The sequence below is a fragment of the Amblyraja radiata genome, chromosome 24 (assembly GCF_010909765.2).
Source record: "Amblyraja radiata isolate CabotCenter1 chromosome 24, sAmbRad1.1.pri, whole genome shotgun sequence".
Taxonomy (NCBI): Eukaryota; Metazoa; Chordata; class Chondrichthyes; order Rajiformes; family Rajidae; genus Amblyraja; species Amblyraja radiata.
Genome location: NC_045979.1, coordinates 18,085,377 through 18,356,769, shown reverse-complemented (window position 1 = coordinate 18,356,769; position 271,393 = coordinate 18,085,377). Strand labels below are relative to the sequence as shown.

General features: G+C 43.2%; 8 protein-coding genes across 10 annotated transcripts; 5 read left to right on the top strand and 3 right to left on the bottom strand.

The window, feature by feature from the left end:
* Positions 1-23,258: 23,258 nt before the first annotated feature.
* Positions 23,259-31,624, bottom strand: tmem167b (transmembrane protein 167B). The gene is made up of 3 exons (XM_033042532.1): positions 31,461-31,624; positions 25,914-26,045; positions 23,259-24,222 (listed from the first exon to the last, which is right to left on the bottom strand). The coding sequence occupies exons 1-3, from the start codon at positions 31,468-31,470 to the stop codon at positions 24,140-24,142; spliced, it is 225 nt and encodes a 74-aa protein (XP_032898423.1). The 5' UTR covers positions 31,471-31,624; the 3' UTR covers positions 23,259-24,139.
* A 5,521-nt stretch (positions 31,625-37,145) lies between these two features.
* LOC116986812 (protein FAM107B-like) lies at positions 37,146-65,197 on the top strand. Its single transcript, XM_033042531.1, has 5 exons — positions 37,146-37,421; positions 52,816-52,852; positions 61,515-61,683; positions 63,153-63,297; positions 64,750-65,197. Exons 1-5 carry the CDS (start codon positions 37,398-37,400, stop codon positions 64,864-64,866), a joined length of 492 nt encoding a protein of 163 aa, XP_032898422.1. The 5' UTR covers positions 37,146-37,397; the 3' UTR covers positions 64,867-65,197.
* Positions 65,198-83,713: 18,516 nt separating this feature from the next.
* Positions 83,714-84,805, top strand: LOC116986572 (probable G-protein coupled receptor 25). Its single transcript, XM_033042170.1, has one exon. It carries the CDS (start codon positions 83,714-83,716, stop codon positions 84,803-84,805), a length of 1,092 nt encoding a protein of 363 aa, XP_032898061.1.
* Positions 84,806-112,879: 28,074 nt separating this feature from the next.
* Positions 112,880-159,868, top strand: inava (innate immunity activator). Of its 3 annotated transcripts, none has more exons than XM_033042528.1 (10): positions 112,880-113,243; positions 128,296-128,384; positions 138,501-138,625; positions 140,511-140,633; positions 141,267-141,492; positions 146,082-146,117; positions 147,374-147,635; positions 150,150-150,302; positions 153,036-153,753; positions 159,199-159,868. In XM_033042528.1, exons 1-10 carry the CDS (start codon positions 113,158-113,160, stop codon positions 159,280-159,282), a joined length of 1,902 nt encoding a protein of 633 aa, XP_032898419.1. In that variant the 5' UTR covers positions 112,880-113,157; the 3' UTR covers positions 159,283-159,868. The 3 variants fall into 3 exon arrangements, with proteins under 3 accessions (XP_032898419.1, XP_032898421.1, XP_032898420.1); XM_033042530.1 differs by lacking the exon at positions 112,880-113,243 and adding an exon at positions 121,039-121,396; XM_033042529.1 differs by lacking the exons at positions 112,880-113,243; positions 128,296-128,384 and adding an exon at positions 137,054-137,274.
* A 7,931-nt stretch (positions 159,869-167,799) lies between these two features.
* Positions 167,800-179,205, top strand: LOC116986571 (aminopeptidase B-like). The gene is made up of 7 exons (XM_033042169.1): positions 167,800-168,075; positions 174,277-174,390; positions 174,544-174,656; positions 176,324-176,432; positions 177,004-177,037; positions 177,234-177,418; positions 179,045-179,205. Exons 1-7 carry the CDS (start codon positions 167,820-167,822, stop codon positions 179,203-179,205), a joined length of 972 nt encoding a protein of 323 aa, XP_032898060.1. The 5' UTR covers positions 167,800-167,819.
* A 6-nt stretch (positions 179,206-179,211) lies between these two features.
* On the top strand, positions 179,212-212,457 carry LOC116986809 (aminopeptidase B-like). The gene is made up of 11 exons (XM_033042525.1): positions 179,212-179,647; positions 184,724-184,864; positions 190,974-191,125; positions 192,897-193,013; positions 201,753-201,988; positions 204,457-204,570; positions 205,720-205,832; positions 206,589-206,697; positions 207,209-207,433; positions 211,132-211,274; positions 211,835-212,457. The coding sequence occupies exons 1-11, from the start codon at positions 179,282-179,284 to the stop codon at positions 211,994-211,996; spliced, it is 1,878 nt and encodes a 625-aa protein (XP_032898416.1). The 5' UTR covers positions 179,212-179,281; the 3' UTR covers positions 211,997-212,457.
* A 1,546-nt stretch (positions 212,458-214,003) lies between these two features.
* timm17a (translocase of inner mitochondrial membrane 17A) lies at positions 214,004-223,444 on the bottom strand. Its single transcript, XM_033042527.1, has 6 exons — positions 223,318-223,444; positions 219,498-219,597; positions 218,623-218,686; positions 216,366-216,494; positions 215,467-215,577; positions 214,004-214,918 (listed from the first exon to the last, which is right to left on the bottom strand). The coding sequence occupies exons 1-6, from the start codon at positions 223,341-223,343 to the stop codon at positions 214,848-214,850; spliced, it is 501 nt and encodes a 166-aa protein (XP_032898418.1). The 5' UTR covers positions 223,344-223,444; the 3' UTR covers positions 214,004-214,847.
* Positions 223,445-249,935: 26,491 nt separating this feature from the next.
* lmod1 (leiomodin 1) lies at positions 249,936-269,121 on the bottom strand. Its single transcript, XM_033042524.1, has 3 exons — positions 268,431-269,121; positions 258,898-260,325; positions 249,936-250,722 (listed from the first exon to the last, which is right to left on the bottom strand). The coding sequence occupies exons 1-3, from the start codon at positions 268,695-268,697 to the stop codon at positions 250,696-250,698; spliced, it is 1,722 nt and encodes a 573-aa protein (XP_032898415.1). The 5' UTR covers positions 268,698-269,121; the 3' UTR covers positions 249,936-250,695.
* Between the last annotated feature and the right edge of the window lie 2,272 nt (positions 269,122-271,393).

Genomic DNA, 271,393 nt, shown 5'->3' with positions numbered 1-271,393 from the left:
ATTGAATTGCACTTGTTGCATGTGATTTATTGCAGGGGGGTTGCATTGATTATGCAGGAAACCAAACCCACGGGACCTGTCGATAGTCAGTGTCTGTTCAGAATGAGTTGCAAAGTGTATATAATACATGTGTATGATACACCTTAATTTTAAACTCCAATCCTTTTACATTCAGCGCGTTGATTTGGTGAGAACAGTCCTCTCTCACACTGGAAAGTCACGGTGTTGCATTACGCGGGGTTGCGTAAGTCTACAGACGATGTGTTTGCTTCTTGTGTTATTTAAAGTATACAGATGTATACGTCTCATTTGTCGTGACTGTTATGTAATCATATTTCCGGCGTTGTATTTTACATAAATACAAATTTAAAAAATGATTTTGAGATTCGTTCTTTGTACCTGAACCATAGCTTCTTTTCTACCAGAGTCGATCCCCGAATCACATCTCAATTCGAAGTGTCCTGGCCTGAATCATCGTCTGCCCATTCCCTCCACAGATGTTGCCTGACCCACTGAGCTCCTCCAGCACTTTGAGTTTTGTTCAAGATTCCAGCATCAATCAATTTTGCCAGTAACTGGGGCAGCTTTGGCCTCACAATTAGCACAGAGAAAACAGAAATGTATGCACCAAACACCCCATTCACAGAAGCAAACCCTAGGCAAGGCAACCAGCCTAACCAAGGACCAGTTTCACCCGGTCACTCCCTTTTCTTCCATCTCCCTTCAAGCAAGAGGTACAGAAGTGTGAAAACGCATACCTCCAGATTCAGGGACAGTTTCTTCCCAGCTGCCATCAGGCAATTAAACCATCTAGACTTAATTGAACTTTACTGGACTACCTTGTATTATATGTTATTCCCTATATCATGTATCTGTACACTGCGAAAAGCTCGATTGTAATCATGTATAGTCGTTCCACTGACTGGATAGCATGCAACAAATGTTTTTCACTGTACCTCAGTACACAAAGTCAAAAACAGGAAAGCAAAAGGCAGCTCTGCTCTGGGAAACTTTGAAGTCAAGTGTGGGAATAAATAGCGATCAGTCGAAAGCCTCTGAAGGTGCATCGTGTTGTTACCAACTCGCTCTATGCTTGAGGAAATGTGTAGAAAGGGACTGCAGATGTTGGCTTATACCGAAGATACACACAAAATTCTGGAGTAACTCAGCAAGTATCTGGAGAAAAAAGGATGGGTGATGTTTTGGGTCAGGACCCTTCATCAGTCAGATTCAGTCTGACACGTTATGTCTATCTTGTATGCTTGTGAGATATGGGCAGTGTACAGCAGACATACCAGACAGTTCAATTATTTCCACAGGACCTGTCTGCGTAGATTCACATTGAGCGGCAAGACAAGATACAAGACACACCTATTCATAGTCACACAGCACATAAGTAGGCTGGAATACCTCACATCAAGTAGGAAATCAAGATTCCAGGTACAAAGACTGCCCCGGACAATCCTCCCCAGCATCCATCTACCCGTTGCTGGAAGAATTACAGTTCAGGCGGGCAGAGTATGTACGAAGAATGATACAAAGCGCTGGAGTAACTCAGCAGGTCAAGTAGCATCTCTGGAGTGTTTAAGAAGGAACTGCAAATGCTGGAAAATCGAAGGTAGACAAAAATGCTGGAGAAACTCAGCAGGTGCAGCAGCATCTATGGAGCGAAGGAAATAGGCAACGTTTCAGGCCGTAAACTCTTCTTCAGATCTCTGGAGAACATGACTAGGTGACTAGATCTCTGGAGAACATGACTAGGTGACATTTTGGGTCTGAAGAAGGGTCCCGACCTGAAATGTCACCTGCCCATATTCTCTACAGATGTGGCCTGACCTTGTGAGTTACCCCATAGTGTTGTGTAATATGACCATACACAGGAGTAACAACATAGTCTTTATTGTAACACACGCGGAGGAAACATTACATGCTATTGTCTCCGTAGTCAGCATCAAGTCTGACTGTGAGATGGTGAAGTGCTGTTATCAATAGTTCGGGGTAGGGATGAAGATCCGGACTGGACTTTCCCAAAGGCAGACTTTATATGGAATGTGCAGCATCCGTACTATGTGTGGTGATAGATATAGTAAAGGCAGTGGCGGACTGGGTCTAAAAATATTGGTTGCCAGGAGACAAAGGGGGCCCACCCACAACTACATTGCTATCATTTAACAGGGGCCCACTTGCTATCACTTCATCAGGGGCCCACATGCCATCGGGCAAGCTGACACCCTGGCCAGTCCGCCACTGCATAAAGGCAGACTAATATGGTTAATCGACACCCAGAACATTGCATTTTTCTTTAGTAAAGCAGCACCTGCAGTTCATTGTACAAAGAATGTTGGGTGACTGAGTACCAATGCAGCTATAGCTCCACCACCGATTTTTTTTTTTGGCAACTGGTAGTCAGGCACTTTAATCTGGACAAAATTAGGAGAGTACGCTTGAAATCCGACCCCCCACCCCAAAAAAAATGCCTACACGAAAATGTGGCGCCAAGGCTGGGTGAGGCGCCTGATCTCGGCCGGAGTAGGCAGACCCGTCCCCTTCCGAGGCCATCTTTGCGGGCCGGTATCGTGGGTCCTTGGCTGCCCAGGCGGACCATTCAGGCACCGTTGGACTCCTCCCGGAGGCTGTGACCTCTGCTGGTCCAGCAAAGTGGATAAACCAGAAAGGCTCTGGAACCAAGGGTGGTGTATTTCACGGAGAGTTGACCGAGGGCAAATTATAGAAAGTGGTAGACAAAGAGATTCAAAGTTTCTTAGACCTTCCCTGAAGAGTTTCAACATTGATAACCACCATTGGGAACAACAAAGTATGGGATCTTCATCCTGTAGCAATGTTACAAAATTTTGAGATTTTAAAAATCAAGTCTGTAATTTATCCCATCAGATAAAGCATAAAAATAAGTTTAATTTGACACCTAATTCACTTTCATATCTCAAGTATTTAAAAAGTTATGGCCATTTTCATACTCGGAAATGAGCATCTTGTTCCCTATTGATTTTCTATGGACATAACAAAAAAGTTGTGATCGTGAACAGTCAAAAGCCCATAACTTTCTTAAAAATTAAGAGAACTGAATGAAATTTTCAGTTATCATAGATTGAAGCATTCTGAAACAACCATAAAATAATCTTACTTGGATGACCTGAAATTAAAGCATATAATTAGTTAGTTACCTAATTGTAGCTAATTTCAGACTTCAATTACTAGATCTAAACATCTATCCATTTCTTAATAAATTATTAACATTTTTAAATAGCCTAAATGTCCAAATAATATTCACAAATAATTCACAATAAAACATGATTTTTAAATCTCATTTACATTAATTTATAGACCAAATGGAAGGAATTTAGTGTTCAATTGCTGTAAATAAATGTCCATTTAAATCAGCTTTCTAGTGGGTCCCTGTGGAACGCGCTGGTTTAGAACGTTCACATTGCGGTAGATTTGTGCCCCAAATGCCCAGAAAAATACTGCGCGATATAATGGGCCCAAATTGAGCTACTCGCAATATTAAATTTTGTATAAAGGGATCTTTAGAAGCCCTTTTTAATGTAAAAATATACAACCTAACTTCTGCTATTTGCTTTATGAGACTCTGCGGTTGCTGGCGATCGCGGGTTTAGAGATTGATTTTTAAACTACTATAACTATTATACGAGGCCTTTAAACCTAATAATAGCCTTTGCGACGGGGTCTTCCAGCGATTTTTCGTTAATAATTAACTAGGCTGAACATTTTCGATTTGAACAGCCTAGAGAAAATCGCGTTTTAAACCCGCCCCCTCTAAACGGCGCCAAAATCGCGCACACCCGCAACGGCAGATTTTCAAAGACGCTTCAGGTAGGCTTTGCAACATACCTACATCCTGCATAACAAAATAGTTGAAATCATATTTGGAATTGAAAAGAATGTGCTGTTATAGAACTGAATTGAATTATTATTGAATCGGGTGGCAAAGTAGCACAGCAGTAGAATTGCTGCCTTACAGCGCCAGAGACCCGGGTTTAATTCTGACCATGGGTGCTGTCTGTATGAAGTTTGCACGTTCTCCCTGTGACCATGTGTGTTTTCTCTGGGTGCTCTGGGTTTCTCCCACTTTCCAAAAACGTGCAGATTTGCAGGTTAATTGGGTTCTGTAAATTGTCCCCCGTGTGTAGGATATAACTAGTATACGGGTTGTTGGTCGGCGCAGATTCCATGGGCTGAAGGCCCTGTTTCCAAGCTGTATCAAAACTAAAATGAATTTAAATGGAATGGGATTAAATCGAATTGGATTGAATTGAATTGAAATATACAGCATTGAAATAGGCCCTACCACCCACTGAGTCCATGCTAACCATTGATCACCTGTTCCCACTAGTTCTAAGTTATCCTACTTAGGGGGCAATTAAGAGAGGGCCAATTAACCTGCAGACCTGCATGTCCTTGGGAAGGAAACCGGGGCACCTGGAGGAAACTCATGCAGTTAAAGTGAGAACTTGGAAACTCCAGGTACAGACAGCACCCAAGGTCAGGGTTGAACCCAGGTCCCTGGCATCGTGAGGCAGTTGCTCTACCCACAGTGCCACTGTCACAATATAGAAGATTGAATGGGCTTTACAATGTCTGCATTGCCAGTGTCATGATTGGACTCGCAAGATGTTGAAAGTTTTGCAATTTAAAGTCAAATGGCTCCCGAAATGGAAAATTGCATGAAATAACCTTTGTCACAACGGATGTTGTGCAAGTAATGTAAATCAAGTTCAAGTTCACATTTATTGTCACATGCACCAATTAAGGTACAGTGAAAGTTGAGTTACCATGCCATCAAAAAGAACACAATACACAATGGAATTTAACATAAACATCCACCACAATGAAATCAACATTCTTCACTATGATGGAAGGCAATAACGTTGAGTCAGTCCTCCTCCTTTGTTCACCGTGGTCGGGGCCAAGAACCCTCCGTAGTCGCCGCTATGGACGCCCGATGTACAAGCCCTCTTGTCAGGGAGATCGAAACTTCGACGTCAGGACGTATCGGAACACACACTCTGTGGCTTGGAATTCCCGAATCGGCCACTTTCTTATCAGAGACCACGGCTTCACGATGTTATAGGCCGCAGCCGCAGGCAGGCGGTCAGAGCACCTTTTCTAGCAATCCCCGGCTCCGCGATGGAAAGTTCACATCACGCACGCGTCTAGAAGCTCCGCAGACCATGGCTTCACGATGTTATAGTCCACAGGCCGGCGGTCGGAGTACATCTTCTGGCGATCCCCGACATGGGATCGCCCCACTCTGCGATGTTAAAGTCCCGCCGCGCCTGCTGCTGAAGCTCTGGGCCGGTCTCCGAGAAAGGCCGCAACAATCCAGTTGTTAGTCCGCGATGGGGGCGAAGATGCGACAAAGAGAAAAGTTGCATCTCCGTCGAGGTAAGTGACTGAAAACGGTTTCCCCCTATTCCCCCCACACTAAAACAAACTAAACACAAAATAAGTTGAAAGGACGAACACGCTCGCGACGCCACCCGATGACGTTCAGCCAATCGAAGTCGGTCAGATACAAGCACAGGCAATGTCTGTAGTTTTGTGGTAGGCAGAATCAATGTCATGTGTGTAGTGCTCAGTTTCTTGCCAGTTGGAGAGCTACCAACGACCTACCACCTACCTCATTGGAGACCGTCGGACTATCTGTAATCAGACTTGACTGGATTTTATCTTGCATTAAACATTATATCCTTTATCCTGTATCTGTACACTGTGGATAGCTTGATTATAAACATGCAGTCTTTCTGCTGTCTCGATAGCACACAACAAAAGTTTCTCACTGTACCCCGGTACACTTGACAATAAACTAAACTACAACTAAACCTAACTAAACCAAACTAACTTGCTAACTGCAATGCTTTAATATTTTACTGTTTATACATCAAAGGAATCGATTGGCCACAATCATTGGACAGGAACTGTAACTAATGCAGAAATGTTTAAAATTCAACATGTTTAGTAATTTTGTAAATGTGAATAATTTAACAACACAATCTCACGCCTTGCATCATTACTTACAGTAATCAATAGTGTGTTAGACTTTTACAGGCTTATGTAATAAGATGGAGATTATTCAATTTATCCTACTCCTTCAAGGATACTGTTGGGCTGCTTTCTGTGGAAAAGTGAACTAAATTCGAGCATTCTTGTGTAAAGCAGAGATTAATGTTTTTCTGCTTAGGGCAATTTCTTAGAAGCTGTTGGACTTCATTCCTTTGCAAGAATGCATGTTATCTCAATATTGGAGGATTGGGGTAGGCCATTTAGGACTGAGATGAAGAAAAACGTTTTCACCCAGAGAGTTGTGAATCTGTGGAATTCTCTACCACAGAAGGCAGTGGAGGCCAATTCACTGGATCTTTTCAAGACAGAGTTAAATTTAGCTCTTGGGGCTAAAGGAATCAAAGGATATGGGGAAAAAGCAGGAACGGGGTACTAATTTTAGATGATCAGCCATGATCATATTGAATGGTGGTGCTGGCTCGAAGGGCCAAATGACTTACTCCTGCACCTATTTTTCTATGTTTCTAATATTAGCAAAGGACAGTTGAAATATGTAGGATTCTTACAACAGCTGTGCACTTGTACAGAATCTGAATTTTTTTGTTGTTGCTGTAATTAATTGGTGTTTGATTCAATGCACCATCTGGCTTGAGTATGTTGCAAGATTTGGACAAGTATACTGATTTCTTTTTTTATACTGTCACCGTCCGCGTTGACAAATATACTGTTTCCTTGCTTTGATCACCCATTACACTGCTGATGTGGAGTGAGAAGAGTCAGGTGGGGGAGATGATAAGAGAAGGGGCTTATGTGGAAAGATTATCGGGCCAACTCGTGCCTTCTTCCAATCCTAGACAAGGTTAAGCGCAGGTTGAACATATCATATGTGGATGGGCCCCATGCCCCTCCGCTGTACATTTGCTTGTACATGAGATAGGATAGTTTAGAGATGCAATGTGGAAACAGGCCCTTCAGCCCAACGAGTCCATACCAACCAATGAGCTTTCACAGGGGGACACCGTGGTGTTAACATGGGTCAAGATTAGGCAGCACAGTGGCAGAGTTGGTGGAGCCATTGCCTCACGGCATCAGTGACCCAGGTTCAATCCCGCTCCCACCGAGTCCACAGCGACTATCGATAACCCATTCACACTAGTTCTATGTCATCCCACTTTCTCATCTATTCATTACTCACTAGGGGCAATTTACAGAGGACAATTAACCTACAAAGCCGCATGTCTTTGGGATGTGGGAGGAAACCGGACCTCCCGGGGGAAACCCATGCGGTCACAGGGAAAATGTGCAAACTCCACACAGACAGCACCCGAGGTCAGGATCGAACACGGATTTCTGGTGCTGAGAAACAGCAGGTCTACCTGCTGCTCCACCATGCTGCCTCTCTGTGGAAGGGAAACCGAAACTGAAACATCGCCTCTCCATTCCTTCCACAGAAGCTGCCTGACCCACTGAGTTCCACCAGCACTTTGTGTTTTGCTCAAGACTTCAGCATCGCCTTGTGTGTCCCCCTTTCGTGGTACAATAGCAGTCATAGTGGCACCATTAACTGATATTATCTTGTTCCCATTTACTGGCTTTTGTTTTCCTTCAAAATAGCCAAATGGAAAATCCAATGCTACTCAATAATATATTCCAGTCAGGGGGAAAGCTTCCTTTAACACAGTTCAGTAACGACTCAAAGTAATAATGCTTTAAAAATTCCAATGGCTGTTTTACTTAAGAAATGGGCAAAGGTTTTCCAGGCAATAAGTTTTCTCAGGTACATCTCTTTCATGATTTTGGACGTGGATCAGATTATTCATCACTTAGATTGTGGGTAAATGAAAAGGTGGTGGGCGTATGAAATGAGCTGCCAGGTGCCAGTTCAGGCAGATATTATAAAAACAATTTAAACTTTAGACTTTACTTTAGACATACAGCATGGAAACAGGCCGCTCGGCCCTTCGTCCGCGCTGACCAGCGATCACCAGTACACTCGCACTATCCGTACAAACGAGGGACACATTTTACAATTACAGAAGCCAAATAATCTACAAACCTGTATGTCTTTCGAATGTGGTAGAAAACACACACAGTCACAGGCAGGACGTGCAACTCCGTGTGGTCAGGATCGAACCCGGGTCTCTGGTATCGTAAGGCAGTAACTCTACTGCTGCACCACTGGGCCACCCAGTTAAAGGACACTTGGACAGGTACATGGATAGGAAAGGTTTAGAGAGATAAAGGCCAACGTGGACAAATGGGGCAAGCTTGGATGGTCAGGGATGCCATGAGCGAGTTGGGCCAAAGGGCATGTCACTGTGCTGTTCAAATCCGTGACTCTGTATTAAAAACAGTAATGGGTGTAACTAAGCATCAACACCATCTATCTTCTCCGTGTATGTACAGCAATGCAGGGTAGGAAGTATAGACACAAAATGGTGGAGTAACTCAGCGGGTCAGGCAGCATCTCTGGAGAAAAAGGATGGATGATGTTTTGGGTCAGGACCGGAGACGCCACCCATCATTTTTCTTCAGAGATGCTGCCTGACCCGCTGAGTTCCTCCAGCACTTTGTGTCTATCTTTGGTATAAACTAGCATCTGCATTTCTACAGGGTAGGAAGGAACTTGATAAAAGCAGCACACTCTCTTCCCATGTAGACTTGGTCAGAGTGTTGCACAATTTTTCTGTGGTATGCTTTTCAATGCCATTTCAAGTCTTTACGGTTACGCAACATGGTATGGATCAATGTTGCATAGCCTTGCCCACAAAAATAACAAACAAAATGTAATATCCTTGGACTGACCAGCCCAAATATGGTCTGAAGTGTTCACAGAAAGAGTAATTAAAACAATGAAAAGAATTTAGAAACCGTCAAACATTTTTGAACCATATAAACACATCAGCCTTTAAAATAGTCAAAATTGTAATGAATCTTTGTAAAGAATCATTGTAAAGAATCATTAAAAACCGCAATTATTTGAAAATGTATTTTTAAATTTGTTTTCTATTGGAAGGATATAAAAATGTGTTTTTTAATTAACATGCTATTTTGCATTATAATCTTCCATTATAATCTTCCGCATGAGGCAACCTGGAGAAAACCCAGGTCACGTGGAGAACGTACAAATTCCGTACAGAAAGTAGTCAGGGTCGAACCTGGGAGATAAGATCATAAGTGATAGGAGCAGAATTAGGCCATTCGGCCCATCAAGTCTACTCCACCATTCAATCTATCCGTAGCTGATCTATCTCTCCCTCCTAACCCCATTCTCCTGCCTTCTCCCCATAACCCCTGGCACCCAGCACTGGTTTCTGGCACTGTAAGGCAGCAACTCTACCGCTGCACCATTACCACTCAAAGAATCGAGAAATACTAAATTACATGAGAAACAAATCACTCCCTGTGGAGAACCGTGTCCATATTTTCCTTGGAAAATCACTATGTTCAGTGATTCCAATTAGCAGTGAGATTTAAGCTTCATCTGGGAGTGCATGACCCAAGAGTTTAATGAGTACAAGGTGCATAACAGACTCTTGCCCCTTAATGCCAATATAATTTTAGAACCTAAAACCCAAGTTTGCTGTTGATTTTTAAATTCCTCCCTTGTGGTATTTTCCATGTGTGTATTGTGAATAAGGAAGAGAAGTTAAGCAGGGCCTGTGTTATAGGGAGAGGTTGGGCAGGCTTTCTTGGAGAGATTTAATAGGAACCTGAGGGTCAACTTTTTCACTCAAAAGTTGGTGGGTATATGGAACAAGCTGCCAGAGGAGGTAGTTGAGGCAGGTACCATCGACACTTGGATGGGTACATGGGTACGAAAGGTTTACAGAAATATGGGCAAAACGAGCCGAGCGTAGAGATGGGGCATCTTGGTCAGCATGAGTGAGTTGGGCTGAAGGGGGAAAACGTAAGAGATTTTAGAGGAATGTCTGAGTGCGGTGCTGATATGGAATGAGCTGTCAGAGGAGATGGTAGAGTTAGATATAGTTTATCAATGTGTAAAAGGCAATTGAATTTGCAATGGGAAATAAATAGAGAGACATTGGCTTAATACAGGCAATGTGGTTAGCATAGAGTGGCATCATGTTCTGCATTGTTGACTTTGGCCGATGGGCCCATTTCTGTGATGCATAGCTCTATGACTATGACTCAAACATTTCAAAATTCAGTTTATTGGGAATCACAGTTTTGACCTACATTTTTGAAATGTGCATTTTGAAACTGCATTTTCACTATCCAAGGGTCCCGGTCCGAAATGTCGCCAGTCCAAAGAAAGGTCCTGACCTGAAACATTGTCTATCCATTCTCTCCATGGATACTGCCTGACTCCCCAGCACTTTGGATTTTGTTCAAGATTCCAGCATTTGCTGTCGCTGGTGTCTTTTTGCCATCCTTATATGTTCATACGTCATAGGAGCAGAATTAGGCCATTTGGCCCATCGAACCAGATCTGGCATTCTATCATTGCTTTCCTTCTCAACACCATTCTCCTGCCTTCTCCCCGTAACATTTGACACCCTTACTAATCATGGAACCTAGCAATTTCCACTTTAAAAATACCCAAGGACTTGACTTCCATAGCCGTATGTGGCAATGAATTCCAAAGATTCACCAGATATCATTGCAGTCACCCTTTTTCAGTTACTCTATTCCATTCTGGAGATTGGATGTCCTGATTCCCTCCGAGCTCATTCACCGGCTCTCCCACCCGCCATGCTCCCCTGTTCCATAATGCACTCGAACGGGTTAGCTGCCAGTGAGCTATGGTTGAGGCCTCTTCTCCAGCGAGTTGACTGGGGATGAAAAGCAGAATGCTACAACTCGCCAGTGCCAATGCGATGAAATCTGAGACCCTGGTGTCAAATGCATATGGGTTTGTCCATTCAGTTACAGCAACATGCCTTGGACTTAGTTCAAGGCCAAGGACAACATAGTGAATCTGTGGCACATTTTTTTATTTGGAAATATATCATGTTTTATTGAAAGGAGAACTTAAATTAGTTAAACATGCACATTAATATCTAACCTGTTATTGCCACATTTTAAATTTGGGCACAGTGATTTTATTTTCCTTTCTGTTAATAGAAACTTCTTTATTTTACATCACATTGGTTTCTTAGGTGTGTTTAATGTAGCTCTTGTAAAATGTAAGTAATTAAGCTGTCCAAAAAGGGCATTTGTTACCTTTCTGGGGTAATATTTAGATGAACAAAAGGCACAGTGGAAAACTACACGTTTTATTCCAATAAGAATGGTGCCCGAGATTGCGCAGTAACTCAAAGGAATGGAACACTATAAATATAACATTACTATTCAAGAAATGAGGAAGATGGAAAGTAGGGAGCTGTAGTACAATTAGCCTCGGCAATTAGTCTTTGGACTAATTAGAGATACAGCCTACCAAGTCCACACCAAAAAGGAAATTATTAGTTCAACAGTGAGACCAGAAAACAATGTGGTGTAAAAGGATCTGGTATTCCTCGTCCATGAAACACAAAATGTTAGCATGCAGGTACAGAAAATATTTAGGAAAATGTTGGCCAATATTTGAAGAGAAGGGAAAATATTGATCATTCCTTTCCCTCCACAGATGCTGCTTGACCCGCTGAGATCCTCCAGTAGATAGTTTGTATTAGTTTTCAGTCTTAAAGATACAGCGTGGAAACAGGCTCTTCAGCCCACTCAGTCCACACTGACCATCAATCACCATACATTAGTTGTGTGTTATCCCACTTTCGCATCCTGCACACTAGGAGTAATTTACGGAAGCCAATTAATGTACAAACCCGCATGTGTTTACGATGTGGGAGGAAACTGGAGCACCCAGACGAAACCCAGGGGAAAACATGCAAACCCTGCACAGACAGCACCCGAGGTCAGGATCGAACCCTGATTTCTGGCATTGTGAGGCAGCAGCTTTACTGCTGCACCACAGCGCTGCCCCAATTCTTCGTTGCCCCAGATTCTAGCAACTGCAATCTCTTGTGCCTCTATCATAAATGTTTGATTTGTCTTCTTTGGAGAACAACATTTTTTGCCTACAGAGATTGATTGGAGGGGGTAGGGAAGGAGGAACTAGTTTAAAAAGCCATCATGTGATAAATCAGTTCTTTATGCTCATAAAATAAAATGTTTTCAACTCCGAACCATCGTTAATCTTTTTTCCAGTCAATTACAGTTAATCTGAAATGTCTCTGCAGATTTTTCTGGTCTGAAGAAGATGCAGTTTCCAAAGAGGTTTAACTTAATTACTTCTGAAATGAGCATTTCAAGATAAATTTTGGAGGCTAATTGTTTTGCAGTGAAAAACGGGCAAATATTACCTTTAAAAAACGTATCAACCTTTCCATCGGTTATCAAGCTCATGAACAGTCTTTCCATAAGCAAGGATACTGTCCAATTCACCTCAACCTTATTGCGGACATTGGCTTTGTCTATGGCCACCGGTCGACGGTAACACCGGGAGCCCGCGGGTCCCTGGTGGGAGACCGCTTTCCGGGGCTTCCGCAACGGCGAATTCTCCCGCCCGAGTTGCGGGGTTGAGGATGACCTGGAGCGGGGCCTTACATCGCCCGGAGCGGCTTTAAATGGCCGCGGGACTTGCTAGCGCCCGCCGGGGGGCACCAACATCTAGACCTGGAGCGTGGCCTTACATCGCCCGGCGCGGCTTTAAATGGCTGCGGGACTTATTTACCATCGTCCGCCAGGGGCTTTGACTATGACATCGGGAGGAGAATGAGGAGTGCAGGGGAGAGATAAGACTTTGCCTTCCATCACAGTGAGGAGGAGATTCGCTGTGATGGATGTTTGTGTAAATTGTGTTGGGTCTTGGCTCTTCTATTTGTGTGTATGACTGCAGAAACCAAATTTCGTTTGAACCTCAATGAGGTTCAAATGACAACAAATAAATTGTATTGTATTGGAACTGTCACGCTACAATGCTGAGAACTATATTCTGTACTCTGTTCTCCTTTGCTCTATGTAATGTAGTTGAGTTAGACGATTGTATTTATGTATGGTACACCTGATCTGTTTGGACAGCATGCAAAGCTTTTCACTGTACCTTGGTACACATGACAATAATAAACCTAAACCTGAATCTCACTGTCCATCTCTAATTAGCCTTGAACCTGAAGTCCATGTCCAACATGCATCTGGAGACACACATGTGCCGGAGCAGTTAAGTATGACAGGATTTCTCCACTGCAGGGTGGGGTACTTAGATCAGGTGCTGCTCTGTAGGTGATGTGCTGCTCAAGCACACGGATCAGACGTGGCCTGCAGGGGCATGGTGTAGTGGAGCAGCGGTGGAGGACACCAACTCTTCACTTGGCCAGGCTGATCGTGCAACACCGGGCCTTTATGGCGATATTCAGACTCGACATTTATAACAACTTTAAACTTGAATCATGAAACATGGCAACTCTTGTATACTGTCTCAGTGTAATCTACTATTCCTAAAACACTTGTACTTAATTATTATTGAGCTTATGTATAGTAATATTTTTACTGAACTGCATACAAAAAAAGAAACAAAAAAGGTACCTCGGTACATGCGACTTTAAACAACCTTTGACCATTGAACCATTCGGGAATTAAATGAGTTTTTATAATAATTCAATCAGCCATGATGTTAGAAGTGTCTGGGTTTCCCCGTTGCTCATGGTTTCTCCCACATCCAAGGTGGCACAGTGGTGCAGCAAGTAGAGCTGATGCACACAGCGATAGATCTCAACTTTGACCTTGGGTGCTGTCTGTGTGGAGTTTGCGCAATCTCTCTGTAGGTTTCCTCCGGGTGCTCCGGTTTCCTAACACATCCCAAAGACGTGCGGGTTTGCATGTAAGGAGTGGATGCAAAAATGAGATCACATAGACTAATGTGTATTTCATTTCCACTCCATTCCAATCTAAATTCTGTTATTTGTTTTTAAATCTCTGAATGGGCTCGCCCCGCCTTACCTCTCTGAGCTGCTCCACCCATACACTCCTGCCCGGTCCCTCAGGTCAGCTGATCAGCTGCTCCTGGAGGTACCGAGGTCTAAGCGGAAGCTCAGAGGGGATAGAGCCTTCTCTGTTGCTGCTCCGGCACTCTGGAACGCTCTGCCGTTGCACGTCAGACAGGCCCCCTCACTGTCCATCTTCAAAGCCAGTGTTAAAACACATTTACACTCCCTGGCTTTTGACCATGCATGAGACTTTGCTCCTGTTTTTAGTGTTTTTAATATTTCTTTATTTTGAATATCTTTACTTACTCCATCTTTTAATTGTTATTATTGGTGTGTATTAACTTTTTTGTCAATGATTAGTGTTGTACAGCACTTTGTTGCAACTATGATTGTTTTTAAAGTGCTCTATAAATAAAATTATTATTATTATTATTATTAAAGTCACGCTGGATGGTTGGTTAGGTAGATGATAGATAGGACTAATTGAATACCTCTGATCAGGAGAGATCACAATTGCCATGGTGACATTTATGAAGTCATCTTGTTAAGAGATTAATGGTGGCAGTTGCAGAGAGAGAATAAATAAACAAAGGACCAAGTAAAAGCTGTGAAATGTGAGTGAGAACTATTGCTGGAAATTGATCAAAAGATCATGCTGTATCTCTAAACCAAACTAAAAGATATTTCTCCAGTTAAAGGCAATGAGTAAAGAATAATTAGATGCAAATTACATTAAAGTCAATCCCAATCATTTCGAGCAGTGCTTGACAGGTGAATTATCCATCATCTCTATTCTAGCTGAGAACAGTAATGTCCCCATTTGCAACCTTATCGCCACTTATTTTTTAAATAAAATATTCTCTTGCTTGTACAATTAAATTGCTGCAGTTTTTCAGCATTTGTATCCTTTATTCCAAAATAGAATACATCTTGATATTTTAGTTTAGTTACGTTTAGAAATACAGCATGGAAACAGGCCCTTTGACCCACCAAGTCCATGTCGACCAACAATCACCCCATACACTATGTTCTACCCAACGCAGTTTACAATCCACAGAAGCCAATGAACCTACAAACTTGCATGTCATTGGAATGTGGGAGGAAACCAGAGCACCCGGAGAAAACCCACGCAGTGACAAGGGGAACATGCAAACTTCGTACGGGCAGCACCCAAAGTCAGGATTGAACCTGGGTTACTGTAGGGCAGTAACTCCACCGCTAAGCCTCTGTGCCACCCATCTTGATGGTTCCCGGGTAGAGATGTCACACAGAAAATGTAACAAAAACATTCGTACAATGGCACAGCTGGTAGAGCTGCAGTTTCACAATACCAGGGACCTCAAGGCTACTGCCCCCTGCAACTTCTCCAGCCTCTGACTCCTCTTATCTGAATTCAACCAACTCGCAGTGATAGCGCATTTACAAAAATGCACATTTGCAATTCCAGAGCATTGTTGTTTAAAAGAACAAGTGCTGGAGTAACTCAGCAGGTCAGGCTGCATCTGTGGAGGAATGGATCGGTGACGTTTTGGGCCAGGGCCCTTCTTCGGACTGACTCACTTTGTGTCTTGCTCAAGATTCCAGAATCTGCAGTTCTTTGTGTCTCCTGATTTTTTTCATGTGCATAAACAGAACAGAGGCAGATTCACGCCTATAATTATTACCTGTTGATCATTTGTCCTATCCAATAGGAATGAAAGTTCCATCACAAGTCTGGATTTGCCAATTTACATACTCTTTTATGCTTAGTTCTGTGAATGTGGCATATTTCATGCATTACAGCTAACAAAAAAAAATCATAACAGCCACTTTATAAATGTAGGACAAGTGTCAGCAACTCTGATGTAGCACAGTGGTGCAGCTGGGTGCTGTCTGTGTGGAGTTTGCACATTCTCCCTGTGGGGTTTCTCCGGTTTCCTCCCACACCACAAAGACGTGTGGTTTTGTAGATTAATTGACCTCTGACTAGTGGGTAGTGAGTGGATGAGTTGTAATAACATAAAACTAGTGTGAACAGTGATCAATGGTCAGCACGGACGGGGTGGGCCAAAGGGCCTGATTCCATGCTGTATCTTTCAATCAATCAAAACTCCTGTAACTTATTTTCCCAGCGAAGCACAAAAGAGGATGTGATTCAACCCTGTTGTATGACCGAGGTTCACACTTGTCACAGCCTTCATTACATGCCAACAGCTAGATGCAATCTTCTCACGTGATTCCTAGTGAATTATACAACTAAACTTTGGGCGTTAGTCTGAAAACTCCCTTCCAAGTATGTCAGCTTTAACTCTACTGTTACTCTTTCACATCAGAGACAGGAAGCTGTGAGATTAAGACTCACTGCAGGACTCTTGCGGAGATGGTGCAAGTTCAGTCTTAAAAAAATTTGAAACAAGGATGCAATTTATAGTTTTCCAACCTATTTATATTTAAGAAACATTTAGGCAGTTACATGGATACAATAGGTTTAGAGGGATATGGACCAAACGGTGTAGAAGAGCCATGTTGATCGGCATGGGCAAGTTGGGCCAAATGGCCTGTTTCCATGCTGTATGATTCTGTGGCTTTATAATCTTTATGATGTGCCGTGGAATACCGAAACAGTACTGCACTGTTCTAAACTTCGTGTTTAGATCAGCTGACAAACAGAGATGGCAGAAACACAAGAGACTGCAAATGCAGGAATCTTGAGCAAAACACAAAGTGCCGGATTAACTCTGTGGGTCAGGCAGCATCTGCAGAGATTGTGGCTGCTATCTTCACTAAGACATCACTGGCACTATTTTGTGAAGTGTAGGGGGTATTTCCTGGTGTTCTCAAGCAATATACATAAATTAAATAATTCAATTACCCAATTGCCATGCTGCTCTGGGGAGCCTTTGATGTGGGGAAAGGGGACTGCACATTTTCCAACATAGAACATAGAACACCAGAGGGCAGGCCTACAATGTCCATGCCAAACATTAAAACTAGTCTCCTCTGTCTGCACATGATCTATACCCCTCCATTCCCTGCACATCCATGTGCCTATCTATGCCTTTTAAATGGCACTATCGTATCTGCCTCCACCACTACCCCCGAGTCCCGACAGCTCATTCCAACCAATTATTTAAAGAAATAATTTGGAAATAGGCACCCGGATTTGACACGTGCTTGATTTATGTGTTTTTAGAATAATGTGCTTGTCTAATTGTTACTTAACTTTAATTTGCGCGCTCCAAATTTGGGAATAATGCACTCGAATTGATGCCCGACACTGTGTGGCAGCGTAGTCATGTGCGGTGCCTGGCATATCTTTGATTCATGCGCTGCTTTTCAAGTGTGCAACCATGTAAAACGTGAGGTGCCTGTACAGGATCATTGACTTGAAACATTGACTCTGTTTCTCTCTTCACAGATGCTGCCCGACTTGTTGCGCGGTTCTCGCATTGTCTCGCTTTAACATAGAGAACACAGAACCATAGAACAATATAGCACAGGAACAGGCCCTTTAGCCCTGCATGTCTCAGCCTAGTGTGATCCCATTCTAAACTAATCTCATCTGCCCACTCTCATGGTCTGTATCCCTCTATTCCCTGCCTGTTTATGTGTTTAAATGTCTCTTAAATGTGTTCTCGTACCTGTTTCTACCACCTTCCTCGGTAGAAAACAAACTGCTGGAGGAACTCAACGGGTCAGGTAGCATCTGTGGAGTGAAATGGACAGATGTGCTATGGGTTGGGACCCTTCTTCAAGACTGGACTAGAGTGGAGATAGAGTCAACAGCACAGCCCAACTTGCCCTTCTAAGCTCATCCCATTTTCCCATGTTTGGCCCATATCCCTGTAAACTTCTATTCATAGATGCCTGGTAGAAAGAGGTGACCTGCAGATAACTGATGGAGAGAAGTGTGGGGAAGGGTTGGGGCAAGAGCTGGCAAGTAATGGGTGGATCCAGGTAGGGAGGGGTTGATAGGGGAAGGCTTATGACTCGATGTCTCAGGGAAGTGGAGGAGGGGGAAGATGGAAAGAAGAGTGGAGATAGTCACAAAGGCTGGAGGTCAAGTGTAGATAAAAGTGAAGAGCTGCAGATGGAATCTGATAAGGAAGAAAAGTTCTGTCGACATTATCTTCTCGCAATGTTATATATGTCTATCATGTCTCCCGTCAATCTCTGATGCCCCAGAGAAAATGATTGGACTTTGTCCAATCTCTCCCTGCAGCTAATACCCCCTAAATCTACGCAACATTCTGGTAAACTTCTTCTGCACCTTCCCCAAAGCCTCCACATCCTTAATGTAATGGGGCAATCAGACCTGCATGCAATACTCCAAACGCAGATGAGGTTTATTTATTTATAACTTATTTATATGGAACATGAGTAATAGGTTGCTGAGAATGAATTAAAAAGTAGAAAATGTGTTGGAAGAAAATGATGTAATTAGTCTAGCAGGAACACACTCCCCAACCCAAAGACATTAACAAAACCTGATTAACTGGTTTTAAAATGATTTGTCAATGCATAAGGGCTGAATAAATTCAACCTCAGCATAGAGCTTGTTGGGGAAGATGATTGTTTGCCCAAATCTCACTCAAAGATTAATATTTTCACTGTTGTTTGGAAATTCCTATGCAAAGTGTAACAAATAGTGCAACTTAGATGAATGCATAAATAAATAACTGCAGATACTGGTTTGTAAAAGAAGATACAACGTGCTGGAACATCAATAGAAAATTGGATAAGTTTTAGTTTTAGAGATAAAAGCTTGGAAACAGGCCCTTCGGCCAACCGAGTCCGTGCCAACCAGTGATCACCTGTACGCTAGTTCTAACCTGCACACTCGGGATAATTTACAGAAGACAATTTACCTACAAACCCGGATGTCTTTGGAATGTGTGAGGAAACAGGAGCACCCGGAGGAAACCCACGCGGTCATAGGGAGAACATATAAAATCTTTACAGACAGCACCGGTGGTCAGAATTGAACCCAGGCCTCTGGTGCTGTAAGGCAGCAACTCTCCCACTGCGCCACTGTGGAGTCCCTGGCCTAAAGCATGATACAATCCAATGGCTATAAAACAGCCATTCACGTGAGGGTGGAGAACAGTGTTGTCCTGAGAGGAATGGGTCTCAGCTACAAAGCTGATCTGGTCAGCCACTAGATGGCAGAGTGGCATTTGGCTACAGATATAAAAACAGATATAAAAACACTGCAAGACGAAGAGGAGAATTGGTCAGTCATCAGAGAACAAATATCACCAGATATTGCTGACTACTGAATGGTTGAGTTTAGTCATTCCAATGACTAAACTCATAACCCTGATAGAAAGTATCGGATTTTGAAATGTTAGTTAAAGTTTTAGAAACAAAGAGCTACAGATGCTGGTTTATAAAAGCACAAAATGCTGGAGTAACTCAGTGGGTCAGGCAGCATATCTGGAGAACATGGAAAGGTGACATTTCGGGTTGGGACCCTTCATCAAACTGATTTCAAAGAAGGGTCCTGACCCAAAATGTCACCTATCCATGTTCTCCAAGGATGCTGCCTGGCCGTTGAATTACTTCAGACTTTGGGTCTTTTTATAACGTTGAGTTATTATTGGTTTATTGTTGCCACATGCAGAGATAGTGAAAAATATTTTGTCTGCATTCTATCCAATTCCTAAATTCATAAGTCATAGGAGCGGATGTACACCATTTGCCCCCTCGAGTCTACTGCGTCATTCAATCATGACTGATCAATCTTTCCCTCTCAACCCCATTTTCCGGCAAATTAACTCAGATAAAACTATGCATGAGTACAATCAAGCAAAACACTACGACAGATGATTTCCAAATGCAAGACTTAAAAGAGTGACACGATTGTATTATATGATAGTGTATCCTGTGATCAGCTTGTAAAGAGTTGCCACGCTTTGGCACAATCTTGTCTGATTGTACGATTGCCTCATAGTAAGGCTTATCACAAAAAAGATAAATTATCACAGAATGAGAAATGAGAGATCAGTACAGAATGATGGAATAACTTTTGTTACAGTGTTTCAAATAGAAGATTTTGATCATAATTTATTTGTGCTCTGTTCTAATAACATGTTGTTATTGTTTGTTTAATATTGTTAAACTGGAAAGGGTGTAGCGAAGAGGAAGGTGGGATTAGTGCAGATGAGGCAAGTTGCTCGAACATGGCTCGACTTCAAAATAACTCCCACAGAGCATATGCTTTAAATTCCCATTAGCTTTTCTGTGTTTGGTATCAATGGTAAGGTATATTGTATCCCTGCATATCCTGTTGCTATGGAATGGCAGCCAAGTTGTTGCAGTGGTGTTTAAATGGAAGTGTAATTTTGAAGGAATTTAAAATGGTGTGTCTTTAGTTTGAGTTGTAAAATGACTCAATACTGCTTGGGGAATAAAATGAGTTGGAAAGGCTGCAATTATTTCTCGTTCCTGGATGCTTCGAGAGAAAGTGACCATGAATCACACCATATAGTAAAAGAACAATTGATGATTGCACAATATTTTAATCTGTGCACCTTGTGCATAAAATCAGTATCATAGGTCATCAAAGTTTATGTTTGTGGAAAGTCTTGTGAACAGAATGTTGGGGGAAAAAGCCTAAATTAAAGCACGTTTTGGGGTAGAAACAAGGAACTGCAGACGCTGGTTTACCAAAATAACGTCAAAGTGCTGGAGTAACTCAGCAGGTCATGCAGCATCACTGGAGAACTCAGATAGGTGACCTTTTCAAGTTGTGACCCTTCTTCAGACTGATTGCTGGGTTTTGGGTTTTGGGTTGGGGCTCAGTCTTTATTTGGAATTGCTACATATTTACTGAATCAATGGTTTCATCCTTTCCTTTTGTTTCCCATCTTATGACAGAAAAGGCAAGCTGCGTCAAGCGTGCAGGTGCTGTGTCATAAGGTCATAAGTAATAGCAGAATTAGGCTATTCGACCCATCAAGTCTACGCCACTTTCAATCATAACTGATCAATCTCTCCTTCCTAACCTCATTCTCCTGCCTTTTCCACATAACCCTGACGCCTGTACTAATCAAGAATCTACCTATCTCTGTCTTAAACATATCCATTGATGCCCTCCACAGCCTTCCATGGCAAAGAATTCCACAGGTTCACCACCCTCTGACAAGAAATTCCTCATCTTCCTAAAGGAATGTCCTTTAATTCTGAGGCTTTGACCTCTAGTCCTAGTCTCTCCCACTACTGGAAACATCCTCTCCACATCCACTTTATCCAAGCCTTTCAGTATTCGCACTGGGAAGATCGTGGGAGCTTAAAGATCTCCCTCCTATCTGTTGTAGATCAGTTGTATAAAAGGCTAGTATGAAGGTAAAGGAAATGGCAAGGTAAGAGAGGGCTGAGAACATGATCAGCAAGCATCTACCCGATGCTGTTTGTCCTGGAGTCTCAGCTGTTCTGAGGGCAACTACTTAAAATAGTAGTTGTAACTATAAGATCATAAGCCATAGGAGTAGAATCTGCTCCACCATTCGATCATGGCTGATCTATATTTCCCTCTCAACCCCATTCTTCTGTCTTCCTCCCATAACCTTTGATGCCCTTACTAATGAAGAACTAATCAACCTCCTTTAAAAATGTCAATGACTTGATCTCCACCGCCGTCTGTGGCAACAAATTCCACAGATTCACCACCGTCTGGCTAAAGAAATCCTTCATCTTGTCTAAAGATAAGCCCTTACATTCTGAGGTTGTCCTCTGGTCCCAAACTCATCCACGAGTAGAAATATGCTCCCCACATCCAATCTATGGACGTGTGATACTACCACTGACAGTTTCCAAATTTCTTGAACATGGCAAGAGGACACTGGCAGACATTCTGTTCAATATATTGATGCTAGCACTGTGAACCTTGAGTTCCCCACTGTGTTGGTGATCTCAGGAATTTATATTCCCTATGTTTGTAATTGTTAAATCAAAATAATCTATTCTCTCGATGAGGGAGTTCCAATTTTGGATAATAAGGTTGAAAGGCACAGTTCCAAACTTCTTGTATCATTGCATGTATGTCTAATGCTGTATGATGGATCAGATATAGTATGATGGATCCTGACCAGAGTCCGGACCAATTTTACAAAGATTGCAGCAACACTCATCTCCAGGTGAAATTATAATCATCTCTGGTGAAATGTTTTGTATCCTGCACTGCTAAATAATCAACACTACACACCCCAACGTTTAGGCAATAAATCGCCCATTATCACATTGCTGTCGATGAAGTCTTCTTGCATACAAACACCTCCATGTTATGAGGCAGTGATACTTTTCAAAAGATTTCCATTATTAGCAAAGAAATTTGCGAGATGTAAAATGTAGATTCAGATGCCATTCTTTAAATGCCAAACAAAATACATCAGTATTAAAATTTGAAATATAATTTTCCAAAGTTCTGAGAGGCACTATATAATAAATTCAAGTGATGTTTTTCACCTTATTCTGCGGGTATCCTATAATTATTCAAAGCGTTCGATGTATAGCTGCCCTTCTGTTGTTCATGGAAAGTTATTGAAAATTTGGGAGGCGCAAAAGGAAAAATCAAGTTCAGAAAGGGATTTATATATTTGAAAATAATCAATTGTGGAAACAGTCCTTTTCACTTATTAGCAGGACAGAGAAACGCCGTTTCAGATCACAGACTTGAAACAACAAATCCAATGCTGTACCAGAGAATAAATAAACAATTAATTTATTTTGGAAAAAAAAATTACATCTTTATAAGAATTTGGGTGGCCACACTTGGAATATTGCATGTAGTTCTGGTCTCCCCAAAGCCTCCACAGAAAGGATGTGGAGGCTTTGGAAAGGGTACAAAGGTGGTTTTCCAGAATGATACCTGGATTAAGTGGCATTACCAACAAAGAGAGGTTGGATAGACTTGGATTGTTTTCTCTGGAACATCGGAGGTTGTGGGGAGACCTGATAGAAGTATATAAAATTGTAAGTGGTATAGATAGGATAGTTAGAAGGCATAGTTTTAAGGTGCAAAGTTTAAAAGAGATGTGCAGTTCAACCTGAAACGTGCTGCATGTGTGGTGGGTGGAGGCAGATACAATAGTGGCATTTAAGTGTCTTTGGATATGCTGGAAATGGAGGGATATGGATTATGTACAGATAGATAAGAGACGAACTTGGCATCATGCTCAGCACATACATTGGGGCCAAAGGGTCCTGTTCTTGTGCTGTACTGTTCTATGTTCTATTAGTATAAGATACTATTCTTGAAATGCCAAAGAAAAAGACCATCTGTATTAATATTTGAAATCAAATTTTCCACGCAATGGTTGTTTTATTTTTTTTCCCTGTCCAAAATCTTAATGTCTCAAAGTGCAGTTAACATTTTCCTTGAATATATACTACACATCTATTTAAAAGGAAAGAACAGGCAACTTGAATGAGACAACATTCAGAAAATCACCACTTTAACTTTCAATCACCGATGCAGTCACCATGCACCTGGCATAACTAATTATTCAAGGCGGGTGAACAGAATTCTTCTCCCCGCAATGTCATTTACAGATTCACTGGAACTAAAACAAAAATTATATTCTCTCTTCAAGTTTGCCAAATTTAAAAACTTTTCAGCACTAAATTCTGAATAGAGCATTAACTTTATTATTAACCTTTAATGCACATCATTTTAGGAAGCAGCCAACTGGAACAAGATACAACAATCTCATTATCTGAGACAAAAAAAGTAAAAACAAATATTTAATTAAACATGGAAACTTGGTATACCAATAAACTTAGAAACGAAACTAAAATTACTTTGGTTACTTCAATTATAAAGATAAATTTAGCACGGTTACCAAATGACATAAATACTTCCTTTAAAACTAAAATAATCAAATATCTTGTTTTATGATCTGACTCATCCTTCACAACGTTTTAAAGTGAGATAGAAGATTTGATGGTTGTTGCATCTTTAATACAGACCATGCACATATATCGGCTCCTAACTACTTTTCCATCGGCTTGCATTCCATCCAAGCACCTCCAGGATTGCACAAGAGTAAATGGTATAGTGTTTGATTCTTTTACAGAAATAAACCATTCTCTGATCTTACTCCTTGTTGAATGGTTCTGCAAAATGTATTGTTCCTCTCAGAGTCAGGGTCAACTTTGGACTACCGGTGTCATTTAATAAACAAAACGTAAACACCCGTGACAAGGCAAGAGAGTGCAACAGGTACATGAAGCCTTGTTCCTATTACTGCAGCTGCAAGGAAACAAAAGTTTTATTTAGTAATTTATGTAATGATGGTAGCTTTTTTTATTATTGTCTACAAACACTGCAAATTTGAACAAACTGCAATTATGTTCAGAATTATCTCAAAATGTGTGTTCAGAGCTTGATGGGGAACAAAGAACTGCAGATGCTGGTTTATACCAACGATAGACACAAAGTGCTGGAGTAACTCAGAGGGTCAGGCAGCATTTCTGGAGAAAAAGGATGGGCGACATTGTAGGCCCGTTGTTGGCTCGGAAAGGTATGATCTCCTCGGAAAGGTATGATCTCAAGAGGGAAATAAGTGGAGAGCTGTGGAACTGGTTAAACAACTAGAGGAAGGAGCAAGGGAGGAGGTGAGTAAGTAGAAGTTACATTAAACTGTTTTAGACATTAGGTGCAGCAGTAGGCCATTCGGCCCTTCGAGCCAGCACCGTCATGGCTGATCATGCACAATCAGTACCCCGTTCCTGCCTTCTCCCCAAATCTCTTTACTCCGCTATCTTTAAGAGCTCTATCTAACTCTTTCTTGAAAACATCCAGTGAATTGGGCTCCACTGCCTTCGGAGGCAGAGAATCCCACAGATTCACACCTCTCTGGGTGAAAAGTTTTTCCTCATCTCCGTTCTAAATGGCCTACCCCTTATTCTTAACCTGTGGCCCCTGGATCTGGACTCCCCCAACATATTGAGACGGAAATGGCAAGTCTCACAGGAAGCTGCAAACCAAGTGTGCAGGTAGTGTGTCATTGCCGCACTGGGAAGACTATGGCATCTCCCTTCTATCTGTTGGAGATCAGCTGTTTAAAAGGCTAGCATGAAGGTAAAGGAAACTGCAAGGGAAGAGAGGGCTGAGAACATGATCAGCAAGCATCTAATCCAATGCACTGTCTGTCCCGAAGTCCCAGCTGTACTGAGGGTAGTGTTTGAAATAATGTGGTTGTAAGCCTGACCCGCCGAGCTACTCCAGCAGGTTGTGTAGTTTTTTAATGAGAATTTTGCCAGGGCTCGAGGGTCTGAGCTATAGGGAGAAGTTGAGCATGCTAGGACTCTATTCATTGGAGCAGAGGAGGATGAGGGGTGATCTTATGTGCAAAATCATGAGAGGAATAGATCAGGTGAACGCAGTCTTTTGCCCAGAGTAGAGGAATTGAGAACCAGATTATATAGATTTAAGCTGAGGGGGGAAAAGATCTAATAGGAACCTGATGGTTATCTGTTTTTTTACACAATGAGTGGTGGTGTATGGAATGAGCTGCCGGAGGAGGTAGTTGAAGCTGGTACAATCGCAACATTTCAGAAACATTTCAACAAGTACATGGATACGACAGGTTTAGACGGATAGGAGCCAAACGCAGGCTGGTGGGTCTAGTACAGATGGGACATGTTGGTCAGCGTGGGCAAGTTGAGCTGAAGGGCCTGTTTCCACGCTGTATGACTATAATTCTAACGATGTCTTATTTACCCCTCATTTCTTAGCTTGGGAGAGCTGCAATAGGAATTTTGTAGCCCGGAGAAAATCCAGTAGTCAGGATCGAACCCGGGTCGCTGGTGCTGTAAGGCTGCAACTCTACTGCTGCGCCACCCTATTTTCCTCCAAGGAAAATATTTTATCATGTTTATTACTAATATAATACAAGTATATGATTTAGTTCATCAAATCTAGTACACAAATAGGTTTACCTTTGTAAAATACACCCCATACCCCTTTCTTTTCAGAAAGTAACCATTTATTCAGCCGTGGAACTTTTTTTAAGTATGCACAAGTGCATATAAAAAGCAAGCCAAAGACCAGGAGCCCATCGAAAGAATATACTGTAAAACACCACAAGAAGTCTGGTTAAAACCGAATAATCAAATAAAGTATTTATGATACATTAGTTCGAAAATTTATACAACAGACATGAGAACAAAAGATAACCTACAGTCATCAAATACATAATATCGCTAAACAAAAGGATAATCAAATCACAGCAGTCTATTATTGGTTAAAGATATATATTTTAAATTATGTTCTTTCTTGATTTGTACAAAATAAATTGATTAACACTACACAGTTTTAATACAGAACTTATCAAAAAATGGCACTTAAATGTTTAGTGTTTCATTTTTAACCAAAATATTAATCCGAGCTTCCCTTGTGCTGTTGTTTGTAGGTGTGTGCGACAAATTCTCAAGCAAAAGCAGATTGTTTACACAATAATTCACTCAATGGTGCCAAGAAAAAAAAACTGCTAAAGCACTAAACCTACAAAATTAATTAAACTTGATTAATTTTATTGGCTTAACATTTCTAGACAACAGCACAAGGAAAGCCCGAGGAAGAATATTTTAGTTAAACTGGGCAGCCAACATTGCTCCAAACTTCAGCGGAACTGAAATTGCAGGTACATGTGCTAATTCATCAAGTGAACAAACAGGAATATTGAAGAAAGCCACAAAGTGCTGATGTAACTCTGCAGGTCAGGCAGCATCCTCTGAGAACATGGATAGGTGACATTTCGGGTCAGGAAACTTCTTCAGACTGTTTCATGGGTTTTGGCCCAATCTTTATTCTGAAGAAGGGTGTTGACCCGAAACATCACTTATTCCTTCTTGCAGAGATGCTGCCTGATCCATTTCCTATAATACACTTGATTTCAACGTGTATATTACACTTGATTTCTAATATGAAGTTGGCATAAAGATTCAAAGTTATTTAAAGTACATGGTTACAAGAAGAAGAACCTTGCTTGGATTTATAACAATTTAGACTTTGTGAAGTTTAAATAGAAACTGTCAATAGAAGAACTATGCTCTAAGTGCTATATTCAGAAATTAATGATGAACAAATTAATGGTTTAAAATTTACACGGATGTCAAGAGTTCTTGTTCAGTGTATCAAGAATGTTTTGGATTTAGCTGCCAATGAAGGTCCATTATTAATGTAGGATATGATAGAAAAACTTAAAATACTAATAATGAATTGAAGTTATCATCTGTTAAATGTGTTGAAATGATCAGATGTGTACCTTACAAAAATATACAGAATGAAGGATAAGAATGCAATTTGGTGAATTTGTCAATATGATGGTTAGCTTACTCTAACGTACACAGGTGGCCCCTGCATTACAGTGCCGGGGAAACATGGATGAACAGTTGTGTTCCTAGTAAACCATCTGTATCACAATTTTCTGTTCAGCAAAACTGCATAATTCGCGTATGTGTCAAAATACAAGGGTTGAAAATAATGCACTTTGTATTCATTTACTTTTTTTCACAAATTCCGTCAGAGCAAACTTTAATCCACATCATAAAATATTTGTGTCGTCATTTGCGAATTCTGTACAGGTTAATTTTCGTTACTCGATCAGCAATAACAGGAAATACCTGAATATGCTCTTCGTCCACTTAGGCCTGCTGGATCTCCCAGTTGCTAACATTTTTAACTCCTCTTCTCCTTCCCATACTGACCTTTCTGTCCTGGGCCTCCTCCATTGCCAGAGTGAGGCCACACGCAAAATGGAGGAACAGTACCTCACATTCCACTTGCGTAGAATATAGCCCAATGGTTTAAACATTGAATTCTCCAAATTTTTAGGTTGCTACAAACTACACCCCCCCCCCCCCCCCCCCACTGCCTGTGCCCCACCTGAACTTGCATCTATTTGTACCCTCCCCCTCACCTTCCACCTATATTCCTCTAGCTTCACAATTCTCAACTATTAATTCCTTTGTCTCACACCTTCTGCTTTCTCATCTCTGGCCTTTATTCAAACATCTGCCCATCGAAAATCCCTCAACTGTATCCACCTATTACATGTCAGACTTTGTCCTGCCCTATCTCTCTTTCTTTCACTTCCTCCTCTATAATCAGTCTAAAGAAGGGTCCCAACCTGAAATGGCACCTATCCACATTTCCCAGAGATGCTGCCCGACCTGCTGTGTTACTCCAGCATTTTGTGTCTTTTTTATACAGCAGTACATAACAGTGTCGTATACAAAGTAGTACCACTGTATTCAGAATTAAATATTGTTGCAAAAATGCACAGGCAAAAGTTTGTTTTTGTTGTAATTAAGTACAGATTGATAGCTTTGACCTTTAGTTGTTTTACTTGCCAGCTATTATTAGAAGGGATGCTAAATGTATGATGAGCGTTTGATGGCTGGGCCTGTGTCCGCTGGAGTTTAGAAGGATGAGGGGGATACCTCATTGATACTTAACAAATAATGAAAGGCCTGGATGGAGTGGATGTGGGGAGGAAGTTTCCACTAGTGGGAGTATCGAGGACAAGAGGACACAGCCTCACAATAAAAGGACGTACCTTTAGAAAGGAGATGGGAGGAATTTCTTTAGTCAGAGTCTGATGAATCTGTGGAATTCATTGCCACAGACTGCTGTGGAGGCCAAGTCATTGGGTATTTTTAAAGCGGAGATTAACAGGCTTTTGATTAGTAAGGGTGTCAAAGATTATGGGGAGAAGGCTGGAGAAGGGGTTGAGAGGGAAAGTTAGATCAGCCATAATTGAATGGGCCGAGTGGCCTAATTCTGCTCCTATGACCTCAGAACTAAATCTGTCAAGACATTAGTTTATAAAAACAGTACATTATTACATAGGCTCCAATCTTATCTAACTAAGCAGAGGCCCAGAATGCAGGCTGAATTCTGCCCTCCCTCGAGGCTAAACCCCAACCACAAGATATTCCAGATTTCCTGGGGAAATGGTTCCCTGAGACTGTGCTAGGAAAAGACCTACTGCAGGGTCTGTGGCTCCAATGAAAGCAATGGGGGGGGGGGGGGGGGGGGGGGGAAACTAGTTTCTTATTTTATTTGATTCACATTGTTTAAACATATGAAACATAGAAAAGTACAGCACAGGAACAGACCCTCTGGATATCAGTATGAAACTAAACTAATCTCATCTGCCTGCACATGATCCATATCCCTCCATTTCTAGCATAATCATTTGCAAGTACGTTTTAATAGTGCTATTTTCTGTAAAAGTGATTTTGGCATTCATAAACATTCAATTTCACTGGTATCTCTGCAAACCAATCAGCCCGGGGCTTGGGAGATGGCAAAGTCATTGCTCAGAATTGTTTAATATTGTGCCAGGCCATCCGAACAACGAGGAATTGGCACGCAGGCCAAGAACAATCAATTATTTTTTAAAGTCTTATCCAATGAATCTTTTCAGCCTAAGATAAACAAATCGCCATTGAGGAATGTTACACCTCCCTAAACCTCTCAATACAATGTGGAAAAACAACATTGAATTAGTAGTGTGATTAAATCGTTCAATGCACAACTGTAATAATAGGTGCATACAATGTACCTGTACTGACAGCAAATATGTAAAACTCAGATTTGTATTATTCCTCCATTCCCTGCATATCCGTGTGCCAATCCAAAAGCCTCTTAAACATCACTATCATATCTGCCCCCACTACCACACCTGGCAATGCGATCCAGGCACTCACCATTCTCGTGTAAAAAAAAAACTTGCCTTGCACATTTCATTTAAATATTGCCTTTCTCTCCTTCAAGCTATGCCCTCTAGTTTTTTATATTTCCACCCTGGTGCAACATAGTGGAGTGTACGCCCCAATCAACATCAATGGTGCAGAAGTCGAAATGGTTGACAGCTTCAAGTTCCTTGGCGTTAATATTACCAATGATTTGACATGGACGAACCACATTGATGTGACTGCCAAGAAGGCACACCAACGCCTCTGTTTCCCGAGGAGACTGAGAAAATTTGGCACATCTCCAAAGATTCTTACAAACTTCTACAGGTGCGCCATGGAAAGCACACTGTCGGGTATCACCACAGTTTGGTTTGGGAACAGCTCTGCCCAAGACCACAAGAAATTGAAGAGAGATGTAGATGTAGCCCAGCCCATCGCACAAACAAGTCCTCCCACCACTGACACCATCAACACTTTATGCTGCCTCAGAATAGCACCCAACATAATCAATGGCTTGTTCCATTTCCTTCGCTCCACAGATGCTGCCTCGCCCGCTGAGTTTCTCCAGCATTTTTGTCTACCAATGGCCTGTTCCACCCCGGTTATTCCTTCACCCCACTCCCATCGAACAGAAGATACAGATGCTTGAAAGTGCGCACCACCAGACTCAGGGACAGTTTCTTTGCCTCTGTTATCAGGCTTCTGAATGGTCCTACCATAAGTTACGGTACTGTCCAATTCACCTCTACCCCACTGCAACCATTGCCCTGATGCGATACAGTGCTGAGAACTATACTCTGAACTCTGTATCTTCTAGTTCTCTCTATCTATTGCTCTTGAGTTTGACCTGGTGTATTTATGTATAGTATTATCTTTTTTCACCTTGTTTATTATATTGTATACAGGGTACTATGTTCACATATTCTGTTGTGCTGCTGCAAGTAAGAATTCCATTGTTCTATCTGGGACATTATGACAATAAAACACTTGTCTCTTGATCCGATCTGTACGGTTAGCATGCAAAACAAGGTTTTTCACTGCACCTTGGTGCACATGACAATAATAAACCTAAGCCTTGGGAAAAGGTTCTGACTGTTTACGGTATCTATCTATGTCTCTGATAATGCGATGAACTTCCATTTGCTCTCCTGTCAAACTCCGGCATAAGAGAAAAACACTTCCGCAAGAGTCCGCCTATTGGACAACGACGTTGCCATTCAGGCTGGGGAACCGCCTTATCCCGCAATCCAGTTTGCCTATTGGACGAGGCTGCTGCCATTCAGTCCCGCGTCCCGCCCCCCCTCTCGCAGCTACGTTTGCCCATTGGTCGAGAAAGCTGCCCTCGACTCGCCTTCCTCCGCAAATCCGTTTGCCTATTGGTTGAGAATGCTGCCACTTATCCCATGACCCGCCTTCCGCGGCAATCCCATTTCCCTATTGGACGATGCAGCCGCCAGTCAGCCCCACGTCCCGCCCTCTCGCGCTATCAAGTTTGGTTTGACAAGGAGCTGGCCGATCAAGTTTAGTTTACCGGGCAGCGCTCCGTAACTCGGGTCAAAGCCGAGGCGAGCGGCGCCTGGTCTGGTCGGGGATGGACAGCGGGGCGGTTACGGCCCGGAGCCCGTTACCTTCTGTCTGCCTGCCCGCCTGTTCGGTGCCGGGCCGCCGCCGAGGCCTAACGCTAGTGTGGGAGCGGCCACGTCCTCAGTTCCCCTCAGGGGCGGGTTAAGGGGAAGGGGACGAAGGCCGCAGCCAGACGGTGGGGAAGGAGGGGAGGATTACCGTTGGTCATGGCGACGGTTGGATGCGTCCGCCTCGCGCTCCTTCACCGCGCGCTCATCGCCCGCTCGCGCCCCGCAGTCCGCCCGCCCGCCCGCCCGCCCGCGGTAAACAGACAGGCGCAAGCAGTCAATTCCGCTCACACCCACACGTCGCTCCGCATCGATCTCCTCGCTCTGCGCTCGCTTGCTCCACCCTTCTGCGCCAGGCGTTTCAGACCAAAGATTCAGACGCTCTATTCAGGACAAGGACCAAACGCTGAGAATTTGCTCATCTCTCTGGGATATAATCGTCGGAAATGCAGAGATCAGTTGGAACAGTTTTGGCAGAGTCAAGGGTGTTTTACTGTTATATGTCCCAAACGGAATAATGAAATTCTTACTTGCAGCAGCACAACAGAACACCAAAGTCAAAGTATCCTTTTCAGTCTGAACGAAATTTCGTGCCTTGCAGTCATAACATAGAATAAAATTTCAAAACACACAATGAACACAGATTTAACATCCACCACAGTGAGTCTACCAGGCACCTCCTCACTGTGGTGGAAGGCAAAAGTCTTAAAGTCCTTGTCTCTTACCTCTTTGTTCTCCCTCTGAGTTGAGGCGATCCAGGCTTCCGACGTTGTGACCCCGCCGGGTGATGGTAAGTCCCGCGGCCAAATCCGAGCTCCGCGAACGGGCCAGTTCAAACTCCGATGCCCGGGGCGGTCGAAGCTGCCACCCTCCATTCCAGCGGACGAACCTGTTGTTGCGGGAGCTCCGGAGAATCGGTCACCAACCTGGGACCTGTGAGCTACCGATGTTGTCGTCCACTGGGCCCGCGTCCGAAGCCTCCGAGGTTCCGAAGTCGGGCCGCCGCAATGCCACCACAGCCCCGAAGTTGGTAAGTCCTGGCTCTGCCGCCGGAGCCTCGAGGTCGGTCCCAGTTGGAGGTCGACAGCTCCGCGATTAGGCCTCAGCGCAGATGGAGACACGACAAGAAAAGGTCGCATCCCCCCCTGAAGGAAGAGACTAAAAACAAGTTTCTCCCCCCCACACATACACAACTAAAATAAACTGAATAAACTAAAGCAACAGGACAAAAGTAAACAAAAAAGAAAAGACAAACGGACTGCAGGCAAGGAACTCGTTGCCACGGAGGGCTGTGGAGGCCAAGTCTGGATATTTTTAAGGCAGAGACAGACAAATTCTTGATTAGAACCAGTGTCAAGGGTTATGGGAAGAAGGCAGGAAAATGGGATTAGGAGGCAGAGATTGAATGGCGGAGTAGACTCGATGGGCCGCATGGCCTGATTCTACACCTATAACATCGTGAGAGTGGAAGTGGGGGGGGGGGGCAGCGGCCGGAGTCAACGGACAGGGTGGTTATGGTGGTCTCGACTCATGGTATTGGTGGAGGCGGCCACAGGAGGCCCTACAACAGCCGGGCTGAGCGAGCGGACCGAGTGTGGCATGTGGCAACTGCACGGAGCGGCAGTGGAAGGAGCTGACGGCATCGTGCTGGGCCAGGCCCACCCCTACTTCACCCATTCAGTGCCACCAGGACACCGGGCCTTAATGTGAGGAAATAAGAAACTGCACATCTCCTTGGGCCAAGATCAGACTTTTCAGGCACTTGGGAGTTGCAAGAAGGCACTGGAACATGGCAACTCCCTACCTGCTGCTTCAGATGAGGATCTATTGTACTCATGTATGGTATGAAGGATATAACTGGATGGCATGCAGAACAAGCATTTCACTGTATCTCTGTACACGTGACAATAAATAAACCAAACCAAGGCATGACAACAGCAGTTGGAAAGGTTGGCTCATCCTTCCAAGGGTAATTAGGATAAGCAATATAGTGGTCTTGAAAACAATGCCCACGGTTCGAGGGTTATGTGGCAGCTTCCTCATCCGATAGGCAAATGTAATTGTGGGAGAAGGCATGTTGTGGGATTGTGCGGCAGCTGTGTTGTCCAATTAGTAAACTTGCTTGAAGGATAAGGTGGTTCCTGGGGTCGAGTGACAGCACCGTTGTCCAATAGGCATACTGGCGGAAGTGTGCGGGGTATAGCTACAAGGAGTGGTTGGACAGACTTGGATTGTTTTCTCTCTAATGCCAGAGGTTGTCAGAAGACCTGATAGAAGTTTATATAATGATGAGAGGCATAGATAGGCTGGACAATCAGAGCCTTGTATTCCAGGTGCAGGTTTATTATTGTAACATATACCGAGGTACAGTGAAAAGCTTGGTTTTGCATGCTATATAAACAGATCAGATATACTATACATAAATACAGTCAATTCAAACTCGTACATACTGCACAGTCTAATTCTTTGAAGCATAACTAGGTAGGTTTAAATCAGTGAAACATTCTGCACATGTTTAATATTGATAGTTCTGCACAGTTTAAGTTCCTGCTTTTCAGCCTTGAATTAATTATTACTAACCACATACCTAATTTGTAAAAATAGAAACCAAAGCGATAGATATTTTGTGTAAGATTGTATTGCATTCTGGGCTCCATTCCTCTCTTCACTCCCTGCCAAAAAAAATTGGCCTTTGCAGATCACAATGAGTTGTTCATTCTAGTTCATTCCATTCCCATTCTTTGGGTTTTGCCCTGCAATTGAACCACCTGATTGTATTCATAGCGTACAAAAAGTCTGACCATCTTGCCAACATTTTCCATAATAAACCTGGCAAAAACTGCCTATGTAAACCTGCAGTGTAAACACAGCTGCCTACCAAGCTGAGGGTCTGTTAAGGTGTGTGGTACAAGTGTGTCGTTGTAATGCGACTAATTTTAACAGTTGGATCTCATTGTGAATGTGAATGAATAAAACTCTAATAAACTTTAGGAATGATTGAGAATGGAGCTCGCCTTTTGTCCATATCTCTTGGCAAATTACTTTCCTCACTGTTAAATTGAGATTCACCTAAATACTGTGATTATGATTTATGCCTGCAACATTTTTCATGAAAGGTTTCATTAATAAAATTAATTTAACTTCAGTCATGATGGTGGGCTATAAATTCATTTTTAAGAAGTCCGAAGAAGGGTCCAGACTCAAAATGTCACCTATCCATTTTCTCTAGAGATGCTGCCTGACCCGCTGAGTTACTCCAGCATTTTGTGTCTATCTTTAGTAGAAACCAGCATCTGCAGTTTCATCTCATTACATCATAAATTCACTTATTTGAGTTCCTTCGTTCAAATCTCGTGATTACAGTACAGGGGAGTGTGGTAGAGCAGTGGGATCTAGTAGTGCAGGTGCATGGTTCCTTGAAGGTAGAGTCAGAGGTAGATAGGTGGTCAAAAAGGCATTTGGCACATTGGCCTTCATCAGTCAGAGTATTGAGTATAGAAGTGGGGGGGTCATGTTGCAGTTGTATAAGACTTTGGTGAGGCTGCATTTAGAGTATTGTGTTCAGTTGTGGGCACTGTGTTATAGGAAAGATGTTGTCAAGAGAAGATTTATGAGTATTTTACCAGGACTAGAGGGTCTGAGCAATAGGGAGAGGTTGAGTAGACAGGGACTCTATTCCTTGGAGCGCAGGAGGATGAGTGATCTTATAGAGGTGTATAAAATCATGAGAGGAATAGATTGGGTAGACGCACAGTCTCTTGCCCAGAGTAGGCGAATCAAGGATGAGGGCATAGGTTTAAGGTGAAGGGGAAAAGATTGAATAGGAATCTGAGGGGTACCTTTATCACACAAAGGGTGGTGGGGGTATGGAACAAGCTGCCAGAGGAGCAGCAGCTGAGGCTGGGACTATCCCAATGTTTATGAAACAGTTGGACAGGTAAATGAATAGGACAGGTTTGGAGGGATATGGGCCAAACGCAGGCAGGTGGGACAAGTGTAGCTGGGACATGTTGGCCGGTATGGGCAAGTTGGGCCAAAGGGCCTGTTTACACCCTGTATCACTCTATGACTACAGTAGGTACAAGGAATTGCACATGCTGGTGTACAAAAAAAAGACAAAATGTACTGGAGTAACTCAGCGGGTGAGTTATCATCTCTGGAGGATATGGATAGGTGATGGTTTGGGTTGGGACCCTCCTTCAGACTGATCATAGTAGGGTGGAGAAAGCTAGAAGCGAGTCGGGGGCAGGTCAAAATAGGCAAGCGATAGATGGGTATTTGATTGGCAGATGGGTGGACAAAGACCAGAGATGGGAAGAAGACAAAAGGCTGAGCTAAGGAGAGAAGAGGCATGGAATGTGAATCCAGAGGAAGGGATAGAGATGGGAAGGAATGGAGGAAGAGGAAAGAGCTGTGGGATAGTGGGAGAAATGGGTACGTATCGAGGTGGGGGTGTTGTTGGTTTTGTTGATTTATTACTTAAAATTGTAGAATTCAATGGAGATGCAAGGAACTGCAGATGCTGGTTTACCAAATAAGACACAAAGTGCTGGAGTAACCCAGTGGGTCAAGCATCTCTGGAGATGTTACTTGACCTGCAGAGTTACTCTAGCTAGCACCTTGTGCCTTTCTCTGGATTACTCATCTAGGAACAAACCCATTCAGCTGCCACATATCTGGCTTTAATCCCTTGAATCAATTTTCCTTCATTGTAATCTTGAATGAAACAGTTTCTACTTTGACCACAAATTCTCAATGTGAAATCTATAGCCTGAAGCTTTGCTGTATAAATAAGCTATACGTTCTAAATTACTTCCATTTCATCAATTGTACTTCACACATATCTTAACTCCTGGCAATATGCTTCTTCTGACAACCTTATCATTTACTTCATAATTTAAAATTCATAGATTTAATGATGAACACCAATCTGGTGCTAATATTTCTCAAACAAAAAGATTCATTTATTTTCAAGGGTTTATTCACGTTTATAACGTCGAGTGGCTTGCAACATTGATTAATAGATAAACAAGGAACTACAGATGCCGGTTTAAAAAAGAAGACATAAAGTGCTGGAGTAACTCAGTGGTTCAGGCAGCATCTCTGGAGTACGTGGATAGGTGACGTTTCAGTTTGGGGCATTTCTTCAGACTGAAGAAGGGGCCCGACGTGAAACATTGATTGTTGAAAGATACAGCATGGTACCAGGCTTTTCGGCCTACCATTGATCACCCATTCACACTAGTTCTATGTTATCCCACTTTCTCATCCACTCCCTGCACACTCGGGCAATTTTACAGAGGCCAATTAACCTACAAACCCGCACGTCTTTAGGATGTGGGAAGAAACATTTTGAAAAAAACTTAATTAATCCGACTTTCAATCCATTATTTAAAGTAAATTTATTTGTGATCAATTAAAAACGAATCTCAAACCTGTGCTACAAGCAAGATTATGAGAGTTTTATAATCTGACATCAATTTACATTTTTGCTTATTTATGGAATGAATTAGCTTCTGGTCGAAAAGTTCTCATGAGTGAAAATGAGAAGAATGTTAAAAAAAAATTGTTTTGTGAGGTTTATTTGTGACTGACTATTTCATCCAGAAACACTGAACTGGGGGCTGGCCTGTGAAGTCTTGCAGTTGATTTCAATGCACCATGGTGATGTCTTGTACTGTCATGGACAATTAACATAATTCCAGTGTATTTGTGCATCCACTGCCTGGAACAGATGTACTGGAATGAAGTGGCTGAGCTAATGCGATTACAGTCATTACACAACTATCTAACAATACATGTTGATCACAGGAAGGGACTTACTGTTGGGAAACCTGACCCATATCACTGTTAGTCTGCAGTGTAAGCACGTTATAAAAGCTCACTCTGCACTTGATGAAGAAACAGTTTTAATATAATTTATTGCTTACAGATAAAACCTACTCCTCAAATTTATGTCTTCTCGAGTCATGGTTGGTTACCAGATCAGGGACAGCTCAGGATAAACATATCAGAAACCGTGAAATAAATCTTTTCAGAGGGGATTTTGTACCAACATAGAAGCAAAAATACAGATTCACTCCAAGGTATGGGAGGATCCCAAGGCAAAAGGGTAAGTTTACATGCATAGAGTATGCCAGAAACCTGTGATGAACATTGATTAATTTTACTGTTGGATAATGTATTAACTATTTTTTGTATAATGGATTAACTGATTTCATTTCTTTATTTATTTATGCTAGCACATATTTATGTTAAGGATTACATTTTTAATTCATTTTTATTTGCTATTATTTTATCGGGATATTATTTAAAAAAAACATTTCATTGTAGTCGGTTAAAGCTTGAGAGAATAAATAATTTCTTAATTATTTGTAATTATTTTTTTGTCCTTTGCAAAACATTTTTTAGGTTAATTGGCCTCTGTAAAATGCCTTCAAGGTGAAGAGAGTGGATGAGAACATGGGTTAACATAGAACTAGTGTGAAACGGGCAATCGATGATTGGCGTGGACTCAGGGGCCGAAGGGCCTGTTTTCACGCTGTATCTCTAACCTAAACTAATCTAAATGTTACTCTACAATAAGTAAACATAAGGATACAATTTTGTATCTACTGCTTTTGTATTTTTATTCAATAATGCTTCTCATAGTTATAGAGTAATAGAGTCTGAAAACAGACCCTTCGGCCTAACTTGCCCGTGCCAACCAACATGCCCCAGCCACACAAGTCCATCTGCCTGTGTTTGGCCCATATCTCTTGAAACCTATCCAATCCCTCTAAACCTATGCTATCCATGTACCTGTGCAAAATTTTTTTAAAATGTTGTGATAGTATCTGTCTCAACCACCTCCTCCAGCAGCTTCTTCCATTCATCCACCACCCTTTGTGCAACAAAGTTGCCACTCAGGTTCCTATTATATCTTTCTGACCTCACCTTAAACCAATGTCCTCTGATTCTACATTTCCCTACTCATGGTAAAAGACTCTGTGTATTTACCCTATCTTTTCCTCTTATGATCTTATACACCTCTACAAGATCACCCCTTATTCTCTTGTGCTCCAAGGAATAAAGTGCCAGCCTGCTCAGCCTCTCCCTATAGGTCTGTTCTATCGTACACGCTAGGGACAATTTACAATGGCCAATTAACCTACAAACCTGCATGTCTTTGGGATGTGGGAGGAAACCGGAGCACCCGGAGAAAACCCATGTGTTCACAGGGCAAATGTACAAACTCCGTACAGACAACACCCGATATCAAGATGGAACCCGGGTCTCTGATGCTGTGAAGCAACAGCTCTACTGCTGTGCCACTGTGGCAACATGCAAACATGGTACATCTATATCTAAGCTGTTCCAGTATGTTATGCAGTTTGATTTCTACTAGAACTACTCAGTTATAGACCTCATTACAACCATGGACCAAAGAATTGAAATAACAGAGTAATATGTTTAGTGATCTGTTGTGCTGCTGCAAGTAAGAATTATTCCATTTCGGAACAAATGACAATAAACCACCTTGACTCATGATTCAGTGAGGAGACTATGATTGGCCTTGATATCAAGGCAGAATTTCACCTAGACTGTCTTTGAAAAGTCCTGGTAAAAAGTCAAAGACAAGGGGCATCAAGACTACAACAGCAGACATTATATGTAACACAAAGAACAATGGTTGTTGTTGTTCAGGCCCATAATCCCAATTCCAACATATTGCTGCAGAAATTCCTCAGCCAAACACTTTCCAGGTATTTCCACCAAAGACTTTTCCTCCGTTACAGACGAATATACAATATTCAATTCCATGCACAACTCCTCAGTGTTGTACTTCGTCCATTTTTCTAGGGCTTTCTTTTTTCTGTTTCTTTCTAGGGCTAAATCACACAAACCGCTGCCACCATGTTATACTTTGTGGTCCGGTATCTGTTATACCATTCCTATGACTCTAGAATAACCACAAGTACATGTATTTAGATGTTTGAAGCATAAATCAAGGCTCTGTTTATTTCACGGCCATTGGAACCAGAGTGCCCTGCCCATATTACGTCATTCCCACGTATACATGTTGCTACGCGGGCAAACAAAGTAGTCCTTGTGATTTAACAAAGTAGTCTTTGCAATATCACAACACTCAGCAAATCATATAAAGTCCATGTCCACATATTATAAGGCCCTGGACAACATTTAGGCTGATAGGTGGCAGATGGCACATGCTCCAGTAGAACCCTGGGGAATGTCGATCTCCTTCAGACAATCTAAACACTGCCCTTGCCGTTCAATGGGTTTACCATTGCTGAGACCATCACCATCAAGATCCTGGGTACTGACCAGAAATGAACCAACGAGATTAATATTGAAGATACAAGACTCACTTCCTGACATCCCAAAGCATTTGTACAAGGTGTAAGCCCAGAGCACGATGGAACCTTCTCCACTTGCTTGGATTAGTAATAGAAGTCATGGAGCTAAGGGCGCCAGTGAAGAAATTCTGCACCAGACTAATCCTTCATCTCACTAATCTGCAAATTACTAGATGCAGTACTTTTCTATGAAGTGAACAAAAAACTTTTGTGGACAGATACAAAGTGCTGAAATTACTCAGTGGGTCAGACAGCATCTCTGGAGAACATGGATACGTGACATTTCAGGTTAGTATCCTTCTTCAGGCTGATTGCAGGATTGGAGGGAGAAAGCTAGCCATTCCCCACCCCTGCAAATAGTCTAAAGAAGGGGCCCAACATGAAACGTGACATATCCATGGGCTTCAGGGATGCTGCCTGGCCCACTGTGTTCCTCCAACAATTTGTGCCTTTCCTTGTTAAATCAGCATCTGCAGTTCTTTGCTTCTGCACAAAAGAAATTGTGGTCAGGCGAGATCGTAGTGGAACAAAAACTCTTACCTCCACCCATTTTGTACGGTTGTACCCACCAGTCAATACTTTGGTCATCCACATCACGTGTAGAACATAGAACAGTACAGCACAAGATCCTTTGGCCCACAATGTCTGTGCCGAACCTGATACTAAGACTAATTTAATCTGCCTGCACAAAATCCATATCCCTCCATTACCTGCATATCCACTTGCCTATCCAAAAGTCTCTTAAAAGCCACTGTCGTATCCGACTCTACCACCACCTGCGACAAAGCAGTCCAGGCACCTACCACCCTCTGTGTAAACAACGTCTCCCGTGCATCTCCTTTAAACATTGCCTCTCTCATCCATGCTCTCTACCATACTATTCTCTGATATACTCTGGATCTACCTTTTATTTCTTTGCATTTTAGCTTCATGGGGTTTTATGGAATAACATAACACAGAAGGTCCACTTCATATGGCCTGCCTCAACATACTTTCCCTATGTCTATTTTACTTGTAAGTCAAAATCTTGATCTTACTTGTCAGTATGCATACATTTTATTAAAACACAATGTTCTATTCTGTTCTGTAGTTTTTTGCACAATCCGCAGGCATTGCCACTTTCATTTCACTGCACATCTTGTATGTGTATGTGACAAATAAACTTGACTTCACTTGACTTCACTTGATGTGTAGCTGTTGACTTATTCTGGAATGCTGATAGGCGTTGTGCTGTAAGTGATTCAACCTTAGCACCTGATGCTATCTTAATGGCAAAATCACATTAGTACTGTATGCAAAGCCTTTTATAATATCCACAATTATGATTATTTCAGCAATATACAGGTTCCCACTTTGTGATATTTTAGCCACATTTATTAATCCATTAGAACATTGTTTTGTATCCATTAATGGCTTATTCAATTCAGGAGTCAGAAAAAGTAAACTTAAATTGGTAGGTTTGGCACGTGGTTGCAGTAAAAACCTATTATTAGAATCTGCTGAAGTCTAGACTGATAAATACTGTAACTTGTCTATGTCAGTATATTTCCAATTGTATATTGCTGATATAATTACAACCATAGGTATTTTTTCAACTATTGTTTATTAAAATAAATTTGCCATTACGATAGTGTTTACCATTCCAGTCCGTTGAGCATTTTAGTTCCAGCATTTAAAGTTTTTAATTTTTTTATTTTACCTGAATACCATGGATTTGCAGGGAATAGGGATAATGCAGGCAGAAGTGATTAGCTTAACCTAACATCATGTTTGGCATGGACGCTGTGGGCCAAAGGGCCCGTTCCTGTGCTGTACTATTCTATTTATATATGTTCTATGAATCGTAATGTTACAATTATTTAAGCACAGGACCAGAGATGAGAATACAGGCATGACGTGGTCCATTTTGGCCCATCCTGCCTATGCCAGTTTTATGAGAATCAGTCTGGCCCTTTCCATTTTAGAAAATGTTCCCATGTAGCGGCGCCTGCTAGCGCACGCAGATATCGAACCCGGCGTTCGGAAGCCGCGGTCACGTGACTCGGGAGGGGCTGTTGTTTTCGCGCGGTTTTTCCCCTGCGCGCGTTAGTTCAGTGCTGACCACCGCTGTGGCCAGACGTGTCTGTTAAACCTGTATGCTGCAACTTCGAATAAAGTATTGTTGAAAACTCCAGGAGTCATTTATCAGATCACTAAACCCCAACCATTTAAACAACTTTTATCCTAACCCTTTTGATTTATTAATCAACACAAATCTGTTTCCCGAGAGTCCCAAAACTTCTATCAATGGCAACAACTTGTTCATATTTACTTTGTGAAAACCTTTCCGGTATGAAACACTTTCTCAGGAACTGGAGTCTGAGAGTAAAGCTGTCTATTTTTTTCCATTCTTTAGGCCCTCACCCCCTCATCTACACCTCCATCCCCCACCAGGATGGCCTCAAAGCCCTCCGGTTCTTCCTCGACCAGAGGAGCAACCTATACCCGGCCACTGACACTCTCCTCCGCCTAGCGGAGCTGGTCCTTACCCTCAATAACTTCACGTTTGATTCCTCCCATTTCCTCCAAACACAAGGCGTAGCTATGGGCACACACATGGGCCCCAGCTATTCCTGCCTCTTTGTCGGGTACGTCGAACATTCCTTGCTCAATACGTACCAGGGCCCCATCCCCGACCTCTACCTCCGTTACATCGACGACTGCTTTGGGGCCACCTCCTGCACCCACACACAACTGACTGACTTCATCCACTTCACCACCAACTTCCATCCGGCACTCAAATACACCTGGACTATTTCCGACACTTTCCTACCATTCCTTGACCTCACTATCTCCATCACAGGTGATAGACTTCTGACCGACATCCACTACAAACCCACTGACTCCCATGGCTATCTGGACTACACTTCTTCCCACCCTGCCTCCTATAAGGACTCCATCCCCCACTCCCAATTCCTCCGCCTACGCCGCATCTGCTCCCAGGGTGACGTGTTCCACACCAGGGCATCTGAAATGTCCTCATTCTTCAGGGAACGGGGATTCCCCTCCTCCACCATAGATGAGGCTCGCACCAGGGTCTCTTCCATACCCCGCAACACTGCTCTCTCTCCCCATCTCCGCACTCGCAACAAGGGCAGAGTCCCCCTAGTCCTCACCTTTCACCCCACCAGCCGTCACATACAACAAATAATCCTACGTCATTTTTGCCACCTCCAACGTGACCCCACCACTCGCCACATCTTCCCATCTCCCCCAATGTCTGCCTTCCGCAAAGACCGCTCCCTCCGCAACTCCCTTGTCAATTCTTCCCTTCCCTCCCGTACCACCCCCTCCCCGGGCACTTTCCGTTGCAACCGCAAGAAATGCAACACCTGTCCCTTTACCTCCCTCCTCGACTCCATTCAAGGACCCAAGCAGTCGTTCCAGGTGCGACAGAGGTTTACCTGCATCTCCTCCAACCTCATCTATTGCATCCGCTGCTCTAGATGTCAGCTGATCTACATCGGTGAGACTAAGCGGAGGTTGGGCGATCATTTCGCCGAACACCTCCGCTCGGTCCGCAAGAACCTACCTGACCTCCCGGTGGCTCAGCACTTCAACTCCCCCTCCCATTCCCGATCCGACCTCTCTGTCCTGGGTCTCCTCCATTGCCAGAGTGAGCAACACCGGAAATTGGAGGAACAGCACCTCATATTCCGCTTGGGGAGCCTGCATCCGGAGGGCATGAACATTGAATTCTCCCAATTTTGTTAGCCCTTGCTGTCTCCTCCCCTTCCTTAGCCCTCGAGCTGTCACCTCCCATCCCCCAGCCTTCGGGCTCCTCCTCCCTTTTTTTCCCTTCCTTCTCCCTGCCACCCCCTATCATACTGAAGAAGGGTTTCGGCCCGAAACGTTACCTATTTCCTTTGCTCCATAGATGCTGCTGCACCCGCTGAGTTTCTCCAGCATTTTTGTGTACCTTCTTATTTTTTTCATGTCCTGCCTGATTTGCTGAATTTTACAAGTTTTTTATATTAAAAAAACAAAGCGCTGGAGTAACTCAGAGAGTCAGGCAGCATCTCAGGAAACATAGATAAGTGACGTTTTGGGGTGGGACCCTTCTTCAGACTTCCTTGTTCTCCAGAGATTTTGCCTGATCCGCTGAGTTACTCCAGCCTTATTTCATTCTGCAGCATTGTTTTTGTAAACCAGCATCTGCTGTTCCTTGTGTTTTGAGCTTTCTATACTTTTGTTTTCGGGCTTCTGCCGTGTTTTGCTTCTTGTAACTCTGCAATTGTGTCATTTTGAATGGGCATTAATTTAACTAATCCTGGATTTTACCTGATCAACTTTGATCATCATTAAGTGAAATTAAAAGTGAGTGAAATGTTGACTAGTGTATAAACTATTGTCTTATTTAGTACAAAGATAAATTATTTCTCAGATCAATGCCTACTAATGTTTATCTCTGCTTAAATCATCGATTGGATCATGCAGCATTCCTCTCTACAGAGCACTAGATACCCTACATATATTATACAAATGAAAAAATTGTTGCATAAGATGTCGCATGAAATCTCATTCTGGAAGTAAATTTAATGTACATTCCAATTACATTGAATAGGTAAGGTATTTGCTTGAAGGCAATCATCAAAATCTCGAGAAACATCTGCTGTATTTTTCTTTTAAACTCATTCAATCTAAAATAATCCATCCAATTAATTAATTTAATTTTTAAAAGCTGACAAGTACAAATTGTAATCAATTTGGAAATGTCTTGATGTATCATCATGTTTGACATGATTATAGGCATGGAATAAAGTAGTTACCACCACAGTTTGCACTTACATTCTTGAGAGTGGAATAACTCAGCGGGACAGGCAGCATCTCTGGAGAGAAAGGACAAAGCTTAGGGGTTGGTTTATGTTCAAATTGAGTTTATTGTCATTGTGCACAAGTATGGAGAAGTACAGATACAATGTTGGTACAAGCACTTATGGTGCTACAGGTACAATAATGCACGTCTGGCGAGGTACAGATACCATGAAAAATGAAGTTCAAATGGGTGATGAAGTTTGACTTGGGAGGAGTTGAAGGTTTGATTGTGGTAAAGAAGGAGGACATTTAATCATGGAGAAGGTTGATTTCAAAGACCATACCTGTTTGGATTCAGTAATTGTAGAGTCCCTTCTGACAGCAGGATTCTGGAACCACGACACCCCTTGACTGTTCAGTCTATTTGGCAGCTATCTGAAAAAGACACAAAGTGCTGGGGTAACCCAGTGGGTCAGGCAGCTTCCCTGGGTTGGTGACATTTTGGGTCTGGACCCTTCTTCAGACCAGCATCTGCAGTTCCTTGTTTTTACATTTTGGCAGCTATTTAAGTTACCGTTTGAGAGAACATTGAGTACCCAATGGGGGAGAATTTGAAATTGGGTGCTCAATGTTCAAAAAATATTATGTTCAAAGTTGCACGTTGGGATTCTCACTTTAAAGAATTTAACGCTGATCCCAATTTGTCCAATCAATCCGTATAATTAAAATTCCTTTCAGATTCTCCTGCAAATTAGTTTATCCCTTTAAGCATGGCAGTGCCTGGGTTCAGCTATGCTGAACAGGGTGAATGAAGTAGCTTTTATGGTCTGCACAATCTCATCTCTTTAGAATTTCAAGCACAATAATTTCTTTTCAAGTACGAACATGTCCAATTAGCAAATTCTGCACTCTATTTGATCCCAGCTGAGTTTATGACCCCCTTAATTTGCTATGTTGCAGAAATGTTCTCCTGTCTAGTTTAGATTTGTATTTAGGTTTATTATTGTCATGTGTACTGAGGTGCAGTGAAAAGCTTTGTTTTGCCCGCTATCCAAACAGATCAGATATACCATTCATAAATCAAGTCAAGTTTATTTGTCACATACACATACAAGATGTGCAGAGAAATGAAAGTGGCAATGCCTGCGGATTGTGCAAAAACAACAGAACAACAGATCAGAACAGAATCAGAATTTACATTTTAGAAAAAAACTAGTCTAAGTGGGACCTGTTGGGTCCCTGTCACACAGGAGGCTTGGTCCCCCAACACAATATTCCACTACTCACCCATAGCCCTCAACTGCACAGGCACAGCTCATTTCCTCTCATTCCTAGCATTCTTTCCCCCTCCTCTTCACCCTCCCTCTTCTTTCCCCTCTCCTCCTCCCCTCCACAATCCCTCCCTCGTCTCTCTCTCCCTCTCGTTTCCCCTACCCTCAATCACTCCCTCCCTCCCTCCATTACTCCTCTCCCCTCCCTACCCCCTCCTATCCCTCTATCTCCCACCTCCCCCACTCCTCACCTCCCCCTATCCCCCCACTATCCCTCCTCACCTCCCCCACTGCCCTCCTCTCCCTCTATTTCCCACTCTCTACCTCCCCCACTCCTCCCTCCTATACTCCCCCCTTCTCTCCCTCTATTCCTCCTCCTCCCCCACTCTCCCTCCTCACCTCCTCCCTCTTTTTTTCCCTCTCCTCCTACCCTCCTCAAATCCCTCCGTCACTCCTTCCCCCTACCCTCAGTCACTCCCTCCCTCCCTCCCTGCATAACTCCTCTCCCCTCCCTACTCCCCTCCTCTCCCTCTATCCATTCTCCCCACCCCCCCCCCCCCCCACTCTCCCTCCCCAGGATCCTGAGATTGCCGCTCCTCTCCCATCTTGCGCATCCCGGAGGAGCACCAGCCGTCGGCGCGGATCCTCGACTCAGCCCGGAAGCACCAGCAGCTACAGCCACGCCGGTGTGTGGGCAGGGGAGGGGGGGGGGGGAGAGCTCAGAGAAAAGACAGGGGAACAGCCATTGGGGAGAGGGGGGGGCATCACGGGGGAAGGGGCAGGAGCCAGCAAGGAGGACCAGAGGGGAAGGGGCTGGAGCTGCGGGGCGTCGTGATGGCGGTACGTTTGGAATTCACAGCGGGCGCTGGACGCTCTCCTTCGCCGGGACCAGATTCTACGCTTTCTGTTTGGCGACATCACCTGCGCCGGGCCGGGCTGCTTCCGGTCCCTCCGAAAATTGTGTCCGGTTGGAGATCTCCGCCGGCCAACCTCAGCTCCAGTAAAGACGCGATGGCGCAGGAAGGGGCGGACCGTTCTGCGGAGTGACAGGAGAAGAGACCAATCCGCATGGTGCTGACTGGCAGGAGAGGAGATCGATCTGTGCACACGTAGTTTTTGGTGAAATAAGAGTCCTAAAGGCATGTGGGAAGAAACTCCGTCTCACCCTCTCTGTTCTTGCAATGTGATAGCGGAGGCGCTTGCCCGACCATAGCAGTTGGAACAGTCCATTGCTGGGGTGGTAGGGGTCCTTCATTATCTTGCTGGCTCTGGATCTGCACCTCCTGGTGCATAGGTCCCGCAGGGGGGTGAGTGGAGTTCCCATAGTGCGTTTGGCCGAACGCACTACTCTCTGCAGAGCCTTCCTGTCCTGGGCAGAGCTGTTTCCCAACCCAGATCGTGATGTTACCGGACAGGATGCTTTCTACAGCCCCAGAGTAGAAGGACTGAAGGATCCTCAGAGAGACTCTGAATTTCCTCAGCTGCCTGAGGTAGTAAAGGCGCTGTCTTGCCTTTCTCACCAGTGCAGCAGTGTGTGTTGTCCATGTCAGATCCTCTGTGATGTGGACTCCCAGATATTTAAAGCTGCTCACCCTATCCACAGTAGTCCCATTTATCTCCAGTGGCATGTACGTCCTCGGTTGTTGAGCCCTTCTAAAGTTCACAATCAGCTCCTTAGTTTAGGTGACATTCAAGAGGAGGCTGTTGTCCTGACACCAGAGTGCCAGGTCAGCTACCTCCTCCAGGTAGGCCTTCTCATCATTATCGGAGATCAGGCCCACCACCACAGTGATCCAATCAATTCAAACTCAAGTTCAATAGGTAGAGCAAAGGGGAAGATACAGAGTGCAGAATATAGTTTTCAGCATTGTAGTGCACCAGTTCTATAAATAACGTCCAATGTCGTCAATGAGGTAGAGGTGAATTGGACAGTACCCTAGCTTATGGAAGTAATGTACAGAAGCCTGATAACCTCCGTCTCAGTGGCTATATCTATCACTCACTCAATCTGAAACAGACCTAAAGAGATTCTTAGCCATTTCCAAAAGCTTCTAATTGCTTACCCAGATCAAAGCAAGTTTTATTTAATTTACAACCTGGCCCAAATAACAAATTTGTTTTGGCACTGGCATTATAACTAGAAACAAGCCAACAAAGCAATAGAAATTCACTTTTGAAATGTTAATCAGAAAATCTGAAATGAACAAATTTAAATTAAGTGAACCAACTCAAATTTGATTTTCTGTTTGCGTGAAATAAATCTATAAAATATAGGGCAAAATACAAAACGTTGTAGGAACTCAGTGGGTCAGGCAGCATCTGTGGAGGGAATGGACAGACAATGAAGAGGCTGGTAAGCTTCTTCAGACTGATTGGAGTAGGGGGGAGAAAGTTGGAAAAGAGAGAAGGGAGCAGGAAAAAGCCTAGCAATTGATGGGTGGTTACAGGTGTGTGGCTTTGCAAATGGGTGGAGTAAGTGACAAAAGCTGGAGGAGAAACGGAGACAAAAATGGGGTCAGATGAGGAGAGCAAAGCAGTGAAATGTAAAGCCACATGGAGGGACATAGTGGAAGGGGACAAGGGGACGGGAGTAGGGGGGGGGGGATAAAAGTGAATGAGGAACTCACGGATGGGAGATGATGAAACAAGCAAGGTGACTGAAATATAGGATTCCATGAACATATAGGTTTCTACCATCAACATTAAACCGCTGACTGATAGTTGTCAGGATTAGACGTAGTTCCCTTTTCCAACATCCATAAATCCCATTAATATTTTACTATTCCAACATCATTTTATTAAATTGTTAACAATTGATTTTCAGGTAATCATCCACACCAGCATGTCCCCCACTGACCATTTGTGTATAAACTGAATCTGTGCGCTACTTAACATAGAAGAGTACAGCACAGGAACAGGCCATTTGGCCCACTGTGCGCATGCCGAACATGATGCTAAGTTAAACTAATCTCCTCTGCCTGCATGTGATCCATTCCTCTCCAATCCGTACACGTTACTCAATGCTGATCCCTCCCCCATCCTTTCTGCCAAGTGGTCCTGTCAACATCTAGAGACCATTCTTCACAGAATTCTTGCCCTAACCTCTCCACCGCTAAAGCCGCAAGGATAATCAAGGACCATTTCCATGCCAATCATTCCCTCTTCTCCACTGTGGACCCCGACCACCCCAGCAACGGACTGTTCCAGCTGCTGCGGTCAGCCAAACGCCTCCGCTGTCATTCTGTGAAAACAGAGAGGATGAGACAGAGTTTCTTCCCACAGGCCATTAGGACTGTAAACTCTTATCTCACCAGGGACTAATTTACTGTACCAATTTACTGTTGTGTTGTGTTTTTTTTTAAATTGCTGGGGGTTTTTTCTAATATGTAAAAACTGATCCTGTTCTTTTCTGTTCTGTAGTGTTTTGCACAATCCGCAGGCATTGCCACTTTCATTTCACTGCATATCTTGTATGTGTATGTGACAAATAAACTTGACTTGACTTGATTTGACTTTGTGTGTCGGCCAGAAGATACCAGCATGTGTAGTTCATGAGTCCTATGTGGTGCCATAACTTTCAGGTTACATTCAGTTTTCTGTAATAATGTAATTATCCATTCTCCTCAGTAGGTGGTGATATAAAACTATTTTAAGCTTTCTGTACAAATTCTTCACCAAGTTGCTTAACTTCCGTTTATAACAGTAATGTTCATGTACTGACTGTGGGCAATTTACTGGTTAAAAAGCACTGAAAAAAGTTATGGAGACACAAGTGACGGCAGATGCAAGTTTACAAATAGAAACATAGAAACATAGAAATTAGGTGCAGGAGTAGGCCATTCGGCCCTTCGAGCCTGCACCGCCATTCAATATGATCATGGCTGATCATCCAACTCAGTATCCCGTACCTGCCTTCTCTCCATACCCTCTGATCCCCTTAGCCACAAGGGCCACATCTAACTCCCTCTTAAATATAGCCAATGAACTGGCCTCGACTACCCTCTGTGGCAGAGAGTTCCAGAGATTCACCACTCTCTGTGTGAAAAAAGTTCTTCTCATCTCGGTTTTAAAGGATTTCCCCCTTATCCTTAAGCTGTGACCCCTTGTCCTGGACTTCCCCAACATCGGGAGCAATCTTCCTGCATCTAGCCTGTCCAACCCCTTAAGAATTTTATATGTTTCTATAAGATCCCCTCTCAATCTCCTAAATTCTAGAGAGTATAAACCAAGTCTATCCAGTCTTTCTTCATAAGACAGTCCTGACATCCCAGGAATCAGTCTGGTGAACCTTCTCTGCACTCCCTCTATGGCAATAATGTCCTTCCTCAGATTTGGAGACCAAAACTGTATGCAATACTCCAGGTGTGGTCTCACCAAGACCCTGTACAACTGCAGTAGAACCTCCCTGCTCCTATACTCAAATCCTTTTGCTATGAAAGCTAACATACCATTCGCTTTCTTCACTGCCTGCTGCACCTGCATGCCCACTTTCAATGACTGGTGTACCAAGACACCCAGGTCTCGCTGCATCTCCCCTTTTCCTAGTCGGCCACCATTTAGATAATAGTCTGCTTTCCTGTTTTTGCCACCAAAATGGATAACCTCACATTTATCCACATTATACTGCATCTGCCAAACATTTGCCCACTCACCCAGCCTATCCAGGTCACCTTGCAGTCTCTTAGCATCCTCCAAACAGCTAACACTGCCCCCCAGCTTAGTGTCATCCGCAAACTTGGAGATATTGCCTTCAATTCCCTCATCCAGATCATTAATATATACTGTAAATAGCAGGGGTACCAGCACTGAGCCTTGCGGTACCCCACTAGTCACTGCCTGCCATTGTGAAAAGGACCCATTTACTCCTACTCTTTGCTTCCTGTTTGCCAGCCAGTTCTCTATCCACATCAATACTGAACCCCCAATGCCGTGTGCTTTAAGTTTGTATACTAATCTCTTAAATAAAAGACACAAAGTGCTGGAGTAACAGCGGGTCAGACAGAATCTCTGGAGAACGTGGATAGGTGATGTTTCGCGTTGGGACATTTTCTCAGATTAAAATAATATGCATTGTTAAAACTGTTAACATAGTGGGTCCGAAGAAGGGTCTTGACTTGAAACGTCAGCATCAAAGGTCAGTTACTCCAGCACTTTGTGTCTATCTTTGGTATAAACCAGCACCTGTTGTTCTTTTTTATTTCATCACAGATTGTGTTTTGCTGAAGTCAGCAATATTAATGGTCCTACAGAAATTAGCCTGATGGTCAAAACACTTTTATAATGGCCTAGAAATGTAATTATTCTTTTATTCTTAATGGTGTCCTCCATGAAGACCCTTGAAATATTTGTTCCATACTTTTAGACATTATTATTAAATCAACAACGGATGATATAATCAGAATATTGTGTTGAACTTATTTTTGAATCTATGTTGTATTTTTATTAGTGTGCTGCAAGGACATCAGAATTTCCCCTGAATAAGGGGATTAATAAAGTTTAATCTAATCTAATATACCATTTGAAAACAATGGGTCGCTATAGACCAGTTTGTGACCTAACACTTTGACTTAAATCTATGGCTTATCGTGTTTACGTTAGGGTTATGGATCATGTATTGTTGCAAGACATCAAATATTTTCTACTCAGAGTATATTGTACTAGTGACTGATACAATTCATTAAGTGCGATTTGTTTACCTTATAACAGCATAGACCTCTTGCAATAACACAGCAATGTAAATCCCTTATGATAGGCATCATTCCTGCAATAATTTAAAAGCAACTTTGTATAAGGAACTGGGGTTTCTAAATGTAGAAACAAGGACCCATCCCGATCCAAAACGTTACCTGTCCATTTTCTCCAGAGATGCTGCCTGACCTGATGAGTTACTCCATCACCTTGTGTCTGATGGAGTGTCTCACTTGGATGCAATCAGCAAGCTGTAAAAATCTCTTCTGAAATTTCTATTGCCTTTCTGAATTACATTTCTGGTTTAATTTCCAGCCCAGCTGAGTTGCTTAATCACAGCCAGCTCAACAGATTAAAATAATAGACTTTAGTTTAGTTTGTAGATACAGCATGGAAACAGGCCCTTTGGCCCACCGAGTCCTCGCCAATCATTGATCACCCATTCACACTAGTTGTATGTAATCCCACGTTCCCACATTCTCCCTACTCACTAGGAACAATTTACAATGGCCAATTAACCTACAAACCCGTATGTCTTTGGCATGTGGGAAGAAAGTGGAGCACCTGGAGGAAACCCACGTGGTCACAAAGAGAACATGTAAACTCCTCATAGGCAGCACCCAAGGTCAGGATTGTACCCGGGTCTCTGGCACTGTGAGGCACCCACGCGGCCACCCAAATTGCATGATTAAGCTTAATTTTTTTTGTTTCTTGCATTCACCAATATGCTTTCATACATTTGCAAGTGGTAGCTTGTTTTTATTAAAACAGCCAAACACCCAGTCACTGTAAAAAACCCTAATTTTAAATAGTTCAGTTTAGTTTATTTTATTATTGAAGTATTATTATTACAGAAAATGACAAAAAATCTGAAACTGTTTTGTAAATTTTGTTAGTGGACATAAGCCAGTTTATTAATAAATTAAATATATTTTTATATTTTCAAAATGTTTCCATTAGTGGGTGTCGACCTAAAATAAATAATTTAAAGAACTTTCTCAATCAATTGCAAACAGAAGCAAACTGGATTTTAACAGTAGAAACTGGCCACGTTCATGATACAGATTTATAGCCATTTTTTTGGATGAGCCTTACCAATGAGCACAATGTTTTTAAACTAGATTTTTTGTTTATTACATATTATCTATGTGTATCGTATTTGCAGACCTGCTGCAGGTAAGAATCTCATTATTTTGTTGTCAATACATATAGCAATTAAACACTCTTGATTCTTGAGAATTAAAAATGTACCCAAGAGGTATCTCGAATGCAAAATTCAACAATACTTTGATGACATGAAAGCTTCCCAGAAGATATAAGCAGCAGCTCTGAGATATAGTTAACTATTTTAATCAGTCTAATTACTTGTCCTCCTCTTGTTTGTCCACCTCTACAGACTGGGTTCCGAGGCATGAGAGACAGGGCAAGATCTGGTAAGCAACAATTCATGTTTACAAAAAGTTTGTTTTAGTTTAGTTTAGTTTAGAGATACAGCGCGTGAACAGGCCCTTCAGCCCACGAATCTGCACCGACCAGCGATCCCCGCACACTAACACCATCCTCACGCACGCACTAGGGCCTTACTGAAGTCCATGTACACAACATCTACAGCTCTGCCCTCATCAATCTTTTTGGTCACATCTTCAAAACTGACAATTGCAAATTCTCAATGTTGTCCAACCCAGCTTTCCAATGAATGCTCAGGCATTTTATGCAACAAAAAAAAATGCTTTGGAGCAGGTACAATCCCTGTTTAAATTTTGCACCAAAGCAAAAATACAGCTCAAGACATTAAATCTCTTGCTCCTGCCAACATCACTTGTCACACATTCACCATTTTTGAATCCGTTGCCTGTTCAGTAACATCATTCTCTGTAATGATTGTTGCCCAGAGAAAATAGGTGACAATATTTTGGTAATGAGGCATGTGTGCATGGCAGGGTAATGTGCAGTTATGTAGGTATGTTGACATAGTTACCCCCTAATATTGAGATCATTTATTTCCTAATGCTTGCAAATATAAAGGCTTGCAGTCCCAGTTTAGTAACACCCATTCTCTGATAATCTATAGTTTCTGCATATGATAGCAGTCTCACTTTGACTGACAGAATATAGCAGAGTACTTAGAACGACATGTCATGCAAATCCCTGAATGAATGGTGATGACTGGATGTGTCAGGTCTCGCATTTGATCTAGTTTCTGTTTCTTATTGGTTTTTAGTATTAGAGTTTGCATTCTTGTTTTATTTTGGTGTCTCACATCTCCTCTTGTTTCAGGTCCCATTTCCTGTCAGGTCGTTTACCCTCATGTGATTGTTGGCCATGCCCTGATGTGTTTCACCTGTGTCTCGTTATCCCCTGCTAGTCTGTTGGCCAAGCCCTGATGTGTTTCACCTGTGTCTCGTTATCCCCTGCTAGTCTGTATTTAAGCCTTTTGTGTTTTAGTTCCCATTGCCTGAAGGCTATATACAATGGGTTAATTAGATCTGTGTTAGATTATGGTTGTGTGGTGTATGGGTCTGCATCAAGTACTTCTCTTAAGAAAATAGACAACATTCAATATCAGGCATTGAGAATATGTACAGGTGCAATAAAAACAACTCCAACAGCAGCATTACAGGTTGAAATGGGGGAGATGCCTCTAGAGATGAGAAGGATACAGCTTTCATTAAATTACTGGATTAACCTACAGGGCCACAGTCAAGAACACCCAGCACAAGTTACTGTCAAACCATGCTGGGAAAAGGAGAGAAGGGAAACAAAAAGTTTTGGATGGACAGTGACCCAGAGAGCAGTACAAATCGGCATAGCACAATTAAATGTGGTTCCAACAGTTCCATTACCTTCAATTCCACCTTGGATACTTCCAGATGCAACAGTAGACTTTACAACATTAGAACAGGAAAACAAGGATAAACAACGTAGGTATAATTCAGTCATCATACAGGAATACATTGACAGATACTACAGTTTTGTCCAAATTTATACAGATGCATCAAAAGATTCAGTAGATAAAGTAGGAGTAGCATTTATTGTACCAGAATTTCACATCAAAGTAGGGAAGAGGATCAATAATGAGGTCTCAGTATACACAGGTGAAATGATTGCAATATTGTTAGCGGTACAGTGGGTCGACGATACTAGGCCTTTAAGGACAGTTATTTGCTCAGATTCAGGTTTAGCAATAAAGAGTTTACAGCACAGCCATTCAGACAGTAGACCAGACATTTTGATTGAAATACAACAAACACTATTCAGAATTCAAATGATGGGGCTTACAGTCATATTTTTATGGGTACCAGCACACATTGGCATTAGAGGAAACGAAATGGCAGATAAGGTAGCAAAAGAGGTAGCAAAAAGAAGTAAAATTGATTTAAGTATTAACATAGGTAAAACTGAAATCAAAGACATTATTAAGCAAAGACTGAAGGAAAGATGGCAAAAGCAATGGGATGAAGAGCGGAAAGGACGGTGGTTCTACAGAGTCCAGAGGAAAGTGGGAGAAATGAGATGTGCAGGAAAAAACAGAAAAGAGGAGACAGTAATCTCAAGAATTAGATTTGGACACACTGGTCTGAACAGTACACTTTTTATAATAGGCAAGCATAATACAGGTAGATGTGAATACTGTGGGCAAGAAGAGACAATAGAGCATGTCATTGTACATTGTGAGAGGTATGAGGAGGAGAGAGAACGGATGAGTGAGCAGTTCAGAAAAGAAAGAATACAATTTGATTTGGTAGATATTTTGCAAGGAAGTTCATATAAGTGCTATCAAATCCTGTTGCATTTTCTTAGGGTAACCAATTTGTTCGGAAGGATATAGGTTATTAGTATATGTAATGGTGTTGTTTGATCCACACTCCATACCAGTTGGTGGCGGTAATGCACCAAAAAAGTTGTTTGCCAACCGCCAAAAAACACCACATAGAAGAAGAAGAAGGAGTTCCCATTGCCAGTTCGTGGTGTATGCTACTTGGTATCACCTCGTTCCAGCTCTCGAAATCTTGTGATCTCGACCTTTGCCTGTATTTTCGACCACTGGTTCTTGCCTGCTCCTATATGGTACTGTTGCCTCTGTTTTGCCTACCTGTGTACTGACTTGGACCGATTAAACGCCGAAGACTGATCTGCCCTGTGTCTGAGCCTGCATTTGTGTCCTCCTCCTCGTTCAGTTCTGACATTACGAACTGGCCAACAATGGACTTCAGGGGTTCCTTGGGTTTGCTAATTTTTATAGGAAGTTTATCCGGAACTTTAGTGTCACTGCTGCACCACTCCATGCTCTTACCTCACCCCACGTGCCTTTCTCTTGGTCCTCTCAAGCAGAAACTGCATTTATGAGACTCAAGAGGAGCTTCTCCTCAGCCCCCATCCTGGTTCACCCTGACCCGTCACTCCAGTTCGTGGTTGAGGTGGACGCCTCGGGTGTGGGCATCGGGGCCGTACTCTCACAGAAATCCCCCACAGATGGTCGATTACATCCCTGCGCTTTCCTCTCAAAGAAGCTTTCTCCTGCTGAGAGAAATTACGATGTGGGTAACCGTGAACTGTTAGCGGTTAAAACAGCCTTGGAGGAATGGAGACATTGGTTGGAGGGTACCAAGCAGCCGTTTCTAGTTTGGACAGACCACAAAAACCTGGAATACATCAAGTCAGCCAAACGCCTCAACTCGCGCCAAGCAAGGTGGGCTCTCTTCTTTAATCGATTTGATTTTGTACTGTCTTACCGCCCTGGTGCCAAGAATGGCAAACCTGATGCTCTCTCCAGACAGTTTGATCCTGACCCATCCCCTAAGGTTTCAACTCCCATTCTGCCTGCTTCCTGTTTTGTTGGGGCGGTTACTTGGGAGATTGAGAAGAGAGTTTCCGAGGCAACTGCTGGTGTTCAGTCTCCGCTAGGGTGTCCTTCTAATCGTCTGTTTGTTCCCGAGTCTCTTCGTTCACAGGTGATTCACTGGGCTCATAAGTCTCGGATCTCCTGTCATCCCGGTGTCCGCCGAACCCTGTTTGTGGCCAAACAGCGGTTTTGGTGGCCTTCCATGGAGAGGGGGATTAAGGAGTACGTCGCCGCCTGCAGTATTTGTGCTCAGAACAAGACCTCCCGTCGGGCCGCCTTTGGCCTCCTGAATCCGCTGCCTGTCCCCTCACGCCTCTGGTCAGACATCTCCATGGACTTTGTCACGGGCTTGCCCTCTTCTGAAGGTAACACCTCAGTCATGACTGTAGTGGACAGATTTTCTAAGATGGTCCATTTCATTGCGTTACACAAGCTTCCCTCCGCCAAGAAGACGGCAGAGGTCATGCTGTCTCATGTTTTTCGCATTCATGGATTTCCCAGAGACATTGTGTCTGACCGGGGGCCTCAGTTCGTGTCCAGGTTTTGGAAGGAGTTTTGTTCTCTGTTGGACGCCACGGTCAGCCTTACATCTGGTTATCACCCGGAATCCAATGGACAGACTGAACGCCTTAACCAGGAATTGGAGACAGGACTGCGGTGCTTGGTGGCACAGAACCCTTCAACTTGGAGCAAACACCTTATTTGGGTGGAGTATGCACACAACACACTTCCTTGCTCATCCTCTGGTCTCTCTCCATTCCAGTGTGCCTATGGTTATCAACCGCCATTGTTCCCTGCTGTGGAGAAGGAGTCCAGTGTGCCCTCCGCTCAGGCTCTCGTCCGTCGCTGTCGCAAGGTTTGGAATGGGGCTCGTCAGATGCTGTTGCGCAGTTCTGCGCGTTACAAGAGGATGGCTGACCGTGGAAGAACGCCGGCTCCAGTATACTCGCCTGGTCAAAGGGTGTGGCTCTCCACTCGAGACTTACCGCTGAGGGTGGAATCCCGGAAGCTGGCTCCTCGTTTTGTTGGTCCTTTCCCCATATCGAAGGTCATCAATCCTGTGGCGGTTCGTCTCAAACTCCCCCGTGCCATGAGGGTCCACCCTACTTTCCATGTCTCCCGTCTGAAGCCATTTAAGGAGAGTCCTCTGGTCCCAGCCTCCACACCCCCTCCGCCCCCCCGGTTCCTTGATGGGGGTCCAGTGTTTACGGTCAGCCGGTTGCTGGGGATGCGCCGGCGTGGTCGTGGTTGTCAGTATCTTGTGGATTGGGAGGGGTATGGACCTGAGGAGCGGTCTTGGGTGCCAGCTCGCAACATATGCGACCCGGAACTTATCAGGGACTATCGGCGCCAACATCCTGAAGATCCTGGGCCGTCAGGAGCCGGCCGTGGAGGGGGGGGTACTGTCAGGTCTCGCGTTTGATCTAGTTTCTGTTTCTTATTGGTTTTTAGTATTAGAGTTTGCATTCTTGTTTTATTTTGGTGTCTCACATCTCCTCTTGTTTCAGGTCCCATTTCCTGTCAGGTCGTTTACCCTCATGTGATTGTTGGCCATGCCCTGATGTGTTTCACCTGTGTCTCGTTATCCCCTGCTAGTCTGTTGGCCACGCCCTGATGTGTTTCACCTGTGTCTCGTTATCCCCTGCTAGTCTGTATTTAAGCCTTTTGTGTTTTAGTTCCCATTGCCAGTTCGTGGTGTATGTTACTTGGTATCACCTCGTTCCAGCTCTCGAAATCTTGTGACCTTGTGATCTCGACCTTTGCCTGTATTTTCGACCACTGGTTCTTGCCTGCTCCTATATGGTACTGTTGCCTCTGTTTTGCCTACCTGTGTACTGACTTGGACCGATTAAACGCCGAAGACTGATCTGCCCTGTGTCTGAGCCTGCATTTGTGTCCTCCTCCTCGTTCAGTTCTGACAGGATGTGAATTTCTGTGAATTGAAACTTTGAATGCGTGCACCACTGGACTTAGAACCATCTTCGTCCCCTCAGTTATCAGGCTTCTGAACAGTCCTTCGATAAGCCCAATTCTGCCCAATACTGCCCAATTCACTTCTGCCCCATTGCAGACATCTGACTCTGTCTATGGAACTGGTGCACTACAATACTGAGAATATTCTGCACTGTACAATATTCTGCATTCTACAATATTCTGTATCTTTATCTTTGCTCTATCCACTGTACTTGAGTTTGACTTAATTGCATTTATGTATAATATTATTTAATATGATTGAATAAAATGCAAAACATAGCTTTTCACTGTACCTTGGTAAATGTGACAATAAAAAGATCTAAACCTAAACCTAAAAAAGAAATGTCATAACAGCAAAAAACCCAGATTACTCTAATACATTTCGTACGAATTGAAACCTGTATCTTTATTTTTCATGGTGTTATTGTGGGCAGATTTAATAATTTGATAGTGTAAAGTTCTTTGGGTAATGGCAAACTCCACCAACACCTCAGAAAATAACACATCTCCACCAATTAATTTCAAAATAATATTCAGAAGCAAGTAGAGAGTGCTGTACAATAAACAAAGTTGATGTGTAACATTTTAAAACAAGTAAAAGGTAAATTGAATAATTTCAATCCTTTTCAATAAGTGTTGAAAGACTCCATTGAGGTATTTTTGCAGTTTTAATTTATATTTCACATGAATGGACATGGCTAGGCACAGAAGTCCACAGGATACCTTTGAGTTTTATGCTTATCCAATTTCCTGAACAAAGCGTTCTCCTATAAGGTCCAAGATATTTCATTTCAATTTTCCACTTTCAAAATTCATCTCAAATAAAGAGAGAAATCATTGTTTTCTGATATCATGTCTGGGACTTCAGCCAGTTTGTGAGCAGTTCATTGTAGCAATTTAACTAGGATTCTTTTTCAATGCACAGAAATAATCTCAGATGAATTTGTGTTATGTTTTCTGTTAACATAAATATTTATTTTTAATTTATGGAAATACTACCTCTTTAAAACATTTCATATTTTCTGTGCACAATTTTAAGGGCAAATTAACTATTGCAATCTAGAGCACAGGCACATTATTTCCTGAGTAAACTGATATCTCTCATGAACCAAATGTCAACCTCCATTCCCTCCATGTGCCTATCCAAAAGCCTCTTCAATGGCACTATCAGATCTGCCTCCACCACCACCGCCCCTGGCAGCATGTCCCGGGCACCCTCCACTCTCTGTGTAAAATACCTGCCCTGCACATTTCCTCTTTACTTTGACCCTCTCCCCTTAAAGCTTTGCCCTCTAGTCCTAGACATTTCCACCCTGGGAAATAGGTTCTGACTTCTACCCTATCAATGTCTCTCATAATTTTATACACTTCTGTCAGGTCTCTCCTCAACCTCCGATGTCCCAGAGAAAACAATCCAAGTCTGAACAATATCTCCTCACAGCAAATGCCCACTAATCCAGGTAGTGTTCTGGTAAGCAGAAACAGAGAACTGCAGATGCTGGTTTGTACCAAAGATAGACACAAAGTGCTGGAGTAACTCAACGGGTCAGGCAGCATCTCTGGAGAAAAAAGATTGGTCATGTCACGGGTCGAAACCTTTCTTCAGACCTCTTCTGCCCTCTATCCTAAGCCGCCCAATTCTTCTTGCAATGGGGGATCAGAACAACACACAATACTCCAAGCGCGGTCCAACCAAAGTCCTACAAAGTGCATATTGGCTACCTGACTCTTGTACTCAATGCTCTAACCATTGAAGGCAAGCATACCATATGCCTTATTTACTACTCTATCTGTTTGTGCAGCTACTTTCAGGGATCTATGGATGGCAAGGAGAGTGATAGAGTTATACAGCACAGAAACAGGCCCTTCGGCCCAATTTGGTAACACCGACCAACATGTCCTGTCTACACTAGTCACACCTGCCTGCGTTTGGCCTATATCCCTCTAAACCTATACTATCTATGTAACTGTCTAATTGTTTCTTAACGTTGCAATAATCCCTGCTTCACCTACCTCCCCTGGCAGCTTGGTCTATCCACACACCACCCTTTGAGTGAAAAGTTACTCCTCAGATTCCTCTTAAATATTTCCCCCTTTACCTATGTCCTCTGGTTCTCAATTCCCCTACTCTGGGCAAGAGACTCTGTGCGTCTACCCGATCTATTCCTCTCGTGATTTTATACATGTCACTAAAATGTTACTAATAATGTCACATCTATAATTAAAACATTCCCTGATTATAACTAAAGCAATTTATAAAACTTATCCCTTTCTTCAGCTCTGCGTGTCTGCATGTGTTTATATGTGCGTGCGTGTACATGTCTTCATAGGCTCACGCCTGCACTCGCATGTTTTTCCTCTTTTCTGAAGCGTTCCCAGCAATTTTGTTTCAGATTTATAGGGACCTCAGTTTAGTTTTCTTATTTTAATTCTTCTCTGTTTGAGTCAAAAGTTATGTTGTCAAACGGACAACATCAGCATAATATATTTTGAGGATAGACACTAGGCTGAGACCTTTGGCAATCAGAATAGCCAAAAGCAGTGCTTTCTTTGTACACTCAATGTACTGGTATGCACAATTAATGATCTTAAGGAGAATCATCGAGTTATTTGCATGGAAACAGGCCCTTTGGCCCAACTTGCCCATGCCATCCAAGATGCCTCATCTACATTAGTCCCACATGCGTGCATTTGGCCCATATCCTTCTAAACCTTTCCTATCCATATACCTGTGTATATGTCATTTAAGTGTTGTTACAGTACCTGCCTCAACTACCTCCTCTGACAGCTCATTCCACATACTCAACATCTTCTATGTGAAAAAGGTTCCTCAGGTTCATATTAAATCTTTCTCCTCTTACCTTAAAACTTTCTGCTCTGGTTCTTGATTCCCTTACTCTGGGTAAAAGACTCTGTCTATTCCCCTCATGATCTTATACACCCCTATAAGATCACCCCTCATCCTTGTGTGCCCCAAGGAATAAAGTCCTTGCCTGCTCAATCTCTCCCTGTAGCTCTGGCCCTCGAGTCCTGGCAACGGCAGAGGCTGGACTGGATTGTTTTCTCTGATACATCGGATGTTGAGTTTCTTTATCTTGTATTTTAATTTAGCAAATAATTAAATTGCTTAAATTAATTATTGATACACAGAATTGATACGCAGTCTTCCACCTGTATAATGATTTTACCTCAAACAAACTATCGCAACCAATGTTCAATAGTAACATGTACGCGACACTGGTTCTCAACACCTGCATAATACTAGTTGTTCACTATAGGATATGCCTGGAGTGGTAATAAAGAAACAGAACTGGGACTAAAGAAAGCTGATGTAACTCATCCAGATGGCAATACTGAGCTCATTAGACCCAGGAAGCTATATAATCCTGTGAAAGACTCCAAGAGTTATCGGGCTCTTCATTGTGAATTAGTGTTAAACCACAAGAGGTGAGTCTTACTTAATGGTTGATCTTGTATACTGTACCTGTGATGTTTATTTTTGTTCTGTGAATGTTTCTCAGTTAAACATTGCAAAGACAAAACCATTGCCTTTAGTTCCATTGCCATTGTTTACACAAATGCCAGAGATTTCAGGAATCAGTGGATAACATTAAATTAGGTAATACTGATAACATTTGAACATAGAATTCTCCAATTTTAGCTAACTAACCTATAATGAGCACCTCCCCCCACCATTCTGACCCCCCCCCCCCCCTTTCTTCCTCTCTTCCCTGAGCCCAACGTGGATGCACGCTCATATCTCACTCCTCCTCTCCCCTCCACCCCCCTTACCCTATCCCCCATACCCTCCATCTATATTCTTTCCTCTGGTTCAGATTTCATATTTCTATCCTTATATCCTGATCCCACACTTTTTGTTGTTTCATCTCTGGCCTTTGTCCAACCATCTGCCTATCAAGAACCCCTCTCACCTGTATCCACCTATCATTTGTCAAGATTTGTCCTGCCCCCATTTCTATTTGAAGGGAGAGACCTCAGAGGCAACCTTTCCACTCAAAGTGTAGACTGTACCTTGAACCAGCTGCCAGAGGAGGCTATAGAAATTGAGACAATTACAACCTTCAAAAGACATTTGGACAGATACATGGATGGGAAGAGTTTAAAGGAATATGGGCCAAATGCAGACAAATGGGACTATCCCAGAACGGGCAAGTTGGGTAGAAAGGCATGTTTCCACACTGGGTAATTCTATCATTCTATAACTCTACAACTAATGGGATTAAATGGAAAAAAAAGTTTCTACTTAAAATGTAGTAATTTCTTCTCATTCATTTCGATGGAGGTGTACACACAGACTCAGTGTGCAGAATTTCCCAGTCTGAAAGTGTGGAAATGTTTGGATATTTCTACTGTCTGGTTGGATTCAATGGGAAGTCCACACAAGGAACGCAAGGGAAGCCCTTATTCTAAAGTTATGCCAGTGCTGGGACTTTGGGACTTTGATGAAGAAATGCATCTGCGACTTAGTGTGAACATTGATGCCTGGGTAGAAAATATTCCCTACTTATCAAATTCTAGGAAAATGTTGCTTATAACTCATCACAGTTGCTTATAACAGTAAAAAATAATTAACACTGGAGGCATTTGCTTTGGAGGTATTTTGACATGTGTGGAAGGTAGTGATTGATTGCAGGGCAACAGTACCTATCTCGTATCATCTAATACAGCAGGATGTGGCTTTGTTTTCAATGCTTGAAAAATAAACTGTCAATTATATTTTATTTCTCAGCAATTATAGTAAATGTCCCTTTTAAAAAACTAACGAGAACTTTGCAGCATCAGTGTGTAACTTAAAGTTGACTTCACAAACATTGAATTTAAACTTTAAGGGTCAATTAAAGTATTTTAGAAACTGCTATATAAAGTAGTACAACTTTTTTAATTCTCTCTCCCAGAGGCTTTGCACTCCCGAACAAACCCGAACTCCAGCGAGTGATGGAACAGAGAAAATATGATTTATTAAGGGAACAGGAAAAAGCTCAGAGACCCCAAACCGATTTTGAGCAAGAACTTAACAAAAGACACCAGAAGCTGGAGCAGGTACATTTTGACTCTGCATCATTTCACCAAATCGAAAATCAATAATGCAGTTTCAATTATTCAAAGTTTCTATGACAGTTCATACAACAAAAGTTACTGCTAAGACACAGGTGTGGATACATATGTGTATCCATTTATACATTTTCAACTGGGGTAAACCATGCTTCACTTTCAATCCCACAGTGCTTCCTAATTGTAAACCTAGCAATCTATTATCTTTCACTAAGAAATGAATGAAGTACCAACGACAATTTACACTTGTGTATACGCTGCTATTTTTGGCTATTAAACTATGTGCACAAAATAAGTTCACCGAATTGTTTTCCACTTGTTTCCATGATTATATCAATACTATTGAGTGAAAGTGTCCAAATTGATGCAAAGATTGCAACATTTTCAGTAAGCTGTGCCCAACATTTCTTAACGCTCATGTTTCCTGTGACCATCTAATGCTGGTGCTTTATTGAATTTTCCTGCATTGGATTTCATGACCTCAGGACTGTCAATGGCCCCATATCAGAATGGACAATCTGCATTTAGATGGTAAATGATCTGCCCTGCACAATCAGTACAATCTGTCCTCAGCTTAACAAACATCCTTCAATTTGTTTTGTCCACAAGTTGGAAAATGAGACCAAAATAAAATCACTCAATATACTAGTAATAAATGGCTTCAAAATCCCATAAAACTGATAAGAAAGAACAATGACTAAAAGTGGAGAGGGAGTGAACTACAGGCTAGATGCAGGAAGATTATTCCCGATGTTGGGGAAGTCCAGAACTAGGGGGTCACAGTTTAAGGATAAGAGGGAAGTCTTTTAGGACCGAGATGAGACAATCATTTTTTACACAGAGTGGTGAATCTGTGGAATTCCCTGCCACAGAAGGTAGTTGAGGCCAGTTCATTGGCTATATTTAAGAGGGAGTTAGATGTGGCCCTTGTGGCTAAAGGGATCACGGGGTATGGAGAGAAGGCAGGGATGGGATACTGAGTTGGATGATCAGCCATGATCATATTGAATGGCGGTGCAGGCTCGAAGGGCCGAATGGCCTACTCCTCCACCTATTTTCTATGTTTCTATGAACTAGAGTCATTGAGTCATACAGCTTGGAAATGGGCCCTTTGGCCCAACTTGCCCACGCTGACCAACACGTCCCATCTACACTAGTCCACTACATTATCTGTGCACTGTGGATGGCTCGGTTGTAATCATGTATAGTCTTTCCGCTGACTAGATAGCACGCAGCAAAGCAACACTATTTCTCCCCATCAGTAAAAGGTCCAACTCCACTTTGAGTTACTTGTACACGGCTTCCCTTCAGTCTCTGTTGTTCATTAGACCATATTCACCCTTACATAGAGGGTAGAAGGGTTGCAGTTATGCATATTATTTTTTCAAACTGTTTAAAATTCACATTGTTGATGAAAATCGCTTCACTTTTCATCGACAGTATGAGGAGAAACAGCAAAAGTTGGAAGAACAAGAGAACGTGCCAGAGTTTGTCAAAATCAAAGAAACATTGAGGACAACAAAGAAAGGAAGTGCAGAGAATGGCCAGATGATCTAGTCAAATATGTAATGACGATCAACATGTGGTGTGCCTCAGTGCTATATATCCAAGTCCATGGAGTGATGGGAGACAAGGAGCTTATCGCTTCCAACGTTGAACGGTCTGATCTCTGTCAACATTTGGCCCATTTTTCACTTCAAACACAACTGTGCCCAAAATTGAACATCAATCATTTTTATCATCTGGCAATTGATCTATCGATTTGGTTGTTCTCAACTTTTTACATCTATGTTTCTCCACAGCAGTAGACTATTTAAAAGTAGACAAAAATGCTGGATAAACTCAGCGGGTGAGGCAGCATCAATGGAGCGAAGGAAATAGGTAACGTTTCGGGTCGAAACCTTTCTTCAGACTTTTAAACCCCGAAACTTTGCCTATTTCCTTTGTTCCATAGATGCTGCCTCACCCGCTGAGTTTATCCAGCATTTTTGTCTACCTTCGATTTTCCCGCATCTGCAGTTCCTTCTTAAACAGTAGACTATTTAAAATTTTGTTTCAGTCATTTTTGACAGACATAAACCATTTTGTCGTGGGATATAATCTACTACAGGTCAGGATACCTGTTACTAAACAACTGTATATCGCTTTCCCGATATCCCAATGATTTTATAACTGTTTGCAGAGATACTGTAGTTAACTGAATGTGACCAGATCCTGAATGGGTTTATTGGAGCAAAGAAGTAAAGCTGTTTGTACAATGCTTTTAACTAATTAAAATAACTTTGTTTTATTAGCTTGTTTCTGTGTATTGTATTCCAATCACATGAAAATCACATATTTGACAACCTGTGGTTAAATGTTGACAGAGCAATAGTGTACTACAAATGTAAAACTGACATGAAAAATGCCTCTGGTTTTCAGGCATCGACATAAGCATGAGTAGTTTTAATCCATCATCTACTAGTGGGACAGCACTGGATTCAATTGGAGGCACAAGGAATTGCAGATGTTGGAATCTTTGGTAGAACACAGTGCTGGAGTAACAGCAGGTCAGGCAGCACCTCTGCAGGACATGGAGAGGTGACGTTTTGGGTCAGAACCCTTCCTCAGACTCATTTGGATGCTAATCATTGCTAACTTTCAAATTTTTAGAATAATGGCAAGGAATGCAACTATGTTACACAAGTTCAGAAACTGCTAGGAGTCTAATACATTATTGTAGCAAATGGGAACCTTACTCAGTATCTCACTCCTCTGTGCACTAACCACTTGTTTACCTGATACCTTCTATGTGCCTAAAGTGAAAAACATTCACTGTTTTGCTTGAAGCAAAGAGTTGTAGATTATTTGTTACCTCCAATGTGGTCTTCAATGATTATTCATGTCATTATTTATTTCCTTTGTATCAGTAAACACAATCTCATCCGGGCATGGGTGTAACAATAACATATGCCTTAATTTTCACTTATGATCCACCAAAGGTTAATTGTGAAAACGGTCAGGATATGCATCAGAACCGCCATAACTCAGAGGTGCAATAGCATAGTGATTAATTTGCTAGATGAGATACTGGAGTTATGCACCATCCCTTGAAGGACATGAGTCCTTTTTATCATCAGAGCTGTGAAATTTAATTAAACAGAAATCTTGATATATTTTTTAAGGTAAAGCTCATATCAGTGCTGGTCACCCTGTTATAGCAAAGATGTCGTTAAGGTGGAAAGGGTTCAGAAAAGATTTACGAGGCTGTTGCCTGGACCCGAGGGCCTGAGCTATAGGGAGAGGTTGAGCTGGCTAGGACTTTACCCCTTGGAGCACAGGAGGCTGAGGGATGATCTTTTAGAGGTGTACGAGATCATGAGAGGAATAGATAGGGTAAATGCAGAGTCTTTTACCCAGCTCAAAGGTATCGCAAACCAGATTATATAGGTTTAAGGTGAGGGCGGGAAAGATTTCAGAGGAATCTGAGCACCAACATTTTTACACAAAGGATGGTTGATATATGGAACAAGCTGCTGGAGGGAATAGTTGAGGCAGGTAATATCACAATATTTAAGAAACATTTAGACAAGTACGTGGATAGGATAGGTTTAGAGGGATGTGGGCCAAATGCAGGCAGGTGGGACTAGTGAAGATGGGACATGTTAGTTGGCGTGGGTATGTTGGGTGGATGGGCCTGTTTCCACGGAGTATGTCTATGATTCGGTAACTGTAGCTATGAAATTACCAGAATTATCTGTACTACCTACAAGGAGTGGTTGGACAAACCTGGATTATTTTCTCTAGAATGCCAAAGATTGAGGGGAGACCTGATAGAAATGTATAAAACGAGCGCCAGAATATTAACCAATCAAATACTTTCATCTAAATTTTACTTATTCAGGGGCAATAGACAAGGATGCGCTCTCTCCCCGATACTATTTGCATTAGCCATAGAACCACTTGCTTAGAGTATCAGGTCCCACCCAGGCATATATGGATACAATACTAGACATACTATGAACAAAATTTCCCTTTATGCAGACGATGTACTATTATACATTACTAACCCCCAAACTAGTATCCCAAATTTACTATCCATTATAGACCAATTCGGCACCTTCTCTGGTTACAGAATTAATTGGAGTAAAAGCAAAATTATGCCAATAAACAAAAAAGACGTCGCCCGGCTCTAACAGTTCCCTTTTAGAATTGTTACTGACAAATTCAGATATCTCGGAGTTTACGTTACCAGGAAATATTCCCTCCTGTTCAAAGCGAATTTTGGTCCATTAATTACAAAACTTCATACTTTTCTTCAATTTTGGAAAACACTGCCTATTTCCCTCCTCAGCAGATTGAATGCCTGAAAGATGATCTTTCTCCCGCAGCTTTTATATTTATTTCAGACAGTACCAATATATATTCCCAAATCTTTCTTTAAAAAAATTGATTCCATTGTTACTATCTTCATTTGGGACTACCAAAGGCACCAAAAACATAAACAACACCTGTGCAAATTCAAAGAGAATGGAGGACTAGCCTTACCCAATTTCCTCTCTTACTACTAGGCAACAAATATTAAAACCATAATCTTCTGGTTGGATGATTCACACCAACAGGCCAACTGGCTAAAAATGGAAAGAGAAGATTGCTTGCCTTTCTCCATAGGCTCGATTGTCCTGTCTCCAATACCTCTGAATAAGTCAATGTATGATCATTACCATATAATACATGGTACTATTCGTATCTGGAAACAGTTGAAGTTCAGTCTCAAATTGAGAGACAAGTCTCTCCTTCTTCCTATTGCAAACAATCCCTCTTTTAAACCCTCTACTTTAGATGGTGTTTTCACGGTTCACCCAATGGAAGAACAAAGGCGTCAACACTGTGGGAGACCTATATTGGAATGGGACTTTTTCCTCCTTCCAAGAGTTGCGGGTGAAACACGATTTGAATACGAATAATTTTTTCAGATATCTTCAGGTTAGGGGCTATGTGAAAACATTCATGCAAGACTACAACACTGCAAGTCCAGATAAACTCGATGAGTGTTTGAATAGACATGCAGATACAGAGAAGTTGATATCCTACATTTACAATGTTCTTCAAAACATCAACACCCCATCATCTGAGGTTTACAGGTGTGCATGGGAAGATGAGATGGGTCAACAAATCTCAAATGATATATGGGACAAAAGCTTACAATATATCCATACTTGCTCCTTAAATGCCAGACATTGCCTGATACAGTTCAAAGTGCTGCACAGGTTATACTACTCAAAAACCAAACTGAACAACATTTTCCCCAGTGTTTCCCCTCTTGGCGATAAGTGTCAGTTCCAAGAAGCCAGTTTTGTACTCTGTACAAAAATAGTAAGATTAAACGAGAACTTACCAGTTTGAAGTTTGATCTGTATTTTATGAGGAGTTACGATGAGGGATTACGTGAAGAAGCCCGCCAGGACGCATGCGTGCCATTCTTCAAAGCAGCGGTGTGAAATCACAGATAACTGTAATGACTAAACATAGTAAGATTAGAGAAGAGATACCAGTTGAGTGTATGATCAAGGGTGGGAGCGGAGGGCACGTAATCCCTCATCGTAACTCCTCATAAAATACAGATCAAACTTCAAACTGGTAAGTTCTCGTTTAATCTTACTATTTTACTTCGGAGTCACGTGAGTGACTACGTGAAGATTTTAAAGCTCTGTGATTTCATGCCGTGGAAACGAGTCCATGCACTCTTTTGTGTGGTTGTTTGTGGCTGACCAAAAAGTGCCTTCTCATTGCCTCTTATGATTTTCGTTTTCTCCATGTATAACGACAGATGTCTTATTATACACAGACGGTCATCTGTTGGGTATGACCTAAATTGTATATTGAGGCCTGCTGATCCCTGTCTGTTCTGCTTTACTAATTCATAGATATGAAACGTAATATTTTCAGTTGAGGAAGTCATGTTGTCCAGTCTTAGTTTATGCAGTGACTGTACCCTCTGTGCCGTGATCAATGCCATTAGCATGACTGTTTTTAATGTCAGTCTGTGTAGGGAAAGAGCTGTTGCTGGAGACCAATTCCTGAGTATCTTCAGGACAATACTTACATCCCATATTTGGGAGTACCTGGTTCTTGGGGGATTAGTATTAAAAACTCCCCTCATAAGTTTTGTTACCAGTGGGTGAGTCCCAACAGAGTAACGCTCTGTCCCCTGCCATAGATAAGTCGATAGGGCACTTCTGGCGCAGTTGATGGCACTGTAACTGCGCCCCTCATCATAGTGGAGGCCTGCCAGATATTCCAGAACAGACGGGATGTTCATGTCTCTGTGGGTGATGTTGTTTTTGTGACAATGCATCTCTCACTTCCTGATATAGACCAGATATTGTTTTTTGGTTGACTGTTTTTGGGCCGCCGAGATCATGTTAACTGTTCGGTCCATCAGTCCCAGTTGTAGTAGAGGTGTTTTTAAAACTCTACAAATTAATAAGTTCAAATGGTTATGGCATGGGTGGCTATCCCTTGTTATGGGATGTAGGAATAAATCTGGTCTATGTGGGATGGTGATACATGGTTCTAATACCATGTTTAGTACCACTGGGAACCATGGTTGAGTAGGCCAATCGGGTACTACCAAAATACCAGACGCAGAGTCTTGTTGTATTTTCCTTAATACCCGACTGATGAGGCAGAAAGGAGGGAATGCGTAAATAAACAATTTCCCCCCAATGCAGCGAAAATGCATCTGTCGCCGCTGCCCCAGGGTCTGGTTCCCATGAAACATAATTTGCTAACTGGTGGTTAAGTCTGGATGCGAATAGATCGATATCTGGTGTTCCATATCTTGCTGTAATATTAGCAAATACTTTTTTATTCAACATCCATTCGGTGTTTTCATTAAATTTGCGTGACCTAGTGTCTGCCACTAAATTTAGTCTTCCTGGTAGGTAAGTGGCTGATATCCAAATATCTCTCTGGATACACCATTGCCAAATTGTATTAGCCAGATTGTCACATGATGTCGATTTGTTTCCATCCATGTGGTTAATGTATGCTACCACGGTGGTATTGTCTATCTGTAGTCTAACATGCTGGTGATATGACCCAGTACAATATGACTTTAGGCCCAACATTTCCAGGTAGTTTATGCCCAGTGTGAGTAATAATGATGCCTCCTGAGCAGTCCATCTACCTCCACAGCTGGTGATGGTATTGGTGGCTCCCCACCCAAGTGCACTGGCATCAGTTTGTAGTACCATGGAAGGGTTACTGACAATGATTAGATTGGAACAAAGCCAGATGTTATCTATCCACCATTTTAGTTCCATTTTAGCTTTGATTGGTAGTTTCATAGGTCTGCCAAAGTGACCTGCATTGATTTTGAGTGCTTGTATTTTTGCTCTCTGTAAGTTTTGGTAATGTAGAGGTCCAAATTGTGTGGCTGGAAAGGCAGCCACCATTTTGCCAATTACATTTGCTACCAATCTGATGGATGGTTTGCTGATGTCAATGAGGTTATTGCAAGCCTCTATTAAATCTCTAGCCTTTCCCTTAGGCAGAGTCACCGACATGTGAACTGAGTCAATGGTGAACCCCAAATAGTCCATAGTAGTGGAAGGCGTTAGTTTAGATTTAACTGGATGGATAATAAATCCCAGTTTTTCAAATAACTGTTTTGTGGCTGTTACGGTTTGTTTGGCCAATTCCAAAGTTTTGCCCACAATGAGTATGTTATCTAAATATGCCATGACCATGTGTTTTCGTTTCCGTAGAAACGCTAGGGCTGGTTTCAAAATTTTTGTGAACAGCCTGGGGGCTGATGATAACCCATTTGGCAGTGCTTTATACTGCCAAAGTTGTCCCATCCAGTTGAATTTTAAGTAACACCTGTAATCAGCATGGGAAAACACAAAAAGACCGCAGCTCTTACCTGCAGGTCCTGGTTTAAATTGTCGGTACGGGGGAACGTCGTTCCACCCCGCCTCCTACCGTTTTCGACTTGTCAAAAGTCGACGGCCCCATTCTGAATAGTCTCCCGCCCGGCCATGGTGTTCTGGCCGGCGCGGGACCAAAAGTCGGCACAGCTGATCCCTTACGGGGCTTGTGCCTTCAGCTGCTGCTGGCTCCCGCAACTTCGCGGTCCTCCCCAGCCAGCTTCACTCGCAGCACTTGTGGACACTATTTTGTCCAGCTTCCCCCCCTGTGTAAAAACAGCGCGGTGACAAAAAACTACCGCAGAGTAAATCACTTACCTGCAGGTCGCGGTTTCAAACTTACCGCTGTGGGGGAACGCTCCACCCCGCCTGTCGTTTCGCAAGCGTGAAAGCGATATGACACGCATGCGTCCTGGCGGGCTTCTTCACGTAGTCACTCACGTGACTCCGAAGTAAAATAGGAACATTTTGGACAGAAGTATTCAGCGTCATCTCCAACATACTGAAAATCCCATTAGAGCTAGACTTAAAACTGATAATACAGGTGCACAACCTTTTATCCGAAAGCCTTGGGACCAGACACTTTTCGTAATTCAGAATTTGTCGGCCTTCGGAATGGAAATTTTTTAGCGTAGATTTTAATGGCTGGCTCAGTGGTAGAGTGCTCGGCTCATATCCGCAAGGTCGCGAGTTTGCGCCTTGATCCCGGCAGTTCCTCGGTCGCGAGTTTGAGTCTTCAATGTAGTTTTTTCTTGCAGAATAAATGTCTGTATGAAATGCAGTGTGTTGAATGAATTCCTGAATTTGTAAATGTGACCGCAGCATTGAATCACCTCTCGTACTCATGTCACCCTAGCGGGACTACATGCCCTTAGGCGGCCTAAGGCGACATTTTCACACTCTTATATCCATGTGCAGCAGAAGCGACGTGCGTTTGGCGCCAAACGTGAGCTTTGGCGTGCCATGTTTAGCGCCAAACGTGAGCTTTGGTGAGCTTTGGTGTGCAGACGACATCCTGGAAAAAATGTCCGGTTTCTTCCAGGTAGGCGATATACCCTCCCAGGCAATATACCCTCCACTTCTCTTTTATGAAGGGGATTTAGTTCCCCTTTCTTCCAGGACCGACCAGAGGTTCCGCTGTCACCTCTGCGGGCCACCTTCGGTGAACGCTCACTCAACTTTGTCTTGGGATTCCTACTCTCCCGCGCAATGTACCCTCACCTTCTCTTTTATGAATGGGGATTTAGTTCCCCTTTCTTCGAGGACCGACCGGAGGTTCCGCTGTCACCTCTGCGGGCCGCCCTCGGTGAACGTCCTGTCTCCCTGTCCCTGGGATAGTAGGGGGCGATCAAACAGCACAATACCCCCCTCCAACTCTAGAGGAATCCGCTCCCCGATGGGCCGCTACGGCGACAAGTGGCAGTTCGCCCACAGCCCGAGCTGCGCGACCCCAAGAACAAGACGTCCCTTGCACACCATCAGCTTCTGCCCATACAGGAAGCGTGTTCCTCTGGAGTTGGAACGGGGCTGGGCTGGAGTTGCTGATCTGGGATCTCCGTGCTTGCAGTGGGCCTGGGGGTCGGTGTCCCGATGAGGGGGCGCAGCTCGGGCTGTGGGCGAACTGCCACTTGTCGCCATAGCGGCCCATCGGGGAACGGCTTCTGGTGGTCCTGACGTCTCCGGCCAGTTTGCAGTTTTCCTCTGAAGTTGGAGCGGGGCTGGGCTGCTGCTGGCTGTGGGTCTCTGGGATCTCCGTGCTTGCAGTGGGCCTGGGGGTCGGTGTCCCGTTGGTCCTGACGTCTCCGGTGACTGGCACTGACCTGCTGGCATCGCCGACGTGAAGACAGTGCAAAGCCCCCGCGCCGGTGCAATGGGCGGGGAGCTGGAGAGGGGAGGGAAGGGGTCACACACATGGCCGGGAAGCAGAGGGGTGTAGGTGGGGTGAAACTGAAGGGAGCGACAATCTGCTGCTGCCTGCCCGCTGAGTTAAAAAGTTCCCACGCAAGACTCACGATACACTGTGTATCGTGAGTCTACCGTGGGAACTTTTTAACTCAGCGGGCAGGCAGCAGCATATTGTCAATTATTAACCCTCCCGCGCAATATACCCTCACCTTCTCTTTTATGAATGGGGATTTAGTTCCCCTTTCTTCGAGGACCGACCGGAGGTTCCGCTGTCACCTCTGCGGGCCACCCTCGGTGAACGTTTTCAAGGACCTTTCTTCAAGGACCGAAAAAATGTCCGCTATTCGGAGGTTTTCGTTATTTGGATCTTCGGATAAAAGGTTGTGCACCTGTACTGGGAATATCAGAGGGTTGTAGTAAACTGGCTGTTTTTCAGCAACGCTTTGCCGGATATGGAATAATATCAGCAAAAAAACTCATACTTAAATACTGAAAAATTGCTGGTTCCTCCAGTGAAGATGTGGATTACAGAAATGACGGACAGATTACATCTAGAGAGAATCAGGTTTATCTTGAATGATAAACCGGAGCAATTTTTAAAAATATGGTCACCTTTTATTGATTTTCTCGAGCAACACAATATTTGAACACAAATTTGAAATTACTCGTAGGGCTGGGTGAGCGGGCATATGGGTGGGTCGACGGGTATTTCTCCCCTCTTTTCTTTTTTCTTTATTCTCTCTCTTCTCCTTCTTTCTCTCTCATTTTAATTTAATGTCCTTTTTGGAAAGTGTTAAAATTGAAGTTGTTCACAAAGCTGTAAAATTGTACGAATGCTTCCAATAAAAACATTGAAACCAGAAATGTATAAAACGAAGAGAGGCATAGACAAGATAGACAGTCAGAACCTTTTTCCCAGGATGGTTCCCAGGAAGAGGGGCAAAGTTCAAAGGAGATGTGCGGGGTAACTTTTCCTGAACACAGATGATGGTGAGTGCTTGTAACGCATTGCCAGGGGGTGGTGGTGGAGGCAGACATGATAGTGGCATTTAAGGAGCTTTTAGATAAGCATATGAATATGCAGGGTGGAGAAATATGGATCATGTGCAGGCGGATGAGATTAGTTTAACTTGGCATCATGTTTGGCACTGACATTGTGGGCCGAAGGGTCTGTTGCTGTGCTGAACTGTTCCATGTTCTATATTCGAAGACATAGATCTCTTCAAAGTTGTCTCGATACAGGGTGCTGAGGAAGCACGGGTGCAGTTTATACATAACTGCTTTCTTTGTTAACTTCTTTGCATCAAGCAAGGCATAAAGTTTGAAGGATGTGCAGAACAAGATACTTATCTCCAAAACTGTGGTTTGCAAGCATAAAACTGTTTAGGTTAGCAACCAATAGAACATGGGGAACTGAAGATAAATCAAGACAACAAGCGAGGCAGGACAAGACCAGATGCAGGTGTAAGACTGAAGTGCAAACACCAAAATTTATCATAGCAAAGATAAGCTTCCAAGACGAGGCACCTCTTAAAAAAAAAACAACATTGAAATTGCTGAATCCGAACATTGTCATGCAGAACAGAAACAGGCCCTTTGACCGAAACTCGTTCATGCAACCAGAATGCCCCATCAAAGCTATTCCCATTTGCCCACATTTGGCCAATATCCCACTAAGCCTTTCCTGTCCAAATGTCCCTTAAATGCTGTTATAGTACCTGTTCCATGTACCCACCACCCCCTGAGTGAAAAAGTTGCAACTTGGGTTCCTATTAAATCTTTCCCCTCGCAACTTAAACCTAGGTCCTCTGGTTCTGAGTCTGAAGAAGGGTCTCTACCCGAAACGTCACCTATCCATGTTCTCCAAAGATGCTGCCTGACCTGCTGAGTTACTCCAGCACTTTGTGTCCTTTGGTGTAAATCTGCATCTTTGTTCCATTGGTTCTTGATTCCCCTGCCCTTGGTCCATTTTGATTCTAATCTCTTCTATTTATCCTCTTACAATAAGGATTTTCACTGATTTCTCATCCTTAGTAGTTGGGTTTAAAATGTAATAATAATACATTTTATTAATGGGTGCCTTTCAAGAGTCTCAAGGACACCTTACAAAAATTTAGCAAGTAGAGGAAAAACATGTAAGCGGAATGAAATAAATAGTAGAGACATGACTAGTACACAAATTAAAGACAGAATTCAATTCAAAACACAATATGAGGCAATTCAAGCACAGATGAAAAGGGAGGGGGGCGTGGGGCTAAGGATAGGTAGAGGTGAAGAGATGGGTCTTGAGGCGGGACTGGAAGATGGTGAGGGACATGGAATTGCGGATCAGTTGCGGGAGGGAGTTCCAGAGCCTGGGAGCTGCCTTGGAGAAGGCTCTGTCCCCAAAAGTGCGGAGGTTGGACTTGTGGATGGAGAGGAGACCGGCTGATGTGGATCTGAGGGACTGTGAGGGTTGGTAGGGGGAGAGGAGGTCAGTGAGATATGGGGGGGCCAGATGGTGGAGGGCTTTGTAAGTGAGGACCAGGATTTTGTAGGTGACCCGGTGGGAAATGGGAAGCCAGTGAAGTTGTTTGAGGACTGGAGTGATGTGATGCCAGGATTTGGTGTGGGTGATGAGTCGGGCGGCTGCGTTCTGGACCAGTTGGAATCGGTTGATGTAGGTGGAGCTGATGCCAAGGAGAAGTGAGTTGCAGTAGTCCAGTCGGGAGGAGATGAAGGCATGGATGAGTCTTTCAGCAGCGGGAGGTGTGAGAGAGGGTCTGATTTTGGCGATGTTGCGGAGGTGAAAGGAGGAGGTTTTAATGACATGGCGGATGTGAGGCTCGAGGGAGAGGGTGGAATCAAAGATCACGGGCCTGGGGAGATGTACCCACTAATAAAAGGCCAACATGTCACAATAACTGGGAAAGCTTTGAGCGTTCCACATTCAACTAACATTGACCTTCCATGGCAAGAATAAAAGACCAGCTCACCCCGTCTCCTTTGAATGCCTACAAAACCCACAGGGGAAAGTCAATTATAGTACTGTGAATTTTAGATTGCCCCAATGCATGGAGTTCAAAATGAGATTGTCACTGTATCTCACTGGCATGGAGGGACAGAGGACTGCAGATATTGCAATCTTGAGCAAAACACAAAGTGCTGGAGGAACTCAGAGGGTCAGGCAGCATCCTGCAATGGACAGACGGCATTGGAGATCGGAACCTTTGCAGTCAGTTCTTCACAGTCCAATCAGTCTGTAGAAGGAACCCAAACTGAAATGTCATCTGTCTAATCCCTCCACAAATGCTGCCTGACCCACTGAGTTCATTCCAGCACTTTGTGCTTTGCATAAGATTAAGGGCCTGTCCCACTTTCACGACCTAATTCACGACCTCTGCCGAGTTTGCCCTTGACCCATACTCGCAGCATGGTCGTCACCAGGTCGTAGGAGGTCGTAGGTAGGTCGTAGCAGGCCGTGATGCTAGTCGTAGGTACTTGTGGCGTCAAGTAGGTCGGGGCGTTTTTTCTAACATGATGAAAAATGTCCACGAGTAAAAAAGGTCGTGAATTAGGTCGTGAAAGTGGGACAGGCCCTTTAGCACAATCAACACAACCACTCTCCACAATCAATTCAAAATGACCTGCCTCTCTACAGAGGTTAACGCTCTCCTCCATCACCATTGAGATTTAAACAACTTTCTCTTCATATTGAACATTGTGGAAATGGGGCAATGTATGGCATCAACCCTATATTAAAAACAACCTTGCAGATAGTGGAAATTTGAAACCAATCAGCAGGTCAGGCAGCAACAGCGGAGGGAAAAACAGAACTAACAAAGAATTAGTGAAGAAAGATTCTGACCCAAAACCTCGTCTGTCAATTCCCTCCACAAAAAAACCTGCCTGACCTGCTGAGTTCCTCCAGCACTTTGTATTTTGCTAAAAATTCCAGCATCTGCCATTCCTTGGTTCAGGTCAAAGACTACTCAGAGTCCATTGTGTCAGATATTCACTTTAATGGCTAATCTTTGAATTTTTTGCAAGACAAATTGTTGATGGTGTGTCACGAAAACTAGGCATCTGCATTAGCATAAAGCTTGGTTTAGTTTAGTTTAATTGAGTTTAATTTGTTATTGTCATGTGTACGGCGGTACTGTGAAAAGCTTTTCTCTGTGTGCTATCCAGTAAAAAGAAGAGTGTTCTTAAATACAATCAAGCTACTACAGCGCTAAGATAAAGGATAAAGAGTACAACATTTAGTTCAAATATATAACTTGAAGTTTGACAAAGTCTGATTAAAGAAAATTCAAAGATCTCCAAAGAGGTAGGCAGGAGGTCAGGACTGCTCTCTAGCTAATTATGAAGATCAGCAAAGAAAATGAGGAATTCTGAAATTAGTAGCGTTTATCAAGAAGACAGTGTGAGCTTCAATGATTGGCTACAAAGTAGAATTGTCTACTGGAAGGGAAAATAAGGAGGGGCAGAAAGATGGAATTAAGAGGCACAAGAAAGCAACAGTAATATGATCTTGTGATCCACACCAAGACTTCATCAGCACCCTATTTGGTTTAACTCTTCCTAAACCAGTCACTCTAAAAGCCCTGTCCCACAATACGAGTTCTTTCCAAGAGCTCTCCCGAGTTTGCCCTGATTCGAACTCGGAGATTTACGGTATTGGCCACTCGTCGGTACTCGGGGCTCTCATGAACATTTTTCAACATGTTGAAATATCTTCATGATTCTTCCCGTGCTTACCTTCCATTAGCGAGTCTTCCTGAGTACCTGCCGTTAGCTTTACGAGCCGCTAAGAGATGTCCCGGAGCTCCGACGTACCCGCTACGATCATTCTCCGTGCTTACCACGAGTTTGATTTTTTTTAAATTTGGGAGAGCTCTTGGAATGAACTCGTACCGTGGGACAGGGCTATAAGACTATTTGTAATTGCTTTACCAAAACTGCTGCGATCAGGTAACTCATTTTTGCTGGAAAATTCGTTATTTCGATGATTGTACAACCATCAAAACTGGATGAAATTAAACAAAGACTGTGACAAGACTATTTGTCAAAGGTGAGAGGTGTTGTGATTAAAAAAATTGAAAATTGTACGTGGTTAATTAAGCAAATAAATTTAAAAAATAAGATTCTAACAATATTTTAATCAAATGACGAAAAAAGTTGCAGAAACCACACAATGCTCAATTTTTTATGACGTGCATATGATTTTATGATTTTTCTTTATTTAATAACAATCTTTATAATTTTATTTTGTAATTTATTATTTGATTTACACATCAGTCAAGGACATTTCACTATTTCTTGTAGTTGGGGTAAATCATGTCAATACATCCTACGTTCTATCATACATTTTCTGTCTGATTTTCAATACTTGATCATTTCTAAGGAGTGTTTTGGTATCATGCTTGAAGATTTGAATATGATGACATTTTATTTGGGCTGCGAGATTTTAAAGCCACATTTTAAAGTCTTCCATTGCTTTATAATTAGAACTTTTAAGACTCTTAAAAAAGGAGCCAACATATTCAATGTCCTTCCCCACCCCGGTCATTCCATTTTCTCCCTGCTCCTGTTGGGAGGAAGATACAGAAACTTGAAAGCGCACACCACCAGACTCAGGAACAGCTTCTTCCCCTCTGTTATCAGGCTTATGAATGGTGCGTCCATAAGCCTGGGTACAGTCCTGTTCTTCCAACCTGCCCCTTTGTGGACATTGAACTTTTTCTCTGGAACTGATGTGCTCCAATGTTGAGAACTATATTCTGCACTGTATCGTTTGTTCTACCTCTTTATATATGAGTTTGGCTTCATTCTATTTGTGTAAAGCATTATCTGACCTGTTTAGATAGCACACAAAAAAAGAGCTTTTCACTAAACTCGGTACACATGATAATAATAAACCTAAACCTACGCAAAGAGATTGAAGCTGATGCATAAAAATGAGTGTAAATCATGACTAACGAGACTGAACATGGGAGACATGAAGTAACAATAAAGAACATAAGCAGTGAACCTAAATGAAAATGACGCAGTTGAGCTGACAAAGTCAAAGACTGATTAAAAGCATAAATGTGCAATGAGATTGGAAATTCAACACAGGGGTAGTATGGATTGAAATGGAAGACCAAGATTGGCAGCATAGTATTAAGATTAAAAGAACAATTCTGAGTTCCAGGAAAACAAAAAAAAATTAAGTTGGGCATGGATCAAAAACAAAGAAAGTAGAAAACTTTTCACTGTGCCTCGGTACACATGGCAATAAACTAAACTAAAAACTAGATACTTGTACCTAAGTTAACAAAATGCACTAATATGGGTAAAGTTTGGTACTAACAATTTGAAATCTTTGGTACCTCAGAATTTTATATATATACTAGACCAAGTGGGACCCGTTGGGACCCGTCATTGTGGGATGGAGCACTGTTGATGGGCAGTTTATGTAAATGAGAACTCATTGTGATATCATAGCTAACTGCCACTGCAAGTTCAAGTGATTTTTTCTCAAACAGGATTTTGTAAAGTTAAAAATGTGAATAACTTGGAAAATATATCATCAATCTGAACAAAACGTGATACACCACACCACAGGACAATGGTGAGTAAAGTGGTCCAAAAATTGTAGCGCTATCCTGTACCGTTTTGGTGTAATTTCAAGATCACACACACACACACACACACACACACACACACACAAACACACACACACACACACACACACACACACACACACACAGACACACACACACACACACACACACACACACACACACACACACACACACACACACACACACACACACACACACACACACACACACACACACAAACTACACACACACAGACACAACACACACAGCCAAACAGAATCACACGCATAGAACAAACAAGATGAGAGTTTTAGTAATATATAGATATCTATTACAAATCTCACTTGGTACTGGCATTTAAATTTGAAAGTTTTATTATGCTTAGTCTTTTTGTATGCAATTCTTTTTCATAATTTGGATCCTTGTTGCTTTGTTTTAGTACTTTACTAAATGGATGCAGTTTAATTCATAGACTAAATATGCTTCTAATTTAATGACCCACGGTTTTAATTAGTGGGAAAGATATAGATTACCTACGAAAATTAGAATAGTGATATCAGGGAACCAATTATCCTAATAGCAGAGAAGAAAAGGATTTGGAAGTGTGCTTTCTTGATGAGTATGTTCCTGTTCTGATGGGAAAGAAAGGCATAGTCAGATCCGGAACAAAAAAAAGACACAAAATAACTCAGCGGGTCAGGGCCTGCTTCCATGCTGTATCTCAAAACTAAACATGGCTTTCCACTGTACCTCAGTACATTTGACAATAAACTAAAACTGAACTAAACTGAACTGAACTGAACTAGGCTTCTAGTTTCATCATCATTGAGAAAGTATTCAGAGTTAGGCACAAAGTGCTGCAGTAACTCAGTGGGTCAGGCAGCATCTCTGGAGAAAAGGAATAAGTGACATTTCAGATCCAAAAGATCACCAATTCCGTGTCTCCAGAGATGCTGCCTGACCCTCTGAGTTAGTTCAGCACTTTGTGTCGGTCTTCGGTGAAATTAGCATCTGCAGTTCCTTCCTACACAAGTATTCAGAGTTGTTCTTCCTAAGCAAGTAAATGCATTTTAAATTTGCAAATTAAAATTAATAATGGTCTTTTGTTCGTTTGTTTTTTTAGTAATATGTACTCAGATAAGACACTGATTTTATGTGATAGAAGGCAACAATAAACAGAATTAACCAATGTGCTTATAAGGACAGAAGATAGACACAAAATAGTGAACTCAGCGGGACAGGCAGCTTCTCTGGAGAGAAGGTCGAGACCCTTCTTCTGAGTTATAAGTCTGAAGACATATAAATGCTTATAAGGACATTTTTACCGAATGAGCAAAACTATTTGAAGGGTTGAAATAATGCATTGTGCAAATATTTAAATGTTAGTAACAAACTGAGGTTGCAATCTCTGACCACAGATAACTGCATCTTAGCTCCTGATCTGTGAGCTGCATGAACAGTGGTTATGAGGTTTTATTCTGTTACTTTCCGGTGTTGTAAATAACTATAGTACCGCTGCAGAATTCTTTATATCACTTCTTTACAATCTTGAGATTTGCAGCCATATTACAATCATATCAGTGTACAGATGTCGTTAAACTAGAAAGGGTACAGAGAAGATGTACAAGGATTTTGCTGGAACTTGAGGGCCTGAGCTGTAGGCAGGAGGATGAGGGGTGATCTTATACAGGTTTGTGAGATCAAGAGAGGAATACATAGGGTGAATGCACAGAGTCTTTTACCCAGAGAAAGGGAATCAAGAACCAAGGGCATAGGTTTAAGGTGAGGAGGGAAAGATTTAATAGGAACCAGAGGTGCATCTTTTTTTTACACAAAGGGTGGTAGGTGTATGGAACGAGCTGCTGGAGGAGGTAGTTGAGCCAGGTACTATCACAATGTTTAAAAAACATTTGGACAGATACATGGATAGGAATAAGATAGGTTTAGAGGGATACGGGCCAAACACAAGTAGTGGGACTAATACAGGAGGGGCAGGCAGGTGGGACTCACCCCATCAGGTGGGGCTGGACAATGGCTGTCTCGCCAACAGGCTGCTTCATCCCTCATAAACAACTCTCTCTTTATTGTTTTTTAGTCTGTAGTCAAATGTTGTTTTAGTTTATCTTTAGTTATGTATTATGTGGGGGGTGGGGGAAACTTTTTTTTCATCTCTTTCCTTGACGGTGATGCGACTTTTTCCTTATCGTATCTCCATATGCACTGCGGCCTAACTTCGTGGAGCTGGTGGCCTCTTGCTGGGAATCGACCTTGGGAACCCAAGGAGAGGTCATTCACCTGCCCTGTGTGCAGGAAGGGATTCACTCAGTCGTCCAACCTCTTGACATACCTGAGAGTCCACACGTGACTGCAGAACCCTAAGTGTTGCTGGATCCAAGATTGAACCATGTTTCTTCTAGTTCAGTTTATTGTTGTTACGTGTATCGATTGTTGGGTAAAGTTTGGTACTAACAATTTGAAATGCCTGTGAACTTTAACATCGTGGAGCTCGCGGTCCCTGGTTAGGGGCTTCGGGAGCTTCGGGAGCTTCGATCGCCCCGACGCGGGAACTTCAATCGCTGGCTGCGGGAGCTTCAAACGCCCCGACTGCAGATGGTTTGACTCCCCCGACTGCGGGAGAAAAGAAGGAAAGAAGATGAGACTTTATTGCCTTCCATCACAGTGAGGAAGGTAGAGGAGCTGCTGTGATGGATGTTTATGATAAATTTTTATGTGGTTGCATGTTTTGTTGCTTATCTAGTATGACCGTACGGCAAATCAAATTCCTCATGTGATTTGCATACTTGTTTTGTTTTCATACTAGGCTAATAAAATCAATTACAATTACCATCTAACTTAGTTTCATTCGCCACATTTGCCCCATAAACATCTAACCCTTTCCTATCCATGTACCTGTCACAATGTTTTTTTTTAAATGCTGTTATAGTACCTGCCTCAACTACATCCTTCAGCAGCTCATTCCATGTACCCAATAACTCAGGTGAATTATTTGCCTCTAAGGTTCCTATTAAATCTTTCCACTCTCACCGTAAACATACGTCCTCTGATTCTTAATTCCGCTAGCCTGGGTAAAAGACTCTGCGCGTTTACCTGATCTATCCCCCTCATGATTTTAAATACCTCCAAAAGATCACCCCTCAACCTCTCCCTATAGCTCAGTCCCTCGTGTCCTGGCAACATCCTCGTAAATCTTCCCTGCACTCTTTCCAGTTTAAGTTGGAGGCATAATAAATTGATGAATTAAAGGAGCAGAATTCGGCCATTTGGCCCATCAAGTCTCTCTACCATTAGATCATGGCTGAACTATCCTTCCCTCTTGACTCCATTCTCTTACCTCCTTCACAAAGCTCATGACACCCGCACTAATCAAAAATCTATCAATCTCCACCTTAAAAATATATCCATTGACTTGGCCTCCACAGCCATCTGTGGTAATGAATTCCACAGGTTCACCACCCTCTGGCTAAATAAATTCCTCCTCATCCTTCAAAGGTAATATTCCTTTTAGTTCATTTTTTAAATTTTTGTCCCATATAAAATGTGTTCCATATTAAATTCAGTCCCATATAAAATGTGTCCCATATAAACAATTGCTAAACAAAAGTTAGCTTTGAGTTGAATATCTATAAAGAAGTGAGAGAAATTAATGTAATGTAGTGCGTGTCCTAATTGCTGAATTGCTCCTCCCCTTTAGTTTACTGACACCTCCTGCATAGCCAAGCCTTCCCTGGTACATTCGTAGTGTAAACAGCATCAGTGTGGTTAGATTGAAACGACTTTAAAAAGACAGCTCGATCCTTTAGATTTTACTTCACTTCTCAAGATCAGCCTGACTTAGTAGCTCTGAAAGGATCGTTGCACTTCAAAACAACTGTTCTGTTCCACCTCTGTGGAGCGAATTCAAGGGAGTCGCTGACGTTCGTTGCTTATTGAAATCTTACACTCAAAGTGAAGCGCAAACTTGCAACAAATTGAACGAAGATGTCCACTGAAGAAGACTATTTCAACCAGACCGATGCCTATCCATCTTTTGAAACTACTGATCCTAATTATGATTATGTCGATGACATAAATGGACATTTCTGTCCGTACGGGGAGTTAAATATCTTGATCTCAGTCCTCTACTATGTGATCTTCATTGTTGGATCGTTGGGAAATGTAATTGTCATTTTGATCATGTCCTTCAAAGAGAAGAGGCGGTGGAGATTGGTGGACACTTACGTGATCAACTTGGCCATTGCAGACCTGATATTCATCTTCAGTTTGCCCCTATGGGGGGCCTCAGCTGCCCACTGTCACCAGTGGAGCTTTGGAAATGAGCTCTGCAAACTTAGCAGCTACATCATTGCCGTCAACAAGTACTCCAACATATTTTTCCTCACCTGCATGAGTATAGACCGGTACCTGACCATCGTTAAACAGTTGGACTTCAAACACGTCAGGACTCAGAACTACTCCATGAAAATCAGTGTTGTGGTCTGGGTCATGTCCATGCTGCTCGCCATTCCTTCCGCCTACTTCAGACAACTTCATCAACTCAACGCAACCTACTGCAAAGAGGACTCGACTTCTCATTTCTACCGAGGGTTCAGCCTGATCGTTATCTGCCTGACCTTCGTACTGCCTATTGTTGTCATCCTGTTTTGTTACTGCTCCATACTCGTCAGACTAAGGGACCATTATGTTCACAGCAAGAAGCTTCTCCAGAGAAGAGAGAACTCCTGGAAAATCATCCTTGCCATCGTGTCTGGGTTTGTCCTGTCCTGGTTGCCCTTTAATATTTTCAAGGCTATCGATCTGTGTTTGCAGTTCAAGGAGGTAGACCCGCCTTGGCGGGTTGTTGTCACACGTGGCTTGGCCGTCGCTTGTTGCTTGGCCTTCATTAACAGCTGCATGAACCCAATCATTTACGCTTTTCTTGACCGGAATTTCAGGTTGAGAACCAGCCGCCTGTCTACTTGTGTCTTTGGCAGCTTCAGGAAGAGAAGTAACAGTTTTGGCTCCCTGTCAATACCCACAGAAAGCAGCACCTTTCCAGAAAGTCCAAAGCCTAACCCTTACTGCATCAACTGAGGAGATGCACAAATAAAGCCTTTCGGTAAAAAGCATGCAGACTTACCAAAGCCGAAGATTAGCTTAGTTTAGTTTAGTTTAGTTTATCATCGTCATGTGTAATGAAGTATAGTGAAAAGCCTATTTGTTGCACGCTATCCAGTTGGCAGAAAGACGATACATGATTACAATCAAACCATCTACAGTGCACAGATACAGGATAAAGGGCTGTTGAAATAAAGATTTAAAAGAGTGGACCTTTGAAACGAATGATTGCAGATCCACTTCTGGGACTTGCACACAAGGATTGGTGCCATCTTAAGAATATATCCATAAATCTCCGTACTTTGTGAGTTTTGCAGAGACATTTGAAAAATCTTCATGCCAATGTATCTATAATTGTGAATATAACTGTGAAGATATCTAAAGCTTTCGTTAGCCTGAATGATGTTTTGAGTCATATTTGAGCTGGATTGTACGCTAATCTATAAATGCAACCAATTCTACTACTTTGTGGAATTTAAAATTGGAGTTTCTTTCTTGCCATGTATCATTTATCTTTTAAACTGAATTAAATAAAAGTACCTGTTTTCATCAGACAACTGTTTTTTTATCCTTGTTTTTTTTTCCTCGACTTCTCGGGCACTCTTGAAACCAAATCAGATGACCCAGTGATAAGAGGGGTCACAGGGGAGGGCGGACAAGCTGGGTGGGATATGGAGTGTGGAGTGGAGGTAGACGAGATTTAAGCAGGTTTCAAGGATTCAGATCAATGATGGATGAAGAACACTCAAGTAATATCAAAGGAACAGGAATGACACATTTATTAAAACAATTGGGGTGGCACAGTGGCCCAGCAGTGGAGTTGTGGCCTTACAGCGCTAGAGACTCGGGTTCGATCCTGACTATGGATGTTGTCTGTACGGAGTTTGTACATTCTCCCCATGACTGAGTGGTTTTATGCCCAGGTGCTCCGGTTTCTTCCCACATCCCAAGATGTACAGTTTTGTAGGTTCATCGGCTTTGGTAAAGATTGTAAGTTGTCCCTAGTGTGTAGGATAGTGCTAGTGTACGGGGTGATCGCTGGTCGGGGCGGACTCAGTGGGCCGAAGGGCCTGTTCTGCATTTTATCTCTAAAATAAACTAACTAAACAGTAAAACACAGTAAAACTACTCTTAAATCTATAAACAAACATTAGCAAACAACATATAAGCACTGAGTCTCACACATACTTCAACTTCAAAAGGTCACAACAGCTTGTCAGGAACTACTTTTTATAGCAGCATTCTCTTAACGGCTGTAGGTTCTGGCACCTTGGCGAAGTCCCGTGATATGTTTCATTGAATGAACTTGCATAATTACTAAGCCCACAATTCTACCCAGGTCTACAAACTACAGTTGACTATGCTTTTGGAACCACCTGTTCTTCCCCTGCTGAGAACAAGGGTTTTTGTTACGTCAGTGACAGAGCACATCCCGATAGTCTCTGAGAAAGAAAACTTCATCTTAGGGTGGCACAGTAGCGCTGCGGTGGAGCTGCTGCCTTACAGTGCCGGAGACCCGGGTTCGATCCTGACTACGCGTGATGCCTGTACGGAGTTTGTACGTTCTCCCCGTGCTCTGGTTTCCTCCCGAAATCCAAAGATGCTCAGGTTTGTAGATTAAGTGGCTTCGGTAAATTACCCCTAGTGTTTAGGATAGAACTAGTGTACGGGAGATCGCTGGTCAGTGCAGAATCGGTGGGTTGAAGCGCCTGTTTCCACGCTGCATCTCTAAATTCCAAAATAAAACTCTAAAGTAAATGTTTTAATGCTAGGTGACCTTGCAGCCATGGATAAGAAGTCGTATTTGCTCTTCTAGGTGAGGCCAAGTATTTTCCCCAAGCATCTAGTTTATTTATCCAAGCAAGCTTGCTTAGCTAACATGCAGTGCTGTTGGATTGCGTTGATGGAGATGATGCGCTACAATGCTGAGAACTATATCCTGCACACTGAATCTTCCCCTTTGCTCCACCAATTCTACTTGAGTTTGACGATTGTATCTATGTATAGCGTTATCTGATCTGATAGAAGAGCATGCAAAACAAAGCTTTACACACGACAACAATAATCTTGAGATTTGAAAAAAGGAACTGCAGATGCAGGTTAATGCACAAAAGGACACAAAGTGCTGGAGTAACTCAGCGAGTCAGGCAGCATCTCTGGGGAACATGAATAGGAGACGATTTGGGTCGATTTCCTTCTTCAGAGGGGTGGTCCATATCCCTCTAAACCTTTCCTATCCATTCACCTGTCCAAGTGTCTTTTAAATGCTGTAATAATACCTGCCTCAACTACCTCGAGGGTGGAAGACGTCGCACATAACCGAACAGAATGGCGAAAGTTTGCTGCCCAATGCATTCAACAGTGTGGGAGGAACTACGTCTAAACAAGTCAACTACCTCCACATACCCACCACCCTCTGAGTGAAAAAGTTGCCTCTCGGGTTTATATTAAATTTTGTCCCACCAACCTCAAACCTATGTCCACTGTTTATTAATTCCCCTACTCTGGGTAAAAGACTGTGCATTTACCCTGTCTATTCCCTTCATTCACCTGGTCACCACATTCATTGTTGGAAAAGTAGAACTAGATAAAATAAGTCTAACTAGAAAGATAAGTATCAGCCCAAAGAAGGGTCTCAACCCGAAACATTGCGTATCCATATTCCCTCTAGCTGTCATTCCAGGACTGTGTTGCCTTTGATCGATAGATAAATACAACTTCAGCTATCTTACCTGCTTTAGTAGTTTCTATAATTAAAAAAAATCAATGAATCTTTCTGTGACCGTGTAAATGGAGAGAGATTCTTTAGAAAGAGAAACTTTGCTGTCAGAAGAAATTAACTAATATTAATACGCAGAGTGCTAGTCACATCTACAAAGCATTGACAATGTAACCACCTTTGATGTCATTATAAATGTAACCATGAATATAACCTCCTGAATATAACCACTATCAAGAACAAGCACTGAAATCATTTTCCATCTGATACCCAGAAGCACTAGTGAGAATACGTGGCATTCCTCAAGTAAACAGGTCAATAAAATTGAAGAGATACAAGTGGCGCAGCGATAGAGTTGTTGCTTTATGCCCCTGTCCCACTTAGGAAACCTGAACGGAAACCTCTGGAGACTTTGCGTCCCACCCAAGGTTTCCGTGCGGTTCCCGGAGGTTTTTGTCAGTCTCCCTACCTGCTTCCACTACCTGCAACCTCCGGCAACCACCTGCAACCTCCGGGAACCGCACGGAAACCTTGGGTGGGGCGCAAAGTCCCCAGAGGTTTCCGTTCAGGTTTCCGTTCAGGTTTCCTAAGTGGGACAGGGGCATTACAGCGCCAAAGACCCTGGTTCAATCCTGACTGTGGGTGCTATCTGTATGGAGTTTTCATGTTCCCCCTGTGACTGCATGGGTTTCCTCAGGGTTTTCCGCTTTCCTCCCACATCCAAAAGACGTGCATGTTTGTAGGTTAATTTGCTTCTGCAAATTGTCCCCAGTGTGTAGGATAGAACGAGTGTACGGGCTGGTCAGCACGGACTTGATGGGTCGAAGGGCCTGTTTCAATGCTGCTGCCTGTTTCAATTTTAGTTCCTGAACTAAAGCTAAACTAAATTGAAAAGAGAAGGAAATTTACGCTGGAACTTTAAGTTCTCCGTCAAAAAAAACCAGTAACGAATAACATTTAAAACTTGAGGTTAAACAGATTTATCAGTGCATTTGATCAAATGCAAGTCTGAACGGTTGAAACGATAAGAGGAAACTAGAGAACATTGGGCCAAAAGAGGTGACTCATTCTGCAAGTTCAGAAGTTCGTATAAAGGTGTGGAGGTAAGTGTTTGAAAGCCACCAGGAGATATGAAATGACTAATCCTCAGTGAGAATCAAGCTCTGTGATTTGGAGAAAACAGTGACAGATATTTACAACTTAGAAACTTAGAAGGGTCTGAAGAAGGGTTCTGACCCAAAACGTCACCTATCCATGTTCTCTAGAGATGCTGCCTGGCCCACTGAGTTGTTCCAGCACTCTGAGTCTAATTTTGTAAACCAGCATCTGCATTCCTTGTTTCTACATCATCAAAGACTTGTCCCGCCCCTGTCATTCCTTCTTCTTCCCACTCCTCACAGCACCAGAAACCCGGATTTGATCCCAACCTTGGGCGCTGTCTGTGTGGAGTTTGCACGTTCTCCCTGTGACCGCGTGGATTTTCTCTGCATGCTCCAGTCTCCTCCCTCATCAACAAGATGTGCAGGTTTGCAGGTTAATTGGCCTCTGTAAATTTCCCCCAAGTGTGCAGGGAATGGATGAGAAAATGGGATCACATAGAACTAGGGTGAAAGGCTGATCATTGGTCAGCATGGTCTTGGTGGGCCGAAGGGCCTGTTTCCACGCTGTATCTCTAAACTAAGCTAAATCAGCACAGTCAGAATACAATGGCCTGAATTCTGGTGGAATTTACTGGGAATTACACATTGAATTAATGCCTTTACCCTGTTATGCCTGTTCAATGCTGATTTACTTCACAAAAGCCATGGTTTACATAGTTTATTTATTTCTAAAACTTAAAGCGTTACTGTTGCAAATTTAGTAGTGACTGTCAAGTGCAAATTATGGAGGGCTTGGTTTTGATGGATTTTTAAAGTCCTTACAAGTAAAATATCGAAAAATTGCAGTCACTGTTAGTTTCAAGTTTGGTCACACACAGAAAGATCTTTATGTTATTAGAAGCTAATTGATTTAATGCATATGTAGAACACAAAGTGCTGGAGTAACTCAGGTGGTCAGGCTTAGATTAGATTTTAGATTAGATTCGTTTATTGTCATTCAGACCTTTCGGTCTGAACGAAATTTTGTTTCCCTGCAGTCATACATATAATTTAAAAAAATGACAAAAACACACAATCAACACAAATTTAACATCCACCACAGTGAGTTCACCAAACACCTCCTCACTGTGGTGGAAGGCAAAATCTTAAAGTCTCTGTCTCTTCCCTCTTTGTTCTCCCTCTGCGCCGAGGCGACGGTTCAAACTCCGCGGGTGGTCGCTGCCTCCGCCACAGCTCCGAGGCCGAGTCGGGTCTCGCTGCCGCTGCCGCCGCCACAGCTCCAGGACCGAGTCGGGTCTCCGCTACGCTGCTGCCGCTGCTACAGTTCCGATGCCGCCAGCTCCGCCATTAGGCCTCGGCGCAGACGGAGACGGGGACGGGGAATACGACCGAAGAAAAAGTCGCAACCCCCGAAGGAAGAGACCAAAGCATGTTTCTCCCACCCCACCCACACACATACACAACTTAATAAAACAAAATTAACTAAAACATGACAAGGAACAAAACGAAAGAAAAAAAACAGACGGACTGCAGGTGGGCCGCAGCTGTTAAGCCAGCGCCGCCATCTTGTGTAACTCAGCGGGTCAGGCAGCATCTGTGGAGAACATGGATAGGTGACGTTTCACAGAGTGCTGGAGTAACTCCAGGCTGCATCTCTGGAGAACACAGGCAGGCGTTGCTTCCGATAGGGACCCTTCTTCTGTCTGAATAAGGGTCCCAGCCCGAAACATTGTAGTCTGAAAAAGTTTCCCGACCCGAAACGTCACCTATCCTTGTTCTCCAGAGGTGTTGCCTGACCCACTGAGTTACTGTGTTCTACGCAAGATTCCAGGATCAGCGATTCCTTGCGTCTACCCTCTGATTGATTTAATGTTGATCATCACATCAATTTTGAATCCATAATCTTCCGAAACACATTTTGAATTTGAACCTCTTCAGCAAACCGTCTTGTTAGGTAAAGGCAACATAGCCCATGGCCTTTGTTCAAAAAGGAATTTAGGATTTTACAAATATTCGTATCTATGTTGCAAATAACATCACATCAACAGATGGTACACAAAAATGCTGGAGAAACTCAGTGGGTGCAGCAGCATCTATGGAGCGAAGGAAATAGGCAACGTTTCGGGCTGAAACACATCAACAGCTGTGTTACTCGTGCATGCTGCTGTGTGCAGATTCTTATCTTAAAATTATTCAGAATTAATTATTGCAGATAAGAAATGTGCAACTGGAAAACAAGGTTCAAAAGAGTTTTAAAATGTGAATTATATCCAAAATATTCTGTTTCCAATGCTACAGGAGCAACCACTTTTCACAATGTTTTGCAAAATACCAGTGCTGGAGGAACTCAGAGGGTCAGGCAGCATCTGTGGGGGGAATGGATAGGTGGCGTTTCAGGTCGAAACCCTTCTATAGACTAGGCAACTGCAAATGCTGATATCTTGAGGGGGAGGGGGTAGGAGAGAGGGAAAGAGTGGGGAGGGGGGGGGGAGAGAGAGAGAGTTGGGAGAGGGTAGTGAAAGGGGGGAGAGAGGAAGCGAGTGGGAACATGGAGATATATATGGAGAGAGGGAAGAGAGGGGAGAAAGGGGAGAGAGGGGGAAAGAGGCAGAAGAGAGAGGGGGAGAGAGGTGGTGGGGGGGGGGGGGGACCTACTGGTAGAGACAGAAACCAACAGGAGAATGCTAGAAAAACCCAACAGATCAGGCAGCAACCCCTCTGTTACTGGAACAAAGCACAAAGTGCTGGGGTCACTCAGCAGGTCAGGCAGCCTCTGTGAAGGGAATGGATAGGCAATGTTGCAGGGAAGGAAAGGGGATGCAGGATAGTTGGAGAAATTAGTGCATATCCAGCTAAGGGACCGAGAAGAGGAAGGGGTGGGGCGAAAAAAGTTGGGGAAGGTTGTTGGTTAGATATCTTCTAGTTAGTTAGACAGTAGTTAGCTAACCTCTTACCATCTGGACACAAAGCTGGAGTTATTCAGCAGGCCGGGCAACATCTCTGGAGGAAAATAATTTTCTTCTCTCCAGAGATTCTGCCTGACTCACTGAGTTACTCCAGCTTTTTGTGTCTATCTTCGGCTTAAACCAGCATCTGCAATTCCTTCCTGCACATTCTTCCTGTCTGGGCGCTCTATAGCAGTGACACAGGCAGCAAATGTTTCATACAACCACAGGGTCAGTGCAGACAATCACTGTGATGCATGGGCAGCGATCTGAGCCGTTCGGCCCATTGCTTTTGTGTCGTCACATCAAAGGTGTGACGACACAAAAGGTAAGAACCTTTGATCTGGATTGCCTGACATGTTGACCAGTTGCTCTCCACTGCCATCTGGTGGGTATGTACATTAAATACAACGTTAATATGTTTTAAATACATACCATGAATCACACTAGGATCAGGCATTTTATACCAGTCCGACATTGCACACTATTAACACATTGTACCAGCCTTTTTCTCTCACATGATGCCAATAGAATTTATTAAATTCTACAAATTTACTAAAACATTAGATACTGACAAGAACCGTCAGACTTTCTGAAGATAGACACAAAATGCCGGAATAACTCAGCGGGACAGGCAGCATCTCTGGAGAGAAGGAATGGGTGACTTTTCGGGTCAAGACCCTTCTTCAGACGTCGGTTAAATCTGGTAGAGCTGCTGCCTCACAGCGCCAGACACCCGGGTTCGATCCTGACCTTAGTTGCTGTCTGTGTGTGGCGTTTGCACCTTGTCCTTGTGAACGTGTGGGTTTCCTTCGGGTGCTCCGGCTTCCTCCCACACCCCAAAGTTGTGCGGGTTTGTAGGTTAATTGAGCCTCTGTAAAATTGCCCATAGAGTGTAGGGAGTGGATGTGGAAGTGGGATAACATAGAACTAGTGTTCTGTGATCAATGGTCGGCCTGGACTCAGTGGGACAAAGGGCCTGTTGCAATGCTGGATTTTTCAATCAATCAATCAAATTCACAAATCTAAAGAATATACTTTCATCGGAAATGCAGTAAGGTGTATTCAATTAAAAATGCAAATGAACAGGACATGCGTCTAGATTAGAGATTTCTTTTCTTTTTTTATCACTTAAATTATTATTGATTTATAAGAGATATTTTCAAAACTGTGCAACACCATCACCATAAATAAAACAAAGTAAGAAAAACAGCAATCAAAATAAAAAAATAAGTAGACGGGAGGGAAAAAAAAAAGAAGTAAATAAAAAAAAAAATTGGAATAAGACCGTGTGGTTCACTTACCAAATTAAAAAAAGAAAAACCATTACATTGATTAGTTATCTGGAGATAATTCAACATTCATACAAACATACCATCTAGTTCTATATAACGCAATCTTCCCATATCTAGCTCGGCATTTATCTAATTGGTGTCATGGCTCAAATAAACAGTCCATTTTTCCTAGATCTTCTCAAATGAATTCTCCTTGACTCTCAAGGAATATGTCAATTTCTCCATATTAAAGATGTCTCGCACAATTTCTAACCACTGTTCCTGTTTTGGACTTTTTTCATAAAGCCACTGCCTGGTAATGGCCTTCTTACTTGCTGCAAGCAAAACTTTAATCAAATATGTAACTTCTATTTTTACACTATCTTTAATACGCCCCAGATACATCACAGGGCAGGTATTTGGGATTTTATAACCCAAGATATTATTTACAGCTGCATTAACATTTTCCCAGTATGGCCTTATCTTTACACAGTTCCAGAAAATATGCGAGTGGTCTGCCTCCGTACTCCCACACAGCCTCCAACAGTGTTGTTGGACAGCAAGTTGTCTGCTTTTTATTTTGGGTGTTATAAAAAAGCGAGATAGATTCTTCCAGCAAAATTCTCTCCATACTAGTGAGCTTGTGGATGAACATTGTGTTTCACACATTTGATACCATTCTTCTTCTGTTATTTGAAACTTTAATTCTGCTTCCCATTTTGTTTTTATGTAGAGCGTTGATTCTCCCCCGCTTTCCACCAGAGCTTGGTAGAAAGCAGAGATGACCCGAGACCCCTTCTGTTTGTATGCATCCACAATTACCTTGATCACATTATTTGAAGTTTCATCTAGTTCTGGCCTTATCTGTCTATCTATATTACTAAAACTCTGTTCTTGACCGGTTTTGGCGATCTGTGCTGCGATTTCCGAGAGAACGCCGCCATCTAGGGCCGTCATTTTTGGCCACCTCGCTCAGAGCCCCCCTCCGCCGTATGTGTGCCGAGGATTTTTCCCGTCGATGAAATATGACAGAGATATTAATGTTTTTACAAAGTTCCCCATTCTCTCTGCTGCCCCCGCTGGAGGCAGGGGAAGGGACTATAAAACCAGGAAGTGGCGTGCCTCAATTAGTCTCTGCAAGCTGGAGCTCTGTCAATTAGGCTCTGTCACTCTGAGCTCTGAATGACACTGAACAAATGTCTACAGCACTGTGAGTGAGTACCCTTAATTTGGTTTGAAAATGAAAATATAGTTAGTTTGAAGTAAAAAAAGCACTGCCTGCAAATGGTTGTTTGGGTTGAATTAAAAAGGCACTCTCCCTCTCTCTCTCTCTCTCTCTCTCCCTCCCTATCCCTCTCTCTTTCTCTCTCTCTCCCCCTCTCCTCTCCCCCACCCTCTCCTCCCCCCCTCCTGTCGCCCCCCCCCCCTCTCTCCCCCCCCTCCTCTCTCCCCCCCCCTCCTCTCCCTCCCCTCTCACCCCCCTCTCTCCCCCCCTCTCCTCTCCTCCCCCCCTCTCCTCCCCCCCTCTCCTCCCCCCCTCCTCTCCTCTCCCCCCCCTCTCCTCTCTCCCCCCTCTTCCCCCTCTCCCCCCCTCTCCTCCCCCCCCTCTCCTCTCCCCCCTCCTCTCTCCTCTCTCCCGTTCTCCTCTCCCCCCCTCTCCTCTCCCCCTCTCCTCTCCCCCCCTCTCCTCTCCTCCCTCCCCCCCTCTCCTCTCTCCCCCCCCCTCTCCTCTCTCCCCCTCTCTCTCCTCTCCCCCTCTCCTCTCCCCCTCTCCTCTCCCCCTCTCCTCTCCCCCTCTCTTCTCCCCCCTCTCCTCTCCCCCCCTCTCCCCTCCCCCCTCCGTCCTCTCCCCCCCTCCCTCTCCCCCCCTCTCGCTCTCCCCCTCTCCCTCTCCCCCCCCCTCTCTTCCTCTGCCCCCCCTCTTCCCTCCTCCCCCCCGCTCTGCCTCATCCCCCCCCCTCCTCTCCCCCCCTCCCCCGCCTCTCTCATCCTGCCGCCTCTTTTTTTCTTCCTCCATCCTGCCCGTGCTCGCCCCTCGCCACCCCCCGACCATTCCCTCCCCGACTCCCGCCGCCCCTCGGGCCCCTCTCCCCCCACCCCGCGGCTTCCCCTCCACCTCCCCTTCCCCATCCCCCCCCGCATCTCGGCCTCACCCTCTCCTGAGCACACTTCTAGACCCCCCTCTCTCCCTCCCCTCCCCGCTCCGCGCCGCGATCCGGGCCCCACCTCTGGTCCTGGCCGCCGTTCCCGACTCTCTCAGTCCCCTTCGTCCACTACGCGCGCCTCGTCTCGTCTCCCTCTCTCTCGCTCCCACCGACCTCCCCTCCATCCCCTCTCCTACCCTTCCTCCCTCCCCTAAACCCCCTCCCCTCCACACCCCCTACGCTCTTCCCTCCACCCTCCCCCCTCCCTGCTCCCCACCTCTCCCCCTCACCCCCCTCAGCACCCCCTCTCTCTCCCCCTCACTCTCACCCTCTCTCTCCTCCCCTCCTCCCCCACCTTTCCCCCCTCACCCACCCTCCCTCTTACCCTCCTCTCCACCCCCTATCCCTCTTGCCCCTCTCTCTGAGTCTCTGTCTCTCTCTCTGTCTCTGCCCCTTCTCTCTCTGCCCTCACTCTCTACCCCCGCCCCCCCCCCCCCCCCCCTAGATGTGACTGCAAGTTGGGGGCTATGCGTCAGTAGATAGGGTGGTTATGTGGTAAAAGGAGCAAATTAATAATATTAATATAATATCAAGGGGGGTAATTAGCGTGAGTGCGGGGGGGGGGGGGGCGGGGGATAGTTAGTGTGTGACGCTGCATGCCACCTCCCCCCCCCCACAACCGCACGTTGGGGGAACAGACCCAACGGGTCTGCACTTGGTCTAGTCTCTTTTATAAAGTAGTCTCTTAATTGCAAGTATCTAAAAAAATCTTTGTTTTCGAGATCATACTTTGACTTTAAATCTTGGAAGCTCATAAACTCGCCATTTTCTGAAACTGTATACATTGCCGTTATGCCTTTTTGTGCCCATTCTTTGAATTTTGAATCATACACCCCTGGCTTAAACTTTGAGTCATATGCGAACCACTTCAATGCGTGAACCCCTCTTTTTAATTTGTATTTTTCCACTATAACATTCCATATTTCTAACGTAAATGCTACTATTGGATCCATAGCATGTCTCAAAGCCCCTCTCAGATATTTGTCTCCCACCAAAATCTGGGTCTGGTAACCCTGTATCTCCCTTTCCATTTCTTTCCATCGAGATTCATAATCAGGTCTACACCAACAAGCCAGGGGTCTGAGCTGAGCTGCATAAAAGTATTTCTTCAGATTTGGTAAAGCCATTCCACCCTTGCTTTTCGGCAGTTGAAGTGTTGTTAATTTTATTCTTGGTTTTTTGCTATTCCAAATGAATCTAGAGATCATTTTATCCCAGGCTATGAATTTATCTCGGGGAACATTAATTGGGAGAGATTGGAATAAATATAGTAGTTTAGGTAGGATATTCATTTTTACCGTTTGTATTCTGGCACTGAAGTCTAGAGGAAGGGTAGACCACCTCTCAACATCCTTTTTGATGTTTTCTTCAATTTTGTTATAATATAGATTAGAGATTTCTAATTTCTTGATTAGTATGGGTGTGAGGGATTCTGGGGAGAAGGCAGGAGAATGGGGTTGAGCGGGAAAGAGAGATCAGCCACGATTGAATGGCGGAGTAGACTTAATGGGCCGAATGGTCAAATTCTGCTCCTATAACCTATGAACTTATGAAACTATGAACTTATGAAAGTTGTGAATATTGTACAGTTGTCAAAGAACTCTGTCATAGACTTAATGCTGAGCGTGTCCAACTAATTTGATACAGTCTGAAGAAGGGTCCCAACCCGAAACGTCGTCTATCCATTCCTTCCACAGATGCTGTGTGTTCACCTATCACTTTGTATTTTACTTTACGATTCCAGTAAGTGCAGTTTCTTATGTCCTCAATTCAAAACACTTATTAATTGTTTAAAAAAACTGGGCCATTTTGTTACTGTAAGAAGGTCATGATCAGATTGGATAATATGCTGGACCAGATCAGCTCTTGAGCATGGGGTCTGGTAGAGTTATCGAGTCATACAGCACAGAAACAGGTCTTTCGGTCCAACTCATTCATTTCGACCAAAATACCCAATCTATGCTAGTCCCACCTGCCCGCATTAGGTCCATATCCCTCAAAACCTCTCCTATCCATCTACTTGTCCACGTGTCTTTTGAAGTGCTGTTCTATATTTTTAAATTTATTCTGAAGACCAGAAACAAACAATGGTTGATGTCTGAAACAAGGAACTGCAGATGGTGGTTTACCAAGGCAAGAGACAAAGTGCTGGAGGAACTCAGCAGGTCAGGCAGCATCACTGGAGAACATGGATAGGTGACGTTTCGGGTTGGGGTCCTCCTTGTCTGGTGTCTGGTGAATTGTCCTTGTCGGAGTATTGGGTATTGAAATGCACTTTGGTTTACCAAACTTCCAGAAGTGAGAGAAAATAATAATTGTTCTCAACTATCTGCCACCAACACACACAACATGCTGGAGGAACTCAGTGGGACTATAGGCTGAGGGACGCACTGAAGCTCGGTGCAGCCCACGCCAAGGATCTGTGGCGGAGGACCACAGGCTAGGATCTTTCTGATGCTGGACATTGAGGGGCTGAGGGACATTGGGGACACCCCTCAATCAAGGGAGGGGATATCAACCCAGGGGGGCACAAGAGTGGCAAGGGTGTTTTGCTTTGTTGAAATTAGGTGCGAACACTACTGAGTATAACTGTTAAATATACAGACACTGAAAATATTTGAAAAGTTTTTGCAGTTTTTGCTTTGTGTACATTATTTTAAATTTTGAATAATGTTTTATTTTTGAAATTTGAAAAAAAAAGATCTGCGGAGGGGATTGGGCAGACGATGTTTCGGGTCGGGACCCTTCTTCAGACAGATTATAAATATTGGTCATGGTGTCTGCATGTTAGTCTGGAACTGGTCATGAATTAATCACCACGGGTGTCAAGGCCTGGAGAGATATGGGCCAATGCAGGCAGGTGGGAATAGTGTAGATGGGACATGCTGGCCGGCGTTGGCAAGTTGGGTCAAAGGGCCTGTTTCCACACTGAAATGCTATGATTCTAAAACTGCTTTAGTGAATCGATTATACATTCATACCTCAAAAGATCACAATCTTTGCAGTTTGCAGGTTTGTTAAGAATTCTGGAACTGCGCTAAGAATATGGATTGACTGTCACATTCCAATTTGCATCTAACTTAGAAACAATAATGAGGGTATATTTTCAAAATGTAAATCAATGTTTTAATTAGCTGTATGTGATATGGTCAAATGAACAGCTGGATTTCCTTTCTGTTTAGAGGCATCGAACGGGTGATGAATGGTCGGCCGATCGAGTACATGCCGACCATTGATCACTCATTCACACTGGTTCTATGTTATCCCACTTTCTCATCCCCTTCTTCCGTAGGACTGCAGGAGTACGTGCTGAGGGACGCACTGAAACTCGACGCAGCCAACGCCAAGGCTCTGTGGGGGTGGACCTCAGTCTAGGGTCCTTCCACTGCTGGACATTGAGGGGCAGAGTCTGGAGGGGCCACCCCTCAAACAAGAGGAATATCACCCCAGCGAGCCACATGAGTGGCAAGGGTGTTTTGTTTAAAGTTAGGTGTGAGTGTTACTCTGTGGAATGTACAGACACTGAAAATGTCTAACGTTTTACGCACAGTTTCTGATTTGTATGAATGTTTTATTCTGAATAAAATATTATTCATTAACTGAGGGTCTCCAATGAGGTAGAAAGTAGCACAGGTCTGCTCCTATCAACAACTAGAGAGCAGTCTTGAGCCACTATCTACCTCAATGGAGACCCTCAGACTTTCTTTGATTGGACTTTACTGGACTTTATCTCGCACTAAACATTATTCCCTTTATCCTGTATCTGTACACTATGAATGGCTCGATTGTAATTATGTATTGTCTTTCTGTTGACTAGTTAGCATGCAACAAAAGCTTATAACTGTACCTCGGTACACGTGACAATAAACCAAACTAACTAACTATTTTTGAAGCTGATTGATTTCATGTATATATAGAACACAAAGTACTGGTGTAACTCAGGGGGGTCAGGCAGCATCTCTGGAGAAAATGAATAGGTTGTTTTGGCTCGAGATGACTAATTGCCAAGGAAGTTCAGTGGTTTAACGGGGGGAGAAGAAAGCTGGAAAAGGGGAGGGACAGGAATAAAGCACAGGTAACAGGTCGACACAGGTGAGGGGGATTTTGTGACAGGCAGGTGTTTGGAACAAAGACCAGAGATTAAAAAACACCTCGATCTGGCTGCATTGCCCTGATTTCTAATCGCTCTCCATTGAGAAAGATCCGCCTGTTAAAACCTTCTCCCAAAGTAAATAAACTCACCCTAAACTCCACTTGCCAACAGCCTGCCCATTCAATCAAGGTTTCCTGAAATATAAAGTCCCGGTCACTGCGATCAACAAGTGTGTAGGAAGGAACTGCAGTTGCTGGTTTACACCGAAAATAGTCACAAAATGTTGGAGTAGCTCATCGGGACGGGCAGCATCTCTGGAGAGAAGGAATGGGTGACATTTTCTGGTCGAGACCCTTCTTCAGACCCGAAACATCACCCATTCCATCCCTCCAGAGATGCTGCCTACCCCGCTGAGTTACTACAGCATTTTGTGTCTATCTTAAATCAGAATAAATAACAGTTTGGAAAAATAAATTTTCTAAATCTTTCATAGAAATAAAAATTCAACAGTCTTACCTTTTGACAGTGGTAATGTTCACCTATTAGTGAACAAATTGCACATGTATACTATTCAATGTTAATCTCTATTTTCAAGTAAATAGTATTACAAGTGCTGGATTATGGACAGGAGGCTCTAGTGATAACTGAGGCTGATGTATATTTGAAGGCTTCTTTAAAGTGCAGTCGTTTTACTTCCTTGGTCTTATTTTAAGATGTGAAACTCTGTTTCTATGGCAACTGGAGTATTCTCCATCCAATCAACATCTCTGTGGAGCATTTTCTCCTTTTCTGTACAGCTTTAACTCGAGGTGGTCCACAGACTGATGAACTCTTGAACTCCTGAATATCTGTCTCCCTCAGTGAAACAAAGTGATTGGAAATTAGTCATCTCGGCTCTAAGCTGTGCTGCTCACAATAAGGTTCCCACACATTCACACCATCATCCGAGGGCCGTTCTTCATCAGCGCAGGAAGTGGTGGAAATCTTTGCAAAGGCCACAAACTATTCCCCTCCACAAGTGAGCATGTTCCCACACTCTAAACCAAAGCTAGAAACATGCGTGAGACAAACCACTATCTACAATCAGTACGAAACACCAGTTTAGCAGTTACTGAACTTGCAGACAAGTATAGTTGTCTAGTGGGTCGAGACAAAATCAGGACATTTCCTTGGGCAATTTTTCATTAATTAAAAAATGTAATTGATTGAAAAATACAGCATGGAAACAGGCCCATCGGCCCACCGAGTCAACGCCAACCATCAAACACCCATTCACACTAACTTAGCTTAGTTTAGCTTATGCCCCTGTCCCACTTCCCTGAACGGAAACCTCTGGAGACTTTGCGCCCCACCCAAGGTTTCCGTGCGGTTCCCGGAGGTTTTTGTCAGTCTCCCTACCTGCTTCCACTACCTGCAACCTCCGGCAACCACCTGCAACCTCCGGGAACCGCACGGAAACCTTGGGTGGGGCGCAAAGTCTCCAGAGGTTTCCGTTCAGGTTTCCTAAGTGGGACAGGGGCTTTAGAGATACAGCATGGAAACAGGCCCACCAAGTCCACGATGACCATCAATCACCCATTCACACTAGGTTACCTTGGCTTGGCTAAGAAGTACAGCATGTAACCAAGCCCTTCGGCCCCCCGAATCCACGCCGACCATCGATCGTCCGTTCACTAGCTCTATGTCTTACACATCTATAGACACACTGAACTTTTATCTTCCATTTTGTATTATGTTTACATATTCTGTTGTGCTGCAGCAAGTAAGAACTTCATTGTCCTATCTGGGACCCATGACATTAAAACTCTCTTGACTCTCGATTTAGAGAAGCTAATTAACTTAGAAACCGCAGGAAATCCACGCTGTCACGGGGAGAACATGCAAACTCCATACAGACAGCACCCGTGGTCAGGATCGAACCCGGGTCTCTGTTGTTGTGAGGCAGCAACACTGTGCCGCCCACTAGATCTTTGTTATCCCACTATTCTCATCCACTCCCTGCACACTAGGGACAATAGGGTATCTACAGAGACCTACAAACCTGCATGTCTTATATGTATTTATTACATTTGTTTCAACCATTGAAGTTTTTGCAAAAAGAAAAACCTTACAATACAGGGGAAACATAGAAACATAGAAATTAGGTGCAGGAGTAGGCCATTGGGCCCTTCGAGCCTGCACCGCCATTCAATATGATCATGGCTGATCATCCAACTCAGTATCCCGTACCTGCCTTCTCTCCATACCCTCTGATCCCCTTAGCCACAAGGGCCACATCTAACTCCCTCTTAAATATAGCCAATGAACTGGCCTCGACTACCCTCTGTGGCAGGGAGTTCCAGAGATTCACCACTCTCTGTGTGAAAAAAGTTCTTCTCATCTCGGTTTTAAAGGATTTCCCCCTTATCCTTAAGCTGTGACCCCTTGTCCTGGACTTCCCCAACATCGGGAGCAATCTTCCTGCATCTAGCCTGTCCAACCCCTTAAGAATTTTGTAAGTTTCTATAAGATCCCCTCTCAATCTCCTAAATTCTAGAGAGTATAAACCAAGTCTATCCAGTCTTTCTTCATAAGACAGTCCTGACATCCCAGGAATCAGTCTGGTGAACCTTCTCTGCACTCCCTCTATGGCAATAATGTCCTTCCTCAGATTTGGAGACCAAAACTGTACGCAATACTCCAGGTGTGGCCTCACCAAGACCCTGTACAACTGCAGTAGAACCTCCCTGCTCCTATACTCAAATCCTTTTGCTATGAAAGCTAACATACCATTCGCTTTCTTCACTGCCTGCTGCACCTGCATGCCCACTTTCAATGACTGGTGTACCATGACACCCAGGTCTCGCTGCATCTCCCCTTTTCCTAGTCGGCCACCATTTAGATAATAGTCTGCTTTCCTGTTTTTGCCACCAAAATGGATAACCTCACATTTATCCACATTATACTGCATCTGCCAAACATTTGCCCACTCACCCAGCCTATCCAAGTCACCTTGCAGTCTCCTAGCATCCTCCTCACAGCTAACACTGCCCCCCAGCTTAGTGTCATCCGCAAACTTGGAGATATTGCCTTCAATTCCCTCATCCAGATCATTAATATATATTGTAAATAGCTGGGGTCCCAGCACTGAGCCTTGCGGTACCCCACTAGTCACTGCCTGCCATCGTGAAAAGGACCCGTTTACTCCTACTCTTTGCTTCCTGTTTGCCAGCCAGTTCTCTATCCACATCAATACTGAACCCCCAATGCCGTGTGCTTTAAGTTTGTAAACTAATCTGTTATGTGGGACCTTGTCGAAAGCCTTCTGGAAGTCCAGATACACCACATCCACTGGTTCTCCCCTATCCACGCTACTAGTTACATCCTCAAAAAATTCTATAAGATTCGTCAGACATGATTTACCTTTTGTAAATCCATGCTGACTTTGTCCAATGATTTCACCACTTTCCAAATGTGCTGCTATCCCATCTTTAATAACTGACTCTAGCAGTTTCCCCACTACCGATGTTAGACTAACTGGTCTGTAATTCCCCGTTTTCTCTCTCCCTCCCTTCAGGGGCTGGTGGAACCACTGCCTTGCAGCACCAGAGACTGGTTCAATCCTGACTTTGGGTGCTGTCTGTGTGGAGTTTCCCCTGGGTGCTCCGGCTTCCTCACACATCCCCAAGACGTGCGGGTTTGTAGGTTGATTGTTCTCTGTAAATTACCCCAATTATGTAGGGAGTGGATGAGAAAGTGGGATAATATAGAACTAGTGTGAACAGGTGATCGATGGTCGGCGTGGACTCAGTGGGCCGAAGTTTCCATGTTGTATCTCTAAACTAAATGCAAGATTAGCCATTTTGATGGGATGGATTGAAAAATGCAGGATATTCTTCAGATCAGGTTTGTTTATTTAAACAGGGAGATCAGGGCTGCTGCAATAGATAGGTTATCCCTTATACATAACACACAGAAGGTCAGAATGCCAATGCAACAATAATGAGGAAAGGAAATAGTGACTGTGGCTTTATTGATAAGGAGAAGAGGTATGAAGGTGGACTAGTCCTGGTGTAATTTGACAGGATGTCGGTAAGACTGCGTCTGGAGTGGTTTTGGTCACCATTGAGTCATAGTCATGCAGCACTGAAACAGAACATAGAACAGTGCAGTGTGTAGAAAGGAACTGCAGATGCTGGTTTAAACTGAAGATAAGACACAAAAAGCTGGAGTAACTCAGAGGGACGGGCAGCATCTCTGGATAGATGTGGCGATCGGGTGACGTTTCGGGTCGAGACCCTTCTTCAGACTCATGATCAGCCGAGAAGGTTGTTAGCTGCAAACCTTCCCCCCATCGACGAACCGTACGCTGCAAGGGCCAGGAAGCGAGTGGGAAAGATCATCTCTGACCCCTCTCACCCTGGCCACAAACTCTTTGAAGCACTTCCCTCTGGAAGGCAACTCCAGGCTGTCAAAGCCGCCACAGCCAGACATAAAAACAGCTTTTTTTCCCATGAGTTGTAGCTCTACTCAATAACCAAACGTTTGTAGCCTCCTTTTGCTCTGATATTTTATGTAATTCTTCACATTATATTTTATTCTTAATTGTTGACTCATCATGTTCTTACTTGCGAGCAAAGCACCAAGGCAAATTCCTTGTATGTATATATACTTGGTTAATAAAATGTATTCAATTTAATTCAATTCAAGAAGGGTCGACCCAAAACATCACCCATTCCTTCTCTCCAGAGATGCTGCCTGTCCCACTGAATTACTCCAGCTTTTTGTGTCTATCTATAGAACAGTACAGTACAGGAACCGCCCCTTCGGCCCACAATGCCTGTTTTGAAAATGGGTCCCACGTTACACTAATCTCCTCTACCTGCACGTGAAGTCTTTTAGGACCGAGATGAGAAAAACATTTTTTACACAGAGAGTGGTGAATCTGTGGAATTATCTGCCACAGAAGGTAGTTGAGGCCAGTTCATTGGCTATATTTAAGAGGGAGTTAGATGTGGCCCTTGTGGCTAAAGGGATCAGGGGGTATGGAGAGAAGGCAGGTACAGGATACTGAGTTGGATGATCAGCCATGATCATATTGAATGGTGGTGCAGGCTCGAAGGGCCGAATGGCCTACTCCTGCACCTATTGTCTATGTTTCTATGTTTCTATGTGATCCATATCCTTCCATTCCAGCATTTTGTTTCTTTCCTGGAAAACTAGCATTCGCTGTTCCTTGTTTCAGACATCAACCGTTGTTCGTTACTGGTCATAGAGGGACACAGTGTGGAAACAGGTCCTTCGGCCCAACTTGCCCACACTGGCCAACATGTTCCAGCTACACGAGTCCCACCTGCCTGCATTTGGTCCATATCCCTCTAAATCTGCCCCATCCATATACCTGGCTAACAGTTTCTTAAAAGTTGGGATAGTCCCAGCCTCAACTACCTCCTTTGGCAGCTTGTTCCATACACCCACCACCCTTTATGTGGAAAGGTTACCCCCTCAGATTCCTATTAAATCTTTTCCCCTTCAACTTAAACCCATGTCCTTTGGTCCTCGATTTACCTACTCTGGGCAAGAGGAAGGTTTCGGCCCGAAACGTCGCCTATTTCCTTCGCTCCATAGATGCTGCTGCACCCGCTGAGTTTCCCCAGCAATTTTGTGTACCTAAGAGAATACATTATTCTGGTTTACAGAATACATTAAAAAAAAAACAACAGCACTTAAAAAGACACCTGGACAGGTACATGGATGGGAAAGGTTTACAGGGATGTGTGCCAAACAGGAGCATATGGGACTAGAAGGAGTATCATGGACAAGTCGGGCCGATGTGTCTGTTTCCGAGCCATATGACTCTACGACTATATGACTTAGTTCAGACCTGTCTGATTACATCACTTCGTGGAAATCTAACATGGACTTTACATCGAGTAAATTGGGAGGTTGTGATTCAAAATTCCTTCCTCATTCACTCATGCCTGGGCAGATTACTTCAACACTCTGTTGCACCTTATCCAAGCAGTTAATCTTCATACACAAATAAACAGAATATTTTAGCTTGCTATTCAGCCAAGCTACCAGAATAGTATTATTTTCAATGCGAATTTCAACTCGACAGGCTCCGACTTTGTATTTTGATGTATTGTTTTCTTTTACCAATGAAGTGGGCCCTGCACACCAACTGAAGTTGTTTTATTGTTGGTGTTCACTTTACCCACTTTACCCTGCGGTAGAGTTGCTGCCTTACAGCGACAGAGACCCGGGTTCGATCCTGACTATGGGTGCCGTCTGTACGCAGTTTGGACATTCTCCTTGTGACCATGTTTGTTTTTTCCGGGCGCTCCGGTTTTATCCCACACTCCCTAGACGTGCGGGTTTGTAGGTTAATTGGCTTGGGTAAAATCGTAAGTTATCTCTAATGTGTATAGGATAGTGCTAGTGTGCGGGGATTGCTGATTGGCATGGACTCTGTGGGCTGAAGGGCCTGTCACCTCTCTGTATCTCTAAACTAAACCAAAAGAAGCATCTGACGTGTTCACCCTGCAGTAATCCAAATGGTAGATCCAGTTATTTAAGGTGTGACTCGTTGAATGTTTGTTTTTGCAACATCAGCTGCCTCAGTTAGACAGGCACAGCCACATAATCTATGACATAAATGACTAACAATAATTCAATTCAATTCAATGATTCAATGAGACTTTGTCACGTTCCCAGGTACAGCAACATTCTTTGTTTTTGCACACAATCCAGTAAACTTCACCTAGGCAGTACACAAAGAGTCAGAAGCTCTTATAATAATAATAATAATAATAATAATAATATATCTTTTATTGTCATTGCACGTCAGTGCAACGAGATTTAGTATGCAGCTCCACTGATGTACAAGAAAGGTAAATAAATACAATACATAAATAAACAAGCTGAATTGATTGACGTGACCATCTGAGGGAGACTGTCCAAAGGGGGTGGGTGGGGGGACTCATTAGGGCCGGTTCAGAGCCGCTATAGCTCTTGGGATAAAACTGTTCCTGAGTCTGGAGGTTCGTGCGTAGAAGGCCTTGTAACGTCTGCCGGAGGGAAGTAGTTGAAACAGACCGTGGCAGGGGTGTGATGAATCCTTAGTACAGTCTTTAATAGTCAAGAGTGTGATGAACGTTTGACGGCACTGGGCCTGTACTCACTGAAGTTTAGAAGGATGAAGGGGACCATGTTGAATCTTACTGAATGGTGGAAGGCCTGGATAGAGTGGATGTGGAGAAGATGTCTCCACTTGCGTGAGAGTCTAGGACTAGTGGGAACAGACTCAGAATGAAAGGAAGTACCTTTAGAAAGGAGTTGAGGAAGAACTTCTTTAGTCAGAGGGTCCTTAGCGCAATAAGACAGTTCATAGTTCATATGGAGACATAAAGAACTGCAGATGCCGGTTTGTGAAAGAAAAAGACACAAAGTGTTGGAGTAACTCAGCGGGTCAGGCAGCATTTCTGGAGGACATGGATTGGTGACGTTTCAGGCTGAGACCCTTCTTCAGACTCTCGGTCTGGAACTGGGCCTAGAATCCAGGTGAGTTGATGGCCCGGGCCTGCTGGCGGCCAATGGAGAGGCGAGGATAGGCGGAGTCACTGGTCGCGGCCCGCTGGCGGCCAGAGTGCAGGTGAGGAGTGGTGGTGGCGGAGGTGGCAGTGGCGGCAGGCGTGGCCTGGAAGTGGCTGAGGATGCTGTGTAGGGTGGAGGTGGTGGGGATAGTGGCAGCAGTGGGTCCGGCCTCGAGCTGGTCGGCGAGGTGGTGTGGGCCGGGGGTGGTGTTGGCAGCCCAGCCTGGCGGTGAACATCAGTAGGTCCGTCGGCCATAACCGAATGTTAGAAAGAGGTCCATAATAACGAGGGTTTACTGTATTTCAACATGACGCATATGTGTATTAATGGTACATATTGGCATCTCACTGACAAAATAAATTTGCTCCTAAAAACACAAATCTCGTGAAATGTACCATTCTCACCCTATTTCATTCAGAAACTCAGAGCAGAGCACATGTTGGAAGTCTCTCCCAATAACCTCCATTGAAATGCTAATGCTCACAGACTGCTGACTTGCAAACTGAGCAAGATTTGGGGGGGGGGAGGGGGGGCGGGAACTTTCTTCAAGTCTTTACAAAGCCAGACAAAGGAATGGAAACAGAACCATCTGTTCTCCAAGTTTAAACGTGGACAACTACCGAGTGACAAACTGACCAGAATAACAAGATGTTACAAAGACCGCAAGAGAGAATTAAATCATTAAACAACAACAAATTGTACTTAGATGGCACCTTTAACCTAACAAAGTGTCCCGGGGTGTTAACAAGAGGGTCAACAAACTATTTTTGGCATCAAGGCACATGAGATGTTCACAATGACCAAAGGTCTGAGTAAAGAATGTCGTGAAAGTGAAAAGGAAATTGGGGAGTTGAACAGATTTGTGTGACACAAGGATCTGCAGATAGACACAGATTGCTGGAGTAACTCAGTGGGTCAGGCAGCCTCTCTGGAGAAGACGCATAGGTGACATTTCGGGTTGGGACTCTTCTTCAGACTGATTGTGGTGGTGAAGGGGAGAGATCGCTGGAGATACTGTAGCAGGGATTGGCCGAAGCCTGGCGAGTGATAGGTGGATGCAGGTGAGGGTTTTTTTTTGAAAGGCAGATGTTTGGAAAGGCCAGAGATGAAAAAAGCAAAAGGTGTGAGATAAGGCGAAAAGAGGAGTGAATTGTGAAGTCAGAGGATGGAATATAGGTGGAAGGTGTTAGGGTGAGGGGGAAGAGGAGAAATGGGTACAAATCCAGGTGGGGGGGTGAAGGATGGAAAAAAAATGACACAAAGAGTTGGAGTAACTCAGTGGGTCAGGCAGCATCTCTGGAAAACATGGATCGGTGACATTTTGGGTCGTTGCCCTTCTTCAAACTGATTGTAGTAGGCGGGAGGAAAGCTGGTGGAGAGGCAGGCCAAAGCCTGGCAAGTGATAGGTGGATACAGGTGAGGGTTTTTTTGAAAGGCAGATGGTTGGACGAAGGCCAGAGATGAAAAGACTAAAGGTGTGAGATAAAGATAGAAGCAATGTTTACTGAGTACTACAGGCTATACGGTCAAAACATGTTGTGTACAACCAAGCCAAACGCAAGTACAACAATAGTGTGAGTAGAAAAATACAAATATATAGTGTTACATCTTTATTGTGTTACAATTGCAGAGAAAGTGCAGGTAAAAAAAGTGAAAGGGCCACAATGAGGTTGATAGGGGGATTGGGACGACACCCGGTGTTTATAATTAGTCTTAGTCATAGTTATACAATGTAGAAACAGGCCCAACTTACCCACATCAACCAACATGCTCCATCTACGTTAATCCCACCTCCTTGCTTTTGGCCCATATCCCTCTAAACCTACCCTATCCATGTACCTGTCTAAGGTATACAAAAATGCTGGAGAAACTCAGCGGGTGCAGCAGCATCTATGGAGCGAAGGAAATAGGTGACGTTTCGGGCTGAAACCCTTCTTCACCTGTCTAAATGTTTCTTAAACGCTGCGATAGTAAAACTCTCAAAGTTTTGAATATATTCAACGAGTCGGCCGTCACAACTCTCTGCGGCCAGGAATTCCAGAGATTCCTAGGTCTTTAAGAGAAGATTAAATTTAAATAAGTGACCCTCTTAATCCTCAAAGAGTGCCGTAAAGGTCTAGACTCCTGCTTGAGAGGAAATTGTCCTCTCGGCATCTAAGACGGCAGGGGTTGAGATAGAAAATAATCTCCCATTCCTCTGCTGGGTTAGATACTGCAAATTAAAATAATATATATTAAGTTGATCTTGCCACATTGAGACCCGTAATTTTAATTTTGCAATGCAAACACAAGTTTCAACCTGAGGAGGAGATAACAAGGCTGAAGATTTATCCCATTGTTGAGAGTAGGTGCAGCCAAATTAAGCAGGAATAGTGGTGCTGTCTTCAGCTTTCAATTTTTACAGGTTCTTCGTTTGACACAGATATCTACATGTTCAATAGTTCAATAGTTTATTTAATGGAGAACTATCATGGAGAACAGAAACAGGCCTTTTGGCCCAATGTGCATACTGTCCAAGATGCCCCATTAAAGCTAGTCCCATTAGCCCGAACCTGGCCCATATCCCTTAAACCCAATAAATGTTACTATGTATATTGATACGATGCCTTTATCACGTCTAGGCTGGATTACTGTAACGCACTCTATTTTGGAGTTACTCGATCTTCCCTGGCTCGTCTCCAGTTGGTTCAGAATGCTGCCGCTCGCCTTTTAACTGGAACTCGAAAGAGGGAGCACATAACACCTATTCTGGCCTCCCTCCACTGGCTCCCGGTGTACTTTCGAGTTCATTTTAAGATTCTTTTATTTGTTTTTATATCTTTAAATGGCCTCGCCCCGCCTTACCTCTCTGAGCTGCTTCATCCCTACGCTCCTGCTCGGTGCCTCAGGTCAGCTGATCAGCTGCTCCTGGAGGTACCGAGGTCTAAGCGGAAGCTCAGAGGGGATAGAGCCTTCTCTGTTGCTGCTCCGACATTATGGAACACTCTGCCGTTGCACATCAGACAGGCCCCCTCACTGTCCATCTTCAAAACTAGTCTTAAAACCCTTTTCTATTCCTTGGCTTTTGACCCTGCATGAGACTTTGCTCCTATTTTAGTGTTTTTAATGTTTTTTATTGTTTTTACTCTCTTTTTTAATGTGTTTATTGTCTTGTAATAATTTTTTGTCCATGATTAGTCATGTACAGCACTTTGTTGCAACAGTGGTTGTTTTTAAAGTGCTCTATAAATAAAGTTATTATTATTATTATATGGACTTGGATACAATGAGATGTGTTGTTTTGCAGACAATGCAGTAAAATCGTACTCTTTGCAACAGCACAATCATAAATCAGTGCAAAAGTGCAACACTTGGCGTTTAGTTTAAAGCAAGATAGTTTTCTGGAAGCAAAGAGTTTGTCACAACTGCCTGAACTGGAGGGCAGTTCTGTTTATTGATTTTAGGAAGAAGGTAAAATCGGGCAGTGCGGGGCTGGGGAATAATAAGGTCGCAGGCTGTGGAGTGAAGACAGCCAGAAGTGTCAAAATCAGAGATGGTCTGAGCGATGGTCTGGTGCTCATCTGTGGGGTCATGGTCCAGGGATACTGTAAGTAGGGGGAGGTGTCGGTCGGAGACCTGATGATTCCGGGGAGAAGGTGAAACCAGGCCATGTGGGGCTGGGGAACTGGAGTCTGCTCTGAAAAACAAGTTTGTATACATCGCAAAGCCCGCATGCATCGGTGCATGCTGAAGATGCCTTGCTATGTTCCATACTGTGAATGTCTGCATTGTGCTAAAACATGTAATCAGTCTCCAGTTTGCTGTTAATGAAAGATTGAATATCAGCAAGTGTGGAGAGTTCTGGCAGTGCTCTTAGAAACTTGTTCAATATTTTGCTGATTTTTTAATTTAACTTGTTGATTACAACATTCAGTTGTAACTTCAACTATATGGATATTTTATGCTGCATGAGGCAGTTGATAGGTTTAATATTAAATGTAATGAATGCCTTGGAAATATGTATTGTGATGTTTGTTTTTTACTTAGGTTGTCTTTTCAGTTGAATGTTTAGTTAAGTTTAGAGTCATAGAGTCATACAGCGTGGAAACAGGCCCTTCAGCCCAATTTGCCCGCACCGACCAAGATGCCCTATCTACACTAGTCACAACTGCCTGCTTTTGGCCCATATCCCTCTAAACCTACCCTATCCATGTACCTGTCTAAATGTTTTTTAAATATTTCGATGATAATACGTTCAGTTTAGTTTATTTTATTTTAGTTCACTTCACTTTTACTTTACTTTCCTTTGAGGTACAGTGTGGAAACAGGCCCTTCCACCCACCGAGTCCACACTGACCAACCACTAGTTCTATCCTACACACTAGGGGCAATTTACAGAAGCCAATTAACCTACAATCGCGCACAACTTTGGAATGTGGGAAGAATCCAGAGCACGGTGGCGCAGCGGTAGAGTTGCTGTCTTACAGCCTTGCAGCACCAGAGACCCAGGTTTGATCCCAACTACGGGTGCTATCTGTACAGAGTTTGTACGTTCTCCCCGTGGTCACGTGGGTTTTCTCCGAGATCTTCAGTTTCCTCCCACACTCCAAAGACGCACAGGTTTGTTGGTTAATTGGCTTGGTATAAGTGTAAATTGTCCCTGGTGTGTGTAGGATGGTGTTAATGTGCGGGGATCGCTGGTCGGTGTGGACTCGGTGGGCTGAATGCCCTGATTCCGCGCTGTATCTCTAAATTAAACTAAAAAAAAAAAACACCCGGAGGAAACCCACGGGCTCACAGGGAGAACGTGCAAACTCTGTACAGTCAGCATGCATAGTCAGGATCGAATGTGGGTTTCTGGCGCTGTAAGGCAGCACTTTGTGTCTGATTTAGCTTATATGTATTGAGAAAATTCTGCATCCACTTGAAGTTGATTTTCCATTCCCCTTCCCTTTTGATGCCAATGCTTTGAATAGATAATTGTACTGGTGCAGGGAGAATTGTTCACAATGTTTCCAGCTGGACAATGAACCAAATACTAATTAAGACACAAAATGTAGCCAAATTTCTTAATCAGCTAGAATTCCCTATCTCCAATTTTAAAACAAAACACACTGTAAAGTTATAATTGGATGAATAAGTAGATTTTCACTATAAAGTTATTTCCACCCAGGTTTGCTCCCTGGAAAGATAAATTAATTAATTTGATGGAAAATGATTAAGACTTTAGACTAGCCTTTAGAGATACAGCGCAGAAACAGGCCCTTCGGCCCACGAATCAGTGCTGACCAGCGATCACCCTAAACACTACCACTATCCTACACACTAAGGACAATTTACAATTTTAACAAAGCCAATTAACCTACAAACCTGCACATCTTTGGAATGTGGGAAGAAACCGGAGCACCCGGAGAAAACCCACACGGTCACAGGGAAAACGTACTAACACCATACAGTCAGCACCCGTGGTCAGGATTGAACCCAGGTCTCTGGCGCTGTAAGGGAGCAACTCTACCGCTGCGCCACTGTGCTGCCAAAATTATTCTTGATTTAATTTTTATTTATTTACAGCTGTTTAGTTTAGTTTATTGTCACGTGTACCGAGGTATAGTGAAAAACTTTTGTTGCGTGCTAACTGGTCAGCAGAAAAACAGTATATGATTACAATTGAGCCGTCCACAGGGTACAGATACCTCTTGCCTGAAGGGAGCGAGGAGTAGAGGGAGTTAGACTGGTCCTTGAATAAGCTGGTGGCCTTGCCGGGGTTTTGATGTCACCCACTGGCCACAGCCCTGACCCGCTGGTGCATTTCTAACTGCAAAAATGCAGCGAGACCACACTCCACTAAAAGTGCAACTTTAGATTTCTGAAGGGCAGCTGTGATGGTCAGTGTATCTATGTGATCCCTGGATTACGACGGCATGCATTATTTTGTGAATCATCCACAAAGATATATCGCACAAGGGTGCAGAAATGTATACAGCTCTCGATGTTAGTCGAGTCTTTCTTGAACCCAACCGCACCTCACAACACACACACACACACACACAGAAGGGGGAGCTTTCAGTGATCCTGTGAGATGTCATTCTTCTTGCGTTGAACAACTCAGCCCAGGAGACCCAAGTGCTGCTTGGAGGATTGATCATTCAGTCAGCGAGTTGTGTTCTTGTGGAGCGGGGGATTTTTAGGAGCACGCAGAGGGGCAGGTTTCCTGGCAATTCTTCAAGCGGGGATGCATTTCCGACAAGTTGAGGAATGTTAATGAAGCGGTGACCTTGGGGCTGTTGTCCTTTCGACCGTGAGTGTGCACAAGTTTGCACGCATAGCCACACTCACACAGGATCCCATCCCCCTCCCTCTGGGACAAGGTGCATTCCAGAGACAGATGTCCTCAGTCGTATAGCAGTTTGGGACGAAGCGAAGGAACACTGCGCTTCCAATGTCCCGGCTCAGTGATGTGAAAGCTTCTTCTCCCCTCAACAAAACTTCGATGACAACCTTCAACGAATATCGTAAGTGTGTCAGGTAAGTGTGTCAAAGTCGAGACTTTTTTCCACTGTAACAGTTTCTTGCCTGTGGAGAAAGTGCTGTTAGCTGGTAATCAGTGAATGGAAACTGAATCCCTGACTATGATAGGGAAGATCGGATTGTTTCAGAAAATTAACTGTAAATATTACACACATTTTTCAAGTCCAGGTCTATCTTTAAGCGATAAAGATGTTTGTAAGAAGTTTCAGTCGGAGTAGATATATCAGCATTTCTTAAACTAAAAGTTCTTTTTATTGTCCAGCCGCTCTAAGTATTGTGCGAGTACAATGCCCTTTTGTCTCTCTCACTTGTGGCTTATTGGGGGAGGTGGGCTGGCAGAACTTTGGCTTGACTGTGCTCCATTAAACCTAGAAGGAATATCAGTAAAGCTGACCTTTGAAAAGCCCCGAAGGCACATCACTTTGTGCATGATATCGGTTGATCAGTAGGTGTACACAGAGCTGGGGGAGGGGGAGGGGGGGGGGGTGGGGTGGAGGGGGGGGGGGGGGGAGTGTTGTAAACAAAGACAGCTTTTCCTTCACCCACAGTGAAGTACTTAAAGATCCGTACTCTCACAGACTTGAACACATTCACAGGGATTCTCTAATACCCAAAAAAGACACACACAGTGCTGGAATAACTCAACAGGTCAGGCAGCATCTCTGGAAGACATGGATATTCTTTAATGCTGCTAAATGTGAGTCTAAACAGCTTGGTTGTTGAAAGGGCAACTTATTAGTTTGTTTATTAGCCCATCGTGTTTCTCCACTGTTAATCTACGGGGCCCAACTCTGTTTTCGTTTTCTGAAGAAGGGTTTCGGCCCAAAACTTTGCCTATTTCCTTCGCTCCATAGATGCTGCTGCACCCGCTGAGTTTCTCCAGCACTTTTGTCTACCTTGTTTTCTGAAATATGGGTGGCACAGTGGCATAGCGGTAGACTTGCTGCCTCACAGCTCCAGAGACCTGGGTACGATCCTGACTACGTGTGCAATCTGTACGGAGTTTGTATGTTCCCCTTGTGACCGCGTGGGTTTTCTCAGGGTGCTCTGGTTTCCTCCCTCATCCCAACGACGTACAGGTTTGTAGGTTAATTGGCCCCTGTAGTAAGTCATCCCTAGTGTGTAGGATAGAACTAGTGTACGGGTGATCGCTGGTCACCTCAGACTCGGTGGGCCGTAGGGCCTGTATCCACACTGCATCCCTAAAACTAAAATCTAAAATGTTCTAACGCATTTATCTTTCCTGTATTTCTTCTAATTTACCAATTTCATCGACCAGCGATCACCCATTCACGAGTTCTCTCCTACACACGAGGGATAAATTTACAGAAAGCCAATTAAACTAAGAACCTGTACGTCTTTGCAATGTGGGAAAAACCACACGGTCACAGGGAGATCGTGCAAACTCCGTGCAGTCAGCACCGGTAGTCAGGATCGAACCCAGGTGCCTGGCGCTGTAAGGCAGCAGCTTTACCACTGCACCACAGTGCTGCCCTGAACAGAGTTGGTCACACTATCTATTTGATTATCGATTATTGACAGATAACTTTATCATTTGTTATTCAAGGAACGTAAAGTAAATTCTGGAGAAACTCAGCGGGTGCAGCAGCATCTATGGAGCGAAGGAAATAAGCAAAGTTTCGTCCCGAAACGTTGCCTATTTCCTTCGCTCCATAGATGCTGCTGCACCCGCTGAGTTTCTCCAGCATTTTTGTGTACCTTCGATTTTCCAGCATCTGCAGTTCCTTCTTAAACACCTAAAGTAAATTACTAGCCATTAGATTGCCATCAATCAATAAGCATCTGCCAACTTAAAAGAAGAAATTACAAAACAAAGCCTTTTACAATTACAATTACAATTACAAACCAAAAACCTGAACCTATTTCCCTAGGATAAGTAATATTTACAGTATTATGTAAAAGTTCTCCATGTAACGTAGTGCACGTCTTTGAGTTGCTGCAGAAAAGTTACTTGTATCTCTCTGTTTCAATACTGAACAAAGGGGTCTTGTCCTCTCGACTCACTGAAATACAGATTGTGTTGGTTATCTTGGGTCACTTATAGCCCATGACCTTCGAGAAAGATAAGTGGTGCATTTGGAACAAAGTTGTTCTTGAAGGGCAGCACGGTGGCACAGCGGTAGAGTTGCTGCCTTACAGCGCTTGCAGCGCCAGAGACCCGGGTTCAATCCCGACTACAGGTGCCGCCTGTACGGAATTTGTACTTTCTACCCGTGACCACGTGGGTTTTCTCCGAGATCTTCGGTTTCCTCCTACGCTCCAAAGACGTACAGGTTTGTGGGTTAATTGGCTTGGTATAAGTGTAAATTGTCCCGAGTGTGTGTAGGATAGTGTTACTGTGCGGGGATCACTGGTCATTGCGGACTCAGTGGGCCAAAGGTCCTGTTTCCTCTAACCTAAACTAAACTAAACTAAAGTTGTTACCTGTTGTATCAGAATATTCAAAGTTAAACTATCAACAGGAGACAAAAGAAGAGAGACGACTTTCTTAATATTGCTAATGTTCAGTACTTTTTATTCTGTTTAAGTATATAATTTCTTACATAATAAATATTACTTATACTAGGGAAATAGGTTCAGGTTTAGTGTTTATCAAAGCCCGATCCCACTTAGGCAATTATTTTCGGCGACTGCCGTGACTGTCACAGTCGTAGCAGGTCGCTGAAAAACCTGCGACAATGTCTGCGACAAGCTACCGACAACCTACCACCTAGTCTACGACAAGCTACCGACAACCGGCGACCCATTTGGACGTCCACCTACGACCACACCTACCACAACCTACGACCACACAGGCGACAACCTACGACAGCCAAAGTCAACCTACGTCCACCCGTGACAAGCTACGACAAGCAACGACCCTGTCGGCGACAACTGAAGACAATTCAGTCGCTGGTACCTGTCGCCGGTTGACGTAGGTTGACGTAGGTAGTTGCCAATGGAATTTACCAAAGTCAGCAGCCGGCGACAACCAACGTAACCTGGCGACAACCTGCGTCAACCTGGTGACAACTGGCGACAGCACCTATGACAGGAGAAGACAAGCTACGTCAAGCCCACAGTTGCCAAAAAGTTTTGAACATTTCAAAATCCAGCGGCGACCAGAAAAACATTACGACTCTTTAGGCGATTTGAGGAGACTACTCACGACCATATAGGTGTCACCTGCGTCCATGTGGCGACAGCCTAGTCTCCCGTAGTCGCCGGGAAAAAAATCGCCTAAGTGGGACAGGGGCTTCATTGTCACGTGTACCGAGAGACAGTGAGAGACTTTGGTTTGTAATTTCTTCTATTAACTTGGCAGATGCTTATTGATTGATGGCGATCTAATGGGGTAATAATTGACTTTAGGTTCTTCAAATAACAAATTATAAAGTTATCTGTTCAAAATATATACAGTGTTTTACATCTTAATTGTGAGCCATCTTATAATATACCATTCCAGTTTGGATTCTTATAAATAAATCACTTACTTCACAATTTTGCGTTAATAAATAAAGTTAAACCTGAAGCACACTGTTATAACTAGTGCAGATTATCAGGCTGCAGTGCAGACTTTATAGGTTCAGAGAAACAGCAAAGAAACAGGCACTCCGTTCTCCACCCATCCCTCCACACCCAGCCCACCTATCCATGTTCTCCAGAGATGTTATCTGACCTGCTGAGATACTCCAACATTTGTAGAAACAAGGAACTGCAGATGCTGGTTTATACCAAAGATGGACACAAAGTGCTGGAGTAACTGAGCGGGTCAGGCTTTTTCTCCACAGATGCTGCCTGCCCTGCTGAGTTACTCCAGCATTTTGTGTATTTTTCCCTCAGGATATCAGTATGTGGCACGGTGGCGCAGTGATAGAGTCGCTGCCTCACAGCGCCAGAGACCCGGGTTCGATCCTGACTGCGGGTGCTGTCTGTACAGAGTTTGTGCGTTCTCCCCGTTACCAGCGGGGGATTTTCTCTGGTCGCTCCGGTTTCCTCCCACACTCCAAAGATGTACAGGTTTGTAGGTTAACTGGCTTTGTAAAGTTGTAAAATGATTGTCCCAAGTGTGTATAGGATTGTGTTAGTGTAAGGGGATCTTTTGTCGGCACGGACTCAGTGGGCCGAAGTGCCTGTTTCCACGCTATATCTCTAAATTAAACTAAACTAAATCTGAAGATTCAGGTCTGAATAAGGGTCTCGACCCGATACATCACCCATTCCTTTTATCCAGAGATGCTTCCTATCCTGCTGAGTTACTCCAGTATTTTGTGTATTTTCAGTGTGAACCAGCAGCAGCATTTCCTTCCCATACAAATCTGCAGTTGCTTGTGTGCAGGCACTCCTTGTAGTTTCTGACACACCCTTCCCCAGTGCTCATTTAGCCTGGTCTGATCGGCTGGTGATTGCATACAATCTTGCTCCAATACGCATTTTCTTTCACATCACATTTCGCTTGTCTAGAAGCACTTCACAGCTAAAGAGAAAAGGCATTTGCAGAAACATGGCATCTCAGCATGTTACAAATGGCAACCTGATAATGCCAATTTAATCTCTTTCGATGTTGAGAAAACAATATCTTCTCTATTTGTGTTTCGAGACACAAAATGCCGGAGTAACTCGGTGGATCAGGCAGCATCTGTGGAGAAAGGGAATAGGTGATGTTTCGGGTCGAGACCCATCTTCCTTCCCCAGCCCCGCACGGCCCAGTTCTACCTTCTCCCCAAAATCCAGAAACAGATCTGCCCTGGCAGACTCGTGTTTAAGAAGGAACGGCCGATGCGGTTTTAAACCGAAGATAGACACAAAAAGCTGGAGTAACTCACCGGGTCAGGTCGCACCTCTGGAGAAAAGGAAACAGGTGGCGTTTCGAGTCGAGAGCCGCTGAGTTACTGCAGCTTTTTGTTCTATGGCAGACTCATTCCTTCTGCTCCTGCCCCCCTGAAATTATTGCCACATACTATCTGTCCCGCTGAGTTACTCCAGCATTTTCTCTCTACCTTCGGTGTAAACCAGTATCTGCAATTCCTTCCTTTACATTTTACCTATTTAGTTTAGTTTACTATTGTCACATGTACTGAGGTACAGTGAAAGTTTTTTTGTGGCGTGCTATCCAGGCAGCGAAAAGACCATACGTGATTACAATCAAGCCACCCACAATGTACAGATACAGGATAAAGGGAATAACGTTTAGGGTAAAATAAAGTCCTGTAAAGTCAGATTAAAGATAAACCGAGGGTCTCCAATGAGGTAGATGGTTGGGAGAGGGGAGAAGAGGGAGTGTCCAGGGTGAGACTGGTCGTTGATTATGCTGGTGGCTTTGCCGAGGCAGCGTGAAGTGTAGATAGAGTCATCTGCAATGTGGTAGCAAAGAGATAATGAAAAGATAATCTGTTTCAATAATGTTGAGTTAAGGATGTCTATTTCGTAAGACAATGGGGATAGGACCCCATCATCTCTGCACTGCAATACTGCCTGGGATATTTTACATTAACCTGAACAAACAGGTTTCAGATCTGGAAGCTCATTTCAACAGTGAAATACAATGAAGTTAGCTGGGAATTTTGTTCTCAAATTTCCCAGTCTTTAAACTCACAGACAAGAATGCTACCAATTTGGAGAGTCTGTAAGACTCTGTGAGACTCTGTAAGACTCTAAGAGACTCTAAGAGTCTGTAAGTCTGTTGCTTTTTTTGCAAATAAAGAGATAGAGTTGTAAACAAAACAATTTTTACTGATGACGGTAGGTCTTAACTACGCACTAGTCTAGTGTCTAGTGCAAGCATTTATCAATATTATACAACATTCAATTTATAACCCGAGCAACTGTACCACTGCGAATACTTTAAACACATGTAGAGAGCGACAGAATTGACGGTAAAATGAGAGAAAAATAAGGAACTGCAGATGTTGGTTTACAAAGAAAGACACAAAGTGCTGGAGTAACTCAGCGGGTCAGGCAGCATCTCTAGAGTACATGGATAGGCAGCTTTTTCGGTCGAGACCCTTCTTCAGACTCTTCTTCAATCCGATCTGGTAAAATAGGCAAGAATACAACGAACATTCATTGCTTTAGAATAAGGCAGAAGTTGCAGAAGATTTTAAATGAGATTATATTACAGGTCATGTAAGCATTGTCTAAAAGGGTGTATTAAAAAGCTGTATTAATATTAATTTTATTCAATTTACTTAACATAAACATACTACAGTATAGCGCAGGAACAGGCTCTTTGGCCAACAATGTCCTCACTAAACATAATGCCAAGTTAAACTAATCTCCTCTGCCTGTAAGTGATCTATACCTCTCCATTTCCTGCATATCCTAAAAGCCTCTTAATCGCCACTATCATGTCAGCCTCCACCACCACCCCTGGCAGCACGTTTTAGGAACTCAAGGGCCTGTCCCACTTGGCCGTCATTTGTGCGTAATTTACACAGCATCATTTACCATCGTGACACGCACGTGATGCGCGCATGGTGACATAGGCAGTGACGCGTGGTCGCATGCGGTGTCCCAGGATTTTGTGATGTACAAAATCTTTGCGCGGCATCTGCGTGACGTGCAAATGACGGCCAAGTGGGACAGGCCCTTCACCACACTCTGTACAATCTTGTTGCACACATCCCCTTTAACTTTGCTCCTCTCACCTTATGACAATTCCCTCTAGTCTTTGACATTTCCACTGTAGGAGAAAGGTTCTGACTGTCTACCCTATTGATGCGCCGCATAATTTTTATAAACATCTGTTAGTTCCCTTGCCGTCTCCGATAAAACAATGCAAGTTTGTCCAATCTCTCCTTCTGACTAGAGACAGATATAAAATGCTGGGGTAATTGCGGGTCAGGCAGCATCAGACCTCAAGGATTGCCCTTATCGTGGTCTTCTCCCCCAGACGGCCATCAATCTTCTCTGGAGCTTTTTATCACTTAACTACTGGCAAGACATCAACCTTCTTGACCTTTCTACTCCCAGGATTTACTCTAATCTCACCTCCTCTAAATGCCAAGCCCTCTGCTCACTACGCAACAATCCCGACATTATTATCAAACCCGCCGACAAGAGAGGTGCCATTGTAGTGTTGCGGGCTGACCTCTACTGCGCTGAGGCCAGACGCCAACTCTCAGACACCTCCTCTTACCTACCCCTTGACCATGACCCCACAGATGAGCACCAGGCTATTATCTCCAGGCCTATCTCTGATCTCAGAACCTCTGGAGATAAATGAGTCTGAAGAATGCTCTCTATCAGAAACGTTACCCATCCATGTTCTCCAGAGATGCTGCCTGACCCCGCTGAGCTACTCCAGCACTTTGTGTCTATCTTTGCCCTTATCGTCGTAGGTTAAAAATATTACCGTATATAATATTTAACTCTCCTGTCATTTAATACTATTTGCTTTTGCAATAACGTCACAGCGTTGCTCATTGTCATTCAGTGAATCACACACCAGGTCTTTCTCTCAATGTCTGATGCTTCTTAGCCGTCTGGTTGAGGGAGTGTAGCTTTGCCACCGCCTGCCATGTGTGTAGATGCTCACCTGAAGCTGAAAATAAATCCACACTCATTAAATAAACTCTAAAGTAGCTATTAGCCTGTTGTGGAGAGAGAAACATGAAAGAAAGTATAGTCTTCTAGTTGGCAGTGTTCAATGACTACATGGAGTTGCACAAGTTTGCTGGTTTGTGTGGGAGAGAGACTTAAATGTGTTCGGAATGTATGACACAGTACCTGAGTTCAGGACTGATTGGTTGGATTACCTTATACCTTTAAAGGTGTGTTTGTGAAATGCAGCAGACACTGCAATAAAGAGCTTGTCGGAGTTGTGCTGTTCCACTAAGAAAAGGAACGACAAAGTCCTCGGATATTACTGGCTGATCTCACTGCCTAATCCTGCAGTTTTAGTTGGATGATTTAGTGCTGATAACATTTTACGTTTTGCTCCTCCCCCCCCTACTCAAGTTGAAACAGGTTACTGACTTTCAAAAGCGTACATACGAGGGGCAGGGAATTAGAACTCCTCAATTGTTTATTTGCCACGGATTAATACAGAACTACTCTTCAAAGAGAAAAAAGAAATTGTCTAGTTTTCTTTTCCTTTTCTTTCCATTATTTGAAGATTTTTTTGTTAAGGGCACGGTTTCCAACAGCAGGTAAGTCTATTTATCTTATTACTCTTCACTTTGGCTTCTACAGACTGTTTGCCTTCACAAATCGGGCACACCTTCAGGGTGTACTTATGTCTCTGCCAGTTCAACTCAGTGCTTCAGCCTGAAGCTGATAACATAACTCTGGACATTTTACAGCTTGAAAGATCAGCAGTCAGTAAGTATTCTCATGTTTTAAGGGCTGTGTTAAAACAATAGCAAAAGGTCAGAATAAAACTGAGAATTAAATAAATCTGATTTGTGGCAAAGAAGTGACAAGATTTAAGATTAAGGGTGTGTAATGAGGAACTGCAGATGCTGGTTTAAACCGAAGATAGATACAAAAAGCTGGAGTAACTCAGCGGGACAGACAGCATCTCTGGAGAGAAGGAATGGGTAACGTTTCGGGTCGAGGCCCTCCTTCAGACAATAAGGGTGTGGATTTCGTGTGAACTTTGGAAAAATTAGAATTATTTACATGTGTGCTTTGAAAGTAGGACAACGTAACAACAATTGTTTAAGGAATGTTTAAGGCGGAACTGCAGATGCTGGAAAAATCAAAGGTAGACAAAAATGCTGGAGAAACGTCACCTATTCCTTTGCTCCACAGATTCAGATTCAGATTCAACTTTAATTGTCATTGTCAGTGTACAGTACAGAGACAACGAAATGCAGATGCTGCCTGACCCGCTGAGTTTCTCCAGCATTTTTGTCTCCCTTCATTGTTTAAGGAATGGTCTGTTATGTTAGAACGACCATTACATTTTAGAGAATAAACGCAGGGATCTGCAGATGCTGAGTTTAAAAAAAAATAGACACAAAGTGCCGGAGTAACACAGTGGGTCAGGCAGCATCTGTGGGGGACATGGAGAGGTGACTTTTCGGGGTTGGGGAGCCTTCTTCTGAATTTCAGGTTGGCCTGTTTCAGGTCTTTAAGCTTGGTCCACTTGATTTTAATCTAGCCGTTTCCTTTCTTGGGAATTTGGTATGAGGTCTTGAATTTTCACAGGTGTGGTTCATGTTTGTATAAGTATTGTTTCTTAATCCTAAACATACATGGTTCATAAAGTGGCAGTGTAAACTAACCCAAAAGCTTACAAGGATCCTTATTCATCAAGAGTACCAGTTTGTGTAGGAAGGAACTGCAGATGCTGGTTTAAACTAAAGATGGACACAAAAAACTGGAGTAATGCCCCTGTCCCACTTAGGAAACCTGAACGGAAACCTCTGGAGACTTTGCACCCCACCCAAGGTTTCCGTGCGGTTCCCGGAGGTTTTTGTCAGTCTCCCTACCTGCTTCCACTACCTGCAACCTCCGGCAACCACCTGCAACCTCTGGGAACCGCACGGAAACCTTGGGTGGGGCGCAAAGTCTACAGAGGTTTCTGTTCAGGTTTCCTAAATGGGACAGGGGCATAACTCATCGGGTCAGACAGCATCTCTGTCTGAAGTCTTAAGAAGGGTCTTGACCCAAAACGTCACCTATACCTTCTCTCCAGAGATGCTGCCTAATTCTTGTTGAGTTACTCCAGCATTTTGCGTCTATCTAAGAGTAACAGTTCTCTTGACTGAGCACCTCAATGGATCTCCCTGTCTGTTGAACGGTGAGTTCATCAGTTCATGTCATAGGTGCAGAATTAGGCCATTCGGCCCATTGAGTATTCCACCATTCAATCTTGGCTGACCTATCATTCCCTCTCGACCCCATTCTTCTGCCTTCCCCCCACAACCCTTGACACCCTTACTAATTGTGAATCTATCAATCTCCGTTTCAAAATACCCAATGACTTGGCCTCCACTGCTGTCTGGCAGTGAATTCCACTGATTCACCACCCTCTGACTAAAGAAATTCCTCCTCATCTCCTTTCTAAATGTAAGTTACCCCTATCCATCATCTTCAGAGAAATACATAGAACACAGAACAGGACAGCACAGGAACAGGCCCTTCAGTCCATAATGTCAGCGCTAAACATGATGGCAACTTAGACTAATCTACACAGCCTGAATGTGATCTACAGCCCTCCAATATCTGCTGTTCCATGTGCCTATGTAAATAATATAACTTCTTAATTTGTTCATGACCTAGATTATAACTTTAGTTTAGAGGCACAGTGTTGAAACAGGCCCTTTGGCCCACTGAGTCTGTGCCGACCAACAATCATCGCGTACACTAGTTCTACGCTACACTAGGAACAATTTACAGAAACTAATTAATCTACAAACTGGCAAGGGAGGGGAAGAATGAGTGGGGACAGGGGGGGGGGGTGTTGGTTGGTTACTTTCTGCATTACTGTGGAGTTAAAGTCACTGACTAGACAATTAAATGAGACAATGACTCAAAAGAATGAGTACATTCTCTTAGAATTGTACTTCAGGACATTTTGGAGTGTTCATGTGGACATGACAGATGTGTCTGTAGTTACGAAACAGCTGGCACTGAACTACCTGAAAGGTCATGGTTCATAAGTTCACGTCATGGGTGGAGAATTAGGCCATTCGGCCCAACGAGCCTACACTCCCATTCAATCATGACTGATCTATCTTTCCCTCTCAACCCCATTCTCCTGCCTTCTTCCCATAACCCTTGGCACCCTTACTAACCAAGAATCTATAAATCTCAACTTTAAAAATACCCATTGATGGCCACCATGGCCTTCTGTGGCAATGAATCTGGTTAAAGAAATTCCTCCTCATTTCCATTCTAAAGGTATGGCCTTTTATTCTGAGGCTGTGCCCTCTGGTCCTAGACTTTCCCATTACTGGAAACATCCTCTCCACATCCACCCTATCCAAGCACTGTCACTATTAGATAAGTTTCCCCTCATCCTTCTATCCAGTGATGGTCTACTATTCTACCCTTTTTACAAAAATAATTGTATTTTTAAAGTGCAACTAAAATTATACTATAACAGAGGGCGGTAGGTATATGGAACGAGCTGCAAGAGGAGAGTGACACTGTGAAGCACCTGCTAGTGCTGCTGCCTCACAGTGCCAGAGACCCGGGTTCGATCCTGACCTCGGGTAATGTCTGCGTGTGGAGTTTGCACGTTCTCCCTGTGACCGCGCAGGTTTCCTCCAAGTGCTCCAGGAACGTCCCACAACCCAAAGACGTGCGGGTTTGTAGGTTGATTGGCCTCTGCAAAATTGCCACTGGTGTGTAGGGAGTGGGTGAGAAAGTGGGATAACGTGGAACTAGTGTGAAAGAGGGATTGATGGTCGGTGTGGACTCAGTGGGTAGAAGGGCCTGTTTTTCATGATTTGTATTTCTATCAAGAGGCAGATAGGCAGGTTCTATAACCACATTTAAATGATATTTGGACAGGTACATGGATAGGAATGGTTTCGAGGGATATGGGCCAAACGCAGGCAAATGGGACTAGGTTAGATTGGGTGTGTTGGTCGGCATGGGCAAGATGGGCTGAAGGGCCTGTTTCTGTGCTGCATGACTCTCATGAAGTGCTGCAGACAGGACTATTGTTGCCTGGTCTTGTCTCACACTAATACTGATAACAAATCTTGTTAATGTTTGTGAATTAATAATTTTAGCAAAGGCTTCTTAACCAAATAAACATCGGGCCTCAAAGATAGACACAAAATGCTGGAGTATCTCAGCGGATCAGGCAACATCTCTGGAGAAAATGGATAGGTGACGTTTCGGGTTGGGACCCTTCTTCAGACTGATTGTAGGGGAAGGGGTAGGGGTGAATTGGAAGCAATAAGTGACCAGGACAAATCGGGGTCGGCAACAGATGACCTCGGGTAGAGTGGTTCCCTGATAAGCCGATTGTTGGCTCGGGACGGTGTGATCCCAAGAGAGATACATCATTGCGAACTGTGGAACTGGTTAATGGGCTTATAATGAAGGAAGGGGAGCAAGGATGGGAGGGGGCAGGGGATTGTTTGAATGTTCAAAATATCAGGTTTACACTGTTTACACTTTATATGGTAAATTATTCATGTCCTTATCACTGGCAGTAAGTGTTGCTTACGTGTCTGACACTTAATGTTAATTGTTTCACAGAAGTCCAAATACCAACAGGCATTTCTGCCACAGACACATCAAAGGGCAGTGTGTAAACAGAGCAGACATTTTACTGCGTTTTAGTTGTTGAGGTCGTTTCTGCGGCAGGGAAGGTGCAAGCAGGTGGACAGGGCGGCACAGTGGCGCAGCGGGTAGAGCTGTTGCCTCACAGCGCCAGAGACCCAGATTCAAACCTGACCTCGGGTGCTGTCTGTGTGATGTTTGCACGTTCTCCGTGTGACCGCGAGGGTTTCCTCTGGGTGCTCCTTTTTTCTCTCACATCCAACAGATGCATGGGTTTATATGTTAATTGTCCTCTAAACTGCCCCGAGTGTGTAGGGAGTGAATGATTATTATTAAATCATTGAAAACATTAGCAAGGCAGTGGTGCTGGTTTCCGCCAGGCGTTGTTATGTACGACAGTAAGTGTGGATGGCCGTTGGCTCGCTAGAAGCTCATCCGCCCTTTGGCAGGTCTTCTTTTTGGTCCTGCTGGGGTTCCACAGCCCTCCCCCCCCCCCGGCAAAACAGGTGGGGGAAACGGTTTAGTCAACGACTATCTGACCATGGAGCAGGTAGCATGGGATTACATGGCACCCGTGGCGGGGGGAACTCCCCCCGACCTGACCTGTGTGATGAGAGAGTGGGATAATATAGAACAAGTGTGAACGATGTTTGGTGTGGACTCAGTGGGCCGAAGGGCCTGTTTCCATTCTGTATCTCTAAACTAAAAATTATGTGCAGGTAGTTGTTAATAATTACAAAACATTAAAGAGATGGTTCTTTGGATAAGCAAGCTGATTGTATTGATTTAAAAAAATACTCTACTAATAAGAACTGTACAACTAATTTTAAGGCCTGGATTCATAATAAGCCTAAACCTAAATCATCCCATCACTTCTTGTTTGCAGACTCCACTGTCAATGCCGAAAGGGCACGTTTTTTAAATGTTAAAGTGCATTCAGAATAAAGGCGTTTCAGTTTATACAATTTTGCACTCCAATAGTAGTCATTTCCAACCAATAACAAACATTGGCAGCCAGATTTTGCTTATAATTATATATGTCGAACGATCTCACACCATAACATGCTTCTAGGAATTCAATCCTTCCTGCAATTTGACAGAAGACAGATCGGTAGCACAGAGAATAAATACCTGTGGTGGAGACAGACAAGGCGGCATGGTGGCACAGCGGTAGAGTTGCTGCCTTACAATGTCAGGGACTCGGGTTCGATCCTGACTACGCGTGTGGCCTGTACGGAGTTTGTACCTTCTCCCTGGGACCGCATGGTTTTTCTCAGGGTGCCCCGGCTTCCTCCCACACTCCAAATACATGCAGGTTTGTAGGTTAATTGGCTTCAGTAAAAAATTGTAAATTGTCCCTAGGGTGTAGGATGGTGTTAGTGTACGGGGTGATCGCTGGTCGGCATGGACTCGGTGGACCGAAGGGGCTGTTTCCGCGCTGTACCTCTAAATTAAACTAAACTAAACTATCATTACTGATTCGAATAAACAAATTCTTACTCCCGCTATCTTACATTTCTTGATTAATTGAGTTTAGTTTTTTAGTTTAGGTCAGGTCAGCGCGTGTTCCCCCTGCCACGGCTACCATGTAATCCCGTGCTACCTGCGCCATGGTTGGATAGTCGGCGACTAAACCATCTCCCCCACCTGGTTTGCCAGGTGAGGAGGGGACTGTGGGCCCCCAACAGGACCAAAAACAAAAACTGTCAAAGGGCGGATGAGCTTCTAGCGAGCCAACGGCCATCCACACTGCATTAGAAGTTGCGATCACTGTCGTACATAACATTGTAAGGAATGATGATAAAGCACACACATCAAAATCCTGTACTTCCAGCGGCGGAAGTGCGCAGGGACTGGAGGACAGAGGTGTGTGGTGCTTCCATCACCGTTCCCGTTGGAAACCAATAACACTGCGTCGCTAATGTTTTCAAGGATGATGAATTTTTAGTTTAGTCTAGAGAGCGGGTGGGTGCCTTAAACACCTTCACCCTGTGGTGGTGGAGACAGATACAATAATAGCATTTAAGAGGCTCTTAGATAGGCAGACGATAGGCCCAAAATGCTGGAGTAAGTCAGCAAGACGGAATGGATGACATTTCGGGTTGAGACCCTTCTTCAGACTGATAGTCAGGGGCGAGGAAGTGCAAGGTGTGAAAATGCAGATCAAATGTGGACGATGCTCATTCAGTTCATTGTTAGCTGAGCGAAAGGTGACAACGAGGTATACGATTAGTAAAATTTAATCAGGAGGACAGTGAAACTAGTCGGAGACCTAGGATGGGGGAGGGACGGAGAGAGAGGGAGAGCATGGGTTAGTTGATGTTGGATAAATCAATATTCATATTTTAAATAGGCAGATGGGTATGCAGGGAATGGAGGGATGTGGATCACATGCAGGCAGAGGAGATTAACTTATCTTGACATCATGTTTGGCATAGACATTGTGGACTGAAGGGCCTGGTCCTGTGCTATACTAGGCCTATCTATTTTTACATTCACTTTTGAAGGATTGTGATTTCCCTTGCTTGGATGCATGGTGAAAACCCTCCAGCACAAATAAAAGACTGATTTCTAATATTACGTCTGTCTGGTTGTTAGTTTGTAGTACATTTGTTGCTGAGGTTGGTAATCAGATCAACACGAGGCTGATTAAAATGTCCAAAAATAAGAAAAATATTTTTTGAAAGTTGCTTTTTAAAGCTCTATGTTATCCCATTTCCACCCCCACTCCCTACACATACAGAGGGCAATCATATGTTTTATACAGAATGTTTGGAACATAAAAGTGTGTTTTCAATTTGGGTTTGTCTACAACTGACACGTAATTAAATTGCTTATTTAATTAAATTAATTATTACAGGACTGAAGGAAGACCAGGAAATAATCCACTGGAGATGGAGAGCAAAGATGCAGTCAGTGATTCTGATAGTGGAGTCATTCTTCAATCAGGTAAACTTCATTTAGTTTTCCTTTGCAATATTATTTGATCAGAGCAACCTATCACTTTATTGTTCCTTTATTAACTCTTGTTCGTATTTCCTTGCCATTTAATTCTCTCTTCACGTATGGTCGTAGATCTATCAATTAATTAATCATTCAATCAATCAATCTTCCGAATTTAGTAAGATTCAGTTGTAAGCTATTATAAATTTACTATCTTGTATTACTATGAATAGATTAGGATCGTGCAAATACACCCAGACATCACGAGAGGAATAGATCGGGTAGATGCACAGAATCTCTTGCCCAGAGCAGGTGAATCGAGGACCAGGGGACATAGGTTTAAGGTGAGGGGGAAAAGATTTAATAGGAATCTGTGCGGTAATTTTTTCACACAAAGGGTGGTGGGTGTATGGAACAAACTGCCAGAGGAGGTAGTTGAGCCAGGGACTATCCCAACATTTAAGAAACAGTTAGACAGGTACATGGATAGGACAGATTTGGAGGGATATGGACCAAATGCGGGCAGGTGGGACTAGTGTCGCTGCGACATGTTGGTCGATGTGGGCAAGTTGGGACGAAGGGCCTGTTTCCACGCTGTGTCACTCTATGACTGTATGACTCTGTAAATCAGTAATTATCAGAAATAAAAATCAGAAGTGAGCCTGAAGAAGGGTCCCGACCCGAAACGTCATCTATTCCTTTTCTACCGAGATACTGCCGGTTACTCCAGCTTTTTGTGTCTATCTTCGGTTTAAACCAGCATCTGCAGTTCCTTCCTACACGTAATTATATTAGGAATGGGTGCAAATGATTAACATTGCATTTACAATGCTAACTATTTGCTTTGCAATAACTGTTATCAATAGCAAATAAGTAGTTTCTATTAAACAACCTTTACTTTCAGTGCAGAGTTCTGTATAGGTTTCGGTTAGATGTTTTGTGTTTTGTCTACAAATATTAACATGGGGTGGAAACCAGATTATTGGATGCGATGATCGTTTGCAAATGGAAATGCGAAGTCAGTCAAAAAAAAGGTTGAAAAATCAAAGTTAGTAGAGGTCCACCACCGATTTTCTGCCAACCGGTGGTCCAGCACCCCCTTTAATCCAGACAAAATTATGAGAGTGTGCACTTGAAATCCCTCCTCAAAGTCCCCCCGAAAATGTGGCGCCTAGCCTTGGCCGGGTGAAGCAGGCGATCTTGACCTCAACAGGACTTCTGTGGCCGATCAGCGGGTTGAATTTGACCCCTGTGGCCAGGGCTCTGGAACTCCGGCCCGGCTGGAGCCGGCAGATCCGCTCCCATGGCCAACTTGTGCAGCTGACTTTGCGGGCCGGTGTCTCAGCGCCCCCCGAGGCCGTGACCTCTGTTGGCAAAACGGATAATCCAGAAAGGCTCTGGAAGCAGGGGGGCCGGAAAATCAGTGGTGGACCTGCACATCAAATTATGACCTCCTGGTCTGTAAAGACAAAATGGTGTCCACTCTGAAGATAGACTTCTGAAGAATCACTTCTGAAGAAGGGTCTCCACCCAAAATGTCACCCATTCCTTCTCTCCAGAGAAGCTGCCTGTCCAGCTGAGTTACTCCAGCATTTTGTGTCTATCTTCATTTTTAACCAGTATCTACAGTTCCTTCCTACACAAACTGTTACTCTTGGTGCAGTTCCTTCCTACACATGTTATTCCTTCTGTTGATTAAGAATGTAAACATAATAGAAAGCTTCTCTTGCAACCTGTGTCGAGTCTACAGGACTTGGGATTCATAAGGTCATAAGTGATAGGAGCATATTTAGGCCATCCGGCCCATCAAGTCTATTTTGTCATTCAATCATGGCTAATCTATCTCTCCCCCCTAACCTCATTCTCCTGCCTTCTCCCCATAACCCCTGACACCCATACTAATCAAGAATCTATCTTAAAATATTTATTGACGGCCTCCACTGCCTTCTGTGGCGAAGAATTCCACAAATTCACCACCATCTGACTAAAGAAATTCCTCCTCATCTCTTCCTAAAGGAACATCCTGTAATTCTGAGGCTATGAACTCTAGTCCTAGACTACCCCACTAGTCAAAACATCCTCTCCACATCAAGGTTATTGTATTGCATTAGCACAGAGGGCTTGTTTTCTCTTAATGTAAGGGATATACTAGTACCTACTTAAACTCATACAGCACATTTTGTTTAGCAAGAATTGTATTAATAATTTTGTGGTTGCCTCATTTCCATTATTATTTTCAAAGCTTAGCTTTAAGAAACTGAAATTTCATGTTCCGACAAAAGCTTTGATTTCATCAAAAGATACTTCAGGCAAAGGTCTTAACATTCAGATAGTAAGAACCCATATTATAATTTTAAAGACTTTATCAATTAGGGGTATATCATTCTAGATGAGAGATTGTAACAAGCTAGAATAGTTGTTTCCATAAACTATTTTCATCACAAAAAATGCTTGATATCTGTTCAAGACATTTTTGCTGTAAAACGAAGTTGAAACACATGGTGTTATTGGGAGTGCTAGGGGAGTGAAGGCTGGTTTATCTCCAGCGTGGGGGAGTGACAACAATGACTTTACTGTGTCCGCATTTTACCGCACGGTGCTGTGATAAAGGGCAGGCCACAGAACACCAGGTACGGTGGCTGCAACCTTTGTGATCAATGGTGCCTGGAACGCGCTGCCGGGGGTGGTGGTGGAGGCAGATACCATAGTGGCGTTTTAAAGAGACTTTTAGATCGGCACATGCATATGCAGGAAATGGAAAGATATCGATTTTGTGCAGGCAGATAAGAGTTGATCTTGGCATCATGTTCGGCCCAGACATTGTGGTGTTGCTGTGCTGCACTGTTCTATGTAGAAACAATGAACTGCTGATGCTGGTTAATACACAATAGGACACAAAGTGCTGGAGTAACTCAGCAGGTCAGTGAAAGGAATAGATCGAATAAACACAGAGTCTTTTGCCCAGAGTAGGGGAATCAAGAACTAGAGGACATAGGTTTAAGGTGAGGGGGTATATTTTTAGGGGGATATATTTAATAGGAACCCGAGGGGTAACTTTTTTACACAAAGAGTGGTGGATGTATGGAACGAGCTGCCGGAGGAGGTAGTTGAGGCAGGTACTGTTGCAACATTTAAGAAGCATTTAGACAAGTACAGTATTTGGATGGGATAAGATTGGAGGGATATGGGCCAAATGCAGGCAGGTGTGACTAATGTAGATTGGGCATGTTGGGCCGAAGGGCCTGTTTCCACACTGTATATCTCTATATGACTCTCTGGCTCTGGGTCATGCAGCATCTCTTGAGAACATGAATAGGTGACGTTTAGATGACTCCAGTTTGAAGAAGGGTCTTCCGGAAACATCACCTACCCATGTTTTCCAGATATAGTGCCTGACCCGCTGAGTTACTCCAGCATTTTGTGTCTATCTTCGGTTTAAACCAGCTTCTGCAGTTCCTTTCCACAATACTTTTTTAGTAACTTTAGCGGGTCGGGTAGCAACTCTGGAGACTATGGACGCTTTTGGTCGGGACCCTTCTTCAGACTTATTGTAGGTACATGGGAGCAAGGTCCCCCCCAACCCCACACCCATGTACCCCACTTGGACTTGCGCCTAATTGTCCCCTCTCACTCCACCTCCACCCTCATTCCTTCCTATAGCTTCATAATTTGCAACTCTTCAATCATGACAGATGTTGTCATAGGTGATGTTTCAGGATGGGACCCTTATTCAGACCGAAGGATAGGTGTGAGTTGGGGGTGGGGGGATGGAGGACATGTGAGTGTTTTTCGACGAGCAGCTGAAACATGAAGTCATGTTACTGCTGCAGGCAGCCAAGCCCAGGCCACACCTGGAGTGTAATTGTGTAATGGCCACCACGCCTTGTTCAACAAGTACATTGGTTTTGGAAGGAGTGCCATGCAGAATTACAACACTAACAGTCGGTAAAGTCATAAGGAGGGATTTCACAAGTCGTATCGCCCAGAGTTTGGAAGATTGAAAGCTGATTTGCACAGATTTCTCATCATTCTCAGGGAAAACTGATGGGGTTGATGGAAGAAAATAATTTTTTGCTAGTTAGAAAATGTTGTTGAAACATTTTGTAGGATACAGCAGGGAAATAGGCCCTTCGGCCCACCGAGTCCATGCTGACCATCAATCACCCGTTCACACTAGTCCTATCTGTTCTATCAGTCCAAAGAATGGTCCCGACCCAAAACCCAAAGAGATGCTGCCTGACCCGCTGAGTTACTCCAGAAATTTATGTCTATCCTTGGTATAAACCTGCACCAGTAGATCATTTTTAATTACACGCAAGTTCCATGTTATCGCACTCTCTCATCCACTCCCTTGCACACTAGGGGCAATTTACAGAGGGCCAATTAACCCACAAGCCCGCAAGTCTTTTGGATGTGGGAGGAGACCGGAGCACCTGGTGCAAACCTCACACACAGGCAGCACCCGAGGCCAGGAACGAACCTGGGTCTCTGGCACTATAACGCAGCGGCTCCTCCTGCTACTCCACTGTGCCGTCCATGTGGGAGCCTGGAACATGGCATGAAAATACAAGCAAGGAGTGAAATTTGGAAACCAGTCTGCACACAAACTGTGTGAGAAACTTGGATGTGTTGAAATAACCTGCAGATGCTGCTTTATACTGAAGATAGACACAATATTCTGGAGTAACTCAATGGGTCAGGCAGCATCTCTGGGGAATAAGGAGGGGTGACATTTTGGGTTGGGACCCTTTCTCAGACTGAAAGGAGAGGGGAGGGAACTGGAGGTAAGAAAAGGCCAGAACAAAGCAGAGACAACCACAGCTGACCAAAGGGTGGAACTTGAAATTCCCTTTTGGAAACAACCATCGATAATTGACTTTGGGTATGGCTAAAACTCTTTAAAATGGGGAAATAGATCAAAGGCGGATTTGAGATGATTTCATTGTCTGGTAGACTATATTTGAGGGACTACATGCCACACTCATTGCTTTCTGCTTCAGAGGGACTGAGAATGGCTGGATGTTCTTTCTTGTTAATTAACCTGACAACTCCATCTGGTCACATCTTAAGAAATCTCACTTGTAAGAGCAGATGGAGAGGATGTCCTTGTTTCCTCTAAAAAAACTTGCTCTGCACATCTCCTTGAAACATTACCCCACTCACCTTAAAGCTATGCCTGTTGTCTTTGACATTTCTACCCTGGGACAAAATGCTCCGACTATCCCCCTATCAATATCTCTCATAAGTTTATATGCTGTAGACTTTACTTTGGAGATACAGTGCGGAAACAGGCCCTTCAGCCCACTGAGTCCATGCCAAGTAGCGATCACCCCGTATTCTAGCACTATCCTACACACTAGGTATAATTTACAATGTTTACTGGAGCCAATTAGCGAATGAACCTGTACGTCTTTGTAGTGTGGGAGGAAACTGGAGCACCCGGAGAAAACCCGCGCGGTCACAGGGAGAACATACAAAGTCCCTGCAGACAGCACTCAAACCCGTGTCTCTGGCGCTTTAAGGCAGCAACTTTACCGAGATGCCACTGTGCCACATTCTAGCAGATCACCCCTCAACCTTCGGCGTTCCTGAGAAAACAATCCAAGTTTGTCCAACCTCTCCTTAAGCTTAATAAAGGCAGCATCCTGTTAAACCTATTCTGCACCCTCTCCAAAGCCTCCACGTCCTCCCAGTATTGGGGTGACCAGAACTGCACGCAATACTTCAAATGTGGCCTAACCAAAGTTCTATAAAGCTGCAACATGACCTCTTGGCTCTTATCGTCAATGCCCCGACCGATGAAGGCAAGCGTACCATATGCCTTCTTTACCACTCTATCTACTTGTGTTGCCACTTTCAGAGAGCTGTGGACTAGGACCCCAAGATCCCTCTGCACATGAATCAGGGAAAAGAACGGAAGCAGATGGAGATGGGTGAGGGGGTGGCAGTTTATTGAAGGTGTAGACAGATGATGTAAAATATCAAGCAGGAACACAAAAGCTGCCAATGCTGGGCTCTGACAAGTAAAGATGGTGATAATAGGAACCATTATGGGGGCGTGAGTAGCAGATGGCCGAGGAGTGAGGGGAAGCCGGTGATTGAGAATGAGTGGAATCCAGGAGATACAGCTTGGAAACAGGCCTTTCGGCCCACCATGTCCATGCCGACCATCGATCACCCTGTCGGTCACAGTAGTTCTATGTTATCCACTTTCTCATCCACTCCCTACACAGGGGCATTTTTACAGAGGCCAGTTAACCTACAAACCCGCACGGCTTTGGTATGTGGGATGAAACCGGAGCACCCAGGGGAAACCCATGCGGTAACTTACAAAATTCTTAAGGGGTTGGACAGGCTAGATGCAGGAAGATTGTTCCCGATATTGGGGAAGTCCAGAACAAGGGGTCACAGTTTAAGGATAAGGGGGAAGTCTTTTAGGACCGAGATGAGAAAAACATTTTTCACACAGAGAGTAGTGAATCTGTGGAATTCTCTGCCACAGAAGGTAGTTGAGGCCAGTTCATTGGCTATATTTAAAAGGGAGTTAGATGTGGCCCTTGTGGCTAAAGGGATCAGGGGGTATGGAGAGAAGGTAGGTACAGGATACTGAGTTGGATGATCAGCCATGCTCATATTGAATGGCGGTGCAGGCTCAAAGGGCCGAATGGCCTACTCCTGCACTTATTTTCTATGTTTCTATGTTACAGCAAGAACATGCAAACTCCAATATGGATAATGCACGGTGTTGGGCGTGCAAAAATGGGTTCGTAGTCAAGTGATAATTACCATGCCCAAATCAATCCCCAATTTTTAATTAACTATGCAATTGTTCATTCATTTCGCAACTGAGAAACTTCTGGTTACCTTAACATATTTGCAATACATACAAGTTAGAGCACGTCCTTGTTTTTACAATCATATGTAACATGAAAGACAGTTTGATCTGTCAACAGCTTAGCCAGTAGAGTCCTGTTTGTTTCAGTTCTGTGTTGTAACCTGCAAGCCAGCCACAGAAATATGTTAGAATTGGCATGTTCTGGATTTCTGACTGCACAAGAATTAAATTAAATGGGGAGCACAGTGGCGCAGCGGTAGAGTTGCTGCCTCGCAACTCCAGAGACCCATGTTTGATCCTGACTATGCGTGCTGTTTGTACGGAGTTTGTACATTCTCCCTGTGACCGTGCGGGCTTTCTCTGGGCGCTCCCATTTCCTCCCACACTCCAAACACATGCAGGCTTGTAGGCTAATTGACTTCAGTGAAAAAAAATTGTCTCCAGCATGTGTGGGATAGAACTAGTGTCCAGGTGATTGCTGGTCGGCATCGACTTGGTGGGCTGAAGGGCCTGTTTCCATGCTGTATCTCTAAACTAAACTAAAAAACTAATCTAAATACCTGTCATCAGTTAAATGTTGATCCTGAAATTACAATGTGAACTTAACTTGTTCTAAATTAATAGAGGTAAATATTAGCAGAAGAATATGAAATGTCTGCTGTTTTAAGAGATTTTATCCGATTGCAACTACCGTTGGTTGCTAAATTGGGGCACAATGATTTTCATGAATGCACTGATTATTTGTGAATTCATCATCGTCTGCGTTGAGTATAAGTATAATTGTCCATCCTCAATTCAATGATACTTCATTGTACCATGTACCTAGGTACAGCGGAATGCTTTGTTGTGAGTACAACCCAGTAAAATCATGTAGCGGACCACACCTAGTCAGTACACAAGTGTCACCATGTTTTGCCACCGACAAAGTTACAAAAGTTCACCGAAGAGTTCTATCCACCGCCCACCGCCGCCATGTGCCTTCATTAGTCCCTCAAAGTTCTCACCAGCACCCCGCCAGGTCCCCTCTTTGTTCACGGAGTCCCCCCCCCCACCCCGCCAGGGCCCATCCTCATTCAAGGTAGCCCTCCTCGCTCTCCAACAGGTGGGTCCTTTCTGTGGTGTCTCCCTCCAGGTGGACGCCTATGTGTGACATCGTCTAACGTGGGGAGACTGGTACACAGGTAGCCACCACACTGTCCTTGACAGAGAGAGACCCAGGCCCAACGGCATGGACTCCACCATGGTTTGGAGTCTCTCCTTGCTGTAGACTTCTTCCCACCCTCAACCATCCTCCGCCTGTTCCACCATCGAGATCTCCTTCATGGGGCTCTCTTGGTCAGGAACCATCCCTTCAACCTACCTGCCATGAGACAACATATGATGAGTGTTTGAAGGCTCTGGGCCTGTACTTACTGGAGTTTAGAAGGATGAGGGTGGATCTTATTGAAACTCACTGAAAACCTATTGGGGGAAAAAAAGGTGTCAAGAAGATGAAAGGGTGTTGATTGGGAGGGAAGATGTGAAATGTGAAGCCTGAGGAGGAATATACCTGGCAGGGGGGCAGGGAGGGGGGGAACGCAAGGTGGTGGTGCTTGTGATATAAAAAGCTTATGTTTTCTGACTGTGTTCCTACTGCCCAATGACTCTAAGCAGAGCTGCTATTGTCTTGCTCAGACATGACAACATCCAGAAATGTACAGACAGCTGGGAAGGGCATGAAGACAATGAGTCATTTCAGAACACATTATGTTCTCACCGGATGTAAATGCTGCCTTTGTCAGTCACCTTGCTGAACATTGTTTTCAAGCTCCTAATTTGCCAAAGCCTTCTCCCCTCCTCACCTGGAGGCAGTGGTGAAACGTGAAGCACTGCAGCTTAACCCGCGTGCAGTTGCTGCGGCAGTAACATTTATACAGCAACTCGAGCGGGAGGTCGAGTCGTTCACTTTGCTGGAACTGGGGACTGCCCAGGAAGGCATGATGAAGGATTTAGAGTTCAAAGCCATTTCTGGAGCTCCGAGAGATGTAGCTAGTCGGAATGTGTTAAAGTTACAAAGTGCACGTAAGTTGTGGCTACAAGGGGAGATAATGGGAAGGGTAGTGGGAACATGCTGTGACTTGTAATAAAGATTGTGTAGAGCATGGAGCTTGGAATGGCAGGGAGTGGAGGATGATTCTGCAATCAGTAGAGTAGTGAACTAGAATGTCAGTAAGTGACAGCGCAGGAGTAGAACTCGAAGCGGCACAGTGGTGCAGCAGGTAGAGCTGCTGTTGTCTCACAGCGCCACAGACCCCAGTTCGATCCTGACTGCGGGTGCTGCTGTGTGTGGAGTTTGCACGTTCTCTCCGTGACCAAGTGGGTTTCCTCCAGGTGCTCCAGTTTCAATATCAATGGGCAGAGGAAACCAGTTTAACCTGGCATCATGTTTGGCACAGGCATTGTAGGCTGAAGGGCCTGTCCTGTGCTGTAATGTTCTATGTCCTAATATGTTTTCAATAGAATTCAATATCTTGCGGGTTAATTGGCCTCTGCAAATTGCCCCTGGTGTGTAAGAATGGATGTGAAAGTAGGATAAATAGAACTAGTGTGAATGGATGAACGTGTGAAGAAAGGCCTTGACCCAAAACGTCATTAAATTGTTTAAGAAGGAACTGCAGATGCTGGAAAATCGAAGGTAGACAAAAGTGCAGGAGAAACTCAGCGGGTGCAGCAACATCTATGGAGCGAAGGAAATAGGCAACGTTTCGGGCCGAAACCCTTCTTCAGACTGAAGGAAGGTCAATCAAATTGATTGAGTTCAATTAACATAATAAGGATTCATTTTTTTATTGTGAGATACAGCATAGAAACATGCCCTTCAGCCCACTGCGTCCATGCCGGCCATCGAGCACCCTCGGGGGGAATACTGAACTTATTTCAAGAAGGTTGCAAGTTCAGAGTTGCAATTGCTGTTGATGAGACTTCATAACGTAATAATGCAGAAGAATATTCCATTTTTGAGAGACCGTCAAGCCAGCATTTGCCCACTTTCAATATCTTGTTTTTAAATTAATATTAGCTAATAATTAACAACTTGTGCCTAGCCTTATTATTTTGTAATGGGTGATCAACCAACTAACCAATCAATCATCCAATCAATCAATCAATCAAGCTACTATCTATCTAGCTATCTATTCAGCTTGTATTTGTTTCTGTAGTATATTCATCATTCATATTGGATTTTTTTAGGTTGAAATGATGTAGTGTATTAATTTAGCTCTTCTCATTGCTTTATATTGTATTTACAGGGTCAGATAGTCCTCAATCTATGATGAAAGATCGTTATTGTTCATTCATTTTACGTAAACAAATGCTGGAGGAAACCCTTGAGGCTTGTTTGACTGAACTGAAAAAACTGTGTTTACGCGAATCAGTGAGTATTGGTATTGCAATGGTATTAATTTCTAGATTTAGCAATGATAACAGTATCTAACTGATATTAATGGATTATTCTGTTCAACCTGTATTATAAAAGTAACAGGCGCAGCATATTATGTGACAAAACTTTCATCTTGCTTATGTTATTGTTCAAAGAAAAATTATGCATTTTATTGGACATTTCAATTGAGGACTATATTTTCTCAATTTATGAATGATATAAATATTAACAGTAGGTTAGTATTTATGAGTGATATGACATTGATATATTCATTGTATATCGCTGATGTACAGTGATATTGTCACCGTATTGAGATACATTGTATTTCTCAGTATATCACTGATATATCATACTATATATATAGTACTAGATCAAGTGCAGACCCGATGGGTCTGTTCCCCCAACGTGCGGTTGTGGGGGGGGAGGCGGCATGCAGCGTCACACACACTAACTACCCCCCCCCCCCGCACTCATGCTAATTACCCCCCTTGATATTATATTAATATTATTAATTTTCTCCTTTTACCCCATAACCACCCTATCTACTGACGCATAGCCCCCAACTTGCAGTCACATCTAGAGAGGGGGGGGGGGTAGAGAGTGAGGGCAAAGAGAGAAGGGGGGGGGGGGGAGAAGAGGAGGGGGGGGGGGGGGGGGAAGAGGAGGGGGGGGGGAGAAGAGGAGGGGGGGGGGAACAGGAGGGGGTGGAGAGAGAGAGTGCCTTTTTATTTCAACCCAAACCCCCCAAACAACCATTTGCAGGCAGTGCTTTTTTACTTTAACCATATTTTCATTTTCAAACCACATTAAGGGTACTTACTCACAGTTGTGTGGACATGTGTTCAGTGTTATTCACAGCTCAGAGAAACGTGACCCTCTGCCTTCCTCCAGCTTGCAGACTAATTGAGGCACACCACTTCCTGGTTTTATAGTCCATCCCCCTGCCGCCAGCGGGGGCAGCAGAGAGAATGGGGAATTTTGTAAAATCATTAATATCTCTGTCATTTTTCATCGACTGGAAAAATCTTCGGCACACATGCGGCGGAGGGGGGCTCTGAGCGAGGTGGCCAAAAATAACGGCCGTAGGTGGCGGCATTCTCTCGAAAATCGCAGCACAGATCGTCGATTGCCAAAACCGGTCAAGAACAGACTTTTAATAATGTAGATATGTGTAAGAAGGATCTTGACCCGAAACGTCGCCCATTCCTTCTCTGCATAGATGCTGCCTCACCCGCTGAGTTACTCCAGCAATTTGTGTCTGCATACTATATATATATACTCATACTATACACACTCATATTATATATATATATATATATACACACACAGACACACACACACACACATATTATATATATATACTATATATATATACATATATATATATATATATATACTACATTGATAGGTCACTATGCAGTGATATAGTAATTGATATATACATTGTATTCCTTCATTTTTCATTGATATCTATAAATCTATAAATATGAAAGATATAAATACTAGCATTGGGTTAGTATATATAAAACCTCAGTGAGTTTTGATTTCTAGATTGAACAATGATAAGTGTCCAAATGACATTAATAAATGATGCTGTGTTAAAAAAATGATGCTGTGTAAAAACAACCTAAAATAACAAATAATAAAACAAGCATCTCACTGTAGCTTGGTACGTGACAATAAACTAAACTAATCTATATAACCTCTAGGGCATATCACTCAGCAAAACATTCATCTTGCTTACATTATTATTTAAGACAAGAATGCATTTGTTTGAGGCCATTATATTTCCTTGCTTTATGAATGATACTGTATTACTACCTACAGTAATTATTGACATGGCTTCATCTGTTTATGTTTCACTGTGTTCAATCTTCAGGAGTTGACCGGATATTTGCCGAAGGAGTATCCGTTAGCTGAAGACGAGGAGCCGCCCAGTGTCCGCCGCCGTGTGGGGACAACCTTCCAGTTGGATGAACTGGCAATCACTCCCACAGGAGAGGTAGTCAAGTCAAGAGTGTTTTACTATCATATGTCTTGAAACAGAACAATGAAATTCTTACTTGCAGCAGCACAACAGACATAGTACTCTGTAAATACCATAATAACCAACAAAGTTCAATATATATATATTGAACTTTGTTGGTTATTATGATAATTACAGAGTATATATACTGTATATAGTGGTAGAGTTGCTGCCTCATAGCGCCAGGGACCCAGATTCCATCCATATTACGGATGCTGTCTGTATGGAGTTTGTACATTCTCCCTGTGACCACGTGGGTTTGCTTTGGTTAATTGGCTTCTGTAAAATTGTAAATTGTTCCATTGTTCCTAGTGTATAGGATAGTGCTAGTGTATTGGGGATCGCTGGTCAGCACGGACTTGATGGGCCGAAAGATCTGTTTCCTTGCTGTATCTCTTTTGTCTAAGGTGTATAGTAAAGTCTAAAGTCTCTGGGTTTATTGATCTTATAACCCGAGGACAGTTTGTTATTTAAAAAAAAGAGTAGAATATAATCACAAAGTATTGTTCACCGACAAGGAGGGTTTCTGGACTCTTGATGGAGCAAGTTGGATTTTCATGTAGAAATATTGGTCGGGTTGAAACTTGTTTTAATTCTGCTATTTGCTAGGACACTGAAATGGACCGTCTGGAGCGAGACTTTACTTTACAGCTACAGTTTGTGGAGGCAGCCAAACGCCTTTCTCAGGAAGGAAATCTGAGCAGGCCCATCAGAAATCAAAGAAAACGCGAGTATAAAAAAGAACAAAAGAAACTAAAAGTGATCAAAAAAGCCATAAATGAACTTAATGTTATATCTGATGAGAGAAGAGAACAGACAAGTAATGTGACTGAAGGTAAATTACGATTTTGACTCTTAATATAAATATGTAATATGTTACTTGTCACCACAAACATCAGTATGCATTTTCTGTCATACTGGTGGAACAGTTTCACCTCCGGTATTGCTAATATGGGTTGGTTTGTGATATCAGATAGTGGATGTCTAAATCTTTCTTTGGATAGATTTTCTGCAGGAAACATTAAATCAGCTCATATTTGAAAACATCTGTGTTCATACACATTATATTATCCACAGCGTGCATTCAAGGGCCAGGGATGAGAATACATGGAGTCATAGGACATCGAACTTAGAACAGTGCAGCACAAGAATAAGCCCTTCCGCCCACAATGTCTATGTCAAACAAAATGCCAAGACCATCTCTTGTCTGCACATGATCCATATCCCTCCATTCCCTGCACATCCATGTGCCTGTCCAAAAGTCTCTTAAATGCCACTATGTTATTTGCCTCCACCACCACCCCTGGCAGCATATTCCAGGCAATCACTTTTAGGAGGGGCTCGGTGGTGCAGCAGTAGAACCACTGCCTTATGACGCCAGAGACCCGAGTTCGATCCTGACTACAGGTGCTGTCTGTACGGAGTTTGTACATTCTCCCTGTGACTGCGTGGGTTTCCTTGGAGTGCTCAGGTTTCCTCCCACATTCTAAAGATATGCAGGGTTGTAGATTAATTGGCTTCTGTAAATATCTCTAGTGTGTAGGTGCGGACCCGATGGGCCAAAGGCCCTGTTTCCACGCAGTTTCTTTAAACTAAACTAAACCCAATCGTACCATAATTGTGTACCAACAGGAATAAACATACCAGTGTTGATATGATGATTAATGTAACAACCAACTAATTAGTCCAATTCATGCCACTTATTATTCTTGGTGGTAGAACTTTCTTGAATCATGTTGCAAGATATTTATTAACACTTTAGTGTTAAGTGTAGAGTCACAGAGTCTTACAGCGTAGAAACAGGGCCCAAATTGTTCACACCAGCCAACATGTCCCATCTACAGTAGTCCCACCGGCTTGCGTTTGGCCCATATCCCCCTAAACCAGGGGTTCCCAACCTTTTCCATCCCGTTTACCCCAGGCAACTTTAATAGCACATAACAATGTTATTTCACTTATTTATGAACAACTAATAATAAACAGATACCAATATACCAGAACCAAACACAGGCAGTCAATAAGAAAAAATATGTACAAATTCAGAATCAACAAATTTAGTAGATAGAGTAGAGTGGAAGATACAGAGTGCAGAATATTGCTCAGCATAGTAATGCATCAGTTCCATAGATAGTTCCAGACAGGAGCAGGGTGAAGATGGACAGTGTTGGAAAGAACTGCAGATGCTGGTTTAAGACGAAGGTAGACACAAAATGCTGGAGTAACTCAGTCTGAGGAAGGGTCTCGACCCGAAACGTCACCCATTCCTTCTCTCCAGAGATGCTGCCCGTCCCGCTGAGTTACTCCAGCAGAGGGAATGACTGGGTGGGACTACATTTTGATTATGTTGGCCGCTTTTCCCAGGCATGGTGAAGTGTAGATGGAGACAATGGTGGGGAGTCTGGTATGTGTGATGGACTGGGCTGCATTTAAAAATTCTCTGCAATTTCTTGCGGTTATGGGCAGAGCTGTTCCCAAACCAAGCAGTGATGCATCCCGACAGTATGCTTTCTGTGGTGCATCCTGAAGGATAAATCTGTCATGGCCTATTTTCCAAGGTTGTCTTTGTGTCCAATGTTTTATTGTTGTTGGCTAGCTTTTGAAAAATTGCCACATTACAAACTTTATTACATGCTTAACTAATATTCTTCATACTGTTCAGTATGACCACTTTACAAATGAAGAGATTTAACTTTTCTGTAAACATATTCTGCAAGACATTAAAGAGTTCGTACTTGGAGTGTTGCCCAGTTTAGATCAGCCTGCTATAGGAAGGATTTCATTAAGCTGGAAAGAGTGCAGAGAAGATTTACGAGGATGTTGCCAGGACTTGAGGACTTGAGCTGTAGAGAGAGGTGGGCAGGATACGATTTTATTCCTTGTACAGGCAGATCAGGGGTGATCTTATAGACGTGTACACGATCATGAGGTGAATAGATATGGTGAATGCACAGAGTCTCTGTGTAAGAGTAGGGGCATCCTTGAATAGGTTTAAGTTGAGAGGGGAATGATTTAATAGGGAGCTATGGGGCAACTTTTCCACACAGAGGGCATTTGGTATATGGAAATCTACCAGATGAAGTATTTGAAGCAGGTACAATAACAGCATTTAAAAGATATTTGGACAGGCACATGGATAGGAAACATTTAGAGGGATATGGACCAAACGTGGGGAAGTGGGATTAGCTTAGATGCGGCATTTTGGTCGCCATGGACACATAGGGGTGAAGGGCCTGTTTCCATGTTGTATAGTGTCATGACTCTATGAGATATGTGGACAGTCAGGTCATAACTGTTTCATTTTGTAATGTTAGGCAACCTGTATTTAAATGTAGGACCACTTTTGTAGACAAAGAAGTATTAGTAAGACAACTGATTAATGTAACCACTCTCAGGGCTTTCTATAATTCACATGGTTGACAATAATCATAAATATTTCTTTAGTGATGGATATAGTGATTCATAACTCTCAAAGTCTGACCTTGTACCGTAATGCTGAGGTGTTCCCTGTTAATGGGAAGTTCACTCTTGTACGGGGAATTGTTGGGTGTAGATGTTTTGAGAAATTATTCCTGGAATTAGGGAAGATAGCCAAAGGAACTCTTGGTTCCAGCAACCCAAGTTCCTTCTGTGGGCCCAAGAAACATTACTGACTCTTCTCAAGGGTGAAGAGGATAGAGTGTTTTATTGTCATATGTCCCAAAACGGAGCAATGAAATTCCTACTTGCAGCAGCACAACAGATGTGTAAATATAATACACGGTAAACAATTCTGGCCCAATCCTTACTAGAGTTGGTCTTTGCTAGTAGAGATGTTATTTTCATTGGGCTGCAATGAATTGACCTTTTTTACACTTTTCTAATCTTAGAACCGTAGAGTTATACAGCACAGAGACAGCCCCTTCAACCCACCAAGTCCACAGTGGCCATCAAGTAATCAGCACTCATTTACACTAATCATTTGTTAATTCCAATTCAGTCTCCAATGAATGCCTTCAACACCTTGACTTCTAACACTCACCTGCACACCTCAGGCCATTTACAGCAGTCAATTAACATACTAATCATCCGTGAGATGTGGGAGGATGTCAGAACACCCAGGTGCTGTCCGTGAGGGGTTTGCACGTTCCCCCTTAGATTTCCTCTGGGTGCTCTGGTTTCTTCCCACATCCCAAAGGTCTGTGGGTTTGGAGGTTAATTGGCCTCTGTAAATTGCCCTGTAACATATAGGGAGTGCATGAAAAGTAGGATACTATAGAACTGTGATGAAGCTGAATTTTAGTTAAAATATAAGATGATATTAGATTGGCTTCTGGGCTAGCTTACAGCTTATATTTAGTCTCAAATTAGGCTTGCCTCAGGTTGCGGGTGTGTGGGATAATAAATCCTATAACATTGTCTCCCAAGTGACAAGCAGAGAAACAGCTAGTCACATCTTTGAGTGTAAGATGCCATAAACCAAATGGCCAATGTTTATGAAGGACCAAATGACAGAGCTAGGGTGATCTCTGTGAAGATAAAATGGCCTTATCCAAATAGCCAATGTTTATGAAGGACGAGAGAGGAACAGGGAAGTGGAAAGATAAAATGTCGTAAACCAAATGGCCAATGTTATCTTGTAACATGTAAACAAAAGGCCTTTGATGTGATGCATTCTGTGGAAACCTTTTCCTGTACCTCTGACCATGACTAATGTCTGTGAAATGTGCTAAGGGGACAAAAAAACCCTATTTAAGGCAATGTAATTCTGTTGTTCAGAGAGGTGAATGGAGGACGGTCAAGTGTCTGTAATGGTCACTTGACTGGAGTTCTCCCTCCCTTCCATCGGCCGATAATAAGTAAAGTTGTGAACTGGTCTACCAAACAGTTTGTGTGGTGTCTGTTTATTAAGAAGCGAACCTGGTTTAGTAGTTATAAAAAGTAGCTTTTTCAACTGGTGTGAATGGGTCTTTGACAGTCGGCATGGACTCAATGGACCAAAGGGCCTCTTTCCATTCTGTATTGTTCTATCAATCGGTTAGTGGAAGGATAAATAATTAATATTCTAGGCCTGTGATCCATACCAAAAATATTAGCTGGTTCTCCTTTCACAAGTAGTGACAATAATTACAGTTTATTGGGTACTGTGATACTCTGTAGGGTTTTGAGACTTGGGCTAGTGGGTCAGCATGGACTTGATGGGCTGAAGGGCCATTATTTAGTTTGTGTGAGAAGGAACTGCAGATGCTGGTTTAAACTGAAGATAGACACAAAAAGCTGGAGTAACAGTGGGACAGAAAGCATCTCTGGAGAGAAGGAACGGGTGATGTTTCGGATCAAGACCTTTCTATCTTTGGATTACTAAGTTTGTTTCATTAAGTTATAATGCAAACATAAAAGATTTTATTCGTTTGCAAAAAGATTTCATTTCTTATGTTTTAATTTTAGGACCGGGTGCCTCTGATGACAGTTCTCTGGAAGATGGTAAGTTCTCAACATTAAGGGGGTAAAATTGGTTCTGCTTGGTGGAATAAAACAGGGAAATCGAACAAGATGTACTCATCCCATCCCAAGTCTCTCATTTACCTATTATTCCCCCCCCCCCCTCCCTTTCCCTTCCTCTCTCTCTCCACTTGCACACAAACCCCTCCCACCAGCTATACATTTCGCATCTTCTCTTCCCTCTTGTATGAAAATAATTTCACTGTGTTTGCATATTTAAGAATAAACGCACCATTACACCATTATCTGACACCCTTTCCCCTCTATTTACAATCAAATCTACAATTTTACCAAAGCCAATTAACCTACAAATCTATACATCTTTGGAGTGTGGGAGGAAATCCACGTGGTCACAGGGAGAACGTACAAGCTCCGTACAGACAGCATCCCTAGTGCAGAATCAAACTTGGGTCTCTTGCGCTGCAAGGCAGCAACTACTGCTGCGCCACTGTGCCGCCCAGTTTTGTGTTTTGCTTTTGTAAGCAGCACATTTGATCTGGACAGATAAGTTTGAATTCAAGTGCAACCAAGGAGTTTAAGAGCCAAGCGTCAAAAATGTTTTATTGTCATATGTCCCGAAATGGAACAATGAAATTCTTACCTGCAGCAGCAAGTAATTTAAGTAATTAAATAACTTTGGAATAAATAAGCAGTATCAGTAATGAAAACCTATTGTAGTTATTGTAAAATCTGCCTGGTCCAACCCACACCTCTCGTGCCCCATCATTCAAGTTGTCTCTTAACTGCCCTCTGCAATAGCTATTCAGCTCAGGAGAAATTAGGGATGGCATTGAATGCTGGGCCCATTGTTAATGTTGATATCTCATGAACAAATAGATAATTTATTGTTTTATCGAATTCTTTGAAATATTGGGTGGCACGGTGGCGCAATAATAGAGTTGCTGCCTTTCAGCGCCTACAGTGCCTGAGGCCCGGGTTCGATCCCGACTACGGGTGTTGTCTGTCCTGAAGTTTGTGCGTTCTCTTCGTGACCGCGTGGGTTTTCTCCGAGATCTTTGGTTTCCTTCCACACTCTAGAGAAGTGTGGGTTTGTAGGCTAATTGGCATGGTGTAAATGTAAATTGTCCCAAGGATAGTGGTAATGTGCGGGGTTCGCTGGTCGGCACAGACTCGGTGGGCTGAAAGGCCTCTTTCCGCGCTGTATCTCTCAACAAAACTAAACTAAATCTATATTTTTTCCTCTTTCATTGACCCATGCTATTGTTTGATTTCCACAGACACAAAACAGCGTCACAGTCAATGCTCGTCCACAGAATTCTTGGCAGCGACCCATCCGTTACAGAGAAGTAACTCACCGCTGCTTCTTCTGCAGCCCCATAGACGCACCCCACCCCAAACTCTGGAAGGACTTGTCCTGGGCCGTTATCAGTGCAATGACTATGACAAATCACCCATCATGGACACTGCATGGATGGAATCTAATCTGGACAAACCCTACGAGAGAGTGAAAAGGCGTTGCTCTTTAAATAGCAAGTCAAGGTATAGCTTGCGTTTATTATCTCATGAGGATCGGTGCTCAATTGGAGTGTTGCTAAAGTCATTGGCAGGGTTCCCGCATCCTATCAAAATGCATTTGATATTCCCATTTTGCAAAGTTAGAACATAGATCAGAAATATATTGATTGATTGAAAAACACAACATGGAAGTAGGTTTATCAGCCTATCGAGCTGGTTGATACAGACTCAGTGGGCCAAGGGGCCAGCTTCCGCACTGTATCTCTAAAGTCTAAATAACATGTGGGGCAATGCATGCTATCCCATCAGATCAGACAATAATGCACATAAATACGTCAAACTCAAGTACATTATGTGGAACAAAAGGGAGGATACTGAGTGCAGAATATAGTTCCCAGTATTATAATGCAACAGTTCTGTTGACTCAGTCCACTGTTCTCAATTAAGTAGAAGTGAATCGGACAGAACCCTAGCTTATGGAAGAGCCATTCAGAAGCCTGATAACAGAGGGGAAGACACTTTTCCTGACTCTGGTGGTGCCTGCTCTTGCACCTTCTGCCAGATGGGAGCAGGGTGAAGAAGGAATGTATGGGGAGGAACAAGTCTTTGATTATGCTGCCTGCTTTTCCGAGGCATCGAGAAGTGTAGATCTAAAAACTCTCTGCTGCTTCTTGCGGTCTTGGGCAGAGCTGTTCCCAACCTGACAGGATGCTTTCTGTGGTGCATCTGTAGGGGTTTATGAGTCATGGAGACATGCCAAATGTCCTCAGTCTCCAGAGGATGCATGAATTAAATTTCATTCATGGGTGGCACGGTGGCGCAGCAGTAGAGTTGCTGCCTCACAGCGAATGCAGCGCCGGAGACCTGGGTTCGATCCCGACTACGGGTGCTGTCCATACGGAGTTTGTACGTTCTTCCCGTGACCTGCGTGGGTTTTCGCAGAGACCTTCGGTTTCCTCCCACATTATTGCATTAGTAAAAACAGGGTGGGCCACGTGAAGGTTGCAATCTCCCACCCCAACCAGCATAAACAAGGACGAGTCACATCCTAGCCACTCCCTCTTCTTCCCTCTCCCTCAGGCAAAAGGTATAAAAGTGGGAAAACACACACCTCATAGTTTCTTCCCAGCTGTTATCAAGTCAAGTCAAGTCACTTTTATTTATATAGCACATTTAAAAAAACAACTCTTGTTGGCCAAAATGCTTTACATTGGTATAAGAATAGTATAACAAACAAAACAGGCAACTGAACCATCCTATCACCAACTAGAGAGCAGTCCTGAGCTACTATTTACCTCAGTGGAGACCCTCAGACTATCTTTGATTGGACTTTACTGGACTTTATCTTGCACTAAATGTTATTAGCATTATTCCCTTTATCATGTATCTGTACACTGTGGACGGCTCCATTGTAATCATGTATTGTCTTTTACTGTCTAGTTAGCAGGCAACTAAAGCGGTACATGTGACAATAAACTAAACTAAACTCAAATGCTGGAAATCGGAAATCATTGCACAGGTGCAGGGAATCACATCAAATTTGTTTAACAATGTGCATAGCCAAATAGAAACGAACACAGATTATTGGTTTCTGTCTGAACTGACAATGTTTGCTTGTCTGGGATGTGAACCAGTTTTGCATGCTTGACAGCCTATTTGTAATCGTATATTCTGGTGGAATCTGTGAGTAACATTCTTGAGCATTATGAACCAGGAAAACCAAATGATCTTGGAGTTCATTGCTGAATCAGTTGAAGTGATATATAATCTTACCAAGATGGAATGTCCGAGATAACAAATTTACCTTGGTATGGTGGCGCAGCGATAGAGTTGTTGCCTTACAGTGCCGGGGACCCGGGTTCGATCTCAACTACGGGTGCTGTCTGTACGGAGTTCGTACGTTCTCCCTGTGCCCTGCGCGGGTTTTCTCTGGGTGCTCGGGTTTCCTCCCACACTCCCAAGATGTACAGATTTGTATGTTAATTGGCTTGGTAAAATTGTAAAATTAGTGCTAGTGTACGGGGATCGCTGGACGGCGTGGACTCGGTGGCCAAAGGGTCTGTTTCCACGCTGTATCTCTAAACTAAACTAAATTAAACTTTCAGAGATGAAGTGAATAGTTTTCTTAATATTAGTTCTATTTCTGCTAGTGTTGCCATACAAACCATGCATTTCATGATTCCTGTCATGATATCATTAAATAAGATAATGCAGACAAAGTAAATTTACTGGTATATACAGTATAAGCATCTAAGAAGCTTTGTAGAAACAAGGAACTGCAGATGCTGGTTTACAAAGAAAAGGCACACAGTGCTGGTGTAACTCAATGGGTCAGGCAGCATCGCCAGAGAACATGAACACATGATGTTTTAGAGTCGGGGCCCTTTCTTGGACTCAAAAGGTGACATTTCTGGTCAGGACCTGATACGTCGCCTATCCATGTTTTCCAGAGATACCGCCTGACCCACTGAGTTACTCCAGCACTTTGCTTTTTTTTTTTCTAATGTCGCTGATTTGTTTCTTTTGTTAATTTTTCAGTAGCCCAGCAGTGACCCCAGTGGAGTCTGTACTGAATGATTTTTCACCCTTTCAGCACTTTGAAATGAGGAGCAGTCACTGCCAGAATCAAAACTCACCAAGTGCGCCCTCAACACCAGAAATGAGGGGGCGTGTTCAACATCAAACAGGCAGGTAAGAGGATGACGAAATGTTATGGCGTATTTTTCTCTGGTAACTGGAATCATTTCTAATCTGAACAAAAACTACACTCAAAAGGTATTGGGAGGCACAAGGGGGCAGGGTAGAGTTGATGCCTTACAGCGCCAGAGACCTGGGGTCACTCCTGACTACAGGTGCCATCTGTACAGAGTTTATACGTTCTCCCTGTGACCTCATGGGTTTTCTCCAGGTGCTCCTGTTTCCTCCCACACTCCAAAGCCATTCAGGTTTGTAGATTAATTGGCTTTGGTAAATTGTGCCCAGTATGTAGGATAGAACTAGTGTACGGTGATTGCTGTTCAGCGTGGACTGGGTGGGCCAAAGGGCCTGTTTCCATGCTGTAACTCTAAACTAAACTAAACTAAACTAAATATTCTAAAACTCTTTAAGAGCTACACAACTCATTTATGGAATAAAGTCAAGACTCATGGAGTCATACAGCATGAAAACTGGCCCTTCGAGCTAACTCACCCATGCCGACTAAGATGCCCCATCTAAGCTAGCTTCATATCTCTCTAAACCTTTCCTATCCATGCACCTGTTCAAGTATCTTTTAAATGCTGTAATTGTACCTGCCTCAACTATCTCCTCTGCCGATTCGTCCCATATATCCACCACCCACTGAGTGAAAAAATTGCCCCTTAGGTACTTATTTTTCCTCCTCACCTTAAACCTATATCCTCTGGTTTTGATACCCCGACTCTGGGTAAAAGACTCCAGGGCTTTCACCCTATCTATTCCCGTCATGATTTTATACACCTCTATAAGATCACCCCCCAGCCTCCTGCGTTCCAAAGGAATACGGTCCTAGCCTGACCAAACTCTCCTTATAACTCAGACCCTCTAAATTGTCAACATCCTCGTAAACCTTCTCTGTACACTTTCCAGCTTAACAACATCCTTCCATCATCAAAAGACTGGAGACATACAACTCAGGAACAGGCCCTTTGGCCCAACTCGTTCATGCCAATCAAGAGGCCCCATCTACAATAGTCTCACCTGCCTACATTTGGCCCACATCCCTCTCTCAACCTTTCCTATATTATATGTACCTGTCCAAATGTCTTCTCAACCGTTGCAGATCGTTCCATATATCTATGGAGCGAAGGAAATAGGCAATGTTTCGGCCTGAAACGTTGCCTATTTCCTTCACTCCATAGATGCTGCTGCACCCGCTGAGTTTCTCCAGCATTTTTGTGTACCCTTCTGCAGGTTATAACCTGTTTAAGGATTAAGGTTTGCAAATTCTTCCACACATTAAACCAGTGATGTGCTGGAACCCCTACTGTGGATGGGGCTTAACCATCAGTGATGCCTGACCTTACACAAGGCACAAGAGATGGGAGTCAAGTGTGTTTAATTATACTATGTTCCTGCAGCAGAACGATGAGATTCTTACTTGCTGTAACTGTAGAGGCCCATTAGCACAATAACACACAGATAAATGTACAATAATCGATAAGGCAATAAATGAATAATTGATAATACTAGGTAACCAGACCTTAGTAGTGTAAAACTGAAGTACAGCGTGCAACCGAAACAAAGTCCATGGTAGGTAACAGTTGCTGAGGTAGGGTTTCAGGTTAATGTTGTCAAGAGCTTGATGGTTGTTGGGAAGAAGCTGATCTAGAAGATTGAGGGGGGATCTTATAGAAACGTACAAAATTCTTAAGGGGTTGGACAGGCTAGATGCAGGAAGATTGTTCCCGATGTTGGGGAAGTCCAGAACAAGGGGTCACAGTTTAAGGATAAGGGGGAAGTCTTTTAGGACCAAGATGAGAAAAACATTTTTCGCACAGAGAGTGGTGAATCTGTGGAATTCTCTGCCACAGAAGGCAGTTGAGGCCAGTTCATTGGCTATATTTAAGAGGGAGTTAGATGTGGCCCTTGTGGCTAAAGGGATCAGGGGGTATGGAGAGAAGGCAGGTACAGGATACTGAGTTGGATGATCAGCCATGATCATTTTGAATGGCGGTGCAGGCTCGAAGGGCCGAATGGCCTACTCCTGCACCTATTTTCTATGTTTCTATGATCCTGTACTGGTATGTCATGGTTTTCAGGCTCCTGTACCTTCTTCCCAATGGCAGAACCGAGATGAGAGTGTAGCCAGGGTGCTGTGAGTCATAAGGGGGGGCACAGTGGTAGAGCTGCTGCTTTACTGCGCCAGAGACCCGGGTTTGATCCTGACTATGGGCGCTCTCTGTACGGCATCTATGCGTTCTCACTGTGACCGCGTGGCTTTTCTCCAGGTGCTCTGATTTGCTCCGATATCCCAAAGACGCACAGGTTTGTAGATTAATTGTCTTCGGTAAAAATAATAAATTGTCCCAAATGTGTAGAATAGGGCTAGTGTTCGAGGTCTACTGGTCGGCGCAGGCTCGGTGGGCCGAAGGGCCTGTTTCCACGCTGTATCTCTAAATTCTAATATGCGGGTTTGTAAGTTAATCGGCCTCTGTAACTTGCCCCTAGTGTGCAGGGAGTGAATGAGAAAGTCGGATAACGTAAAACTAGTGTGAACGGGGTGACTGTTGGACTCGGTGGATGTATTTCCATGCTGAACCTCTAAACTAAACTAAAGCTAAGCTTGAAATCAATTCTTTAATATTTTGTATTCATGATTAGCTGACAGCTGAAAGGCTGGAGAGTTTGACGGGTGAATATAGAGCTAATAACTGAACCTATTTTACCTTGTTTGATGCCAAACAGATATTTGGATGTGAGCCCTTTTGCAGCAACCGATCAAAGAAGTCGCACCTTGAATCCTCAGAGAAGAACGACAAATGATACTGTTATTGTGTCAAATAATCGTGGAAATAAGGCCAATGAGAATTTACACATGAGGCCATATTATGTGAGTGGATATGCCGGCTCTGAGTTTAGTAGCTCTGGTGCCTCAACTTTACCATATATTCAGTCACCTCTTACATATAGAGCTGCAGAACCCAGACACTGGCAAATGTGCAACTTGCCTGCAAACATGGATGCATCTGTCCTACCAGGTAATGGATTTTACCAGTGTAATCCAAGCCAGCCTTTCCCACGTTATAGAACCATTGAGCACAGAGAGGGGAATGCAACAGGTCATATGTGGGAGAGTGACCCAAATCGCCAATATAATGCAGTACATTACTTCAACCCTCCACTCTACCGAGACTGCCATTACAGCGATGAGAAAAACTCACTGCCATTGCAGCGAATTACTACGTCTCTCTGCAGGATCGTGCGGACTCCGTCACTAAAAGAGTACCCCAACAGAACCTTGCACAGGGATGTTGTGTCGGATGAGCTTCAGTCATGGCATGAGAGGGCCAGACAGAGAAATGGCCATCCCCACTCGCTGGACAGACAGGGGGCTTTCCGGGGTCCGAGATCTCACAGCCGAAGCAGAGAGCAGTACATGCGTTGGCCAGCTCTACCCTTGCAGGTAAGACCATCCAAATGAATTTTCAAAATACGCAGTAAATCTAGTAAATGAACACCAGAGACCCGGGTTCGATCCTGACTACGCGTGCTGTCTGCACGGAGTTTGTACGTTCTCCCTGTGACCGCGTGGGTTTTCTCTGGGTGCTCCGGTTTCCTCCCACACTCCAAAGACATACAGGTTTGTAGGTTAATTGGCTTCAGTAAAAACTGTAAATTATCCCTAGTGTGTAGGATTGTGCTTGTGTAAGGGGATCGCTGGTCAGAGCGGACTCGGTGGGCCGAAGGGCCTGTTTCCGCGCTGTATCTCTAAACTAGACTAAACTCAAAGAGCACAATTTTAAGCCGCTTTGAGATGCAAACTGCACGCTAAAAATTCTCATGATTAATTCCACTGACATTATATTTGGATTTACAAGCTTTTAGTTCATTGGAGACACAAGGAACTGCAGGTGCTGGAATCTTGTGCAGAACACAAAGTGCTGGAGTAACTCAATGGGTCAGGCAGCATCTCTGAAGGACATGGCGATGTTTTGGGTCAGGACAGTCATAGTCATATATTGTGGAAACAGGCCCTTCAGCCCAACTTGCCCACACCTGGCTGCCAACATGTCCCAGCTACACTAGTCCTACCTGCCTGCGTTTGGCCCATATTCCTCAAAACCTATCCAATCCATGTACCTGTCCAATTATTTTTTAAACATTGCAATAGTACCTGCCTCAACTACCTCCTCCGGCAGCTCGTTCCATACACCCACCACCCTTTGTATAAAAATGTTACCCCTCAGGCTCCTATTAAATCTTTTCCCTTTAACCTTAAACCTATGTCCTCTGGTTCTCCATTCCCCAACTCTGGGCAAGAGACACTGTGCGTCTGGATAGACTATTCTGAAGAAGGGTCCCGATCCGAAACATCACCTGGGAATTCCCTATTTAATTCAAGTAGACAGTTTATTTTGTGTTCAGGCAAGTTCGTATTTGATCAGGTTATCATCTCTTCTCAATTCATGTGAGTTTGGTTACACTGTGGTTAGAAATATCTGTGTTATTTGCTGCCTAAACAAGTTGAATACAAAACATGTTAGGACAGAGAAACATCCCATTGGAACTAGAAGTCTAGCAAATGTGGTCTTCACCATTTTAGGAATCTTTCACAGTAGTTATATTACCTCCCGTTATATTGACTGTCATAAATATGTAACTAGATCAGCCTTTAATGAATGCAAAGGCACAAAGCTCTGCTGCCCACAAGGCATGACAGGAAACACTACATCAAATGATTGTGTAGTTGTCAAAGGATTGCTGAAACAAACAAGGTTTTGCAGGAATTATATAAACATTGACGAGGCAGCTACTAAGGAGTGATGATTAGCTGCAATTCTATAAATCAGTGAGGGATTTGTTGCTGGAATAATAATAATGGAGTGAACCAGCCAGACCAAAATTAATTTGGACATTTATGCAGGTTCATGCATAGGATATGTTTAGAGGGATATGGGCCAAATGCAGGCAGTGTGGGTGGGACCAGGAAAGTTGGGCATGTTGGTCGGGGTGGGCATTTGTGCAGGTTAATTGCCCTGTAAATTGCCCGTAGAATGCAGAGAGTGGATGAGACAGTGAGATGACATTGACCTAGTGTGAACGGGTGAGCAATGGACCCGATGGGACAAAGGGCCTGTTTCCAAGCTGAAGAAATATCCTTCAAAGAAAAAGTTTCAGACTTGAATGATCTCGAGTGTTTGATTATTTGACTAACATCATGACAAGATTAATTGTCTTGCACATTGGCAAGACGAATAATGAAGTAGAGCTTTACTCCAGATAAGGAGATGTATGTCGACATAATGTGTTCAATAGAGATGTCAGTACAAACCGTTTTAAAAGTCCAAAGGCTGCATTAACATTCAAGGGTCATTTGAGTTCATCTTGGCTTAGTGGCATCTACTTAGATATGCAACAATGAACTTCTTTCATTTCAAAATCCTTTTTGGTGACTATAAAATCTTTCCACATCCTGCACAGGTGATCTTCTCCAGGTGCATATCCCTGGATGGAAATATTCACTGTTTCTCAAACTACATGTCGCTCCTTGTTCACCAAGCAACCTTTGATGGTTTTGCTTACAGTACTGTGGTCTTCCCCTTTGGTCCAACTCCCTGCAGCTGGTTTCAAAAGCCTTGGAAAACCCCCTTCTCTTTGACTGTGTGCTCTTCTCCATCCAGGTCTTTTTTAATCTTGTCTTAGCTGCTCTGTTCCCAATCAGTGTTAGTTTTAAATTTTGAGATACAGCATGGACACAGGCCCTTCGTCCCACAAGCTCCACCGATCACCCTTCACACTAGTTCTATGTTATCTCACTTTTTTGTCCACTCCCTAAATGCTATGGGCAATTTACAGAGGCCATTTAACCTCCAAACCTGCATGTGTGAGATGTGGGAGGAAACTGGATCACCCGGAGAACGGGAAGGAGAATGTTGTTTAAGAGGTTTTCAGCTCGGCACATGGATAGGAGGGATATGGGTCATGTGCAGGTAGAGGAGATTGGTTTATTTTCCCCTCATGTTTGGCACAGACATTATGGGCCGAAGGGCCTGTACTGTACTTTTATATAAGATAGACACAAAAAGCTGGAGTAACTCAGCGGGACAGGCAGCATCTCTGGAGAGAAGGAACGGGTGAGGTTTCGGGTCGAGACCTTCTTCAGTCTGATGCCGACCATCGATAATCTATTCACTCTAGTTCTGTTTATCCCACGTTCTCATACACTCTCTACACGCTCGCGGCAATTATCCCATAAACCCGCACATCTTTGGGATGTCGGAGGAAACCCTGCAGAACAAAATCTACATCTTGACAGTGTTAATTTTCTTGCATTGTTCTTGACTATTTGCAGACATAATCAATAGGCGAGAAATTAAATTGCGTGGCAGTTATGGCAACAAAAGTGCAATTGAAACTTGGATTTCTCAGCGTGCAAAACAATAATGATCGTTTCCAGATCGTAAACATCACGTCAGAAATTCAACATGGCACTTGTTGCCTTAAATCATGCATTCATCCTCCAAAATTTTGCACCACTATTCTGTGGCATTATGCCATTCTCTATGCAAAATTCCCCTTGGAGCACCGCAGGAGAACTTGGACCACTTTGATTTGGGGAACTGGATGCTCCCAGGCCAACTGGGTATTTGCAATGTCAGATTAGGATTCCTGTACATTTAATGCTTCACTTAAGTCGTCACGCTCAACTAAGCATCGTAAGGTCATAAGGGATAGGAGTAGAATTAGGCCATTCGGCCCAAGTAAGTCTACGCCATTCAATCATGGCTGATCTATCTCTTCCTCCTAACCCCACTCTCCTGCCTTCTCCCCATAACCTCTGACATCTGTACTAATCAAGCATCAAATCAACTTGTGATGTTGCTGCTAGTCCACCATTACCAACCCCTATAACCCTTTCTCCCCAAACACCAGAGGTCTTTTCAAAACCACGACTCTCTGGAGTCCATCAGATTGATCCTTCTGAGCCAGTGACACCCTTCAGTAGAGCTGCTGCCCCACAGCACCAGGGTCCCGGGTTCAATCCTGATCTCGGGTGTTGTCTGTGTGGAGTTTTCATGATCTCCCTGTGACCGTGTGGGTTTCCTCCGGGTGCTCTGGTTTCCTCCCACCTCCCAAAGACGTGCGGGTTTGTAGGTTAATTGGCTTCTGTCAATTGCTAGTGTGTGGAGAGTGGTGGAGAAAGTGGGATAGCATAGAACTGGTATGAATGTGAGATCAATGTTCGACATGGACTCGATGGGCCGAAATGCCTGTTTCCATGCTGTATCTCTAAAACTAAAAACTAGACAGGTTTAATGTTTAATGGAGAAGTCAACCATTTTGATTTAGCCGTTGCACACATCAGATTCTGGCAGAACTGATACGCCTTATAATGCTTTACTGTTTGGGTTCTGCATGGACTTTTTCAACTGATGACAATTGATCTGTAGCTGCAGCAATTTAATAGGGGTAAAAATCAACCATCAGCGTTTTTGCAAATAATGACTCATAATAACTGTCCATGTCTCAACCACATCCTGTTGATGTGCCCAAAGATACTAGAGAAGCGCTCGTCTAGTATCTTTGGTTGTGCCCATAACGTCAGGTGAAATGCTGAGAGCCAGATTAGAGGGCACTGCGACATGTAAGAGAGAAGAAACTCTTTCATGCAAATGAGAAGCAGTAACTAGAAATAGAGTGGAGAGATTTGGGGTTACTGCTGATTTAACCTTAGTAATTAGTAATTAGCAAATTAATCAAATAACATATTCCTAATCTAGATGCAACAGGAAAACTCTACAGGTCTGGTTTTCTGATAGGAAAGCTCACCTGGACCAGTACATAATGGAGGCAGCACAGTGGCGCTAGAGACCCAGGTTCGATCCTGACCTCGGGTGCTGTCTGCGTGGAGTTTGCACGTTCTCTCTATGACTGTTTGGTTTTCTACCGGATGCTCCAGTTTATTCGCGCATCCCAAAGACTTGCGGGTTTGTAGGTTGATTGGCCATCTATAAATGGTTCCTCGTGTGTCTAACAGAAGATTTTCACTGTATCTCGGTACATGTGAAAATAATAAACAAAACTAAACTAGGATTTACTGAAACTTCTTTACAATAAGTAGAAACAAGGAACTGCAGATGGCCAGGCAGCAACCCTGGAGAACATGGATAGATGACGTTTCTAAACATAGAAACATAGAAAATAGGTGCAGGAGTAGGTCATTCGGCCCTTCGAGCCTGCACCGCCATTAAATATGATCATGGCTGATCATCCAACTCGGTATCCTGTACCTGCCTTCTCTCCATACCCCCTGATCCCTTTAGCCACAAGGGCCACATCTAACTCCCTCTTAAATATAGCCAATGAGCTGGCCTCAACTACCTTCTGTGGCAGAGAATTCCAGAGATTCACCACAAAAAAATTTTTCTCATCTCGGTCCAAAAAGATTTCCCCCTTATCCTTAAACTGTGACCCCTTGTTCTGGACTTCCCCACCATCGGGAACAATCTTCCTGCATCTAGCCTGTCCAACCCCTTAAGAATTTTGTAAGTTTCTATAAGATTCTAAAGAAGTTTCTAAAGAAAGGGTCCAACCCGAAATATCACTTATTCATATTCTCCAGAGATGCTGCCTGACCCACCCAGTTACTCCAGCACTTTGTGTCTTTTTGTAACAATAAAAGCAGATTTTGTGCATTTCAGACAGCTGTGGAGGCCAAAGTCATTTCAATATTTTTAAGGCGGAGATTGACAAGATTCTTGATTAGTAAGGGTGTCAAGGCAGGAGAATGGGTTTGAGAGGGAAAGATTAATCAGCCACGATTGAATGACGATGTGCGGAATGGCCTAACTTTGCTCCTATGACATGAACATGAACTTATTTATCGTTTTCTTCTTGTTTTTCACAGAGACACATGCCGCATTGGGGCAGAGATTGTGCACAAAATCAGTGGTACATGACAGAGGAGTCAGAGATGGCAAGCCAATTCTAAAGCCGGAATTTTGCGGGTTGAAATTCCTGATCATCGTAATGAAGTCGGTTGGCCGTGGCAATAACGTCCGTCTTAGTGAAGAAACAACATGTATCGACATTCGTCCAAATCTTCCATTTTTTTTCCACATTGCCATTTCAATGACAAAAATTTTCATGTCTGCTTTCTGGACCAAAAACTCAAGATCGCAACCATACCTTAATCTAAATGTTCACAAGTATTTGAATGGAATCATTTCTCTTCCTGCCCCTGGAATGGTGTTCCTGTTAATTCTTCATTGCGGATTTGCGTTTCTGGTGCTAACTGATTAGAGTTTTTGTTTATTGATCATAGGTGGCAAATATTGACCATTGGTTGATAGTCTGTAATTACCTCGCATTATATGTCCATCGATGCTTCTCTATTGAAATTCTTATTTATGTTTTCCTTTTGCTATCTGATTTACAAAAGTTTAAAACTATTGAGCGATACAGTTCTTTTGAAAAGTTATTCATTTTAGAGGGTAAAATATATGAAAATAATAGTGATGTGTTTTCTAGACATTGATTCAAACAAGTTTAACCAAGTAAAATTGATTACTGCTTTATTATATTGTGTCAGAACTGCTATAAATTAGACAAATTTATCACGGAAGAAAACATCCCATCAATAGTATTGAAGAGGTACAAGGTGCTGGTTTACATAAATGAAAACTGCAAAGTGCTGGGATAACTCAGTGGGTCAGGCAGCATCTCTGGAGAACATGGATTGGTGATGTTTCGGTTTGGGATCCTTTCCTCGGACTGAAAAAACGGATGTGACGTGGGGTGGGGGACAAATTCTGGTGAGTGATAGGTGGATAGAGGTGAAGGGAGGGAGTTTTCATTGGCAGATGGTTGGACAAAGGCTAGAGCTGAAAAGACAAATTGTGTGAGATAAGGATACATGGATAGAAGAGATGCAAAATGTGAAGCCAGAGGAAGGAATATATATTTGGAAGGGGACGGGGGAAGAGGAAAGGGAAGTAGAGATTCTGAAGAAGGGTCTTGACCAGAAACATCACCCATTCCATCTCTCCAGAGATGCTGCCTGTTCCGCTGAGTTACTCCAGCATTTCGTGTCATGGGGAAGTAGAGAAATGGTGTCCATCCAAGTGGGGTACAGTGAAGAGAAAGGGAAAAAAATAAGGTGGAGAGAAAGGAGCAGGGGAAGCAGTTTAGTTAGCTAAAATGGGAGAATTCAATGTTCATATAATTGGGTTGTAGATTCAGTTTTAGTTTATAGTCACATGTACCAAGGTACAGTAAGAGCTTTTGTTGCCTGCTAACCAGCCAACGGAAAGGCAATACATGGTTATAATTGAGCCATTCACATGATAAGAGAATAACGTTTATCGCAACGTAAGCCAGTAAAGTCCGATCAAAGATAGTCCGCGGGACCCAGAGGTAGATAGTAGTTCAGGACTGCTCTCTGGTTGCGGCAGGATGGTTGAGTTGCCCGATAACAGCTGGGATGAAATTGTCCCTTAATCTTGAGGGGTGCGTTTTCACACTTCTATACCTTTTGCCCAATGGGAGAGAGGAGAAGAGGGAGTGGCCAGTGTGTGACATCCTTAATTATGTTGCTGGCCTTGCCCAGGCAGTGTGAGCTATAAATGGAGTCTGTGGAAGGGAGGTTGGTTTGTGTGATGGTCTGGGGTGCATCCACAATTAACTGCAATGTCCTGCATCTTGGATGGAGCTATTCTCTAATCAAGCCGTGGTGCGTCTCAATAAAATGCTTTCTTTGGCGCATCTGTAGAAGTTGGTGAGGTTTGTTGGGACATGCCAAACTTCCTAAGCCTTCTAAGTTGATGTGCTTTCTTGGTCGTTGCTTCATAATATGGGTGGTCCAGGAGAAGTCGGTGGTGATATTTACTCGGAATTTGACGTTTTCAACCATCTCCACTGCAGTGCCGTCAATGCAAATGTATCGCTTTGCTTCCTGAAGTCGATCATTATCTCCTTTGTCTTGCTGACATTGAGAGAAACGTTTTTGTCTCAACACCAAGACACAAAGTTCTCAATCTCCTTCCTGTACTCCAACATCATCATTGTGATATCCACATTATGGTGGAAGTGGAAGTGGAATATGGGATAGACACAAAATGCTGGAGAAACTCAGCGGGTGAGGCAGCATCTATGGAGAGATGGAATTGGCAACGTTTCGGGTCGAGACCCTTCCTCACGAGAGTTTGGGAAAGGTCAAGAGTGTGCATAGAGGAGGTTACCAAAAAGAAGGAGGAGAGATGGTGTTGAGGGATGGTGAGGCTTTGAAATCCCAGAGTGGATCAGAGGTGAACGTAATCCTGTCGAGGCCTGGGGGAAAGTGCCAGTGAGCAAGTTGCCAATGAGCTCCGTACAAATGGGATCAATTTGCAATGTTGGCGATCTTCGAATAAATCTAAAGAAAATTGCATCCCCTCTGCCATCATTTTTAACAAGAACTTCTACAATTTCAACATAGGCCAGTACAGCGCAGGAACAGGCCCTTCGGCCCACAATCTCTGTGCCGAACATGATGCCAAGATAAATCTCCTCTGCCTGCACATGATCCATTCCCTGCATTTCCACACACCTATCTACAAGCCTTACATCTGCTTCTGTCGTATCTGCCTCCACCACCATCCCTGACAACACATTCCAGGCACCCACCATGTAAAAACGCTTTCCCTACTCATTTCCTTTAAACGTTGCTTCTCTCACTTTAAAGCTGTGCCCTCTAGTCTTTGACATTTCTAGTCTGGGAAAAAAAGGTTATTTTAGTCTACAAAAGGTTCTGACTTGAAAGAGTTTATCTGGGTAACTAAAAAATTGCACACAAAGTGCGAGAGGAACTCAACGGGTCAGGGAGTGTCTGTAGATATTCAGGGATAGGAAATATTTCAGGTCAGGTTAGATTCTGACGTAGGACTGAAGAAGGGTTCCGACTTGAAAAGTCACCACTCTGAAGAAGGGTCCCGACCTGAAGCTTCATCTATTATGTCTTCCAGAAATGCTCCCTGACCTGCTGAGTTACTTCAGCACTTTATGTCCTTTTTTGCTAAACCGGCAACTTCAGTTCCTCGTGTCTTTCCATTCAGTAGATTCCAACAAAGACCAGGGGCAAAAGCTCTGCCCAGACTTGAGGAGGCAAAATCTATTGTGCACCACTGTTTTATTGAGGGAAGATTGAACCAAACACAAAATGTCTGATGAGCAATTGGGCTTTCTCACCCTATATAAAAGTCGAATAGAGATGCAGCAGGTAAACAGGCCTTTCAGTCTATCGAGTCCATACCGACCATCAACTTCCCCTTTACCCTAATTCTACATTAATCCCATGTTTTTAATCTCATACCATTCTCACCAACTACCCTCAGATTCTACCACTTTGTTACGTTGTAGGGACAGTTTACAGAGGTTGATGGTTAAATGATGCATTTATTGTCACATGTGCAAACGTACAGTGAAATTATTTTCTTACGTGTAGTCTAGTACTGTATACCTAAGCACAACCTCGATTAGCAGTGTACAGAAATATTCTACTGAGCCCGCGTGCAAGAGGCACCAAGGTTAAACCAGGTGTTACTTGCTGTGTGATGCCCACTCCATAACCTGTAACTTACCAAAAAATTATTTGACTTCAAAGTATGAACGATTGTTATAATTATCTAGGATAAATTATTTAAAAAAATACTGTAAAAAACAGATTAAATACTTCAAATGTATCCTGAAGGTCAGTTGTATTGTTTTTGTACAACAGTATTTTGAAGTATGGAAATTATTTCTTTGGGTCAGCTGGCTGTAATAAACATTTTTCCATCAACTTACAAGTAAATATGTCTATTGGTTATAGTAACGCAGGCTGGCAAATTATTAAGACACTTTGAAACTCTTCCACTTTGTCTTTGCAAAGGCTTATTAAAGCTGTCCGAGAGATATATTATTTCAGGCATGATACTCAGAGGAGGTAGTTGAGGCACATACTATAACAACATTTAAAAGGCTTGGGCAGGTACGTGGATAGAAACATAGAAATTAGGTGCAGGAGTAGGCCATTCGGCCCTTCGAGCCTGCACCGCCATTCAATATGATCATGGCTGATAATCCAACTCAGTATCCCGTACCTGCCTTCTCTCCATACCCTCTGATCCCCTTAGCCACAAGGGCCACATCTAACTCCCTCTTAAATATAGCCAATGAACTGGCCTCAACTACCCTCTGTGGCAGAGAGTTCCAGAGATTCACCACTATCTGTGTGAAAAAAGATTTTCTCATCTCGGTTTTAAAGGATTTCCCCCTTATCCTTGAGCTGTGACCCCTTGTCCTGGACTGGATAGGAAAGGTTTAGAGGGATATGGCCTAAATGCAGGCAAATGGAGTCAGCTTAGATGTGGCATCTTTGTCGGCATGTACGAGTTGGGACAATGGGCCTATTTCCGTTCTGTATGACTACAAATCTATGACTCTGCAACTTGCATTGGGGATGGACCATCACGGTGTAGTGTTGGGGTACATTCGTGATATATAGGGCGGCACAAACACAGGCAGGTGGCACTAGTGTAGCTGGGACATGTTGGCCGGTGTGGGCAAGTTGGACCAAAGGGCCTGTTCTACGCCGTATGACTCTATGACACAGTGGCGCAATGGTAGAGTTGCAGCCTCACAATGCCAGAGACTCAGGTTCGATCCTGACTACGGGGTGCTGTCTGTATGGAGTTTGTACGTTCTCCCTATGAGCCTCTTAAACAACATTCTCCTACCCATTCTCTGGGTGATCCAGTTTCCTCCCACTTTCCAAAGACATGCGGGTTTGTAGGTTAATTGGCCTCTGTAAATTGTGCCCTACTATGTCGGATAGAACGAGTGTATGGGGGATCGCTGGTCGGCGTGGACTGAAGGGCCTGTTTCTGCGCTGTAGCTCTAAAAACTGGAACAAAAAAATCTAAAAGTGGGGAGATAGGTGCAACACCAAGATTGGGATCCAAAGAAAAATAGCCTTCTGGAGGAGTATGATGGGAGGAAATCAAGCACCGAAGGATGTTCTAAGTACCACATCTCTCTGCAAGCTGACAGATATTGAACTTCATGGCAACAGAACAGGCTGAACAGGTAATTCACCAGCTGAATTCATGTACAGTAAACGCTCCCACCATTAGTGGGACTAATGGTAGTTCGCAATTAACTTGCTGGGCAAAGTGCGGTTAGCTGAGGCTTTGAATTGACCAGTGAGGAGACTGAATCTTCCTTTCAATAGACTTCACTGAACAATCTCACCATGTCAGGCAGCTTCTCTGGAGAACATGGATATGTGACGTTCTGGGTCGGGACCTTTCTTCAGTCTGGTTTTCTGAAGATTAATGAGACTACAATGAATGGATGGGTCCCAAGGAATATGGAGGAACAGGGAGACGGTGGGAACAAGTCTAAGGATCCTTTAAGGTTCAGTGTCATGGCCAGATAGTGGCCTCCCCACCATCAACGGCATCTCCACGAGGCGATCCTTTGTTTGTTATATTTAGCTAACAGCACCACCTAGTGTCAAGTACAAGCAAAGACACAAATTGGAGTAACTCTGTGGGTCAGGCAGCAGGTCACATCTTCAGGATGGTACACAAAATTGCTGGGGAAACTCAGCGGGTGCAGCAGCATCTATGGAGCGAAGGAAATAGGCGACGTTTCGGGCCGAAACCCTTCTTCAGACTGATGGGGGGTGGGGGGGGGGGGGAGAAAGAAGGAAAAGGGGAGGAGGGTGAGGAGCCCGAGGGCGGGCGGATGGGAGGGTGGGAGGAGACAGCTAGAGGGTTAAGGAAGGGGAGGAGACAGTAAGGGCTAGCAAAATTGGGAGAATTCAATGTTAATGCCATATGGACGCAAGGTCCCCAGACGGAATATGAGGTGCTGTTCCTCCAATTTCCGCTGTTGCTCACTCTGGCAATGGAGGAGACCCAGGACAGAGAGGTCGGATTGGGAATGGGAGGGGGAGTTGAAGTGCTGAGCCACCGGGAGTTCAGGTAGGTTATTGCGGACTGAGCAGAGGTGTTTAGCCAAGTTTAATAGCCTGATGGCTGTGGGGAAGTAGCTATTCCTGAACCTGGTCGTTGCAGTCTTCAGGCTCCTGTACCTTCTACCTGAAGGTAGCAGGGAGATGAGTGTGTGGCCAGGATGGTGTGGGTCTTTGATGATACTGCCAGCCTTTTTGAGGCAGCGACTTCGATAAATCCCCTCGATGGAAGGAAGGTCAGAGCCAATGATGGACTGGGCAGTGTTTACTACTTTTTGTAGTCTCTTCCTCTCCAGGGCACTCAAGTTGCCGAACCAAGCCACGATGCAACCGGTCAGCATGCTCTCTACTGTGCACCTGTAGACCTGTAGAAGTTAGAGAGAGTCCTCCTTGACAAACCGACTCTCCGTAATCTTCTCAGGAAGTAGAAGTGCTGATGTGCTTTCTTGATAATTGCATCAGTGTTTTCGAACCAGGAAAGATCTTCAGAGACGTGCACGCCCAGGAATTTGAAGCTCTTGACCCTTTCAACCATTGACCCGTTGATATAAACGGGACTGTGGGTCCACATCCTACTCCTTCCAAAGTCCACAAAATGAAATAACTGAAATATCACATTTACATAAGTATTCCGATCCTTTACTCAGTACTTTGCTGAGGCACCTTTGGCAGCGATTACATCCTCAAGTCTTCTTGGGTATGATGCTACAAGCTTGTCGCACCTGTATTTGGGTAATTTCTCCCATTCTTCTCTGCAGATCCTCTCAAGCTCTGTCAGGTTGGTTGGGGAGTGTCGATGCACAGATTTCTTCAGGTCCCTCCAGAGATGTTCGATCGGGTTCAAGTCCGGGCTATTCAAGTACATTCACGGACTTGTCACGAAGCCACTCCTGCGTTGTCTTGGCTGTGTGCTTAGGGTCAGTGTCCTGTTTGAAAATAAACCATCGCCCCAGTCTGAGGTCCCGAATGTTCTGGAGCAGGTTTTCATCGATCCTGACCAGTCTCCCAGTTCCTGCCATTGAAAAACATCCCCACAGCATGATGCTGCCACCATCATGCTTCACTGAGGGTATGGTATTGGCCAGGTGATGAGCGGTGCCTGGTTTCCTCCAGACATGACGCTTGGCATTCAGGCCAAAGAGTTAAATCTTGGTTTCATCAGACCAGAGAATCTTGTTTCTCATGCCTTTTGGCAAACTCCAAGCGGGCTGTCATGTGCCTTCTACTGAGGAGTGGCTTACGTCTGGCCACCCTACCATGAAGTTTTGATTGGTGGAATGCTGCAGATATAGTTGTCCTTCAGGAATGTTCTCCCATCTCTGCAGAGGAACTCAGGAGCTCTGTCAGAGTGACCATCAGGTTCTTGGTCACCTCCCTGACCAAGGCCCTTTTCCCCCGATTGCTCAGTTTGGCCAGGCTGACGGAGGCCACTGTGCTCTTCAAGACCTGCAATGCTGCAGAAATTGTTTTTATACCCTTCCCCTGATCTGTGTCTCGACATAATCCTGTTTCGGAGGTCTATGGACAATTCCTTCGCCTTCTTGGCTTGGTTTTTGCTCTGACATGCACTGTCAACTGTGGGACCTTATATAGACAGGTGTGTATCTTTCCAAATCATGTCCAATCAATTAAATTTACTACTGGTGGACTCCAATCAAGTTGTTGAAACATCTCATGGATTATCAATGGAAACAGGATGAATCTGTTTTGATCAAAATGAACAATTTTGAGTGTCATCGCAAAGGGTCTGAATACTTATGTAAATGTGATATTTCAGTTATTTATTTTTAATTACTTTGTAAAAAATTCTAAACGCCTGTTTTCGCTTCTTCATTCAGTGGTATTGTGTGTAGATTGATGATGGGGAAAAAAATGTAATCCATTTTAAAATAAGGCTGTAATGTAACAAAATGTGGAAAAAGTGAAGGAGTCTGAATACTTTCTGAATGCACTGTATCTTTCAGCTTTCTCCCCCCCCCCCCCCCCACCACAATCACTGCCAAGAACGATTCCGACCTGAAATGTCACCTATCCATGTTCGAAAGTTCATAGGTCATAAGAGCAGAATTAAGCCATAGACTCCACTCTTCAATCATGTCTGAGCTATCTTTCCCTCTCAACCCCATTCTCTGGCCTCCTCATAACCTTTGACACCTTTAATAATCAAGAATCTGTCAATTTCCACTTTAAAGGGGCAGCATGGTGGTACAACGGTAGAGTTGCTGCTTAACAGTGCCAGACACCCAGACACTCCAGTATCCTCCCACACTCAGGTCGTACAGATTTGTAGATTAATTGGCTTCGGTAAAAATTATAAATTGTCCCTAGTGTGTAGGATATTGCTAGTGTACGGGGATCACTGGTCCACACAGTCTCGGTGGGCTGAAGAGCCTGTTTCCATGCTGTATCTCTAAACTAAACTAAGCTTAATGTTCTCCAGAGATGCTGCCTGACCCGCTGAGTTACTCCAGCACTTTGTGGCCTTAATTCGGAATGGAATCGTTTTTTATTTGCATTTTAAAACTTGACCCTATATGTCTTGTAACATCCATAGGTATGACCTGCTCTTCATGCCGCCGTCGTTCCCCTTTGGTGGGATGGAGAATCCTTGTATTACATTCGTCACTCCATGTCTGTTGGCTGGGGACCGGTCATTGGTTGACGTCATCATCCATGAGATCTCTCACAGCTGGTTTGGCAACCTGGTCACAAACGCCAACTGGGGAGACTTCTGGCTAAACGAGGGGTTTACAATGTACGCCCAGCGGAGAATTTCCACCGAGCTTTACGGTACGTATGTTGCGGTGGTCGGAAAAGAAATTCCGTTTGTCATCTTTGAATGTGGATTTAGATCTTAATCTTTTTGAGCGCATCCCATTGAAACATATTCCTCAAAGCATTCATACCCTCTTACTTTTTTGAAGATTTAGATGCAGTGGCTTTTTTAGTCATAAAATTTGCATAATACAAGCATTAATCGTAAATTGAATTGAATGTAAAAATCAAGAGTTGATAGAGAATGGGGTGTATTAAAATATAAAGATCACACCACAATAGCACAAGTGAAAGTGAATGTAATATACAACAGGTACTACAAGTCTGAAATAAACACTGAAACTGCTGGAAATATTCTGATTGTTTCTGAGGAATGAGATACAATTACAATAAAAGGTAATTGATCTGAAATGTAAATACTGCTCCTCTCTTAGCACATACTGTCCAACTTGTATTTAACAGTTTCTGTTTCAATTTTGTTACACCATTGCCTTCAACAGATAGGGAAGGATAAATCCAGACTAGTTCAACAGGCAACTAATTGAAAGTGTCTGTTTCTTCAATTTTTGCTTTTAAATCTACTCGTGCCATATTGCTGAACAGACTGCATCTTTAAAATCAATGGTTCAATGGTACTTAAATTCAATGGTACTTTGTCACATGTCCCAAAGTACAGTGAAATTCATTTTTGTAAACAGTTCAGTACAAGTATCACTATACATAAACATTTAGATACATTATTATCGATAAGCATCTCAGATACAGTACAAATGTATAGCAGTAGTAGACTGAGACAGTATGCAGTGTCGTCAGATTTGGCACCATTTTCAAGACTTAGTTGTTAAGTGCTCCACAGCTGTAGGCCATGTCCGGTCCACGCGCTCGACATTTTGGAGTTGCGCCCGATCCATCCGAATTCCAGGCTTTGCAAGGCCTCTCACGGCCCACTCCGTCGAGGTGCACTGCACTCCCAAATTACTGACCTATTACAAATAAGTCTTACCATGCGTAGCTTTGTGGTTGGGTGACATTAATATTCGTATCATCAGGGTACTTGTTCTGTGCATTTACTCGTAAAGTTTGTACCTCAGGTGCGGAGTACACATGCCTTGAAGCTGCCACAGGGGGAGCCCTCCTCCGTAAACACATGGATAACGCTGGGGAGAACCATCCCCTCAACAAGCTCAAGGTCAAAATTAAATACGGTGAGTGCTCACAATCTGGGACTATATATGAATGTATATAATGTAAATGTCAAACTCAGCATTTGCTCTCTCCTGCCTATGGTTGCTCCACTCCCTAAGCCCACTATGAAGAAATCAACCATGAATGAATTTATCACATTTATTCAATTTTAGGGATCGATCCGGATGAGACCTATCATGAAACTCCCTATGAAAAGGCTACTGTTTTGTATCATATTTAGCTCACCTTGTGGGTGATCAGAACAAATTTGATGCTTTCCTTTGGGTTAGATTTTGTGAAGTTTATTACAAGCGCAAATTTTTTTTAATGAACAACTGGTAGATACTGTATTGCATATCCAACCCATTGTTAGTCAGTGTTAAATAAACTAAATCATTTCTAGAAAAGACAGCAGGTTAGGTGGCATCTCTGGAGAAAATGGATAGGTGACGTTTCAGTTCATAAGTAACAGGAGCCATTCGGTCCATCAAGTCTATTCAATAATTTATCTATCTTTGCTTCCATCGGAACCCTTCTTCAGACCACCCTGGCCACACTCGTATTTCACTCCTGCCATTGAGAAGTATAGGAGCCTGTACACTGCAACATCCAGGTTCAGGAGCAGCTTCCCAACAACTATCGGGCTATTAAACACTACAACCTCCAACTAAGCTCCGAGCAACATAGACTTGGGGCATTGTCTTTGCCTTTGCACTCTTATTGTTTGTTTTTTATACTGAACTTTTTAATTGTGGTTTTACAGTACAATGTTTGCAAATCTGTTGTGCTACTGCAAGAATGAATTTCATTGCTCCGTTTCAGGACATATGACAATATGACTCTCTTAACTCTGAAGCTGTTTAAAATCAATGCAGTTCCTTGCTGGAAACAGGGTCGTCAAATCAAGTGTTTTGTTGTCATATGTCAAGTCAAGTCAAGTCAAGAGAGTTTATTGTCATGTGTCCCTGATAGGACAATGAAATTCTTGCTTTGCTTCAGCACAACAGAACATAGTAGGCATTGACCACAAAACAGATCAGTGTGTCCATATACCATTATATACATAAATACACACATGAATAAATAAACTGATAAACTGCAAATAACAGATAATGGGCTATTAATGTTCAGAGTTTTGTCCCAGCCAAGTTTAATAGCCTGATTGCTGTGGGGAAGTAGCTATTCCTGAACCTGGTCGTTGCAGTCTTCGGGCTCCTGTACCTTCTACCTGAAGGTAGCAGGGAGATGAGTGTGTGGCCAGGATGGGTGGGTCCTTGTTGATATTACCAGCCTTTTTGAGGCAGCGAATGCGATAGATCCCCTCGATGGAAGGGAGGTCAGAGCCGATGATGGATTGGGCAGTGTTTACTACTTTTTGTAGTCTTTTCCTCTCCAGGGTGCTCAAGTTGCCGAACCAAGCCACGATGCAACCGGTCAGCATGCTCTCTACTGTGCACCTGTAGAAGTTAGAGAGAGTCCTCCTTGACAAACCGACTCTCCGTAATCTTCTCAGGAAGTAGAGGTCCTGATGTGCTTTCTTGATAATTGCATCAGTGTTCTCGAACCAGGAAAGATCTTCAGAGATGTGCACGCCCAGGAATTTGAAGCTCTTGACCCTTTCAACCATTGACCCGTTGATATAAACGGGACTGTGGGTCCACATCCTACTCCTTCCAAAGTCCACAAAATGAAATAACTGAAATATCACATTTACATAAGTATTCCGATCCTTTACTCAGTACTTTGCTGAGGCACCTTTGGCAGCGATTACATCCTCAAGTCTTCTTGGGTATGATGCTACAAGCTTGGCGCACCTGTATTTGGGTAATTTCTCCCATTCTTCTCTGCAGATCCTCTCAAGCTCTGTCAGGTTGGATGGGGAGTGTCGATGCACAGATTTCTTCAGGTCCCTCCAGAGATGTTCGATCGGGTTCAAGTCCGGGCTATTCAAGTACATTCACGGACTTGTCACGAAGCCACTCCTGCGTTGTCTTGGCTGTGTGCTTAGGGTCAGTGTCCTGTTTGAAAATAAACCATCGCCTCAGTCTGAGGTCCCGAATGTTCTGGAAGATTTTCATCGATCCTGACCAGTCTCCCAGTTCCTGCCTTTGAAAAACATCCCCACAGCATGATGCTGCCACCATCATGCTTCACTGAGGGTATGGTATTGGCCAGGTGATGAGCGGTGCCTGGTTTCCTCCAGACATGACGCTTGGCATTCAGGCCAAAGAGTTAAATCTTGGTTTCATCAGACCAGAGAATCTTGTTTCTCATGCCTTTTGGCAAACTCCAAGCGGGCTGTCATGTGCCTTCTACTGAGGAGTGGCTTACGTCTGGCCACCCTACCATGAAGGTTTGATTGGTGGAATGCTGCAGATATAGTTGTCCTTCAGGAATGCTCTCCCATCTCTGCAGAGGAACTCAGGAGCTCTGTCAGAGTGACCACCTCCCTGACCAAGGCCCTTTTCTCCCGATTGCTCAGTTTGGCCAGGCTGACGGAGGCCACTGTGCTCTTCGAGACCTGCAATGCTGCAGAAATTGTTTTTATACCCTTCCCCTGATCTGTGTCTCGACACAATCCTGTCTCGGAGGTCTATGGACAATTCCTTCGCCTTCTTGGCTTGGTTTTTGCTCTGACATGCACTGTCAACTGTGGGACCTTATATAGACAGGTGTGTGCCTTTCCAAATCATGTCCAATCAATTAAATTTACTACTGGTGGACTCCAATCAAGTTGTTGAAACATCTCATGGATTATCAATGGAAACAGGATGAGTCTGTTTTGATCAAAATGAACAATTTTGAGTGTCATCGCAAAGGGTCTGAATACTTATGTAAATGTGATATTTCAGTTATTTATTTTTAATTACTTTGTAAAAAATTCTAAACGCCTGTTTTCGCTTCTTCATTCAGTGGTATTGTGTGTAGATTGATGATGGAAAAAAATGTAATCCATTTTAAAATAAGGCTGTAATGTAACAAAATGTGGAAAAAATGAAGGAGTCTGAATACTTACTGAATGCACTGTATCTTTCAGCTTTCTCCCCCCCACCACAATCACTGCCAAGAGCGATTCCGACCTGAAATGTCACCTATCCATGTTCGAAAGTTCATAGGTCATAAGAGCAGAATTAAGCCATAGACTCCACTCTTCAAACATGTCTGAGCTCTCAACCCCATTCTCTGGCCTCCTCATAACCTTTGACACCTTTAATAATCAAGAATCTGTCAATTTCCACTTTAAAGGGGCAGCATGGTGGTACAACGGTAGAGTTGCTGCTTAACAGTGCCAGACACCCAGACACTCCAGTATCCTCCCACACTCAGGTCGTACAGATTTGTAGATTAATTGGCTTCGGTAAAAATTATAAATTGTCCCTAGTGTGTAGGATATTGCTAGTGTACGGGGATCACTGGTCCACACAGTCTCGGTGGGCTGAAGAGCCTGTTTCCATGCTGTATCTCTAAACTAAACTAAGCTTAATGTTCTCCAGAGATGCTGCCTGACCCGCTGAGTTACTCCAGCACTTTGTGTCCTTAATTCGGAATGGAATAGTTTTTTATTTGCATTTTAAAACTTGACCCTATATGTCTTGTAACATCCATAGGTATGACCTGCTCTTCATGCCGCCGTCGTTCCCATTTGGGGGGATGGAGAATCCTTGTATTACATTCGTCACTCCATGTCTGTTGGCTGGGGACCGGTCTTTGGCTGACGTCATCATCCATGAGATCTCTCACAGCTGGTTTGGCAACCTGGTCACAAACGCCAACTGGGGAGACTTCTGGCTAAACGAGGGGTTTACAATGTACGCCCAGCGGAGAATTTCCACCGAGCTTTACAGTACGTATGGCTGAAGAAGGGTTTCGGCCCGAAACGTCGCCTATTTCCTTCGCTCCATAGATGCTGCTGCACCCGCTGAGTTTCCCCAGCAATTTTGTGTACCTTTACGGTACGTATGTTGCGGTGGTCGGAAAGAAAATTCCGTTTGTCATCTTTGAATGTGGATTTAGATCTTAATCTTTTTGAGCGCATCCCATTGAAACATATTCCTCAAAGCATTCATACCCTCTTACTTTTTTTGAAGATTTAAAGATGCAGTGGCTTTTTTAGTCATTAAATTTGCATAATACAAGCATCGATCGTAAATTGAATTGAATGTAAAAATCAAGAGTTGATAGAGAATGGGGTGTATTAAAATATAAAGATCACACCACAATAGCACAAGTGAAAGTGAATGTAATATACAACAGGTACTACAAGTCTGAAATAAACACTGAAACTGCTGGAAATATTCTGATTGTTTCTGAGGAATGAGATACAATTACAATAAAAGGTAATTGATCTGAAATGTAAATACTGCTCCTCTCTTACATTTACTGTCCAACTTGTATTTAACAGTTTCTGTTTCAATTTTGTTACACCATTGCCTTCAACAGATAGGGAAGGATAAATCCAGACTAGTTCAACAGGCAACTAATTGAAAGTGCCTGTTTCTTCAATTTTTGCTTTTAAATCTACTCGTGCCATATTGCTGAACAGACTGCAGCTTTAAAATCAATGGTTCAATGGTACTTAAATTCAATGGTACTTTGTCACATGTCCCAAAGTACAGTGAAATTCATTTTTGTAAACAGTTCAGTACAAGTATCACTATACATAAACATTTAGATACATTATTATCGATAAGCATCTCAGATACAGTACAAATGTATAGCAGTAGTAGACTGAGACAGTATGCAGTGTCGTCAGATTTGGTACCATTTTCAAGTCTTAGTTGTTAAGTGCTCCACAGCTGTAGGCCATGTCCGGTCCACGCGCTCGACATTTTGGAGTTGCGCCCGATCCATCCGATTTCCAGGCTTTGCAAGGCCTCTCACGGCCCACTCCGTCGAGGTGCACTGCACTCCCAAATTACTGACCTATTACAAATAAGTCTTACCATGCGTAGCTTTGTGGTTGGGTGACACTAATATTCGCATCATCAGGGTACTTGTTCTGTGCATTTACTCGTAAAGTTTGTACCTCAGGTGCGGAGTACACGTGCCTTGAAGCTGCCACAGGGAGAGCCCTCCTCCGTAAACACATGGATAACACTGGGGAGAACCATCCCCTCAACAAGCTCAAGGTCAAAATTAAATACGGTGAGTGCTCACAATCTGGGACTATATATGAATGTATATAATGTAAATGTCAAACTCAGCATTTGCTCTCTCCTGCCTATGGTTGCTCCACTCCCTAAGTCCACTATGAAGAAATCAACCATGAATGAATTTATCACATTTATTCAATTTTAGGGATCGATCCGGATGAGACCTATCATGAAACTCCCTATGAAAAAGGCTACTGTTTTGTATCATATTTAGCTCACCTTGTGGGTGATCAGAACAAATTTGATGCTTTCCTTTGGGTTAGATTTTGTGACGTTTATTACAAGCGCAATTTTTTTTTAATGAACAACTGGTAGATACTGTATTGCATATCCAACCCATTGTTAGTCAGTTTTAAATAAACTAAATCATTTCTAGAAAAGACAGCAGGTTAGGTGGCATCTCTGGAGAAAATGGATAGGTGACGTTTCAGTTCATAAGTAACAGGAGCCATTCGGTCCATCAAGTCTATTCAATAATTTATCTATCTTTGCTTCCGTCGGAACCCTTCTTCAGACCACCCTGGCCACACTCGTATTTCACTCCTGCCATTGGGCAGTATAGAAGCCTGTACACTGCAACATCCAGGTTCAGGAGCAGTTTCCCAACAACTATCGGGCTATTAAACACTACAACCTCCAACTAAGCTCCGAGCAACATAGACTTGGGGCATTGTCTATGCCTTTGCACTCTTATTGTTTGTTTTTTATACTGAACTTTTTAATTGTGGTTTTACAGTACAATGTTTGCAAATCTGTTATGCTACTGCAAGAAAGAATTTCATTGCTCCGTTTCAGGACATATGACAATATGACTCTCTTAACTCTGAAGCTGTTTAAAATCAATGCAGTTCCTTGCTGGAAACAGGGTCGTCAAATCAAGTGTTTTGTTGTCATGTGTCAAGTCAAGTCAAGTCAAGAGAGTTTATTGTCATGTGTCCCTGATAGGACAATGAAATTCTTGCTTTGCTTCAGCACAACAGAACATAGTAGGCATTGACCACAAAACAGATCAGTGTGTCCATATACCATTATATACATAAATACACACATGAATAAATAAACTGATAAACTGCAAATAACAGATAATGGACTATTAATGTTCAGAGTTTTGTCCCAGCCAAGTTTAATAGCCTGATTGCTGTGGGGAAGTAGCTATTCCTGAACCTGGTTGTTGCAGTCTTCAGGCTCCTGTACCTTCTACATCATGTTCCCGATGTTGGGGAAGTCCAGGACAAGGGGTCACAGCTTAAGGATAAGGGGGAAATCCTTTAGGACCGAGATGAGAAGAAACTTTTTCACACAGAGAGTGGTGAATCTCTGAAACTCTCTGCCACAGAGGGTAGTTGAGGCCAGTTCATTGGCTATATTTAAGAGGGAGTTAGATGTGGCCCTTGTGGCTAAAGGGATCAGGGGGTATGGAGAGAAGGCAGGTACGGGATACTGAGTTGGATGATCAGCCATGATCATATTGAATGGCGGTGCAGGCTCGAAGGGCCGAATGGCCTACTCCTGCACCTATTTTCTATGTATCTATGTATCTATGTACCTGAAGGTAGCAGGGAGATGAGTGTGTGGCCAGGATGGTGTGGGTCCTTGATGATATTGCCAGCCTTTTTGAGGCAGCGACTGCGATAGATCCCCTCGATGGAAGGGAGGTCAGAGCCGATGATGGATTGGGCAGTGTTTACTACTTTTTGTAGTCTTTTCCTCTCCAGGGTGCTCAAGTTGCCGAACCAAGCCACGATGCAACCTGTCAGCATGCTCTCTACTGTGCACCTGTATAAGTTAGAGAGAGTCCTCCCAGATAGGACAAATAAATTCTTACTTGCAGCAGCACAACAGAATATGTAAACCTAGTTTACATAGGGTCATTTGTAGGCTGCCCAGTGTACAACTTTAACTTGCCTCCAAATTGTTTACTCTAGGCTTATGTGGACAAGTTCAAATTCAAAAGTATCGTGGCAGAAGATACTTTAAACTTTTACCTAGACTATTTCCCAGAACTCAAGAAGCAAGATGTTGAAAAAAGACCAGGTAATGTTATTTTATTGAAGAATGTTTCATTCTTTTTATTCCACCTCATCATCCCTTTCACTGAAGGGGGGAGCGATGACCCACTAATTTAACTAAAACAAATCCAGTTGTTTCAAATGTTTTGCTTCCACAACGAGAATCTATTCCCAATCCACTGTGTGATGGTAGAATTTCTTATACGTTTTGCTCATGATTAAGTCTCTGAAGTTCTTTGTTTACTTTACACTATGATTCTTAATTAATATACATTCTCCAACCTTGCCTCAAAGATAGACACAAAATGCTGGAGAATCTCAGCGGGTCACACAGCACCACTGGAGGAAAGGAATACGTGACTATTTTGGTCAGAACTCTGACTCTTGCTTCTGAAGAAGTCTGAAGAAAGGTTCTGACCCGAAAAGTCACCTATCCATTTTCTCCAGACCTGCTTGACCCGCTGAGCTCCTCCATCATTTTGTGTCCACCTTCAGCACAACCAGCATCTGCAGTTTCTTCCAACCATGTATCGTCAGTTTGGTGAGAAGCAGGACAATAGCAATAACAAATAAACTGTCTAAATTTTCTTTTTAAGGATTTGAATTTGACTACTGGTTGAATACTCCTGGGTGGTGGTGGAGGCAGGTTCTCTGTATGCTTTCAAGAGAGAGCTAGATAGGTCTCTTAAAAATAGCGGAGTCAGGGGATATGGGGAGAAGGCAGGAACAGGGTACTGATTGGGGATGATCAGCCATGATCACATTGCATGGCGGTGCTGGCTCGAAGGGCCAAATAGCCTACTCCTGCACCTGTTGTCTATCGTCTATGGCCGCCGTATCTGCCAGACCTTTCCTCTGGCGATAATCTCATGAAACCAGCAGAGAGCTTGGCATTGCTGTGGTTTGCTGCTGAGCTGAACATCGATGCAATCAAAGCAGTTGATCTGTGCTCATGGAAAACCTACCAGATTGTCTACTTCCTTGATAAACTACTGGAAAAGTTGCCTCCAGGTATTCCATGATTAGTGACAAACAAATACTAAATTCTTATCACCTGCTATAGGATGTCGTTAAGCTGGAAAGGGCGCAGAGACCCACGACTATGTTGCCAGGACTCGGGTCTGAGCTATTGGGAGGTTGGGCGAGCTAGGACTTTATTCCTTGGAGCGCAAGAGATTGAGGGGTGATCTTATAGAGGCATATAAAATCCTAATTGGAATAGATAGGGTGAATGCAGTCTTTTATCCAGAGTAGGGGAAGAAAAAAAGAGCGACTAGGTTTAAGGTGAGAGGGGAAAGAAGTATTAGGAACCTGAGGGGCAACATTTACACACAGGGCGGTGGGTATATGAAATGACCTCCCAGAGAGGTAGTTAAGGCAAGTACTGTAACAATATTTAATAGACATTTGGGCAGATACATGGATAGAAAATGTTTAGAGGGATATGGGCCATATGTGGCAGGTAGAACTGGGGTAGATGATTAATCTTGGTCAGTATTGATGTCAGGCCGAAGGACCTGTTTCCATACCCCATAACCTCCTGCAGTCTACTACTGAATAGTGCAAATTCATTTTAAGACACATATAAATGATTTTTACTCCATCTGTCCAAGTGAAGTAATGTTCTATTTATTATGAATGTGCACTTAAATTCAGATATCATTGATATTTTCAATTCCAGAGATCTAATTTCTGCCAAACTCGATGATATTCTATACAATTGCTCTTCATTATTAAAACGTCCAGGATAAAGTTTTAGTTGTAAATGTTATAACTCAAGAAGCAATGACAAAAAGGAATAAAATAAGAAATCTTATTTTCTTTTGGAAATACTGAGAAGATGTACCCAAGTATCTCCAAATCCAAGAACGCAGAACTGCGTTTTCGCTGGGTACAAATTATTGGGAGAAATAACTATGAAGATTCATTTGATGAACTCCGAGACTTTCTGCAAAGTCAGGTACATAAGTAATTATAAGTAAGCTGATGGTCTGTTCCACAAAATGAATGTTCAGTCATAAAATGTAACTTCATTAAGATATGCTTGTGTAGAATGCTTTAACATGAGCAAAATTGTTAAAATGCTACTGTCCTATAGCTTGCTCTGAACATTGGACCCTGAAAATATTTTTTTTGGTGATGGTTTTACTCTTAGAAGACTACACTTGATCATCATGCCTACATTAGACCGATGGTAGAAGGGCACAGAAAACTGGTAGGTGGGGGCAAGACAAATGATAGGTGCATTCAGGTGAGGGGGCGGGCACAGTGGTGCAGCTGGCAGAGCAAGCCCTAGAGGCACGGGTTTGATCCCAACTTTGTCTGTGTGGAATTTGCACGTTCTATCTGTGACTGCATGGGTTTCCTCCGGGTGTTCTGGCTTGCTCTGCCATCCCAAAGACGTGCGGATTTGTACGTTAATCGGCCTCTGTAAATTGTCCCTGGTATGTGGGGAATGGATGAGAAAGTGGGAAACAGAACTGCTATGAACAGATGATCGATGTGGACCATAGGGCCTGCTTTCATGCTGCCTCTTTAAATGAAACTCTTTTGCTTGTAATCTGCTTGTAAATGCAGTAAATTTCAAAGCCTACTCTGTTTCAACATACAGTAATGTCTCTTTCTCTTCTGTCACAGGGTATTACAGAAGTACACAGTTCCTCTTTGTGAGCCATGTGGACAGAAACCGAGGGAACACGCAAACTGGCACAGGGGACTTTTGCAACTACAGGGCACCAACCAGTTTGGTCACGTGTGCGCCGAATCACGGGACGATGATGTCGGGTGGGCGGAGCTAGCGGGTGGGCGGAGCAAGCGAGCGACCATTCGGCCCGCACTCCCTCTGCCGCCTCAGTTCCCCCGGCAGCAGCAGCGATGGCGGAGGAAGGTTCGGGGCCAGACGCCGCCACGGCCTCCAGTTGCTGTGATTTCAACCTACGCCACCTGCACCTGGAGCTGCGGGTGGAGTTCGACCGCCGCCAGCTAACGGGTCGGGTCGTGCTACAGCTCGGCTGCCTGCGGCCCGGGCAGCGGCTGCTGCGGCTCGACACCCACCCCAGCCTGAGCGTGGAGGCGGTCCGGGCCCGCTACGGCTCCGGGACCCCGGCCCAGACCCTGGAGCACCGCACCCGCCCCTTCACCACCTACGGCTCGGTGCTGGAGCTCACCCTGCCCGGACCCTGCGACCCAGCGGAGCCGCTGGAGGTGACCATCGAGTACACGACCGGCGACGGCCCAGGGGTGAGTCCAGCCGATGGCCCTTCGGCCCACACTCTCTGTGCTGGCAACAGCTGAAATGTGTAGGAAGGAGCTGGTTTACCCCCAAGAGGTCTGAAGAAATGTCCCGAACAGAAACGTCAGCCATTCCTTTTCTCCGGAGATGCTGCCTGACTCACTGAGTTACTCCAGTATCTGTCTATCTTAGAAACATAGCTGATCACAGCTGAAGTTCTGTGTGTAATGGGCAGGTCATTATGGACACAAGGAACTGTGAAAGAAGACAAAGACAGAATGCTGGAGTAACTCAACGTGTCAGGCAACATCTCTGGAGAACATGGTTAGGATACTTAAAGAATGGGGAAAGATAGATCAACCATGATTGAATGGTGCAGTAGACTTAATGGGCTCAATGGTTTAATTCTGCGCCTATGAAGGGAGACTTTAAAGTGAAAGCTAGAATGTAAATCCCTACTACAATCAGTCTGAGGAAGGGTCCCAACCTAAAATGCCACCTATCCATGTCTCATGCCTTATCTCTCCTTATCTCACACCTTTTGTCTTTTCATTTCTTCCTTCCTTGGGGGGGGGGGGGGGGGGGGGGGGGAAGAGGGGAGTGCAGGGGAGAGATATGTTTTTTTTTGCCTTCCTTCACAGCGGGGAGAAGTTGCGCTGTGAAGGATGTTTGTGTAAATTGTGTTGGGTCTTGGGTCTTTTTTGTTTTGTATGTATGGCTGCAGAAACGGCATTTCGTTTGGACCTCAACGGGGTCCAAATGACAAATAAATGTATTGTATTGTATTTCATCCTTTTGTGTTGTACCGCCTCATACCACCAGTTTACCTCTCCCCTGACTCTTTGTCCGAAGAAGGGTCGTGCCCAAAGCATCGCCTGTTCCTTTTCTCCAGAGATGCTGTCGGACTCAATCAAAATGATAGCAGACAGCCTTGGAAGCCTTACCCCAATACTCAAACCTCACGTCAAAAAACTTGGAGTGATATTTGACTCGGCACTGAAATTTGACAAACGAGTCAATGCCGTGGTAAAAGCTAGCTTCTTTCAGCTTCGGACGATAGCTAAAATAAAACAGTTCCTCCAGTTTGATGACCTGGAAAAGATCATCCACACATTTATCTCCTCCCGCCTAGATTACTGCAACTCCCTTTACACTGGCATCAGCCAATCCTCCCTGTCCCGCCTGCAACTGGTCCAAAACGCCGCAGCGAGACTCCTGACGGGCACCCGAGAAAGGGACCACATCACCCCGATCCTGGCCTCTCTCCACATGGCTCCCTGTGCAGTTCCGTATAAACTTCAAGATCCTCCTCCATGTCTACAAAGCCCTCAATGGGCTTGCCCCCACCTACATAAAAAGTCTTCTCACCCACCACTCCACCTCCAGGCCCCTCAGATCGGCCGACTTGGGGTTGCTGAATATCCCACGGTCTAGGCATAAGCTCGGGCGACCGCGCCTTTGCGGTTGCAGCTCCTAGACTGTGGAACAGCATCCTCTTTCCCATCAGAACTGTCCCCTCCATCGACTCTTTTAAGTCAAGACTAAAGACTTATCTATACTCCCAAGCCTTTCCTGACGTCCTCTGAGTGAGGGCTACATGTATATATGTATGTAATTTGTTTTGTTGTGCTATTCTTATAACAAATGTAAAGCACTTTGGCCAACGAGAGTTGTTTTTTAAATGTGCTATATAAATAAATTTGACTTGACTTGACCCCCTGAGTTACTCCAGCATTTTGGGTCCTTCTTCCATGTACCACTTTGCCAGACATTTTACAGCACTCTGCCCCTCATCAAAATTTCAACCAGCTCCCCCACCCGCCCATAATCCCAACCCAAAACATCAGCTATCCATGTTCTCCAGCGATTGTACCTGACCCGCTGAGTTACTCCAGCAGTTTGTGTCTTTGTTTGTAAACCGGCATTTACAGTTCCTTGTGTCCACACTGACTAGTTGGTTACCTGTCAACTGTACACAGAACTTCAGTTCCTTAATTGGCATCACGGGTAGATAGAGTGGTCAAGAAGGCTTTTGCTACATTGGCCCTCATCAGTCGGGGTATTGAGGATCGAAGTTGGGATGTTATGTGACAGTTGTGCCTTTCTATCGTTAGTTGGAGTGTTGTGTTCAAATTTGGCCCGCTTATGTTATTATGTTATTAAGCTGGAGAGAGTGCGGAGAAAACTTCTGTTTTGAGGATGTTGCTCGGATTGAGCCTGTGCTATGGAGAGAGGTTGGGCTGGCTAGGACTTTATTCGTTGGAGTACAGAAGGCTGGGGGCTGATGTTGTAGAGGTATATAACTCGTAAGGGGAATAGATAGTGTGAGTATGGTATCAAGGACCAGACAACATGGGTTTAAGGTGGTGGGGTGGAAAATGTAATGGCAACCTTTTCACATAGAGGGTGGAAGAAGTTGCCAGATGAGGTAATTATGGCAGGTATAATGACAACATTTAATATAAAATTTGACAGATACTTTTGAATAGGAAAGGTTCAGAGGTATATAGTACAAAACACGGGCAGGTGGGACAGGTGTAGATGAGGCAGGTAGACACAAAATGCTGGAGTAACTCAGCGGGTCAGGCAGCATCTCTGGAGAGAAGGAATGGGTGATGTTCCGGGTCGAGACCCTTCTTCAGAGGCATCTTGGTCAGGATGGGGAAATCTGGCCGAATGCAGTTTCCTTGCTGTATCTCTCAGCTAAACATGGACTAAAGAACAATGAAAAGCTTTGTTTTGCATGCAATCCAAACAGATCAGATAATACTGTACGTTAATACAATGAAGTTAGAGCAAACAATTAGAGCGAAGGGAAGAAACGGAACGCAAAAGACAGTTCTCAGCATTATAGGGTGATTTCACGAAAGGTCACTGGAGCGTAGATCCGCACCCACGTGACCGAAAATTTTAACTGGGGGACAAGCGTCACAAAATCAGGACATTTTTTGGCTAATAATAAAAAGTCCTGATTTTGTCAAATTAACAGCTGACAATTATACCATTCCTAAGCTTGCATCTGAGTAAAATTTATTTCAAGACGCATTTATGATTCATGGATATTTAAATGGTAAATGGAGCTTCAGAAGCGTGTTCATTTTGCATGTTAAAACCCACCCGAGAACCATGGGCGATTTTGCAATTTTACTGACGGATTTTTAACTTTTAATACTTTTCATCTAACAAATGAATAAAGATAAAAAGTCAATAATGCCTTACTTTTGATGAAATGCAGCGAGCAAACGCGATAATTCCCGATATTTTGGATCTTTAAATCTCCACGGCAAATGTCCGCTAGCACTTCCGCTGTATTTACACCTTCAGCTCCCTCTTGAATTTACCTTAGTTTCTATCTTTTTTTTTTTACTGTAAAATTAGGTAGCTGTGCCTCACGGTCACCCCGACTAGTACAGTAAATTGCAGCTCAAAACCTGGCCGTTTTCGATGTTTTTAACGGGTGTGAAAGTGTGTGTTTTCCCATTCACTAACATGTACCGGAAGTGATGCTTGTCCCCCAGTTAAAATTTTCGGTCACGTGGGTGCGGATCTACGCTCCAGTGACCTTTCATGAAATCACCCTATAGGATAGCAGTTCCATTGACCTATGCCTTATCATGCCAAATCTATGTTGGAGTCATAGATAGAGTCATAGTCTTACAGTGTGGAAACAGGCCCTTTGACCCAACTTGCCCACACTTGTCAACATGTCCCATCAACACTATTCCCACCTGTCCTATCTAAATGGCAGCTTGTTCCATATACCTACCACCCTTTGATTAACAAATTACCCCTCGGATTCCTATTTAATCTCACCCCCTCACCTAAACCTATGTCCTCAATTCCCCTACTCTGGGCAAGAGACTCTGTGCGTCTACCCGATTTATTCCTCCCATCTGTTCTTGTGTGGATAAGAAAGATCTTTAGACATATTTTGAAGAGTGAGTTATAATTGGTATCCAGGCTTGTTTTTATCCTGACATCTACATTCCTTTCTGAAAACAAACGGATCTAGTAATCTGCTCATTGCTTTTTGAGTGTGTTCACTATGCGTGAAGTTCTGATGTTGCGATCGTGAGGGCACTAGGGGTGTCATTAACTCCATGGTTAAGCATTTTGGGGTCATAATAGGCACAATATAAATGCAAGATTTTTGAAGGTACAATGGTACAGTGTAACATAGTCACTGTGGTTTTGGGATACACGTCAGATTTACTTCCGTTATCAGACGCTTTGCATGTGATGCTGACATATTATTTTTAAATGTGCCTGTTTAGAGAAAATTACCACAGAATCCAAGAATTGGTTCTTTTTAATCACGTTAATTAATAGATACCCATTGTTGCATTAAATTTATTGAACTGGTGCCACCTTAAAAACTGTTGCCTGGAAAATGTAATAATTTAATGCCTTAACCTGCTGCGTGAGTATTTAGTTTAGAGATACAGCACGGAAACAGGCCCTTCCGCGCCGACCAGAGATCCCCGCACATTAACACTATCCTACACCAAGCCAATTAACCTACAAACCTGTGCCTCTTTGGAGTGGGAGGAAACAAGATCTCGGAGAAAACCCACGCGGGTCACGGGGAGAACGTGCAAACTCCGTACAGATAGCACCCATAGTCCGGATTGCACCCGGGTGTCCGGAGCTGCATTCGCTGCAAGGCAGCAACTCTACTGCTGCGCCACCGTGACCGCTCTAGTTCCAGAACACGACTGATCCCGTGTGACTGTCACACATTATGGCAATGCCTGATGGTGGCAAGTATGATGCTCAGAGTCTGGACATTGATGTTGGAAGATGCATGTGGGCCCTTGTTTCCAACTAAACTTCCTGTCTGTCATTTATTTTACCGTGCAAGCTATTTTCTCTTTTCTGCTTGTGTAGAAATTATTTGGAATTCTACTGCTCTAGATTTTCACACCGTCCAGTTCAGCCAACTTTTCCTCTGTACGTCTTTCTATTTTGTCCTTCTTCCACACGCCAAGAGCAAATACTCAGCTTCAGTGAGTTAAAATCATTTGCAGCAGCACAACAGCAATACTGCATGATAACAACTCATTGCTGTGTTCTTTTTTTACCAGGTTGTTTGGTTGAACCCAGAGCAGACAGCAGGCAAAGTAAAGCCATATCTCTTCACCCAAGGTCAAGCTGTTTTAAACAGATCTTTCTTCCCTTGTTTTGATACTCCAGCTGTTAAAAGTACTTACTCTGCCTCTATTAAGGTAAGTTTTCAAAGCTAACTCGATTATGTTAGATTTATAATGAATGAGCAAATGAAGTGTGGCTGGACAATTTTTTCCTGAAACTATTTATCAAAAGAAGAATATATTGAGCAATCTTACCATGCAAATGCATATGGCTAATTAACTTAAATATATGAGTCTGTTTAAATGATTACAAGCCCATCATTGTTTTCAAAGACTTATGTACAACATATCAGCCTGATGAAGGGTCCTGACCTGACAGTCATCTGTCCATTCCCTCCCCAGATGTTGCCTGACTCACTGAGTTCATCCAGCACTTGTTTTTTTGCTTAAGATTCCGGCATCTGCAGTTCCTTATGTCTCTTATTTATAATGTCTCTGCTTTTCTTTGTTCCTAATGCTATAAATCCACTGGCCAGAGGTATACTTTAAGGAACCTTTTGAGATCTTTACCTCGAAAAGTAATTATACTTTGTGTGGTGTGATGGATTAGAAACTAAAACCAAAATACTGCAGGTGCTGGAATTTTATGACAAAACTGCAAATAGTCTAAAGCTCAGATCCTTAGGGAGGAGTGTGACTAAATCTGAAAGGGTAGCTCAATTTCTCTTGACTGCCTGATGCTGCCTGACCTGTTTATTTTCCCGTTATTTTCAGTTTCCTTTTGTGAATATTACTAAATATTTATCTGTCAATTTGGGGGGGGGGGACAGGCACTATCTGTAAAGGGAATGGACAGGTGACATAAGACATAGGAGCAAAACCAGGCCATTTGGCCCATCGAGAATTCTCTGCCATTTGATCAAGGCTGATTTATTTTTCCTTCACAACCTCATTTCCCTGCCTTCTCCTCGTAACCTTTGACATTTTCGCCCGAGACCCTTCTTGAAACTGTTGAAGGATCCTGACCCGAGACCATTGCCTTTCCATTCCCTCCATAGATGTTGTCGGACCTGCTGAGTTCTTCCAGCACTTTGTGTGTTTTTCTCGATTCCTGCATCTGCAGTTCCTCCTGTCTCCAGGTGATTTTACTTCGGAGTCACGTGAGTGACTACGTGAAGAAGGGCCGTCCGTCTGCGTGCGCGTCATTACGTCTGAACGCAACGCGCGACGGACTGGCAGAGGCACTGCGTCCTCCCAGGCCGTTAGGTTGGCAGGTAAGGAAAGTTGAATCACTTACCTGCGTTCTTTCGGGCTTGAAACTTTTTGTAGTTTCAGGGCCCAGATGTCGAGGAGACGGTCCGCGAGGAAGTCGGCTGCCGAAGACAGCAGTATTTCCCAGTAGCGGGCAACGGTGTTTCCCCGACATTAGCGCCGGCAGAACCGGCAGGAGTCTTGTTGCAGGAGGAGAGCTCCGTTGGTGGTCCTGCAGTACGGGAAAATCCACCCGCAAGACAAACAACCCGTTGCCTCGGAAGACTCCGGGGAGGGAAAGGGATACCCTCCCTCAACGGAGAGCGTCTGAGGACAACTCTCCCACATAGGAGCAACTTTTTGGAGAAGTTGCTCCAACAATGACCTGCTCTAAGGAGAGAGCTGTGTCAGCCCGGGGCCTACAGCAGCAGGCAGTACCGGGAGCCTCGCATAATGGGGCAACCCAATGTCTTCCCCATTGGAGGGGGAAGTACATATGGAAGAAACCACTCTGAATCAGAGTACAAAAGCAGGGGGGGGGGGGGGGGGGGGGGGACCTTCCCAGGGACAAGCAGAAGAAAGGAAGTAAGTAAGTAACTTTTACTTATATAGCACTGTTTAAGTTAACTTGCACCAAAGAGCTTAACATAAAATAAATAATAAGCAGAAAGGAAAAGAAATACTTCTGCAATCATCCAGGTTCCACTGGGTGCTTCCCTGGATAGAGATCTAGAAAATGTCTCCTGCTCTGAGGAGAGGAGCATTCACGGTCAGTTTCAGTCTGACCCAAAGCAAGAATCTCATTTAGGCCCGCTGGAGGGACCATGTCAGCGCAGGTATCCTCAGGGGCCTGCGGCAGCACCTGTTTTCAGGGCTACCTACAAATCTCACTCTCAATGGAGGGGAGTGTGAGTGATCAGTAGGTAACTGATCTCGAATTACAATACTATACAATACCATTTATTTGTCATTTGAACCTCACATAACGTTCAAACGAAATTTGGTTTCGAGATCAGTAGGTAATTGATCTCGAATTAAAGTATGAACATACTGAAGCACATGCATATGGCCTCAAGAGACGGCAGTTGGCAGAATATCCGCACAAATGCCGGCAAGGGAACAGCGCTATCAGGGTGACTTTGGAGAAACCAGCCGCCGAATCCTCTCTTCAGGTAAGACCAGAAGAAGGAAGCAAAAGCTGTCGGACCAATCAAGGTACCAACGACATGCAAATTTCATCAGTAGGCGACAACACACCCCACACCTCCATAGGGGGTAAGCAGTTCACTGAAGCCGGTGGTAGCTTGAAAGCTGGGCACGGAAATATGATCAGTCGTCTTTCAAGGCAGACTCAGAATTATGGCCAGAATTGTCCGACAAGGCAGGCTCAGTATGATAAGGTTTTCAGACCAAGACCCAAGCAGAGGTCAGGAGAAACAGTGGAATCCACACTTTCTACCAGTCCAACTCCCAATCAAGGAGAGGAAAGGAACCCGCATCAGGGGCCTTTGGGCTTACCACAAGACCACCGGTAGCCATGGAGGTAGGTGGGTCTGGGTTTACTGAAACAAGGGATTGTGGACCAGTTACATGTTGGTAATTTTACTCTTGTGTTTTTGTTCAAAATGACAATAACATCAATTTCAGATCTGGTCTTAAAAAACAGATAACAACATGTGATTATTTTTTACTGCACAACATACATAGGTTCCAAGCAGATTTGGAACTCGGACCGGAATTGTCTTCAAGGCAGGCCCAGTATTTTGGGCAGGATTGCCTTCCAGGACAGGTGACAGATGGAGGATGTCACTTCATCCAGGTTTAACTCATTTGTGCAGTACAGACTTTTAGAAACAGCAATTTTTTGTTACGGTCTAACTACTGTTTTATAGGAGCTTCCTATAAAATGGTCACATGGCATGCATCGACCTCAAAGATGCATACTATTCGGTGTCTATTCATTAAGAACAGGAGATATTTGAAGTTTAACTGGATGGCATGGCTCTGCCAAATGGGTTGACATCAGCACCTAGACTATTGACTAAATTACGGAAACCAATTCTGGGACTACAAAGGTCTCAAAACCACATAGTAATGGCATATTTGGAGGACATTTTCATTTTGGAGTCACCAAGAATTGGCAGAAGCATCAGTCAAGCAAACCAAAACCCTGTTTGAAAGAGTTCAAAAGGGAACTGCAGATGCTGGAATATCGAAGGTACACAAAATTGCTGGGGAAACTCAGCGGGTGCAGCAGCATCTATGGAGCGAAGGAAATAGGCGACGTTTCGGGCCGAAACCCTTCTTCAGACCTGAAGAAGGGTTTCGGCCCGAAACGTCGCCTATTTCCTTCGCTCCATAGATGCTGCTGCACCCGCTGAGTTTCCCCAGCAATTTTGTGTACCTTCCTGTTTGAAAGAATTGGTTACCTCATCCATCCAGTTAAATCAAAATTGACACCTACAAGGGTAATTGATTACCTAGAATTTACTATCAAAAACAGTAAATATGTTGGTGACTTTGCCTAGGGGCAAACGACAATATTAATTAAGCCTGCAATGAACTGATAGTCAAATTCTAGCCATCTATCAGGCAAACAGCGAGTGTAATTGGCAAATAGTAGCTGCATTCCCAGCAATACGGGCCTTTGCATTACCAGAACTTACAGCAAGCAAAGGAACGAACACTCGGATTACATGCAGGCCGAATTGGCAAACTATGGATTGCCAGCAGAGGCCATTGTTGAATAACTGGTGGATAACGAATGGGAGACAGCTCAGGGAAATTTTGCTCGAAAGCCATCGAGGGTTCTTCAGACCTATGCAAGCGGTTAAGGATGGGGAGACACCAACACAGTCTAAAGCTGTGGGGGCAGATGGAATGAGCAGGAGTCTGTAATTCCCCAACACATGGAATCAATTACCCAGAATTGTTGGGGGCACAATATGGACTCAAGGTTCTCTGTAGCGATATGCAACCGGTGCTTGTTCAAATTCAGATTGATAACACCACTGCGGTGGCATATATCCATTAACAAGGGTGGTGTAAAATCTGTATCTTACGACAGATTGTCGAACCTCATTTGGCACTGGTGTATCGAGAGGAATATTTGGGAAATCTACGAGGTAGATATAACACGGTGACAGATGCTGGATCACGAATGTTTAATAACAACACAGAATGGATGTTGAATCAGGCAGTATTTAACAAAATAACTACACAATTTGGCATACCAGATGTTGATCCGTTTGCATCTAGACTAACCATTAGTTACCCAGATATGTGTCCTGCGAGCTGGATCCAGGAGCAAGGCAGTGGATGCTTTCTCCCTCAATTGGGGAGGAATGTTTATGTATGCTTTCCGCCAATTTGTCTCACAAACCGATGCTTGACAAAAATCAAGCAAGACTAAGCCACAGGCATATTGGTAGTGCCAGATTGGCCTACTCAAGCCTGGTCCCCAAATATTTTGGGAATTATAGTCCAGCCAGTAATGGCTGTACCCAAGAGCAGGGAGCTCCTAGTGAACCCAGTTACAAGGAGCAATCATCCACTACATGAACGTATAACTTGTTGGTCTGCAGATTCTGAGGAGGCCATTTCAAGGCATAGGACTGTCCGAACAAATACAACACAGTTCGGATAACGGATGTCTTGGAGTTCCTATCAACTGTACTATAACTATAAACTAAGTTATAGTGCATCTATAGTGCCAGAGGCGCACTCTCCTCCAATCTGATGCCGGAAGCAGGGCACAGTTCGATAGGAACGCACCCCTCTACAACAAAATTCATGAAGGGAATTTACAATTTAAGACCTCCAAGGCCAAGGTACACTGACACATGGGATGTGAGCGTGGTACAAACCCTACTTTGACAGTGAGGACCGCCTATAACAAACCCTGAAGGTGGTATGCTGACAAAGAGTCCAGACACTGCAAAAGCTACGGTTGGACTACATGACCACCAATATGAACAACATAACATTCCTAATCAGGAACCTGATAAAACAGAGCAGGCCAGGAATGCCAGGGATGGAGATCCAGTTCTTGGCATATCCAGAGAACCAACGGTTGTGTGGGTGGTAACATACTATCACCACTATCTGAGAGTTACGGAGAACCTCAGAGGCTCAGAACAATCGGTCCTCATCAGCCATAAAAAAAAAAGCCACACCAAAAGGTGTCAACTCAAACCAATCTCCAGATGGTCAAAAGAGGTAATGGCGGTAGCAGGAGTAAACATTTATATGGTTAAATCTCACTCCACCAGGGCTGCATCTACGTCGGCAGCAAGAGCTATGGACATTCCCCTTGACGACATCCTAGTGGCTGCAGGATGGACGAATGAAATAACGGTCCACCGGTTTTATAACAAACCCATAACCGGACTGGGGGTGTTTGCACATACCATTTTAAGTTCTGTCCCTTAGTTCCCCCCCAAGGTTGGGAGGGGTAACTTTTTTAAAAACTTTTCTTTCATTTAAAGCATCAGTTTCTTTACTTAACTACGTAATGTCTGAATGCTTTAATGATTACACGCATCCATGGTCAATCCATTCAGTGTGTGACGCCTGGATTCGTAACCGGCGTAAAATCACAGAGCTTTGAAATCTTCACGTAGTCACTCACGTGACTCCGAAGTAAAATAGTAAGATTAAACGAGAACTTACCAGTTTGAAGTTTGATCTTGATTTTATGAGGAGTTACGATGAGCGATTACGTGCCCACCGCTCCCACCCTCATACTATCAAGGTCATATGGAAGTTCTAGTTTCTTCACAATCTTACTATTCTCAGGTCTTCTTTTTATCTGTGATTTAACACCGCTGCTTTGAAGATTGAAGCGCACGCAGACGGACAGCCCTTCTCGTAATCGCTCATCGTAACTCCTCATAAAATCAAGATCAAACATCAAACTTGTAAGTTCTCGTTTAATCTTACTATTCTACCTCTTTTTAGACAATTTCTCAGGTGAATTGTGGAATTGTTTCAGGTTCCTGAAGGTTTTACAGCTGTAATGAGCGCAACTGACTGGGAGCACGACGAGAAGGAAAATGTATTCAACTTCAAAATGCGACACCCAATTCCTGCATATCTCATCGCTTTGGCCGTTGGTGACATTGTGTCTGCTGAGGTTGGTCCAAGGTTAGTCCCCTCCTTGACGCTTCTTTGTGGGCTAGAATATAAACATTCTCCAGCCATTTTTTTGTAGAAACAAAGATTTTAAAATTAGGTAAGAGGAGGTGTCTGAGAGCTGGCGTCTGGCCTCGGCACGGTAGAGGTTAGCCCGCCACCCTACAACACCACCTCCCTTGTCGACGGGTTTGATGATAATGTCAGGATTGTTGCGAAGTGAGTGAAGGTTGTTCTGCTTTTGCCACCACACGCATTATTTCCATTTGACTACAGAATGGAAGTTATAAAACTTAGAGCAGTACAGCACAGGACCAGGCCCTTCGGCCCACAATATCTGTGCCAAACAAGTTGCCCAGCTGATCTCATCTCAACTGCTTGCTAGTGATCCATATCCCTCCTAAACCATGCAACATGTTCCCGATGTTGTGGGAGTCCAGAACCAGGGGCCACAGTTTAAGAATAAGGGGTATGCCATTTAGAACTGAGATGAGGAAAATATTTTTCACACGGAGAGTTGTGAATTTGTGGAATTCTCTGCCTCAGAAGGCAGTGGAGGCCGATTCATTGGATGCATTCAAAAGATAGTTAGATAGAGCTCTTCGGGCTAGCGAAATCAAGGGGTATGTGGAGAAGGCAGGAACGGGGTACTGATTGTGGATGATCCGCCATGATCACATTGAATGGAGGTGCTGGCTTGAAGGGCCGAATGGCCTACTCCTGCACCTATTGTCTATGTATCTATGATCCATAACCCTAATGCAAAATCCACGTGCCTATCTAAAAGCTTGTTAAATGCCACTATTGTATCTGCCTTCACCATCACACCCGCCAATGCATTCCAGGCCTCTGTATATACAAAAACTTGGCCCACACATCTCCATTATATTTTCCTCCTCTCACCTTATAGCTGTGCGCTCTAGTGTTGGACTTATGCTTGTTGCCTTTCCTGAATGATAGTACTACATTCGCTAACATCCTTTCATCTGGCTGCTTACCAGAAGTAACAAAGATTGTATACTGTGGACGGCTTAAGTGTATTCATGTGGATGTCTGTAATGAGGTGCCAGGGGAAGTAGTTGAGGTGGGTACAATCGCAATGTTTAAGACATTTGGACAGGTACATGGATAGGACAGGGTTAAACACAGGCATGCGGGACCAGTGTAGTTGGGACATGTAGGTTGGTGTGGGCAAGTTGGGCTGAAGGCCCGTTTCCACACTAAATGACTGTGACTGGATAGCATGCAAAAATAAAATGTTTTCACTTATCTTGATGCATGTGACAATAATAATAAACTAAACCAAAATCTTGATTAATATTCTACATTTGCTCAAAGGAAGAGGAATTGCCCAATATTCATGAAACATTGACCTCTTAAATGTTGTGTAACATTAATCAAGCGGGCTCAAAGCATTTGTATTCTTCTCCACTAAGGTACAAAGGACAGGAGGCTATCTTAACCAAACAATTCTAGAGCACTTTATGGCATTAATGGTCCTCTATCCAGTTAATATTTGAATCAGTTTGACTGTGGCTGCCAGTTTGACCTGTACATCTGATGGATGAATCGCAACCAAGTTTGACATGCTATTGCAAAGTACAGTTTTAACATGCTGTCTCAGTGTGCAGATAAAGAGGTATAAAGGGTGGTATCTGGTTGCCTCATCTTTATGCCCATGTGAAATGTCTAAATAGGTTTTAAAGGATGTTTGCCACTGAGTAGGATTTTTTTTTCATTGCCTTGTAACTTGTGTATTAAGAGATTTCTATTTCTGGTACAGGAGCCGAGTCTGGACTGAACCTAGCCTGTTAGATGCTGCCAAGGAAGAATTTAATGGTGTAATTGAAGAGTTCTTGACGGTCGGTGAGAAGTTGTTCGGAAAATATGTATGGGGAAGGTAAATCTGCCTTTTTGATGTATTATTAAAAATCTTTGTTTCGCCCACAACTAAAGTCATAGAGTCCAACTTTGTCCACGTTGAACATGATGCCCCATCTGCACTAGTCCTACCTGCCTGCGTTTTCTCTGCCTAAGAACTTTGCTTTGGATAATCAAGATATTTGGTAATTGTTTAATGTCCACCGTTAACAATTAAATTGTTTATGCTAAAATTTATGATGATATTTCCACATGTGAATAATTGATTTTTAAAAATTGACACGTTAACAATATTATTATCTGGAGTGCTGGTATAGATGGGGCCAGTGGCTATTATAACATTTGAAGATTAGATTAGAGTTTTAATCTTGTGCCACATTTTTTTTCTAAGTCATTGTTTAATTAATAATTTATATTTTGTTATATTAGAATTTGAGTTTACTGCAATAAATGGTGATGGGAGGAGTGTGTATTAAATTAGACTGTAAAGTCATTCATTATTTCTGTGAAGTCAACGTACGTTTAGCTTTTGTACCACTTGCAGCAGGTAAACAATGTATAACTCATCAAATGATAAACCTATTGCACAATTGCACACTCTAATTGTGTAGCTAATACACTAGGATTTCAATCGCTGTAGCTAAATAAACTAAATTAAGTGAAGGTGTTGAAAACAAAGGAAAGGGAATCATCGGAGAGAAAAAAAGATACTGTTGGAGTAACTCAGGGTCAGGCAGTAACTCTGGAGAACTTGGATATGCAACGTTTTGGGTTTGGACAGAAGAAGGGTCCTGACCTAAAATGTCACCTACCATGTCTTCCAGAGATGCTGCCAGACCCGCTGAGTTACTCCAGCACATTGTTGTGTTTTTTTTATAAACCGGCATCTGCAGTTCTTTGTGTCTCCACGTGAGGTCATTGTGGTTTTATAAGATCCTGGGTTTATTAATATACCTGTTCCATGTTCTTAAAAGCATCTGTAAAATAGTGACCCAGAATCAATGTGGCTGACATGGTAGCAATCAAAGCAGATTTAAATTTGTTTATGAATCCAAGCCCGGGCTGTCACTTCAGTTGATCACTTTGGAAAGTTGCAGTGCCATTGAGGTGCAGCTTTCTGATGAGGTGATAAGCAGAGGCTCAATTTGCAAGTTATGGTAAATGTTTAAAAAGCACACGTACACAAGCATGAAGTACAGAACACAAAGGAAATTGTGTATGTTGATCAATTGTAATCATGTATAGTCTTTCCGCTGACTGGAAAGCATGCAAAAAAAAGCTTTTCACTATCTCGATACACGTGACAATAAACTAAACTAGTCTTTCAATCAATCAATCATTACTTGTCAAAGTTTATCGATTGCAATATTTTCAGCAAATTTCAATGATGGGATAAAGTGCAAGCTTTTTAATTATAAAAACAATGGCTTTTGTTTCTCAAATCTGGAGTTAATTATAATTTATCCTTCAGTTAGTATTGGTGAAATTGACAGCAAAAGAAGCCAGATCACAAACTATCAATTGTTAAAAATGTTTCAGGGTCTAATAATAGCAAAATATATTGGTAAATGTAGCATTATTTTTAATATGCGAAACGGCACCTTATAGTTGACAAATGAAATGATGAATGAATCTCTTTATTGTCATTGCACATGGTACAACGAAATTTAAAAGTCAATCCAACGGTGCGATTCACAAGAACAATTTTAAATATATAAGAAAAGGTAAAAATATATACATATAAAAAAATTACAGATAAATTTTGCCACTAATTTGCCATTATGAGGTATTCGGTGTTGTACTGTTATATAGTAGTGCAAATGGTTAAGTACATTCAGATTGTTTTTAAGGTGCTTGTGAGTAAGAACCATTCAGTTGAATGTGAGTGTTATTTCTTATTTTGCATTGTTAAGTTCACGTATGGCTATGGGGCAGAAGCTGTCTCTGAGTCTGTTTGTGCGAGTTTTGAAAGACCTGTACCGTCTGCCAGAGGGCAGCAGGTGGAACAGGTTGTGTCCAGGGTGGGAAGGGTCCTTCAGGATGTTGGCTGCCCTGCCAAGGCAGCGAGAGCTGAAGATGTCCTTCAGGGAGGGCAGTGGGCAGCCAGTGATTTTTTGTGCGGTGTTGATGACCCTTTGAAGGACTCTCCTGTCCGCTGCAGAGCAGCTGGCATACCATGTGGTTATACAGTACGCCAGCACACTCTCGATGGAGCAGTGGTAGAAGGACACCAGCAGCTTCACCTCCAGGTTGTTTTTCCTGAGGATCCTCAGAAAGTAGAGTCGCTGCTGTGCCTTCTTGACTGCTGTGGTGGTATTTGTAGTCCAGGAGAGATCCTCCGTAATTTGTGTGCCCAGGAATCTGAAGCCTAAGACCCTTTCCACACAGTCCCCATTGATGAATAGGGGTTTGGGGGCTGCACTGTTCTTACGGAAGTCTATGATTTCCTTTGTTTTTGTGGTGTTTAGGATGAGGTTGTTGTCTGAACACCACGCTGCCAGTCTTTGGACTTCCTCCCTGTAGGCTGTCTCATCTCCTCCTGAGATACGTCCAACCACAGTCGTGTCGTCCGCAAACTTGACGATGGTGTTGGTGGAGTGGGCGGGGGCACAATCGTGGGTGTAGAGGAGGGGGCTCAACACACAGCCCTGTGGGGAGCCGGTGCTGAGTGTGATGGGGGTGGAGAGGTGATGGCCCAGTCTGACGGTCTGGGGGCGGTTAGACAGAAAGTCCTTGATCCAGAGGCAGATGGGTTGGGAGAGTCCTAAATCCATGAGTTTGGTGACCAGTCTGCTGGGGATGATGGTATTGAAGGCGGAGCTAAAGTCAATGAAAAGCATCCTCACATAGCTCCCATGGTGTTCGAGGTGGGTCAGTGCAGTGTGAAGAGCAGTGGCGATGGCATCCTCAGTGGACCTATTTGCTCTGTAGGCAAACTGGTGTGGATGGAAGGTGGGCGGGAGGCTGGCTTTGATGTGCTGCTGGACCAGCCTCTTGAAACACTTCATGATGACTGGTGTGAGAGCGACCGGTCGGTAGTCGTTAAGGCCGCTGATAACAGGCTTTTTTCGTAGTGGGATGATTGTGGCAGACTTCAGGCACGGTGGGATGATGGATTTGGACAGGGACAGGTTGAAGATTTTCGTGAAGACCTCGGAGAGCTGGTCTGCACATTCCTTCAGAACCCTTCCTGTCACGCCATCCGGGCCGGCAGCCTTCCTCGGGTTCACCGCCCTGAGCACCCGCCTCACTTCATGCTCCTGCACAGTGAGGGTGTAGTTGTTGTTGTTAGGGGCTGGTGGGAGAATGGTGACGAGCTCTTCTGGTTCTGCCTCGAAGCGAGCAAAGAAGCCGTTCAGCTCCTCTGCCAGTGAGGCGTCGCCGTCGGCCGTTGTGCTGTTGCTGGGCTTGTAGTTGGTAATGTGCTGGATGCCCTGCCACACCCGCCGTGGATCGTTGTTGTTAAAGTGGTCCTCTATCTTCCTCTTGTGGGCCGCTTTGGCATCCCTGATGCCTTTCTTCAGGTTGGCTCTAGCAGCGCTGTACAGGGCTCTGTCGCCAGACCTGAAGGCGGTGTTGCGGTCCTTGAGGAGAGTTTGGACCTCTTTTGTCATCCACGGCTTCTGGTTGGGGTACACCCGGATGAGTTTGTCGACGGTGACGTTGTCAACACAGTTCTGGATGTAAAAGAGTACCGTGGATGTGTACTCCAAGTCCTGATTTCCAAAAATGTCCCAGTTTGTCCTTTCAAAGCAGTCCTGTAGCTGTGAGGAAGCTCCTTCAGGCCAAGTTTTAACGGTCCTGGTGGTTGGTTGAGCTTTTCTCCTGAGGGGGGTGTATGCTGGTGCTAAGTGAATGGATAGGTGATCCGACTGGCCTAAGTGTGGTAGTGGTGTGGCTCTAAACCCCTTCTTGATGTTTGAGTAGGCCTTGTCTAATGTATTTTCTCCCCTGGTGGCACATTTGATGTGTTGTTCAAACTTGGGGAGAACTGATTTTAAGTCTGCGTGATTGAAATCACCAGCTATGATATGGGCTGCTTTGGGGTAGGTGTTCTCTTGTTTGCTGATAGCGCTATGGAGGTAGCCTAGGGTTATGCTAGCATTAGCATCCGGTGGGATATACACAGCTGTAACTATGACCACGGTAAACTCTCGTGGAAGGTAGAAAGGCCTGCGTCTAACTATCAGGTACTCCAAATCAGCAGAACAGCGTCTGTCTATGATTGTGGTGTTTGTGCACCAGTTGTTGTGAACGTAGATGCATAACCCCCCTCCTTTGCTCTTACCGGAGTCTTTGTTTCTATCCCAGCGAAATGCTGTGCGGCCTGCTAGCTCAATGGCTCCGTCCGGTACAAGTGCATGTAGCCACGTCTCTGTTATTAGCAGAATGCAACTGTCCGCGATTAATTTGTTTGCGGCGACCTGTAGTCTTAGTTCGTCCATTTTGTTGGTGATGGATCTGGCGTTGGTGAGAATGATGCTGGGTAGCGGTGGTTTAACATAGAAACATAGAAAATAGGTGCAGGAGTAGGCCATTCGGCCCTTCGAGCCTGCACCGCCATTCAATATGATCATGGCTGATCATCCAACTCAGTACCCTGTACCTGCCTTCTCTCCATACTCCCTGATCCCTTTAGCCACAAGGGCCACATCTAACTCCCTCTTAAATATAGCCAATGAACTGGCCTCAACTACCTTCTGCGGGAGAGAATTCCAGAGATTCACCACTTTCTGTGTGAAAAAAGTTTTCCTCATCTCTGTCCTAAAAGATTTCCCCCTTATCCTTAAACTGTGACCCCTTGTTCTGGACTTCCCCAACATCGGGAACAATCTTCCTGCATCTAGCCTGTCCAACCCCTTAAGAACTTTGTAAGTTTCTATAAGATCCCCCCTCAATCTTCTAAATTCTAGCGAGTACAAACCGAGTCTATCCAGTCTTTCTTCATGTGAAAGTCCTGACATCCCAGGAATCAGTCTGGTGAACCTTCTCTGTACTCCCTCTATGGCAAGAATGTCTTTCCTCAGATTAGGAGACCAAAACTGTACGTAATACTCCAGGTGTGGTCTCACCAAGACCCTGTACAACTGCAGTAGAACCTCCCTGCTCCTATACTCAAATCCTTTTCCTATGAATGCTAACATACCATTCGCCTTCTTCACTGCCTGCTGCACCTGCATGCCTACTTTTAATGACTGGTGTACCATGACACCCAGGTCTCGTTGCATCTCCCCCTTTCCTAATCGGCCACCATTCAGATAATAATCTACTTTCCTGTTTTTGCCACCAAAGTGGATAACCTCACATTTATCCACATTATACTGCATCTGCCATGCATTTGCCCACTCACCCAGCCTATCCAAGTCACCTTGCAGCCTCCTAGCATCCTCCTCACAGCTAACACTGCCCCCCAGCTTCGTGTCATCCGCAAACTTGGAGATGTTGCATTCAATTCCCTCGTCCAAATCATTAATATATATCGTAAATAGCTGGGGTCCCAGAACTGAGCCTTGCGGTACCCCACTAGTCACTGCCTGCCATTGTGAAAAGGACCCGTTTACTCCTACTCTTTGCTTCCTGTCTGCCAGCCAGTTCTCTATCCACATCAATACTGAACCCCCAATACCTTGTGCTTTAAGTTTGTATACTAATCTCTTATGTGGGATCTTGTCGAAAGCCTTCTGAAAGTCCAGATATAACACATCCACTGGTTCTCCCTTATCCACTCTACTAGTTACATCCTCGAAAAATTCTATAAGATTCGTCAGACATGATTTACCCTTCATAAATCCATGCTGACTTTGTCCAATGATTTCACCACTTTCCAAATGTGCTGCTATCCCATCTTTAATAACTGATACTAGCAGTTTCCCCACTACCGACGTTAGACTAACTGGTCTGTAATTCCCCGTTTTCTCTCTCCCTCCCTTTTTAAAAAGTGGTGTTACATTAGCTACCCTCCAATCCTCAGGAACTACTCCAGAATCTAAAGAGTTTTGAAAAATTATCACTAATGCATCCACTATTTCTGGGGCTACTTCCTTAAGTACTCTGGGATGCAGCCTATATGGCCCTGGGGATTTATCGGCCTTTAATCCATTCAATTTACCTAACACCACTTCCCGGCTAACCTGGATTTCACTCAGTTCCTCCATCTCATTTGACCCCCGGTCCCCTGCTATTTCCGGCAGATTATTTATGTCTTCCTTAGTGAAGACAGAACCAAAGTAGTTATTCAATTGGTCTGCCATGTCCTTGTTCCCCATGATCAATTCACCCGTTTCTGACTGCAAGGGACCTACATTTGTTTTAACTAATCTTTTTCTCTTCACATATCTATAAAAGCTTTTGCAGTCAGTTTTTATGTTCCCTGACAGTTTTCTTTCATAATCTATTTTCCCTTTCCTAATTAAGCCCTTTGTCCTCCTCTGCTGGTCTCTGAATTTCTCCCAGTCCTCTGGTAGGCTGCTTTTTCTGGCTAATTTGTACGCTTCATCTTTTGTTTTGATACTATCCCTGATTTCCCTTGTTATCCACGGATGCACTACCTTCCCTGATTTATTTTTTTGCCAAACTGGGATGAACAATTGTTGTAGTTCATCCATGCAGTCTTTAAATGCCTTCCATTGCATATCCACCGTCAACCCATTAAGAATCAATCGCCAGTCTATCTTGGCCAATTCACGTCTCATACCCTCAAAGTTACCTTTCTTTAAGTTCAGGACCCTTGTTTCTTAATTAACGATGTCACTCTCCATCCTAATGAAGAACTCAACCATATTATGGTCACTCTTGCCCAAGGGGCCACGCACAACAAGACTGCTAACTAACCCTTCCTCATTACTCAATACCCAGTCTAGAATAGCCTGCTCTCTCGTTGGTTCCTCTCTCGTTGGTTTATGTGGTTGTTGCCTTAGCCTAGCGATTAGTCCGGACCGGCGACCAGGCTTTTGCTTCCTGTGCCTCCTCCGTCTCCGGCGTTTGCTGAGGCCGACAACAATCCACGGAGAGCCCGGTGTCCTGGCTATCTCCTCCGGTATGTTGCGTGAATGCAGAAAAACACTCTTAACTGCCTGTTTACACTGTAATCCGATAATCAGAAGATCCTGTCGGCTGAAGGTGAGATTCGCACGACAAAACGTAACATTGTCAAACAGACATACAAACAAAAACGCACAAAAAAAACACCGAAAGGGAGAGCTTCGAGCCGCTGCGACTGTGCGCGCCGCCATTTCTCCTCTAGAGCAGTATCTTTGCTTGATCTCAATGTATGAAGGACATTTAGGAGAATGTAAAGCTTTTTTGCAACAGGATACTGTGCATTTAAAAAGAGCCACTCAGAAGGTTTAATATTCTTCTGTAGTAACCTGGCTTTATTTTCCTAGTTTGTGGTTTTTGTATTGTGTAGTTTTGTTTTTTTTGTTAAGTAAGTTCTTTGTTGAGTGTATTTGCAGGAATTGTTCTTGCCTGACAGGGTTAACCGGTAAGCATATATTTTTAAACTTTGTTCTTTTAAAAACAGAGTTGGTAGGGAAGGGGAAGATGTGTTGCAGACAATAAAGGTGACACTCCTTTACAACAAAGAAAATGAAAATAAAATACAGCAGATGCCATTAGTCTGAAATAAAAACCGAAACTGCTGGAAATATTTGGGTTGTTTCTAAGAACAAAGAATCAATTACAATAAAAGGTCATTGATTTGTCATGTAAATACTGCTTCTTTCAACATATATTGTCCAAGCAGTTTTCAGCAGTTTCTGTTTTAGTTTAAGCACAAAAAATAAACAGGGAGTCTCTCTCAATTGCAATGATAATGACCTCACCTCAGTTCACTGCTGGAGTTTATTCAGAAACGGCAGTATTTTTTGTTTTACTTTGTGCACTATGCTAGAACAAATGATTAATTGGAGAGAATCATGACTTGCAGATGCTGTTGGGCAGGAACAAAAGGACACAAAGTTCTGGAGTAACTCAGCGGGTCTGGCAGCGTCTTTGGAGAATCCTTCTTTATATCTCATCTAACGTAGACCAATTCTATTGAAGATTTAAATATTTAGGTTTTGTTTTAAGTTTAGGTGTATTATTGTCATGTGTTCCAAGGTACAGTGAAAAGCTTAGTTCTACCTCTTATCTTCCAGCTTTCTCCTTCCCCACAATCAGTGTCAAGAACGATCCCGACCTGAAACCTCACCTATCCATGTTCGCAATTAGGCCATTGACTCTACTCCACAGTTCAATCATGTCTGATCTATCTTTCCTTCTCAACCCCATTCTCTGACCTTCTCATAACCTTTGACACCTTTAATAATCAATAATCTGTCAACCTCCACTTTAAAGGGGTGGCATAGTGGTGCAGCGGTAGAATTGCTGCTTAACAGTGCCAGACACTCGGGTTCAATCCCGACTACGGGTGCTGTCTGTGTGGAGTTTGTACGTTCTCCCCGTGACCGTGTGGGTTTTCTCCGGTTTCCTCCCACACTCGGGTCGTACAGATCTGTAGATTAATTGGCTTCAGGAAAAATTATAAATTGTCCCTAGTGTGTAGGATATTGCTAGTGTACAGGGATCACAGGTCTACGCGATCTCAGTGGGCTGAAGAGCCTGTTTCTAAACTATCTCTAAACTTAACTAAACTAAGCTTCAGAGATGCTGCCTGACCCGCTGAGTTACTCCAGCACTTTGTGTCCTTAATTCGGAATGGAATCGTTTTTTATTTGCATTTTAAAACTTGACCCTATATGTCTTGTAACATCCATAGGTATGACCTGCTCTTCATGCCGCCGTCGTTCCCATTTGGGGGGATGGAAAATCCTTGTATTACATTCGTCACTCCATGTCTGTTGGCTGGGGACCGGTCATTGGTTGACGTCATCATCCATGAGATCTCTCACAGCTGGTTTGGCAACCTGGTCACAAACGCCAACTGGGGAGACTTCTGGCTAAACGAGGGATTTACAATGTACGCCCAGCGGAGAATTTCCACCGAGCTTTACGGTACGTATGTTGCGGTGGTCGAAAAAAAAACCCGGTTTGTCATCTTTGAATGTGGATTTAGATCTTAATCTTTTTGAGTGCATCCCATTGAAACATATTCCTCAAAGCATTCATACCCTCTTACTTTTTTGAAGATTTGAAGCTACTGTGGCTTTTTGAGTCATTTAATTTGTGTATTAAAATATAAAGATCACACCACAATAGCACAAGTGAAAGTAAATGTAATATACAACAGATGCTGCATGTTTGAAATAAACACTGAAACTGCTGGAAATATTCAGATTATTTCTGAGGAACGAGATACAATTACAATAAAAGGTAATTGATCTGAAATGTAAATACTGCTCCTCGTTTTAGCACATAATGTCCAACTTGTATTTAACAGTTTTTGTTTCAATTTCAGCACAAAAAATTGCCTCTTAATTGCAATAATAATCTCCCACCTCAGTTTACTGCTGGAGTTTATTCAGAGACTGCAGTGTTTTTGATTTACTTTTTTGCACACTGTTGGAGCAAATGGTTAATTGGGGGAAAGTCACACGACTCGGGAGTCTCCATCGAGACGTTCTGGAACAGTTTAGTTTAAAGCTCTGCTCGGTGCTTTTTTTAGTTTAAAGCAGAGGCGCAGCATGGAAACAGGCCCATCAATCACCCATTCACCCAGTTCTGTTATCCCACTTTTGCATCATCCATTCCCTACACCCAAGGGGCAATTTTACAAGGGCCAATTTTATACACAAACCCGTACATCTTTGGGATGTGGGAGGAAATGAGTACCTGGAGGAAACCCACGCAATTACAAGGAGAGCATGCAAATTCCACACAATCAGCACCCAAGGTCAGGATCAAACCTGGGTGTCTGGTGCTGAGAGGCAGCAGCTCTACCAGCTGTGCCACCGGATGCCCTTGTCCGCTGCGACAATGCCCATGGTCAGGATCAAACCCAGATCTGACACTGTGAGGCTGAGGCTCTGCAAGCGGTGCCACTTTGTATGTGTACCACATCTAAAGTCTAAAACTAGATTTTCAAATGTTTAGAATTGTTGATTTTATGTTTTTAGTTATTAGGATATTAAATTAGAAGTAGATTGTCAACAAAATTAAAACAGAGAGAGGGGTATATTAATGGAAAAAAATGTTGATAAATATTGCTTAATTTTTTAATTGATATCCGTACTGGCACCTTTTTGTTCACGAATAAATTACCAGGCCTGCCTGTGTTGTTTGACTATTCCACTGCTTTGACCACCTCTAAGCTATTTATGGGCCTGACCACCTACTTTAATTAATAAATGTTGTTGGTTTTTTTTTTTGCAATAAAACTGATTTTAAAATTGAACAAAATTAAAATTTTAAATTTAAATCTAACTTTTACATTTTTTAAATGGTTTTTAGTGTGCTGCAGCATCGCCAAATAAAACCTTAATTGGTTTAAGATTCTGGCCTGTTAATTTCATTTTGTATGGTTTTTGTTTTCTGTTAAGGAAGTTCTTTGTTTATGGTGTATTTGGTGTATGGTGTATTAGGTGTATTTGCAACATTTGTTGTGGAGATCTGTACAGGTTCAGTTTTGATCGTGGTAGGCAGACACTGACTAACAATTGGTAATTTAAAATAGAAAGTAATACGACAGATGCTGCAATTTGGAACAAAAACAGAAATGCTGGAAGAACTCAGCTGATTATGCCGCATCTGTGGTAAAGGAAACAAGTTTACCTTTCAGGTCAAAGGCCTTTCATCAGAACAATTAGTGATTCCTCCACTTTAGTACGGATTTGAAGTCTGTTGTTCCAGGGTTACTTCTCAGCAATTGATGGGGAGAAACATACGAACAATTTGTGTTCTTTTTTTTAACACTTTGATGTAGGTGGGGAGGAAGGGCAAATTTAAAGAAAAATTATCGGTGCAGCATTGCATTCAACAGATAGGGAAGGATAAATCCAGTCTAGTTCAACAGGCAACTAAGTGTCAGCGTCAGTTTCTTCATTCTTTTGCTGTTAAATTTACTCGTGCCATATTGCTGAAAAGACTGCATCTTACAAATCAATGGTTCAATGTCTCAAAGTACAGTGACATTCATTTTTGTAAACAGTTCAGTACAAGTATCACTATTAGATACATCATAGATAAGCATCTCAGATACAGTACAAATGTATAGCAGTAGTAGACTGAGACAGTATGCAGTGTCGTCAGATTTGGCACCATTTTCAAGTCTTAGTTAAGTGCTCCACAGATGTAGGCCATGTCCGGTCCACGTGCTCGACCTTTTGGAGATGCGCCCGATCCATCCGAGTTCCAGGCTCTGCCGGGCCTCTCACGGCCCACTGCGTCGAGGTGCACTGCACTCCCAAATTACTGACCCATTACAGACAAGTCTTACCATGTGTAGTTTCGTGGTTGGGTGACACTAATAAGCGTATCATCAGGGCACATGTTCTGTGCATTTACTCGTAAAGTTTGTACCTTAGGTGCGGAGTACACGTGCCTTGAAGCTGCCACAGGGAGAGCCCTCCTCCGTAAACACATGGATAACACCGGGGAGAACCATCCCCTCAACAAGCTCAAGGTCAAAATTGAACACGGTGAGTGCTCACAATCTGGGTCTATATAAATCAGTCTATATATGAATGTATATAATCTATAGAAATTAGTTTGGAATCCTGATTAAAATTGCTGTTTCAAAATCATTTTTCTATTGCAAATGGAAAAAGCAAGTTATGTGAAATTATTGAAATTGATATTGAGTTTAAAATTGTGTTTAGTTTAGAGAGATAGCCGGGAAACTGGCCCTTCGGCCCAGCCAACCAGTGGTCCCCATTCACGAGCTCTATCCTACATGCCAGGGACAATTTACAATTTTTACCAAAGCCAATGAACCTACAAACCTGTATGTCTTTGGAGTATGGGAGTAAAGCGGAGCACCCGAGGAAAACCCACGTGGTCACGGGGAGAACGTACAATCTCCATGCATACAACACCGTAGTCAGGATCTAACCCAGGTCTCTGGCGCTATAAGGCAGCAACTCTACCACTGCGCCAAGTGCGTTGATGGAAGGTGAGACCCTGTTGGAGCAGTGAAGGCCGCACTGGTCACAGTGGAAGTGGGACAGTGACTTGCAGGCCAGGCAATTGTTAGCTCAGGGTGGCCCCTGTTGACCACCAACATGTCCACCAAGCCTCTTCATCCAGTCCCCTTTTTCTGTTCGATGACAGAGCTGTTCAGTTCCTCAGCAAGGTTACCACAGCAAGATAAGAAGGCAAGGTGATGTTAACTACAGATGTTTGCCATGTTTCCTAACAAAGTAGAAGGGGAGCATTTCAGTCCATATTGTCTACACTGGTTCGCAGAGCATATCTAATCCCCAATAATTTTCCCAGTAACCATTCTCTCTAACTTCTCAACTTCCCCATGCTTTCATAAGTTCTAAGAGCAGCCATTCAGCCCATCAAGTCTACCCCGCCATTTATTCATGGCTGCTCTGTCTTTCCCTCAACCCCACTCTCGTGTCTTCACTCCATAACACCGACACCTTTACTAATCAAGGATCCGTCAACTGCGCCTTAAAAATTCCATTGAGGTGGCCTCCACAGCCGTCTGTGGCAAATAATTCCACAGATTCACCACCCTCTGACAATTATGTGTGGTGTAATTATTTGTTGTTATGTCAAACTTAGCATTTGGTCTGAAAAAATCAACCAAGAATGAATTTATCACATTTATTCCATTTTAGGGATCGATCCGGATGAGACCTATAATGAAACTCCCTATGAAAAAGGCTACTGTTTTGTATCATATTTAGCTCACCTTGTGGGTGATCAGAACAAATTTGATGCTTTCCTTCGGGTAAGAATTTGTGAAGTTTATTGCAAGCGCAAATTTTATTTTTATAAACAACTGGTAGATACTGTGTTGCATATCTAACCCATTGTTAGTCAGTTTTAAAGAAACTAAATCATTTCTAGAAAAGACAGCGGGTCAGGCGGCATCTCTGGAGCAAATGGATAGTTTCAGTTCATAAGTAATAGGAGCAGAATTAGGCCCATCAAGTCTATTCAATAATTTATCTATCTTTGCCTCCGTCGGGACCCTTCTTCAGACCACCCTGGCCACACTCGCATTTCGCTCCTGCCATTGGGAAGTATAGGAGCCTGTACACTGCAACATCCAGGTTCAGGAGCAGTTTCCCAACAACTATTGGGCTATTAAACACTGCAACTTCCAACTAAGCTCCGAGCAACATAGACTTGGGGCATTGTCTTTGCCTTTGCACTCTTATTATTTGTTTTTTATACTGAGCTTTTTTATGGTGGTGTTTAGAGTACAATGTTTGCAAATCTGTTATGCTACTGCAAGAATGAATTTCATTGCTCCGTTTAGGGACATATGACACTCTTGACTCTGAAGCTGTTTAAAATCAATGCAGTTCCTGGCTGGAAACGGGTCAAGAGTCAAATCAAGTGTTTTGTTATATGTCCCAGATAGGACAAATAAATTCTTACTTGCAGCAGCACAACAGAATATGTAAACATAGTTCACATCGGATAATTTGTAGGCTGCCCAGTGTACAACTTTAACTTGTCTCCAAATTGTTTACTCCAGGCTTATGTGGACAAGTTCAAATTCAAAAGTATCGTGGCAGAAGATACTTTAAACTTTTACCTAGACTATTTTCCAGAACTCAAGAAACAAGATGTTGGAAAAAGACCAGGTAATGCTATTTTATTGAAGAATGTTTAATTCTTTTTATTCCACCTCATCATCCCTTTCACTGAAGGGGGGAGTGATGACTCACTAATTTAACTAAAACAAATCCAGTTGGTTCAAATGTTTTGCTTCCACAGCTAGAATCTATTTCCAATCCACTGAGTGATGGTACAATTTCTCATGTGTTTTGCTCATGATTAAGTCTCTGAAGTTCTTTGTTTACTTTATACTATGATTCTTAATTAATATACATTCTCCAACCTTGCCTCAAAGATAAGACACAAAATGCTGGAGAAACTCAGCGGGTCAGACAGCACCACTGGAGGAAAGGAATATGTGACGTTTTGGGTCCGAACTCTTTAGACTCTTGCTTCTGAAGAAGGGTTCTGACCCGAAACGTTACCTATACATTTTCTCCAGAAATGCTGCCTAACCTGCTGAGATACTCCATCATTTTGTGTCTATCTTGGGTACAATAGCAATAACAACTGAACTGTCTAAATTTTATTTTTAAGGATTTGAATTTGACTACTGGTTGAATACTCCTGGATGGCCGCCGTATCTGCCAGACCTTTCTTCTGGCGATACTCTCACGAAACCAGCAGAGAGCTTGGCATTGCTGTGGTTTGCTGCTGAGCTGAACATAGATGCAATCAAAGCAGTTGATCTGTGCTCATGGAAAACCTACCAGATTGTCTACTTCCTTGATAAACTACTGGAAAAGTCCCCCTTGCCTCCAGGTATTCCATGATTAGTGACAAAGTTTACAAACAAATACTAAATTCTTATCACCCGCTATAGGATGTCGTTAAGCTGGAAGGGCGCAGAGACCCACGACTATGTTGCCAGGACTCGGGCCTGAGCTATTGGGCGGGCTAGGACTTTATTCCTTGGAGCGCAAGAGATTGAGGGGTGATCTTATAGAGGCATATAAAATTCTAATGGGAATAGATAGGTTGAATGCAGTCTTTTACCCAGAGTAGGGGAAGAAAAACAGAGCGACTAGGTTCAAGGTAAGAGAGGATAATTATTAGGAACCTGAGGGGCAACATTTACACACAGGGCGGTGGGTATATGAAATGAGCTCCCAGAGAGGTAGTTAAGGCAAGTACGAAAACAACATCATTATTTTATTGATAAGGACAATGAAAATTATAATATGGAGGATGTAGCTAATAGCTTTAATAATTTTTTTGTAAATGTTGGACCAGACCTGGCTAAACAAATCCCTGATCCAGGGACATCTGGAGAAACTCCTGAAAATTTATTGGAGAGAAATCCCTGCTCTATGTTTCTTATGGCAGTAGATGAAAAAGAACTGTTGGACATTGTTAAAACATATAAAAACAAAATGTCTACTGATTTCAACGACATTGACATGTCGTTAGTTAAGATGGTCATTGAGGGGATTTCCAAACCTCTAACATTCATCTGTAATTTATCTTTCCAAACCAGTACTTTTCCAATCAAAATGAAAATAGCAAAAGTCATACCAATATACAAAACTGGGAACGAGCATCATTTCACAAACTACAGACCTGTTTCTTTACTCCCTCAATTCTCCAAAATACTAGAAAAAATGTTCAACGATAGACTAGACATATTTGTAGAAAAGCATAAACTAATCACTGAAAGTCAATATGGATTCAGATCAAACAGATCAACATCACTTGCAATAATAGAATCAATTGAAGATATCACAAACGCTATTGACAATAAACTATATGCAGCTGGGATATTTATTGATATAAAGAAAGCATTTGATACGATCAATCATGATATTTTATTAAAAAAATTAGAAAGGTATGGCATCAGAGGTCTAGTACTGGATTGGATAAAAAGCTATTTAAGTAACAGGCAACAGTTTGTGAAGCTGGGCAGCTACAGTTCTACATGTTTGGACATTGCTTGTGGTGTCCCCCAGGGGTCAGTGTTGGGTCCAAAACTATTCATCATGTATATAAACGACAATTGTAATGTGTCCAATGCCTTGAGGCTGGTCTTGTTTGCAGACGACACAAATATTTTTTGTTCTGGGGAGAATTTAAAACAACTACTGGACAAAATAACAAAAGAAATGGGTAAACTGAAAACATGGTTTGACAGGAACAAAATGTTATTTGGTAATTGCAGAACAAATACACAAGCAAATATAAAGATAAATGGGGTTGAAATTGAACGAGTTCATGAAAATAAATTTCTTGGGGTTATAATGGATGATAGAATCAGCTGGAAATCACACATTAAACGTGTACAATCCAAACTGTCAAAAAGCATTTCTGTATTACACAAAGTTAAGCAGGTTCTGGATCACAAATCACTCCGCATTCTCTACTGTTCACTAATCTTACCCTATTTAAATTACTGTGCAGAAGTCTGGGGCAATAACTATAAAGGTTCGCTACATTCATTAACTATTCTGCAAAAAAGAGCAATACGTATTATTCACAATGTCAGGTATCTGGGTCACACTAATCCATTATTCTTACCGTCAAAATTAGAAGATTTGGTTGCATTTAAAACAGCACAGATAATGTTTAGGGCCAAAAATAAAAACTTACCTGGAAATATACAAAAATTATTCAATGAGCGAGTGGGGGGTTATAATTTAAGAAGAATATTTAATTTTAAGGTACAAAGAGTCCGCACGACCAGAAAAACTTTTTGTATTTCGGTCTGTGGAGTAGGATTGTGGAACAGTTTGAATGTGGAGTTAAAGCAATGTCCAAACATGAACCAGTTCAAAATGACATACAAAAAACTTTTTTTCACAAGGTACAGGGATGAAGGGGGTGGTTGACAAACAGGGGTTAATGTTTGTTTATTATTTTATTTATTATTTATTTATGTTTTTTGGTTACTTCATACATATTACTTGTATGTGTATATCAGTTGTATGTATATATATGTCCGTATGCATCTCTAAAAATTGTCTGGGGTATTATTATGATTAATTAATTAATTATTAAATATGGAAGAAGGGTTTAGGGAGAAGGGGTGAGATTAAATAAGTTATGCTTCTTCTCACTCCTTTTCGAGCTTGTAAAGAAAAAGTGTTGGACATTTAAATTTTGCTTTATGCTTTTCATTGCTTTGCAAATATTGCCTGGAATGTCCAATTGTTTGACTATTTCGATTTTGTTGTTATTTATTCCTATTTATGTCTTTACTTGTTCGGAACAAATAAATAAACAAACAAACAAACATCTAGGCAGATACATGGATAGGAAATGTTTAGAGGGATATGGGCCATATGTGGCAGGTGGAACTGACATAGATGATTAACCTCGGTCGGAATTGACAAGTCGGGCTGAAGGGCCTATTTCCATACCCCATAACCAGAGCTGTCAAGTTTTGTCAGAGCATTTCAGTATTCTAGTACCCGAAAATCAGTATTTTGCTGAGGAAATCAGTATTTTTACACGGTGCCAATTTGCTGAAAAAATGTTTTTTTTAAATGTGCAGTCCTACCCATGTAAGAGTACAAGATTGCATAACTTTGCTACCAATTGACTTGTTTTCTACGCACCTTACCTGACAGTGCATTCATTGCCATCACTTTGTATACTGCTGTTTGAACGGCTGCTTCCTGCTTTTAGATGCCTGAGGATGATGTAGAAGCCTCCTTCTTCCTTCCTTGCTCCCTCCCTCTTTCTCTACCGATTTCCCTCTCTCTCCTTTTTTTTCTCCCTTATTCCCTTTTTTCTCCCTCTCTCCCCCTTGAGCCCACCCACCGTTTTGTAAAATCAAGGCCAATCCAATGTCATTGCAATCCCACTGGTAACCTTTCACCACTAGGCTTGTCCAGAATTCTACCACTGCCTGAAAAATAATCAAAGGCTCTACTACCGCTGAGGTAGAGAATTCCAAAGACTCATTGTTATACGAGAATTTTCCTGAACAGTCTGTGACCCATAGCGCTGTAGCCGACAGCTCTTCGTTTAAATTCCCATGCGTTAAACTGACAGCGCTCTGTTTAAACCTGGAGCGGGACAGGCAGCGACTCTGGAGAGAAGGAATGGGTGACGTTTCTGGTCGAGACCCTTCAGGCTAAACTGAACTCCGTATTAAATAACACAAAATCATATATCTGTATTCTAATCGCATTTCCGTACAAAATATATGGAAATTCCGTACTACTTGGCAGCTCTGCATAACCTCCTACTGAATAGTGCAAATTCATTTTAAGACAGATACAAATGATTTTTACTACATTTGTCCAAGTGAAGTAACGTTCTATTTATTATAAATATGCCCTTAAATTCAGATATCATAGATATTTTCAATTCCAGATATCTATATTTCTGCCAAACTCGATGATATTCTATACGTTTGCTCTTCATTATTAAAACGCCCAGGATAAACTTTTTGCTGTAAATATTATAACACAAGAAGCAATGACCAAAAGGAATAAAATATGAAATGCCATTTTCTTTAGGAAATACTGAGAAGCTCGCTGAGATGTACCCAAGTATCTCCAAATCCAAGAACGCAGAACTGCGTTTTCGCTGGGTACAGATTATTGTGAGAAATAACTATGAAGATGCATTTGATGAACTCCGAGACTTTCTGCAAAGTCAGGTACATAAGCAATTATATGTAAGCTGATGGTCTATTTGTTCCACAAAATGAATGTTCAGTCATAAAATGTAACTTCATCGAGATATGCTTGTGTAGAATGCTTTAACATGGGCAAAATTGTTAAAATGCCACTGTCCTACAGCTTGCTCTGAACATTGGACCCTGAAAACATTTTTTTTGGTGATAGTTTTACTGTCTTAGGTCAGAAGGGAGCAGAAAACTGGAAAAGAGAGGAGGGGGCGGGCACAGTGGCAGAGCAAGCTCCAGAGACCCGGGTTTGATCCTGACCCCGGGTGCTGTATGTGTGGAATTTGCACGTTCTCTCTGACTGCATGGTGATCTGGCTCTTCCTCCGTCACACCAAAGACGTGCGGATTTGTACGTTAATCGTCCTCTATAAATTGTCCCTGGTGTGTGGGGAATGGATGAGAAAGTGGGAAACAGAACTCGGATGATCGATGTGGACCAAAGGGCCTGCTTTCATGCTGTCTCTTTAAATTAAACTCTTTTGCTTGTAAATGCAGTAAATTACAGTAATGCCTCTTTCTCTCCTGTCACAGGGTAAACAGAAGTACACAGTTCCTCTTTATCGAGCCATGTGGACAGAAACCGAGGGAACACGCAAACTGGCACAGGAGATTTTTGCAACTACAGGAAACCAACTCCACCAAAACGTACGACGTTTTGTGAAGAAAATCTTGGTTCCAAACATAGATTCTTAAGAGGGAAATTTAAGAGCTAATTGTTTCCAGCTGATTTTTGAATATTATGCTCTGTTTATATCTCAGTAAACTTGTCTTTCAGATTTAAATCAATCAGTACTTTCGCAACTGTCATATAATTTGTGTTAGTGTTCTCTCTTGGGCAGATTCCAAAATAAATGGAGTTCAAATCTGATTATATGTATATCTTGCAATACCTTTGAATTACAAATGTTTTTTTACAGAAGCATAAATATTCTGATCTGAGGACTAATTAATGTTCTGTGCCTCATCTACTTGGTGTATTTCTATTACTTCTAAATCTTTGGAAATGTTTACATTAAGTTTTACTGTAAAGTGAGGCCAGTATATAATCACAGAACATGTTTTGATTGTATGCACTCATTGATTAACTTGCTGTTCACAGAAACAAACCTGGAATCAGTACAAAGAATAAAGGTGTTTTCAATTTAATTTATTTTCTCTACCCACTGAGTTTCTCCAGCATTTTTGTGTACCTTCGATTTTTCCAGCATCTGCAGTTCTTTCTTAAACATAAACTGGACACTTCAGCTATTCAACGTGCCTTAAGGTTGATTTAATTAACTAAAGCTAATGGTGGAATTATTTTTCTTCCATTAGTGTATTGTATCCTATGTGATGGCAGATCAACAGGAATTACCGTAATGTTCCAATTACCATAAAAACAGACTGTAATTTCTCTCACCCAGCCCTTGGTTTGTTTGGGTCATTGTTGATACTTGACAAGGAAACATAATCAACAGAACTGTTACCCCAAAACCTGAAATGAGGAGGTAATAAGAGTTTGACTGTAATTCACAATTGGAGTAGGAATGCCTGGTTGTGAGCTTGTTGACCAGTAATCTTCCCAATTGTGTTCTCAAGTAGCATTCCTCCAGCAGTGTGGCATTAACACGGCCATTTTGCAGGCAGGCTCCTCAAACGAATAATTCCTTTAAATGGACAGGATTGGCAGCAAGATATTATTAACATATTTTGCTTTTAATATTCTTTGACCATACTATTCTGACATTGAACAGGAATGAAAGCCGGATAAGCTAGGGATCGTGAATCTGCTAGTTGAGTCTATCCCCCACCTTTGTTTTGTTAACTCCAACACCACCTCCTTAATATTGGATGCACGGACCTGGGTTTTCAGTTATAAAATCCTGGTTTGCAAAAATTTTTTATAAATTAGTAGTATATTTAGCTGTTAAAAAGCATTGCTGAAATTCAATAGTTGTACACTAAACTATTTTGGGTGTGGCGCAATAGTAGAATTGCTGTCTTACAGCACCAGAGTAACTTCCTGAGTATGGGTACTGTCTGGACGGACTTTGTACGTTCTCTGAGATCGCATGGGTTTTGTCTGGTTTCCTCCCACAGATGTACAGGTTTGTAGGTTAATTGGCTTCTGTAAATTGTCTCCAGTGAGTAGGCAGGGATGGCTGCTCGTCGTGGACTTGGTGGGGTGAAGGGCTTGCTTCCATGCTGAATCGCTAAAGCAGGGGTCGGCAATCTACGGCCCCAATGCGGTCCGTAACCCAAAATCATCCGGACTGCAGACCTTCAGTACCTCCCGGGCCGCGGCGACGCAAGGATGCCGCAATGGCGAAGCCGCCGAGTGCTGGCTGTACCGCATTGCACGGCCGCGCACCTTCTGTGTCTGGGCTTCACTGTCAGGATCGGGGTTGTCAATAGGCCTGGGATGAGTGAGTACGAGTATTTGAGCCACTGCCTGCAGGACCGAGCCAAGGCAATGGTCCGTAGGTGCGCCATGTTCGTGAGCGCCCATAACTAGGGGCCAGTGGACCCTTGAACGGGCGGGATCCATGTGTACACGTGGCCAGACGTGTCCTGGCTCCTATGCAGAACAAGGTTGCCGACCCCTGGTCTAAAGTAAATTGTTCATTGAATTGTAAATAACCCATTGTACCAACTTATTAATTACACAGGGAACACTTCAATTAAATAACTTATTGTATCCATGTGAAAGTGGAAACAAAATCATTGTAATGACACTAACTTCATTTATTGACACAGTTCGTCTTTTTGCCAGAACAACATTGAGCAGCAAAACAATAAGATCTAATTCTGTTAGTATTTTCACTGTACTACTATAGACAGAATTTAACTCTCAATGGAAGCTTAAGTGGATTATACAATTATAATTGAATACAAATGTCACTGTCTCCAATACCTTGTAAGTTTACAATATGAGAATGGGGAAGAAATATTAATGTTTTAAACATGTTTGCCTAAACTCCTACCTTGATATAGTAAAATAATATATTCTCGCCCCTATCCAATTTCAAATTCATAGTGACAAATTTCACACCAGTTCTAAGACTAGGACCATATTAAAACAACTTGTCACACCAAGTGTTTAGATCTTGTGCTGAAAGCAGTAAATAAATTAAATCCAGAGATTTTCCAAGATGAGCCTTGAATACATTAAACTCAAAGACCAAATAATATTTTGAGTTAAATGAAATGCCTGAAAGTGTACAGTACCTAACACGATTAGTTTTGTTATATTTTGCTTGGTTTGAAGTGATAATGTATAATGCCAATAGATTTACAAATATATTCACCAGAGAACATATAAAACTCAGGCACAAAAATAATCTCCGTTACATAATGTAATGTCTGGCATATACCATATATACATATATTACAAGGCCACAGAAAATCATTGCATTCATTTAATTTTCTGCAAAGGCCTTTAACAATACCAACCTTGCAATATAAACTGCCTTAAACGTGGCTGCATTTAAGCATAGACGTAAGTGTTCTTCAAAGGATATCTGCTTTGCCAACATCCGAAAAACTAAAAGTAATCAAATGGATGTCACTGATATTGTCTGTATTCACCAAACGATGGATTTTGTAGTTGATTAGGATCATCTGCAAACTGTGGACCTAGAAAGAGAAGATACTTCCTTTAACAAAAAAGCCCACCTGATCCACAGTAATTATAGAACAATCTGGTCACTTATTTTTGTTGTATTTTCCAGGTTAATATTAAGCACTATATTAAGATCCAGCACAATTTTGTTCAATTATTGTCGGTGGAAGCCAATTCAGGACGGATGATGACAGCGATGTCAACATTTGAAACATGGAAGATGAACATGATAGAAGATTGCCTGGAGCAATATTGTGTTGTGGTAAAAGCTGAATGCAGCTTCAGCAGAGATAAAGTACCTTTGTTGCACTCACCATGGGTACAGTTTGACTTTAAAAAGAGACCGATTCTCTAAAAGGCGAGGAAATTTATTTGGTGGAATTCAAACATGGAAATAGGGGAAATGTGCATTGATTTGTGAAGTTACAATTAAAATAGCTGTCAATGCTCAACTCGAGCTGAAAGCCGTGTAAGTCATAGTATACAATATCCTGCACAGGAAGATGAGGACAATCTTGCCAATTCCAATTCTGTTACTGATCTCTTTACAGTTATAACTTACCCGTTGGAAACTGTGTTGAAGCAAATCGCGTAAGCATTATTCCAGCCCCTTCAATCAAGGCGAGCAGTATTCCTCCCATAGCAGCAGATCCCACCATTGCCATTGGACCATCTAAATGAAAGTAGCCGCAGTGTATGAATTACAACAAGTGCTCTAGAACACAGCAAGGAACCAAATTGTACCTTTTAAAATAAATTTATTTCTCAAAGAAAAGGAATATAATTAACATTTATTTTGGCAGTTGAGGGATAGAGTGCATACGAATAAAATATCAGGAGGGAAACTTGGAAAATACCACAGTATTGAATTAAAGGAATGGGGCAAAATAGAATCTGAGACCAGAGAGTATAAGCTAGCAACAATTGTGGGATGCCGTTTATTATTTACTCTGCTCTTTAGCTATGCTCCTAATCATTATTACAGCCAATAATTTGTCTTCAGCTGCACAAGTTTTAACTTTAGTAATTTCATATGAGATACTTTGTCCAATAACTTCTGGAAGTAAATTTGAATAAAACCCATGGATATACCTACACCCTCTTGTGTCAAATAGTTCAATCAGATTCATCAAGAACAATCCATGTTCTCCACAGATGCTGCCTGACCCATTGTTACCTCAGTACTGTGTTTTACTCACGATTCCAGCATCTGCAGTTCCTTATGTAATTATACTTGTATATACATTACATTCTTCATCTCTCCAATCAACCAGAAGCTTAAGGAACACAGTCCCTCCATGCCTAAGCATAGACTAGTAATTTTCCATAACAGAATGTCAGGTTAACTGGCCTGGTTAGCTGCTCATCTTGCTTAAACAGCAGAACGTATGCACAATTTCCCCAGTAAATACATCCCAATGATAGGATTCATGTCACCTGGTATAAAAAGGTTTCACTTACTTCTTGCAGCTAATATGGCTCCTGTTAAAGCTCCACTGGTTATGGAATTCCAAGGGTCTTCTTTACCTCTGACCTTCACTAAACCACAGTCAATCATTGAAAACAGACCGCCCCAGATGGCAAAGCTACCTGAAAAAAAAATGTGCACCTGTATAATTACTCCAGCACTTAATTAAAACTATAATGCACCAACACTATTTAAATATAATCAGGACATTTTTTGTAATAGCACAGTGTACTGATCACTAAATTGTTCAGTGAACATTATTTTAATAACATTTAATTTTTAACTGTTGATTTTATACTTTTAAGTTATCAGTCTATTAAATAAACTAATTAATCACAAAATCAAAACAAAAGCAGTGGTCATATGGATAGAACAAAATTATTGATAATTGTAACTTTATTTTTAATTATAGTTTCAATTTGTGTCCACCTACGGATTATAATATTGCCAGATCTCCATGGGATGTTAATAAATCATGATAGCTAAAAATATAAATTTATTAAACATCTCAGACATTATTAAGTATGCAATTCTTAAACAGAGTCTTTCATTCTGATGTAATCCCCTTCTATTCTTTTTCTAGTGCTTGGCAGAGATTAATAAGTATATACAAATATTCACATGTTTCAAAGCAACATTATACAATTAAAGCAGCTCTACTCGTCAGATTAAAATAAGCAACACTCACTGGTCATATTTAGTATGATACAATTAGCATATAAAATAGATAGTAGCTCTGGATGGTAAAAGCATTTTTTGTGTGGAGGAATTGCCCTTGGAAATCTTAATTAAACATGGAAAACGTAGAAACAAAGAACTGCAGATGCTGGTTTATGCCAAAGTGACACACAAAGTGCTGGAGTAACTCAGTGGGTCAGGCAGCATCTCTGGAGAAAAAGGATGGGTGGCGTTTTAGGTCGGGGCCCTTCTTCAGACTAATAATATAATCATTTTTCTCCAGAGGTGCTGCCTGACCCGCTGAGCTACTTCAGCAATGTGTCTATCTATGAAAAATTATGCTGCACAAACACCTATTGAAACTGCCAGTTCAGGAAAATTCTAAATGAAGCTATCGGCTAAATTCACACAACAAAACTGAGCATTTCTACTAATTTTACACACACTTAAATTTCTGAAATTAATATAAAAATGAATCAGCACGATTGCAAAAACCATGCTGAAGGCTTCCACTAAGAATTTCACCAATGCACAATGTATCAATCAGAGGTTGGACTGAACCAGTTCTCTGCAAATGTTTCACAATCAACCCAGTTTTAAGTTATTATGCAAACAAAAGTGCTTTTCCACTTTACACACTGATGCATGTTTCATCAAACACAAAATAACATGAATAAATGGCCAGCTCATATCAGCTGATAAATAAAGGTCGGTCGGTCTGTCTGTCTGTCTGTCTGTCTGTCTGTCTGTCTGTCTGTCTGTCTGTCTGTCTGTCTGTCTGTCTGTCTGTCTGTCTGTCTGTCTGTCTGTCTGTCTGTCTGTCTGTCTGTCTGTCTGTCTGTCTGTCTGTCTGTCTGTCTGTCTGTCTGTCTGTCTGTCTATCTATCTATCTATCTATCTATCTACCTGTCCAGAAGACCAAAAGGAATTCAATATTACACATTATTCTCTGTTTGTGCCCACTTCAACAGGTAAATGGGGTCTAATTTCAGTTCATATCAAACATAGCATATCTGACAGTAAAATCTCTCCTCAAAATGCAACAGTATGACAAGAACATCCAGACTTTGGTGATAATATTTGGTTAAGCCATTACAGGACAGCATTCTTGGTATAATTTACAAAATCATTTTATGGTTTAAAATTCCCATATTTCCAAGACATAAAAATGATATTTCCAGTATGAATATCTGAGTTCGAACACAAACCACTGGAGTAACTCAGTGGGTCGAACTTCAAAGTAGTTCCCCTTCAAGGCATTTTGTATTCCACTCAAGAGATTCTAGCATTGTGCGTCCCTATGGATATCTTAGTATTCTGTCACAAATATGGCTAGTTTTCCAAATGCCTATCTTTGGAGAACAAACATTTTTTGAAATGGTGTCACAAGGAACAGCAAATGCTGGAATCTTGAACAAACCACAAAGTGTTGGAGTAAATCAGCAGAGGGAATGGATAGGCAACATTCCAGGTTGAGTTCCTTCTACAGACTTAAAAAAAACAGTAAAAGATAGGCTCTTAGTTCTTCACTAAATAAACAAACATACTGCTTTGCAAATACGAGTACCATACCTCCTAACTGTGGAGCTCTGGTCTTTACTGCAGTTAAGCTTCCCCGAAATCGATGACTCATTCCCTAGTTGAAGAGAAGACAAAATAATGTTTAAATAATGCTCAAATGTAGTGCAGGAGATTGGCGAATGTAACCCAAATTCAAATTACAGAAGGAACTTGCGTAATATAATTTAAATACATTCTGGAATGGCGATACTATTACCGACAGTCAACTCGGTGGGCTGCGTAATATATGTATTTAATCAATACTATTAACTGTTGACCGGGTTACCTTTGTGCATGTATGAAGGATACATGCGCACAGAACAATACAGCACAGGAACAGACCCTTCGGCCCACAATGTCTGCACCGACCGTGATGCCAAGACCGTATCTGTCAGGCATATTTTTCTGTCAACCCCATTCTCCCCGTAAACTCTGACACCCCTGCACTGTGCCTTTTTTTAGTATAAATGATAGTCAGTGTGCTAAAGGGCCTGTTTCTCTGTTTTTGGACTGATTCTAAACTTCATATTGATACACGAATGCTGGGAACGCCACTCTACATGGCATCCTGTGAAGGAGTAGGGGCATCAACAACAGGCACATCTAGATTTGATCAATTTAACCACAATTTCAGTAATACCTGTCCAGTTTCATGGAGTAATTTGTGGTAAATATTATCACCCTGTCATTACAACAGTAAAAGTAAGATTTTAATTGCATACAGCGTATATAAAATCTTTTCAAACTTATTTTTACAAAATTAGTGAGATGTTAGAGAATCGATGGTGCGATTTGGTGTATGAAGGAATTAAACATTTTCACTTACACCCTTGCTAAACATTATTTAAAAAAATCAAATCTGTCATCAGAGTTGTGAAGAGACTTACCACTGGAGCATTTCTAAAGCCTTTAATAGACTGAAAAATCCCGCCACCTATGGCGCCCATTGTATACGCTCCTCCACAGTCATCGACAATCCTCCAAGGGCTAACGAGAAAGGATAAACATTACCTAGACATTGCACATCAGTGGTATCTGCTTCACTGAGGTAGAGGGAGATAGCACAAAACATTAATATGTCAACCTAAAGAATGTGCTAAAAATCTAAAGTAGTAAAACTCCAAACAATTCCACACAAGACCAACTGATTCACCATTTATATGATTCTCTCTATACCAGCTCTAGTTACTGTGTGTAAACAAAGGTCTGCTCTAATCCATAAGAACAGAAGTATGCCACCTCGCCGTTTCAGCCTACTCCACCATTCAATAAGATTGTGGCTTATCTACTGAACCTGCATCACCCCCATGTTGCTCAATTCCATTAATATCCAAATATCCATCAATTTTTGTTTTGAATGAATTCAAAGACTGATGCTCCACAGCACTTTGAGGATATGGAATTCCAAAGATATACCACCTGATTAAAGAACTTTCTCCTCATCTCAGTCCGACTACTGGGACTGGGGCTCTGGTTTCAGATACCTCAGACGAGCAGGAAACATCCACCTTCCACCATTACTTATCATTTGGAGATTTCAATTATATCACCTTTCATTCCTCCAAACCTTATGGGAATACAGATCCAGTCTAATCAACGCCTCTTCACACAGCAAATATGTCATCCCAAGAACAAATCTGGACATAAAGTGCTGGTGTCACTCAGCAGGCTAGGCAGCATCCCTGGAAAACATGGCTAGGTGACGTTTTCAGACTGAATTACGAGGAAGTTGCCTGGACTTGAAAGCCTGAGCTATAGGGAGAAGTCAGATTATTCCTTGGAGAGCATACGGCTGAGGGGTGATCTTATAGAGGTGTATAAAATCATGAGGGGAATAGATAAGATGAATGCAGATTTAACGCAGTAGGGGAATCAAAAACTACAGGATATAGGTTTAAGGTGAGAGGGGCAAGATTTAATAGGAACCCTGAGGGGCAACTTTTTCACTCAAGAGGATGTTGGGTATGTAGAACGAGCTGCCATGGGTAGCTGAGACAGGTACTATAACAGCCTGTAAAAGAACGGTTTTGAAGGTTATGGGTCAAACACAGGCAGGTGGGACTAGTGTAGATGGGGAGTAGTGTGTAGGAAGTAACTACAGATGCTGGTTTATACTAAAGATATACACAAAATATTGGAGTATCAGTGGGTCAGGGTGCATCTCTGGAGAAAAGGAATAGGTGACATTTCGAGCCGGAACCCTTTTTCAGACTCAATGTAGATGGGGCATTTACGGTCAGGTTGGCCAAAAGGCCTGGTTCCATGTTGTGTGATTTTATAACATACAAATTCATATCTTGGTTAATGGATTGGAAAGGGTTTACATGGAAACAAAGAAAACAGGTGCAGGAGTATGACATTCGACCCTTCGAGCTAGCACCACCATTCAATATGATCATCCAAAATCAGCACCCCATTCCTACTTTTTCCCCATATCCCTTGATTCCGTTAACCCAAAGAGCTATATCTAACTGTCGAAAACATCCAGTGAATTGGCCTCCACTGCCTTCTGTGTCAGAGAATTCCACAGGTTGACAACTCTTTGGGTGAAGAAGTTCTTTCTCATCTGAGTCCTAAATAGCCTACCCCTTATTCTTAAACTGTAACCCCTGGTTCTGGACTCCCCCAACATCGGGACCATTTTTCCTGCATCTAGCCTGTCTTTAATTCTTAAGTCTTAAAATCCCTTAAGAATTTTATATATATTTCTATGATTCCCTCTCATCCTAAATTCCAGTGAATATAAGCCCAGTCGATCCATTCTTTCATCATATGTCAGTCCCGCCAACCCGGGAATTAACATGGTGAACCTACGCAGTACTCCATCAATAGCAAGAATGTCCTTCCTTAAATTAGGAGACCAAAACTGCACACAATACTCCAGGTATGGTCTCACCAGGGCCCTGTACAACTGCAGTAGGACCTCCTTGCTCCTATACTCAAATCCTCTTGCTATAAAGGCCAACATGCCATTTACCGTCTTCACTGCCTGCTGTACCTGCATACTTACTTTAAGTGACTGATGTACAAGGACACCCAAGTCTCATTGCGCCTCCCCTTTTCCTAATCTGGCACCATTCAGATAATAATCTGCCTTCTTGTGATTGCCACCAAAGTGGATAACCTCACATTTATCCACATTATACTAACATAATTTCCTGACTAATGTGGATTCCCTTCAGTTCCTCCCTCCCACTAGATCATCGGTCCCCTAGTATTTCTGGGAGATTGTTTGTGTCTTCCTTAGTTCATTCCTTAGTGAAGACAGAACCAAAGTACTTGTATAACTGGTCTGCCATTTCCTTGTTTCCCATTATAAATTCACCTGTTTCTGACTGTAAGGGACCTACATTTGTCTTCACTAATCTTTTCCTCTTCACATATCTAAAGAAGCTTTTAGTCAGTTTTTATATTCTCCACAAGCTTTCTTTCATGCTCTATTTTCACCCTCTTAACTAACCCCTTTGTCCTCTTCTATTGAGTTCTAAATTTGTTAGTCCTCCGGTTTGCTGCTTCCTCTGGACAATTTATATGCCTCTTCCTTGAATTGAACACTATCCCTGATTTCCCTCGTTAGCCACGGTTGAGCCGCCTTCCCCGTTATATTTTTACGCCAGACAGGGATGACGAATTGTTGTAATTCATCCATGCGATCTATAAATCTTTGCCATTGCATCTCCACCGTCAACCTTTTAAGTATCATTTGCCAGTCTATCCTCGCCAATTCCCAAATCATACCATCAAAGTTACCTTTGAAGTTCAGGAACTCGTATCTGAATCAACCGTGACAATCTCCAATTTAATGCAAAATCCACCATATTATGGTTACTGCTGCACCATATCATGACCCTGCACAACAAGATTGCTATCTAATCCTTCCTCATTACACAATACCCAGTCTAGGATGGCCTGCCCTCTGGTTGGTTCTTTTACATATAGGCCTTGAAAACCATCCAGGAAATCCTCCTCCTCAGTGTAGTTACCAATTTGGTTAGCCCAATCTATAAGTAGATTGAAGTCACCCACGATAGCTGCTGTACCTTTGCTACACACATCCATAATTTCCTGTTTTTTGCTAGAGGGATATGGGTCAAACGCAGGCAGATGAATCTAGTGTTGATCAGTCTGAAGAAGGGTTTCGGCCCGAAACGTTGCCTATCTCCTTCGCTCCATAGATGCTGCTGCACCCGCTGAGTTCCTCCAGCATTTTTGTGTACCTTCTAGTGTTGATGGGATGCGTTTGGCAGAATGGGAAGGTTAGGCCGAAGGGCCTGTTTCCATGCTGTATGACTCTATGACATACACATTGTCCTTCATTGCGTATCTTGGTACACGGATCGGAAAGGTTTAGAGGGAAATGGGTCAAAGGTGGGCAGGTGGGACTAGTGTAGCTGGGTCAGCAGGGGCAGGTTGGGCCGAAGGGCCTGTGCCCGTGATGTATGACTCCACGTGTCTCTGGGCTTGTCTCCCTCCCACAGGGACACCCCCCAGGGAGTGAGGGCAGGTGGAGGAGACACCTCCATCATGAGCCCCGGGCCCGGTCTCCTCCGCTTGACCTTCACCCCCCGCCCTCTCCCTCTCCCTCTCCTTCACCCCCGCCCGCCGGTCGGGCCCCGCCGCCACCTCACGGATACTCCCGGCGGCTGGAGCCTCCGTCACATCACCCGGCCCGGCCCGGCCCCGGCCCCAGCCCCAGCTCCAGCTCACCACGGCTCCCGCGCGTACTCCTCCATCTTGCTCCCGTCACCTCCCCGCTGCCGACCCGGCCCGGACCAGGGCGCATGCGCCGGACCGACGTCCACCCCCTCCCTCTCCGCCAGCGCGCATGTGCAGAACGTGTAAGAGTCGGGACAACGTGACCGTGCCGGGTCACGTGGTCACTGAATAGACCCTTCAGCCCAACTTGCCCATTCCCTCCCTCCTAAACTAATCCCATTGGCCCATATCCCTCTAAATCCAATGTGTAGGAAGGAATTGCAGATGCTGGTTTACACCAAAAATAGACACAAAAAGCTGGAGTAATCTGAAGAGGGGTCTCGACCCGAAACTTCACATATTCCTTCTCTCCAACTGTCTGACCTGCTGAGTTAATCCAGCATCTGTAGTTCCCTCCTACACTAGCTAGAGTAACCAACTGAACCGCTGAGTTACTACAGCTTTTGTATCTATCTTCCCTCTAAACCCAGTCTGAGGAAACATAGAAAAATAGGTGCAGGAGTAGGCCATTTGGCCCTTCAAGCCAGCACCATCATTCAATATGATAATAATAATAATAATAATAATAATAATAATAATAATATATTTTATTGTCATTGCACGTCAGTGCAACGAGATTTAGTATGCAGCTCCAACCGATGAAAAAGAAAAGTAAAATAAATAAGCTGTGTGTCGTGACCATCCGAGGGAGACAGTCCATGGGGGGTGGTGGGCACTCAGCAGGGCCGGTTCAGAGCCGCTATAGCTCTTGGAATAAAGCTGTTTCTGAGTCTGGAGGTACGGGCGTAGAAGGCCTTGTAACGTCTGCCGGAGGGAAGTAGTTCAAACAGTCCGTTACAGGTGTGTGATGAGCCTTTATGGATGTTGACGGCCTTCCTGAGGCACCGTGTGTGGTAAATGCCCTCCAAGGCTGGTAGCTCTGTCCCAATGATCCTCTGCGCTCTGTGGACGACGCGCTGAAGAGCTCTCCTCTCCGCATCCGTGCAGCTGAGATATCACACAGAGATGCCATACGTTAATATGCTCTCTGTGGTGCAGCGGTAGAACATTGTCAGCAGCTGTTGGGGCAGACCAGTCTTTTTTAATGTCCTCAGGCAGAACAGTCGTTGCTGTGCCTTCTTGACCAGCGCAGCGGTGTTGGTGGACCATGTGAGGTCCTCAGAAATGTGAGTGCCCAGAAACGTAAAGCTGGACACTCTCTCCACACTTTCCCCGTAAATGGAGATTGGGGCGTATTCTCCATTATGGGACCTCCTGAAGTCAATAATCAGCTCCTTGGTCTTGGAGGTGTTTAGTGACAAGTTGTTACGTGTGCACCAGTCCGCCAGGTTCTGCACCTCCGCCCTGTATTTTGTTTCATCACCGTTGGTGATCAGCCCAATCACTGTTGTGTCGTCTGCAAACTTCACGATGGTGTTGGTGTCGAATGCAGGAACACAGTCGTGAGTGAAGAGGGAGTAGAGCATGGGGCTTAGTACACAGCCCTGTGGTGTGCCGGTGCTCAGGGTGATAGTGGAGGACGGGTGCGGGCTCAGTCTCACTGCCTGCGGTTGCTCCGTCAGAAAGTTCAGAATCCAATCGCATATCGGCGAGCTGAGGCCTAGCTGGTGAAGTTTGGTGGTGAGCTTGGTGGGGATGACCGTATTGAATGCAGAGCTATAGTCAACGAAGAGCATCCTCACGTACGTGCCCTGTCTGTCCAGGTGAGTCAGGACAGTGTGAAGAGCCAGAGAGATGGCACCCTCTGTTGATCTATTTGCCCTATATGCAAATTGATGAGAGTCCAGTGAGGCAGGGATGCTGGATTTGATATGGGAGAGGACCAGCCTTTCGAAGCACTTCATTGGGATTGGAGTTAGGGCAACCGGGCAGTAGTTGTTCAGGTTGGTGACTTTGGACTTTTTCGGCACCGGCACTATGGTGGCTGTTTTCAGGCACTTGGGGACCGTTGCCAGAGATAGAGATAGATTGAAGATTCTCGTGAATACCTCCGCCAGCTGTACAGCACAGTCCTTTAGTACCCTTCCCTGGACTCCATCTGGGCCTGCAGCCTTGCGTGGATTGATCCTACGCAGAGCGCACTGTACCTCCTGAGTGCTCAGTGTTAAGGCCTGTCCCTCTGCCATGGCCGGGGTTATTCCACTCCTGGTGGTGTTGCCAGTTTCGAACCGGGCAAAGAAGGTGTTCAGTTCGTTGGCCAGTGTGATATTGGCCAGTGTGATGATCATGGCTGATCATCTAAAATTAGTACCCCGTTCCTGCTTTTATCCCATATCCCTTGATTCCTTTAGCCCTAAGAGCTAAATCTAACTCTCTTGAAAGCAGGAGGGTTCCGACCCAAAATGTCACCTATTTATTTTCCCCAAAGCTGCTGCCTGACCTGCTAAATTAATCCAGCACTTTGTTTCTATCCCTCTAAACGTTACTTATCCATGTACCAAGATATGCTCTGAAGGACAATTTGTACTCATCAAGATACATAGCATGGAAACAGGCCCTTCGGCCCAACTTGTGTTTGGTCCAAATCCCTCTAAACATTTCCTATCCATGTACCTGTACCACCGTCTTTCAATGTACCTGCCACAAGGGGCATCACTGTGGCGCAACTGGTAGAGCTGCTGCCTTAAGGGCCTGTCCCATTTTCCTGAGTTACTCACGAATTCCCCCGAGTTTTCCCCTTGATTCAAACTCGGAGAATGTCCGTAGCGAGGCCGTAGGTGTCCGTAGATATATCATAGCGGCTCGTTATGCCAGCCGTAGGTACTCAGGGCATCAGGTAAGCCGGGACGTTTTTTTCAGCATGACAAAAAAGTTCACGAGTAAAAAGAAAGTTGGGTTCTGCCTTTGTTGGGTTCTGCCTTTGATAACTAGCACCAAGTGGCATAACTTTTCAAGAATCAGTGAAATCATGAAGGAGAAAAGTAAAAATAGAAATAGAATATGAAGTTGTTCTGAATGATTCATGTCGATTAAGAGCAACGAGACAATTTCAATGCCATTGCTTCAAACCTCCTCAAGGGGGCACCACTTTATAAGTTTGCTTCTATATCTTTCATTAAATATAATGTTTCATTCAAAATTTACAATTAATAAACATGAAAACACTGAAGATTTTTTCTTCTACTTTGTGATGTATCTGTGCAGCGGAATTGTTTAATAGAAACCTGAGGAGCAACTTTTTCAGTGAGAAAGTGGTGGGTATATGGAACGAGCTACCAGAGGACATAGAAACATAGAAAATAGGTGCAGGAGTAGGCCATTCGGCCCTTCGAGCCTGCACCGCCATTCAATATGATCATGGCTGATCATCCAACTCAGTATCCCATACCTGCCTTCTCTCCATACCCCATGATCCCTTTAGCCACAAGGGCCACATCTAACTCCCTCTTAAATATAGCCAATGAACTGGCCTCAACTACCTTCTGTGGCAGAGAATTCCACAGATTCACCACTCTCTGTGTAAAAAATTATTTTCTCATCTCAGTCCTAAAAGACTTCCCTCTTATCCTTAAACTGTGACCCCTAGTTCTGGACTTCCCCAACATCGGGAATAATCTTCCTGCATCTAGCTTGAACGAAACATTATTCCCTTTATCGTGTATCTGTACACAGTGGATGGCTTGATTGTAATCATGTATAGTCTATCTGTTGAGTGGTTAGCAAGCAACAAAAGCTCTACCTCGGTAGACATGACAATAACCTAAACTAAGATTAAGTGGGAGGAGAGCCACTTTGAATTTAAAAAGAAGTGAATTAATCTTTGGTTTGGTTCTGGAATAGTTGTTATGTGTATGGCTAATCATACTCAACATTAACTGACTAAATAGTGAAGTAAATATAATTTAATTAAAATTAATGTTCTGGATTTGTTGAATTCATGACCATTCCACTGCTTGGTTTAAACAATAATTGCATGCCAACTAAATGTTCTCTTGGAATTGGAATTGTTATTTTAACATTTTAAAATGATAAGAAATGACTCAAATTATGTTATGTTCAATTATTTACCAGCAGCAGACTATTTTTGTGAGTTTTAATAGAGCAATTTTTCAGCGGAGTAGATTTGGTGAAGGCAAATATGACTGTTGTTTGGTCTACTCAAATTGGAAATTTGAGAGCACCAGGCAACCTTATCGGCTTGGAGAGCTGAGGGGAGTATAGATAGAATAAACTTGAGATGGTGTAAATGGAGGCTTGATAGTCAGTGAAAAGGACCTTTCCAATTATATCGTTACCCTTCTATTTGTTTATCTTCGATGTTCTTAGGTCTTTGATAAGTAGCAAATATTAATTGTCCTTTAGACTAGCCTTAAGTTGCAAGATGTGCCAAAATATTTAGTTTAGTTTAGTTTAGCGATACAGTACGGAAACAGGCCCTTCGGCCCACCGAGTCTGCGCCGACCAGCGATGATCCCGTACACTAGCACTATCCTACACACTAGGGACAATTTACAATCTTACAGAAGCCAATTAACCTACAAACCTGTATGTCTTTGGAGTCTACCACTCTCAACAATCAACGAATGTCGTGAAATGCTCCCCACCTATTGGCACAAGGGACTTCTTAACATCTAGTCCTGTGTATTTGATTCTGATAATCTGGACTCGTCCAGTGACTGCTGTGAAAGGGCAGCTGACAACATGGGAAAGTCCACGTGACAGCTTGGAGAGACAGCTGACAGGAGGGAACAGACCCCACTGGGGCCGTCATGGGCTAGCTACCCATGATAGCAGTCCCCAACGCTGTTTCAGTTAGTTGGAGACACCCGCTAAATGCTACTAAAAGTAAATTAAAGAGAATACCCCTAGAGCCTGCGAGAGCGGGGGCGGAAGATGGCTCACCGATTGATAACACGGTTACAGACCCAGGAACGGAAACGACTACGGACAAGGAGAGCATGGCACATGAGACATCCACAACAGCTGCGGGACACAAACTTCAGGTGTGCATTTGTGGTTGGGAGAAAATTACATCAGTGAAGGGCTTGAAGATCCACCAAGGGAGGAAAAAGTGCTTGAGAGAGCAGAGACATGGGCCTCGCATTGACCAGTACTTCTTACGAAGCAACCAGTCAAATCAGTCGAGTGAAGCACAGCGACAGGACTCAAACCAAAGTTCGCAGAGCATCAGCACCCATGTCACTGAAGAGGGTGATACAAGCACAGAAATGCCGGTGGAGGAGCCCACGCAACAACGACAAAGACCTCCATTGGAGGGAAAGATCAAAGGGCACAAACCTGGAGTGAAATGGCCCAAAGCTGTTGAAAAGAAAGAGTGGGTGACGGTCAACAGTGACCTTATACATATCTTGGAGCAACAAGCGGGCACAGCAGTGGAAAAGCTTGAAAGGATGGGCAACACAATCTACAGCTATGGAGAAGAACGGTTTGGGGTGAGTAAAGGAAGAGGTGGAAAGAAATTACCAACACCAATCAAGTCCAGGAGGCAGCAGGAGATCGAGAGGCTAATCAGAGAGAGGAGACAGTTGAAAAAGCAATGGAAAAAGGCAACTGAGGCAGAGAGAGAAGGTCTCATGCTACTCCAAGAGGACATCAAGAGCCGATTGGCAACCTTGCGAAAAGCAGAGAACGTGAGGAAACATCGCAGGAAGAAAGAACACACAAGAACACAGTTCTACAAAGACCCTTTCAAGTTCATCAAAGACCTCTTCGTAAAGGAAAAAAGTGGAACTTTGAAAACATCAAAACGGGAATTGGAGGAACACCTGGAAAAGGCCCACCAAGACACGAAAAGGCATGAGCAGTTAGTCATCCCACATGACATCCCGCCTATTCAACCACCTGAATTCAACCTGGACACCAGCCCTCCAAGATGGAAAGAGGTAGAGAACACTGTCCGGCGAGCAAGAGCAGCATCAGCTCCGGGGCCAAATGGAGTACCATACAAGCTCTACAAGAACGCACCGGATGTGTTACGCTTTCTATGGAAGCTCATGAGGGTGGTGTGGAAGAAGCAAACAATACCTAAGGCGTGGCGAAGGGCCGGCGGCGTGCTAATACCTAAAGAAAAGGATGCGTCAGACATCAGCCAATTCCGGCCAATATGTCTCCTCAACGTCGAGGGAAAAATCTTTTTCAGCATTGTATCACAAAGGCTGTCCACCTATCTGGTAACAAACAAGTACATTGATACATCTGTACAGAAAGCAGGAATTCCAGGATTTTCGGGCTGCTTGGAGCATACAAGCATGATCTGGCACCAGATCCAAGCAGCTAAGAAGGAGAAGAGAGACCTACATGTGATCTTCCTCGATCTGGCCAATGCATTTGGTTCAGTTCCCCATGAACTCCTTTGGGAATCTTTTGCCTTTTTCCATGTACCAGAGCTCATCACCACACTGGTCAAGAGCTATTTCCAAGACCTGCAGCTGTGCTTCACAACAGCTGACTTCAGTACAACATGGCAGCGCTTGGAAGTAGGCATCATGGCGAACCAAGTAAATCTCGAAGCATCTCCATAGTCAAGGGGGTGCTTAGAGACACAAGGTTCTGTATCGGTGACGACCCTATACCAACAGTGTCTGAACAGCCAGTTAAAAGCCTGGGCAGATGGTACAATGCAAGTCTCAAGGATAAAGAGCAGGTGGAACAACTAAGGCAAGAAATTGTCAATGGCCTGGAGAACATCAATCAGACCCTACTGCCTGGGAAACTGAAGCTCTGGTGCCTACAGTTTGGACTCCTTCCTCGGACAATGTGGCCACTGACCATTTATGAAGCCCCAATAACAACTGTGGAGAAGATGGAGCGAACCATAACTTCATACGCGAAGAAATGGCTCGGGGTCCCATGATGTCTAACTAACATTGGCCTATATGGCAAAGGGGTCCTGGAACTACCTCTCACTAGTCTAACAGAGGAATACAAGTGTTCTAAAGTAAGACTTCAGATGACACTGAGGGACTCTAGAGACAAGACCATCAGTGCTGTTGCGCCGCCCCTAGTAACTGGCCGGAAGTGGACGCCATCTGATGCAGTACAGCAAGCTTCATCAGCCCTGAGATACAAAGACATCGTGGGGCAAGTCCAGCAGGGAAGAGGAGGCTTTGGCCTTACGACAAGTAAACCAACTTGGCGAAAGGCCACAACATCAGAGCGGAGGACATTGGTGGTCGAGGAGGTGCGGCGACAAGAGGAGGCCGCAAGAAGTGCAAAGGCGGTCTCTCTTGCCAAACAGGGGCAATGGATGCAGTGGGAAGGTGTGGAGCGGAGGAAGATCAGCTGGAAAGAACTATGGGAAATGGAAGCAAGCAAGATCAGCTTCATCATCAGAGCGACTTATGATGTGCTTCCATCACCAAAGAACCTCCATCAGTGGTACGGCGAGGATCCAACCTGTGCCCTCTGCCCAATTCCAGCGACCCTCAAACACATCATGGTAGGCTGCAAGACCAGCCTCACGCAAGGGAGATACACGTGGCGGCATAATCAGGTACTAAAAAGCCTGGCATCAGCCCTTGAGAACAGGCGGTGTGCGACCAACTCCTTGCCTCCGAGAGCAAGCAACCCCCTCCCCCTAAGGGCAACAACCTTTGTCCGAGAAGGACAGAAAACATCTAAACATCCTTCCACCAGATCAGAAGAAGGAAACCTATGCAGGGCCCGCGACTGGAGGATGCTGGCGGACATCGGCCGACAACTAGTTTTTCCACCTGAAATTGCTTCCACCAACCTCAGGCCAGACTTGGTGTTCTGGTCCCCTTCACAGAAGACTGCTTACATCATAGAGCTCACAGTTCCATGGGAGAACTCTGTTGAGGAGGCCTATGAGCGTAAGAAGCTGCGTTACGCAGAGCTTGCAGCAGAGGCAACGCAGCGTGGCTGGAACACCAAAGTCTATCCAGTTGAAGTGGGATGCAGAGGATTTGTTGCGTCATCTACCATCAGACTGCTGAAGGAGCTTGGAATCCACGGTCAGGCTCTGCGGAAGACCATAAGATCACTCTCAGAGGCGGCTGAAAGAAGCAGCCGGTGGATTTGGCTCAAGCGGAAAGACCCATGCTGGGCCCCAAGTATTTCAGGGTGAATCTTTGGGACGGTTTGACACGGGACACGCGCTGAGGGCTGATCATCCTGCAGCGGGCCGCCCTTGTGGAGGGTGTATAGTGATAAAAGGCCGAAACACCCAGTGATGCAAGGGTACACTACTGATGATGTGTCCTGTGCCCAACTGTCCTGAAGGTTACCCAGGCCAAGATATACGTATCCACTCCCCCACCCCCCCCCCCCGCCCCCCCCCCACAGATGTTGAGCGTCTACCACTCTCAACAATCAACGAATGTCGTGAAATGCTCCCCACCTATTGGCACAAGGGACTTCTTAACATCTAGTCCTGTGTATTTGATTCCTTCCAAACCTGTATGTCTTTGGAGCGTGGGAGGAAACCGGGACACCCGGAGAAAACCCACATGGTCGCAGGGAGAACTACAAATTCTGTACAGACAGCATCCACAGTCAGCATTGAACTCAGGTCTCTGGCGCTGTAGGGCAGGAACTTTTCCACTGCATACTGCGCCGCCCACTGTGTCAACTCTCTGCGTGATGTTCCAAAAGAGAATCTGCGGTACTCACAAGACCATAAGACATAGGAGCAGAATTAGGTAATTTGGCCTATCGAGTCTGCTCCACCATTCCATTATGGCTGTTATTCTTCTCTCTCAACTACTTTTTCCCTTTAACCATTGATACCCTCACTAATCAAGAACCTATCAATCTCCGTTTTAAAAAGACCCAATGACTTGGCCTCCACAGCCGTCTGCGGCAATTAATTCCACAGATTCACCACCCTCTGGCAAAATAAATTCGTCCTCATCTCCATTCTAAAGGTACATTGTTTTATTCTATTGGCAACATCCTCTCCACACGCACTCTATCTAGGCCTTTCATTACTCAATAGGTTTCATTGAGATTTCCCCCTCATCCTAAACACCAGCGAGTACAGGTCTAATGCGATCGAACGTTCCTCATATGTTAACCCAATCATCCCTGGGATCATTCTTGTAAACACCTCTGGACCCTCTACAATGCCAGCACATCCTTCCTCAGATACAGGACCCAGAAACTACTCACAATATTCCACATGTGGCCCGACCAGCATCTTATTCAGCCTCAGCATTATATCCTTGCTTTTATATTCTAGTCCTTTCGAAGTGAATACTAACATTGCATTAGCCCTCCTTATTACTGACTCAATTTGCTAATTCTTCTTCTTATCAAGTCCATACACAAGATTAGAAGTTGTTCAGCCAAAGCTGAACACACATCTCGGCATCTGCATACAATAGTGTCTGTCTTGCGCTTCTTGTGCTTCTTGTGCGTGGTGGTGGAAAGATTGGTGAAAACAAGGCTGCGACGTGAACGCTCTTTCCTTGACCCCAATTTGCTAATTAACCTTTTGGGAATCCTGCACCAGCACCTCCCAAGTCCCCTTGCATCTTCCATTTCTGAATCCTCCCCCCATTTAGAAAATAGTCTATGCCTTTATTCCTTCTACCAAATTGCATAACCATACACTTTGCAGCACTGTACTCCACCTGCCACTTCTTTGCCCATTCCCCCAATCTGTCCAAGTCCTTCTGCAGCCTCCCGGCTTCCTCTACACTACCTGCCCCGCAGCCCCTCCACCTATTATGTATGGTTTGATTTGTCTGGATAGCATTCGGAAAAAGGATTTCACCGTATCACGTGACAATAAACAAACTAAACTAGACTAACTGTGAACTAATATACGAAGGTTCCCCAACTGCGAAAGGCAACATACTCATGCTTTATTTTTAACTTCCTCTTAAATATCTCCATGAGCACTTGGCTGCTATTGCCTAAAAGGCATCAATTATATGAAGCATTTACAATGTGAAATATAAACCTGATAGACGTTACCATAATTTACCGATAGATTTCTTGTTCCATGTGGAAAGTATGTCATTCTTTCTATATTAATCCAAAATATCATCAGATCTCTATGTATTAAGACACTAACCAGATCTAAATACTTCTGCAGTGATAGTCATAATTCTTTAAGTAGGATTGTCCTGCCAATTTACTTGGAGAAGTAAACATCCAGAAACATAGACACTTGTATGGAGCTAATGAGGTAGACGATGCAAATTCACGCTAAACACATAAATATGTGGTATGTAATCTAGGGATCCATCCATATCTTTTTCTTGTTTCAGTAGTTGTACTAGGAAGGAATGCAATTTTTCTTATTTGAAGTTAAAGTAATGTCATATTTCTGCATATTAGGACTCTAAACACATTCAAATGCTTTTGCAGTGATGGGTTTAATAGTTTTTAATAAAATTTTCCTGCCAATTTGCTTTGAGGTGCAAACACGCACTGCCATAACATTACATAGTGTCATAGAGTCATACAGCACGAAAACAGGCCCTTCTGCCTACCGAGTCCACGCCAACAATCGATCACTCATTCACTCTAGTTCTATGTTATCTCACTTTTGCATCTGCCCTCTCACAGAATAACACTGACTAACTTTCTTAATTTTAATTGACTGTAGGCAGCCAAGTGGCGAAGCTGGTAGAGCTGCTTTATTGAACCAGAGACCCGGGTTCAATCCTGCTGTCTGTGTGGAGTTTGCAGGTTCTCCCTGTGACCACGTGGGTTTCCTCCGGGTGCTCCCGTTTCCTCCCACATCCCAAAAGCGTGCGGGTTTGTAGGTTAACTGGCCTCTGTAAATTGCCCCTGGTGTGTTGAGAGTGGATGAAAAAGTAGGATAACGGGGATATGTATGAATTGGGTAAACTGTTATCATTTCAACAATTAAAATTAAAATTTAAATTGAAGGATAATCAATATTTTAAATATATACAGGTATGTGACTTTATGAAGAAATATATACATAGATTTCAAACTATATTTTTAGACCCTTTAGAAGAAGCAATGAATATTAAGGCTGATTCACAAAAATTAATATCATACTTTTATAATAATATATTATATAGAGAATCACCCTCAACAGAAGCACTAAGGGAAGATTGGGAACATGAGCTAATGATAAAGATCTCGAAGGATAGATGGGAAAAGTATTTGATGAATACACATAACTGTTCTATTAATACAAGACATAATTTAATTCAATTCAAATTATTACATAGACTATATTATTCAAAAACGAGGTTGAATAAATTTTATCCAAACGTCTCTCCCAGATGCGATAAATGTTTGTTTCAAAACGCTAATTTAACACATTCATTTGTAGGATGTACAAAGTTGAATACATTTTGGAGTGATATATTTGATATATTTACAAAGCTCTTCAAGTCAAGAATAGAACCCAAAATGGAATGGATTATATTTGGAATAATAGGAGAAGATACCAATTTAAATAAAGACCAAAATGTTTTTTTTAATTATGGGTTAATAATTGGAAAGAAATTGATACTTAAATTTTGGAAAAATACAACCATACCAACTGTTAAAATGTGGATTAGGAATATGATGGACATACCACGCCTTGAAGAAATGAGACTCCGACTAATAGATAAATATGACCAATTCTTAAGGAGTTGGTCTCCTTTCATCGACTTTTTGGAATCATGTGATGCAGCGGTACCATAAGGATTGCTGATTTCAGTTCATGACGTGGATAGATTTACATCTCTGAATATAGATTTGAAAAATTCTCTTTTAAGGGGCCTTTTCTTTTCTTCTATTTCTACTTTCCACCTTTTCTTTTTTATTTTATTTTTTTATTTTTATTTTTTATATACACACTTCACATTTTTCTACTCTCTACCATCTATTTTTCCACTCTTTCCCCTTTCTATTGTTTTCTTTTTCTTGTCTTGCCTACTCATAACATAAAACTAGAGGTTGTACATAGAATGGATTACGGTATGACATAGTTGGCACCTAAAATTAGGTGCCACTGTATTGTTTTGTATTGTATTAACTTCTAATAAAATAAACAACAAAAAAAACAAAAAAAACAAAAAAAAAAAAAAAAGTAGGATAACATCGAACTAGTATAAATGTGTGATCGATGGTCGGCATGGGCTCAGAAGGTCGAAGAGCCTGTTTCCATGCTGTATCTCTGAGCCAAAACTATAAACATTTATTACAATTTTCACCATGAAAGGTTGAAATTGTGGCAGTCGTTTTCCCAGCCTGTGTTGGCATTGGAGACTGTTAGACACCACCAACCTTTCCACTGAAAGACTGGCCTCTTAATAGCAGCTGTGATCAAGACTCTCTCATCTGTACTGAGTCATGACCCCTGTTTACACGGGTTTTACATCAGCTAAGCCAGAATCTTTGTGAAGTGCTTCCTTGTAAACACACTGAGGTTTCAGCAGCTGAAGCAGCGATACATGTCCCATTGGAACTGTGCTTAAAGAGCACTGAGAATTATCTGCATTTGTTCCCAGAGCTGAGTTTCCATCTAAATATACGCCTCACGACTTATCACTTTACAAAAGGACACAAAGTGCTGGAGTAACGCACGGGTCAGGCAGGGTCTCTCGAGAACAAGGATAGAAGATGTTTCAGAGCGGGACCCTTCTTCAGACTTTGTGCCCTTTTGTGTATTAACCAACATCTGCTGTTCCTTGTGTAGGAAGGAACTGCAGATGCTGGTTTGCACCGAAAGTAGACACAAAATGCTGGAGTTACTCAGCGGGACAGGCAGCATCTCTGGAGAGAAGGAATGGGTGACGTTTCGGGTTGAGATTGAAGAAGGGTCTCGACCCGAAACATCACCCATTCCGTTTCTCCAAAGATGCTGCCTCTCTCGCTGAATTACTCCAGCATTTTGTATCTATCTGCAGTTCCATTATTACTGCACAATCTTTTCAAGATTTAATTGTCAATCCATCCTTACTGATAATTGCAACTTATTCTTAGAGGTAATTTGTGTGACAGAACCTATCACAAAATGTTGTATCAAATTTTCCCTTTCTTATATTTACTTCTTACTGTCCAACATTTTCTGCTGTTATAATTTGACTGCTCCTCTTGCTACATTCTGTCACCTTACACATTGTAAAGTGTGAACACAAGGAGCTGGAGATGCTGGTTTACAAAAAAAGACACAAAGTGCTGGAGTAACTCTAGTTTAGTTTAGTTTAGTTTAGTTCAGTTTTGTTTCATTTAGTATTGACATGTACCGAGGTACAGTGAAAAGCTTCTATGTTGTGTTTAATCCAGTCAGTGGAAAGACTATACATGATTACATTCAAGCCGTCCACAGTGTACAGATACAGGATAAAGGGAATACATTTAGTGCAAGATAAAGCCCAGTAAAGTCCAATTAAACATTGTCCGAGGGTCTCCAATGAGGTAGATGGGAGGTCAGGATTGCTCTCTAGTTGGTGAGTTGCCTGATAACAGCTGAGAAGAAACTGTCCCTGAACTTGGAGGTGTGTGTTTTCATGCTTCTGTACCACTTGCCTGATGGGAGAGGGGAGAAAAAGGAGTGGCTGGTGTGAGACTCATCCTTGATTATGTTAGTGAAATGTAGATGGAGTCAAAGGAAGGGAGGTTGGCTTGTGTGATGGTCTGGGCTGTATCCACAATTCTCAGCAATTTCTTATGGTCTTGGATGGAGCTGTTTCCAAACCATGCAGTGATGCATCCTGAAAAACTGCTTTATATGGCCCATGAAGAAGGTAGGGCCCCTTCTTCAGACTTTGTGCCTTCTATGTATTAACCAGTGTCTGCAGTTCCTTGGTTATATATCATCATTGCACAACCTTTACAACATTTAATTTGTAATTTATCCTTACTCATAATTGCAACTTACACGTAGGGAATTTCTAAGACAAAACAGATTATGAAATGTAGTATAATATGTTCCTTTTGTTATATTTACTTCTGACTGCCCAACATTTTCTGCTGTTACGATTTGACAGAGTCACAGAATCATAGAGTGATACAGTGTGGAAACAGACCCTTCGGCCCTTGATAGAACATAGAAACTTGCCCACACCGGCCAACATGTCCCAACTACACTAGTCCCACCTGCCTGCGTTTGGTCCATATCCCTCCAAACCTGTCCTATCCATGTACCTGGCTAACTGTTCTTAGATGTTGGGAGAGTCAAAGTCTCAACTACCTCCACTGGCAGCTTGTTCCATACACCCACCACCCTTTGTGTGAAAAAGTTACCGCTCAGATTCCTATTAAACCTTTTCCCCTTCACCTTAAACCTATGTCCTCTGGTCCTCGATTCACAGACTCTTCATGACTCTTCTTGCCACATTCTGTTAGGGAGTTTGACATAATTCATTGAGTTCATTTATTCAAATGAAGATGAATTTTGCAGTCTTATGGGCCTGTCCCACTTAGGCGACTTTTTAGGCGACTGCAGGAGACTATGCAGTTGCCACATGGTTGCCACATGTTCGCGGGTGGTTGCTGGGGAGTCGCCTTCATGGTCATGAAGAGTTCCCGCATTCTGGGAACAAGTCGCGGCCTCGTTATAGTCGGCACAAATTTTTCAGCGGCAACTAGAATGAAGCCGCCATGGAGAGTAGCAAGAATTCTCGCGCCGTAGCTGGGTCGCTGGGCGGTCCTAATGGGTTGCCAGGAGGTTGAAGGTTCTCGAAGGTTCTCGTAGGTTGTAGCCGGTGCTGACCGGTGAATTTCATTGGCTCAATGGGGAAAAAAAAGTAAGTAGTTTTCAGAACCTAGGATAACCGACCGGTAATGTTAAATGTCCTCCGAGCTTCACAGCCGTGTATCTCTGGCTTCTTAAAGGTTGTCTCCATTCCTTCTTCCCCCTTCTCCCCCTTTTCCCCCCTTCTCCCCCCCCATCCTCCCTTTTAAATGTCTTACTATGTTCTCCCCCCCCTCCCCGCCTTTTAAAGGTCACTATGCTTTTGCCGTCTTAATTACAGCAGCAACTTTCCTGTTCATCGCAGTGTGTCTGTATCACATTGGCTTTGCACCGTGTGAATTTCACTCAGACAGCGTTCCCCCCCACTTGCCCTGTCCCCCGTCTGCATAACAGGCTGGTGAAGGAAGCGATGTGTGTTGTGTTCCACTCTGACAGTCGCCGTTCCATTTGCCGGTTTTTCAGGCGACTACTGGCAACTTGACGGTCGCCGGCAGTCGCTTGAAAAATCGCCTAAGTGGGACAGGCCCATTAGTTTTTGTTTCCTTGAGTATTTTCTGATATGTGCACCAGTCACTGAAAACATTGTAGGACACAAAGTATTGGAATAACTCAGTGGGTCAGGCAGCAACTCTGGAGAACATAGATAGGTGATGTTTTGGGTCAGGATGATGACTATACCACTGAGTTACCCCAGCACTTTGTGTACTTTTGTGTAAACCAGCATCTGCAGTTCCTTGTTTCCACAGAAAACATGTTTAGTTTAGTTTAGAGATGCAGCGTGGAATCCTGGGCCTGTACTCACTGGAGTTTAGATGGATGATGGGAGATCGCATTGAGACCTACCGAATAATAAAAGGCCTGGATAGAGTGGATGTGGAGAGGATGTTTCCAGTAATGGGAGAGTCTAGGACCGGAGGGCACAGCCTCTGAATAAAATAATTTACCTTTAGAATGGAGACGAGGAGGAGTGGAGCCGAACAATGGTGAATCTGTGGCATTCTTTGCCACAGACGGCTATGGAGGCCAAGGCATTGGGTACTTTAAAGGCAGAGATTAATGGGTTCTTGATTAGGAAGGTTGTCAAAGATTACGCGGAGAAGGCAGGAGAATGGGGTCGAGAGGGCAAAATAGATCAGTCATGATTGAATGGCAGAGTAGACTCGATGGGCCAAATGGTCTAATTTTGCTCCTATGTCTTATGGTCATCCAGTGCACAAACTAGTATGTATACAGAGGAGAGGCAAGCTTGAAACCCAAGATAAATCTGAGGCTGGAGGAACAACGTAATCAGCCTGTGTGCACAAATATTTCTCTGCTATTCTCAGTCCTCTGTGGTTAATGTGTTCTTGCATTTTCACCCTCATCATTTGTTATTTTAAAAAGTAGTCAGCAGAGTACAGTTTCATCTTCAATCTGTACTGACTTTGTGCAAAGTGCCAGGCATTCCTCATGACTCATGAACAGAAAAGATCTGTCAGTATAATCCAAACCTTAGATAAGTGGCAAAGATAGTCTATTATTTCTCCCCTGTCAGCAGTTGGTGTTTACTTAAGCCCTCTGACATCTGATCTGACAATCCTGAAGTCCATTCCCACAGGCAGTGTTCTTAAATGCAGAATATAAGACAATGTTTAATTCGGAAGCAACAGTAACATATTGAAATGCAGGGTCTACAAACTGCTAGCTTTTAATATTCCAGGAATGATACATTATACCACAGTGCTCAGGTTTTAGCTAATCAAACATTGCCACTGTAAGACTGGGATTTTTTTTGCTTTTGCTGGGCATTTGAAATGCCGATGTAAATGCGTAAATCTTTAGCACATCAGATGGGCACTTACGGAGAGATGAAAAGTTAAAGGGCCAGATGGTACTTGATTTCACCAGTTGTCCACTTTCATCTTCTGTCCTGTGGGTGCACTATCATTGACAACCATATGTTGCCACTGACCTTGAGTTTGGACATTGACTGGCTCAAGCACAGAGCAGTGACCGGACTCCCAGGAAATGCATACCGAGACCCCTGGCTTCAACATAGTCTCCCACCACCCAGCGTTTTGTGTCTATCTTTGGTTTAAACCAGCATCTGCAGTTCCTTCCGACACAAGTCCACTCTACCATTCAATCAAGGCTGATCTAACTTTTCCTCTCAACCCCATTCTCCTGCCTTCTCCCCGTAACCATTGATGGCCTAAACTAATCAAGAATCCATCAATCTCCACTTTAAAAATACCCGATGACTTGTCCTCCACAGCCGTTTGTGGCAATGAATTCCACAGATTCACCACCCTTTCTATGTTTGCAAATGCCTTCGCAAATAATAAAATATATTTTAACAAAAGCATCTAGCTATTGTTTATTTATTGAAAGCACAAATACACAGGGACATATTCAAATAAAAACTTTAGCGAATCAGACTTTGTAAGTTACAGAACCATCGAGGTCGAGGTCAGCTATAAGCTCGATTTAGTCCAAAGAAAAGAGAGAATAACTTTAAAGTGGGAGGGGCAAAGTTTAAAGGCGATGTACAGGGCAAGACATTTTTTACACAGAGATTGTTGGGTGCTGGACGTGCTGCCAGGGTGGTAGTAATGGAGGCAGATGTGATCATGGAGGGTTTTAGAATGGCACATGGACATGGAGGGAATGAAGGGTTATGGATTATGTGCAGGCGGACCAGATGTGTTTATCTTGGTGTGTAGGAAGGAAAAGCTGGTTTAAATCAAAGCTAGGGCCGAGACCCTTCTTCAGACCCGAAACGTCACCTGTTCCTTTTCTCCAGAGATTCTGTCTGAATTGCTGAGTTACTCCAGCTTTTTGTGTCTATCTTCTTGTTTATCTTGACTTCATGTTCGGCACAGACATTGAGGGCCGAAGGGCCTGTACCTGTGCTGTACTGTTCTATGTTCTATTTTAATCTCCATCTCAATTCACTCACATCGCTTCTGATTACATCTAAAATTTTCCAAAAGTTTCCTCCACATAAACAGTACTATTACATCATTTTTACATATATACGTCAGTTTTATAGTTTAGTTTAGATTAGAGATACAACATGGAAACAGGCCCTTCAGCCCACCAAGTCCATGCAACCATTGATCATCCGTACACACCTACACACTGGGGGCAATTTACAGAAGCCAATTAACTTACAAACCCAGTCTTTGGGATGTGGGAGAAAACCTGAGCACCTGGAGAAAACCCACACAGTCATGGGGAGAACATATAAACTCCACACAAGGTCAGAAACCAACCCGGACTACTGCGGTTTGAGGCAGCAGCTCTACCAGCTGCACTGCTGTGCTGCCCTGATACATCCTTGCTTTTAAACAGAGGTAAGATCATTTCCCCATTTTGTTATAACTCCTGCTATACACAATCTCCTTCTACAACATCTCATGGAAAATAATTATCCTTCCTGTCACTTCCACCTGTAACATTGCCCAGTCTACCCAATCCATGTTTGACAAGACAATGATCTCCACATTGTTGTTTCCTTATACTTCAGGCACATAAACCTCAGGATCAACTTAGCTGCATCCTTCTCTGAATTCTTGTTACATAATAGTGACAATGTGAAAACTCCCCCACTGATGATATAAATCCAAACACTCCGTTTTAGTCTTAGTTTAAAGATACAGCGTGGAAACGGGGCCTTCAGCCCGCAGAGTCTGCACCGTCCAGTACCCATACGCTAGCAATATCCTACTCGCTGGGGACAATTTACAATTTTACCGAAGCCAATTAACCTATAAACCTGCATGGTCTTTGGAATGCAAGAGGAAACTGAAGCACCCGGAGAAAATCCACGCAGTCACAGGGAGAACGTACAAACTCCATACAGACAACACCAGGAGTTAGGATCAAATCCAGGTCTCTGTCTCTGTAAGGCAACAAATCTACCGCTGTGTTACTGTGCCGCCCAACCTTATTATCTGTGGCAAGTTGGGTTGAACAAGATCAGTATCATCCATTATATATCCATGATATATTAGTGACAATCTTTCCTTTGGCTGTCTGTACCCGAATCGTTTGGAAGCTGTATTGTTTACTTGAATGAAAAGTGCGTGCATGTGGCAAGGTGGATTTAATTTTTTGTGACAGCATAAAAAAAAATCTCGATCGCTATTATAAACCTTGATTTGATTTCCATGTTGCCTTTGTGTATTTCTGGTTGCATTTTGTTCACAGTTCCAACTGTAACCTGAAGGAAAGTAAACATTCACATTAGTCTCTGCTCTGCTGTCTGGAGTCTGGGCCTTCTCCCACTTTCTCATGGTCTCGTCATTTGTTATTTTTTTGCGTTTTTATTTTACCAGTGGTATCAAGGCAGTGAGTTGGCCTCCATCCCATAATTTGAAATGGCAAAGGAATGAACTATTGAGCCGCAGAATAAATGCCCAAATATAGGCACTTCAGTGATACTGACTTTCTCTTGAAATCGCTGAGCAGTATTCATGTACTAAATTACCCAAGATAAAGCTATGATAAAAAGAGCTTGTTCATTTCTGCAATTAGCTTATGAGCAACATAAGTATGGTGGTATAAATGTGGAAACACGGAACTGCAAATGCTAGTTTACCAAGGGAAGATACAAAATACTGGAGTAACTCAGCGGGTCAGGCAGTATCCCTGAAGAACATACATAGGTCGGGACCCTTTGTCAATTTGAGCAAGGATTCCGACCAGTAGCATCACCTATTCATGTTCTCCAGAGATGTTGCCTGACCCATCGAATTATCCCAGCACTTTCTGTCTTTCCTATGTTGGCATAAACATGTCCTTCGTCCTGCTCCACAATTCGCACACTTATTCTCATGTCACACATTTTGTCTTTTTATCTGGCCTTTGTCCAACCATATGCCTATCAAAAGCCCTCTTCACCTGTATCCACCTATCACTCACCAGGCTTTGTCCTGCCCCTCCTCTCTTCCAGCTTGCACCCAATACAATTAATTTGAAGAAGGGCCCAGCCCTGAAACGTCACCTATCCATGTTCTCCATAGATGCTGCCTGACCTGCTGAGTTACTCCAAGACTTTGTGTCTTTATAACAGTCTTTCATTTTCCGCTTTTCACCTCCAAACATTCCACAACAGGATAGTGAAGTGGTTTGCATTTCCGTCATTGCTTGAATCTGTATTGGCTCTGCAGGAGAGAAGGTTCAAAGTTCTCAGACATAGTGAATCAACATGTTTACTCAACAGTCTGATCATTTGAAACTTACCCAACTGGGATCAACAAGTTAGAATAATTCTAGTAGGCACATAATCCTCTGACATTTTCGCCTCCAGTGGGATCCCACCACTAGCCACATCTTCCGATCTCCACCCCTTTCTGCTTTCCACAGAGACCGTTCACTCCGCAACTCCCTGGTTAACTCGTCCCTTCCCACCCAAACCACCCCCTTCCCAGTTGACGTTTCCCCAACAGTTTTTGGCATCTTCTGCATCATTTGTTGAATACGCAAATATGTTGCTTCAGTTTACATTGTAGAAATAGCTCAGTCACATTAATTTCACAACTGTAATGATGGCTCTGAAACGCCTTCCATCTTCCTGAACCATGGCTCCATCTTCCTCCACTATTGTTAACACAGCCCTTGGCTGCATCTCATGCATTTCCTGCCCCTCTGCTTTCACCTCATCTCCTCTGAGGCAGGACAAGGATAGACATTCCCTGGTCTTCACCTTCCACCCCACCAGCCTTCGCTACTGACAGGTCTATTTCTGCAGTTTCCGCCTCCTCCTTCTGTCTGAAGAATGGTCATGACCCTGAACGTCACCTATCCATGTTCTCTAGAGATGCTGCCTAATGCCCCTGTCCCACTTAGGAAACCTGAACGGAAACCTCTGGAGACTTTGCGCCCAACCCAAAGTTTCCGTGCGGTTCCCGGAGGTTTTTGTCAGTCTCATTACCTGCTTCCATTACCTGCAACCTCCGGGAACCACCTGCAACCTCTGGGAACCGCAGGGAAACCTTGGGTGGGGCGCAAATTCTCCAGAGGTTTCCGTTCAGGTTTCCTAAGTGGGACAGGGGCACAACCCACTTAGTTACTCGAGCACTCTGTCTTTTTTTTGTAAGTCAGCATATGAAGTTACTTGTATCCACATGATCTTGTCTCTTGTTGGCTAATAATGCACACAAAAATGCTTTCTTATCTATTTTTTCAGGCCTCTGTATTTCCTCTCTTATTCCCTCTTCCTTTCTTATTCATTCCCCATCTCCCAGCTTGCACGCTGTATTTCTAAAGTTTAAAGTCTAAAGTAAACCAGTATATGGGTGATTGCTTGTCCACGTGGACTCGGTGGACCGAAGGACCTGTTTCTACAAGGTATCTCTAAAGTAAACTAACCAAACTGGCTGGACTCATCATCAGTGATAAAAACATCTCCTTCAGCTCCACTCACCGTTGTTTTAAACGACAAAGTAAGAAATGCGTGATAAATGTGTGATAAACTGCATGACCTTGCACGTTAAGTTCAACATCAATTCATAATCGGAAACATACCAGCAAGGAGGTGGAACACCAACTTGCTTTTAAAAGGGTAACGTCATCCAATGAATTGTGAGACTTTCCGATTGGCATAAAACTGAAGGTTTAGTTTCCGTTTGCACAGATTACATCCGTCGTTATCCTAAAGGCCACCTTACTAAAGTTACACAGAGAACGATAGCCAAAGAGAGGCAGGAATATAGGGTTACAAAATAACACTACCCACTGGATTTAAAGCAAATGTCCTGCCCTTTGAATGCCGCTTCCACGGGGAGGGGGGGACGTGGGGGAGGTTAATTGCCATTCTCACTCACCACTGTAACATCTCACTTTCAGGAAGCAGAAATCTTGTTTTACCCTGTGCAGGGAAGTATTGCAGCAATGCTAACTGAAGCACTGGCAGTGAGCAAGTTACACTGAGAAATATGGATGACAGTTTCTGTTTGCCGAAATAGCCTCACTGGCCCATTTAGCTCTCCGAGGCTGCGTGCCACAACTGATTAGTGGAAGCACTCAGCCCCTATCGGGTAGCACACCAACTCTGGCAAACCAATTGAAGGAAACAGCTGCTTTTTCACTTTGGGCCTGAACACTTTCTTGGGACCTTCACAACCAATTTGACTAGGTTGAAATGCAGCCACTGTGGTGGTTTAGTATAAAGATACAGCATGGAAACTGGCCCTCCAGCCCACCGAGTTCCAGTTGACCAGCTTTCACCCATACACTAATTCTATCCTACGCACCAGGGACAATTTTTACAGAAGCCAATTAACCTACAAACCCGCAGATAATTTGGATGAAGTAGTTGCAAAGAAGCAAAGGACATGATTAGTACGGGTGTCAGGGGTTATGGGGAGAAGGCAGGAGAATGGGGTTGAGAGGGAAAGATAGATCAGCATGATTGCATGGTGGAGTAGACTTGATGGGCCAAATGGCCTAATTCTGCTCCTAGAACTTATGAACACACATACATTCACTTATTGACATTGCAAAGTACATTGCAAATATTGAAAAAAACAAAAAGGTACTAACCATTTCTCTGCATATTCTTTGTATTTTTTTGTAAAAAAGGTTAAAATGCCTTTAAGTTCCCATTTCTTTATTCTGTGTATTTACCAGATATTTTAGAAAAGGAAACGTTGTAATTTGTTTTTTTGATCAATATTCAAATCAATACAGAAATCATTGCAAAATGTACCAATATTTCTTCAAGATTTATCAGTGAAGCATATATGGTTAAATTGTCAAAAATATTATTATGAGTGCCTGAAATGCTGTATATGTTAGTGCATTTTAAAGACTTTTGGATAGCATTCAAGGAATTGAGGGATATACATTATGTGCAGGTAAATAAGTGTTGGTCTTCACATCATGTTCAGCACAGACATTGTGGGCTGAAGGGCCTGTTCTTATGATGTACTATGTTCTATGTGTCAAAATATTAGCAGTGCTGTAACTGTTTCAGGCAATTGCTTTACATTTTTGATACATCTATACGTAACTAAAAGTCTCATCTTGTATGTATGTATGTATGTATGTATGTATGTATGTATGTATGTATGTATGTATGTATGTATGTTCCCGAAATACAGCCAAAACGGTACACGATAGCTCAACAAATTTAGGGGCGCCTTAGTCACCATTCGCCTGGTGTGTGCAGTAGCAAGTTTCATTCGATTTTACAAAGTATTTCCCTTGAAAACTTTAATTTACTTTATACCGTGAAAGGCACTGCGCTCCCACTTGCCGGGCTTGTCAACCGCACGTGCGCAGTTGGGGGAGCCTCTGGTCCTAGACTTTCCCACTAGTGGAAACATTCTATCCACATCCACTTTATCCTGGCCTTTCACAATTCGGTACATTTCAATGAGGTACATTTCAATGTCCCCTCATCCTCCCAAACTTCAGCGAGTATAGGCCCAGTGCCGTCAAACACTCATCATATGTTAATTCACTCATTCCTGGGATCATTCTTGTAAACCTCCTCTGAACCCTCTACGACGCCACCACATCCTTCTTCAGATATGCGGCCCACAACTGCTCACAATTCTCCAAATGCGGTCTGACCAGTGCCTTATAAAGCCTCAGTATTACCACAAATAATTCAGCCAACAGGTCATAAGTGAAGGATGTCCAGAGCCAACCAATAAGAGAGGCAGTGAAACAAGACAATTAATAGTTTTTAGAAAAAAATGATGCTTTTAATCAGAAGAACTGGTGGCCTTTGCAATGTGCAGTTTATTATACTCTTGGTGAAGTGCATACAATGATAATGGAATGGACATTACATGGTTTGCATGTCGCCTGTGTATCCCTTGGTAGTATGTTTGCATTAAACATACACTTACAAATGTTCACATATATATTAAACTACCACACAGAAAACTAACAAAGACAAATATTTACATTTCTTAAGGATTAAGACGTCGCTCTTATTTTTTTAACTAAAAATAGTCATTGCAAACAAACTATGTTGCCGAGAAAGTGTACCAAGTGGTGACACTTTTTATTGTGCCAAGCGATCGAATTTCTATGACAAATGAAACTGCGATTGCAAAGACCACAATTTTTCTTTGGGGTCTTCCATGCTTGATACACAAAGGACCCCAGTCATAGACTGTGGTGTCCATTGACTTTACTTTAGACTTTAGAGAGACCGCATGTTAACAGGCCCTTCGGCCCACCGACTCCACGCCAACCAATGATCCCTGTATACTAATACCGGAGCACCCAGAAAAAACCCACACGATCACGGGGAGAACATACAAACTCCGTACAGACACTCCCATAGTCAGGATTGAACCCGGGTCTCTGGCGCTGTTGGGCAGCAACGCTACCATTGCACCACAGTGCTGCCCCATTGGAGATCCAGAGAGTACCTCGACTACTTGAGTGGACACATCATCTGCAAGGCAATCATCCAGAAGCAGTCTTTCAGGATACCTGTAACGCCTGCTTCTGTGCAACTTAAAGAGTTACACTAAAGAGGTGCAGGTTCTCTTTAACTAACATAGTCTTGACCTCCTGCATAAGGAAGTGACCTCCCAAATCTCCAAGCTCACAACTTTGCCCCAAACTCTTCACTCATTGATCTCCCAACCTAATCCCCTCCATCTCTTGATCCTACCTTCTTAAGTTCATGTCCATACATTTTAGGAGCAGAATTAGGGTATCAAATGGCGACCCATCATGTCTACTACGCCATTCAATCATGGCTGATCTATCTTTCTCTCTCAACCCCATTCTCCTGCATTCTCCCCATGCCCAACACCCTTACTAATCAAGAATCTGTCAATCTCCACCTTAGAACTATCCATTGACTTGGCCTCCACAGATGTCCGTGGTAATGAATTCCACAGATTCACCACCGTCCTCCTCATCTCCTTTCTAAAGGTAAGAAGTCCTTTTATTCTGAGGATATGGCCTCTGGTCTTAGACTCTCCCACTAGTGGAAACACCCTCTCCACATCCACTCTATCCAGGCCTTTCACTGTTCGATAAGTTTCAATGAAGCCCCACCTCATCCTTCTAAACTCCAGTGAGTACAGGCTCAGTGCGTCAAACACTCATCATATGTTAACCCATTCATTCCTGGGATCATTCTCATACCTCACTCAACACCAACCCCAACTCAACCCAATCCCATCCAGCCATTGGAAACCCCCCACAACCATTGACTACATCCCTTGAAGGGTCCCGATCAGAAGCATCGCCCATACATGTTCTCCACAGATGCTGCCTGACCCGCTGAGTTACTCCAGCACTTTGTGTCTTTTTATTTTTGTAAACCAGCCTCTCCAGTTCCTTGTGATCTCATTTATACTAATCCCCTTCCCAGCAACTGGTTAGGAATTTGCAAAGATTCATGCTATAAAATAAACTTAAAATGTTGTGGATTCATTACACAGTGTGAGATTTTAATTGTGCTGCAAATGTTTATTGCCCTTTAAGAACTTGAAGTTGTATAAAAACTAATTTTAAAGATAACTATTCTGTGAAACCTTACGTAGGTCTGATGTTTCATATGCCAGATTCACAATCCCTATCTCATACCCAAAATAGCTGATTGAGTCTGAAGAAAGGCCCTGACCCGAAAGGGCACCTGTCCCTGTTCACCATAGATGCTGGTTGAGTTACTCCAGCACTTTGTGTCCGTCACTTTCATGTTTCTAGCACTTCATTTAACTAGTGAACTTAGCCCAGATTGCAGCCCCGCCAACCCGACTTGCCCTTTGATTGACGATGTTTGATCTATGCGGCACCCACCTCTATCCCACCACCAACCCTTCCCCCTGCCCCACACCACCACCAATTCCTAGAAGCCAAACCTCTCCCCAAATATTTTTACGATCGATGATCCGTAGTCCTGATGGGATGGGGAGTGAGAAAGGAAGATCAGTCATCATTGAACGGCAGAGTCGACCTAATGGGCCGAATAGCTTAATTCTGCTACTATGTCTTTCGAACTTATGAACTCCTTGGACATTCCTCTGGAACCCTACGAGAGACGGTCCTGGTCTAGATCTTATCAAAATTCCTTAGTGTTCTATGCTGGATGGATGACCTTGTTAGTTTAGTTTAGTTTAGAGATACAGCATGGAGACAGAACCTTTGGCCCACCGAGTCCACGCTGACTGTCGATCACCCGTTCACACTAGTTTTATGTTATCCTACTTTCTCATCCACTCCCTGCACACTAGGGGCAAATTTACAGAGGTCAGTTAATCCACAAACTCACACGTCTTTGGGCTGCGGGAGGAAACCCAAGGAGAATGTTCAAACTCCACACAAACAGTACCCGAGTTCATGATCGAACCCGAATCTCTGGCGCTGTGAAGTAGCAGCTCTACCAGCTGCGTTACTGTGCCACCACCCCCCAGCTTGTGTAAGCTTTGTTTATAAAGTAAAGTCTCCCTAAGCCATTGCATTTCCTAACGTCAGACCCATAAATAAAGCCCTGACTGATGACTATTTAGTTTGGGTCTGCAAAGCGCTAGGATGGGTGTGTAATCCTACAGCACCCATTTCTAACACGGACATTAAAACTCTTTAACAATCGTTTGTTATTCTTACCTTTGATTGTAGAGCGCCTGTTTGAAGATTTCACGGCACAATTTGAAAGATCAGGCATTAGCCACGTACATTTACTTTGCAGACTGGGTGGGGATGATGGAAGATGAACATATACACTCATCTCCCATCTCACAGTCCCCCAGTTCCCTGAAATCCTCCTCTTTTCCTCTCCCCCTCTGACTCTTCCACACCTCTTCTCTCCTTATCTGACATCCTTTTGTCTCCTTTTCACCTCTAACCTTTATCTCATATTCCAACCATCTGCCAATCAAACCCCATCCCCTCACCAGTATCCACCTATCACATGTATACAAAATGCTGGCGTAACTCAGTGGGTCAGGCAGCATCTCTGGAGAAAATGGATGGGCGATGTTTTGGATCGGTACCCTTCATCAGACTGAAGAAGGGTCCCGACCCAAAACATCACCCATCCTTTTTCTCCAGAGATGCTGCCTGACCCACTGAGTTATTCCAGCACTTTGCGTCTATCTTTGGTATAAACCAGCATCTGCAGTTCTTTGTTTCCACCTATCACTTGCCAGGCTTTGTCCTGCCTCCACACCTCTTTTCCAACTTCCCTACTCCAAAAAAGACTGAGGGCACGAAATATCGCCTGTCCATACCCTCCACTGCTGCTGCCTGACCAGCTGAGTTCCTCCAGCACTTTGTGTTTTGCTCAAGATGCATGATAGACCTGGGGGAAGGAAGTGAGTAAAATGCTCAGTAATTCCTTATTCTATGCAAGGAGGGAGTTTAAAACCCTCACTTACAATTATTGTGATGAAACGGAATCACAAAAAGGATATCTGCTTATAAATGAAGTCAAGGTAAGCATTTTACAAGAAATATGAATTCAAAGCAGTGGTAAAATACATATACTGTAAAGAACAGAGATGAGGATTTATTGATCTATCTAATCGTTAAAAATAAGCTGATATCAAAGAATCTAGTCCAATAGAAAACAAGAATTGCCAGAAATGTACAGTAATCAAAATTTGTAGGATGTTGGAAATAAGAGATTGAGCAATATTTGCTTAAAGGTGTTCTGAGAAAGCATTTGTCACAAGATGGCAAACTGTAACACATCGGCAAAAGTCCTTCAAATCATCAGAATTACATTAATGTTGAAACATCAGTTATTCAAGAATTCTGAGTCTTGGAAGGTTTAATGGGGCAACTTCATCTTCAGGCAATGGTACCTCTTCTTACTGCAGCAACTTTGGAAGTTCAACCTAAAATCAGTAAAAGCATTCACATTAGAACAGCTTACTAAATAATATCATCAAACCAACTTATCAAAAGATTATGAAGCCACAAAGTCCTCGTGGAGAAGGGTCCCAACCTGAAACATCAGTAATCCATGTTCTCCAAAGATGCTGCCTTACTTGCTGAGTTACTCCAGCACCTTGTGTTCTTTTCTGTAAACCAGCATCTGCAGGTCCCTTTTTCTAGATTGGTAAAATATCCCATTGCTTTACAAACCATGGGCTAGACTGCAGCTGAAGTACTATTGGCACCCAAAGATCCCATGCAGATTGCCTTAGCAAGCAAATGGAACTTGCCGACAGAGTCTAACTTTAGCAGATTGAGATTTGGAATACAGTTGTTATGACGAAAATGTAAAAACATTTACAAGAATGGTTGACGAGAATGATCCCGGGGATGATTGGGTTAACATTTGATGAGTGTGCTATCCAGTCTACAAGTGATTACAATCAGGCTGTTCACAGTGTACAGATTCAGGATAAAGAGAATGAAGTTTAGTGCAAGATGAAGTTCAGTAAAGTTTGATCAAAGATAGTCCGAAGGTCTGCGAAAGATAGATGGTAGGTAATCTCTTGTAGGCAAAGCCCCAGCATAATCAAGAATCAATCTCACCCCAGTCACTCCTTATTCTCCCCTCTCCCATCAGGCAAGAGGCACAGAGGTGTGAAAATGTATACCTGCAGATTCAGGGATAGTTTCTTCTCAACTGTTATCAAGCAATTGACCATCCTATCGCCAACTAGGGGGCGGTCCTGACCTCCCATCTACCCTCATTGGAAATCTTCGAATAATTGGTCTTTACTTTGTACTAAACGTTATTCCCATTATCATGTACCTGTACACTGTGGATGGTTTGATTGTAATCATGTATAGTCTTTTCGCTGACTGGATAGCACGCAACAAAAAAGCTTTTCACCGGACACACAACAGTAATCATAGACTAAACCTACTGAAATGACGTCAATCTGTAGTTGAATGAGTGATAAAAATGCCAAGACCCAGGGAAAACCTTGTGCAATTCTTCAAATTAATGTTAATAGGTTGCGTACATCCTTCTGGGAGGGCGGGTGAGGCTCAATTTGACATCTTATCTGAAAGAAGCATCTTCAAAAATGCGGTCTAGGTATGTATGGTCAACAATATTCTGTTGCAGAGGTTGCATTCGCTGGAACTTAGAAAACTAAGGAATGATTTGATCAAAGGATGGCTCAGTTGCACAGTGACAGACCTGTCCCCTAACAGCACGAGAGACCCAGGTTCGATCCTGACTACGGGTGCAGGGTCTGTACAGAGTTTGTACATTCTCCCTGTGAACACATGGGTTTTCCTCCGGGTGCTCCGGTTTCTCCCACATTCCAAAGACGTACAGGTTTGTTAATTGGCATCTGTAAAATTGCCCTTAGTGTGTAGGATGTGAAACTGGGATAACATAGAACTAGTGCGCGGGTGATTGTTGGTCGGTGCGGACCTGGTGGGCTGAAAGGCTTGTTTCCACACTCTCTCACTAAACTAAACTAAAGGGAACTGAATCGAACTAAACTAAATTAAACTAAACTAAACTCTTCAAGATATTTCAGGCAGCATTGGACAGATGGAGAGAAATGCTTTCTGGTGGCTAGAAATGAGGGCCATTACTAATAGTCCAGAACCAGACAAGAGAGTAAAATTAGGAAACTTGCTCTCATTTCGAAGGTAACAGATATTTGTACCTCTCTTCCCATCAACAACAGTTGTTGGTGGTTCTAATCTGAGATTGGTGTCTCAATAAACTCCAATGGATGTAGGCATAGGTAGGAATTATCAGTCATAATCTCATTCAGTAGCAGGGCCCTCCATGTTTCCATACACTTATAATAGCAGGTCTGGATGTTTGTAGCAAGTTACACATAAAATCAGGGATTAGACACGAGGAACTGCAGACGCTGGTTTACCAAGAAAGACACAAAGTGCTGGAGGATCTCAGCGGGTGAGGCAGCATCTCTGGAGAATCATGGGTAGCTGATGTTTTGACATTCGACCCCAACCTGAAACCTTGCCCACCCATGTTCTCCAGAGATGCTGCCTGACCTGCTGAGTTCCTCCAACATTTTGTGTCCTTGTTTTTGTCATGGATTACGATTAGTTAATTTGTTAATTTTCATTTTAGAAACATATTTTCAATGTCTATCCTATAAACAAATAACTTCTTTATTGTTAACAGGAGCTGTATAAGACAGTAATGTTGAACTTAAGGCGAGTTTTTTTTTCATACAGAGGATGACGGGTGCCTGGAACGCAATGCCGGTGGCAGAAGGAGGTAGGTACAAAAGTGGCGTTTAAGACAACTTTGGATAGGCGTGTGGATATGTGGGGAATGGAGGGACATGGATCGTGCAGGGAGATAAGATCATAAGATCATGTGATAGGAGCAGAATTAGGACAAATCTATCTCTATGAACTGTGATCTATCTCTCCCTCCTAACCCCATTCTCCTGCCTTCTGCCCATAACCCCTGACACCCGTATTAATCAAGAATGTATCTATCTCTGCCTTAAAAATATCCACTGACGGCCTCCATAGCCTTCTGTGGCAAAGAATTCCACAGATTCACCACTCTCTGACTAAATAAATTCCTCCTCATCTCCATCATAGAACTTCCTTTAATTCTGAGGCTATGACCCCTAGTCTTAGACTCTCCCACTAGTGGAAAAATCCTCTCCTCATCAACTCTAGTCCATCACCAAATCAATTTAGTTTTAAGTTTTAGTTCATTTTCAAGATACAGTGTGGGAACAGGCCCTTCATCCCACACTAGGGCCAATTTACAGCCAATTACCCTAAAAACCTGCACGATTGTTGGATGTGGGAGAAACTGGAGCGTCTGGAGAAAACCCACTCAGTCACAGGGTGAATGTACAAACTCCATACAGACAGCACCCAAAGTCAGAATTGAACCAGAGTCTCTGGCGCTGTAAGGCAGTAACTCTGCTGCTGCGTCACTGTGCTGCCCCTGCCCCCTTATATTCTTTCTTTCCCACCCATTTTCTGGTGTAAATTTGATCCTTTTTTGATCTTTTACAATTTTAAATTTGAATTTTTAAATTAATTTAATTTTAGTTTAATTTAATTTTGAAATTAAATTTTTCAATTTAAATGTAAATTTTTAAATCTTTGATCCTACAATATTCAAACTCTTTCTTCAATCCAACCACCTTCGCAGCTTCTACCTGATGGAGTTGACTTTTAAAAAAGTCTGAAGTGCCTGAGCTGATGAGAAAAACATTTTTTGCTCGACTTTTAGTGACATAATTCACTTTGTTGCTAAATAAATATCAAAAAGAGAAGCCAAGAAGGAATAGCTCTGCTTGAGGCCTCTGGGAATTTTAAGTGGTTCAGAAAGGACACAATGTGCATACATTTTCTTCAGCATAACCTCAAATGGTTGCCAAACTATTAAATATTATTTAAAAAACTGGCAGCAAGATAAGTAGTAAAAGAGGAAGAAAGGTAAATGTCGGTCCCTTAAAACTGAGATGGGGAAATAAATGATGGGGGTTCCTCACCGCAGAGAACACAAAAATAGTGCCATAATGCATCTCTGTAAGACTTTAGTTAGGCTGCATTTGGGATAATGCATGCAATATTGGTTTTCCATTACACGAAGGATGTGAAGGCTTTGGAGAGGGCTCAGGGGAGGTTTACCTGAATGCTGTTTAGATTACGGCATATTAGCTAGTTATAGTATATATATATATAACCATATTAGAGAGGTTGGAAAACTTTGATCACTTTCTCCAGAACACCAGAGGACAGCAGGGGAGACCTGATAGAAGTATGTCATATTATGAGGGTCATAGGTAGGATGGATAGTTAGAACCTTTATCCCAGGATGGAAATATCAAAGACCAGAGGACATAGTTTTAAGATGACAGGGTAAAGTTTAAGGGAGATGGCTGTGTCAAGTTTTTTTTATTCACAGCGAGTGTTGGGTGTCTGAAACATGCTGCCAAGGGAGGTAGTGGAGGCAGATTTGATAGTGGTAAGGCACATGGATATGCAGGGAATGGAGCGATATGCTTCACGGACAGGTAGATGAGATTAATTTATCTTGGCATCATATTTGGTGCAGACAATGTGGGCCAAAGGGCTGTACTGTTCAAAGTTCTTCATCGAAAACGCAAGTAACAGTAAAAAAATTTGAGGAATTTAAAACAATTCATATCACCGGAGAAAATATTGAGTAAACTAACAGGACCAAAGATTAACAAATTCCCTGGAGCTAATGTGTGGCAAAGGAACTGCAGATGCTGGTTTAAACCAAAGATAGACACAAAAACTGGAGAAACTCAGCGGGACAGGCAGCATCTCTGGAAGAAGGGTCTGAAGAAGGGTCTCGAACCAAAACGTCACCCATTCCTCCTTTGCAGAGATGCTGCCTGCCCCGCTGAGTTACTCCAGCTTTGTGTGTCTACCCCTAAATGTTTAGTTTAGTTTAGTTTACGGTCATATGTACTGAGGTACAATGAAAGCTTCTGTTGCGTGCTACCCAGTGAAAGACTATACATGATTGCAATCAAGCTGTCCACAGTGTACAGATGTGGGATATAGAAAATAACTTTTAATGCAAGATAAAGTCCAGTAAAGTCCGATAAAAGATAATCTGATGGTCTACAATGTGATAGATGATAGCTCAGGATCGCTCTCTAGTTTGTCATAGATAAGGATGGTTCAGTTCCCTGCTGACAGCTGGGAAGAAACCAGCATTCCGGCATTGCAAAAGATTTGGCTGTAGGAATATTTGAAGAATGAAGTTGCAAAATAGCAGAATACCACTGATTTGATGCTTAGGTCTTGCATTGATATAAATCATATGGAACTCCATTATTTTCTAAATTGAAGTGACCAAAGATGCCTTGGTTTGTACAGAAAATGCAAATAGCTTGGCTTTCAAAGTTCCCAAATCCCCACCCAGCCATTGGAAGTGCAGGGAAGTGTGATAATGTCCTACCCAAAGTCAGGCCACACGGAAAACATGCCAAGTTTCCGAGAAGCACTAGCCAAAATTTCAGAGTGTGACATTCTGTTGAGGAGTGTGGAGGGAGAAGCTGTTCCAACAGAAAGTTTATTTGGGAAACATGGCTTGAGTTTCTGAGATGTTGTAATTCCTCACTCCTGGTGGGACTTGCACTATGACCAATTCTGGTGGCAAAATACCAAGTAAAGCGTCATTTACAGGTTAATACAGTAAGTGTGGCTGGTTCGGGACCCTGCAGTGTGCACAGAAAACACTAAAGAGACATTCAAACATAAGAAATCCGAAGCAAGAGCATTCATCTTTATAATTCATTAATGATTCATTCATTGTTCAACTGGCCCAATTCTCATCTCCTTTTCTATCCAATTCCCAAGTCCTGCTATTTCATTCCGATAAAATAATTTGAACTTTATGATTTGGTAATTTATAATTTTAGTTAGAACATTGTCTCCTTAGAATTTTGAGCTCTAATCTGTCTTAATAAAAATATCATAGAATTTAGATAGACTTATGGAGTCATAATGTCATACAGTATAAAACAGGCCCTTCGGCCCAAATTGCCCATGCCGACCAAGATGCCCCATGTTAGCTTGTCCTTATTGCCCGCATTTGGCCCACATCCCTCTATACCAGCGTTTCTCAACCTTTTTACCCTTGCGGAACCCTTGAAATTATTTTCATGTTTCAGGGAACCCCTACATAAAAATGAAGGACTGTACCTGCACGCCAGGAAGCACAGGCAGGACAGATGGAGACCGTGCATGCGTCTGTACTCGAGTGAGTCACTTGATGACACACAAATCCGTCACATACAGCTCCAATCCACTGACTGCTAAAGGCCGTTTTACACTGGCGCCACATAGACGTCGCTAAATATATTCCCTATGATTATTATACTTCTAAATGATATAACAGGTTGAAGTTATTATAATACCCTAGAATTTCCAAGAATATGCTGTACGTGTATAATAAAATTATGAATATGAAATTAAACACAAAAATGACTCACAAATGCATTTACATATGATTAGCCTATTTATCACTATTTCTTAGCGACCTCTCGCGGAACCCAAACGTTGCGGGGAACCCTGGTTGAGAAACGCTGCTCCAATCTTTCCTATTGATGTATCTGTCCAAGTGTCTTTTACATGCCGATATAATAGCCGCCTCTTCCACCTTCCCAGCTCATTCCACGTACTCACCACCCTCAGGCCGACATAGTTGCCCTTCAGTTTCCTATTGAATCTTGTTCCTCTCACTTTAAACCTATGTCCCCTGGATCTTTATTCCATTACCATGGATAAAAGACTCTGCACAATCACTGCATCTTTTGCCCTCATGACCTTATACGCCTCTAAAAGACCACCCTTCAGTCTTATGTGCTCCAAAGAATAAAGTGCCAGCTCACCCAACCTCTCCTTATAGCTCACCCCCTTGTCCTGGCAACATCCTCATACATTTTTACTGCACTTTCCAGCTTAATGACATCTTTCCAATAGCAGGGTGACCATAACTGGGCACAGTACCCCACGTGTGGCCTCAATAACATCTTGTTCAACTGTAACATAACATTTCAACTGCTATACTCACTACCCTGACTGATGAAGGCCAATGTACCAAACCCCTGCTTGACCACCCATCTACCTGTGAGGCTATTTTCGGGGAAGAATATATTCCACTAATTTGTTTACAATCCCTTCTGAAAGTTAGTTCTATAAATTAAAAAGATAGCAGATCAATGTTGACAATCTCTTTCAATTAATTCTTACATTCTCATTCTTACATCTGACTCCCTCCACCTTCTCAACTGTTTAGGGAGGCACAGTGGCACAGCAGTAGAGTTGCTGCCTTACAGCGACAGAGACCCGGGTTCGATCCTGGCCACGGGTGCTGGCTGTATGGAGTTTGTATATTCTCCCCATGTCGGTTTTCTCTGGGTGCTCCGGATTCCTCCCACATTGCTAAGACATGCAGGTTTGTAGGTCAATTGGTTTCTATAAATTGTCCCCAGTGTGTAAGATAGAACTAGTGTACAGGTGACCGCTGGCCAGCATGGACTCCCTGGACCGAAGGGCCTGTTTCCACGCTGTATCTCTAAACTAAAGTAAGAGGCTTCTGCTTTGAATAAATCATTGACACCATATCTTCTCCATTACTCCCCACAAGTTATTTAATTTGCACGGATTTATCTTTCTGCATTTGAAGATCAGAATAGGAATGATCTCAGCAGATGCATTACATATAAACGTACTCAAATAATTTTAAAATATTTATGACCACAACTAAAATAAGACATTAAACTTGTTCCATTGCTTTGCTTTTTCACTCCATTGCAAAAAATTTGAACTTTATGAATTTACAATTTAAATTCTCTCCTCTGAACTCTCTCCCCTCCCCCCCCCCCCCCCCCCCCTCCCAATTGTTTGCTTACAGCATAGAAAACAGGGTCTTCGGCCCACCAAGTCCACGCCAACCATCAACCCACCTGCTCACACTACTTCTGTGCTATCCCACCTTCTCATCCACTAGGGCACTAGGGTGGTGGTTCATAAGCTGGGGGTCGGGACCCGGGACCCCCTATGGCGGTCATTTGGGGCTTTACCGGGGGACATGAAGGGTCATAAATAACATATCCATTTGTTGAGCCCAGGTTTAGGAACCTAACAAAGGAACATACCACATACAGTATTTTGTACGTAAATGCGCGTACGTATGCCAAAAAGGTTAAGAACCACTGCACTAGGGGCAATTTACAGAGGGCCAATTGACGTACAAACCCACGTGTCTTGGAGACGTGTGAAGGAAACTGGAGCACCCGGAGGAAACCCACCCCACGCTGTCGCAGGGAAAACTTGCAAATTCCAACTTAGAAATTTTCCTTCCAGATTCTATAATAAAACCTATTGGCCATATAATGTTTAAAGAAGGGTCTCAACCCGAAAGGTTACCCATTCCTTCTCTCCAGAGATGCTACCTGTCCCGCTGAGTTACTCCAGCCTTTTGTGTCTATCTTTGGTTTAAACCAGCATCTGCAGTTCCTTCCTACACAGATAATGAACTTGTCTTGTTCCCAGTGTAGTGGAAGTGCATCCTACCTATAGGACAATGCAGGGCACTGATTACTTGCCTTCTTTAAGCTTTTCAAGTCGCTCTGTCGGATTGAAGCCAGAAGCTGGTCTCGTGAATTCCTCTCTCGAGCAGGTGGTCTATTTTCCAACTTTCTTTCCGAGACGGGCGTCAGGGAATTTCTGAGCTTGGTGCCCTGGCCATTTCCTGCCACAGTCCTCTTGTTTGATAACGTGTGGTTCTGTGTCACCGTGTTAGCGTTGTCGGGCAGTCCCGGGGGAGGAGGCGGTGGGGGCGGTGGGGGTGGAGGGGGAGCTGTGTGAGCTGCCGCCTTCTTTGGACTTGGTTTCGGGGATGACCAGGGTGAACTTTTTGGAGAAGATTGTGGAGAGGGTTTTGGCGATTTCTGCACGCCGATTGCCTTTGGGACTTCCAGACCTTGCTTCTTGTCCCCCGTTTGCCCCTGCCTTTGCTCTTGCAAGCGTCTCTGCCTCTGTTTATCCATGTTTCGACTCAGTAGGTTTGTGACAGTCATTCGTGGTCCTGCCAGCTCAAAGTGGTAGCCCATCTTAAGGAGTGTGGTATTTTCCTTCAGGAGTTTGGCGATATCCATCTCGACCCGTCCCCCAAAGATGTGTCGCTGGTTGTGGAACCGGAACTCTGTCAGGACGTTATTTTGCTGCAGAGCTCTCATTATGGCGAGGACACCTTTGCCGGTGATGTAGTTCGATTCCAGATTCAGGTTGGCTATACTTTTATTTACCCTCAACACACCAGCGACGCCAAATGCAACATGATCATCCGCGTGAGTGTTGGCAAAGCTAAAGGTTTTCACCACAGTGTTTTCTTTCAGAGCATCAGCAAATCGTATTAGGATCTCATTGTTCATTCTCTCTGCATTATTTAAGTTTACTTCGGTTACCGCAGGATCATTGTTCTTAACTTTCTCTATCGAGTCATCGTAGATGGTTGGAGCCGTAGCCGGTGCTTCGGGCACTTTAGCTGTTTTTTTCTCCTCCTGGTTCCCTGTTCTGGTCAAATCTGTGGAACAGTTGGTCACTGGATTACTCGGGCAAACTTCATTCTCCTTACAGTCTTTGGTCTCGCTTTTAATGTTGCTGTTCTTTCCCTCATTGGCAATTTCCTTCGGTTTTTCACTCACTTTGGTGAGCTTTCCTCCTTTATCTTTGATCTCTTTGCTCGTCCTATTCTCTTCATTGCCTATTCCTATCGCCTCTCTTTTCTGCTCCTCGTTCTTTGCTTCTTTGCTCTTTGCCTTGTCACCAGTTTCTCTCTCCTTGGTATTTTTAACTATGTGACTTGTACTTTCAGACTTTCCACTTTCCTTGTCTTTCCTCTCGATCTCTCCCCGTGTGTTAGCCATTTCCTCGCCTTGTTTCGTGCTACCATTGCCCAGTTTTTTTACTGCTTTAGTTTCAGGTTGTTCTGCTTTGGCTTGTTGGCATGAATCATCGGGGCTTTTCCCTTCCTGAAAGAAAGGACGTTAATGATGATTAGATCACAGAGATGGTGGATTCACACAGACAAATCCCGAGATCGACCCAAAATGCAGCCTATCCACCCGAAACGTCACCCGTCTTTTTTTTTGCAGAGATGCTGTCTGAATCGCTGAGTTGCTCCAGCACTTAGTGTCTACTTTCTACGTGGCCTATCCATGTTCTCCAGCGATGCTGCTTGGTCCTGCTGAGTTATGCCAGCAGTTTTTGTCTATCATCTATGTCGCTTATCTATGTCTTCCCGAGATGTTGCCTGCCCCGCTGACTGAGTTGCCCAGCACTCTGTGTTTCACACAGACACAGCATGGAAAGGGACCCTTCGGCCTACTAAGTCTGGGCCAAGCATCAGGCACACATTTCCATTAATCCTACACTGAACTAATATGTTTCATTCCCCACACTTCCATCAATGTTCACCGGATTTGAGATCTGATGGGAATGTAGGGATATTAAAATGGGTTTAGTGTAGGATTTATGTAACTCATCTGCACACTGGTGGCAATTGTCTACAGAGGCCAATTAACCTACCAACCTGCATGTCTTTAGTTTAGAGATACAGCATGGAAACAGGCCTTTCAGCCCACTTGTCCTCACTAGTTCTATGTTATCCCACTTTCACACCCACTCACTTCACACTAGGGGCAATTTCCAGAGGCCAGTTAGCCTACAAACCCACACGTGTTTGGGGTGTGGGAGGAAACCGGAGCACCCAGATGAAACCTATGCAGTCACAAGGAGAACGTATAATCTCAACACAAAATCAAGAACAATCCATATTAAACCCTCAGACTTTTCAAAACCGTCACGTGCAAAAGACCAAAAAGGTCATTGATGAAAATGGGGAAAAAATTATCACAATAGAAATTATTTTCTGGGGTTGAATTTGACCCAGAATCAGTTTAAGCTGAAGAGGATTCCTTTCACTTTAGACTCATGGCTACACACGTGGGTTATTTTAACTCCTGGTCCCTAAATGAATAATCCAGTACATCTCAGCCTGACCTGATGACCTTGGACAAAAAGGATGGGTGCTGTTTTGGGTTGGGACCCTTCTTCACACTCATGGATCTTCAGCACGGAAACAGGTCTGAAGAAGCATCCCAACCTGAAAGGTCACCTATCCATCTTCTCCAGAGATGCTGCCTGACCCACTGAGTTACTCCAGCACTTTGTGTCTATCTTTCAACATACTGGGGAGTTTGTTAGATTGTGTGTAGGTTGTGACACTGACAAGGCATGGCAATTTATGTTATGTTAGTTCCTTTTCCAAGAAATTATACTGATGCATTCCCTTAAATGGACTTATTCGGTGCCACTGGAAAAAAATGTGAACAGTTACAAATAAGATCATTAACATCAAAAGCTATATTCTGGCTTCTGTTCACAAGTTCCCACATATTTCATTTGATAACAAACCTTCTAGGCTCACAGCATATGTTTCTTGCAAACACCGTTAACATTTTTAGATGTCACCACGCAGAGGATGTTGGGCATATGGAACGAGCTGACAGAGGGGGTAGTCGATGCAGGTAATATTTAAAAGGTAGTCGCTCAGGTACATGGATAGTAGAGCTTTAGAGGGATATGGGCTAACGGAGACCAAGTGGGACTATTGTGGATGGAACATCTTGGTAGGCGTGGGTAAGTTGGGCCGAAGGGCCTGTTTCCGTGCTTTTCGACTCTATGACTATGACCAGTGAAGAGGGAATTACGAAGACTTATGAACCTTGATATCCTATTACCTAATGTGAAATAGTTCTCTCTCATTTTTATTTTAGTTTTGTGTTCAAGTAATGTGTTGAATCCCACTGGACTTGTCCCACCACCTGCACCACAGAACCCACTTGTCCACCCTCATTGACTTGGATGTGGAGAGTGGAGCACGCTGAAGCTGGTGGATCTAAAAGCAACTCGTATTACGCTTGGGTAGCTTACAACCCAACAGTGTGAACATTGAATTATCCAATTTTAGGTGATCTCTAACGGTGGCGCAGCAATATAGTTGCTGCCTTACAGCACCAGCGACCTGGGTTCGATCCTAACTACTGGTGTCTGTACAGAGTTGGTCCCCGTGACCTGCATGGGCTTTCTCCAGGAGCTCCGGTTTCCCCGCACTCCAAAGACGCGCAGGTCTGTAGGCTAATTCGCTTGGTACAATTGTAAATTGTCCCTAGTGTGTGTAGGATAGTGTGAATGTACGGGGTGATCGCTGGTCGGCACAGACTCGGTGGGCCGAAGGGCCTGTTTCCATGATGTATCTCTAAGCTAAACTATAAGTGCTCGAAGGAATGTCGAGGTTATCTGAGATGAAGTCACCTGTAAAACCATATCTAAATGTCAACGTTTTGGAAGAGAGCTTCAGCAAAAGTTATCACTGCATTCAGTAGCGATGATTGAGCATTACTATAGAAGAGATGAAGTCATTTCATAAACAGTATGCAATGGAGCCACTGTGCACTGTTTATTAAGAACATAAACAATTAATCCGTCACCAGATTTCCACTGTATAGTAGCTCAAAGTTTTCCTCGAGGAGATATTTTCTGTCTGAACATTTGCTACTTGGGGCATTGTGTTCTGTTTTAGTCACCCTGCTACGAAAAGGTGGAGAGTGCAGGGAAGATTTACAAGGATATTGCCTGTCCTGGAGGGCCTGAGCTACAGGGAGAGGTTGGGCAGGCTAGGACTGTATACCTTGGAGCAAGGAGACTGAAGGGTGCTGTTGTGGAGTATAAAACCACGAGAGGTAGGGTGAATAAACCTGGGATAGTGGAAAAAGATTTAAATGGAATCTGAGAGGCAACTTTTTCACACAATTAAATAGGTAGCTGTTTATAGGTGGTCGTATAGATGTGTGTAAAATAATGAGGGGAGTAGATAGGGTGAATGCACCCAGGGTACAGGAATCAGGAACCAGAAGACAGAATTTTAAGGTGAGAGGGGAAGATTTGTTAGGAACTTGAGAGGCAGCTTTTTCACTCAGAGGGTGGTGGTATATTGAACGAGCTGCCGGAGGAGGTAGTCAAGGCAGGTACTAATACAACATTGAAAATACACTTGGACAGATACATAGATAGGAAAGGTTTAGAGGGAGATGGGCTAGGTCTGGCCAGGTGGGATTAGCTTGGATGGGGCATTTTTGGCGACAAGGACGATGGGCGTTGTTTCTGTGCAGTATGTCTCTTTGATGCCATAAAAATGATTTGCATCTTAAGCAGTTTTTCCCAACTGTTATCAGGCAACTGAGCCATCTCATCAACAACTAAAGAGCAGTCCTGAGCTACCATTCACCTCACTGGAGACACTCGGACCATCTTTAATCCAACTTTACTGGACTTTATCTTGCACTAATTGTTATTCCCTTTATCATGCGTCTGTGCACTGTGGACGACTCGATAGTAATCATGTATAGTCTTTCCGCTGAATGGTTAGCACGCAACAAAAGCTTTTCACTGTACCTTGGTACGCGTGACAATGAACTAAACTAAACGAAAAGGCATTACCAGTGCCTTCGCCAGAAATTTGGGAAATGCACGATTACAATTGTCACGTTTAAATGAGACACAGTTCAGCTCTCAACTGACCCAGTTGGAGGTCTGCAGCCTATTAACACAAGCTCATAAAAATTTCATCATGTTTACTATTTGGATCCAATTGCACATTCATCCTCCGACGAACCCCATTCCTTATACCAAGTCTTACTATTTTGATATTATAAGCTAGGACCCATTCTCTCTTCTACATAATATTAATGTATTCATTATATTAAATTGATATAGAGTTACATATACTACTATATGATGTCACAGCAACCTTCAATGGAGGTGGATTCTACCTAAAATAAAACCTTTGGGGTTTTTTTTACCACATAACAGCTTTACGTCTTCAAAATGCTCCACAAAAATACATTCCATTACACATCTGAAGCTGTTGTTAGCATCAGAAGGCATGAAAATAGAGCAGATATGCTGAAAATCTTGTCAGAATGCAGAACAATGGAACAAAATATAAACTAAACTAAAAGGCATTACCAGTACCAGGCCATTTAAAAATAGCCCTCTAATCAAGGTGCCAAATACTGGACCTCAGTGCAACTCTACCACTGCACCACTGTGCCGCACTTGCGCCACTGTTCCGAAATACAACCCTGGACATTAGCTTGCGGGCTCCTTTCCACTAATATCCACCCGACATTTTCCAAATGGGGCAGCATGGTGGGACAGCAGTAGAGCTGCTGCCTTACAGCGCCAGAGTTTGATACTGACTATGGACACTTGTCTGTGTGAAGTTTGCACATTCCCCCTATCACCTGTGTGGGTTTTCTCCGGGAGCTCCGGTTTCCTCTCATATCCCAAAGGCGTACAGGTTTGTAGGCTAATTGACTTTGTATAATTGTAAAATGTCCCTAGTGTAGGATAATGCATGTGTGCATGGGGATCGCGAGTTAGCACGGACTCGGTGGGATGAAGGGCCTGTTTTCGCTCTGTATCTCTAAAATCTCAAATGGGTTAAACAACAAGGAACTTGGTTGTGGATGGAGCACTGGTTTGCAACTAAAATATCTTGACTGGATTTTTATAAACTGTTTCCCACAGAATAAAAATTGGCTGCATTCCATCAAAGTGATTTGTTTAAGACCCATGGCTTGAAGCTTTTTCCTAATTAGGATGGCATATCCACAACTGTGAGGGTCTAATGAATTCTCCAACATACTCTATCCAGCTACACTTCAGTTTGTGACTTTTAACTGCTAGGAAGCACATAAACGCATCATTTTTAAATGGCACCAAGGATCATCTGGTTTACTTTTGTACATATATTTATGATCTTAAAAGTGTGTCTGCATCTCATTTGAAAAGACCACAAATCTAATTTTTGTTTATCTTTGAACACCATTAACTCTTTCAGTACTAAGTTGTAATGTAAGAATTCCATTGTTCTGTTGTTGATACAGAGATGACAATTAAACACTTGAGAGGAATATGGGCCAAATGTGGGCAAATGGGATGTCTTGGTCAGCATGGGCAAGATGGGCTGAAGGGCCTGTTACTGTGCTGTATGAGTCTGTGATTCTTGGCTCTTTTATTCACCAATGAATATATCTCCTCAACAGATGCTGCCCGACCCACGGAGTTACTCCAGCACTTTGTGTTTTGCTCAACATTTTAGCATCTGCAGTTCCTTGTGCTTCCAATAATATATTTCCCTGACTGTCGACAAAACTCCACAAATACTGCTGCCTTACAGTTCCAGCAACAAAGTTTTGATCCTTCGGTGCTGCCTGTGTGGAGTTTGCATGTCCTCCCTGTGACTGTAAGGACTTCATAGAGTCAAACAATATGGAAACAGGCCTGTCGGCCCAAATTGTCCATGCTGACCATGATGCCCCAACTACACTAGCCCCATCTGCCTGCATTTAGCCGTATCCTAAACCTATCCTATCCTTTACCATGTCCAAGTGTCATTTAAATGTTGTTATAGTACTGGCATCACCTACGTCCTCTGGCAGCTTGATCAATGTACCCACAATGCTCTGAGTGAAAACAATTGCTCCTCAGATTCCTATTAAATCTTTTCCCTCCCACCTAAACTATCTCCTCTGGTTTTTAATTTCCCGACCCTGGCTAAAAGACTCTGTACATTCACCGTATCTATTCCCCTCAAGATCTTATACCCCTCCATAAGATCATCCCTCAGCCTCCTGCACTCCATGGAATAAAGCCCTAGCCTGCCCCACTTCTCCCTAAAACTCAGGCCCTCAAGTCCTGACATCATCCTTGTACATCTACTCTGTAGTCTTTCCAGCTTAATGACATCATTCCTATAGTTTCTTCCAGGTGCTTTGGCGTTCTCCCACATCCCAAAGACACACAGGTTACTAGGTTAGTCACAATTTGCTGGAGTAACTCAGAGGGTCATGCAGCATCTCCAGCAAAAAAGGACGGGTGACATTTCGGGTCAGAACCCTTCCAAGTCCCGTTTATCTTTGGTATAAACCAGCATCTGCAGTACTTTATTTCTACTATTTTTGCTATAGTTTCAATCTTGGTGGGAGTGTGGGATTGCTGTAAATGGGTACTTGATTTCCAGCGTTGGCGTTGTAGATCAAAGGTCCCGTTTCTGTTCTGTATCTCTCCGTGTCTCTAATTATAGACAGGACTGACAAATGGGAACTGACATGGTGCCTCTCGGTCAATGTTCAATCACCCATTTCTGGCAATTGGCCAGCATCTCCCACCCGCCTCCACAGTCACACAAGAAACTTGAGAATAATTGTCTCCACGCTCTTTCTAAGCAGTACCAGTTCCACTGATAGTTCCACTACCTCTAGTTTTACCTGTTACACTGTTGGTTATTTCCATGACCAACTCCTTGGGTCTTATAACCTCCCAAAGACATTCCTTTGTGCAATAATATTATTCTGGGCTTCATGAAGGAGAATTGGATGGAACCGGATGAACTCTTCCGTCATTTAAACATGTCCTATAGTAGTGCTGGAAAATGCCTTTGGATGTCCTATGTTTGTCTATCCATGTTCTCCAGAGATGCTGCCTGAACCGCTGAGTTACACCAGCACTTTATGTCCTTTTCTACATAAACAAAGTTTTTACATGTTTTCAGTTTACAGCAACAGAATCCCATTATTGGTGATGACATGTTTGGGAGTTCTGACTTTTGGATTGCAAAAGGCAACCTCTAACAAAAGACAAACCCGCAATTCTCAGAATGTTCTAAGTATCCAACACTAACGTCTCTTCTCGTCCCTCATTCTGCAGCCTTGATCCTCATGGCACCCACTATGGCCTAAATCTAACCATGACAACCATTACCAGAAATTTCAATCAGACCAATATTTAAAAGATAGACACAAAACATTGTGCTATACGTTGCTTATAGTCGCGCAATAAAGTAATGAAAATATAACGATGTAATGTCCCGAATCAGAATATTTTAGGCCGGATTCAGTTGATGGTGGAATCTAACAGTGTTTTAGTCAAGACACCAGTAATAACCCAACATTCTTGTTGTTTTAGTTTGGCAAATTATGTAGTGCCATCTCTGGTTATCAGTGTATTGATCTTGTATCATGCATTTTAAAGTTTAAATCACAACCCGAGTTTACTACATACATCTAAAGGGGATAATTTCTGCTTTTGCTGTTTTGATGTTGGTCTGGCAATGAAAGTAAAACTGTCCATATATTTAATTTCAGATGGCTTACATGAAGCTATAAGTTCAAGGTGAAAAATTAATCTTTTACACACACACACACACACACACACACACACACACACGCCAGTTCACCTTCAAGAACCAATTCAAACTTACAGCATGGAAACAGGCCCTTCGGCCCACCAAATCTACTCCAACCATTGATCACTAGTTCTATGTTATCTCACTTTTGCATCCACTCCCTCACATGCTAGGAGCAATTTACAAAGGCCAATTAACCGACAAAGCTGCACATCTTTAGGATGTGGGAGTGTAACCGGAGCACCCGGAGGAAACCCATGAGGTCAGAGGGACAACATGCAAACTCCACACTGACAGCACTGGAGGTCAGGATTGAACTCGGGTCTCTGGTGCAGTGAAGCAGCAGCTCTGCCAGCTGTGCCATTGAATATCATAAAATAAACATCAGTAACTAATATAAATGAATCAAATTAGACATTGAATCTTCAGCACAACATTTGTTGAACTATTGGAGTCTTAGAGTTATACATCATGGAAACAGGCGCTTCTGCCCAACTTGCCCATGCTGACCAAGATGCTCCATCTACACTAGTCCATCAAATCTTTCCCCCCTCAACTTAAACATGTGTCCTCTGGTTTTTCATTCCCCTACTCTGGGCAAAAGACTATACACACTATCTATTTATCTTGTGATTTTGTTCACCTCCATAAGACCACCCCTCACCGCCTGCCCACCCCCTCCTTATAGCTCAGGCACTCAGGTCCAGGCAACATCCTCATTAAAACTCAAGTAGATTATTAACCACATTGTAAAATGCAATTATAGTACTCAACCCCGTAATCAATGTCGACGCTATTAATATGCATTTTTAAAAAAAAACTCACGTCAATAGACTGCTCTCTCTCTATCAGTTTCTTGGTGGATTTCTCACAGTAGGTAAGCATTGCCTCTCGGTCATACGTTCCCGTGGACTGCTTGTCCGTCTGATTCCTCTGCCTCAGTCCGATAGCGACACTGGAATTAGGATCCATCACCTCCAATTCTACCTGCAGCTCTTGCATTTCCTCTGGAGAAAGATCTGCCAACAGATTATCAATATCTGGATCCTCGCTCACCTGCCTTTTGTAATCTTGCTTTCTAAACCGTGACATTTTGTTTGTTAGTTCTGTGTTGTGGTGGTGCAAAGTGTTTTTAAAAGAAGCCCAAACTGCAGCTGTACAGTCCAGAAACACGCAGTGAACGACTGCTTTATCGTAGCGATGAAATCCGGCTACATCCGTGGAAAGGTTGGAGATAGTCTCTTGCGTTTGCAAGAATGATTTGATAATCTTCGATAGTTGGAATAAATAAAACTAGCTCCTTTTAACTGTGTAGGGGGGGAACTGCAGATGCTGGTTTACCCCCCCAGCTTGTTGTGTCTGTCTTCCTCTAAATTGCTCCCAGCCAGCAGGTGATGATGGTGTGCCAAGCAAGACTGTAGTGAATCCTTATATGATTTAGCAACCGAACACGACATGCAACGAATAATTGATGTGCGTTTGCACCAGTGAGTTTGCTCCAAGTGCCGTCTTGAAGACTGATTTCATAAACCGCCAGTTAGCAGCGAGAGAGAGCGACCTGACAGCCTATCGGCCCCCGTGGCAAGTTGAAGACATTCCTCGAAATCCTAAGCACTTGCATTACCAAATTTAGTTCGGCTGATTTAGCCTTGAAAGGCAATGGGAAGAAGTAGAGCAAAACTTAAGACTCGCAAAAAAAACAAAAAAAAAACCGCAAGAGCTGGCGGCAATAAATGGGAGCAATTAACGCTGTATAAAAACAAAACTTGTGAAGGGCTGTAGAACAAGTAGGAAATATCGCAGCACGGTCAAACAGGCTACATTTGGGCAGTGGGAATGAAATCGACTTCGATCAAAAATGTTTTAAACAGCCAAAGTTTGATTTAATGGGGTTTAACAGAACTTCTCTTTTACCCCCGGGGTCGATATATGCACACACACTCCAAAAATCTCTATTAGGTGGATGTGTAATTGTAGTTAATAGCGTGTCACGCTGTCATTTAATCAAGGGATGGACTTTTTATTTGAAATTTGCAGCATGCTTTACTATTAAAGAATAGCAGCCAAAATACAATTAAATCAAAACGCTGGATATATAGAAATGAACCTAAATAATCTCATGCAATTATAGTTCTTTCTCATTACATTTGGCAAAGATTCAAATCCCAGTGTTTTTGGCAGTGGAGGCTGGAATTGACATTTAAACGACTTCCTCCTGCCCTCTGCATAGGCAAGCTGGGAGGGTGAAGTGCCTCTTTTACCAGTGCCTTGTCCTTACACCTGTGATATTATCTCTTGTCCCTTCAGACCTACAGAACTCCTAATAACTAGGAAACTGTGCCATTCGACATCAATGTAATGGTGGCATTAGAGTAAAGGACGTTGACACGTCTTCATAAACCTAGAAGCATAGAATCATAGAATAGTACAGCGCAGGCCCTTCGGCCCACACTGTCCATGCTGAACACGATGCCAAGTTAATCTCCTCTCCCTGCACGTGATCCATATCATTCCCTGCATATCCATCCGCATATTTAAAAGCCCCTTCAATGCCACTAGTGTATCTGCCTCCACCGCTACCCCAGGCAGCACATGGAGTTCCTGAAAGTCAAATTTCATGAGTAAAAATGTCAGTCTTAGCACAGTGGCACAGCTGGTAGAGTTGCTGCCTTACAGCGCCAGAGACCCAGGTTTGATCCTGAGTGTGGGTGCTGTCTGTATAGAGTTTGTACATTCTCCTGGTGACCGTGTGGGTTTTCTCCAGGTGCTCCGGTTTCTTCCCACATTCCAAAGATGTTCATATTTGCAGGTCAATTGGCTTCTGTAAATTGTAGGTTTGTAGGTTATTTGGCTTGGTATAAATTTAAAAAAAATGTCCCTAGTGTGTATAGGGTAGTGTTAATATGCGGGTCGCTGCGGACGGTGAGCCAAAGTGCCTTTCCTCACTGTATCTCTAAAGTAAAATTGAACCCAGAACATAGACAGTACAGCACAGGAACAGTCCCTTCACACAACTCATCTATGCCGACCAAGATGCCCCATCTAGTCTGTTCCCATTGACCCGTGTTTGGCGCATATCCCTCTAAACCTTCCCTATCCATGTACCAGTCCAAGTATCTATTAAAAGTTATTACTGTCTGTTTTACCTCTACCCCAGCAATGGGCCCATCTCTGACGGACATCATTAGTCACAGGTCTCCGGTCGGAAAGACAACTGCCTAGCACCTCTGTCTGCTTTTTAGCATCAGGTTAATTCTGTGTCCTGATAGCTAGCACTCCCGGGACCCCGTGCGATCTAACCTTGCAGAGCAGCCAGCTTGAAAACATTGTCCTCCAACACGTGGATCAGGCCCATGTCGCCCTGTGTCCCAGGGCCTGCACTTGCTTCTGTTTCGGATAAATTGTACACATTGGAATTGGCATTGGTCACTGAAACTTACCCGTGGTGCTGCTGCTGATGCAAGTAAGAATTTTATTGTCCCATTTCTGGACATGTGACATTAAAACACTCTTGACTTGATTTAAGCTGGAAAAGGTGCAGAAAATATTTACACTGGAGAGTTGATGGGGCCACGTTTCTTCACCCTGCTATAGGAAAGATTATGTTAAGCTGAAAAGAGTGCAGAGAAGATTTACGAGGATGTTGCCAGGACTTGAGGGAGAGGTTGAACAGACTAGGACTTTATTTCTTGGAGCGCAGGAGGACGAGGGGTGATCTTATATAGGTGTATGAGATCATGAGGGGAATGGATAGGATGAATGCATCGAGTTTTTTACCCAGAGTAGGG

Excerpts from the sequence above, each read along its gene's own strand:
- inava (XM_033042528.1), top strand. The coding sequence starts at position 113,158 with ATGTCCCGGCTCAGTGATGTGAAAGCTTCTTCTCCCCTCAACAAAACT. Across the intron at positions 140,634-141,266 it reads CAATCACTCCCACAGGAGAG|GACACTGAAATGGACCGTCT; the intron begins GTAGTCAAGTCA and ends GCTATTTGCTAG. Across the intron at positions 141,493-146,081 it reads GACAAGTAATGTGACTGAAG|GACCGGGTGCCTCTGATGAC; the intron begins GTAAATTACGAT and ends TTTTAATTTTAG.
- LOC116986572 (XM_033042170.1), top strand. The coding sequence starts at position 83,714 with ATGTCCACTGAAGAAGACTATTTCAACCAGACCGATGCCTATCCATCT.
- LOC116986812 (XM_033042531.1), top strand. The coding sequence starts at position 37,398 with ATGGGAGGATCCCAAGGCAAAAGG. Across the intron at positions 52,853-61,514 it reads GAGAGACAGGGCAAGATCTG|GATATGCCTGGAGTGGTAAT; the intron begins GTAAGCAACAAT and ends TGTTCACTATAG. Across the intron at positions 63,298-64,749 it reads GACACCAGAAGCTGGAGCAG|TATGAGGAGAAACAGCAAAA; the intron begins GTACATTTTGAC and ends TTTCATCGACAG.
- timm17a (XM_033042527.1), bottom strand. The coding sequence starts at position 223,343 with ATGGAGGAGTACGCGCGGGAGCCGTG. Across the intron at positions 218,687-219,497 it reads GCTTTAGAAATGCTCCAGTG|GGAATGAGTCATCGATTTCG; the intron begins GTAAGTCTCTTC and ends CTCTTCAACTAG. Across the intron at positions 215,578-216,365 it reads AGCCATATTAGCTGCAAGAA|ATGGTCCAATGGCAATGGTG; the intron begins GTAAGTGAAACC and ends ACTTTCATTTAG.
- lmod1 (XM_033042524.1), bottom strand. The coding sequence starts at position 268,697 with ATGTCACGGTTTAGAAAGCAAGATTACAAAAGGCAGGTGAGCGAGGAT. Across the intron at positions 260,326-268,430 it reads AGAGAGAGCAGTCTATTGAC|GAAGGGAAAAGCCCCGATGA; the intron begins GTGAGTTTTTTT and ends CCTTTCTTTCAG. Across the intron at positions 250,723-258,897 it reads ACTTGAAAAGCTTAAAGAAG|GTTGAACTTCCAAAGTTGCT; the intron begins GCAAGTAATCAG and ends TACTGATTTTAG.
- LOC116986571 (XM_033042169.1), top strand. The coding sequence starts at position 167,820 with ATGTCTTGTAACATCCATAGGTATGACCTGCTCTTCATGCCGCCGTCG. Across the intron at positions 168,076-174,276 it reads AATTTCCACCGAGCTTTACG|GTGCGGAGTACACGTGCCTT; the intron begins GTACGTATGTTG and ends TTTGTACCTCAG. Across the intron at positions 176,433-177,003 it reads AGATGTTGAAAAAAGACCAG|GATTTGAATTTGACTACTGG; the intron begins GTAATGTTATTT and ends TTTCTTTTTAAG.
- LOC116986809 (XM_033042525.1), top strand. The coding sequence starts at position 179,282 with ATGGCGGAGGAAGGTTCGGGGCCAGACGCCGCCACGGCCTCCAGTTGC. Across the intron at positions 184,865-190,973 it reads CTTACTCTGCCTCTATTAAG|GTTCCTGAAGGTTTTACAGC; the intron begins GTAAGTTTTCAA and ends GAATTGTTTCAG. Across the intron at positions 201,989-204,456 it reads AATTTCCACCGAGCTTTACG|GTGCGGAGTACACGTGCCTT; the intron begins GTACGTATGTTG and ends TTTGTACCTTAG.
- tmem167b (XM_033042532.1), bottom strand. Across the intron at positions 24,223-25,913 it reads ATGGGGTGTATTTTACAAAG|CTGCAGTAATAGGAACAAGG; the intron begins GTAAACCTATTT and ends GTTTCCTTGCAG.